At 38.0% G+C, this 220,769-nt stretch overlaps 1 protein-coding gene across 3 annotated transcripts; it reads left to right on the top strand.

Moving 5' to 3' along the window:
* Positions 1-15,285: 15,285 nt before the first annotated feature.
* Positions 15,286-187,523, top strand: LOC103044147 (voltage-dependent calcium channel subunit alpha-2/delta-1). 3 transcript variants are annotated; one of them, XM_049483428.1, is made up of 40 exons: positions 15,286-15,678; positions 37,614-37,695; positions 38,233-38,349; positions 81,347-81,406; positions 85,544-85,579; positions 88,950-89,085; positions 101,161-101,292; positions 105,997-106,066; positions 107,228-107,278; positions 110,245-110,344; positions 119,948-120,106; positions 120,338-120,442; positions 121,366-121,444; positions 122,644-122,693; positions 122,826-122,909; positions 125,314-125,388; positions 127,447-127,527; positions 128,256-128,330; positions 132,739-132,798; positions 139,481-139,537; positions 142,679-142,750; positions 142,864-142,925; positions 143,170-143,243; positions 153,516-153,576; positions 154,940-155,037; positions 156,551-156,632; positions 157,227-157,289; positions 161,603-161,706; positions 162,928-163,014; positions 164,865-164,932; positions 165,107-165,145; positions 165,284-165,355; positions 167,989-168,141; positions 168,964-169,016; positions 169,118-169,173; positions 171,448-171,574; positions 175,463-175,575; positions 176,363-176,445; positions 177,144-177,235; positions 180,903-180,989. In XM_049483428.1, the coding sequence occupies exons 1-39, from the start codon at positions 15,590-15,592 to the stop codon at positions 177,228-177,230; spliced, it is 3,252 nt and encodes a 1,083-aa protein (XP_049339385.1). In that variant the 5' UTR covers positions 15,286-15,589; the 3' UTR covers positions 177,231-177,235; positions 180,903-180,989. The 3 variants fall into 3 exon arrangements, with proteins under 3 accessions (XP_049339385.1, XP_049339384.1, XP_049339386.1); XM_049483427.1 differs by lacking the exon at positions 177,144-177,235 and having other exon boundaries at positions 180,903-187,523; XM_049483429.1 differs by lacking the exons at positions 132,739-132,798; positions 177,144-177,235 and having other exon boundaries at positions 139,466-139,537; positions 180,903-187,523.
* Positions 187,524-220,769: the final 33,246 nt, after the last annotated feature.

Below are 220,769 nucleotides of genomic sequence, written 5' to 3'. Positions count from 1 at the left end.
TTTGTTACCTCCTGGATGAGTTGAAAACAGACATCCCAAGTTGCAAAAGTTGATTTCAGGGAGGTCCCCCCCAACCAAAAAAAACTAAACAAAAAAACTTACACACACACCAAAGGATGACGAAACTTTACTTTTATATTAATTAATTTTACTTTTTTTTTAATTAAATTTAGAGTATTCAGAGGTGAAATGAGTTTTATCCTTTTTCTTTTTGGAAGCCCCTGCCCCTGCTTTGCTTTTTTTTTTTTTGGAAAAAAAAGCCTTTATTTGACAAAAATTGACAATATCACAAAAAATTGCACAACATCAAAAACATTTCATATCATATTACAATAATTATTAATATTGCCTCCACCATGATCTGCTTTCTCTCACTCACTGAACAAATCCCGTCCGGGAGGGGGGAAAAACACTGCCCGCCCACACTAAAAACTGATTGGCTGTCTCACAGACTCTTTGCAGAGAACAGGCCAATCAGAACCGGGAGATATGTGACTCACGGGCATCAGGGAGCCACTACCGAAATGTGGGAGACTCCCGCAGCTTCAGTGAGATTTGGTTTGTCTGTGAAAATGCTCTTTTGGAGTCATTTTCCCAGGAAAATTACAACACAAATAGTCCCTCTTTATTATTGGGTACAACGAGAGAGAAAGAAAGAGAGAGAGAGAGAGAGAGAGAGAGAGAGAGAGAGAGAGAGAGAGAGAGAGAAAGAGTTAGTTTTGATTTATTTGGGTGACAACTTCAGACTTCTCTGACTACATATAAACCATTATAATTCTGTGTTTGTATGGATAAACAGACTTTAAAGGCAACAATCTAACATTTTTATCTTTTAGGCTTAGAAAAAGCATTTTAGTCACTTTTTATATCCAAATTATACTGATTTGATATGGAAATCGTTTGGCCTGAGATAAACAGACCGATAAGTATGACGTTTTCAGTTTAGTTACTTCCATAAAGACTCTCAGACTTGCAGGAAATGTGTTTGCAGAATTCTCCCAACAGAGGGCAGCAGCTGAACAGAGCAAAGCCCAGTCTGTAATGGAAAGACCTTGCCTCTGATTTTAACACAGAGTATGGTGTTTTTTTTTTACATTATAATGTCATCTTACAAAAATAGCTCTAACAATGCATTTTGAAACCCTTGATCAGTCTGTTACCTTGACAAAATAAGCTTGTATGCTTCTCTGATTCCAGTACAGGAGACATAAATGATGGTGGAGGGGATTTATGAAGCATGCTACTTGGAGATATAGCTTTCAGTATTCCAGTATTTAGTATAGCTAATCAGTATTCCAGCTGGCAGCAGGAAATGTGTATTGGAAAGCGGGAATTGCCTGGCGGGAGCGTTGCTGCTTTAGTGTACTAATCTATACTAGTCTCTGGCTGTTTTTTTTTTTTTTTTTCTATTTCACTTTATATAGCTGTATGTATATTGCTTTTAATCTCATCTCCAGATAACACACCCAATACTGATTTACATTAGATCCTTGAGAAAGACTTGATGGAAATACTCAAATTGACTCAAAAACAATATAATTCTACAGTATGTTCAAGTGGTTTTTGGAAGTACTTTTGGTATCCCTTGTCAATTTTACTCTTAAACAGCCTATAAAGTAGTATTTACAAGTGGATAAGCATCTCAGGATTTGGGGTGCTTTACAAGTTTACGAAAGTTATTAAGTGCAGTTGAAACCAAAAGTTTACATACACTACAGTATATAAAAAAGACATGTGTTTGTTTTTCTTACTGTCTGATTTTTTTAACGTTTTTTTTGACAATTATTTATATTTACCAAATGCAAGAATGATGAGAGAGATTTCTTAGGCATTTTAATTACTTTTAGCAAAGTCAAAAGTTTACCTACACTAACATCACTATGCCCTTAACCAATGTGGGACAGGCCATATTATGATTGATGTCATGTCTTCTAAAAGGTTTATTGGCAACATCTGAGTTAATTAACCCTATTTTGGTGTGTTTTTCTCTTTCACTTGTTATAACACAGTTATGTTAGGAGACAGCCACATGCTATTTTTGACACTGAGCTGCTCAAAATGTCATCATTTGAGATGTAGAAATGCTTCCAGAATTTGTAAATCTTTATGGAATGGAAAATATTTAAATCAAAATTAAAAAGTTTTTTTTTATTATTATTTTTTAATGTGCAGACAAATTCATTCACACAATAGCTTTATTTTCAGTAATAGTTAATAGTGTATATTAGTTAAAAGTATAAGGATTTTGATGATAGTTCATAACATGATTACTGTAACAGAATAGATGAGCAGCACTAGTCAGATTTATTTTTCTTGATATTCCCACCTCTAGATTTCTCGAAAACACTTTAGTTCAGCACGTGGTCAGTGCTATTTTTAGAAAAAATCAGGTTCCCAGTTTGTCACGCATTCCTGAGTAATTAAGCTGTATAAACAATGCACAACTTTTGATGCAATTTGCGTCAATGGGGCTATAAGGGATAAAGACACACCTGTGGACATTTTTTATTTAAGGCACAATGGAAACATACTGCTTCTTTGTGTTACATCATGGGAAAGTCTAAAGAAATCAGCCAACATATCACATGAACAGAGAACTATGGATTTGCAGGAGTCTGGTTCACCATTCGGTGCAATTTCCAGATGCCTGAAGGTGCCTCGTTTATCTCGTATATTAACAATGATACGCTAGTATAAACAAGTTGGGAATGTCCAGCCATCATGGCGCTCAGGAAGAGATGGGTACTGTCTCTCATAGATAAACGTGCTTTTGTCCGAAATGTGCAAATCAACCCAAGAACAAAAGCGAAATACCTTGTGAAGACGCTGGCTGAAGCTGGTAAGAGTGTGTTAAAGGAGAAATGTGGTGTGAAATGAACTTGGGGAGATGTGAATCATGATAATCAGTATGAGCTTTTGTTGAATAGCCTACTGCTGTTCACCCCCAGCATCTAGCTGATGCTCCTCACAGGCTTACAATGCTAGTGATAGGGGCATTGCATTGCCTATGTAAAGAAATGGCTTTTTTGGGGCTCCGAGTGGTCCAGCGGGAGATTGCTGGTTCGAATCCTGCTCATGCAGCTTGCCATTGGCTACCAGAGCCCTGAGAGAGCACAAATGGCTTGCTCACTCTGGGGGGGAGGGGGCAGATGGTGCTCTCACCCCATATCACTTCAACGGGTGATGTCCGCAACACGAGGCGTCTGTGTGCTGATGTATCAGAACCGAGTCGCTGAGTGCACTGTGATGCTACTCGGCAAAGTCTGCATTAGGAGCAGTTCTAAAAGAGTCTGACGTCTGGTTGGGTAATTGGCCTTGTAAATTGGGCAGAAAATGAGAAGAAATTAGAAATAAAATTATAAAAAAAGAAATGGCTATTTTTACACCATTAACAAGCTCAAAGTATCTCCACACTTTACTGACTGGTAGAATTTGAGGGCCCTGACATTAATAATAAGGTACTGAGAACTTTGAAAGTGCACAGGTAGTTGAACAATCAGCATGAACGAATTGGTAGGATAGAGGAAGAGATTGCAAAATTAATTATGTGGAAATACATTAATTCCTTCTGTTGCTGAAACTATCTGGTGACTGTCAACATGAGAATGAAGAGCACCTCACCAAAAATGTCGGCTTATCAGCTGTAGTTTAATTCGCCCTCAATGGTCAACTTATCGTGGCTTCATTTTAAGATAGTGGTACCCAGAGAACTACAGTACATCAAGGTTCTGTGTGTATAAACGGTCTTTTTAATTAACTACCTGTGCACTTTAAAATTTTGTAGTGCCTTGAATTGCAAGTCAGTTTAAAAGCCTCAGAATTCTACCAGTGATATGTGAAGCTACTTTGAGCTTGTTAATGGTGTAAAAATAGTGATTTCTTTACATGGGCAACTCTATGCCACTATTGCTAGCATTGTTAGCCTGTTGGGAGCATTGGCTAAAAGCATTGTCTTTTGGAATGCTGGAGTGAACTGACACAAGGTTTTTGTCAAAGGTTTGTGCTTGTTATCATGTTTAACTACACTTCAAGTCCCCCATTTCACACCAGGTTTCTCCTTTAACGTAGACATTACTTAGTAGATCTTATTTCTTTTAAATTCCCTTAAAAGGCTGGTAAGAAAATGTACTAAGCTCACTACTCATTATTTCTCTGTTTATTATAAAAGTTCTATTATTCTATATCCATTAGTAACATCTGCATTGCATTTCTTTCTTTTGTTATCTTGTTACTTGTCTGTTTTTTAATGGTGTTGTCTAGAAGACAATGGGTTCCCGTGTTGAGTCTGTTTTCTTTGAAGGTTTCTACCTCTCTTTCTCGCTCTGGGGGGAGTTTCTCCATTTTCCCTCTGGCTTGCTCTCTTGGGGCTCAGACCAGATCTCTGTTAAGTTGATTTCCTGGTTATAGGGGTTACACAATTTACCTTGAGTTAAAACACCACTCCAGACTGCACTGTTTACACACTGTTTACTCACTGTTTACTCATACTGCTGAGAGATCTGAGCAGTACCTTCAGATGTGAGATCTACAGTATCTCCAGTAGAGCAGAAACAGTAACACATGCGTAAGGAAAAGAGAGAGAGAGAGAGAGAGAGAGAGAGAGAGAGAGAGAGAGAGAGAGAGATCGGTTCGTGAACATCCATTCTCTTCCTGGGTAATGCAGGCAGGGCAGGTTGCCATGGAGATCCAGTGTAGGAGGGTAGCAGGGCCCAGGGGACCGGTGTAGCTTGGATTTCAGGATGTGGTAGTGAATGAGGGAGTGAGTGAGTGAGTGAGTAGGGAGTGTGTATTTGTGTGTTTGCATGTGCACATGTAATGATCTGCTACTTTAAGTGGTTAAAGGCCAATTTGAGTTTGAGTCTCATTGAGTAGAACTCAGTAAGCCCATTTATTTATTAGATCTCCTGATCTAATATTAATTTACAATGGCAGAAATTAATGAGTTTTTTTACAAATCATTTCTATCACGTTTTGTGATAATCAGGTTTAGAACTAGGGCTGAACAATATATTGTTGCAACATCATCATCGCCATATGTGCATGCTTGATACTTGCATCACACTGCATCGTCACTCATTTAAATACAGATTAATACAAACAAAAGTACAACTTACTTGATACAAAACATTCCCACTGACAGATTATATCTGCCCAATATTATTTATTTTGCTCCACTTTTTAGTATGGAGAGGGCATTATCAATATAGCAACTTAGAAATGATGAGTTTCTTTGATTTTACCAAATTGAAAACCTCTGGAATATAATCAAGAGGAAGATGGATGATCACAAGCCATCAAACCAAGCTGAACTGCTTGAATTTTTGCACCAGGAGTGGCATAAAATTATCTGAAAGCAGTGTGTAAGACTGGTGGAGGAGAACATGCCAAGATGCATGAAAACTGTGATTAAAAACCAGGGTTATTCCACCAAGTATTGATTTCTAGACTCTTAAATATTTATTAATATGAACTTGTTTTCGTTGCATTATTTGAGGTCTAAAAGCTCTGCATCTTTTTTTTTATTTCAGCAACGTAATATCACAAACAAGACAAAAAATATCCCTAAATATTAAAAATATTTAAATATAAAAAACACAACAAAGATTCCCCAACTTAGTTCACTTTGACAAATATAACAAGCCAATCTGCACTCACACTGCTGAACATCACCAGACTGAAACTACTTTTCAACTCGTTCAATACTTTCGTGATCGTCCTTGAAGAAGACTCTAAGATGTCCTTGTAATTCAGAGGATCCAGTCATGTTCAGTAGAAAAATACTCAGATAACAAAACATATATAGTTAAAAGACAAATCTCAAAATTTCTACATGTGCGTTCTAAATGGTAAAAAAGGGATTTTAGTTTTTTTTCTCACAGAAAATGAAAAAAATTTAACAGTCAAAAACTGAGATGTGTCACACCTTTAGCCTTTGTATGGGAAATGCAATTTATTTATTCATTTTGTGAAATCACATTGTCACATTCTGATCCTGTGCTGTGCCTCTCCTCTCTGTCTGTGTTTTTTTCCTGCCCTCCTGCCTTGTTTCCCTTGCCAACACATGGTCCAGTGTTTACTTCTTGTCTCCCCCAATGTCTCCACCTTCAGTGTAACTCCACCCCCTCGTTACCTGTTCCCAGGTGTTTTCTGTTTCCTGTTCTCTCCATGCATATTTTAGCCCTTTTGTTTCAGTGTCCATTGTTGGTTCTTGTACATCTTTATGTCAGCCATGGTTGCCAGTTTCCCAATACAGTTTAGTCATTGTTTTCTTAGTTTATTTCCTGACTGTTTATTTATCTGGTTATGTGTTTATATGGTATCTTGTTTTGTTTTCTGTGTTTATTTTAAAATATACAGTATCTCGCAAGTATGTTCACCTCCTCGACTCCCTACAGACATGACATATTTCAAATTCTATTCTTATCATTTTGTGCTTATTTTCCACGAAAAAAAAAAAAAAACAGGGAAAATACTATTGTAATTTTTTTTTTTATATAGTGTGTGGTTCATATAATAACCCCATTTATCACTAACCCCATTCATTCATGCAATCGAAAACTTGCACATGGCCCTGTGTTATTGTTGTTTCTCCGCCCTAGCCCCACCTTAGCCATTAGTGTTGTCACCTTGTGCCTTGTTTGTAGCCCTGCCCCCTCATTACCTTCTCCAGGTGTTCCTCACCCTCCTTGTGTATATAAGCCCCTTTAGTTTCAGTGTTCCTTGTTGAGCCTTTTGTGTGCTAAACATGCTTAGTATGCGTGTCAGATTTGTTTGTTCATTCTTTCATTTTGTTTTGTTTTCTTTGTTTATATTAAAATATATCTCACACTTATGTCCACCTCCTTGACTCCCTGCTGCAATCATTTTGTGCTTATTTAAAAAAAATACTATAAAGCATATATTTTTTTTACATTGTAGGGTTCTGAACATATTTACGTACTTATTACTAACCCTATTCATTAATGCAATTGAAAACTAGAGTTAGACCCAGAGCACCAATGGACATAAAAAAAACATGGCGCAGACTCCAAAATGATGACACTGCTTCAGTGGTCTATTGTGCATGATTTGTAAACGTTGTGTAAATGTGTAATAAAATATAAAGACCTAGTCAATATTAAGAGGTTTAAACAGTGCAATTTAATCTATCTTCAAATGTAGCCCTTAGCAACAGTACCCGGCTCCCATAGCAGTGTTATTTACCCGTTGCTGCCTTTCAAATACATGGCAACTGTGCAAATGTGGTGCTTAATTAGATTCCCCTCACATTGTCCCCTGAGCTGCCCAAGCCTTTGTTCTTTGTTTTATGTAGTGCTGTAGGAGCTGTAGCAGTGTAGCTAAAGATTAGACTGACAATTACAGTCACCTATGACTTTACACGCCGACGTGCTCCATCCACAGCCTGTGTAGCACACCCTTAATGAGCCTGCTCATTAGCTCTCCTGAATGGCCTCGGGCAAACACACTCACATGTGCAGTGAACCCACAAGACCTTCACACAACAAGATTTCAGGATTTCAAGATTTTGGCTAATGAAAAAAGAAGTGGTTTGAATATAACTTGCATTTTAACAATTGCAATTCACAAACAATAATGGCATAATTCAACATCAATACAATTTTGTAGCATTCAGCCAATCAGACCCTGTTAGCATCAGACTAAAGGAGCTTTTAGATTGCATGCAGTAGTTGCACTTGCACTCGCACCACTGTACCCTGAATTCCATTTAATTGTTGATTTCCACGCCCATAACCATGCCTCTGCCACAGTACCTCCTGCCTTAGTCAAAGCTGAACCAAGTTCAAATGTGTGACATGCACAGATCTACAGATCCTGTAGCCAAAACCACACACATGATGTGTTTTTAAAAACCCCACCTTTTATCAGTAACTGACCCTTGGTATTGGCACTGGCACAACAAAACCACTGGACATTGGCCAGCGTCAACCAGAGCAGAAAGCAACATGGCATACTGCTGCCGATGTGAAAGCTGCTGTGTAAGCTGTTTTTGCTCTAACAGCCTTCAATACTTAAACCAGGAAACTACAATTTAATATAAACTACTAATAATCACATAGGGGAAGGTAGCCTTGGTAGGAGTTTCAAAAAACAAAACTAAGCTTTCAGACATTTTCACACCATTTAAACCAGAGCCTTTTTCCCAAAACCTAGAAGTGCTTGTTATGTCAGTAATGACCCAAATGATCCAGTCACACAACCCCACACACAACACCAGGAGAGGATAGCTTTCACAACTGCAGTGGACCACACCACAGTCTGTTTAAAGTGAACCCCAGACCACCTGTTTTAGGAGGACCAGATACTGATACTGGACTGGACTGGACTCGAAAACAGCTTCATATTTGCCCAATCGTACTGAACCTGTGAAGAAAGCACACCTGGATCTGTAAAAAAGGCTAGTGTGAAAATGCACAAAATTATGAAATGAGTGATTGTATACTGCATAAAACATAAAACATCAGAATAAATTAACCAACACCCAAAGCTTTTGCTAACCTATTCTCAGATACAGTAAGTAACACATGGTATTGTACAGCCGTTCCACAGTTCAGAAAGAGTTCTTATGTGTGAAAAAAAATAAAGAAGCAACAATGAGCCCCTCCCCCAATTGAAGCCAGATTTGGTCGTGGGTGAGGACCTATTTCTTCAGGACAAGTGTGAAAACACCCTTACTGACACCCTTACTGACACCTCCACCAAAAAAGGAAAATGAGCACTCGCATTAGACCTATTTTCCCTGTCTGGGTATTTAAAAAAAAAACGAAGTTCAGATGAACTCTGGTCCTCCGCAAGCTTTAATCACCACTGCCTGCAGCAGCTCCAGAGTTCTGCTGCTAGTGAGCAAAAAAAAAAGAAAAAGGAGAGAGAGATCTCAACAAGAGTCTTTATTAAACATCTATGGGGAATTTTAATGAGAGGGCTTGTTTTGATGATGTGATGCCTTTTTTTTCTGCTTCATCCTGAGCTTCTTTTCATTTAGCAGCACGCTGGCCTTGGGCTTTTATCATGCTCTGATATTGTCCTCCCCACTTAACCGCCGCTGGGTCACGCTGTGTCTCTCCTGGAAAAAGGAACGAGCCGCTCCTCTTTTCGTGCCTCTGAAATCCTTGGCTTTTTTTTTGAGAGCGGTCGATGGGACGGTGCTAATGGAATGGCATAGAGACAGAACAATGGAGCAGAAAAGCAAGCAGAACTCTGTGTGCCTGTGCCATTAGTCCAGCACCGTTCCCTCAATGGAGCAAGAGATAGCGCTTCGTTCGTCCCCGTGTTACAGCCTTGCTCTCTTTCATTCCCCGTTCTCGCTCGCTCTCACGCTTTCTCTCTTTCACTCTCGCTCCGTCTCTTTCACTCTCTCCATCTCCACCAAGCATCCCCTTTGCCACAGCCGTCGTCGAGGACCAGAGAGCCAGCGAGTGGTTGCTAGGTAACGGGTGAAAGCCGAAATCCCTCGGCAGCTCGTTCCCTCTGCCCCGACCTGCCTCCATGCTCACTCACTGTTTAACTTTTATCTCATCACAAGGAAGAGTGCCTCTCCCGCTCAAAGAACCAGCACCACAAACAGACATCTGAGGGGCATTTCAGAAGCATGAGCAGCGCTGGGGTCTGCTAAATTGCTGATTGAAGATATTAGGTAATGGCCTGTAAAGAAACACAAACAGCTCACTGAAAAACACAGGATGCAGCTACAGCTCGCTAATATAGTGATTAGCATCTGGATTCTTGGCTCTGAAGAAAACATACTGTAGCTTTTGAAAGGGTAACAAGAGGAATTGTACATTTTAAAAGAGATGGGTCATCACTTGACCATGCCCCATATACAATGCAAAAGATAAAACTGACCTCTCTAATAAAACTTTTAAACTTAAAGGGCACTCATCTGTAAAATGAATAAAGCTTACTTGTACTTCGAGTCAAGTAGGTTTAGCTACTTTTAAAAGTCTTGAAAAAGGAGAAATGTTTTCCACAAACAGACCTCTGAGAGGCTTTTCAGAACAATGAGCAACAACAGTGTTTGCTGATTAAAGATATTAGGTAATGTCCTGTAAAGAAGTGCCAGCAGTTCACTGCAAACACAGGATGCAGACACGGCTCGCTAATTTAATGATTGGCATCTGGATTCTTGGCTCTGAAGAAAACTATTGTAGCTTTAAATGGAGAAAAACAAGAGGAAATGTGCATTTTACTAAGGATGGGTTATCATTTTCATTGGTAGTGCAGGAAAAATATTTAGGAAACTCTTAAAGTTACTATTTAATATGTTTAGTTAAAGTTAAAGCCACTTAGGGTGGTTTCACACCTACTTTGTGCATTCCAGAAACTCTGACTTTTCAGTTTGGCCCAGACCAAATTAGCAGGTGTAAAAGGTGCCGTGAAGGGCCAGGCCAAAGAACCAAAACTTGGTCCAACCAGAAAATGTGGCCTCTGCTTGTTGCTTTGTGAAAGCACTTTTTGAGCTGGTTCAGTCTTTCAGTCTATTATAAAAGAAGCTCAGGCAGGTAAGCATCACCTGTTAAACAACAGAAGAAGAAAAAGAACCAGTACTGAAATCTGACTCCCCAGCTGGAAAAGCATTTCACAGAATTCACAACATTCTACAAACCAATCAATGTCAAGTATACAGAGACACAGCTCACACAGGTGATGGCAACATGACTTCATCGCTAAATAAAATAAAATACAGAACCTTAGTGAAGACAGTGTGGAGAGTGTGGAGACAACACAATGAAAATAACAAAATAATATGGTGAAAATATGTTCAGTCAAAGTATCTGGAGGAAGTTCTACCAGGAGACTCTAATGCTAAGTCACTGATTTTTCCAACCAATCATTAGCTTCCACCTGCCTTTACCTTTGCCTTTACCTTGGTCCCTCCTGGTTGCCCAGGGGGTTGGCTCCTCCCTGCCTCCCATGCACAGCAGGATCAGCAAGGATCAAGACATGGCGAAACCTGGATCTCCACCAAAGACTTACAATTCTGTTCTGTATCAAATAGTTAATAGTTATGTATCAAAGTTATATATAATATTATATAATGCATTTTTTCAGGATAGTGGAACTAAACTATAGCTCTCATGATGTAACCTAGAGGTGAACAGTCCAGTAATTATTTGGTTAATTTTTCTTTTTTGAGTGAGTATCAATATTTTTTATGTTAAAATCAATTATTGGGTCCCAAGTGATGTAGATTCCACAGCCATCTGTGGTTAACTCTCCAACAGAGCATTATTATTGGTATTGCTCTCTGACTCCACTGCTTTTCCCTTTACGGTCAAGGGGGGAAAGTCAATGTATTTTACATCTTCTTCTAATAAAAAAAGACCAATTCATTCATACAAAAAACATATAACCCCAATTGTGCCCAGTTGTAAAATTGTGCTGAATCAGTCTTATATATCCTATATCCAAGTATTCATACTGTACATAAGGATGACACAGGGGTATAATATGAAGGTGTGGATTTTAGCAGATGCCAGGAATTGAGGGTAGGCACCTGGTCCAGGGCAGGTAGCAGGAGACTTAGATGTTCAGTCATTAATCACTGTCAGAGCCAGGCTGGACAGGTGAGCAGCCATTAACTCAAAAAGATTGAAGATTAGCTATTTTTTTTGTTTTTTATTAATGTGATTATGAAGCACAGAGAATATGAACATCAGTGAACTGTGGTTAGTGACTATGGCAGTTCTGGCTATAATGCCTTAACAAAAAAAAGCAGAGAGCCAGAGGGTAGCACAGACATGAGGGCACCTTGAAATTTAATATATTTAATAAGTAAGTTTTCAGTTTTTAGACTTTTTACAGTTTCAGACTGAGGTTGTGTCTGGGTCCAAACATTAACTGGAACTCCAGTGTATTACAGTGTTGAGGGGCTTTATCAAAAAAAAGTTTATTTCCCCTGCTGAAGCCAGTAGAATTCCAGGAACAAGTAAAAAGCCAGCACACCTTTTGGCTAACATAAAAGAATTAGCAGTTAGTGTTCTTTCTCCTTAAGGCACATTCAAATGTCCAGCTGTGGACAGTTTAGAAAGCTGTGGTTGGCTGTGGTTACGTGTTTAACAGGAAGCACATGCTAGCATTCCATGGCAGGTAGCGTTATGTGATATGGGGAGTCTTAGTAGTGAGTGGAATTGAACACTGATACATTTAAAGGGGGAACAAATATATAAAATAAATTAATTAATAAACATACACTGCCTTGTTACACTCTTTTATATTGTTAAACTGCCTTTGCTTTAATTGTGGTACGCTTTCACTTTGGCATTGTTCTGTTAAGCTTCTGCAATTACACAAGTTCTATTTTAATCCAGTGTTGCATTAATTTTTCACCAAGATCTTGCAGCATTGATGATGGTAGAGTCTGACCACTGCACAAAGTCTTCACCAGCACATCCCAAAGATTCTCAGTGGGGTTAAGATCTGGACTCTGTGGTGAACAATCAAAGTATGAAAATGATGATCTCATGCTGCCTGAATCACTCTTTCACAATTCCAGCCCCCTGAATCCTGGCATTGTCATATTGGAACATGCCTGTGTCAACAGGGAAGAAAAAAAATATTCAACTGATGGAATAACCTGGTCTATATTCAGTATATTCAGGTAGTCAGCTGACTTCAGTCTTTCAGTACATACTGTTGATGAACCTAGACCTGACCAACTGCAGGTGATGACCTTTTTTGGCCAGGCAGTGTATAAAGTCATATTTAAACGAAACATGTTGCAAAAAAATAGAATCAGGATCACACAGGGAAGGTTTTTCGAGAACTAGAATTCTTTTCTAACCAACAATATATGGTCAAATATATTCCAGTAAGTATCATGTGGTATCTGGCACCAAGACTAAATCCTGCCATTTGTAAAGTGGCGTGTCCATGGATCGCTCCAATAAACCTTGCGGTCCTTACTTTGAGCACTTTTGGCAGCACCTGGAATACCTCACAAACAAGACCTGCCTGATGTTTTGAAGATGTTCTGTTTTTGAACTCATGCCCTCTGTTCTAGGGGAAGATATTTTGGTGTTTCAAGCCCATCATGCTGTGACTCTTTGTTGATGAACTGTCTGTGTACAATGCTTTGAATTCATTCATGAGTGAACACAATAAAAGCATTTTCCCAAACACGGTGGGTGGTTTGTGTAAACATTTTTGTGTGCTTAATTATCTGGCTACCAATTCACAATGTGTTTTCGTTAAGATTTAATGAGCAGGTGTTATTGTTTTAATTGTACAACAGTAACCCACTGCAGTTTAGAGCACATTCATAATTGATTTCAGGTGTGTGGTAATTGGACAGCATGTCATCAGCAGGGTGGTAAAGAAAAGAAAGAGAAACAAAGAGAGAGTGTGTGTGTGTGTGTGAGAGAAAAAAGAGATAGAGAGAGAGAGCATAAAAGGAAGAGAGAAAAAGAGGGATCAAAAAAATTTAAATAAAAATTAAGACATGGAGAGAAAGATGCACAAAAACTACAGGAAAAAGGAAGACGGAAAGATGGAGAAAGCAATGCAAGATAAAAAGAGAGTTAAAAAAGTGAGAGGTAGAGGGGAGGTAAGAACAAAACAGAGAGAGAGAGAGACCATGTAAGAACCAAAAAAGAGAGAAAAACGCCAACTAAACAAGAGAGAAATAAAAACAAAGAAAGCTAAAAACACAGAGAGTAACAGGGATGCAAAGAGAGGTAAAGAAAAGAGACAGAGACAAATGAAAAATAAAAAGGAAGAGATTGAGAGAGATGCAAATGAGAGGTAAAAAAAAGACAGAGATAAATAAAAGATAAAAAACAAGAGATAGCTAGATGCAAAAGAGAGGTAATGAAAATGGAAGAGAGAGAGAGAGAGAGAGAGAGAGAGAGAGACAGAGAGGGAGCAAGAATGAAAATATACTGTACAAAGGAGCAGGCAGGGATACAAAAGAGAGGTAAAGAAATAGAAAAAATATAGTGTGAAAGAGTGAGGGATAAAGTATGGTAAGGAAAACAAATGGAAAGAGGGGGAGGAGAAAGCAAAACACACACACAGAGATACCTTGTGAGAATAAAAAAGAAAGCAAAATAAACAAGAGAGAAAGAGCGACAAAGAAAAGCTAAAACGGAAGAGTGTAAGTGGGATGGAAGAGACAATGAGAGACAAAGAATGAAAAAGAAGAGATTAATTTCAGAAATAAATAGAAAGTAGATAAAGAGAGGTAAAAGACAGCAGGGGCAGACAGTTGAGAGGGAGATAGAATCAAAAATGGAAAAAACACAAGAGAGAACGACAGACAAAGTGAAGCTCAACAGGAAGAGAATTAAAGGGAAGAAAACAAGTAAACAAAAAGGAAGAGGCAAGGAAATATAAAAAAGGAAGAGATGGGGGTGCAGAAATTAAAAGAAAGAGGAGGAAGAGGGTTAAGAGAGAGGTAAGTATGAGAGAAGGGCAGACAGCAAAAACAGTTTAAAAAGAAGAGAAGAGGAATGCAAAAGTAGAGAGGTAAAGAAATAGAAAGAAATAGCATGGCAGAGTGAGGGAACAAAGGGAGGGGAAAGAAATGAGAAGAGAGACAGAAAGTGAAAGGAAGAGACAATGAGAGACAAGGAAATATGAAAAGAAAAGGAAAAGGGTGCGTAAGAAGTAAAAATAAAGAAGATGTAAGAGACCATGTGTAGATTTGTAGATTCAGACTGCTTGCTACAATCAGGTAATTGTTATTATTATATAGATAGATAGATAGATAGATAGATAGATAGATAGATAGATAGATAGATAGATAGATAGATAGATAGATAGATAGATAGATCAAAAAAGAAGAAAAAACAAGAGAGAAATAGAGACAAAGGAAAGCTAAAAAGCAAGAGAGTAAGAAGGATGAAAATGGAAAAACAACAAGGAAGAGACAATGCGAGACAAGGACATATGAAAATGAAGAGAAAGGATGCAGAAGAGAGGTAAAAATAATAAACAGTTTAAAAGAGAGAGAGAGAAAGATGGAGAGACGGGTGAGAGACCTGGTGTATATTAAGTTGTACTCACTATCATCACGTAATTAGTAATTACACATAAAGCAGCCTGGAGCAGAGAGAGAGAGAGAGAGAGAGAGAGAGAGAGAGAGAGAGAGAGAGAGAGAGAGAGAGAGAGAGAGAGAGATCAGCCAATAGGTGTGAGTGTATGAGTGGAATAGAGATGAGGAGGAGATAAGAGGGCGGAACTGAGGGACACTCTCTCTCTCTCTCTCTTTCTCTCTCTCTCTTCTGGATCACTCTGCTGCTGCTCATCGCTTTTCACTCTCCAGCTGGGGGTCTTCTGCCGAGCCTGGGGGGATGATCTGTGTGTGTGTGAGCTGGTGTCCAGAGTGTGTGAGGCGGGAAGAGAGTCGCGCGCAGACAGAGTCAGAGTGTAGTGTAGAGTAGTCCCGGTCAGCATGAGTGTGTAGCGCGCGCGGATCGCACTGAAATCTTACACTCTCACTCACTTACGCACGAACCCACGCGCGCGCGCGCGAACGAGCCGGTGGACTGATGACGGCTAATCCGATTATCTAGCAGGGCAGCAGACGCGCGCGCCTCAGCCCCGAAGAACTGAAGACCCACCTGCCTCCAGCATGAACTCCCACACCTCCACCCTGCTGCTGCTCACCCTGCTGCACGCGCTGCACACTGTCCAACCGTCCCAGTTCCCATCCTCTCTCATGTGAGTATCGATCAGCCTGTAGCGCGCGCGTGCTGCTGTTATGGTGTTGTGGACGCTCGTGAGAGTGTGACAAAAGTGTTGCCTGTGGAAACTGTTGAGCCCCCTGTTGTTCATTCAGGTATTCAGGGCTGGCGTCACTGACCCCCCTGTAAGAGTTGTAGTAGTCTCGTAGTTGTGTTTTAAGAATCAAATTTGCTATTTGGAAATTTGATATGTATATATCTCAAAAAATATCGAAGAATTTACCAACAGTAATGTTTCAAAATCAGAATTTTGTGAATTTTTTTAAGACAATTTCTTTTCAGCAGTATGTGGATTGCGTTGCATTGCACTGTCTTGTTCGAAAATCACACATTCATAATCATTTTAAATAATTGTAACATTCATTGACAGTTAAAAAGACATTAAAAGATTAATATGAGACAAAATGTGACACCACAAACAGGAGTGAGATGCTTGCAGTAAAAATTAGGAGTAGCTTTAATAATCAGAGCTAAACATTAGAGCCAAATCACAGTCCAAAAGGGATAAACAACAAACGAGAGATAGGGGCAAAACCAGATCAAAAACAGCCAAGAGAACTAACCAAAAAGGCAAGAAGCCAGAAAAAGGTAATACATGGAAATAGATAAACAAAGAAACATAACTCTCAGTATGCAGCTAAAAAAACAAGGGCAATACTTCACAAAAATAGACAAACACACTGGTATATATATGTATATATAAAACACCTGTATTTAATCTCAGAACACACATGAGGCTGATCTAACAATCGGGTGCTGATTGGCTGGCTGAGACACATGACTGAGTGGTTCATTCTGGGAGTTGGAGTTTGTGAAGGTGGACAAGTCTGTAAAGGCAATGGAAGGTGCTACACATAATATCTTATTTCCAGATATTAACATCTGTATCTGATACACAGTTCAGAGGATAGTTACATCTGCTGCCAACTGTTGCCTACTACACCAGTGACGACTTTCTTCTTCAGGACATTCCAAAGTGTTGTACTGCCCAATAGCCATCTTCTCTCAGCTTCATAATTGTTTTCACCCATAGACATCTCTCTGGTATTCGTGTTGGTTACTCATCTCACTATAAATGCTCAGTCTACACAGGCTGAGTGCGGACAGTCAGTGCTATTTATTGTTTGGTCCAGCCTGACCATGCTGATCAAAGAGCATGACTGATCAAAAAGCTGGTCAACCAGCATTTATCAACAAGTCCACACTTGTTGACCAGAGGTTAGATTACAGATAGAGGATATGTTTTTATCCGGATAAGCATCTTCACAGAGCATTGTCTTCAAGGCAGCTTCTTGAGATGGAAGCTTAATGTTAATGGTGAGATTGGATTTTTGCATGTCTTTCTCCAAGTATGTTGGCACACCAGCACCAGTGTTATGTTGAATATGGATTGCCTTTCAGTATCTGGCTCCACTTCGATTGTCCTCTTCTGAATCATACATACTTCATTAAGTGTCTTGGATTGCTTGGTCCACTTTTTGCTCTTTTCTGACAACAATACTGATACCAATCCAATGATTATCCATCTAAAAGATCATCTTATCAAGAGAGCATGGTGGCATTAATATTTTACAAACAGGGGTCTGTGTGAGTGGTTCTTCTTTGGTATTGTTAAAAAAACACCTTAACTTAATTTCTAAGAGTGAGTGTAAATGTGAACGGTCTTCTTACACTGTTAGGATGGGTAGTTATGCTTGCTTTGAAAACCCTGAAGCTCCTAACAGTGAATAGTGGATGTCAGGGGGGATGTCTTAGTGAGCTTTGGCTCTCTTTTTGTTTATAGTCTTCTCCAGCTGCTTTAAACATTACTCAAGACTCTTTATAGAGTATATGAGATTGAAAGTGTGTGTGTGTGTGAGAGAGAATGTAGGGGAAAATGAGTGTGACACATTTGCTGATAATGACTATTCTCTAAGATGTCCCATGAATTTCTTGAACATTTGTTCTGAAATCGAAGCTTTTACAGGGAGTTTGGACTCCAAGTTGAGGAAGTAGGTGTTGGAACATTGCTGTAAGGATATGATTGCATTCAATTACATTCCATTACTGAAATAGATTCTAAATAGATTTAGTTCTGGACCTCAAATGTCACAAATGTCAGCTCATCCCAAAAATATTGAATGGAGCTCCAGATAACACAGTTCCAAAACTCCAAAGCTCATTGTTGGGAGGATTATTACCACTCTACCCTGCTGATGATTGGCATAATTGGCCTTAAGCTCCACAGAATCCCATTGTATTCTCAATGCTGTTTTATAGAGATCACTATGATTTTCAAACATTCACTTTGTCATTATTTGTTGTTCTTTAACTAATTGAGGGTTTAAATCATTCAAAGGAACAATATGTACAAAATGACAACAGGTGGGTAAAATGGTTACCACAGTCCATTTTTGAATTAATGTTTAGAGTTATCTGCCTTATTTCCTGGATGCAGATGCCATGCAAGTTGCCTATTTGAGAAGGTTGATCGAACAATTGCGCGATGTGTTTAAGAACTTTTTCAATAGCAACAAGTAACCACTGTGATATATTTTTGTCACACTGGTTTCTGTCAAGATAGTAAACAGCTGTGGGCTGTCTGCTCTAGTTTGGAACGTTTTACCTATTTTAAATATTGTAATAATTGTCTTGATAACCCAGCTCCATGAGCAGTTAATGTTGATGTGGTTGAGATCAACTAAAGCTTGGTGTTGATCTGTTTAGAAAAAATAACCAGCTCAGCCATCTGTCTTGTAGTCCTTCTGGGTTCTAAGTTGTCTCCATTTATCAAATTCATTGCCAGTATTTACCTGCCTATATTACTTCTTCTTTTTCATGAAACCTTTTACAAGGATGCAGAGGCTTTAGCACACTGTATTTGCCTGTCATTGTATTCCCTACCTGGAATGGAAATATGACTGGAGAGTGGGCTGTGGGCGGGATCAGAGGCTAAGACCCAGAAATAGATTTCTGATCTGTAATATTCAATTTAAAATGGAATATACTGGCATTTTACAAGATTTAGTCATTTAGCAAGGCAAATGACCAATTAAGCATCCACATGGCTGTTTATATGAAACCATTGGCTTGATAAAGAACAATTAGCCAAATTCACTGATTAGGAGTGTTTGGATATTCCTGGACATACACCTTAATCCTTTCAGACCCTGCATCCATTATTATGGACATCATGTATTTTCTTTATTTTTAAATGCTTTGTTGCACATAATGCTATTAACACTATTTGAGAGCTGTTGTTCCTCAGAATAGACCATGAACCAGCCAATGGACAAGTTTATAAACCAAGAACCAAAAAAAACAGTAACTTGGCTCGCCCACTGCACTGGAAAAACAATAGGACTAGAGCCATTGAGGCAAAGTAACAGCTATTTGTTTTACTAATTTAATGTGATTTAGAACACTTATAATCATATTTTTTTTTACTGTTTAGGGATGGTTTATGAAATAAAAAGGTCAATTTATTTGCTATATAGATTTTATAGAAGAATATTAGAGTCTTCTTTTCTGTACATTACAGACAGAAAACAGCATTCTCACATTTTTCTCCATCACTGGAGATAATTCAGGTCTGAAAGGGTTAATAATGGAACTCTGTTTTTTGGAACTTTTTTGGCTGTGTCTATAACAAGGATTTACTCAGGTCTTGTCTAGTAGATAACAAGGCTTCCTGAAATGACCAAAAGAAAGGAACTAAACAAGCGAAATGACCAAGATTTCCTGAGTGGCTTTGTTACAGTGTATTATGCAATCTGCCTCCATCAGCCAGTCTGATGAGGGCAATTAGTGTACATGATCCTGACTGTGTCCCTTTTTTTTTTTTTTTGCTTGGCTGTAGCTCAGTGTGTTCTCTGGGTCAGAGGAGCACATTGTTGTTAGTCTTTCTGGTTGCAGGTGCTGCTGTTGGTGCAGATGCTGGCTCTGTAATGATCTATTATTAGTGTTGAGGTGAGATGAGAGCGGAGCTCCTCAGGGAGGCCCCGGGCTGGAGCAGGTAATTATTCCCCTGATGAACAGACCTGCCAGGGAATCCAGCTTCACACACTTACAGTCATAGACACACACAACTAGGACATGCTCTACCATGGCCCACTTATTAAAGCGAAAACACTGCACGTACCACCTGGACGGATACGGAAACAAAAAATGCATGTGTGCTCCAGGGATGGGTAATAAGATGATATTATCTCATGGTAAGCCTTTCTGAGAGGACTCTCAGTACTGAGACTGAGACAAACTGAGTCTCATAACCTGGACCAGGTGCATGTTTCATTAAAAGATGGGTACCACTTTAAAATAAAGGGTTTATAAATTGTTAACAATTAGTTTAATTAGTAATGGTTACTAATTAAGTTGTAAATGCCGTAAAAATCATTAATAATCAGTTATAACACATACATTCGAAGGGCAACAATACATATTGCTGTGCGTTTACTATTTGGCAAACAACAGGACATTGTTGCACGTATGTGTTATAACTGATTATAAATAATTTTTAAGGCATTTACAACCTAATTAGTAACCATTAATAAACTAATTGTAAACCATTTATAAACCCTTTATAAAGGTAGTCTTATAGTGGTAAGACTTAAGACTATAGTCTTAAAGTGGTACCAAAAGATGTTTAGAATAAGTGTCAAGGTAGTTTTTAACTGTTTTCTGGAGACTATGAGTTCAGATAATGCGGACAGTGTAAGTAGTAGTAGTAAGTAGTCTGTGTTAAGCAGGGCAGTATTGCATGGTAGTGTAACAAATCCATATTCAAAGCATTTTGTTGTTATTTCCAACAATGCAAAATCATAAAACAATGTGATTATACATTTTTAAATGTTGTTGGCTTGTTAATTATTGAATCTGATTAGATTTCCTTGCTTAAACACCAAATAACCAGAACAAATTAACCAATAAGCTCCATTTAGACTCATGAGGAGATTGTGCAACAAGTGGACACAACAATTTTCTTAAGTTTCTATTTTTCAAAATGAATCAATGCTGCTTTTTAATTTGATATTTAGAATTTCTAAATTCCAAGCATGAAATTTCAATTGGAATGTCACAACAAATTAGATTTTAAAGCTGAAGAGCCTCACCAACCCTGCCTTTAGAATCCAAGATGGCTGTACCACACAGCAACAGTAGTAAAAGCAGTGATATTATATAGTTCATAATATATAGTTCACACTATCTTTCTGAGTGTCATAAAATCAGTTGTACACACAGTACTATCTAACTTTCATCCATGTTGTTTGGATTTGCAAAATACTTTAAAGTGTGTTGTTATTATGTGGTATCTCTAAACAATGCTGACAACCTGAGAGCAAAAAATCAGGTCATGATTAGTGATTAGTGATTAACTAATCAGTAATTGGAATGTTTAACTAAAAGTTGTCAAATTACATTGAATCTTTTAAATGTAACGTTTTAGCCCTAACATGTGAGAAACACAGTTTTGAATTTGAGTGTATCATTACACACCTGATGTATGAGTTGGGATGTTAATAAAAAAAATATATTAAAACAGAAGTCCAGAACCTGTAATCAATGAAATGTATGAGTCAAAAGTCACAGGACACCCTTTTATTTCAGAAACGGTAAACAAAACAAAAGGGAAAATAATATATTTGAATACCCCAGCAAGTAATGGGTGAAGGGCCTATATTTTAGGATGTGTCCTGAACATGGACGCTACCTTGAAAGCTGCGATATGTCCTTTCTAGAATAAAATAGTGATTTGCGCCTTTTGACTCGCCCTGTATATCGTCCAGAAATATAGTTATCTTAACATACCTGCACAAAATAAATGATTATATCCAGAGGTGGGTAGCATAATGCTAAGTGTACTCATTTACACTTACTTTAGTAACTTTTTGAGCAAATTGTACTTTTAAGATTAGCTTTAAAAGACAATATTTAGCAATTTTTGCAATGTCAAAAATGTACTTTAACTTTAATTTGTAATCAATTTGTAATTCAATGCACACTATCTGTTGCTTTATTAATACATATTTCAATAGCTTCCTTCATTAATCGAAAACATCTTGTGTGTATATATATTTTTTTTATCAAATCTGATCAAAATGCAGCAACAGTAAATACTGTAAACATCCGGTACTGGTGGATTTCAGCGCAGAGCAGAACTGCAATGGAAAAAAAAAACAGTGAAGTTGTTAAAGGAGGAGTGCAGCCCTGGCCTCATAGGCATTGCTCTCACTACATGCTGCCAAAACCAGCAATTATATAATGCGCTGTATTCTCTCCCAGCTAAAAAATACTGGACCTTTCCACATTCAGGAACTGAGAAAACATGTTGGCTAATGGATAGGTGAGCAGCTAAAGCAGGTAAACAGTGGCAGGTAACTACTGAGCACTATGTTTCAGGTATGATGTTAGAAAAAGTTGCTCTGGAAAAAAAAAATATGAGACCACTTCAGTTTCTGAATCAGCTTCTCTGATTTTTCTGTTTAGGCATATGTTTGAGTAAAATTAACATTGTTGTTTTATTCTATAAACTATGGATAAACTTTCTTCCAAATTGCAAATAGAAATATTGTCATTTAAAGCATTTATTTACAGAAAATGAGAAATGACTGAAATAACAGATAAGAAAAAGATTCACATCTGTCAAACTTCAAATAATGCAAAGGAAACAGTTCAGAAATCAATATTTGGCCCTGGTTTTTAATCACAATTTTCATGCATCTTGGCATGTTCTCCTCCACCAGTCTTACACACTGCTTTTGGATAACTTAATGCCACTTTTGGTGCAAAATGTCAAGCAGTTCAACTTGGTTTGTAATTATCCATCTTCCTCTTGATTATATTCTAGAGGTTTTTAATTTGGTAAAAATCAAAGAAAATCATCATTTTAAGTGGTGTCTTATTTTGTTTTTCCAGAGCTGTAAGTTTGCCAATACTTTTTTTAGGTTGAGAAGTTTGTTTCAAATTCAATTATTAAATTATTTTGAGGATGTTATTAAATACTTTCTGACTTTTACTGAAGGGATAATTTAAATGACCACTTTTACTTCTACTTGAGTAAGTCCTTTTCAAACAGTAACATTACTTTTACTTGATATCTGTTTGTATCTACTCTACCTACTTCTGATTATGTTAAAATACATTGATAATGCTGAACCTCCTTGGTTTACAGCAGTGGGTTGACTGAACTTATTAATTAGCATGCCTGCTAAACTAACTGCTACAAATGAATGAAATAGGACAATGAGCATACTGTACATATACAGCCATATATTAAATACTTGCTACAGCACAAAAAGGCACACTGAGTATAAAATATCTCTCTCTCTCTCTCTCTCTCTCTCTCTCTCTCTCTCTCTCTCTCTATATATATATATATATATATATATATATATATATATATATATATATATATATGTATCTGCTGTAGTTGGGGCAATGGAAAAGTTTTGTGGAGGCTCGTCTAAGCTGACTAATGGAAAATCTCTCATTTGTTAGTTTATTTAGAGTCACTGGAGAAGAAACGTTCATGTTTAGACATGGCTAATATTAGCATTTCCTCTGTTCAGTTAGTGCAGCCCAGCCAGAGCAGACACACTGGTGGTCCTGCATGAGAATTTCTGCATCAGGGTTCACTGAAGTTGAACCCAGCTAAAGTGGTTCTGCATGTTAAATATTTGTCCAAATGTTTGTGGACATCTATTCTAATGAGTGCATTCAGCTACAGTACTATAGGTTGCAACTATTGACGCAAACTCTTAGCTTGTATAGATCCTGTAGACAAGTATTGTCAATAGAATAGATTAGTAGGACTGAACAATTATAAAAACTAAATATTCTATAGTTACTCTTTTTTTTTACAGGAATAACTATGCTCTAAAATGGGTTTATTTTTTTTTTTTTAAATCAACCTTGCCATTTGGGATCAGAATGACCCAATAAGTCCAGAAACAAAAAAAAATGGTGATACTTTATTTTAAGGAAAGTCTTAAAGTAAAGTCTTAAAAGTCTGGTAAGTAGAGAGAATGAATACAGAATCTTATTTAATACCGTTGATTTAAAAAAAGAGAAAAGTTTTATGGCAAATATTTGTTTTGCATTATCTGTTGTTTACAAAACAGACATTTTTTTGGTTTTACTGAATGTTTGAAACAGTTATATTATATAAAACTTTAATTTTGTTTTTGAAATTTTAAATTAATAAAATATTGCTTTCACTTATTTGCCATATTGCAAAGAATTTCATGATCATAAAAACATGCCATAAAATTAATATATAATTCCAGGATCCTATCGTTTGACCCTATAGTGTGTACAGTACTGTATGTGATACTGTGTAGTATCATGTGATATTTTTGTCTCATTGCCCTCCCCCAGTGACATGCACAGGCCCACACTCACACAGACTGGCACAGCTGCTGGTCAGCAGGCTGGAGTGATGGAGGGAGAGCAGAGATGTGTTTTAAACAGAGGGTATATAGTGGGTGATTGACAGCTCGGCCTGTATCTTTAGATAGACGTAGGTGGAGGCTGTCATTCTGTTTCCCTTTATCTGGACTCAGGCCTTGGTTCCTGGAGGCATTAGTGGTGTGTGTGTGTGTGTGTGTGTGTGTGTGTGTGTGTGTGTGTGTGTGTGTGTGTGTGTGTGTGTGTGTGTGTGCGTGTGTGTGTGTGTGTGTGTGTGTGTGTGTGTGTGTGCGCTCATGCTCTTTGTCAGAGCCTCCTTTTGTTTGTTCTGTGGGTTGGGCTGGACAGCAATTCAATATCAGTATGTATTGCGATAGAAAATGTTCTAAAAAGGTGATATAATTTTATATATTTCAGTTAACATTATTTACAGCATCTGTAAATCTGTAAATTTACAACATCTGACTGATGTTCATTACTGAGCACATTACATGAATAATCCATTTTTTAGATGTTTGTAGGTACAGGTATATGTTGTCTGAATTCCTGACTGTTTTCTTTAGTTTATAATATTCATATGAGGTTTAGATCGACTGAAATTAGAAACACATTCATCATAAAAAAAAAATATATATATTTGCAGTCAGAAGATATCAACCAATAGAAATGAAACCTGGTTGACAGTCATGCCAGACGTTTAAGGAGTGCCATGTTTGACAACAGATCAGTGACAGCGTGCAGTTGTTCTGTTTTGGAACCTGTGTGTGGAGGAACATCTATCTATCTATCTATCTATCCATCCATCCATCCATCCATCCATCCATCCATCCATCCATCCATCCATCCATCCATCCATCCATCCATCCATCCATCCATCTATCTATCTATCTATCTATCTATCTATCTATCTATCTATCTATCTATCTATCTATCTATCTATCTATCTACAGTTGCAAGAAAAAGTATGTGAACCCTTTGGGATTACTTGGATTTCTGCATAAATTGCTCATAAGTCACAACAATAGACAAACACAGTCTGCCTAAACTAATACCACACAAAAACTATGTTTCCATGGTTTTATTGAACACAACATGTTAACATTGACAGTGCAGGGAGGAAAGAGTATGTGAACCTTCAGATTTAATAAATAGTTGACCCTCCTTTGGCAGCCTCAAAAAAATGTTTCCTGATTGAAAAAGTGTGGGATGTTTATTGGAGACGCTATTAAACCTCTGCTCCTACTGCAGAAAATGAAGGAACTTAGTAAATTCTCAAGCTACATGGCAGGAAATGTTGCAGGACACCATTAGGAACCTCTACAACTTTTTTTTCTATCCCGCTTTTTCTCTAATTTAGCTATGCTGACTATCCCACTCACTCAGCTGTACTCCCCCTATTACTTGTACCGAAGGTTGAAGACTTGCACATGCCTCCTCTGATAAATGTTAGCATCCACATCTTTTTGAACTGCTGCTGATGCAGCATTGCTGAGTAGCATTACAGCGCATTCGGAGGAAAGCGCAGCAACTCAGTTCTGATACATCAGTTCACAGATGCCTTGTGCTGATCGACATCCCCCTTTGGAGTGATGTGGGGAGAGAGTGCCATCTACCCACTCAGAGAGAGCAAGACCAATTGTGCTCTCTCAGGGCTCCTGCAGCTGATGGTAAGCTGCATGACTGGGAGTCATGTTTTGTTAGACATGCGTTACATACTTCTTCTGTATTTGTGGCTCAATAAATATGACTAAGAGGTGCCCAAATCAGCCTATCAGAACAATTTATTTGATGGTAAGTGTACTATACAGTATATAGTGTTATAAACGTTAGGGTCATATCGCTCAGCCCTACCTGTTTAATGCATAATGATATCTACAGGCAGGTTCATCCAAAATATTCACAATAAGCTGTTCGCAACACTAAACCCGATTCAGTCAGTTTCTTTTTGTAAACAAAACACATTAGCACAGTTTATCACCCTCTGCTTACAGAGGTGCTTTACTGTGCCTCAGGACAGCACAGCAGAAGCAGTTTTGCTCTGTGATTCTAACGCTTTACAGATATTTCTTCTTGGAGGGAAAAGGCCAGAGTCACTGTTCCCGTCCCTGTTCGGCTGAGCTGTAATCCTCAGGCTGTAAAGGGATTAAATAGCTTATTATAGAGGAGCTCGGGGAAAGGCAGAATGCTGAATGGACTTGAAAGTGTGTGTGAATGGAGCCTCATGTTCACTGGATTAAACTCATTATGTTCATCGATAGATCCTGTGTTTGAGCATAAAAGGCTTTGCCTCAAAATGACGACGGCCTTTTCTGGGTGATGAAGCATTGCATATATATATCCTGTGTTAAATTACATGAGTGATTACATGATGCATATACGTATATTGGATTATATATCTTTAGATGGGGGTTCTTTTACTATTTTAATTTTTAAAAAGTTTAGATCATGTAACAGTTTGTTAAATTAGTTAACTTTTTAGTAAAGCTAAAGACTAAGTTGATAACAACTTAAAATATTTTACTCATATTTAGTGCAAACATTTGGATAATTGCAAAACGTTTATTGACGTCTCCAGAGCTCCCTGCTGGTGTTCTAAACTGTGTTAATTATTGACTAAATGATTAAATACTTTTTTATCTTACATTTTGAACAATTAGAAAGATGCTAGTTGTGGAAATGAAAACCTGTCATTTTCATCAAGAGGTGTCATTACAGTCACAACCAGTTTTGTGTCAGTTATGACTCCGTGATATTGACAATTTTTTCAGGAAAAAAAAGAACCTAGATCTTGACTTTCATTAAAACAGATAGGACAATATTCACTTTGATTTCTTATTAACAAATCTGATGTGCCCTTTTTTGCGACCGGTTACCAAAATGTAATCTCTGAGCTATTCAATTTGTGGAATTAGGAATATGACTTAGTTTTGGAATACTGATCCAAACCCTTCACTCCTCTACCCAGCCATTTATAAATCCTCAATTTCTCTGTACCTGCGTGTAGAACATCTTCCTCCTTTTTTCTGGTATCTCTTCTTGTGGGGGGCTTCAGTTTCACGCTTCCCAGCAAAGCTGCCCCGAACTCCTGCCTATAACTTCTAAGATGGCCTCACCCCGTTCCAGCTTTAAGGGCATGGGAAATGCTAGCAAAGTGAAAAAAATATTTATTTAAAATAATTCTTAATAACCTAAGAACTTTGAAGGTCAAATTTTGAATATACTAATACTAAATACCAAACACATTTGTCTGTAGATTTTGATTAATTTGGCAACTTTTTTCACCATTACTTAAACTAAATAGCCTATATTTTTTGTTTGTTTAATCGTTTTATTAATATGAATTATTTTTACTATTCGGCTGATGTGTGATGTGTCCTTATTGGGGACAAAAAAAACACCCTCAACCTAAAAAAACACCTGAATACACAATACACACATACTCCAGTGTTAAGTTCAGTTTCATAAAGTGTACAAGAAAGGACTTTAGGTGATATATAGGTGTTACTCATATATTATACATTTTCCTTGTAATATTTCATTTTATTAAATTGTACTACATATTATTCACTTTGCTACACTTGCAAATCTGTCGAAATGTGTTTATCTGTTACACTATTCCTTGCAAACCATCATGATCATGATTCCACACCTGATCATAAAGCTCACACCTGTATAACTTTGAGCGTGAGGCTGAACACTGGCCAAACACTGGCCAGCATGCTCATGGCAAGGTTACATGAATTTTCAGTTTGTACAGGGTAGTGGATAACTGACACCAGTATACACACACTACACATGTACTCCAGTGCTTTGTTTCAGTGTGGTAAGGTGTATAGAGCAGGACTGTAGGTGATATATAGGTCAGGAGGATTTGAATCAAACAGTTTCATCTTCTGAAGCCTGAGCTCGCCCACAGTTAATGCTACTAATGAGTTATCTTTCCTTTAAAGTAAAGCATCAAACTAAAGTTTCGTTCATTCTAATGAGAAGAACTAAGGACAGAAACTGGCCATTAATGTAGAGCTCCATTATTAGAAGACTCCTTATTCAGACTCTCAGACTCTTAGGCACAGCTTCCCACAAAAATGCTCTAATTGTATCCATGCTGCACATCTCAGTCTATGAAGTAAGTCTCCAGGAATATCAGGCACTACTGAAATAGGCCAGAAACTTGCTAAAGTCATTAGTAAGCGGTTCTAACACATAAATAAAAGGAACAACAGTGTCCTGTTGCTTTCTAAATATTAAGCCCTCATTCATCCAAACTGCTAAAACTCTGCGGGATCCTGATCTTACTGTTCCCCATCATTCAGTGTTCTGTCTTCGAGCTTCAGCAGAGATCTTGTGAGTGTTCATGTTTGTAGGGTTGGTAACATAATAAAACTAAATAAAAGCTGTATTTCATTTAACTATATGATCGATTCTCCCAGCACCTGTAAAAGACAAACAGAAGTTTGTCTTTAATATGGTATAAAAAAGAAAATTAAGTATATCATTAAACAGCTGTCTGTACTCATTGTGCAAATGGTACAATCCACTATCTTTCCACTCTGCTACGTGCTGAGCATTCACATACATACAATTTTACAGCACTAGCATTCTGTTATTGTCTGTCACCTTTTTTATTTGAATAAGCTAATGTTGCAGGTTGCAGCCTCTGTCCTCTGTTTGAACTGGAGTGAATCATCTTCTTATCTGCTAAAAAAAAGATGTCACATGAATTTAAGTAAGTAAATGATGTGGGGTTGATGCTGCAGTTGGTCAGGTCTAGGTTCAGCAACAGTATGTGCTGAAAGCATGAGGTCAGCTGACTACCTGAATATATACTGAATATAGACCAAGTTATTCCGTCAATAGATTTTTTCTTCCCTGATGGCACGGGCCTATTACATGATGACAATTTTAGGATTCACGGGGCTGGAATTGTGAAAGAGTGATTAAGGGAGCATGAAATCATCATTTTCACACATGGATTGTTCACCATAGGGTCCAGATCTTAACCTTATTGAGAATCTTTGGGATGTGCTGGAAAAGGCTTTGTGCAGTGGTCAGACTCTACCATCATCAATGCTGCAAGATCTTGGTGAAAAATTAATGCAACACTGGATTGAAATAAATCTTGTGACTTTGCAGAAGCTTATTGAAACAATGCCATAGCGAATGCATGACGCAATCAAAGATAAAGAAGGTCCAACAAAATAACAGAGTGACATTTTTTCATTATTTAACTAAAAGAACACCTGTATACACAATACACACATACACCAGTGTTAAGTTCAGTTTCATAAAGTGTACAAGAAAAAGCTGTAGGTGATATATAGGTTTTATTCATATATTATCAATTTTCCTCGTGATATTACATTTGGTAAAATTGTACTACATATTATTCACTTTGCTACACTTGCAAATCTGTAGAAATGTTATTTAACTGTTTTGGATTAGTTGGACATTTGTGGCCACATGTACATTCAACACTGGATAACTGAGTTTAGTCGTTTGCTGCTGATTGTGTCTTTTCTATTGGCATTTGGTACAATTTATTTGCATATTAGTTGCATATCAATTTCTGACACTCACCATCAGTGTGTAATAATTCCCCCCTAGGTTACCTTAGATAAACTTGTAAATGATATATTATAATTAACTGCATGGCCTCTATGTTGTAGGCTCTAAGAAAAAGCATCATTTTTTGAGCAGCAAACTTTGTTAAACGGTTCACTCTATAGTACGTATCCAGGCCACTATTAGGAACCTCTACAACTCTCAGTGTGAGACATCTGACATGTTGCATTTCACATGTGTTACACACCTCTGTATGTGTAGCTCAATAAATGTAGCTCATAAATTTGTAATAATTTGACAAATTACTTCCTTCCGAATAGCAGTGCAATCCCAGATTTCCTTGTGGGTGTAACCATTTTTATTCAACCATTTTTTTTTTTACGATGATGAGTGTATAAGGTTTTTTACAGATTTCATATCCGCTGATTTTTTTTGCTCAGGCTTTATATTAATTGGACCCTATTTGCGAAATCATCATCAGCATGATGCAGATCATCCTCCAGTGCATCAGATACAGAAATACTGTTTGGTCTTTTAGAAGCTTGCTATCAAACCCAGCGACTCTCACTGAGTAAACAGGCTCAACATGAGCTGGGTAATCACCCACCGAGCCATCCAGCTCTGTTTATTATAAAGCACCAGTACGCTGCCCTCCATTAGCGGATAGTCTCCGGGTTGATGCGGCCCTTTGGAGCTTCCGTTTCCTAAGGAGCTCTGAGGAGATGATGGGGCTGCTAAGTGTGCTCAACAGGAGACAGATTCGCACCTCTTCCTTTGAACTCTGCCATTCATCACTCCTCCATCCCTCATTCTGGCGTTGGAGAATGAGGGATGCGCTGAAGGGTGCCATTAGCTTGTGTTGGAAGGCTCGAAGTGAGTTTTTTCTCCGGTTCTTTTTCTTTGAACAAAAAAATAAAAAGCTTTTACACATAGAGAACAACAGGCTTTCATGCTGTGCCGTGGGGATGCTGATGTTTAACGTTCACGCAGTGTGTGTTGTGGGTATGCTGCCAGAGAAAGGCATTCACATTATTGTCTAAACATAAAGTGAGCTTCCTCTGTTAAGGTGTGACTTTAAATCTGCTTTTTATATTGGGCTGCATCATGTTTGCATTTGTCTTTTGTATTAAACACTTTATAAATGTGCCATTTATGTCCTGGAAAAAAGTATTGGAATTCTGCTTTTGTTGGTGTAACTGTTTGCACTTTCATAGAAAGGCTTTGGACACGATATTAGAGTATTGCTGAGAGGATTTCATTGCATTCAGCAACAAGAAAATGTTAGTAATGTCATAATTTTGGATAATCACCACTTTACATCAACACCAGCACTTCAATACCAATTGTAAAAGTATTGGATGGAGCTCCACAGTTCCACAGTTCCTAATGCTGTGGGCTTTATACCCCTCTAGGCAGCGTCTAACATTAGGCATGGAGAGTATATTTACCGTTCTTTTCTACAGGGACTTATCAAGCTCTTTTATACCACAGATATGCATTTGCGCATTTAGGTCAGCAATATGTGCAACTTAAAGTAGATAAATTCATTACTTAGAATAAGGGGGGTCAACAGACAATTGGATTTATACTTTAGTGTACGGTATATTAACAATGTTAGGCAGCAAATTAACAGTTATTTCTTGAAGTTGATGAAGTGTTGGAGACAGGAAAGATGAATAATGGGTAAACGCCACTTCAGCATCTGTAATGACTAGACAACTGGTTCAGAACGACTTTAAAAGATGAAGCAGGTCTTGTGGGATGTTCCTAGAGGTCAGTACCTACCAACAATGGTTGACTTCATGGGACTAAGACTCGTTAATATTGTCCATGGAGACTCCATCTCACAACTTTCAGGGCTTAAAATTTGCTAACATTAGTCTTGGTGCCAGAAACCACAAGACAACTTCAGAGGTTTTGTGGATTTCATGTCTTCTCTTATGGCTTCATGCCATCTTATGGCTGATTCATGTATTCCCAGACACTCATGCTAAAAAGTGCATATACCAGTTTAAGCTTAAGAATCACTGTGTGGATTCCCAAGTCTCGGCAGAAAAAGGGATCTAAGCCTTGCCGGTACTGAACTGTGGGGTTGTAGAGTTCTGTTCTCTGGAGTGAGGAAGCTCTATTGAAGCTCTGCCTCTGAGATCAATGCTGTTTGTGATCCAGACTTCAACAGCCAATGTCAGTGCCTGACTCCTCGAAAGCTCCTGTGGCTAAATGCCGTCAAATTCCAGCATTGTTTCAGTGTCTGGTGAAAAGCAAGAAGAGAAGAGGCAATAGGAAGGTCAGCTCCTCATTAATAGCTCTGATTTGATCACAAGACAAGTTCTTTGGGGCAGATGGGGGTAATAGTTAGACAACTGTCTGTGTCAAAGCATCCCCAAAACAATCAGACAGGTCATGTAGGGTTTTCCCAGTATGCATTGGTTAGTATTGTTGCATATAAACCAAAATTATTACCTAAAACCTCTGTTAGTTTATGAAGGTTCACCCGGAGTCGTAGATGTGCTCAAAAGAAAACAAGTTTATTAACAGGAGGCTCCTGGAGACCCTGCCTAAGGAAGTACAATTGGGGTCATAGAATCAAAGTTCAAGGTTCATGTATTTGTTATATTGCATCCGTCTGGTCCTGCTAGTTTTGGTTTTACATTGTAATTTAAATAACTTTGTTATGTCCTGTCATTATCACCTACAGTATGTAGGTAGAGCCCCTGTATACTTCACACAGATTGGTTTGTAGAATTATGTCAGTTTGGTGAGTTGCCTTTCCAGGTGTGATGCCAAATTCTGAGCCAGAAAATGCCAAAATCTGACTTTTATTCAAAGGCACACTAATCATACAGTTGAATGATAATAACAGATCTTCAATCTTTTATAAGATTCCTTTTATTTCTGTTTGTATATAAGGGTTAATCTACAGTTAGAATGGATACAGGATCCTCAAACACAATCGGTTATGATCATACTGCTGTGTGATGAATGTGCATGTGAAGTAGAGTTTAGATTCTCTGCTCGAGCCCGACTTGATGAGTGAGTCCCCCAACTTTCCTCTGGCTGGTACGGGTTGGACTCAAAAAATGGTCTGTGACATAGGTGTCTGTTTTTTAAAGCTATTTTTATTTTACATAAAGCTATGGCGGGATAATCTCAATATAGGGCTTGATTTTTGGGCCTGATCTAAGCTCTAATGTCAAATTTGGGCACACCAAAAGTACTATTTCTTCTTCTATTGTTTAATGTCTGGTAATAGCCGGCCTCAGATTCCTGTAATTGGTCCACAAGTTAAAAAAAACAAAACAAAAAAAAAACACTTTCACACTGCAAACAACCCAGACCATGCTTTAGTAGCTCAAGGTTTGGGATCACGCCTACTATTTAGGTTCAGACCAAACTGAAAAAGTCTAGCAGTCCGAACCAAACAGAGTAGTTGTGAAAACAGCCAACAGGACTTCAGAAAAACATCTGAACCAAAATGTATTTGTTTGTTACATTTGATATGGTTAGTTTTGAATTCACACTGCAGTTTAGTGAGATCAATAAAGAACTTTACTACAACCTTTATCATCAGCTACATGGACTGTGTCTCTCTAAATGTTGTCAGTTTGGCCAGATGCCTTTCTAAGTGTTGTGCCAAATTTTGCCCCCAGCTGGAATCAGACTCCCTTTAACTGCATTCTCATCACACCTAGATTTCGATTCTATCTGTTTATAGATAAGGCTTAACTTGCAGTTACGATGTGACAAGTTGGAGGCACGATAAAAATGCAAATTGGCTTTATTTTTCATTATAAACAAAAGAACAAAAATAAAGACTATGAAACAAAGGGTTTACAAGAAGACTTATAAACAAATCAAGAAACAAACAAACTAAAGATAAGAAAACAGAAACTTGAGGACTGAGGCTTAAACTAGCAGCGATGAAACATACAGGATCTAACCTGACAGGTCAAACAAAAAGCATGACAGAGAACAAAGGAACACATCGGGTATTTATACACAGGCACAGACAAGGGACACCTAGGGAAGTAACGAGGGGGTGGGGTTACAAAGAGCACATGCAGGGAATACAAGACAGGAAAACATAGGACAGGAGCACATGGGACCAAAAGAGGGCAATAATACAAGACATACATTTTAGCACAGCACTGGTTCCTTTTCTTCTTCTGTTGTTAAATGGGTAACAAATGCCTACCTCAACATCCTGTGATTGGTCTAAAAGCCTGAACCATCTAAAAAAGTGTTTTCACACTCAAACAAACTGGACCATGGTTTATTTGGTTCCGTGTGAGACTGCTTCTTGGTCTGACCTAATTTTGCTCCACAGTTTAGACTGTGTTTTCCGGCACCTTTTCTACCTTTAATCCAAGATTTTGATTTGGACTAAACAAGGTTGGTTTGAAACTTACCTTTAAAACCTTAAAGGATGTGAAGTTGGTGCCAGAAACCACAGGACACTTTCAGAGGTCTTGTAGAGTCCATGCCCTGCCTCCATGGTTGAGTGCTGTTTTGGTGGCAAAAGGGGGACTTATATACTATATATAATAGGCAGGTAATTGTAAAGTAAAGGTCAATCTGTATTTATGTCTATATCTAAAGTTTTACAGTTTACTTAGAGAGAGAGGAAATCTTGCTTTATTCACGTGGAAATAATTCTGTGCATTATTTTAATGAATACTTCTGGAGAAATACTGTAGCAATACAGCCTCAATATAATATTGTCCAGTGCTGCCTGTGATATATTATTCAGGCCTACTGTTTACTCTGTATCAGTGTGTGGTGGAAAGGCTGATATCCGCTACAGCACAGGGCTAAGTTTCAGTGAGATTGGATACGCATGAGAAAATGAAAGTTTTTGTAATAAAGATGTCACATTACTTCGTCCAGAACGTTCTTCTCATAATGAAAACGCTTTCCACAGTGTTTCAGTGCAAAATAAAGCTACATAAAGAGGCAGTATCATGAAAACCAAAAACAATAAACGGAGTTATGTATGGGTTCTTCTTAGAGAATTAGAGAGTACATTTCATGTGTGGAAAAAATTCAAAAATATTTTTAGATTTGCGTAATTACTCTATTAACAGTCATAAGTCAGTTGCATATAATATTAAATATTAAGCAATTAAATTAATACTTTGAAAATGGCAAAGCACCAAAAGACAAATTAGTGAGAAGACCAAATTATTGATACAAAACAAAGACTCATTTATTTTAAATAATGTTTTGCTTTGTTGGTACAATATATCTGCTGGCATGGTAAAAATAGTGTTTTTTTTAATTAGTGTTTTTTATTGTGGTTTTCCTTGAAATGCTAGACCAATTAGATGTATGCTGATTAATTTATGTGGAGATCAAAAGAGGCAAAATGAATAATAAAAAATAAAAAAAAAAAACTTTGGCCAGTTTTGGTTTTGTACAAAAAAATATTTTAGTACATTCCTATTAATAAAACAATATTTTATGTATTTTCCATATTCTTGTCAACTGGTATAAAATTCGCCGAATTATAGTGATGTCACTTCCTTTGGCTGGAAACAGGTGGAAGTCACACTTGACTTTTGTATAAAATGCTGAGGATACACCAACAGTACCTTTTTAATATTTAGGTTAGAATGTTACATTACATTACATTAAATTAAATTACATTTGGCAGATGCTTTTGTCCAATTGACTTACAATAGTGAAGTCCAAAAGTAATAGAAGGTAAAAATATCTTCAGATAGAGCCTAAAAGAGGTCAAAGGGAAATAATAGGATAGAGGAGTGAAGGAAGGGAGGTTAGAAGTAGTTAGTGTGTTAGAGGTGTTAGGAGAGTAAGTGCTCTTTGAAGAGCTCTGTCTTCAGGAGTTTATTAAAGATAGCGAGAGATTCTCCTGATCTGGTAGTGGAAGGTAGTTAGTTAGAGGTGTTAGGAGAGTAGGTGCTCTTTGAAGAGCTCTGTCTTCAGGAGTTTATTAAAGATAGCGAGAGATTCTCCTGATCTGGTAGTGGAAGGTAGTTTGTTCCACCATTGTGGATGTGGAATGTGGATTTATAGTCACGAAACAGTGGAAAATGTCAACTCTTATACTGTAAACTCTGTTACTGTAAATTCTGTCAATGGTTTAAATGGTCTAAATGATTTAATGCTAACTTTATAACAGTAACAGTGTTAAATGATGCGTCAAATCTTTCCAAACTTTAACAAATTCAGTCATCAGTACGAAGCATCAAGAACTTTTGAGGTCATATTAAAGTATTGAGCACAACTTGTGTGTATGTGTGTGTGTGTGTGTGTGTGTGTATGTGTGTGTCTGTGTGTGTGTATTGTTATTCTGCTGAGCATTGTGAGGTCTCGGCCTCCTCAGACAGAGCAGATCCAATCAGAGGTGTCTGAATTGGGCTGCTGAACCTTTGCCTCTTTGGCACTTTGATGTGAAGATCAGCCATTTGGTCCTTCGCCGCGGATACATCAAGAAAGTGAGCCGAGGGCTTGTGTGAGTGTGTGTGTGTGTGTGTGTGTGTGTGGGTCTGAGAGAGACAGAGAGATCAGTCCTTGTGAGCTTGTTCTTGGCCAGGGGAACAATATCCTGACCTCCTCGTTTAGAGTGCAGCACAGTAAAGAGTTGAACCATAAAACCCAGCATTCAGGCCTGATCCCAGATGTGCTTGTTTGCTGTTCAAGGCTGAGGGAACCTCAACAATGCTGCTGCTGGCCTTCTTGTCAGAACTGTGTGTGTGTGTGTGTGTGTTCCCTTTTTTCACTGTACATTTGTAGTTTAAAACTCCAGCTGTGCTTTCTGAAGAGCTACAAGTCTCAAAAGTGTTAAAATAACCTCTTTTAGCACTCTAGCCAAATTCGAATGTATCTGTTTAGTTTTCCATTATGCTTTTTAAATGAGCTTTTGCATTTTGAATTTTGAATTTTGGCCGAAAGAAGATGGAGCAGTTTCTGAATCATGTTGTTATATGGCTTCTTTTTTGAATATTAACATTATGACTTGATCTTCCTTGATTTTTTATTTGAGGATTGCACAGTGAACTGTGTTCACAGACAGTGATTTCTGAAATTGTTTCTGCAGTAATTTCCAGTACAGAATCGTTAGAACCTTTTTAATGTGTTTTTAATGTGTTTCCATCTGAGGGCCCGAAGATCACCAGCATCTAATATTTATATCTATAATATTTATATCTTTTTCTCTAGTTTTGCTGAATTTTTGACAGTGTTATCTACTAAAAATGATGGGATATCCAAAGACTTTGATTTTAAATTTTACGTGATTAACATTGTTCCTCAATTTATAGACACAGTTTATACACAGTTCATTGTTCTGAAGTTAATAGAATGTGTGTCTATGAGATTTGCGTACATTACTTTTACATTTATTTACTAGGGCTTCAACTAAAAGTCAATATAATCGATAATGTCAATTACTCACATTTGTCGACTATACATGTTACTGTCGACTAATCGTTAACTTGTAACAGTGCTGCTTACAAAAAGTGCTGGGGATAAAAGCGCAACGGGAGATGGGTAAATGGCTCACTCACAATCAACTTAGTCTGTCTTCAAAAGTGCCAAAAAAAAACAAATTACATATTTACTCACTAAATATCAGTACTTTCCATGTTTAAACAACATCTACACTATAAAAAGCCTTTTAAATCTCATGTTCAGGTGTTTCTATCATTTTTAGAATTAAGGGGCATGGCAAAAATAACTGCTGACTAATCGACTAATCGAAAAAATAATCATCAGATTAGTAGACTATCAAAATAATCATTTTACACAGCATTCCAAAATTTTAGAATTGGTGTTGTTATAGGATTGATTGTAAATTAAAGCTATTTAATTTACAGTGATTAACATGATTAAAAAAACAAGATGTGATCAGATATTTAAATACCAGTGAGCTTATGTACAGTAAGTATAGGTTTGTGTGTATCTAATATACTCATCTTATCATGCTCTTTTCCTTCCTTGCAGGATAAAGGAGTGGGTGGATCAGATGCAGCAGGAACTGGTCAATCTGGCAGATATGGCCAGCGCAGGGAAGAGCCTAGCACAGGTTAGAAACCAGTCAAAAAAATCACATCACCACACACACACACCAAGAATTGGAAGGGCCCTATGTTACCTAACCATATTACAGTTGAATTTGAGCAAAAGTTGGGCCTAAATATATCTTTTCTCTCATTTTTCCTGACATTAAGTCAGTTTAATACTGTTACACACTCAGCAGCTGTGATGTCAGCTACGCCTGAAGATAAATTTGCCTTGAGGAAAAAAAAATCACATTGTAGTTTTCAGCTCTCAGATGTGGTTTTGGAATCTTAAAAATAATCCCAGTGAAAGAAATAATAACCCCTAGGTCTGTAGAGTTATTACAGATCTAACATGTGTTCTGTTATACTATTTAAAAAGCAATTCATTGCATTCCTCTCACAAACATACAGTACATTTAGGATACTGATTATTTCTAGAATATATATTTTGAATGAAATCATGAAACATGAATCAAGAAAATAATAGAATTCTTGCATTTTCAAATCAAGAGTCAAGACCAGCACTTTAACCGCTGACATATTCTCTTTTTTGATTGCAGATTTATATGGATAATCAGAATCTCTTCACCCTGGAACCCAACAATGCAGGAAAGCTGGTGGAAGATGCAGCACGGAATATAGAAAACTTCTTAAAGAAGCGTGCGAAAGCTCTGGAGGTAGGCTCAGAAAATAAACACGTTTTCCTGTACGCACATTGTGAAAGTTGAAAATGTGATGTTCGAATGGTGTGTGAAGCTCATGTCATACAGCTTTAGACAAACAAAACTAGTGGTCATTTTTACCTACAAATGTCTTTGTGAGATGATCAGTACAGTATTTTTGCCAGAACATTGGAGAAGAGCCTGTTTACACCCAATTTATAAGTGTCTGTAATAAATGTGTCGTTACACATGAAAAAGTGAAAAGTTCAGAAGGGATTATTTGGGTTAAAGTAGTTATTACCAGACATCCCTGTCCGAATGTGCCATGTCAGTCATTTTTTTGGACTGTGCACTTCTGCTTTAGTTACAATTCCAGAGTTTTAACCTTTTTGTAAAACGAGCCGTAAAAATGACTTTTGGTTATTATATTCCCATAAAATTCAATATGTGTGTAAATATTTTGTCACATCGTGTAAAAAAAGATTTTCTGTGGCTTCTGCAACCTTAGGTAAGCAATTTTGTTTCCTTAGCCTATAACCTACATATGTGTTATGAACATTTAGACGGTTATTATAATGTGGTTTTAGGAGGTGATACCAGTGTATAAATCGAGCAGCCGCTCCATTTGTACATCCTGTCATTTGTACTGAGATTTCTTATCAGTCTCATTTTTTTTAAGCATATAGTTAAAATGCATTACAAACCTCCCTATACACAACTATCTGTGCCCAAATAGGGCTTAGAAGTGTAATTAGTGATGTATTCACTGCAATACATAGATTGCTGTAGTAGATACACAGTATAACAGAAAAACATCAGTTTAAACAAATACAATTACCCTGATTACACACATTACACACGTATTTACATGTAATTACATAGTGTAATTAGTCAAGTAAAAATTGAAGTTGATACGCATATGTACTGTATACATTTGCATACACTGTACATCTGTAACAATGTAACAACAATCTAGTTGTAATATCATGGCTTGTTAATGTGCAATTACATGGGTATTAGACACATTTAGACAAATTGAGGCCAATCCTTTTCCCTTGAAAGTTAGTTCACAAAGCATGAAAATGCAACACAGAGACATCACGCTCCAGAGTGCTCATTCTCCTATTGGCTTGCAGTGGCTGCGACCACAGATGTGTGGTGTGTATAAATATATTTGTGTTTACCCGTGTGTGTGTGGGCCAGCTGGCATTGCTTTTGGATGGCACAGCTGATAGATGAATTGTCTGCCTTTGAGAGGCGGCGGGTGTGTGTGTGCCGCTGCAGATGTGCCGGGCTTCCCCTGGTACACTCATTTCAGTCTGTGAACCTGGAAGTTTGGCTCAGAAGTAGAAAAGTGTGTGTATATGTTTGTGTGTGTGTTAAATATAGAATGGCACAATGTGGAAGAGTGAACATCCCTCGGTCTCACAACAATTTGAGAACTTTGACCCACACCTAACAGATGCAAACCACTGTGTTGTTGGTTTTAATCATTTCAATTTATTTATATACTTTTAAGTTTGAATTGATTTTACTTAAAAGATATGAGTAACTGAGTGAAATTGAGATGTGTTGTTTCACTGGAATTCACTATACACACACACACACACAAAAAAACCAGAGGTACAATATGAGTACTTTTTTGTACTCAAAGGTACACTTTTCATAATTGTACCCTCAAAGGTACAATACTGGTCTTTACAGGGTCAGATGTGTTCCCTCTGAAGTACAAAGTCATTCCTAACAGCAGGAAGTACAGATTTATACCATTTAATCAGCCAAAAGGTACATTCTGTATTCTTTATCATTGTACTAATGAACAATATATATTTGAATGATACATTTTTCATTTGAAACCCAGACAATTTTGGATCACTAAGTTCTTGACACACATTCAGTTGATAATAATGTTTATAATCTTCATAATCTTTACTGGTACAAAAAACATGGGTACAAAAACGACTTTCACTAAAAGGTACTCTGTTGTACCTCAATATAATGTACAGCCCCAGCAACAAGCTTTGTACTCTTTTGTGTACAAATCTGAACTTATTTTTCTTAGGGTGTACGGACCATTTAAACGCATTAAATGATCACTTACCGCTGATTTCCTTTTCTTTTCTTCCTCTTCCTTTCTCTTCTTTCTTTTCTGGCATCTTGATGGATAACTCTGCTTCATGATTCCTGATTTCACATTTTGCCAGCTGCTGAAATCACAAACCTGGCTGGCTGTCTACTGTCAGCAACTCATGGCTAGTTGTTGTGTTTTTTTGCATTGACTATCACAGAATTTAAAGGGGCGCTCCCACAGTTTGACATTGCATTACAATTATAACTAGTCATTGTCTGAGGGCCCCAAGTCAGCTTGAGGCTCTTGGCAATTGATTGGTTTGCTCGCCTTATTGCAACGGGCCTGATATGGACAATAAAGTAGGGGCACCTTTACACATATTGTTTTTTCTAAAATCAAGGATATTAAAAAAGAGTTATTCTACTTTTATTTGAGTAACTGTCTCTACTGTCTCTACTTTGGTTGTGTTAAATGACAAAATGTTAATAAGTGACAGGATATTGGATGACTGGATCACCACTCACTCATTTACTTCATTCATAACCAACTCAAATCAAAAGTCCCAAAGGTATTGGATGGAACACCAATAGAGCTGGACAATATATCAATATTTTATTGTATGATGAAAAAAAATCTCATTGCATCCACAATAACTGTACATTTTCATTTGAATAGCAGAATAGTAGAAACAGCCTCTGCTGATGCTGTTCAGTGTTTTAAGGTGTTCTAATCACATGTTTTTACATGTGAAACACTTGTATGTGGCCTTAAATACATCTTTATTTGATTTTACAATAGTAATAGGTCAACTATATACATTTTACACTAAATTGGTTAAAATATCCTATTGGCTGATATCAGTTCTGTATAGCTTCTCTTTTAGGAGATTTGCTTAGATAGTTAATTGAAGACTCCATGTACATGTACTCTATGCATCTATGATGCATTTACTGTATAATGAGCCGTTGAAATACAGTGATAGAGAACAAACTATGCTAAACCCTACTCCTCAGTTTCACACCATACTGTAGAGCTCTCCATTCTCACATCAACAGCTATGAAACATTGCTGTTAAGGTACAGTAGGAGGATAATTTAATTTAGAGTTAACACATCACTATAATGGATCATGAAATCTAAAATTTACCACAACTCAAACATAATTCAAAAAGTTATAATGCACAGTACTGCATTTAAAAGATACACCGGGCCGTATCTGATGTGCATTGCTATGCAGCGGGGGTCTCTGAAGTGATCAGAGCTGTGGGGCAGTAAGCAATTTGGCTGGATAATCATGTTTGTTGGGGTGCAGGTTAGAGAGAGGTGTTTATATAAAGGTGTGGCTGAGCGAGGACCATCCGTCAAATGTCCGGTTGTGTTTTGGTGAGAGGCAGGCAGGCCTGTGGGATCATCTCTGCATCACTCTGATCTGTTTTAAAGTGAAGGAGGTGTTTCAGGTTGTGGCGTTTTGGAGGAGTTTTTTTTTTAGGTGACCCTTGAGCTCTTTTGCCAATCAAACCTTGCTTAGAAACTTAGTAGTACACAGCTTCCATCAACTTTTAATGCTTTGGAGAGTGCTTTTCTTGTCTCTATTATGATTAATGTATATATCTTTGTATGTAATAACTTTGTGTATTTGTATTATGCTGGTGGAAAATATGTTTTATTTTAACTTATATTTTACTACGTCCCAAATCTCTTCTGCCGTTGTGTATTTAGGCCTCTACAATTAACATACTGTCATCTTCATGTATAGCTGTGATGCAAAGTCAATGCAAAGGCAACTTCAGAAGAAAAACATGGTGTTGTTGATACTGGAGAGCAGTTATTCACCTCCAGACTCTAGTAGTTATGAGAGTATGGGTTGAACTAGGCCTTGTGAATATTTTTGCTAGGTTAGAAGCTAATGCTAACCTAGAATACCCGTGCTAAACCAAACTTAAAAAGTTAATCACACATCAGAAGAGAAAGTCCTGGCTTATCATTTTCTTTCCAGTAAGATTGCAGAATCCTAATCTGTTGTACTGAATGGGGCAAGACAAAAAGCTAATTTGGATATAGTCTGATCTGCTACCTGCTAAGTGCACATCGTGCCAAAAGCAAAACAAAATAGGACAATAGCATTGATATCCACACTGTAAACCTGGATAAGTTGAATTCACTTGAATGTATATGTGGTCACAAATGTTAACCTAGCTCAAAATATCTGAGTATTGATTGAAATTTTTTCTTAAAACAGACTTAATGTATTTGAGTTTCTGCTATTTTTTTATTTGAAGTGCAGTATTACTATCAGTAAAAGTCCACCAACAAAAAATGTATTCTGTGGCTGAATAACATTGTGGTGAATAGAACGCTAAAACTGCATCTCCCACCAAAGTCAAATACTTACCATTGATACAAAAAATTATAACTCTAAATGAAATAAATAAAATTAATACTTATGTGGCACCTTTTATACTTTTTTTTCCCCAAATGTCAAGGCTGCAACAGACATTTGTGACATTTTATCATTAATCCTGCTGTGTAACAGTCAGAAAAACCTAGATGTTGTCTATATTGTGCAGCCCTGCTTGGTAGCTAAGTCTGCCATTTCCGCTCCCTGTTTGCACTTTTGCTGATGCCGCAGCTCTTAATTTGCCAAATGCATCATACTGCTCAGACCCATTTTTTTCTGTATTTTTGGATGAGCTGTTTTGGGTGAATTTTTTTTTTTCATTTATCGTCCAAAAATAGTTGTATTGAGAAGGAAGTGTCAGATTGAAATGCTGCTGTATCTCCTGCAACCTGTGGCCTTACTTCTCTGAAAGCACACCCGAATTGCTTTTCCAACAGGACAGTGTTAGTCTACATACTGCTGGCATCTCAAAAACTTCACACTAGACCTCGAGCAGCTTGGACTGTGTGTCTCTCCACTCTTCCTCCAGACACTGGTTCCTTCATTTCCAAATGAAATGTAAAATTTACTGATGATCAGTGATGGTTTGGAGATCCATGTCATCTGCTGGTGTTGCTCCACTGTGTTCTATCAAGTCTAAAGAAAATCTTACAACCCTTCATACTTCACTCTGCTGACAACATTTTTGGAGATGGGGATTTTATTTTCCAGCAGGATTTGCCACTGCCAAACTGATATGAAATTAAAAAATTGTGTTGATGTCTAATAATATACTTGGTTTACACACTAGTCGGTCACTTTGAGGGTCTGGATTTGCTCTGTTCTCAGCAGCTATGCTTTCCATGTCTAGTCAGATTTCCTGAAAACTTCAGCCAAGCTATTTGCACACTAAACAGTAAATTCTGCACCTTCCAGATGTTACCTGCTTCATTGATCGACATGGTGATGTCAGTTACTGCTGTTTTGTCTTTGTAGCAGATTGAACAGAAGTTAAATTATGTGTAGAACACATCTGCACCTAATTTTCTAATACCATTCTGGACTAGGATTGCAATATAGAGTTGTTAATATAAACTGTTAATAAATAGCTGTTAATATTCTATTGCAGATGGTACAAAACCAAGATATTTCACAGAAGCCATATGTTTATCATGTCCAGTAGCAGTGTCAACCTCTCTGGGATTGGAGGCATCTGGGATGGACCATCACACAGCGATAACATGTATTGTGGTCAGATCAATCAGTATTTCTTTTTTTTTGAAGAAGAAGTGTAGACCATATGCTCGAAAAAGCGCTGCAATTCGAAAAGAACAATGTATACTGATAGCAGAAACCAGTCTAAAAGCACCAGGGTCTGTCATCTGTGTCTGCTTGTGTTCTTCACATTTTACTGTATACTTTACATTTTATTTTATTATATATATTTTTTATATGTATCATTATATTTTATCATTTTGTAACGCTGTGTACTATTCATATCTGCTGTTGGATGCCTAGAATTTCCCCTCAGGGATCAATAAAGTATCTATCTGTCTATCTATGGTAAAGGAAACATATAAGCAACATATGCTGCTTACAAAATGACATTTTTCAGGGATGTTGAAAAATGCATGCATGCATACAAAAGCATAGCTGTGGCAGAAGTGGGTCTGGATACTGAACTGACCCATCTTTCTCCAGTAGAGTATGCTAGGGTCATTTTAAAATGGAAAATGTGATGATAAGGACCCTGCACTGTTGCACATCTTAAGATGTGTTTGCAGGAAGAGTGGGATAAAATAGCACATAAACACTTCATCCCTTGGTATCCATAGATCCTAAATATATTTTAAGTGTTGTGTGAAGGAATAGAAACATTACAAATGGTAAATTCTTTAACAGACCTTTTTTTGGAATGTGTTACAGGCCTGAATGTTGCCTAGATGTATATTAACAAATAAATTGAAGTTTATCAGTCCAAAAAATGAATTATTTGGGGTTTGTACTGTCTTTTTATTTATTACTTTATTTTCCATACTCTTCACTTCCAGCTTCTTTCCCTGCTGACTTAGGGTTGTAGGAAATTAGTCTAGACAGTACAGTATAAAATTCCATAGCAAGAAACTGATATTTTATGCTGTGATCATGGCTGGACTGAGCTAAATTTAGCCCTGGACTTCTGTCTAGACAAGTCAACAACAGTGACTCCTCCACCCACACACAATCACCCAGGTCAGCCTTTTATACACAAGACAGTTCATTAAAGTTAATTTACACACTTGAACATTTCTAGTATGCTTTCCTCTGTGTAATATATTAGCCTACTGTGGCTATATTGTGCTAAAGCAATTAGTGCACTACATTTAAGCTTAAATTTCACATTCTGAAAAGTGTTTTATGAGTGTGGCAGATTACATACGTTTTGGTCATAGTCATGCAGTCCTATGTTACGGGATGTTTTCTCTTCTTTATATACTTCAATAACTTAAAACATGTTGCAAACATAAGCTTTCAAAACTCACAAGACAAGTTTTCACTAAGGCTTCGTTCACACAGCAGGCGAAAGTGGCCCAAATCTGATTTTCTTATCAAATCTAATCTTGATTTTAGGCTGTTAACATTATCTTTTTAAAGTGACCCATATCAAATAATTGTGCGCAGTTCGTGCTGTGTAACTGATGCACAAAACAGCATTGATTCATGAAAATTTTCGGTTTCATCCTTAAGAGAATCACAGGAACAGTACAGTTAATACAACTACACTTTTAAGCTCTCTGTAAAATGGGCAGTGTTGTTTAGCCATTTCCCATAGTCCTAAAAAGTGCTTTATTAGTGTTGTAAATTGTAAATGTGATTGATTTGGGTTTTGATCGTGTTTACTTAAATTATGAGATGTTTCCTGTTTACAGTTAAGTAATCTAAAAATTAACATAATACATAAATAATAAAAAAATATATAAAAATACAAATAAATAAATAATAAAAAAACAGTTTCGGTTTCGGTTTCATTCTTGCCAGAATAACATAAGCTATAGATCATTCAGGCTCGCTGCAACACTTTGCTTAGTTTTGTGTTCTTGGTGTCCTGATATACTTTGTTTTTATACTTTTAATTTTCCTTTGACGCTGCAGCCATGTCTGGTAGCCACATTTGGCCATTTTATTAAAACAGAGTGGTCTTAATTTTTATTGGAACAGAGACATTAGGTCCATTACCTCACTATTCCACTACTGAAACCATGACTTACTGCTGTTGTCCATTTTCCCTTCTTTGTACTGGCATTTTTAGACAATGCATTGACTCAACGCAGAAGTATAAACCTTAAGACTTAAGGCAAACACTATAATATAGCCATGTTCTCTTTTAATATAAAAGAATGGGATGATTTTAAGTACACCCACGTTAAAGGAGCCATTCTGCGGGTTCCCAGCTTGATGCACTTGAGAGACGCTTTTCTTGGGAAATTGAGGCGCATAGAAAATGCTAGACTCCTTTTGAACCCATGCTTGTGTATATATTATGCAGTGTGTTGCTTAAGATATGTGTGTCATTGCTATCGAGAGAGCAACAGAGAAAGAGAAAGAGAGAGTGACAGAGAGAGAAAGAGAGAGAGAGAGAAAGAGAGATGCCTCAGGCTTTGTTGTGCGAATCTTTTGATATGGCTCATAACAATATGCTGTGACTCAGAGTGGCTTGCTTTGTGTTTGGGTTATGATGGGGTCTCTTGTTTCCTTTTTTTCTGTGGGCCACAAATCTTGTTTTGCATCTTTGTGTGTGGGAGCCTCTCTATCCTACTGCTCTATTTACTATATACTATTTGCTTTATACTTGAAATTTTATCAGTCATTTTATGTGTCTGGGTGGAAGATGTGGTAAAAACTGGGGTTTATAAAGTTCCAGAACGCACCACTGAAGCAGCAGCACTGCATTAAAAATTATATTGTATTCCAGGAGGATCATTCGATTGTTTTATAACAAAAACGGGAGTAGACAAGCTCCGGAGTGGTGCAACTGTCTAACTGCCGGTTCTTTTGGAGTTCAATCCCTGGTGATGCCAGAGCCATTCTTGGCTGGGAGTCCCACATATAACAGGAAGGGTAGCTTAACTATCAGCTCTCTAAAGCCAAGTAATGCTTTCCTACTTAATTTTTGAGAATTACTGTGTAGATTTGATTGCTTTTACATACACTTGCATTAATAAGTGAGGTCAGGATGTTGAATAGTCACCACATGACACAACACCTCATCATATTCAACTCATCCCATCTCATTGAGCTTCATGAGTTTTTTTTTTTATTTTACCAAATTGAAAACCTCTGGAATATAATCAAGATGGATGATCACAAGCCATCAAACCAAGCTGAACTTGAATTTTCACACAAGGAGTGGCATAAAGATATCCAAAAGCAGTGTGTAAGACTGGTGGAGGAGAACATGCCAAGATGCATGATTGTTTTTCAGTTATTCCACCAAATATTGATTTCTGAACTATTAAAACTTTATCAATATGACCAATAATTATATCAATAATTCTTTGCATTATTTGAGCTCTGAAAGCTCTACATCTTTGTGTTATTGCAGCCATTTTTCTTTGTTTTTGCAAATAAATGCTCTAAATGACTATTCATAGAATAAAACAACAATGCTCATTTGACTCAAACATATATCTATAAATTAGAGAAACTAATTCAAAAACTGAAGTATTATTTTTTCCAGAGATGTATATCCTTCCAGCACAAACATTTCTATAGGGACTAGATACATTGTGTGCGCACATTTATGGCAGCAATTGAGTCAAGTCAAGAGGCTTTTATTGTCATTACATCTGAGTACAGGTACACAGTGTGATGAAATTACGTTCCTCCGGAACCATGGTGCAACATGGAACAACAAGCAATAGACAACATAAAGTGCAGGAGTGACGACAGTGCAACATAAAATTATAAAATTATAACACTAAATAACAATAAATACAATAAATACAAAAGACGAGACAATTTAAAGACAGGACAGTGCAGTACCGATACGGTATAATAAAGTGTATAGTGGGGATAAGGTGCAGAGATGTGTGACATACTGTAACATATATTATATATATAACATATAATTGGTGCTTCATTACAAGTGTTGCCCATAAACATTTGGACATATAGAGTATTTTTTGAATGTATGAATATCTTCATCTTCATATATATATATTTTAAATGCATTGCATGTTTTTGTTTGTGTGTTCTTCATCTTAGATTTGAATTAGCTGGATGATCTGAGACATGTCAGTGCGACTGCATTATCCTGGAAAAAATACTGATATTTAGTTATTTTTTGTATAATATTTAATGCAGTATTAAAACTTGCAGGGTGTTTATGTCATGATATTAATAATAATTGCACAAGACATTCCACTTGTCCACACATTGCAATAATTTAGCTAAAACTATCTATTATGCAACCCTACTACAAATATTTAACAATATAAGAAGTTGGTAAGATGGAGGCTAACACATTTTCACAGCAATGCTGCAAAATATTGCCATTGTAAATCACTGTTTAGGTGCTCCGAGTGGTCCAGCGGACTAAGGTGCTAAGGCCACTATAATTGGGAGACCGCTTGTTGGAATCCTGTTCATGCAGCTTGCCATCAGCTGCCAGAGCCCAGAGAGAGCACTATTGGCCTTGCTCTCTCTGGGTGGGTAGATGGCGCTCTCTCCACACATCACTCCAAAGGGTGATGTTGATCAGCACAAGACGTCTGTGAGCTGATGTATCAGAACCGAGTCTCTGTGTTTTCCTCTGAGTGTGCTGTGATGCTACTCGGCAATGCTGCATCAGCAGCAGTTTGAAAAGAGGCAGTGGCTGACTTTACATGTATGGGAGGAGGCATGTGCTATTCTTCACCCTCCTGCTGTTGGGGCATCACTAGTAATAGGAGGAGTTCTAATGAGTGGGTTGGGTAATTTAATCAATGTTTTAATAGTTAGTCCTTGTTTTTACGTTTATTACTTTTCTGAAAGATCACTTATTTATGTTTGATATCTACAAAGTCAGGCAAGTCTCATAACTAACACTACATATTATTGATACAATAATACTGTATATCATGCATTTCGTACTGCGATTCATCACTGTATCATTAACAGATCATCAGATAAGCATCAGAATCCTACAGTGAAGTGAGCTAGGACGGTGCAAGTAAGCAGATCCAGTTTTCCATGACCCAAGAAGCAAAGCACAACCCTCCCGTGCTTTACTGATGTTTTATAAATACGTCATTAATGTTTTATTTATACTTTATCAACATTTCATCAATGCTCTCTGCTCTTAAAAAACCCACGCACTCTGATTTTCTTCTTTTAGTACGAGCTGCCAGATTAGCTGACCCACATTGCTTTTACTCGCTACCCGGGTCATCAGTGCCAGACATCACCCAGGAGGACGCCACATGCCCAACAGCTGAATGCAACAGGTTAACAGCAGGGATAATTTCTGGTTTTAATGCCGCGCTGCGCTTGAAGCCAGCTGGAAGGCTTGTAGTTAACATGCAGTGTTTGTTCTGCTCTCCAGGGAACCGTGGCTTTGACATGCTTTGGGCTGTGTCTGATCAGGAAGGACACATGTGTATATGGGATAGTAATCTGCATATTGTCACTGTTATGTAAGAAACAGAGATCTTTCAAATGGAACATGGGAAAATGCTACTTGACTTTTAGTGGAAGTCATTGTAGAAATAATTTCTTTTAGAGCATTTCTGATCACCAGATGAAAAAAAAGAGACATACAGTGAAAAATATACAATTACTACCCTCATATTTATAAAAGTTCACTTTTTATGTCATCAGAACAGTGGCATCTAAAGAAAGAGTAAAAGACTGCTAAATAATTGTCAGAGTTAAAATACAAACCTAAATGAACTAAAGTTAATTTATAAGTCGTGATACTTGCCTTATATTTACAGTACATGACTAAGTGTATAAATATATAAAAACCTTTAATTGCAGCATCAAGAACAGATTATTTGGTTAATAGAACATTTTGTAAATGTTACAAACTTTAATCTGAAACATTTTTGGACATTTCTAGAACACATTTTCGATGTAATATTTATTAATTTATACTTACAATTGAATATATACAGGCATTTTTAAGAAAGCAATGGAGGTTTATAAGATTAACTAGTATAAAAACAGGTATATATATATATATATATATATATATATATATATATATATAAGACATTTAAGACATTTTAGAATCGGTTTCTCTGATTTTGCTTTTTATAAGTAAATGTTTGAGTAAACATGAGTTCATAAAGTTTTAAGAGTTCAGAAATCAATATTTGGTGTAATAACCCTGTTTTTTAATCACAGTGGAGCCAAGATGCATGAAAAATGTTCTCCTCCACCAGTCTTACACACTGCTTTTGGATAACTTTATGCCTATACTCCTGGTGCAAACATTCAAGCAGTTCAGCTTGGTTTGATGGCTTGTGATCATCCATATTCCTCCTGATTATATTCCAGAGCTTTTCAATTTGGTTAAATTAAAGAAACTCATAATTTTTAAGTGATCTCCTATTTTTTCCAGAGCTGTGTATTTAATTTTACGTATGTTTAAGTAAATGTTTTGTCACATTTCTTAAACATTATGAATCAGGGATTACATATCAGTTGTGACAATGTTTTCGATGTTTAGTTTAGGAAATGTTACTTCAAACTGGGATCTGTATGTAAGGGACATTCAAATAACGTTTTAATAAAAACCAGTACACTATGCATTTTCTGAGTGTTTCTGGAAAGGTATTTCTGTAGCACGCTAATGGCTAGATTTCTGTACAGACTAACCTTTTCCAGAACCTTTTAGAAAACGATTCAGCACATTTTTATAAAATTCTCTGTCTGTTAGCTAAATTGGCTCTGCTTATTGAGGGTACTAACAAAGAGACTATACTGGTTTCATTTATTTTACCTTTCTGAAGAACTTTTCTATAGGTCACTGCTGTGTGTGAGTGTGAGTGTAAGGGTGTGTGTGTGTGTTTGTGTGTAACCAGTATCAATTGGTAGCTTGGCTCTCCTCCTGGCTGTATAAGGCCTGCTTTGATCTTCTCTGTCCGGGCTATGCATTATTGAATAGCCTTTCCCATCTATGGTCACTACTGCTGCTGAAATTACTAGCGTCCACCCTTTGACCCCACCCACATGCTGGGGCAGTGCATGCCCTCTCGGTGGGCTCGGGAGATGCAGTCTCCCTGCTAAGCTGTAAGAGTTCACCCTTCCTTCAGCATGAGCCTATTACATGAGAAAGGTACCTACTTTGACATTAGGCAGTGCAAACTGCAATTCTCAGGATTTTTACTCTCACCGAGACGCATTTTAATCCCACATGCATCCCACAGACTGGAAATGCTGGTTTTAAAAAAAAGATTTTGCTCAAATGCAGCCTATCAAACCAATTGGAAAAATAATAGTTTGCATTACTGAATTAGAGAATTATAGACAATATCAAAGATTTTTTCAGTTAAGTCCCAGTTTAGCAACTTTTAATTCATTATATGTGTGTTAATCAATGTGACACAGTTATCTTATGACACAGAGTTATCATTAAGCACTTCAACAGCACAGGGCAGTATACAGAGATTACACAGAGCCTTTAACCTGTCATCAACTATCAGCAAGTAATCCAGCTCAGAACAAAAAGTTAGCAATAAAAATGGTCTTTTAATACTTATGAGCCCTGGGTCTTAGTATTGTGGGCTTTAACCTGGCTGTTAGAATCACAGATAAAGCTCTCCAGCAAGGCCAGCTACTGTGCTTTTTAATATGTTGTTTCAAAATAAAAGCCCTCTATAGAGTTCTGTAATTGCAATTTTATAATCTTTCATAAATTCTGAAGCAGCGCTGAGTCACTGCTGCTAAATGGGGACACTGTAGTATTAACCCTGCTGTTAAAAAACATTTAGTGTCCTTTATTTTTTTTATTATAGCATAAAATATGTATTATATAATATACTCTCTAACCATATTTCAATCAAATGTGTTTAACAGTGTTTAAACATGTTCTATTTGGCTGACAAACCTTCCTCCTCATGTGTTAGGTGGCAAGAAATAAAATGAGAGTTAAACTGAACTGAAGTAGTGCAGGGCTGGGTGGTGAAACAGACTCATATCTGTATTAAAAATGCTTAAAAAACTTGACGATCAGGGTTAATTTATTCAGAATATATTTAAATTGTTATGAGCAGGGTTTGTCTGCACTGTATCTTGGTGAGTAGATTAATGCAGAAATACAATGCTGTACCCCTTCGCAAGTTGTGGTGCTCAGGGCGCTCGCTAAAGTTGCTAATGTCTGCATGGACTGAGTGGGAGGAATAAAACCTGCCGGATCTTTTCTCCTCAACAGTTAAGCTCAGTTAATTCTATTTTTTACTTTGTCTGTTCAGAGACGTGATGTGGTGTTTAATGTGTTTCATGTAAATGTTTTGCTCCTTAACTGCTTTGCAAAGCTTGCAATAGGACAATTTCATCATCTAAGTCAAAAGGTCAAAGGCCACTATAATCAGGAGATCGCTGGTTCGAATCCTGTTCATGTAGCTTGCCATCGGCTGCCGGAACCCTGAGAGAGCACAACTGGTCTTGCTCTCTCTGTATGGGTAGGTGGTGCTCTCTTCTCATATCACTCTAAAGGGTGATGTCGATCAGTACAAGGCGTCTGTGAGCTGGTATATCACAACCGATTCGCTGCATTTTCCTCTGAGCGCACTGTGATGCTGCTCAGCAATGCTGCATCAGCAGCAGTTCAAAAAGAGGCGGTGGCTGACTTCACATGTGTCAGATGAGGCACCCTCACCCTCCAGGTGTTGGGACATGACTAGTGATAGAGGGGAGTTCTGATGAGTGGGTTGGGTTATTGGCCTTGCAAATTGGGTTTTGGATCAGTTACAAGAGTTACAAGGTTAAAATCCTCCACCCAAGAAATGGGACAACTCTTTAAGCACCCGATACGTCGACCGGTGACTCTGCCGGACTGATTTAATAGCAGTGGAGCGCTAAAGTTCAGCAGCCTAAATGCTGGTTATCAAGTTAATTGTTGGGCATTGTATTACTTTAGAAAGGGGGCAGATTGTGCAGCAATTAATTATTATTTTCTATTCCTTAATTCCTCTGTGATGGGAAGCTTAAATAATGTCTAAACGCCATTATTGTCTTTGATTTGATATATATATTTTTCTGTTTCTCCTTAAATACTGCAGCTTTTTCCATCTATTACAACGTATAAAGTGAAAAAGAACAATTAGCTTGCTAGCTTGCATCTACTGAGTTGGAATACTAGTGTTTTTTTTTATACTTCTTTTGCAAAAAGTGCCCATAAAACATTGAAACTACACATTAAACTATGGTAATATAGTGGTTTTCGTAATTGATTTTAACAAGAAACGTGTTTAGATTTGTTGTTTTATTTGATCGCTTGTGTCACAGTCTTGCCAGTGATTCTAATATCACTCTGTTGGTAGTGCACCTTTAAAATCTCCATTTGAAGGGTCATATACACCTTACAGTCCAACCTACCCCTCCAGCCTAACAAGAATTAGGGCATCCTACCCCTAGGTGTGCGCATGCAAAACAAAGGGGTTGGGCTAAGTGGTAGGACCAAGGGTTAAAATGGAATTGGGCAACAAAGCAAGTCTAGTAACTGGGAGTATGGTTTTGTGCAGTGTTTCTGCTAAGCTAACGTTAGCATCCAGCTTAGTTTACCCTGAACACTAACATAGATAAATATTTTAATCTTTCTTTTCTTGCATTCTACAACGGGTTTGACCAGTTTTTATTACATACATGTGATTGTGCCAGAAAGCTCTATAATCATGTGTTATTTTTTTGTTTAAGAAAAAAACATCCAAACTAAAACGCATTCATTTTAACAACCACATATAATATATTTGGCTAAATGTTTAATGAAGCTGCGGAGCTACCTGCTGTGAAATTGTATGACTTATCCAGGCTAAACCCACCATGGAAAAGCAGAGAAAGCCAGACACACGGAGACACACACACACACACACACCATTTTCCTTTATTAAATCCCCTGAGGGCTCACCAGGCACTGTATGTGTGTGTGAGTGTGTCTGTGTTCTTGTGATTGGGTTTCTGTATGTGGGTATATGAGCGCTATACTTTCAGACGGTGGCTATTTTGGTCCAGCTTTGCTTTATTAGACATCCTTCATCTTGATAGTGGCAGTGAGAGCTTGAGCAGTAAAAGCTGGGCAGGACTTTGGCTCAAGTTCAAGTCATTTCTGGACATACTGTCGCTAATCTTAATGAAGCTAATGATTCAAAATGACTTGGAATTAGATTACTGATACTGTTTACATTGGTAGTTAAAATGCTGTAACAATAAAAATAAATAGTTACACCCAATAGGAAGAGTTAGGTAGCAGTGCTGTTCAGAGGGAATGTATTGAATTAAAAATGCACTGATATGGGAACTTTTGGCCATATTTATTGAGCTACATATACAGTGGTAGTGTGTAATGCTTCCGTAACACAACTCAGCACGGGGTGGTAGATGTTCTTAATTATGTCCTACGATAATCCATTGTAGGCAGCTTGCACATCCTCACACAGTTCCAACAGATTTTTTGGTCCAATAGCATTCCACACATTTTCAATCAGGGATAGGTCAGGTGATGCAGCTATCCATGGCATAGTATCTGTGTCTTTAAGCCAAGCTTTCTTGAGTTGGCAGGAGTGTGTGGATGAGCATTGTCCTGTTGGAATAGTGCACCAGGGTGAAAGTTTTAGAAAATAAACTTAAGGCGCTTTTCCACCTGCATGGTGCCGGTGCTGGTGCCAGGTTCCCAAATGGTTCTTTGAATCAACAGTCGACCGAGGATGGCAGCAAAAGTTTCAAAAGGAGCTCGGGTTCCGCCATGTTGTTTTCAAAAAGCCCCCCGAGTGAGTGACTCCTTGAAGCAGTGGAAACATGGGTCGGTTCTTAAAAGGTTTGCAGGTTCGCAGGAACTGGCTCCGGCTCCGGCAACTGCACATCGTTGGTGGAAAAGAGGTATTATTAACATTCATTGAATTCAATGAATTCAATGAATTCAAATAGCACTTTTCCACCAAAAGAACTCTAATTCTTGAACCAGTTTCATTCGGGATTATAAGAACAGTGGTGCTTTTCAGCAAACCAGCGTGCATTTCCACCTGTTTTAGTGGAGCCGTCAAAATGCCATCATAAATAAACATCATTCATCATCAACAGAGGGCATTGCGCAGCAGAGGTGCTACTCTATAGACACACCTACAGTCGTCGAACCTAGTATTCTTCGGTTCCCACTGCAAACACACATTTTGTTAGTGTAAACGCAGTAAAGCGGTTCGAAATTAGGTTTGCGAACCAGAACGTTTTTTTATGCTGTTACTGATGTTAAAACACATTTTCTGGAAAAAAAAAAAACATTGCTTCTATACTGCTCCTTTGAGTGATTGAATGTGTGTTTATATAGTACTCAGTAAGGCCAAGTGATTGTGGGAAGGCTCCGGATGCACTGCAGAAGCAGATAAGAAAGAAGGAGATAAGAAGACTAATGGACAGATAGATGGATAAAGCCTTTCTAAAACTGTCCTTGTGACACCCTCTCTCTCTCTGTCTCTCTCTCTCTCTCTCAATAGTACAGTCCAGAACTATGTTTGGAATTAAGGATGTGGGGCTGGACCCGTTTTGGTACAAAAATTGATTCTTTTGTGGCATCCCTAAAAAAACACTTAAAGCTTATTTAATTTTAAGAGCTTATTGTTCTCCTTGAAGTGTGTTGATCCCACCTATAGGAACAGAGCCTATTAAAACATAGCATGAGGTGTATTCTTGCCTCACCCCGTGGGATGGATAGTACTGCTGTTATTCTGGCACATGTTGGAAATTGACTATGAATAAAGTCTCCGAACTGTGGAATAGAACTTTTACAAACTTTCTCTCTGTGTATGCCAGGCCATGCTGCATTGATACTCCCAAAGAATTCCGTGTTAGAGCTCTGCAAGGCATCTCAAATCCTGGCAGTGTGATAGATGAGAACAAAGTGCACTTGTCTGGTGATATCCTGCGGCTTTGGCATCCTGGCACTTTACTGGTGGTGAAAGATTCTGACTCAACTCACTTCTTCTTTTTCCCTCCACCATGGCTAGAAAATAAATCTAATAGCAAATGTAGACTTAATATCATTCGATGTCTGCATGGACCTATGCAATATATGGTTAATCAATCATTATTGTGACAGTAACTTTTTTCAGTACTACTATAGATCATATTAAAGTTAATTAAAAGGAAAACAAACATTTAAAATTAAATACTTAAACACTATCCCTTTTTCCTAAGAGTAAAGCTTTTCATAATGAATATTAAAATATAATGGCTATAGAATATAAAAAAATAAATGTGAGGCTGGAAAGATGGCATTATTCTCATCAACTACCAAATAGTTGCATTTTATATCACATTTGGTCTTAGGTCATCAATATATGTTAATGAGGTTCTGAAACCAGTGACCCTACCTTTTCTGAAAGCACACTCAGGTATGCTATTCTGAAAGGAACAAGAGGAGAAATATACAGCTCTGGAAAAAGTTAAGAGACCACTTCAGTTTCTGAATCAGTTCCTCTGGTTTTGCTATTTATAGGTTTATGTTTGAATAAAATTAACATTGTTGTTTTATTCTATAAACTACAGACATTACTTCTTCCAAATTCCAAATAAAAATATTGTCATTTAGAGCATTTATTTGCAGAAAATTAGAAATGGCTGAAATAACAAAAAAGAGGAAGATTTTTCAGACCTCAAATAACGCAAAGAAAACAAGTTCATATTCATAAAGTTTTTAAGAGTTCAGAAATCAATATTTGGTGGAATAACCCTGGTTTTTAATCACAGTTTTTCATGCATCTTGGTATGTTTTCCTCCTCCAGTCTTACACACTGCTTTTGGATTTGGACTTTATACCACTCCTGGTGCAACAATTCAAGCAGTTCAGCTTGGTTTGATGGCTTGTGATCATCCTTCTTCCTCTTGATTATATTCCAGAGGTTTTCAATTTGGTAAAATCAAATTGATCATTTGGTCTCTTATTTTTTTTTTTACCAGAGCTGTATATCTATATACTGCTGCCACCTCAAGAGCTTGCCTTGAAGATACTATGGTACACAGATACTATGCCATGGCCAGTAGCATTGCCACACATATCACAAATTAAAAATGTGTGGGACACTATTGAATGTACTACCAAAACTCCACTCCTGTTGTGAAATTGGGAGGAACTGCATGAATATTTAAGCTGTATGGGATGGATTATCACAGGACACGAATAGGAACCTCTACAACTCCATGCCAAGAAACACTTTTTATATACCTCTGTAAGTGTAGCTCAATAAATATTACCAAGGGTTGCCCATATCAGTCTTATCATGTATTGTTCCTGCTCATATTTATCTTACTCCAGAAAAATATATGTACTGTATATGTGCCATAGACATAATGGATTGTAATAGGTTATTTGTTGTGTTATGTGTTCATTCATATAAACACGTATAAGATCAGCTGGCGCTATGCTGAGTGTGCACTTGTGTTTAATCAGCAGTGTGGTGGATTCAGAGTGTAGGTCCTGTTTAATGTGGATTTAATGTAATAGAGGGAAATAGTGTGTTTGTTTTACGCTCTTTTTACAGAAATTCACAGTGAATTATTCACACCCTTCGTGTTCTCATCAATAATGAATGTGAGCTGTTTCTTTGAGAATATAGATATCATCATTATCCCCTCGTACCAGGAGAGATTTGGAAAAGAAAGAGAGACAAAGGGAGAGAGAGGAAAAGAGAAAGAGAGAGAGAGATGCTTTCTTCTGTAAAGTCTTTTGTCTTCTCACACTCTGTGTGTTTGTGTTTGCAGAGGGGCACCAAAGGTGTTTGTGCTGTAATTAAAAACTGAATTATTGATGTTTGTGTATGTGTGTGCGTGTGTGTGTGTGTGTATGTTTGTACCTTTTTGAGGCAGTTAACAGATGAATTATTTATAAAGTCATTAGTGCACGTGTATATGAGAGAGAGAGTGAAAGTGTGTGTAATTAGCAGTTAAGAGCACATTTGAGGTACTGTTATTGTCTTTTCATTGTGTCTGTGTGTTTGTCTGTGTTTGTGTGTGTGTGTGTGTGTGTGTGTGTGTGTGAGTGTGTGTGTTTTGTAAAGCTATACTTCTACATTAAAATCCCAATGAAGAAGATAAATTCATTGTGTAATTAGTCTGAGGCTTAAATTCTAATAGACTTCCTTTTAGAGTCTCTCTTTCAGTTCAAACAGCAATGCTGATGAAGCACATAAACGTTATAGCTTAACATTATTTGTGAAATAATAGCATATTATTATGAAATTGCATATTATTATGAAAAGAATATAGGCTGTTTTAGTAGTAACATCAATGACAATCAAAGAGAGATATAATCAAAGAAAATAAAATAAAATAATAAAAGAAAGTGAAATAAAAAAGACAAAGCAATGCTCATTAAATAAATGAAAACACAGTACAAAACACAGTACAAGGGTAAAACTGGGCTTAAGCTTACAGTTGATAAAAAAAAAGGTTATAAAGTAAAGGCAACAAAGACATTAGCAAATCAGAATCATGAATTATGAACTAAACAGAAAGTCTACAACCAAAGAACAAAACCAGAAAGCAGAAAACCAGGACCAGCCCAGGAGTCTAATAACTAGACAGACTATATCAATGGAAAAGCAAAGTTTGCAACAAATGAAGTTGGCAATGTTTTGTAAAATGATATGTAAGGATATGATTTTATGGGGGGAGTGGGATTTGATGGTGTGGGTGCAGTGTATGTTTCTCTCCTTCTGTGTCGCTCTCTCCAACAGAATGAGGGGTCCTGATTTATTTGTTGGGGTTAGAGTGGGGTTTGATATGGGGTGGGTGGAGTAGGGGTTTGATTTTATGAGGGTTGGTGGTGTAGAGGATGAGTTTCATGCCAGGTGAGTGGAGTAAGAGTGTGATTGTATGAGAGTTGGTGTGGTCGAGGTTGGATTTGTTGGGGTGGGTGGAGTTAGAGTGTGATTGTATGAGAGTTGGTGTGGTAGAGGTTGGATTTGTTGGTGTGGGTGGAGTTAGAGTGTGATTGTATGAGAGTTGGTGTGGTAGAGGTTGGATTTGTTGGGGTGGGTGGAGTTAGAGTGTGATTGTATGAGAGTTGGTGTGGTAGAGGTTGGATTTGTTGGTGTGGGTGGAGTTAGAGTGTGATTGTATGAGAGTTGGTGTGGTCGAGGTTGGATTTGTTGGGGTGGGTGGAGTTAGAGTGTGATTGTATGAGAGTTGGTGTGGTAGAGGTTGGATTTGTTGGGGTGGGTGGAGTTAGAGTGTGATTTTGTAATGGTTAGTGGTATGGGTTGGGTTTCATGTGTTGGGTAGGGGTTAGGGTTTCTCTCTCTCACTCTCTCTATGAACTCATTGGGTTGGTAGCTATAAGGGTCCAGCAGTTGGTAAAGTGAAGTCTTATACCAACCAGGTGGGAATTGTGTTTAGATTCCAGTGTTTCCGGAATGCCATTACATGAGGAATCCTGCTATGCTGGAGCTGATTTCAGTGTTTTACAGCCTTCTCCTTGTTACCTAATCTAACTGCTAACATCTGTCATTTATTTGAGCTCATTAGCGGTTTATTTTAAGTCTGCTAAGTGAGGAACCTGGTTTTATTTCAGGACAGTGTTGAGTGTGTTTGCGTGTGTGTGCTTGTGTGTTAATGCGTGCACATTCATGCGTGCCTGTGCGTGCATACGTGTGTGTGTGTGTGTGTGAGTGTTGTCAGCCCATGTGAGAAGCGAGTTCTGTGGGTTGATTAGAGAGGCTGTGTGTCTGTAGCAGATGCTGCTGCTTTTCCTCCTGTGAATATTCCTCACATCAAAAAGCAGCCCAGAGGAAAGCTTCCTCACACACAACACACACATTCATCTGCTGCAACCGCACAACTGCACATGCACAAACGCATGCACAAACAGCACACAGCAGCAGTGCAAACACACACATGTCAAATTCATGTGTTTGCAGTTTGCAGTGTAGACCTTACACTAGGGGTGGGGGATGTGGCAAAAACATATATTCAGTTTATTAAGGCACATGATCACATTGTATTAAACCATTTATCTCAGCAATAAAATAGCTTTCACTGTAAAATAAAACCCTGAAGTTTACATTAAAACAGGTGCAGGTAAACATAACTACAGCACACTTTGTTCTTTGAAGGACAAACCTTTCCAGATTTTTCCCTGGAAACAAATCCTATGGCTACTATGTGAGAAATGTTCTACACAACCAAATCTCCCAAAACCCAAGTCTTATCTAAGGTAAATTAAGAGTTTTACATGCTAATACCAATATTTTTTTTACTAGACTTTGTGCCTTAGTGAGATTAGGATGTTGACTAATTACCATCTACCATCTAATTACCACCTCATCTCTTTTAACTTCACAATAAAATCATAAAGTCACAGAGCAAAATATTGAATGAAGTGGAACACAGTTGCTCTACAGCTCAATTTGCTCTGGTATTAGGCACATTTCCAATAGGTACATGTTTATCTGAGTCTTTACAGGAAACTGTAGGCCCAAACAGTCAAACTCAGCTGAGGAACCAATCAGAATCTCTATTTTAGCTGAGGGTGGGGCAAGAGAGATGCAAAATTAAACAAGATGTCTATTTTAACTAAGAAAGGGACTGCAGAGAGTTAAAATCTCTAATTGAGTTGGGTGTGGAGGTAGTAAAAGCCAATCACAGAGTCTGTATGCTTGCTGGGGCAGGGAAACTAGCAAAACCAGCCAGAACCTCAGTTAGCTGGGGGCAGGACAACAGAACGTCAAACTGAGATGCAGAAGCAATCAGCATGGAAATGCTTGTGGTTTGGGCAACAAAGAGGTCAAACTGAGATGCAGAAAACATTTAGAACCTATGTTTTAGTTGAAGGAAGGGCACTAGAAGTCAAACTGAGATGCAGAACCAAGCAGAATTTCTGTTTTAACTGGGGGAAGGACAACAGAATACCAAACTTAGAGGCAGATCCAATCAGAACCTCTATTTTCACAAATGGAGAGTCAACTACAAATAGATAACAGTTTTCTAAGGGCAGGACTATAGAGAATCAACTAGCAATAGAGAACCAGTCAGAATCTGTATTTTAGCTGGGTGTGGGGCTACAGAGATCTCTATTTTAGCCAGAGACAGAGCAATAAAGAGTCAAACTGAGGTGCAGAACCAATCAGATTCACTAGTTTAATTGGGGGGTGGGACAGCAGACAGTCAAACTCCACAGTAGAACCAATCAGAACCTCTTTTTTTAGCTAGGTGAAAGTCAAAGTTCACTGCAGAGCCAATCTAAATCTCTATTTTAGTTAGATGCAGAGCAAAAGTGAGTCAAACTGTGATGCAGAACTAATTATCATCTCAATTTTATCTGGGGTGGGGCAAAAGAGTGTCAATCTAAAGTGCAGAACAAATCAGAATCTCAATTTTAGCTGGGGACAGGACTTGGGGACAGAGTGTCAATCTGTCTTTACTGTTATTCAAAGTGTTGATATTTAGGCTAGGATTTCCATCTTTTTCTCTTTCAGTGGAAAACCTTCTTCTTGTGGTTCTCTAATTTATTATGTTCTTAATAATTCTGTTTTTAATTCTCCACTTGCTGCCCAGATGAATAGTTTAGTGTATTTCCTCAGATGCTTGAAATTATGCACAGCACTGTACAAAGCTTTTGTGAAGATTGTTATGATATTACAGGTGTTTTTTGAAAATATTGCAGCTGTACACAATGCCTCACATTAGAACACGCAGTTTCATCTGTTTGCTTTGGACCAGATCTTCAGTATTGAGTAATGAAGGAGGTAAGAGGCTTTTTTCTAATTGAGTCATGCCTCGTTCCAAGAATCCACAAACACAATTAGAGACATCATTCCCAGACTCCGGTTCCTCGGAGGTTAGGTGTGCTACAGATAAACTCATAATTTGATAGTTGGAAGTTGCCGGTTTTCCATTGGCTGTGGAGAAATGTGTTGTGACAGAAGGGTAAGCACATGCGAGCATTATCCCAGGCTGTTGTCCGTGCCTGGCCCTAACTCTCTCCCATCAAACCAGCCTGTTCACTGAGGACTGGTAATAAGACCACTGGGATCCATGTGACAGCTGCATGATATGCTTATTATTCTGTGATTCTCCTCAACACTGCTTTATTCCTGCAGCTCTTGTTATTGATAGAGTCCCTCTAGTCTCTGCTGGTGGGAATTTGACGTGGTTTGGAATGAGTGTCAGAAGTGCCATATGTTCAGATTCAAAACTTATAGAGCGTATCACGACAAGATACATGATTTTATTACTTAGCCATTCGAGATAATCAAGATACTGTGAATGTTGCTATGATTCTCAACATGTAAATATGACAATAGTGCTGTTTCTTGGCAGTGTACCCAAAGCTCAGGCTTTCCAGGAAAAGTACATCAGCAATAATGTTAAAAAAAAAACACTGATACGCAACATATAGTACACCGCAGTCAAGGGCTATAGAGACCTACTGTACACATTAGACAGCAAGTGATCAGTCAGTTCTTATTGAAGTGTAAGGTTTTATATAAGAAACAAGAAATAGGCTAGTATAAGAATCTGAGACACTGTGACAATAACCAGATTGAGATGGCTAGACGACTGGGTCAGAACATAATCAGTATGCAGTGGTCAGTACCTGCTAAAAGTGCTCCAAGGAAGGACAACCAGAGATCCGGTGACCGGTGGGTCATGGATGTCCAAAGATTACTGACGCTCATGAAGGTTCTTCCTCACACACTTATGGCACAGAACACTTCTGATGGCGTTAGTGCACCTTTTAAGTATGGTTTGGGTTACACATAAAGTTTATATCAGTATCAGTGCTTGATATTGGCAGAAACCTCAGGTATCGTGTAAAATCAGGTATCGACAGGTACTGGGGGAAAGTGTCATTGATCAATATAATAACGTGCAATGCTATTATTTATAATACTATGTTAAATCACTATTGGTCTTTTAACAATGCTTTATTTCACAATGAAAAACTGAGCTAGTGTGGTTCAGCTGCGGTTACTAACAGTCTTAGCCGTTAGCCAAAGCTGTGATGGAACAGTTTAATGTTTTCTGAGCTGAATTACTTGCTGACTGTTGATGACAGACTAAAGTCCATGTTTGATGTAGAGAGTCCTCCTTTCAGTTTTAGCTAATTCTAAAGTCTTTTTGGCATTGTTTTGCAACTTGAAATTTAGTAAAGTGCCACCACTGCTATCAGAATCAGAAGTCATTGTAACCTCAAATGATCTAAAATAATTTAGTCTCATAAAAGATCAGCCAATGAAACAGTAGCTTAGCCCCGCCCGCTGCACTGGACAAAAAAAAAAAAAATCAGCAACTCAGACATTAGGGCATGTCAGCACTACAGAACAAATAAGGAAAGTAAAACAAGCTCATTTTTTATTTTTTTTAGGAATATAAAGGTTTGTTTATTTTATATATATATATATATATATATATATATATATATATATATATATATATATAAAATAAATATGTATATAAATATATATATTATATTTTAGATTAGAATAGTAGTGTTTTTTGTGTGCATTACAGATAGAAAACTGCATTCTTAAATTTTTCCATCCCTGAAACATAATTTAGACCCGAAAGTTTAATATTTTTCAGATGAATTCAATCATTTTGGTGCATCCCTAATATCAGCTTGCTTGCATAATTACAATTTATTGCACTAAATTAAATCATGACCCCTGTAATGTGACATATGAACCTAATCCTGCAGTTAATTTGCAAGCATACGAGTCCAGTCACACCATTAATCTTTGGAAGACGGCCTCCAGGTTCCTTCCTAAGCCTGCTCACAATCGCTGCTGTGTCCAGTCCTACCGGGCTTGTTTCTTTACATCACTTACTAGAGCTTGGGGTAGGTCAGGGGGCTCGGTGAGAGGCACCACACGTTTAAAGTTGATCTGAAACTCGTTAAGTGATCTGCGGGGAATTGCTCTCATTAGATGAATGAGTGCACACGCACGTCACAGAGTAATAAGCGCCCAGCCGAGTCGTCTTTATTGTCCCTGCCAGTGTGTTTTGGCCTTTGTGAAAGGCCACTGGAAAGAGTGAATGTGTCCCCAGAGCACTGTTAGGCTGGCCACACTGCCATATATCCACCCGCTCTAATGCACCACCGTTCAGCCTATTGGCAGATGCACCAAACCAGGGGGCTTTGCATTCCCAACCTGCTGTGCGGGACACATGCACAGTCTGTGAGCTCCACCACAGACGTCACAACTCCGCCAGCCAGAACCGTTCAGCCGGATTTATATCAGGGATCCAGATCAGCCTGAGAAACCAAAACGGAAAAACACAACCAAATGGTATTTTGGTGGAAATTCAAAACAAATAATTATAATCATATCTAGGTAGTTTTGGACCCAAAACTACCTCACTGACAGAAAACAGTCCATGTCATTGAATAATTTTAAATCAGATTTGACAAAAGGCGTCCCAAAAGGTTAAATTTTGGGTCCAGTTCTATTTAATATATACATAAATAATATTGCTGCCTCTGCTTCTACCTCAGACTGCAAAATCCACCTTTATGCAGATGACACAATTTTATATTGCTCAGCTGATTCTGTTCAGGCTGCAACAAGAAAATTACAAAGCTCATTTAATGCCTTACAAGTTGCATTGTATAAGCACAAACTAGTTTTAAATGCCATGAAAACCAAGTTTATGTTGTTTTCCAGATCTCTAAATACTGATTTTAGTACTGTAAATATTACAACCATTAATATCTAACCACATTCAGACAGCCTGTTCCTGTTTTACTTAATCTTATTTATCCTTAACTTTTATTTTAGTTCTTCTTTTAGTTTTATTTCCTTTTTTTTATTTTGTTTCCCTATTTTATTTTCATTTTATTCATTTTTTATTATTATTATTCTTATAGTTATTATATTATTATTTTTTATGATTTTAATAGTTTTATATTTTTGCTTTTTATCTTATTGTGAGTTTCTTTTATTGTTGTTACTATTTTTATTATTATTGCTTTTATTTTTGTTAGTTCATTTATTTACAAGTTAGTTTTAGCAAATTTGAACCCATTTTTGTTGTATTAGTCTTCCTTTCTTTAGATTTTATTTTTTGTCAATTAAACCATGCTTAATTATATTCATTAATTTTATTTATTTTTTTATTATTATTATTATTATTATTATTATTATTATTATTATTATTATTATTATTATTATTATTATTATTATTATATATATATTTTTTAATCTATTTTTATATTTTATTTACTGATATTTTACAATAATTAAATTTACCTTTTATTTTCTCTGTTATGTCAATCCCTGTTTCTGTAAATGCTCGGCTACATTGAAAATGAGGGCTGCCCTCAATGTACATCCAAGTTAAAATAAAGGTTGATTGATTGATTGATTGACTTTTCCAGTTAAATATAGAATCTCTGCTGCATTGTATTATTTATATATTATGTTATTTTATTGTGGCGTGAGGAGGCGGGGGAACCGTGGGTCCGCCCCACGCCGGAACTCACAGCCATGTCTGTCCCAGCCGGTGCGCATTCAGGACTGATTAAGCAGCCGGCTGGGACAGGTATAAAACTCAGCCTCAGCTCACTAAAGGGAGAACTCTTGACTGGGGAGCTGAGGGCTGAGGCTGCACAGACTCTAAAAAGAGGCTACTGAACTCTAGAGCCCCTTTGGGCCATAATTATGTTTTGAGTTGTTTTTGGGTGTGGTGGAGGGCGTTTAAAGTCGAAATAAAAGGTACGTTTTGAGTTCATTTGCTCCCCGTGTCTCTGTGTGCTTCCTCCTTCCGGGTCACAGTGGTCACGCCCCTAACCCCAGGGCCTACCACAATATATATATATATATATATATATATATATATATATATATATATATATATATATATATATATATATATATGGCCAAATTGGCACTCTATGCTGGGACAACTTTCTGTTTTTTTCTGGTTGAGAGTATGCTGTGATTGGCTGCTGCAGAGTGTAAATGGTTGAGTGTAAAGCATGATTGTAAAGTGTTCTTGATTGTATAGAAAGGTGTTATTTAAGTTTACATTTATTTATATTTCGCTAACAAACACTGAACTTATGTTGCAATGAAGTGTTATCAGAAACTGGGCAATTTGTACCACCTGTAAATTGCGCTTAAACAGCTAATATAGTGGCAATTACTCTGGATGCTAGATGATACATTACAGTGCTTTAAAGTGCATGATGAGCTCTATGATTTTCACAGGTAAAACTCAATCACCCAACTTGGATGCATTCGTAAGGTTTGTGTCACAATTAGAGAAAAAAAAATCATAGAGACAAAAAAAAATTAAGTAGTTTTGAGTAGCAAATACACCGAAAAAGGAAAAAACTAAGATCAACAAGCAATGTTAACATGCTGAAAAGACTATTTAGTAAAACACTATATATATACAAGTTGTTTTATTGTTATTATTCAAGCAATGTTAACTAGCATCTCTCTTTGCAAACTAGTAGCAAACCTTAGATCTTTGTTAATCGAATACATCTGAAGAAAGTCATAAATCATGTCAATTAAAGTTTTATTTTTCTTCCAAACTATTTCTTCAAAGAAAAGAAACCACCAGGCAAGTTATACTATAGAAACTATAGATATTCTATACATTCACCCAGTGTTGAGCTGTGGAATGATGGGGCTCCATCCAATACATTTGGTATTGGGTTTTGGGGAGTTAAGGATAAGATGAGGGGCGGGCTGGGGGGTGGGGTGGGGGGGGTTTAGTGATTAGTTAATATTCTGACCTCGCTTATGCTGAACCCTGTGGATGAATGCAATAATTTCTTCAGAGAAATGTAAAAAAAAATCTAGTAGAAATTACACTCCTGTACAGTAGAGACAGTTAAATCAACAAAATTCAACAGAATTATCGTAGTTTTAATACCCTTGATTTCAGTAGAAACCGTGAATGAACCAGTGTCCCAATACTTTTTTTTTCCATATTAAGTGTGCTAAGGCTAATAGCAGCCATGCACTCTAAACTGTGATAAGATATCTGATTGTCTTGAATTATGAAGATCTTACCGATTCACATTAACCAGAATAACATTTAATAGGCCTTCATACAGTCTTTGTAAAAGCAACAAAATTCAATTATTTAGTTTTAACCACTTTATGAACATTATGTTGGGTTTGAACGCAAGAACGGAAAGCTCAGATAATCTTCACATTAATTCCTTCTGGCTTTCTGCCATAAGGTCCATTAGCATCACATTGCTAGTCTGGTAAAGCAACTTCTGGGCATTTGTTGTCAGTCCACACCCAACAGGTCAGTCTCCTGTTCTTCTGATACGGCTTTAATTGGGATATCAGCAGGATGTGCATTTTAATTACGCTCGCTGCTCTGGGTTCAGCATTGTATTGCTCAGGTTAACCATCCAGCTGAGAATCTGTGGAAGCAGATTGGTGCATTGTGTCACAGGACGCCGTCTGCTGTGAGTGGTGCATTGATTTCCAGCCGACTGGCTGGTTGACCTCAGCAGTGGGCCATGAGGGAAGTATCTGTCTCTCTGTTCCAGCCTATCGGCAGCTTCATTAGAGAGGAGGGCGGTCAATAGCAGCAGGAGTGTGAACGCTGCCGTGGGCTTTATGATAGGGGTTGGGTGAGGGGGATGGACACCACTTACTCTGTGTGTTTATGTGTCTGCCTCATTGTTCTCTCTCTAATTGTGACCATATAAAGGCCTGTACTGTAGGGGGAGATGATGCAACCAACGAATATCTTTTTGCCAAACTGAAACAGAATTAAATTAAACATTTGTTCAGAGGCCAAATACAGAATTTGGAGATGTCGTAATTTTTTTTTCCACTTTTCCACCATTGTATAAATAAATGGTAAATGGTATATATATATATATATATATATATATATATATATATATATATATATGTATGCATGTCTTGTTTTAAAAGGTAAAGCAAAAACCAAAGTAAAATTTAAAACTATTTATTGAGCACTGAATATTTGTAACATTTTGCAGTGGAATAGGACAGAAGTTGACTCCAAAACTAATGTGATTGCAAGTAGAATAAGAACGAACTTAAACCTGTAGAAGGCCTGGAGAAACCTATACAAGAAACAGCAATATGAACTTAAATAAATTTGTAATTGTTCGATATAAATGATTAGTTTTTTTTTACTTATTTGGCCAAATACCTAGTGTGCTTTTTCAATAAAATAATTTTGGTTCATTCCTAGTTAAGTCACACATAATCACAGCCTTGTATCTGTGTTTGTGTTGTTTTTCTTTTTTTGACAAAGTTTAAATTTAACAGTTCATGCTGTTGCAGAAGATTGATACAAATAAACCAATAGAAATAATATAATAATAATAATAATAATAATAATAATAATAATAATAATAATAATATAGATTTTTATATTGACTTCTATTGAAAGTTTGAAAGGTTTATTCCTTCTTCTTTAAAGGTATGATGCTTGTCAGCACAGGTACTGTATCAGCTGTGGTATCAGAGCTGGGGGTCCAGCGCATTCCTCAGAGTGTACTGGTGTACTTTAAAAAATTAAAAAAGAAAGCAAAATTAAGTGAAATGAGAAATAAATTAATACAAAATGCAGTTTCTTAAGCACCTGTCAACCTGTTTAACAGGTCCAGATCCTACATTCTTATTGAGGTCCACTTATAAGGTGTGACTTTGTGTTCCAAAAAAACATTATCATTTTCAAACACCTACTGTATGTACAGTATATCTCTTGAAATTAAACAGGTTATTTCTGTTATACTGTTTGTAAGACAGATAGAAGATGAATTGATGAGCTCTGTTCAGATTGACTGTATTGTTTTGTGCTGAAATACTGAAGTATAAATGGGTACATCTAAACTGTTAAAGGCTAAATATACAGAGATATTGGGGAAATCATAAAAATTACTAGAAGGGATTATTATATGTTTTTGACCTCAGAAATAGAGATCTACAGGTCAGTATCAGGTAAACAACATGACCGAGCTACATCCATTAAACAGAAAAACACTGCTGTTGAATTCACAGAGTTTGCAGTTTGGGGGCATCTCCTCATTTATAGTGGTTGTTGCAGTAATCATGTGGAGATAATTTTGGGGAGTGGGCATTTTCCCAGTCATTACCGGCCCTGTCCTGGCTGCTGTGCTTGATGAATCTGCCTAGTAAATAATGAAGCCAGATGAAATGCCTTGGAGATAATTGGATACCCCCTCTACCCACCTCTAGAGAAAAGGAAAACACTGCTGAAATCCAGGCCTGAATGGAAGGCTGCTGTCTGTCTGGAGGCTCTGGGGAAGTCGGAGGCATATTAGAGGCACAACCTCTTCTCCTCGCTTTCATTTCCATAATTACCACGCGCCTCGGGGTCAAGAGGTTATTTGAATTTCCCGTTCGCAATTTTAAAAGTCTATCTTGGTGACAACAGTTGGTAGGCGATTGTCTTTCTGGAGCGTTTTTACATTATATGCTGCTTCCTTTAGCCTTATTATTCATTTTCCATGCATAATAGGTCAGTCTTAAATCTGCTTGAGAGGGAGCTTGGCTGTTTCTGCTTTGTTTTGAATGAGTAAATTACTCTCATCATGGCCTGATCGTGAGCTTCTTGGTAATCCAGTTTGACATCTCTCACATGCTTTCATTTGGCATTCGGTGTTAATCAATCACGCCGCAGGTCTTTCCACACTGCTTCTTTTTTCTTTTTTTATCTTTGCTTATGAGCCTCGCCTGCATCTTGTGATCCAAAACAAAGCTGGAATAGATGTTAAAAAGGTTAGAGATTGCTTTAAGATTTGTTTAAGAGGCAGGTTAAAAATACTATTTAGAAATCCATTATGTTTAGTTTGGGCCTTAGAAATGGTCCAGTAGAGTCCATGATGTCAATAGTTCACATAAGAAGGTTTTCTACTAGATTTAAGGTATGAATTCTGTTTAATATGAGCCTTATATATGGTCCAGTAGAGTCCATGATGTCAATGGTTAACAAGAAAATGTTTTCTAATAGGTTTTAAATATGAATTATGTTTAATATGGGCCTTAGAAATTACTCAGTAGAGTCCATTAAGTCAGTAGTTAAAATGAAAAGGTTTTTACTAGTTTTACATATATGCATTATATTTAATATGGGCATTAGAAATGGTCCAGTAGAGTCCATGAAGTCAATAGCTAACATTAAAAAGGTCTAATTAGATTTTAAAGCATTGTTTTGCGTTCAGCAAGAAGCACATAGTGGTGACAGAAGCCAAGCCTGTGGCTGGGCAGAAGCCTGTGAATGGGCAGAAACATCCCACCTTATACCCAACTCCCCAATTCATCTCTCATTTCAGTGGATACCATTCTGCTGGGGACTCTTTTTTTCCCCTCTAGCCCATGCATGGTATTGCAAGGTACCGGTGGGCTCATGTTAACCTCTCCAGGGACTTCTATGCCATTAGCAATATCATTACTACAACTACTACTGCATTGACTATACTTTATATATTTGCACATATGCGTCAGCAAAAGGCACAATGTAAATAAGCTCTTAGCATTAGCGCTAACATTCTGTTAGTATACCTGATGCAGAACTCCACATTCATGTCTTTGTGTCTGTCTACACTATGCACCTACACAGTCTGAACAAAAAAAAAATGTTTTTTAGAGGCATTCATTCGGGTGATTTTCATCAGGCGTTAGTGATAGAGAGTAACATGTTTTATGGGTGTGATTTACCTGATGTTAGTGTTTGTTTTTTTTTTAAATCAGGCGGTCACATGTCCCAGGGATGGGTGGACCAAAGACCAAGTTCCCAGCAGCATTTTTTTTTTTGTTAGGACTTTACCTGTTAAGGATTACCTGATCATTTTTCTACTTTTTTATAGGGTCATTCATGGTACCTTTTTATTTTATGTGATGTTGTATGTTGTAAAATGAAAGAAGGGCTCCAAAACTTGGCATACAGTGTAAACTCAACGCTAGTGATGGTGTTACTAATTTTAACGTTATGGCTCTAGGCTTAAGCAAAAACAAATAAGCAGATGTGCTAATAAACTCTATAATACCACTGCTTTTGCTACTGTTGGTGTTCAGTGCAGCCATCTTGGATTCTGAACTGGGATTCTGAGTGGGCAAACCTCTCCTGACTTTCAAAGTAGATAATCTAGAAAATCTGGAGAATTAAAAAAGTCTTCGAACTAGGAAATTTTGACTGGGTAGGTTCCATCCAAATGAAATACAGCGTACAAAGTGTTTTGTTGTTTTGCAAGCCATTTCACAGAACTCTGTACATCCACATCTATATCTCTCAATTTCTATGCATGCACCCACACAGACCAGGGGACATCTTCATTTGTGAAGAGACATGCACATCTGAATCATTTATGAAGCCACACTCTGCACCGGAAAGCAGCAGCAAACAGGATTTATGACTGACTGGTGTAACTCAATGACAATGCTCAGCCAAAGTCTCCCATTAGAAAGCAATATACCTCAGGCCTTGCTTAGTTTATGGCCTCTGTCACATCACTGTCCGTCTGGGCCTTTGTTTTGGAATAATGGAGCGAGCACATTTTAAGGTCACACTCTTTCATCTAGGTAATGACCACAGCAGTGAATATTGGGTTGTATGTTATCTGTAGGGAAATAAAGAGGAAAACGTTTCTGGTCGTACCTTTTCGTTTTTTTTTTCCTGTATAAATTAGGCGTAATGAATTAGGCTGTCAGACGAGGCACTTCGTCTAGCAGGTAGCCGAGTGTGCTGCAAACATATGAGGGGCTTAATGCGGGTTACAATGAGATGAATGCATCCATGTGAGCTTAGACCCAGGAATGCCATTTATCCTGCTGTCGTGTGCCCATGGCTAGAATAATTAGGGATTGATGTGGGTGATATTCCAGCAACAGGGCTGAGCTCTTCCCTCCTGTCTGCTGCACTCGCTCCCACACCGAGTGCTCCTCAGTAATACGTCTCTGTGCTTCAAGAGTGTTTTGAATATATCAGGCTTTATGTTGAGAGCCTGGTCTGAATTCCTCTACTTTAAATGAATCAAACCTGGGTTGAATTTGAATTAGTGTCTACAAAAGCCTTAGCTGCTGAGGATTTTCTTGTTCCAGCACCCCAAACTCAGCTTTACCACATCTAGACTTCACAAAATTGCCTATGCGTTTGTCCATCACGCTTACAGCATGGACGCTAATTGGACAAACAACAAGCAACAGCAGCGGATTTGTGTCCTAATCTCATGTCCACGTTCAGCTCAGCTCCACACTCTCTATTAATAACCTGTCCGCTCTCCAGACTAGAGGATTAAACCGGAGTAAAAGTATTGATGGAGCTCCAGTGTTCTTATTGACTTACTTACTCAGTTTGATGAATTGGCCGGAGGAAAGATGGCAGGCATGTTAAGTGATGAACATGCCAGCTCTGCTGTAGTTCAGCTGCTGAGCCTCCAGCCCTCACCACACACTGACATCAAGCACCAATTTTCTCAAGCTTTTAGACTTTCTCTCAGAGCATCTTCGCCTCATAGCATACCTAAGGGCACAAGCAAGCATGATAAGGCATACACGTGATACAGTAAAATGCACCAGGCCCCCCTGGTAAAATTGTGAGGATGTGTTTTTTTATATATATATATATTTGAATTGGATCATTTACACAGAGATAATCTGTATACTTTCCAAAAAGTATCTCAGTAGTGTTTTATTTGCTGACAGTATACATAATAAAGACAGTTGTGGCTTACTACCCTGCTTAAAATTCCAGCTTCTGCTAAAAGGCCAGGTGGTAATCTAGTTAAAAAAAAAAAAAAAAACATGCATTAATCCCAGGCACAATCCTTTTGCCCTTTCCTAGGCTTCTGTCCAGCCACAGGTTTTTGCCCATTCATAGACTCCTGTCCAGCCACATGCTTCTACCCGTTCACAAGTTTGTTTTCAGCCACCGGCTTCTCTTTCTTCAGAAGATTATGGCCATTCACAGGTTTCTGCCCATTCACAGGCTTCTGCCCATTCACACACTCCTGTCTATCCACAGGAGGTTTTAACCCGGCTCAGGCTTCTGCCTAGACACAGGCTTCTGCCCATTCATAAGCTTCTGCCCTTTAACAGGCTTCCATCCTGCTACGGGCTTCTGTCCATTTACAGCCTCCTGCCCATTCAGAGGTTTTTTTACCCAGCCACAGGCTTATGCCCATTCACAGGCTTCTGCCCATCCACAGGCTTCTGCCCATTCACAGGCTTCTGATCAGCCAGAGGAGGCTGCTGCCCATTCAGACGTTTTTACACATCAAAAGGCTTCTGCCCATCCACAGGCTTCTGCCCATTCAGAGGCGTCTGCCCAGCCAGAGGAGGCTGCTGCCCATTCAGAAGTTTTTACACATCAAAAGGCTTCTTCCCATCCACAGGCTTCCGCCCATTCACAGGCTTCTGCCCAGCCAGAGGAGGCTGCTGCCCATTCAGAAGTTTTTACACATCAAAAGGCTTCTGCCCATACACAGGCTTCTGCCCATTCACAGGTTTCTGCCCATCCACAGGCTTCTGCCCATTCAGAGGCGTCTGCCCAGCCAGAGGAGGCTGCTGCCCGTTCAGAAGTTTTTACACATCAAAAGGCTTCTTCCCATCCACAGGCTTCCACCCATTCACAGGCTTCTGCCCAGCCAGAGGAGACTGCTGCCCATTCAGATGTTTTTACACTTCAAAAGGCTTCTGCCCATCCGCAGACTTCTGCCCATTCACAGGCTTCTGCCCATCCACAGGCTTCTGCCCATTCACAGGCTTCTGCCCAGCCAAAGGAGGCTGCTGCCCATTCAGAAGTTTTTTACACATCAAAAGGCTTCTGCCCATCTGCAGACTTCTGCCGATTCACAGGCTTCTGCCCATCCACGGGCTTCTGCCCATTCACAGACTTCTGCCCATCCACAGGCTTCTGCCCATTCAGAGGTGTCTGCCAAGCCAGAGGAGGCTGTTGCCCATTCAGAAGTTTTTACACATCAAAAGGCTTCTTCCCATTCACAGGCTTCTGCCCAGCCAGAGGAGGCTGCTGCCCATTCAGAAGTTTTTACACATCAAAAGGCTTCTGCCCATACACAGGCTTCTGCCCATTCACAGGTTTCTGCCCAGCCAGAGGAGGCTGCTGCCCATTCAAAAGTTTTTACACATCAAAAGGCTTCTGCCCATCTGCAGACTTCTGCCCATTCACAGGCTTCTGCCCATCCACAGGCTTCTGCCCATCCACGGGCTTCTGCCCATTCAGAGGCGTCTGCCCAGCCAGAGGAGGCTGCTGCCCGTTCAGAAGTTTTTACACATCAAAAGGCTTCTTCCCATCCATAGGCTTCCGCCCATTCACAGGCTTCTGACCAGCCAGAGGAGGCTGCTGCCCATTCAGAAGTTTTTCCACATCAAAAGGCTTCTGCCCATACACAGGCTTCTGCCCATTCACAGGCTTCTGCCCATCCACAGGCTTCTGCCCATCCACAGGCTTCTGCCCATTCACAGGCTTCTGCCCAGCCAGAGGAGGCTGCTGCCCATTCAGAAGTTTTTTACACATCAAAAGGCTTCTTCCCATCCACAGGCTTCCGCCCATTCACAGGCTTCTGCCCAGCCAGAGGAGGCTGCTGCCCATTCAGAAGTTTTTACACATCAAAAGGCTTCTGCGCTTACACAGGCTTCTGCCCATTCACAGGCTTCTGCCCAGCCAGAGGAGGCTGCTGCCCATTCAAAAGTTTTTACACATCAAAAGGCTTCTGCCCATCCGCAGACTTCTGCCCATTCACAGGCTTCTGCCCATCAACGGGCTTCTGCCCATTCAGAAGCGTCTGCCCAGCCAGAGGAGGCTGCTGCCCGTTCAGAAGTTTTTACACATCAAAAGGCTTCTGCCCATACACAGGCTTCTGCCCATTCACAGGCTTCTGCCCATCCACAGGCTTCTGCCCATCCACAGGCTTCTGCCCATTCACAGGCTTCTGCCCAGCCAGATGAGGCTGCTGCCCATTCAGATGTTTTTACACATCAAAAGGCTTCTGCCCATCCGCAGACTTCTGCCCATTCACAGGCTTCTGCCCATCCACAGGCTTCTGCCCATTCACAGGCTTCTGCCCATCCACAGGCTTCTGCCCATCCACAGGCTTCTGCCCAGCCAGAGGAGGCTGCTGCCCATTCAGATGTTTTTACACATCAAAAGGCTTCTGCCCATCCACAGGCTTCTGCCCATTCACAGGCTTCTGCCCATCCACGGGCTTCTGCCCATTCAGAGGCGACTGCCCAGTGTCTGCCCATTCAGAAGTTTTTACACATCAAAAGGCTTCTGCCCATACACAGGCTTCTGTCCATCCACAGGCTTCTGCCCATCCACAGGCTTCTGCCCAGCCAGAGGAGGCTGCTGCCCATTCAGAAGTTTTTAGATAATACATTGTAATACACAGTAATACACTGGAGGTTAATGCTATAATATGATACTGGTACTGATGTACTGGTCTTCAACTTCACTCCTCTTTTGTTTTATTTCGTACATATATATAACAAATATATTTTTATTTTTTAGTGTTTTTTTATAAACATTATAAATAACGAGATTACCACAGAGTTCAGACTTGCTTGAAATATGCTGCCAGGATGCTTTCAGATCTGCTGAGAGGTATTTATTTCAAAAAGAAATTATGAAAAATCTGTTACGTCAAAGAGGCTGATTAGTGAAGTCTTTATCTGCGGTTTCCATGTGCAGATGTTTAAATGTTAACATGAATAGTATCCTCTTTTCTTGTTATCTCTGTAATAGGCAGCATGCATAGTTTAACCTGGGCTTCCAAGCTAGTTTCCATCGCTTGACCATCACTCCAAGATCTTAATGACTGCTGGCTTATGAGGTTGTCATGGAAACAGTTGTTATGGCAGCATCATACTGTTCGCCACTGATGTATCAATACACTAATTTCCCCACAGCATCTCAGTGAGCGTGGTTTTAGAGGGAAAGTGTCATACTTTAGGTTAAACCTTTGTAAGGGACTACAGTGCAGAGTTACATTCACAAATACGATTTAAAACTTTACTATGAGTACAGCAACCTTATGTTAACCATGTCTAGAAACTATGTCAACTTTATTGTGCTCTGAAGCATCTAGGATGGACAATGACATAGTAAAATTGTGTATTGTGGTCAGACAAATCAGTGTTTCAGAACTTTTTAGGAAGAAACAGATGCCATATACTCCATACTAAAGACGAAAAGGAAAATCCATACTGTTATCAGCAACATGTCCAAATACACTATAATGCTAATTGAAAAAAACACATGCTGCATTTTGGACCAAATATTTAGTAACACTTAGCTTGGATGATCCATTGTTGAGGCCTCATAGATACTAGATACAGACATTCAACTAAATGTCTACTGAATCCTTAGCTGAATGTTAATGATAGGTGTTGGGTTAGATTTAAGTATAAAGTTTAGATTCTAATGTTTTAAGGTTAATTTAAGGTTAAAAATAAGGTTAGCATAAGCAGTGAGAATCATTTTCATTCAGCTCAGAGTTTAGTTAGTAATTAGTTAGTAATTAATTGATATTCATTTTAATGTTAGTTAAATGTCAGTTGAAGAGCGTTGAATGTGAGTATCAATAAGGCATCCATAATGGACCATGCAAGTAAAGTGATGCCAGATCTTTTCTAGGAGAAAAATGCAGGAATATATGTGTATTACATTTTATTATATTATCTAATTGACCAGACAAATAAAAAATATAAAATATATGCAAATATACTAACAAATTAAGTATGTAGGGTTAATTCCTGCAATGAAACAAAAGTCAAATTAAATGTAAGAACCACAAGGTTTTATTTTTTTGGCATTTTTCATATTGTCCCAAGCTTTTCTGATTTGGTATTGTAGACCGTTCACAGTTCTGTTCACTCGTATATGAAAAGTCGCATATCTGCATAGTTATACATTTTTCTGCAATCTAATAGGATTTGTTTCATTTTATTTCACTGATTCAGAACTTATACAACACTAGTAATTACAAACCAAATATTGGCACTGAAACAGCTTTTCGATGCTCAGTAGTATTACATGTGACTTGGCTGGCATCTTTTGGCAGCAGGGTTTTGGTACCCTGCTCTAATGGTGGGAGGTGTATCAGACCTTTTTATGGTCTTGTGTTATAAGTGTCATTAGTCTAAATGCTGCATTTTCTGCTGCTGTTTTTAAGCATTTAGTGATCCTGCAGGAATATGTGTGTATGCATGTGTGTGTGTGAGAGAGAGAGTGTGTGAGAGAGTATGATGCTGTGTATTTTTAGTCTCTTCCAGACTGTGCAGAGGAGGTGAGGAGACTGTTGGATATCAGCCCAGAACCCCAGCTCCAGAGTGTCTGAACGTGTGTGTGTGTGTGTTTATTAGAACAGTGTAGAAGATGTCTGTGTAGATGAAGAAGAGGTGCTGTTAACACAGAATAATTTGTAGTGCTGTAAAGAGCATGCCGACCTCAACCCTGGTGTTTACAAGGTTTTTCAATTAGAAAGTCATTATGAAGAGTTGAGATAAAAACCCTATAAATTGGAATTGATGGTTTAATAAACTGGTCAAATAGACTTTATTAAAAGATTAAAAAAGTGAATTGTCTTTTATTGTTCTTTGTTTGTTCAGACTGGCAGCTGTAATTCCCTTTTTGGCACATACAGTGTGAATAGGATTGTTTTCCTGCAGTCTGAATAGTAAAAAACACTATATTTCTAACTTTTGTGAATTGATATGTGGGTAAATATTCTACCATAACCTGTGGAAATTAGTTTTTGCAGTTTTTTGCACTACAAGGCATGGAGGCATATACAGGAGTTAAATATTAGCATTAGCCACTAACCGCGCTAAGCACTAGTGTTTTTTGCCATTCAGAGGTGAGTTTTATCGGCCAGTAGCCTGCTGTTAATCCCAGCTAGCACTGCTGGAGCAGCATTAGCATTAGCTGCTAACCGCTAACTGGCCAACAGACATGAAGATGCAAGTGTAAACGCCACTTAAACAACTTCTGAAGGTGGTCTGAGACCCCGTTTACAGCTGGTAATATCATGTATATCTGAATAAATCCAACCCACATAAAAAATATAAGTGTGAACACACCCAATATACATTTAAAACACATACAAATGCAATCACTGAAACTACTTCAGATGTTAATCTGAGACATATTTAAACCACATTATTAGACTGTGTGTAATCACATTTAACAACCAAAAGATCGCTAAAATAGGACCCCCAATCTTACAAAAAATATAAAATATTACTGGAACTGCTTTTCCCTTTTTAAAACTGGATTTGTGGTCATTTGCTGAGAAGACCTCACGATTAGGATCATATAACATTATTATCGGACAATTCCAGCACTTCCATTACCTGCCCACCACAGTCATTGAAGATGTGAATCTTAAAAGCAGGATGTTTTCTTCTCAAGTGTTCATTTACAGCTATTCTGTGGTGAAACTAGTGATGGCCGCCATCCTGCAGTTATGTGTCCTCCCGCAGACCTGTATGTCCTCCAGTAAGTGATGAGGCGGACTGGACAGCAGACATGCTGTTCGACAGACGTGTGTTTATTTAGGGCAGGCGCTGGGCTGGCAGTTTGGCCACATGATCCTGTTTGCTCATATTTCTAAACATCAGCCCCGGCCTCCGTCCAAGATTCCAGAGCTGGCTGGGACAGAAGGGGAGATTGGGGGCTCGCCATGCTATCAAGCTTTCCCAAATGCGATCACCTTGATCTTACCTTGCACCACAGTGTGTTCAGAAGAGTGAGACATACTACAGAAATGACTAGCACACACTACACGATATTTAAAATTTTGACTGACATTGAAAACGTAAGAGACCCCACACATAAAGACATTTTCACCAGTTTTTTTTCTTCTGTCTATTAGTCATCAAACTCCCCACACTACTCCATCTGCTCTGAATGAAACACCACACACACACACTTTAAGTTTATCACATCCAGCCGGTGGCTCTGATCCTCAGAACCTTGTGTTGGAGGACAGCAGAACCATTGATGTGTCAGCTAGTTGTAAGTGCTTTCTGCTTAGAAAAAGGCAATTAAAAGAAAGGAATATGGTTAAAAGCATGTCTAATAACCAACATATGCATATATACACTCCTTACTTAAAATATTCAGCTTGATTCGAACACAAAAAAAAAAAAAAAAAATTAAAGACTCTAAAATTTACTCTACATACTCTACATCCACCCCACACTACATGATGCTGAGTCCTTAATATTAAACAGGTTTCATATTTATGGCCTTCGACCTCTCTGAGAGAAGATTGAGAGAATAGTCCTTTATATTAGATTATAGACTCCACCCACTACAGAATCATCTGGGAAGATCATCCTTTATGATCGTCCTAAATTTCTTTTAAAATAATTTTTATGATTTTATAAAATAGCAAATCTGCCTCAAAAGCATATTATTAGCATATATTATTCTGTATTATGTATATTTAAGGTTTATTTGAACCCAAGCTTTGTTTTTTAAACTTGCTCACAAAATCTTATCTACATTCTTCAAAATGAGAGATTCTTTTACTCTCTTATTGCTGAGGTAAAGTTACATCCTCCCTTTGGCTTACCCGGGAAGTCTGCTTCTCACTCTGATGCAGAGTTATAAAAGATGGACTTGTCTAGACAGGGTCTAGGTGGTATTATGCAGAGTTTCCAGGCTTGTGCATGTCTAACACATGCTCTTTGGTCTTCATTTTATATATATATATATATATATATATATATATATATATATATATATATATATATATATATATATATATATATATATATATATATATATATATATTTCTGAACCCCAGTTTCTGTTCCTGAATTTCTGGAGGCGTTCGTGAGCTCATGCATTGATTTTTAGGACAGAATCAAGCCACCCAAGGTCCTAAAAACCACCATGCATCCAATACCACTGTTTTTACACACTGGGATTTCTTCAGATTATTTAAATTTTATGAGAATATCATGTACTGCTCGTGCTGTAGTGTAGGGATTGGCAACAGGGACAAGCAAAGTTTTCCAATTTCTCTGCTCCAACAAACCTAATAAACCTAACATAGCAATTAACAGTCTAGTTAAATCAGGTTTTCTTAAACAGAAAAGGCAATTGTACAGTAATCCCACCCCCTGGTCCAGAAAAAGCTTACTCTACAATTCCCTAAACAACAATCTAAATACATCGGGTGGTGCCCTCCCTCTAGCTAATAACTAAACAGAGTTAACTCTTACATGATGTGGAAGGTTTAGGTGCAATTTTCTTACCTGTTTGAAACCCCATTTAGAAGGTAGCTTACTCTTACAGCCTACAACATGGAGGCCTGGTAGCTACACAGTATAATAACATATAAACACACACTCAAGAAAAGGCACCACAGCTTTGGGAGACATGATAAGAATAGTTAATAATAAAAGTTTTAGCCTTTCTGGCCTCGACTTAAAACTGCTATAACTGCTATAAATACTGGAGTATCTTTTTTTTTTTAGTTTAGCTGTCATTATTTAACTGTGGCAAAGTGGTAAAACACAATTTTCCATTCTAGTGCACATTAAGGCACTGCAAATATCTTCTTATAATATAAAGGTGTGCTGTAAATACAAGCAGTATATAAAATATCCATTATTCTGTCCTTATAGTCCCTCTAGTGTAAGAGTAAAAAATACGATGCAAACTTTATTCTCATTACATGTCTTAGCTGTCTTAACTGGCCAGGTCTGCTTGACAGTAAGGAGAAAACTGTGTACCATTTTTTTGTTTTCAGTTTATTTACCTATATATTTACTGTGATATGGACACTGTTACAGCATTATCCCAATTTCGCTCCAGGGAATAGGGATAGCAGTACGCTGTGTTCCATATATTGGATATGTGCATGACAGGACCATGAGCTACAGTTTCTAATTTAATGTCAACTGTCCTGTTCTCCTTGTCTGCTTTACATCTTCCAAATTGAGCTTCCATGCTTCAGCACCTTGCACTTTCTGGGAGAGAGCTCATTGCCTTCTCAAAGCAGCAGCCTTTTACGGTTTAGGCTGTCTACCCGTAGCTCAGCTCCACCGTGCTGATGGCTCATTAGCAGAAGATGAAAGTTAAGTGAATGAGGCACGGAGGCGGCTCATGTGCCGCTACCCACTGCAGAGGAGTTGAACACACCCTACGCTTTGTCCTGGTCCTAAGAAGCTCCACTTTATTGGTGTACGCTCATTCATATGGCAGCTCTAATGACTGCGGGAGCAGTAATTCTGGGGGATGTTATTGAAAGTGAGAGCTTAATGCTCAGTAGTTTGCTTCACAAAATGCAGCACGAACAGACATGTGTTCATCGATTTCACTATTGAAATCCAGCTCTTAATTAAACCCGGTGACGGAGGGTATCATTTTTTTTCCTTTTCTGTTTTTTAGGCTCTGGCAGCTGCTGCCGAAACCTCCCAGATGGAGCATCAATGGAAGGATGAGTTTGCAGTAAGTAATTGATCAGGATATTACACTATACTATTAATGAAAAGGAGGCTGCTAAACAGAAAATTCATTTCAATTCTCACTTTATAATTAATGGTCTCATTCTGAGTGTTTAGCAGCTTATGCTTGGGTTATGCTACACAATTTTTCCCCAGTTTTTTTTTGCATTGATTAACAGTCTGTGCTATAGAGCTGTGCGATAAATCATATGTTTAGCGTTATTGCAATATTACAATAAACATATTAAAAAAGATTGGGTAACATTTTACTTGGATGGTCCATTTGATGATGCTCAACTGACATTCAACTAACATTCATCTGCATGTCTATTAAATGCAACTGAGCTGAAATGTGAAAGTAAATGATTCTCTATTGAATGTCACCCTACATCCAACTCTAACCCAAACTCTAATCTTAACATTTTAGCATTGGGTTTAGAATTAGATATTTTTTGTGATCAAGTAACTTTATTTATTTTGAAGGAGGATTCCCAGAGGAAAATTTTATTGCTTAAATGTTGCTCTATGATGTCTCAGTAGACATATTTGTGATTCTCCCTTGTCTCATTTAGATATCAACTTTGTCACAGATGTTTCTCCTAAAATTGTCTAGGGGAAATCAATTTAGACAAAAATGAGACATGAGATTTTCTGAAATCAGATTTTTTTTTATGCTAAATTGTGTAATTCATGTTCTGCGTTGTTTAGGTATAGTCTATTCATTTCGGAAGCTTCTTCTTGGAAAGATTTTTTTTCATGGTCTACTTTTATTTAAGCTTTTCTGTATTTAGTAAACTATTACTGTTATTTTTTTATCAAATCTGAGCACAATGTAAGACTGTATTGAGATCTGTAGTAAAACTCAGGAGGATATGCATGTGAGATTATGGAAGTCACCTGAGCAGCAGGAGATTTAAAGTAAAATCTCTCTTGGGTTTCCTTCTAATCTCATATCTGTCTAGGAGAAACAACAGAGACATTAAGGAAAACTCCTTTTTAATTTTTCTTTCCTATGGGTTGTTATTATAAACAACATACACCAATTCTCTAACTTAACATACCTCCATAAACCTTCCCTCCCACACACATTTGTGTTAGAATTTCTGGTCAGTTATTATTATTATTATTATTATTATTATTATTATTATTATTATTATTATTATTATTATTATTATTATTATTATTATTATTATTGATTAATGTTAAATCATCCCCCATTAAATTTTGCAGCACCTACATTCTGGTGCTAGTGCTATAGCATCATATACAATAAGAAGCCAATATCTGACTTGTATGTAGGGTAGCTTTTCCTGATTGCTGTGCTACTCACCTCCACCTTCCTCTACAATCTATACAGACCATGCTGACACTTTTTCTTACCCACAACTTCACTAAAATTAGTTTTTCTCATTTTCTCATTTGTTTTGGGTCAGCAATTAGTGGTACTTATGACAATAGCATCCATATTTACTATGCTTTCCTTTGTGATGTGTGGCATTTAATTTGGGGACGTTTTTGGTTCAGTTCTGCAGCAACTTGAGGTCCTGTAATGTATGATTTTGTCCTTTGCAATGGACATTTTTTTAAATTTTCCTTAAAAATCAAGAAAACCCATTGGGAGTTTATGAGTTCTATAGCAAAATACACTCTAAAAAACAGAGGTACGATACGAGTACTTTTTTGTACTCGAAGGTACACTCTTTATAATTGTACCCTCAAAGGTACAATATTGGTCTTTACAGGGTCAGATTTGTTCCCTCTGAAGTACAAAGTCATTCCTAACAGAAATAAGTACGAATTTGTACCATTTCACCAGCCAAAAGGTACATTCAGTATTCTGCATCACTGTACTAATGAACAATATATATTTTAATTGCACATTTTTTTATTTGAAAGCCAGACAATTTTGTATCATCAAGTTTTTGAGCCATATTTAGTTGATGATAATGTTTATAATCTTTATGATCTTTACTGCCACAAAAACCATGGGTACAAAAAAGGACTTTCACTGAAAGGTACTTTTTTGTGCCTCAATATAAGGTACAGCCCCAGCGACAAGCTTTGTACTCTTTTAAGTACAAATCTGTACTTATATTTCTTAGAGTGTACTGCAGTATACATCCTCTATTTGTTAATGATTTCCATTGGAGCAAATAAGTCCAACTGTAGTGACCTCAGATGACCATGTGCCTGATTATATGTGTGTGTGTATATAGATTTATTGGGCCCTAATAGATCTGGTTTCACTGCACACATTCCCTCCGTAGGTCTCCATATATCATTTCATTGAATACACATTCTACACGTTGGCTGTAATGTACAGTTTTACATTACACTCAAAACAAGCACGCACATGGACAAACTCATGATTGTTCCCTGTTTAGACACAACCACCAGCCTGTCTAAATATATTAAATAAAAAATCATATAATAATACATATTAAATATATACACTCATTGTGGAAAGCAAAAGCTGCTCCCAGAAGGAAGTGTCAGGTTGCAATGATATTTGGAAAGAAGATAAAGGTTACGAGGGACAATAAATTATTTAAAAAAATAAAAAAACATCTCCATCTCAATATTGTCTTCCAGGTCGATGCCATCATGTTTACTAATGCAGTGTATTAGACATCTCACAATGTACTAGTTGTAGTGGTGACTCATGGTGTACGCCTATTGTTCATCCCATGCAGCTTGAATATTATCACACCGTTCCTGCAGATTTTGTGACAGGGTTTGAGGGTTGATCATGTGGACATGTGACATGTGATAACTAGGGGTGTGACATATCGTCTCGTATGCAAAATATTAACAACATTTTTGAATATTGTGAACAATATTATATTAATTCTGGATATATGGAAATATTTGGAGTGTATTATTGGTATCATGACATTCTGGATCATTGACTTCTGTTACAAATCTGATAAAATTCTTCTATGTTTTAATATCTCAGTTAGGGCTGTGCCATATCATATTATATGCAATAATACAATTTAGTTTTCATTTTGCTGCAGTAGTGTATTCTTTAAATAATTGTTTTAATTCAGTGTTTTGTCATATCTCCAAGAGTATCGTTATCGCAAATATACCATCAAATATTGTGATGTTATTTTAGGACCATATCGCCCACCCCTAGAGATAACAAATCATTGGCAGATCTTGGCACTGATCATGATTCCTCCCTAGACAGATTCATTGGTCATCTATATGCATGCAGACCATTACAACACTTGCTCTTAATACCAATACGGAATAGCAGTGGTAGCAGGACATCTTCAGTGATGAGTCCTGCTTTTGTACTGGTAGAGATGGCCAGCAATTCATTGTGTTTAGCAATTCATTAACATCAAATGTGTTGCCATGCAGTCCAGAAGACCTGGTTTCATGGTGTGGTCTTCTTTACTTTCACTTTGACAACCCAATGTTATGTTAATGAGGTCCTGCACTCAGTGACCCTACCTTTTCTGAATGCATATTCCAGTGTACTGTTCCAACAGGAACAGCTGGATTGTGAGACCTATACCAGATTAAAAATGTATGGGATAATAATATGGTGAGGTGGGCTGTCAACATTCAACTCAATTCAATGTTATTTTATAGCGCTTTTAACAACAGATTTTGTCACAAAGCATCTTTACAAAGAAACGGGTCCAAGCCGTTTATGAGCAAAGACAACATTCTAGCTTCATCAAAAAGTCTGCACAAATTGTGTGAGAATATTCAAGCTGCAAAGGATGGTTTATTATAGCAGTACACCATTAGGAACCTCTACAACTCTTCAACTTGCTGAGACTCTTGGCATGTTGCATTTCGCATGCATTAAAATACTCTTATGTATGTGTTGCTCAATAAATATGACCAAGAGTTGCCCGCAACAGTCAGTTACTTGTAACATTTATCTTTCTTCCAAAAAACATTGCAATCAAATGCAAGAAATTTTGCAAATATTTATTTAATAATAAGTGAAACATAACACCTTGTCACATGACATTCACAGCTAATGATGTGTATAGTGGACTAGTGCTAGGACTTCAGTCACCTAAACATTCATATTTTCATCTATGCACATGCTTAAACGCATCGCTGATGCAAAACACCCATTAGAGATGTTGTCCTTGTGTTTTTATTCCCCATACAGGACGAGGAGATAGTCTATTTCAATGCCAAGGACAATGTAAGTAAATGTTTTCGTTCCAGTGTGTTGTCTGCTGCTGCTGAAAATGTCCTCTCACTTACTTTCCACAGCAGTTAGTGCATCTCAAAGCGTCCTCACACTATCCACCCGAGATCCTGTGGTGCACTCGCTCAAATCTAATTAACACCGGTAATTGCCGGGGTCATTAATAACAAAGTCCCTCTCTGCAATGCCCAAAAACTTCAGTCGCTTTGCCTTAAAGGGTCTAGATTTAACTTTTCTTGCATTTACTTTTTTTTGGTGAAGATTCATTCTACAAAACCAGTCAGAATTATTTCTTTCCATGAACATTTTCTCACATTGTGTAGCCCTGTACTTTTATAGGTCCTGTTGTTGTGACTGTGACTATAAGGACTGCATTTTACCCAATTTAAAAAGCTTTTAAAATAAAATATATCTATATTACTTCAATGTGTCTGCTAATATACATCACTGTGCAAAATTATTAGGCAAATGTTCATGTGCATAGTAAAACACTAATAAACAACAAATACTTCACTGATAGGATAAATATATATATATATACATATATATAATTTCGAATATAATTAAAAAAAAAAAAACTTTTATCAAGTCCAAAGGACTTGAGGATTTAACAGCACTTCATGCTTCCCTCTGCTGACATTTTTTATGGAGATGCTGATTTCATTTTCCAGCAGGATTTGGCACCCTGCTCACACAGCCAAAAGTACCAATTGGTCTTATATAATATTAATTTTTTTTTAATTAATAATAATAATACTTTTCAAAGAAATCATAAAGTGCTACAGCGTAAAAGGCAATAAAATCAGAAGCAAACATTTAGGAACAAGTGCATAAAAACAACAAAATTACACACATCAGTAGATATATAAATACAAATGTCCTGGTAGGCCTTTTTGGATGAGAAAGTTTTAGTTGTTTTTTAAAGGACTCCACGCTCTGTGGCATCAACAATCATAAACAATAAAATAAATAAACGCTCAAAATAAATCCCTGTGTGTGTAATACATCTATATAATATATGAGTTTCATATTTTGAACTGAATTTGAACTAAAATATAGAAACTTTTCAATGATTTTCTAATTTTCTACTTTTCTAATTCTAAGTCATTTTCTAATTACATGTAATATTCTATGATATTGGCTTTTTAAAGCTACATCACCTACCACAGACTCTCCTATTTTTGGTTAGTCAGACTCTCTTTTCTTACCGTTCTGCTGAATTATGACTCCCTACTCATCAGCTCAGAGAGAAGAATCGCTGTAAAGATGGAGCACATCCTCCGCTCTGACCCCACAGTCTAGAGAACACACTCACCAGACGCCATACATCACACCTGCCAATTAGCATAGAGGGAAGGAGAGGGAACATGGGGAGAGCTGACGTAGAATCAGAGACAGACTGAAGAGCAGGCAGGATGTGCAGCCGGAGTGTGTCTAGTTAGAAGGTGTGAGTGCTATTCTGAGTAGTTAATGAGTGTCCGACAGATTCACATATACCCAACTGCTCTGAACGTACACTGAACTCTGTTTCTCCTCTGACACTGAAGAGTTAGGGACGTACAGTACAGTACCAAAACACTGCTTTAAGATTCAGCCTACATGTACATTTTAATACTGATAAATGTAAATATGATGTGTACGTTCTCACTGGCTGCCATGTTTAATGCCTTTTAAAAACATATCGATGGTCTTAACTGCTGTAGGATTAATAGGCTTACATAGGCCTATGTCATGGTAATTACATTATTGACATTATTGATAGCACAGTATATAAATATGACCTCAATAATTTTGCTAAAATCAATACTGGTCGTTATGTTTTCCTTGCAGGAGGGAGCCTAATAAGTCAGAATATTGACTTTGTTTTGAGCATATTATATTTCTTTTATTTATTTAGAATATTTATCCTTAATATACTTAATATTGAAAAGCCCATTGCAATTCAAAAGGGTACAATTACAATATTATCAAATCACATGTATATCAGTGAAATAAAATGGTCATAAAATATCAATTAAATCATTTACAGCTATTATATCTGGGACAATATATTATCCAGACCAAATGTATTATTATGACAGGCCTACCCTTAAAAATGATGTATACTTACGAGCAATAAAAGTATGTTCGAATTGTGTAAAAAATAATACAAGTGCATTTTCTATTAAATATATTTTATAAAAATACACATGAAATATATGTTATATGTATTTTCATAAAATGTATTTGTAAGCAATGTGCTTTTATTTAAATTATACATTGTGTTGATATAAAATTTATATAATGGCATTAAATACTGCTTAAAGTGCACTTTAGTGTACACAATATGAGAATTAATACGCAAAGTAGTACATTTATAATATACTTCAAGTGTATTAAAATTGTTAAAAATTGTTTAAAACACTTAAAAGCACAATTTAATGCTTTTATGTGGCATTTAAATATAATTTATTTACAATTAATACTTAAATATACTTAAGTTGCCATAAGTTGTTACAAAATGGTACATTAAGTATGTATTTAATTATGTATTTTAATATTAAAAAGTATGTACTTTTCCATACCTAAATACATTAAAAAATGTACTTAAATACACTTTTCTTTTACAAGGGTAGGCTTGTACATATTGTTGCTGTCATAATGCTGACATCCTTCGACCTCCATTTTTTTTTTTTTTTGCATTTTTTAGTTTTTACATTTTTGACTTTTGTTATAATGTGTATCTGGATCTTGTTCTGTTTGTTATATCCAAATTTCCTAATGAATAAACAAATAGAAAGGATCCAAAATGGCTTGGAATATACAATATATATATATATATATATATATATATATATATATATATATATATATATATATATATATATATATATATATATTTTTTTTTTTTTTTTTTTTTTTTTTTCATTTTCCTTTCCATTTTGGAGATACATGTTTTCTTGTTTAACAGCAAAACATAAATACATGAAAACAGCAATCGTATAAAAGCAAGATATTTAAAAACATAAGTCCATAGCTTCCATGTGTGCACCACATATGGATGCCTATCAGGGTCAACTTATGAGAACAGTAGAGGTTATTAAACACGGGACACATCTGGGTCATGCACTACACTACCCAACTGGGTCCCAGTGACCTCCAGTCTGTCTGATTCAATCCCAAAGAAGCATAATGTCTTCTGGAGCTCCTGCCTTTACAGGTCTCTGATTCAGTGTTATGCAGATGGTTTTAATGATATGGCTAATCAGTGTATGCATTTTAGTTAATTTAAAATGTTGAATAAATGTATTTATCTCATTCATTTTATGTTTGAATGTACTTTAGATCATATTTCACATCTTTTACTGAGTTGTTTCTGCTTCAGCTTGACGCTAATGAGACACAAGAAGGGAGGATACACCGGATCAGACCGGATTTTAAGGAGGATCCCTCATTTAAAAATCGCCTTATATCCTACAACCATTCGGCTGTGCACATCCCAACGGACATATATGACGGCTGTGAGTACACACCCCACCACACACACACACACACACATTCACACGCAGTGTATTCCAGTCATCCGTAAACCCACATGGGTTTTTGTTGCATGCATCCCTGGGCATCCCTGCCCAAATTATGTGTATTTTTTACATATTGTTTGATATGACAAGTAAAGTAAAAAAAAAGGTTATAATGCAAAATTCAACACACATTACCTGTATATTTAATAAACATCTAATACAAGAAATATAATTTACTTAAATGTAAAAGTCTCTCTAAATCAGTCTTAAAGTATTCTTCAGTAATCTTTAGGTTAGGGAGCTATGAGGGCTTCAGACTCCAAAGGCTTCAGATTTCATTTCTTGAAGTAGCTCATAGAGGATTTTGAGGTTTGTTTTAGATAATTGTTCGGTATCAGAATCCAATCTCCTTTAAGATTCTGTTTTTAGCTTTTGTATCTCTTATATAATAAATAAAGGCGTTACAGAGGTTTTTTTAGCAATGCCATGGAACAACCACTTTTGAGTCCAGAGAAAACTATTTTTTAAAAAAGATGTGAAAAGATATGTGAAAAAAGGCAAGTAAAAGGCAGGTGTAGCTTTTACCAGATCAAGCTTCACACTCGTATCTCTTACATAAATAGTTCATAAATGGTTCTATAGAAAAACATTTTTATCTTCTTTCATTATCTTTTAATAGTGTAAGTCAATATATAAGTCAAATAAGTAAGGACGTGCATAGGTTTGTATTTAAGTACATAAATAAGTAAATCATACACCTTACACTCTGTGCTATTTACACCAATGGGCATGGTGATCTTGAAATGAGCAATTTTATTTCTGGTGTATTGCTATCTTGGCAATGGAAAACAAAGGTGTGCCACTGACTGAATACAACCTGGACAACAATCAGACCTCAGACATTCACTGCTATGTTGGAATTACACCAGCATGCCCCCAACACAAATGTACCCCGCTTGTTACACACACATCGACAAGCAGCAGTGCACAAGCCCAACTTCAGCATCAACAATAAACAGAATACCAAAAAAAGATTTCTCTGCGGATATGTACTGGACAACTTCACGTAGCTTGGCCATTAAACTAGCAATCTGCCAAAGTCAGAGCACACCTGGCTCTTAAAGGGAATAGCAAGCGACTGATTGATTTATTTTATGCCTTTTTTTTTTGCGTTTTGAACTGCACAAGCCATACTTTTTCCCATAATTTTGATAGCAAAGACATGTCCTAAATCGAGCTGAATGGTATGAAGTGGATTACTCACCTATATATATATCACTAAAGTTGGGCCCATTATGTATGTATATATTAACCACGATGTTTAACAGCCTTTACTTTAAGTAATTTTTGAACATATTTATTCCTCAGTTCATTATAAATTGCCCAACAGAAATAGAAGAAGAAGAGTGCCTTCTGTGGTCATATTAAGTAGAAAAAAATAGAAATAAATACATTAAACAGACGTCAAATGGCCTGGGTGTGAAAACTGTCTTTTAGAGAGCAATTATCTCTATCTCTATTCACTATACAGTACACAGTATATCCTCTTCAGAAGAACAAAACAGCATATACAGCTGTGACAACTATGGCATCCCACACATTGTTGCCATAATGTTGTCTATTTTCTTACAATTGATGCAAAACATTGTTGCAAAACATTGTTACAATGTTGTCCAAAGGTTGCACTGCATATTTGTTATTATCATCAGCAGCCTCATCATTGGGTCTCATTGCCCAGTGATTGTAAAGCAACAATTGGACAACTTTCCAAAATTCAGGTCTTTCATATAATCCATTATCTGATGGGAAAACACATAATATAATTTACAACAACTATTTGAGCACCAAAACAAGAGGTTGTCAGAACATGACGTGTCTGTGAGACTGTGTTTAGCAATATTTGATTTGGTATTGTGTGGTAAAAAAGGTTTTTATCTATATTTCTGATAATTTGATGGTTTTGTAGTGAATGTTCATCAGCAGCAGACATGTGCTGATTGGGATATGTGATAGTGTTTGTACAGAGGTAGCAGGTTGGCTAAGCTATAGAGTCACTGTTTCAGGACGATTTCCCTGCTGGGTCAGCGTCTGGCCCTGCAGTGCAGGACTCCTTCCCTATTGACCTTTCCCTCCACGTTTCTTCACACTCACAGCCGCAGAGGAAAGCGAAATCCAAGTAATAACTTGACCCTCTTGGCAAGTTATACCTTTCACCTTAAGCTATGTTGATAATCAGTGTTGGGAGTAACGGCGTTAAAACTAACGGCGTTACTAACGCCGTTACTTTTTTTCAGTAACGAGTAATCTAACTAATTACTCTGACTGTAACTATAACGCCGTTACCATTTTCGACAATCCGTTACTGCACGTTACTTTAGCAGCTGAATGAACTTTTTTTAACTTTGCGCATACAGACAAAGAGCCCTATCATACACCCCGCACAAGGCGTGTAGCGTGGCGCTTTGCCACCCGTCAACAGTCTATTTTTAGGCCTGGACGCGTCCTTAAAATAGCGTTGGACTTTGGAATATATTAACACCGATGGGCGTGGTGGTCTGGAAATGATGTGTGTTGAGGTAAATTTCTGGCGTGTTTTTATCTTGGCGGCGGAAAAAAGCTTAGCGCGATTGCTCACCCTGCGCTCCAAAATACTCCATACCATCACATCTTTACCACATAAAAATAAAACACACCCAGAGCCTTCAGCAATCAACTATGAAAAAATATATATACTTAAAAATCTGTACTGTAACTATAAATTATTATTAGTTATATTTATTTCTGTCAGTTATAAGGATTTATATTTATGTTTAGTACACAGACTAAATAACTGTAACTAGGCATTCTGCTGTTTAAAAATTTCAACAGATGCTTATTCTCACTCAAATGCTGGAGTTTTGAAATGGAAAATTAAAAGAGAAAATAACTTTGACTGAACATAAATTTATTTTAGTTAACTTTGCTATTATTTAACTGAATTTCACTTTTATATCTGAAAAACAAAGCACATTGTCAATCTGGCGCATGGTGCTGCCCGTCAATTATATAAAACTTAAAACATTTGAAATACACAGAAATATAACGCTATATGTTAGCATTCGTTTCTTATCACCAGGGCAAATTTATTAAAATATTAAATATATTAATTCATGAATTAAAATCTCGTCCAGCGCTCTGAAATGTCAGGCACGCAAAGTGGTGCTTGGCGCAGCGGCGCGGCATTGCGCGCAGAATAACCTCTGTCTTCTAAAAAAAGTTTTTATAAATAAGATCTGACAAGTATACTAAAATTAATGTTATTAAACTTACTAAAGCCAACAAATGTACTGTTAATTAATAAAGAGAAATCAGGCAAAATGCGCTGCGCCTCTCTCTCTCTCTCTCTCTTTCGCAGCGCGGAGCTGAATTCAGCGCGAGGCTATAAATAATTTACAACTCAGTTCAGTTAAATAAAAATAAGTAAGGACCTGTAAGTTAATCAAATATTGTCAAATATAAAGGATAGGTTGAGGTTTTGGTGAGCTGTTTTCATGATTTGAAACTGAAACTAACCGAAACTTTTATTATTCTGCGCAAAAAGCCTGTGATTGTTTTAAATGAGTTTTTTAATGGATTTAAATGAGTTTTTTTTTACGGATTGTTGTTTTTGTCCATTCTTTTGTTTTGTTTATATATACATTTATTTCTTTGAGTGTGGCTTGGTTTGTTTAATTTTTATCCCCAGACGTTGTTTTTTCCGTTTTTTTTTTTTTCAGTATTACATGTCTTAGTAATTTTCTTTGGTCCTGTGGAGTTTTTCGTTTCTTATTTTTTTTTATTCGTTAGACTATATTTTTGTCAACATTTTGGGTTTATTTTTGTTTGTTATTTTTCTAAAAAAATAGTAATTACATCATTTATTTTCTTTATTTATTCTTTATTTATTTATTTTTACAGGGCGAAGTAACGCAATAGTTACTTTTACTGGTAACTAGTTACTTTTATAGTGGAGTAACTCCGTTAGTAACTCAGTTACTTTTTTGGAGAAGTAACTAGTAACTATAACTAATTACTTTTTCAAAGTAACGTGCCCAACACTGTTGATAATGTGGCCTGGTATGATCAGAGCTATGAGCATCAACATCCTACTGAGAGCGCCTTTAAGAGGCAGTGTTGTTGTGCTGCTGTACCTCGCAGGGTTAGGGGCTGATCTTTACACAGTTCAGGGGAACAAGTCTATAGAGTAACTTCAGTCTGAAAGCTGTGGCTCAGAGGCTCATTAAGGTGGAATAAAAATAGAGGCTACTATCATTGATAGCAGCAATCTGGAGTGCTTCTATGTGTTCACAGCATCTTCTATATCAGGGGTTCTCAACTGGTCTCATTAGGTCTCAAAGGGTCATTAGGCTGCAACCCATTTTATAGAATACAAATCAAACAAATTTATTTCTTAAAAATAGCCTTCAAAAAGTGACAGAACAGGCTCCTTCCTACCTGCACTCACTCCTGAAGGCTTACGTTACCTCCCGGCCGCTGCGCTCCTCCAATGAACGTCGCCTTGCTTTGCCAAACACTCACACAAAGCAATCCAGACTGTTCTCATACAGAGTTCCCCAATGGTGGAACAAATTACCCTCCACTACCATATCAGGAGAATCTCTCACTATCTTTAAGAAACTCCTGAAGACAGAGCTCTTCAAAGAGCACTTACTCTCTTAACACCTCTAACACACTAACTACTTCTAACCCCATTTCCTTCTTCCCCTCCTTCACTTCTCTATCCTTTTATTTCCCTTCGACCTCCTTTAAGCCCATCTAAAATGTTTTTCTTAATTCCTTACTTTTGTACTTGACTTTTGTAAGTCGCTTTGGACAAAAGCGTCTGCCAAATGTAATGTAATGTAATGAATTTAAGAGCTTTTTTTTAAAATAAACTGATGAGGAAATTGACATTTACATTTCTAAAAGTTACTACAGTAAAATTAAATATCAGAACTGAACAAAATAAATAAGGCCACAAAATTAGATATTTCACTTCTCTGAATATATCTGTATTCAGAATACATTATTAAGAAACTCTCTCTGTTTCTTTTTCCCAGTATAAAAGACAAGTATAAAAAAGGATTATTTATTTATTTTTTTTAAATAGTGGAGGGTCGATGTTCTATATATTGTGAGGTGTTTTTGGGGCATGTTAGTTGGTTTGGTTCAGTCATGTAATGAAGTGTATGAGCCTTAGTGTTGTGATGGACATTTTATTATCAGACATTTTATTATTCCACATAAAAATCTAAACAACTCAGTTGGAAAATGTGAAAAGCCCAGTCTGTTTAAAACTTGCTACCACTTTAAAAAGTGCTCTGTACAGCCAATTCTTTACTGCCACCAGAGAGTAGAGAACTTACCCACTTCCTGTTCCCTGTGAATGGAGCTAAACTTCTAAAAACTCAAATTAAAAATGGTAATTAGCCAACCAAAATTACAAACTCAACATTCAAACAGAAATACAGTAAAAAACTCAAATAGTGTGAACACACGATTTACAAAGCATCACATAGCCGGAAAAAAAAAAAAACACTCTATAACCCCCCTGCCTCAACTCCAAGAATGGTATCTCCCGCTCCTACACTCCCCAATAACTGAGCTGAATGGTGGAGCTGCTACTGTTTGAGTGTTCTGAGGCTGCTGTTTAAACACTTCTTGCTAGATTTGAAATAAAAATGAAATTAACATTAAACAGAGTAGAATATGATCTCTACAGGTTTTTTTTATCAGGGAAATATAAGATTTCTAATAAGTGTAATATTTTTGTGGGAGAATCTGTTACCCAAACATATCAAACAAACTAAGGTGCTGCCAACCGAAAAAAATCATTAAGCTAACTAACTAGCTAGCTAACAAACCAACTAACTATCTATTTAGCTAGCTAACTAGCTAGCTAGGTAACTAAGTAACTTAGCTAGATTGTTAACTGACTAGCTAACTAGCTGGCTAGCTAACTGACTAGCTAACTAGCTAGATAACTAACAACTAACGCACTAGCTAGCTAACTAACTAGATAGCTAACTAACAAACTAGCTAGCTAGCTAACTAAAAGTGCATTCAGGCAACTAAAAGGTTTTTAGTAGTGGGGTCAATCAATTATTTTTCTTAATCAGCTTTTAAAATGGGTATTTAAATGTGATAAAAAATAAACAGTATTAGACTGGTTAAAAAAAATGTCGCATTCATCCCAACAGTATTTAATGATTGTGATTTTAAAAAAGATAAATGCTAGTAGTCCCTTGTATAGTTTGGGAGGGGGGGGGGGGAATAATTGGATGTTAATAAACCCTAGCCTTATATTCCTCTGTAACATCTTAAACAACTGGAAACAATGGAAAGGAAATGTATGAGAAAGGGAGAGTTGATTCCATATATCCACATAAATAAAAAGTACCTTTTAAAATCAGTTGTCATAAACAATGGCATGTAAATGTAGCTAAATACTAAATAATGGAAAATGGTTGTTGACAGCACTAGTTTTTAGAGGAAATATGTTTCCCAAAGGATCATTAAAAACCTTAAAAGTTTCCTTCACAGTGTCAAACTGATTAACCGCAAAAATCCCTGAAGAATATTGTAATTAAAAATAAAAAAAGGAGGACAAGAAAACATCCTTGGATATTCCAGTTACAGCAAAGCCTTTCAGTGACTGAACGCAAACACTGTTTAACTGAAGAAAATGAGTAGCTCAACATCAAAAGCACACAATGCTGCAAGGCTAGCTCCAGTCCTTTACTTGCCTCCAGTCTCCTCGCTCTAACAATGCTGCTTCGTTTCTGCTCAGCCTGGTCCTGTGTGTTATTTCAGACAGCCTGATGAGTGCTCAGAACACAAGCCCCACCTGAGCTCCCTTCACACAGAGCGGAGCTATTGACTAGCTGACCGGACTGATTAATCAGCACAGTCAACGGCTCTCTGCCGGTTCAATGGCTCCACTGGACGTCTGCGCTCTGAGCTCACGTTGGGCGATACGGCAGAAACATGGCATCATTAACTAAATCAAAACAGAGCTACCTGCAAAGCAGACGATAGCTCCTGACTGTTCTTTACTTCCGTTTTAGTGTCTTTGTTACTCTTGAGCTTCTAAGTTGATTAAGCTGAACAGTCGTGCAGCTGTGCTTAGTGAGGTAGGCCTTTTTAGATGTTAGCGTGGAATGCTGGGATGTTTACTGCTTGTTTACAACTAGTCTGCCATCTGCAGTTTCCCCTCTTTCCCTTAAGTGATATGAATGGGAAGCTCAAACTTTAACAAAGTTATAAATTGTTAACAACAGAATACTTTGCAATTTGAGTGATGCCAAAAAGGACATGATAGTAGCTTGCCAGAACCTGCTTACATAACTGTGTGTGGTTTGAAAGCTGTTGCAGTAAAGGTGTACCAAGACTTATGTTGCTACTGTTCTCTGTTGCTTTCTATAATTGGCCTTGACAGGTGCATGCTTTTGTAATGTTAGAAATAATATTGGTAACCCTTTACTTGCATGGTCCATTTTATGGTCTCATTGATGCTCAATTGAGATTCAAATAACATTCATGTTGAATGTAAATGATTCAAAGGAGAACCTTACCCTACACCTAACCATAACCTTAACCGTTAATCAACTCCAAAATCTAGCCTTAATGCTAACAATAACCATTAATCAACCCTATACCTAACCCTAACTTAACCATTAATCAAACCTAAAATCTAACCCTAACCCTAACCCTTACCTCAACCATTAACCAATCCTAAAATCTAACCCTAACCTTAACCATTAATCAACCCTACACCTAACCCTTACCTTAACCATTAATCATCTCTAAAATCTAACCCTACACCTAACCTGAACCTTAACCATTAATCAACCCTAAAATCTAACCCTACACCTAACCCTAACCTTAAGCATTAATCAACCCTAAAATCTAACCCTACAATGAAACCTTACCCTAACTTTAGTTAACCTTAACCTTAAGTTTAGTAAAATAAAAGTTCAGTGAGGATAGTGGTTATTATTCATTGTTTATCATTATTGTTTTCCAACTGCACTCTGACGAGCTTCGAGAGTTCTAGTCACACACACTGTGTAGCATCACCCTCGCGACCCCCAGGGAGGGTGCTAGAACACCCTTAAGAGTCGCTAACTTATAAGCTGATTTAGAGCATATTTTTTAGTTTTGCTGTAAGTTAAAACATTGCAGTAGAAAATATGTATTATGAACACGTCTTAAAGTATTGTCATGCAATGATTTGCCATATTGTCAACCTCGATCACCCAGAACTGCGAGTGGAATAAAGACGCTGCTGTAGGATGCACCTTAGTTGAGGAATGCAGACGAGGAGATTGTTGTGGGAGTGTGTACGCCGGCGTAATTGTGGCGGTGTTTACTGTGGCCTGACCTTGTGTTGAATGAGACGTGTGCGGAATGAAGCTGAAATGTGCGTCTTACTTCAGGTGGGTGGAAATGCGGGAAGTTTCCTGTGTGAGATGCTTGATTTTGTGTAAGTAATGTTCAGACACGGTTGGATAGAAGCTGAAGAACTTTTGGCAATAATTGCGTAAATGTTTTGGTTTGAGTTTTAGAGGGATAACGCGACTTTGCGGTATTACTACTGGCAAAAGAAGGGACAGGAAACGTCACATTTTGGCTGCTAGTGTGTGTAAGTGCGTATGTGTGTGTGTGTTTATTGTCTTCGACGGGTTTAATGAATGTTGCTGGCTGTCACTCAGGCCATGAGAGGATAGTGATTTTAATCTAACAACACTCAGAGCCAAGCACACTCTCAGTGACCCATAATAAACACACACACATACACATAGAAATAGCTGAGGCCTGTGGCTCCCGTAGGGGAGAAAATTGGATTTTCCAGGATAAAGTGGCACGTCGTTTAGGGGAGGGAAGGAGTGCGTGGTGTGTGTGTGAGTGCTTGTGTGTGTGGCCCGGCTACGGTCTTGAGATGCAACAAAAGCTTACAGTCATTAAGAGAGACAACACTGAATGAAACAAGCCTGGGAAAATAGCTTTTTCCCATGAAGGGGAAAGAGAGGAAATGGAATTTGGTTGGTTTGTTGTGTGTGTGTGTGTGTGTGTGTGTGTGTGTGTGTGTGTGTGTGTGTGTGTGTGTGTGTGTGTGGGTGTGGGTGGGTGGGTGTGTGTGGGTGTGTGTGTGTGTGTGGGTGTGTGTGTGGGTGTGGGTGTGGGGGTGGGGGTGGGTGTGGGGGTGTGTGTGTGTGTGGGTGCGCATACACATAATGTGTTTGGAGGAGTAACAGTACACTATGAATTCCACTTTATAAACAGGAAAAGAAACAAGAAATATTCATAGAATCTATTTCATATCAACACCACTGTAACGAAACCTGTACCTTTGAAATGGTAGCTTGGTCAAAATCTACCCATCTGTAACAAATATGGAGTAAAGGTTAAGTAATTACAGGTATTTGTATACTTTTGAAATACATTTTACATACATAACATTTTATCTCAAAGTACATTTTTAACATTGCATTTGTTTTAAAATTAATTGATTTCAAATATGAATTCCATTTTTTTCCAGTTAGACTCCTCTTGCTTAGATGACAGCTTTACACATCTTTGCTGGATTTTTTCAGTCAGCTTTATGAGGTACAGTAACTTGAAATAGTTTTCATTTAACAGCAGTGCAGAAAGTGTAAAGAGTTAATTACTGAATTATTTCTCTCCCTCTCAAACCCTATCTGGACGGGATTAGTTTCTCAGGGGGTCCAGGGTTAATTTTCTCTTTTACAGGGGTCCTCTGTGATTTTTTTTTTCCCGTCCAGAACGACCATGTACGAGGTTTTCTCAGACATCGCGTCCGACTCACATCTGAGTTTTTCGTCTCCCCTCGCACTTAATAAAATAGCTATTTGTCCACTGCTACGCATTGTAAATACACTTTGGGAGCGAGTTTCCACGGAGATCCACGTAAACACAACAGTGAGTGGAAGTGGAGGAGCTACTGAACGGAATGTCACGTGACCGAAAAATCTTAAAAACTCACTGGTCCTCCTGTTTTTTAATTGCAGTCCAGATGCAAGAGTTTTTTTGCACTGAGTCCCCCTGAAAAACCAATCCCATCTAGATAGGGTTTAGTGTGTTTGAGAGTTAGCTAGCACCAGTTATAAAGTTGTGAAGAGGTAGAGTTACAGGTATACAGTGAATAGCTCTATTTGAGTAATGTTTTAATTCATATTATAGCAAGAAATACTCGACAATATAAAAAAAAAAAAATACTTCAAGAAATGAAGGTCAGTCAGTCAAAAACAAAAAAAACACATCATGATACAACTGGCTTTTATCTGGATTGCCCCAGAAAAGGAAGAGATAGAGTTGCCTCTGTTGCGGAGTTCATCAGAGTTACCAGCCTTTCAGGTTTTCTACATGATTCTTCATGTTCTGTCCTAGTATTGATGATACTATGATGATTTAGTATTCATTTACACTTTAGAATGTAGGTGTTTCCAAACGTTTCACTGGTACTGCATATTCACTGGAAAAAAATGACATTTGCCAAATGAATGTTTAAATTCCATTAAATTCCATATTTTTTTTTGTATATTTAATATTTGACAGATACATATGCTTTTACCTATATTTATCCCTATACTCTAGCTGATGTTTACAGCATGTTAAAGTCTAACTGATGTTAGTTCAATGTTTAACTCCCCCAGGCGAATGTTTCCTACTAGTTTTTCCTTTTTAAAACTCTACGGTTTTGCTATAATATCAGCAACATATTGTATAAATGAAGATGGCATTTGTATCTGTTTAAAATCATTTAATATTCTACTCCAGTAATCGTTTCCAGCTCACTATATTACAGAATGTAACCTAATTTCCAAATGATTTATTCAACTCACACAATTCACACAATTACCCAAACACAGTACGGCAGCGAGTTTCACTGATACCCCCAAAGCGAAAGAGAATCATACATCACAGTGCACCCCCCCACATCTTTCACACTCTGACCCCCCGTCTCCCTTCTCTACACTCTCGGCCCACCGATAAAAATAAATTGTTATGGCAACTATAGCGCTGAATTTTTCATGGTTCATTAGATTTATGGAGGACGTTTTGCTCGTCTGATGAGCATATTCTTCACCGGCACTTCCACAGCAGCCCATCGCCTCGTGGCCTTTTCAGAGATGAGAGATTTGATAAGATGATTACAGGTTTCCATGGTTTCCCCTACTGATGATGCAATAAAGTCAATCAGTATGTTTGTGTCTCAGGAGCTGGAGAGCCCTCGCTGGATAACACAGAATTATCCTTTTCACAGCCACACAGACAAGTGGATATTAAACCCCTCACTCTCCCTCAGTCTCCCTTTCTCTCTTTCTCTCTCTCTCTCTCTCTCTCTCTCTCTCTCTCTCTCTCTCCCCCTCCCTCCCATTCTGTTTCTCTTTGTCTGGCTCCCTCACCCTGCCTTCCTCACAATTCTATTCAGGGTGCTTTATTGGCATAACACTTCTCAAAACAATGCTCCAGTTCTCCAACATTGGGTTTACAAAGTTTTTGGACAACGCTGGAACACATCACCTTTACTCCACCCACGGCACATTCCACATATATACACACTTTCTCAGTGTACAGTACAAATTCTAGTTTTATTTTGAACAGGGAGAAAGACAGAAAGAAATGGTCACCGAGAAGCAGTGGTTTCCTCTTAAAGTTGTGGTGTAGACCCTTATTCCCCCTCTAACCCAACACCAAGAAGTTGAATAATGCTCAACCAATTGAACCACCACTATAAAATCCCACTTTCCATTTACCTAAACAACATAAAAACCCATAAGCCCCACTCCAAGCAAGATAACCCCCCAAACGACCTTAACAAAAAAGGAAGGCCTGCTACTGGGCATGCTGGGAGCCAACCTGTGAGCTCCTATGCCACCCCTCCTTGTCCCATATACCTGGCACTACCACAATATTTTTACCAAACAATGTTGAAAACAAAGTCATGTGCTGTAAGTCGCTTTGGATAAAGGCATCTGCTAAATGCCTTAAATGTGAATGTTAATGTCTGTGTTTGTTTGTGTTGTATAGCTACCATCGTTCTTAATGAGTTGAACTGGACTGAAGCATTGGAGGATGTGTTTAAGAAGAACCGGGAAGAGGACCCAACTTTACTCTGGCAAGTGTTCGGCAGTGCTACTGGACTTGCCCGCTATTACCCTGGTATGCTTTTTTCTCTTCTTGTGTGAGTGTGTGTGTCTCTGTGTGTATGGACCTACATAGTTAACCCAAATAGAAACCAGATATTTTCTATATTGGCTCCATGTTGGCCCCACATGAACATGCCCACCAGGATCTGTAATGGGACTGGGAAGAGTTGTACAATGAACTGCAATAGATCTTAATGGAACCCATGTAATGGGTGGGCTGTAATGATGCGGCTCATTTAGAAAGCATAACTGGCTCCCAGTATCTACATACTTACAGGCCGACTGCCAAACTGATTGATCTACTGAATACCTAACCAAACACGCAACTGAATGATCAACTGATCACCCAAGTGATCCCAGCCAGTAAATAGACTGACCGATCAACCAATGTCCAACATCCTACTGACTGCCCAACCAATTAGTCAACCAGCTGTCTAACTCACTAATCAACCAACCTCCCACCCAATCGATGAATCAACTAACTGTTTAATGGACCATACAACTGGGTGCCTGTACGATTGTCACACAACAACCTGGTATCTCCAAAATGGAAACTTCACAGGCTCTTAATATCAAAAATGTTTCAGTGAATTAATTCATTCTATATGTCTACAAAATTCAGATTATCAAAAAGTAAAAACTGACCATATATGTCCAAATGTTTAACACCTTTCTTTTGAATATATATTCAGCTATTTTAAGTTGAGCTCATTGCTGACACATATGTGCAAATGCACATACAGGCGCACAATTTATGTAGCCAATACAAGTCTCTGAAATGGAGGATCAAGCGTTAATCTGTTGGCACCATGACTAATCCCAGGCATGGGCTAGAAGGTTATAAAACCCACGACCACCTACTGCTCAGATTATTTTACATTTTCACAGGTGCCTATATTTTTTTACATTTGCATAGTACTACATATACAGTACATATAAAATAATTTCACAAGTGTTCATTATATTACATTTGATACTTTTCCACTATATTTTACTCTCCCACTAAAAATCAGATCTGTGTGTGTGTGTGTCTATTCTGTTCTATTCTCTGCCTGATCTCTCTGCTGGCATCTACTTGCAGCTGATGAGATGATTTTTTTTTTTTTTCTTTCTCAGAGCTGATTTCATTTCTCTGAGTAGTCTCTGGCAGAAAAAAATGACCCTTTATGTCTTTGTCTGAAATGGGGGCTGATCCAGCCCATAACACAGCCCCACTATCTCTAATTGGTAAACATGGCATGTGGTCCCAGCTCAAATTACACTGACATTTTAATATCAAATTATAATGTCAAATATGCTAGCAGCTCAGCAGAGGGCTTACTGAAGCCTTCCGAGCCCTAATGGTGATGGAGTGAGAAGTAATGAAGCACTCAATTCATTTTGATTACTTTCAGGTTCACAATTGAAAACTCTTTAGTTTAAAGTTTGCATATAAATTGTATATTAGGGTAAAATCTCAAATTAAATTCAGACAAAATAAATATTGAATTTTAGAGGCATGTGAAGAGCGAAGTTTGTATGATTTTTGTTAAGTATGAAGTTATGAAGCTGCACTTATAAAGCACCTTTCAACAAACTCAAGGACACTTTACAATCATCACTCCGCACACACACACACACATGTTGTTAAGCTATCAATAAAAGTATGTTATGCTAGTGCACTGTTTATATGAGTGTTATGATGAGCCACAAGCAATACACGTTAAAGTGACTCAGTGAGTGTGTCACTCATAAACACATCTCACCTCTTACACTCATTGGCTTACAGTCAACCAAAACAACCAGATGCATCTGAACACGGACTGGGCTAATAAAACACATTTCCTTAAATAGTTACTTACTGATTTTTCTGCATGTGATGAACACTGGACAACTCCTCCAGAGGGTCTCAGTCCTGTTCTTGGTGGTTCTTGGACTGCAAACATTATACTATATTTAGCTTACCTCGGATGACAGCTGGGAATTGCATCATACTTGATTCAATGGCATTCACGTAAAATATGTTGATAATTTTACACTTCTTTCTTAACTTTCTTAAGTTGTACATATAGCAATGATCATTCAGGTCTTAAAGTGGTCCCAGACATTCATTTACCTCCTGGTTTTTTTATTTTTATTTTCACTGTTCAGGTTCCATTTGAGAAAATAAAATATGTTGTAAAATAAATATTATAAAATTGGTGTTTGGGTGCTGAGGGTGAAAAATCTGTAACACTCAACATTGTCTGATTCACCAGGGAACAAATACATACACTGCTTGGCCAAAAAAAAAAAAGGTTACACACTCTAATATATCATTGGACCGTCTTTAGCTTTGATTGCGGCACACATTCACTGTGGCATTGTTTTAATAAGCTTCTGCAATGTCACAAGATTTATTTTAATCCAGTGTTGCATTAATTTTTCTCCAAGATCTTGCAGGATTAATGATGGTAGAGTCTGACCACTGCACAAAGTCTTCTCCATCCAGCACATCCCAAAGATTCTCAATGAGGTTAAGGTCTGGACTCTGTGGTGGAGAATCCATGTGTGAAAATGATGATCTCATGCTCCCTGATCACCTCTTTCACAATTCCAGCCCCATAAATCCTGCTATTGTCATCTTGCGATATGGCCGTGCCATCAGAGAAAAAATAATCCATTGATGGAATAACCAGGTCTATATTCAGTATTCAGGTAGTCAGCTGACCTCATTCTTTCAGCACATACTGTTGCTGAACCTAAACTTGCAGACCAACTGCAGCATCAACCCCAGATCATTTATTTAACTTAAATCCATGTGCCGATTTTTTTTGTCCCGGCAGGGTATGTATTTAAAAGCTACAATGCATGTCCTACGTGTATACTATTGCTTTTACCACTGTTAATGAGTAGAGCAGCCATCTTGGATTTTGAACTCTGGGTTGGTGAGGCTCTCTATACTTTCGATTGAGAAATCCGGCTTTGCAGTTGAAATCTACTTGGAAATCAAAAATTCTGACCTGCTGCTAATCAACTTAATCAACAAAAAGATCTTCCTGAGGTAAAAGTAGTCTGTTTAAACATGAAACCACTGAAATATGCAGTGCAAGGGAATCCTCCAGGACTGGGGTTGGAAAGAACTGCACTGTACTGTGAAGTTGTGATGAATAGCTTTTTTGACTATGTTTAGTCATTCATCAAATAACCCTATATAAATCATAACCGTATCTGTAACCACATAATAATTAGTGGTAATTACTCTCAATGAGTGAAATGATGAGTATGTTTCTAGATGACTCTAGATGCAAGATAAGAATCGTGTGTACAAATAATGTTTTGTTGCTGCTGTGTTGACAGATCCATCTATTTAACTTTCTAAATAATGCGGTTTATTCTGCATTATGTAGCGCGTCTTTATCTTCAGAATTGTTTTCTCATACATGTTAATGTGTAGCTTTATGCAGGGAAATGTGAAGTGCGAAGACCTACTAATAGGGCTGAATTCATACCTCGCTTGTCTCAGAAGGTGTCAGTGTGTGCGATTTCACATTTAGATCAGACACATTTAGATTTGAAACATTTTATTTATGGGAGCGTCACAAGATTAAAGGGTGACTTTCTATAATTAGTGGAACTGTGATCTCTGCTCTCTACTAGAGAACCTGTCCTCAGACTGTGATCTGAAACGCAAACAGTTTTTAAAAAACTGTTTCTCCTTAATTTGCATGGCAAACTACCCCACACATTCACAAGGACTTCCCACTATGACTACTTATGCCCCAAAATTATTTAGAATTGGCCAATTGTGCTCTCTCAGACTCTGGCTGCTGATGACAAATATCATGATCCTGGATTTGAACTGATCATCGGACCATAGAGCCTTAGTCTGCTGGGTCTCTCAGAGCCACAACTCATAAGAAAATATTCTTTTTAAGTTTTCTTACCAAATATCTGACTTAAACACTGATTGCTGTTGGATAATGTCTTTGTCACATGAGCAATATCATGCATGGTGTGTTTTAAAGCCTTTTCTCATCCATATCATGCATATGAATGTGTAGCATTATGCAGGAGAACTACATATTACTTCACACTTTTTATCTGTCAAACATGGTGGTGGTAGTGGTGACTATCTGAATTTGATAGAGCCATTCTGCTCTCTACAAGAAAATCTTCCAGAAATGTCAGGTCATCTGTTCTTGATCTGAAGCTCAAGAGAAACTTACAATAAAATTATTAAAGTTTTTGAGTGGCCTCATCAAATTACTGACTTAAACTCTGTTGAGATAAGGCACAATAGCAGGATGTTAAACAGACAGTTCTCACTGCTAAAGGTGACACATTGAATTGTAACATTTGGGGGGACAATATGTGTAATATTATGCACAAATGTGACTTCATACCTTCATACCGGCATAATACTAACTGTAAAACATGGTGGCGGAAGTAGTGAATGTGCAAAAGAGGCAGATGTTATTGCTCTAGGTGTTAAAATGTTCTAATTCAGTAAGAGTTCTAATATACTAACCTTTATTTTCAGTAAAATCATTGTTATCTTCAGAATTATTGTTCTTCAGATAGTATTATACTGTGTAACATTAAGCAGGAAAATGTTGGAGTGTTAAAACTGACTAATTTGATCTTTAATCTTTAAAAAATTTAGTATGTTGAGATATATTGAAACACACTGTCTGACCTCTGTAGGAAGAAAATGAAGTGATTTATTTATTTATTCATTTTCACTTTTTTTATACAGCTTCTCCTTGGAAGGATGCCAGGAAGACACCAAGTAAAATCGACCTGTACGATGTCCGTCGCCGACCCTGGTACCAGCATTTTACACTTCTGTTTGCATAAGTGATGTGTTGCACTCCTTTTCTCACTGAATAATGCAGAGTGTTACTTAGACACATAGTCACTAGAGAAAAAAAAAAAAAAACATTTTATATCAGTAGACTAATAGAATAATACTTGCCAAAAAGAATAAAGAGAAAATTTGCATATATTAAAATTAAGAGCATATACACGCATCATCAAAAATTGATGCACCCAAGAGGAAATGTCAGATTGCAATGCTGTTTGGAAGGAAGATTACTTTTGATGGTTACTTTGAACAAAAATTATAAAAATTGGTTTGGGCAATATTTTGAGTTGGGGAGATGGAGCTGGCCATGACATAGCATCTACATATGTCTTAATGGCAAGATTTTAAAATAACAGCAGTATGTGGATGAGCATTGTTCTGTTCGAATAGGGCATGGGCAATAGTATAACTGTATTATTGAACTGTCAAAAGTACTTGTAATGAAGACAAAAAAGGTAATCAACTTCATTCCAAAATTTTGTTACACATGCGTTAAACATTATCTCTGTATTCAATGAAAATGCTTATTTATTTATTGTTCCGAGTAACCTTTATCTTCCTTTCAAATCATGTTGCAATATATATTGATTTTACCAAATTTAAAACCTTGGAATATAATCAAGAGGAAGATGGATGATCATAAGTCATCAAACCAAGCTGAACTGCTTGAATTTTTGCACCAGGAGTAAAGGCATAAAGTTATTTAAAAGCAGTGTTTAAGACTGGTGGAGGAGAAGATGCCAAGATGCATGAAAACTGTGATTAAAAAACAGGTTTTTCCATCAAATATTGATTTCTGAACTCTTAAAACTTTAGGAATGTGAACTTGTTTTCTTTGCATTGTTTAAAGTCTGAAAGCTCTGCATCTTTTTTGTTATTTCAGCCATTTTTCATTTTCTGTAAATAAATGCTCTAAATGACAATATTTTTATTTGGAATTTGGAAGAAATGTTGTCCATAGGTTATAAAATAAAACATGTTCAATGAAAATGTTCAATTAACTCAAACATATACCTATAAATAACAAAATCAGAGAAACTGCTTCAGTGGCTTCGGGTCTTTTAATTTTTTCCATATATATATGGTGTAGATTCTGAGCAGTTCTTCCTGTTGTTTTATTCAGGTATGTACAGGGCGCTGCCTCTCCTAAGGACATGCTGATTCTGGTGGATGCGTGAGTGGATTTCATATTAGTATATTATCCCACATCAAGCCTTGTCTTGCTTCAATAACTGCCATCTTCGCCTTTGTCTGCCTCTAAAGGGTGCTGTGACTGATTGAATGGGGCTCAGGTGTTGTGTGTACTTGTGTGTGTGGGTGTGCGGGGGGAGGGGGGGGGGGTGTGAGTGTGTGAGGGTACCCTTGCACCTATTTGCATGTAATAGGACATCTCCCACCTGCTGTACAATATTGTATATACCTAGTATGGGCAATTGCTTTAGTTAAGTTGCATAATGTTGCATATGTTAACAAAGTTGTGAAAGAATGATTCCCATCTGTCTGTGTTTGCATATTTGTCACAATACATTTTTCAGATCCTCATATTTAAAAAAAAATATATATATATATATATTTATTTAATAATAATAATAATTTCTGTTCTATTCTAGAACCCAAACATCACTTGGATACATTTTCTAACAGTGGAACTAATTCCTTAAATGAATTCCAATGTTTACAATCCCATTTATAATACATTAAGATAAATCTGAGTGAGAGAGAATATCGTCAAATGAAACTTGAAAATCCAAAGAACTGCAGTCCTGGCTCTCCTCAGATAAAAAGAAGAAAACATAAGTAGTAATATTGGAATAATGTTTTGATGTAAACTGATCTGTTGAAAATGAAACATCTCATTACTGCTGGCTAACACAGCATTTCAAAGCAAAAAAATCATCATATCAACTGTCAAACATGGTGGTGGGAGTGTAAGGGTGTTTAAGAAGATCCTCAGGTCAAATTTATTAAGTGAGATCAGTTAATCTAGACCCATCCAGGCTTGATTTTTACCTAACCTGCAGAACCTTAAAGGTCTAAATGCAATATTGCTGTAATTTAAAGATATTAAAGTTGTTTAAAAAAAAGCTGTTCTTAGATTTTTAGATGAAACACAATGAGAGCTAATATCTCCAGCTTGTGGAACTTGTGGACTGACTTGGAAGAATGTAGAAATGACTTATCTGGAAAGTCAGATAAGAACCCTGTTAAACATCTAAAAGGAACTGTGGGACTGTCTTACCTCAGATACAAGGACAACAAGACCAATAGGAATATAAAGACTTGTCTTACATTTGTCAAAGAATTCATGGCAGTATTTGGAATATTGTTTCGTGAACAGATGAGTTGAGAGGGGAATGTTATTACTGCCTAGAACATGCAAGCTGTAAAACATGGTGAAGGTAGCATGATGTTGTGGCGGTGCTTTGCTGCTTCAGAATTGATGGAATCATGAATTCAGCTTTTTACCACAAAATCCTCCGGAAATGTCCAGTCATCAGTCCATGATCTGACACTAATGCGAAATTGGATTGTGCAGCAAGACAACGATCTCTAATGTCTGTGCTGTTCTGGATAAAAGAAACTTGTTTCAGCTGATTGAGGTTTTGAAGTGCCCTATTCAAGGGCCTGACTGAATTCCTTGGAGATGCTGTGACATTTGTTGCTGCTAAAGGTTGCTGCTAAAGTTATGATCAATAAGTGACAGTCTTTGTTCAGCATATTTTCTGTATCTAATTATACATTTTTTTAATGAGGATCAAGAGCCATTTAGTGTAGGACTGCATGATTTGTAATTTCAGCATCGTCATCACAATGTGTGCATGTGCTGTAGTTGCGTCGTAGGATGTGTAATGTGCTCAGGGTTAGGCCTGCCAGAATAACTAGTTTTTATTTGGCAACATATTGTCCCTGAAATAATTGTTAAAAACTATATTGTTGTAATTTTAACACCATTTGAAGTCCCTGATATGATGATAATATAATTTAAATAAAACGTAAATAAAATACAAATATTGTTTTTAAACATAGTCAGTCATTCTGGATTTTTTTTTAGTTCTTCTTGCTAAGAAAAAAAAATATATAATTTACAGTATTAAGCTCCTGCATTTTTAATCCTGTACCTAATATCACTGTTTATACAGTACCAGTCAAAAGTTTGGACACAGCTCTTCTCATTCAATTTTTTTTTCTTTTTATATATTTTTTTACATTGTATTTTTAATTTTAAATACATTAAAGTTAAACAGGAACAAACTGTCGCTGTCCAAAGAAAAACAAGTATCTCTAAAACAGCAACTTTACAGGACAGAGAAGAAACCTTCTAAACTGTCAATGGAAGAAAGTTTATTTCAAGTCATTTAAAGTATTTCTGTTGCTCTGTTTGTGAAGACATTTTGGCACAGCGTAAGGGACAGTTTCTCTTCAACTAAAAATCGACAAAATTGAGATACTGGGTTTTGATTGGTCAGTAACTATATGCAAAATTATTTAGTGAATGAAAAGTTGCAAATTAACCAGAATATGTTTTATACTTATTCTTTTTAAGTACCACATTTGGCTTTAAAGGACAGATCTGCACACTCTTGGTGTTCTAATCTCAGTGTCTTCATGAGGGAGAGTCACCTGAAATAGTTTTCTCAGCGTCTTGAAGGAGTTTCTGGAGGTGCTGAACAATAGTTGCTGTTTTTCCTTTATGCTGTGAAGCTCCAGCTCATCCCAAATCAACTCAAATCACCATCTCAGTTCATCAGGTTTAGGTCTGGGGATTGTGGAGGACTAACACTTTTTTTACTACATAATTCCAAATGTGTCTCTTTAATTTATGTTAATTTACAATGTAGAAAACCATTGTATGTGAAGGTCTGTTGACTGGTACTGTGTACCAAAGAACAACAACATATTGCAATGTTTTTTTTTCCCCCAATATTGTGAAGCCCTAATATAAGTGTGATAAATTTTGACGAAATAGAGAGCGTCTAGCTTTTTTATATAGGGAATAATTTGTTCTATTATTTGTTTGCTGTTCACATTCTATGTTGTCTGTTTATTCCAAACTATTCCACCCATACAAAACCCTGCTGCAATCAATTGTTTCTGGCCTGTAAACATGATTCTGATTCTGGTGATGATTCTGTGTTTCAGGAGCGGCAGTGTGTCTGGATTAACTCTCAAACTCATCCGAACATCCGTCAGCGAGATGCTGGAGACGCTCTCTGATGATGACTATGTAAATGTGGTGAATGTAAGTGTTATACTCTGTGGGTGTGTGCGTGTGCATTAGTATGTGTGTGTCTATTACGAGTGGAAATGCTTTGAAGCATCTTGACTCATCGTTCTGAAGGTGTCAATTTTACTAAGTTGATTGCAGCATATTATAATTGATTATGATTGGTTTAGAATAATTTCCAATAAAGTACTCCCCATTTTCAGGCCAAAAAAATGTGTATGTTGCAGAATCTGAAGATATTAAGAATTGAACACATACACTGGTTAAGCTGGACCCAGTGTTACAGTATATTTCTTATAGCCATATTTGTCAACAAAAAATTAAGAGACCACTTTAGTTTCTGAATCAGTTTCTCTGATTTTGTTATTTATAGGTTTATGTTTGAGTAAAATGAACATTGTTGTTTTATTCTATAAACTACGGACAACATTTCTCCCAAATTTCAAATAAAAATATTGTCATTTAGAGCATTTATTTGCAGAAAATGGCTGAAATAACAAACAAAGATACAGAGCTTTCAGATCTCAAATAATGCAAAGAAAACAAATTCATATTCATAATGTTTTAAGAGTTCAGAAATCAATATTTGGTGGGAAAAAAACTGTTTTTAATCACAGTTTTCTTCATCTTGGCATGTTCTCCTCCGCCAGTCTTACACACTGCTTTTGGATAACTTTATGCCACTCCTGGTGCAAAAATTCAAGCACTTCAGCTTGGTTTGATGGCTTGTGATCATCCATCTTCCTCTTGATTATATTCCAGAGGGTTTCAATTTGGTAAAATCAAAGAAACTCATAATTTTTAAGTGGTCTCTTATTTTTTTCCAAAGCTGTATTTTTAAAAGTTATTCAATCAATCATTGTAATAATATTCTTTTTAATTTTTTCGGGAGTTCCCATTACAACTCGTGTATATCTAGCATAACCAGCAATCCATAATATAGGCCCAGTTGTGTATTCTGTATATATTTATTTATTTATTTAAAAATATTCAGAACTATACCAAAATAATGTGATCAAATGGAATATGTGCGATATATGGGAATGTATCATGCATTGAATCATATCCTGCAGAATTGAAACTCAATAAACCCCCATGGTATCTATATTCCGGGCAATGGAAAGGTAACGTCGTTGCAGATGGAACAGGAGGAAATGGATTTGTGGATTTATTTATTTATTTAATATTTTTTTATGAAAAAGGGGATTCATTCAGATCTGAGCACATAGAGTCTGGCTATATGCACTCTATCAGTGCTGAGATGGCTATATTTAAGTTGCATGCCTGTGTGTGTGTGTCCTTGCATGTGTGTGTGAGAGAGGGAGAGTCAGAGAGAAAGACCAGGAGAAGGATGGAGGTAAAATAATGAAATATGGATCGGGCTCCAGCTTGCCACTTGAAAACAGGCTCTTAATGAAAAGGCAGCTTGAGCCGGTGTGTGCGCTGAATTGGAGGCGCGGGGCCGGAGCGAGTGCTGAGAGATCAGGCGGAGAGCGGCCGGAGGAAATGCCCATCTATCATTTCACTCAGAGAGAGCCTGCGAGCCCCGGTGGCCCTGCGGCAGCCGGAGCCCCGAGTCCTGCAGGATTAATCTGAGTCTGCTTCCCCTCTCTCCTCCACTCACAGCCGGGCGCGCTCGTCCATCCGTCACACTCTCATTCCCAAAGCCGCCCCACTGATATTGCTTGACAGATCCGGCGAGCTTATTGGAAATTTTACCACCTTAGCAGAGAGAGGCTGGTGTTGGGAAGTTTGCGTTTCAGATGTCGCACCTGTTTCGTACACGTCTTTGATAAGATTAGGGAATTTTTCACCCTTTTCTTTTCTCCTTTCCTGGAATTTAGCAGCATTTCCATTCACTTTGGAGCACAGTGCTCTGACAAAGGATAAGCCATCTGAGATCTGTCAGCTGGATATGCTTGATGAAACCTGTATGTGTGCATGTCTGTGTAGATGCATAAAAGACCTACAGTCAGATGTAAAATTGATCACAGGTTCTTGCTTGCTTAATATTGATGAGGCAGATTTACTTCTCCCTCTCAGCAGTTGGAAACTAATTAGTGTTAGTTATGGGCTTAGTAAAAACTTCAATACAAGTTTAACCAGTCCACTGCTGTCTGGACTTGGTGGTGTGTTTATAAGTGTGTCTGTGTGTGTGCGGGTTCGAAGTACAGATTTGAGATGAACAGAAACAGAATGACCAGTAGTATCTTTTTAGATTAATACAGCTCTGGAAAAAAAATAAGAGACCATTTAAAAATTCTGAGTTTATTTGATTTTACCAAATTGAAAACCTCTGGAATATAATCAGGAGGAAGATGGATGATCACAAGCCATCAAACCAAGCTGAACTGCTTGAATATTTGCATCAGAAGTGGCATAGTGTTATTCAAAAGCAGTGTGAAAGACTGGTGGAGGAGAACATGCCAAGATGCATAAAAAATGTAATTAAAAACCAGGGTTAGTCCACCAAATATTTATTTTTTTAACTCTTAAAACTTCATGAATATGAACTTCTTTTCTTTGCATTATTTGAGGTCTGAAAGCTCTGCATATTTTTTTGTTATTTCAGCCATTTCTCATTTTCTGCAAATAAATGCTCTAAATGCCAATATTAAGAATAAAACAACAATGTTCATTTTACTCAAACTTATACCTATAAATGACAAAATCAGAGGAACTGATTCAGAAAATGAAGTGGTCTCTTAATTTTTTCAATGCTGTGTGTTTAAACTTTAATGTAGTTAGTTTAGCTTAAAATACCAACTGCCCTATTAAAAGCCTCTCAGAGGCTATTTTGGGTAGTGTTCTTCTTGGTGAGAAATTGTTGTTGACTACTCGACATGCCTCTATAATGCACTCAAAGACATTTTTCCCTGACATTTGACAAACTCTGAGAGGAGGTGCATCGTTAGACTGAGGAGAGGGACGTATGAGGGATACGAGGGACACTAACAGCTCAGTGATATAGTATATGCAGGCTTATGTGTTGCCTCTAAAGGCAGGGCTACTAAATTGTCAGCACACTGCAAGAGTTTCCCAGGGTTTCCACCTCTTGGTTGCCAGATTTATAACCAATCAAGCATTTGTGGTATAAGTTGGGATGTCAGATTTGGCATTTGGCAACATATAAGGGTGCAGGATCTACTGTTAGCATTCAGAATTAAATTCCTATATTTTCTTCTTGATGCATTATGTATTAATAAAGATGGAAATAATATTTGTAGACTTCTGTGGATTAATTATAGTCCTATTAAAACTGAGTGGAGCAGTTTCCCAGACAGGGATTTTGGCACTTTGATTAGAGATTTTCCATTAAAAGGAAAACATAGTACACTGTAAACACAATTAGTTGAATGGAAAATTGGATATTTCCAAATATTACTCAAATATTAAAAAATAGCTGAAAATTTGTGGGCATGTATAGATTCAAAGAAGACCTTTGAATTGAGTTAACTTATAATAACTCAGTTTAGTCTGTTGAGACAAATTATTTGCATTTTGAGTATGTCCTCCAGTTTCTGACACCCACCATTAGTGTGTAGTCATCCCCCCCTCTGGGCCACCTTTGGTAAACTTGTAGATCATATATTATGATTAACTGTCTTTCCTCTAAATTCAACTTTTCCAGGCTTACAGTGTAAATATTTGAGATAAATATTTAAGCAAAATGGATTTTAAAAGAAGAGTAAGAAGAAATCAACATATTTATTTATTTATTTGGAACACAAGATACTATAAAGTAGAATTTTTGGGCAAATGAATTGGTATAACAAAAATTTAAAAAAAGTTAAATAAACTTCCCTTTTAGTTGTAATAACTTGATTATTTAATTTATACTAACACAAGTTTTCATTCCCTATTACTTAAAAAAATGTAAGCAAACTGGTTACCTTAAAGTTAAGTAAAGTCAACTTATCCAGTCTTACAGTATTAAAAAAAAGTTAAATCATCTTCCCCTTCAGTTGTAATAACTTGATGTTTTAAGTTATGCTAACTTAAGTTTTCATTACCTATTACCTAACTTTTTTTTTTTTTAAGGCGACTGGTTTGCTCATGTTTTTAAAAGTAAATTCAATTTATCCGGACTTACATTATATATGATTACTAGGCTTAATCCCTGTGCAGTTGTATTGTAATTTGCAAGACATTTAAGAGACTAATTTAACAAGTTTGTACGTGATAAAGTATCTGTGTAATTTTCCACAAATGACTACAGATGGCCTCGAGAAATGGTGAAGCACTAAATTAAACAAATGAAATTCACCTCGCTGATCTGTCTCATAGATAAAGTATGGAACTCTCCGGTAATCACCTCCCCAGGTAGAATGAATCCAGCTCAAAAACAGCAGGTCATCAGTTTTAAGAATACTTAATATTGATGCGCAGGACTATCTCTGCGGTAAGGTGCTGCTATAGGTTTGGAGCTGTGATGTATGGTGGAGAACTGGGGCATTAGGTGCTGTTGCAGTAGGTTTCATCAGCATCAGCACTCAGTGCAGGACCAGCCTGATGACACTGCTGTCACTCAGTGAGCCTCATGGGCCCTGAAACCACCGACCGTTGTCAATCCGTCTAATACATCACCGGATCAATAAGAACCACCCATTATGGATTACCTACACGAGACAGAACACTCCCTGGGTTATTTACACATATATTACATACAGTTAAACTAGTTAAAACTAGTGATTCATTTAACTAAATCCTTTTTGCTGATAAATGACACTTTTTGATTGGCCAGCACTGGCTAGAGCACCCCAGAGTGAGTGAAAATGTAGTTCTGCTGTGTTCGTAATTCTGTTTCAACAGATAATGAAATATATTTTTTCTTGAATTTCTCCATACCTCACAGTGCTCGTTATTGACCCCCTATTCATCATATATCTAAACACCCTCTGACACTTGATTACATTACTGCGCAACACATGCGGAGAATAATTATATTAGCCAATAAAATCTTAGCATGTGTCTTGTTTCTCCTATACAGACAGGATTTGGTTCTGCACTCCTGATGCTGGAGGTGTAACAGGAGGCAGGTTGTCCTCCATGATTGACTGCAGATCATGGGAGGTTCAGCAAGTAACTGGGGAAGCCTATCTTAATGAGGAGATCTGCACAAGTGCAGTAGCCATAACAAACCAAAAATCAAATTTTTTCGTGCACTATGGATTCAAAAATGAGAAACTAACTACAAGCTTTTTGTCAGATTATAACAGTGATAAAAAATACAAAAATTACTAATAATAATACTATTTAATACTAATTATTAATAATAAAAATGACTCATACTGATTTTTCTGCTTATTAAAAAAACTTTAATGTCAGACAAACATAACCTGAGTAAATATAAAAAGCACTTTTTAAATGTTAATTTTATTTAGTAAAGAAAAAAACTATCCAAACCAATCTAGCCCTGTGTAAAAGTGTTTGCCCATAAACCTAATAACTTGGTTGATGAATTTTGCTCCACTCTTCTTTGCAGAATTGTTTTAATTCAGCCTCCTTGGACGGTTTTCCTGCATAAACGTCTTGTTTAAGATCATTTACTTCTCAAACAGACTTTGACTAGACCATCCAAAAACTTATTTTTTTTAATTTACTTTTTCTTTTTTTTTTTTACTTATTGGAGCACCATCATGATTCAGAAGCTGTTGTTTTGAGGTATTTTAAGAAGAAAATGTGTTCTTATTTTTTTCTTAATTCACTTAGATTTTTAACCTCTTTTTTAAAAACTTATTTTTCTACCATTTTCCAGTTAATTAGTCAAAATAAGACAAACAAAATGCTTGTATCTAATTTGTGTTGTTTTTCATGTTTTCTCACTTTTTCCATGGTTGTAATCGGATCAGTTGTTCTTTACATTGTTTCCAAAAATTTAATGATGAAGAAACCCACAGAAATGCTATAAAATTACTTCTAATCTAATCTGTTTACATTGGCTTTCACTGAAAGCAAATAAGTTTTTTTTTTTCCATTTCTTAGAAAGTTGCTTGTTGGTGACACAAGGTTTTTGTAAATATTGCTTGATTTCATCTCTCTAACCATGTTTCAGTCAGACCCTAGTGTTCACCTGTTCACCTGTAGCGAGACTGAGTCTGTGTGTTTGTGTGTGTGTGTGTGTATTACTTGCCCTGATCCTGCTCCAGCACTCTTCAATGCCTAGATTTTATGAGCTGACATTTTCAAATGTTACTTTTAGTCTGGGATGACACTCAGGTAGCAGCAGCCCCGCTCGTGATGCTCCTGTGCCGGGGGAATAGGCACGGTTGTCAGGGGTTTATGACTGCTGTTCATGTTCATGTAAATATGACATTTAGAGTGAATGAGGAGCACGGGGGAAGTGAGGAAATACGCTTCATATCATACCTTTTCAATTAAAGAACGATGTGAGCAGCCTGGCTGATATAGAGGGGCCTCCGCAAGTCTCCCTTTTTTGATTTAGGTAATTGTCAGACATGAAGGCAAATATTGAATCAGGTTTATTGGAGCTCGTCGGCACAATGCGGCAGAGCGTTTGAATTACCATTCAGCTGTTTGGCTGGATCGGAGCTGCTGTGTGAGTTTTAAGGGCCAGGTGCTCCTGAAACAATAGACACTGAAACCCAAACTCTGCTGAAAGTACAATGGAAATGAAAGCGGTGAATAGGAGCTCGGGGGGGCTTTGGATGTTTGGATTTGTGTTTAAGCTCAACTGTCTGATGGCTGCAGACATTATTGCTTTCTTCAGGACTCAGGGGACTCAGGAGTAGAAGTGTAGAAGTCTTTAAAGTACTGTTTGAGCTAGATTGGATTGTATCAGGGGAGCTACTGAAAGGATTTACTTTTTGTGTCATTTGGTTGTATTTTATTTTCATTATTAACTTCCAGGGGAGAGTGGAACACAATATAAAGTGGATAAAACCGATTCCTCTGTAGTTTAACAAAAGGACAATTTGCTTGGTCACTTTCTCTTATTACCACAGCACCATGTTAGGGCTGCAACGATTAGTCGATATAATGGACAATGTCGATTATAAAAAATTGTCGACTCCAAATGTTTGTTGTCGACTAATCGTCAATTAATAGCACTACACAAAGTACTGAGGATCACAACAGATTTCACCTTTCTTTACAAAATATCAGCACCTTCCACATTCAAAGGACAATGTTCTGGACTTTTGAAGGACATTAAATCCTTTGTTCAGCTGTTTCTATCATTTTGAACCAGTAATGAAAGCTAGAAACAGAAGTCGGACCCACTTCAAGCAGAGAAGGAGGGCATTAGTCGATAATCGTTGACTAATCGGAAAAATAATCGGCAGATTAGTCGACTACTAAAATAATCATTAGTTGCAGCCCTACACAACAGCAGCACCAACTTCACGACTGACGACTGTTTAAGAAAGATTTTTATACTTTGTCCAAAAGAGGGAAAAAAAAGGTAATTCTCTCTACTAAGCAGTTGCTTTTTGTTCTAAAAGAATAAATCTAAAAACAAAAATAGTGCATAGTGCCCCATAAAGGAAAAAAGGAGGAGAATAAGATAAGGAGGCTATAATAAGATAGCAAGGCATTTTTAGGCAGCCATTCCCTCAGTAAACAAAGTTAGTAAGTAACGGTTGGCAATACTTTGCAAAGAATCTGTGAAGCTGAGGCCCCATCCATCATACATATTTTAATATTTAAAACAAAAGAAGAGTCTCCCTGCAAATAGCTTGCATGAGCATGCAGTAGTACCTCATACGAGAGACATCAACACACCATAAAGAAGGACTAATAATGTGGGAGGGGCTAGGACAATGACATAGGCCAGTCATGAACACAGAAGCACATGGGGTAATGTAAACAAAGCAACACTGACACTGGCCAGAGCAGTTGTTGTCTAGGGATACGAGTGTGTGTGTGTGTGTGTGTGTGTCTGTCCATGTAAATTCATCATCATCAAGAGCTCTATTTATAGCAGTCTGTCTTCTGGGAGTAATGAGTCATTGGAGGTCTGTACAGTGATGATGCTGGTCGGGACGTAAACAGCGGGACGGTACTGCAGACGCTCATTTTCCCATGACTCATCACTGCTGCTCACCTGCTTATCCACCAGGACCCCCCAATCAATTACCCACCAGAAACACCTGAAGAAACACAGTGTAATGAAATGTTAATGAAAACGTAATGAGAGCAGTAATTTGTGTGTGTGTGTGTGTGTGTGTGTGTGGAACTGAAAGTGAACTGAAAGAACTGAGAGTGTGTTTTAGAACACATTCACTCATTAACTCTAACACAGTGCACCCGAACCTAACTGACCTTTCACCCCTCAACCTCTCACTCTCATTACTGCTTACACTACAGCTTACTCTCTCTCTCCATCACTTCTTTCTTTCTTTCTCTCTTTCTTTCTTTCTTTCTTTCTTTTTTCTTATTAGACACTGGAGGCTCTATTTTAGCAATCTATCTATAGGCGAGACATCAATTGTACATCGCGCAGCTGGATTTAGGGCGTTGTCTTTGGTCTCTTGAGCTCAAAAAACTACATTGCGCAGCTCGAAATGCTCAAAAGGTGTGTACTAATTCTCTTAAATCAAAAGAATGGGTGTGTTTTGGGCATACTGGGAAATAAACCAATCAGCAATGTACTTTACTTGACATTCCCTTTAAGAGCCAGGTAAGCTCTGACTTTGGCACATTGATATCTTAAATATCTTTAATGGCTGTTAGTAGGGTGTACTATCACAATGAGCATTGCGACATGCCTTTCGCAGGGTCTACCGTAGGGTCCTGGCTCTTTCCCCAAGAGGACGTAAAAGCTTTTCCCTCACTGTCCTATAAGAATTCTCACAGAGGCTTCCTTCTGGGAAGTGTACCTCTTGGTGAGAGTTCATCAACTGCTAGACATGCCTCTACAACTCACTTAATGGTCATTTTCATGGCCAAGATCTGTTTGGGATCCAACGATGGTCTGGTTCTTTGAGGATGGATGCCTTGTGAGGAGTGCCTCAATCCTTTGCTGTCCTTTGCTGTGCAGTGACACATTTATTCAGCAGGATAATGCTCGTCCACACACTGCAAGTGTTTCCCATCAATGTTTACACCAAATTGCAGAACTTCCTTGGCCAATCGAACATTTACGGGGCAGCTAGAACACCAGCTTTGGCAAAGTTAATTTTTTTGGAATTTAGATTCCAACAATATGTGAATGAGTGTATTTTAGCCTATCTTTTTCATACTCATCTCCCTCTCTCCCACTCTCCCTCTCTTTCTCTCTTTCCCTCTCTCTCTATCTCTCTCTCTCTCTCTCTCTCTCTCTACAAGAGTGTGTGTGTGTGTGTATCAGTAATAGGATCATGAGGGTCAACCACATCAAGTGACAGATCACAGAAATCCATTTCAGAGACAGGGTGAGGGAAGTTAAGTTAATCCAGAGTGTCAAACCAAACACCGCTCATTACAGACTTCACTCAGTCTGATGGAATGGGCTGAAACGCACTCTGACTGCTCGTCCTAAAAGCTCTGGAGCGAACATGAGCTTAAGCTTTAGAGGACGATGTGTGAATATGAGCATTGTGTTAATGGTTTTGTTAAAGCGCTGTTTGCTCAGCCGTCTGTACGTCCATTTATATATCTATCCATCTCTTCCTACAGTTCAACACCAGAGTGAACAACACTGCGTGCTTCGACCATCTGGTCCAGGCCAACGTACGCAACAAGAAGATTCTGAAAGACGGCGTGCAGAACATCACAGCGAAGGGCATCACAAACTACACAAAGGGCTTCGAATTTGCCTTCAAACAGCTCTCAGATGTAAGCAGCTATTTGATCTTGATTCTTTCATTTGCATTAGTGTGTGTGTGTGTGTGTGTGTGTACGCACTCTAATGAATTAATAAATGAAATTGTTTTCCTAGACACGTTTGTTTTGCATTCATGTTCTCTGAACACACTGCTGAATCTGCTGGGCTCTTTTACTGTACTGCACTGACCTCTGTTGGTGGCTTGTTGTAACTGCAGTCTGTTTCTACTGTATGTGTTTCAGCCAAATGTGACCAGAGCAAACTGCAACAAAATCATCATGCTGTTTACAGATGGAGGAGAGGAGCGAGCTCAGGAGATCTTCTCCAGATACAACCCTAAAAAAAAGGTGAGAAAAGAGGCGTGTAATGATGTGTGCTTCTTTTGTATTTTATATTTATATTATATACAGCTCTGGAAAAAAAATAAGAGACCACTTACCGAATAAAAAAAAAAAAAAAAAAAACACTTTTGGAATATAATCAAGGAAGATGAATGACCACAAGCCATCAAACTAAGCTGAACTGGTTGAGTTTTTGCACCAGGAGTGGCATAAAGTTATCCAAAAGCAGTGTGTAAGACTGGTGGAGAAGAACATGCCAAGATGCATGACAACTGTGATTAAAAACCAGGTTTATTCCACCAAATATTGATTTCTGAACTCTTAAAACTTTATGAATATGAACTTGTTTTCTTTGCGTTATTTGAGGGTCTGAAAGCTCTGAATTGTTTTTGGTATTTTATCCATTTCTCATTCTCTGCAAGTAAATGCGCTAAATGACAATATTTATATTAGGAATTTGGGAGAAATGTTGTCTGTAGTTTATAGAATAAAACCACAATGTTCATTTTACTCAAACATATACCTTTAAACTAATTCAGAAACTGATTCAGAAACTGAAGTGATCTCTTAATTTTTTCCAGACATGTATATTTTCTTTACTTGTATACCTCTCTCCCTTAGAAGTTCACATATGCCATCTATGCAGCTTTAGGTTTCACATAATCATGAATACTCTGTATACGATTGCTTTTTAACCTGTCTTTATCCCCGTTTCCCTCAAAGTGCCTTACTTCTGGCCGCTATAAGACTGTATATCAGACACTGTTCATAGTAGACAGCAGTAATAAAACCATCTACGGTACTTATTGCTGCTGTAGTTCGGTCACACACACTTTGTTGGACCTTTTTGTGGCACACATTCACTGTGCCATTGTTTCTATAAGCTTCTGCAATGTCAAGGTTTATTTCAATCCAGTGTTTGATTCCAGGTTCGCATATTCACATTCTCTGTTGGCCAGCATAACTATGACACAGGGCCCATACAGTGGATGGCCTGCGCCAATAAAGGTACAAATTGTGTTTTACTTTGTTACAGTTTGTGTGTGTCTCGAGTGCATGTGTGTGGTGTATTTGGAGTGTTAAGTTAGCAGATCTTTATTGAAAAATGTTGATCCTTATGAAAAAGTTGTATACTTAATATAATAATAGTGTACTTTAATTATTCCAGATATAGTTTAAATATTTTTTTACTGTGTAAATTAATCACTTAATCACTTAATCTGTATTTTAGACAGTAGAAAAGAAAAGTAGCACCGTTGTAAAAATAAATAAATAAATAAATAAATAAAAGTATATCTACATTATGCAGAATTGGGTCTGTCCTCAAGTTATTATGGATCTACTCATTTGTACTTAATTACTGCTTGTTTGTTATTAAAATGATATACATTTGCACAAAATTTATACTGACTATAATAGTCATATGCTATTTTCGCCACTATTTAATACAATTTAAGTATATTTATGTAAGCTGTCCGACTGAACATTAAAAACATATAAAATGATTAAAGTATAGATTTACCATCACATTCAGACAAAAGCAATATATCTCATTGCAAGCATAAGCTGTTAAAGTTATTTATTATTATTAATTAAAGTAAACTTTTAAAGTATAGTTTTACCACATTAAAGTCATATCTGCACAATTTTAATTTTTATGAGCGACACAAAATTAATGATTTGCTAACAAATTTTACTGAGGTACAGTTTTATTGCGGAAATAAAGGCTCCTATGACACATGTAGTAAAATAATAGTTTTATCATTAAAAGCAATTTTATACAATAATACTAAGTCTTTTTTTAGTACGAAATACACCAGTACAAAATTAGCACAGACAAATATAAAGTATACTTTTTTAAAGTACACTGTAGGAAAAAATGCAAAAATGAGGCAAAGGGTGCACTTTTATTATATTAAAATATACAGCTTTTTCACAAAGGAAGCAACAAATCTAGACATTAGAAACAGGTACTCCAACAAAAGCAGGATAATCTCTTTTAATTATTCTAGAATTTGGAAGAAACAATAGGTAAGCAGGTATTCCATTATTTTACTTTTCTCTCATTATTTCTTAGAGTAACTACATTACTACGGGAAACTGAAGAACTGAACACTGAAGACCTCTAGTGGCAGAAACATGCATGTCTGCTGGTATAAATGCTGAAATGTATGTCTAAAATCTTGTTCTTTTCTTCTGTTTTTCAGGTTACTTCTATGAAATCCCTTCTATTGGAGCCATCCGCATTAACACGCAGGTCTTGTACAAATGCATACACAATATACTGTATATGAACATTTTTTTTTTTTTGTAAAGAGCTTACACATACTGTAAATGTTTGTCTTAAACCAACTAAAGTAATGTTTGCATTGTGTGTTGTGCTATGCAGGAGTATCTGGATGTCCTGGGCAGACCCATGGTCCTGGCTGATGCTAAACAAGTGCAGTGGACCAATGTCTACCTGGATGCTTTGGTAATAAGTGATCTACAAAAAAAAAAAAAAAAAAAAAAAATGTAATTTGAAATGTCTACCTGAGTATCGTCACAGTCACATGTACAGGTGCATCTTAAAAAAAAAATAGAATATCACTAAGAAGTTACTTTATTTCAGTAATTCAGTTCAAAATGTAAAAACTCATGTATCATGTATATTACACACAGAGTGATCTACCATTGACCATCCAAACCCTCACTGACCATCAGTATATTTCATTTGTAAATCAAGGGAGCAGAGTCTGGAGGAAGAGTGGAGAGACACACACTCCAAGCTGCTCGAGGTCTAGTGTGAAGTTTCCACCAATCAGTGATGGTTTGGAGAGACATATCATCTGCTGGTGTTGATCCACTGTGTTTTATCAAGTCTAAAGTCAGCGCAGTGTTTTTCCAGACAATCTTACAGCACTTCATGCTTCGCTCTGCTGACAACATTTTTTTGGAGCTGCAGATTTCATTTTCCAGCAGGACTTGGCACACTGCCAAAAGTATCAACTGGTCTTGTGTAATATTCTAATTTTCCTGATACACTAATTTTTGGGTTTTTACTGTCTTTAAGCCATAATCATCAAGAATTAAAATAAATAAACACATAAAATAGATCACTGTGTGTAATACATCTATATATGTGTTTTACATTTTGTACTGAATTACTAAATAAAGTAACTTTTCAAAGATATTCATTTTTTTTGAAATGCACCTGTAAGCCTTGTATCTCCAAAAATAGTATTCCAAGTCAATCGTGAGTGTTTTATGATTGCCCATTCATTATGATGTTTTGATACAATAAACTATTTTATTTTAATAACACAAGTTAAACAAATTCAAGTATTTGTTCAAGGCTTTTGCATGCATACTATGTATTTTAATTTTATTTGCCGGGTGTTGTGCCAAATTCTAGCTCTCTGTAAGAATTAAACTACCCTTCTGTTTATAAATAAGGGTTAATCTACTGTTACAGCCTAAGCGTTTATGTCCATACTGCCGAGTGATGCACCTGCAAAGTCATTGTCAGATTGCAATTCTACTTAGAAGGAAGATGGAAAGTTACCAGGAACAATACATTACTACAATCTAGACTTGACAAGACTTGAACAAATCTTCATATTTAGGTCATAATTATTGAGTTACATATACAGAAGTCAGGGATAGATCCATGATAGGATGCGTCATCAAGGCAAGCTCTTATGATGGCAGCAGCATGGGGACTAGAATTGTCCTGTCCACCAAGACAAATGTTGGAGTAGTCACTGAAGATTTCTGAATAACCCATGACTGTCTGGCTCAACTACCCACCAACTTTCATTCTTATCAGTTGATTCTGATTTTTGACTCTACATTTTCAGATAATGAGCGTATTTTAAATGCAAATGTCATTTTGATCAATATGGACATGTGAAAATGGTCATGTAGTTATAAAGCATGATTAGAAAACGAATGTTACTCTTTGAGAAATAGTTTTTTTATCTTATTCTGTATCATGTTAACAGGAAGAATTTTGATTAGATAGCTTCAAAGCATTGGAAACATTCTTGCTTCGCCACATTTTTCTTATTGTTTATGCATCTCATCAAACGCTGCAAATGTAAACGGCACCCATTTCATAGAATAACTCAGCTCATCAGTAGTGGGCCTATGGTGGTCACTTTCCATTGATGTTTGGGGCGACTGATGCACTGTGCAGCAACAGATGGTACTGTATATACTGTACCTCTAAGTGCACCCACATGCTACTGTAGGTGTATCAAAGACAAAGACCAAAGGATGTACAGTACAGGCCAAAAGTTTGGACCCACCTTCTCTTTTTCAATGCATTTTCTTTATTTTATCATGACTATTTACATGGTAGATTCTCACTGAAGGCACCAAAACTATGAATGAACACATGTGGAGTTATGTACTGAAATAATTATATATATACAAAATAGCCACCCTTTGCTCTGATTACTGCTTTGCACACTCTTGGCATTCTCTCAATGAGCTTCAAGAGGTGGTCACCTGAAATGGTTTTCCAACAGTCTTAAAGGAGTTCCCAGAGGTGTTTAGCACTTGTTGGCTCCTTCACTCTGCGGTCCAGCTCACCCCAAACCAACTGAATTGGGTTCAGGTCCGGTGACTATGGAGGCCAGGTCATTTTTTGTTAAGTACATAAAACTCCACATGTGTTCATTCATACTGTTGATGCCTTCAGTGAGAATCTACAATGTAAATAGTCATAAAAATAAAGAAAACGCATTGAATGAGAAGCTGTGTCCAAACTTTTGGCCTGTACTATATGTATTTCATAGATGTTTCTGTTGTGTTGTCACCTCTTATAGTATATGGCAGTGTTGTACAATATTATTGTTGAAGTTTAGTAACTTCTGACCTCTGTGTGACCTTAGGAGCTGGGTCTGGTCATCACAGGCACCCTGCCTGTCTTCAACAAGACCAGTTCCGAGGACGGTTCCCGCAAACAGGTCTCTATAAACTCTCTTATCTGCAGAAACTCTTGAGACGTGCAGCAGCTATCTGAATCACTGACCTGAGAATAGAACAGCAGAAGACAGAAATCAGACCCAAATGTCTATTAATAGCCTTGTCCCTGGAAATGTGTGATATTTTGGTCACTTTAAGTTGGAAAAAGTTAGCAGTGACGCAGAACGCTTTATCTGACGGACGTAGTAACCCTGGGGACAGTAACCTTTTGGGAAATGGGATTGAGGATCATGATGATCTTCACAGTTGTAGGAAGTAAATATTAGTATGATAGTAAGTTGAGGGGTATTTGGGTCTAATGAACAGCTCAGTCTGTGTTTATGTTTAATGTGTGTGTGTGTATGAAGAACTTGTTGTTCTGACATGACAGACATTAAGGGCATTAGTGTTGCAACTGATGTTGTGTGTTAATTGTTATCACAGCATTGGCTTTTGAATTACTGTTATCACTACAGGGGCCGTATTAGGCTTTTTGTTAGCAAAGCAGTTACAATTGGTATGATGTTCTGTAAGGATCCTGGACAGAAATGTCAGATAATTCAGATCATGCTTGTTTCAGTCAAAATAAAGCTGGCCATTGGGTTCTGAGTGGTCCAGTGGACTAAGGCAATGGCACTATAATCAGGAGATCGCTGGTTCGAATCCCGGTTATGCAGCTTGCCATCAGCTGCCAGAGCCCTGAGAGAGCACAATTGGCTTTGCTCTCTCTGGGTGAGTAGATAGTGCTCTCTCACCACATCACTCCAAAGTGTGATGTCAATCAGCACAAGGCATCTGTGAGCTGATGTATCAGAACCGAGTCGCTACACTTTTCTCTGAGTGCGCTATGATGCTACTCAGCAATGCTACATCAGCAGCAGTTCAAAAATAGTAAGTATCTAAGACATTTTGACAAAAGTGAATTTGTGATGGCTAGAAACATCAGGCAGGTCTTGTGGGCTGTACCCGGTATGCAGTGGTCAGCACCTACCAAAGCACTCCAAGGAACAACTGGTGAACCATGAACCAGGTTAATTGGCATCCAAGGCTCACTAATACGATGGGAAGCAAAAGCCATTGGTCTCATATTTTCTGGTCCAACAGAAAAGCTAGTGTAGCAGAAATAGCTAAAAAAAAATTATGCCTAGATGTGTCAGAGCTGTATCGGCAAAATTGGATCTAGTTAATATTAGACAAAATGTTTAAATGTATATTTAAATACAAAAAAAACCCTTTAAGACTTTATAAGTTGTAATAAGTAAATGTGGGTAATATGAGTCAGCTCGTATTTTAAATTCAGCAGTTAAGTCTTTATGTGAAGTAGTTGAAGTGGTCTAACACTAAAGAGATGAGCCGTTGGTGTCATTTTAATGCTGTCTGTGGGTATGTAATAGAAATGTACATGTATTTAGGCATTTATATTCATTTATATGTTATACGTCCTATATGAAAGCATGTTTATATAAAACTTACAAATAACTTTCAGTTAACAGAAAATATGTGTTAAGTAATTGTGAAGTATTTATATTAGTTTATGCATCATATAAATTCCAAAAAATGTTAAATTGTCAAAAAGTGAAAACCAGCTAAAATGAAGATCCAAGGATTTTGGGACATCATAGACAAGATAATAATTGTTTTTATTGTGATAAGCATTGATGCAATTATGTAGATGTAGAGCCCTATAAACAAATAAATAAATAAAGTCTAAAAACTATTTCATAGGTTTTCTTTCTCTTTTTTCAGATATCTTTTTCATTGTTTTGTCTTTTTACTAAAATATAACTTAAAATGTTCACGGAACTGTAGAACTGTAGAATGTGCATCTATATGTTGTTCAAAAAGCCAATCAAATGAGTCTAATGATCTGTTTTCTCAACATCCTGAAAATCATAGGACCCTATATTAGTATCGTTTGGCATCTGTAACATTCTTATCTTAAAAGTGATAAGTGATGTTAATATGATTTTAAACTTCATTTGTTATAAATGTTTCTCATGTTTTCTAAAGAAATCCCCCAAAAAACAAAAAAAATAAGTCTACCGTCCTCTTTCATCTAGCACCAGAACCAGCTGATTCTGGGAGTGATGGGTGTGGATGTGTCTCTGGACGACATTAAAAGACTAACTCCACGCTTTACTGTGAGTATAATAAAGAGCACATAAACACACACACTCACTCTTAACACACATACACACTTATCTCAACTCATCACATAAGCACACCAAGTTCAGAGCCACCAATTAATTTCTCTTTTGTACTTTTTTAATGAAATGAATGAATGAAATTAGTTCATTTGTGACGCAATGCTTCATCAGACTTCATCAGACTTCATTAAAGTTCATTAAAGCAGACGTGAGTGGGGTGTAATCCTGAGCTGAGATCTGGAGTAGAGTGACAGTCATTCTTCTCCTTTGTTATAAGAGTAACTGTGTAAGAATAGTCTATTGTTCTATTCTCTGGTTTTCTGTGGCCTTGTTTCTCAGGCTTGCTCTGTGCAGACGCACTCTGGAGAGGCTATAAGCTTTTTATGCTCACCCCGTACATTACGCAAGCATCTGCTTGTACTTAGATTTGATTTGTAAATGGTTGTGATTTTCCATTAAGCTCTGAGGAGTGTTTCCAGATGAACAGACACTGTTGATTAACACACATAGCTGGGGGATGATTGACAGATCAGGCCGGTGTTGAGTGGAGATGTTGGACAGTATCGCTGCTCGGTGGGATTAAATAATGTCTCTCGCCGACTCTCTCAGGACCAGGCCCATTAGGCTCTAATGGGGATTGGGGTGATGCTGGTGTGTCCACTGAATGAAAGTGCCACTCACTATTTCTCTTCCTGCCTGTTCCTCTCCTCCGCCTCTCTCAGATCGGCCCTAATGGTTATTATTTTGCGATTGACCCCAATGGCTATGTGCTGCTCCACCCAAACCTCCAGCCAAAGGTACGAGTCTGTCTGTACTTCACTGTTCATGCCTAAATCTGTGGTTTGAAATGTGTGCTTATTTTTCCCCCATCAAGTTTCTTTTGAAGTTTGTATTGCATTGTTTTGTTCTTTCTTTCTTTTTCTATTTTTTCTCTCATTTTCTTTCTTCCTTTGCCTGTTTTCCATTGCATGTCAGATTCTTATCCCCCATGTGTTACATGTTGTTTGTGTAAATATCCTTCATAAATAGGATTTTATTTGTATTTTTTTTTACTATTATTTAAGAGACCTAATCTTAGATGGTTGCACCTTATGTTTCAAATTGTTTCAACAATTGTCCCATTTTTCTGACTAATTCTCAAATATATTTTATACTCTTGTTTTGGTGAGTGTTAAGTCTATAAACATATTTATAAAGGTATTAAATTGTATATTATGTCACAGGATGCACATAAAAAGTAGAACTTAGCTTTTTACAGTGACTTACAACATGACGCCAAACTAGGCCTGTCACGATAAAAAAATATATTTATTTATATATTTATAAAAAATATATATTTTCCTAGAAATGATACACAATATTTTACTAATTTTAAGACTATTTAATGCTACTGACATAATGATAACATGATAACATAAGAAAAAAACTATTATACACTTTTTTAAAGACAACACAATTTGATTTAATCATTAATTCTAATTATTTTGAAAATTATATTTATATATCTTCACCTACTTTAGTCCACACTGTGTGTATGGAGTCACAGTTATTGAAGCATGGCTGGCTAAAATACTGTTCACTGTTATATATGTGAACAAACATACAAATAAACACAATAGATGATATCATGATAATGTTCATTTAGAAGTTAAGTTCATTTATTGTACGATAAATCGATTTTGCAGTTATTGTGACAGGCCTACGCCAAACATATTTCACAGTCTTTTCCTCAGTCTTATATTACGAGAATGTATTAAAAAACTTTTAAATGGGTTTTAAATAGCCTGATTCTAGAAATGGACCAACCAGTGGTTTAAGTATGATCAATAATCTGCAAATGCCAAATGAGAAAAGGAATAGATGCTACATTACCCTTTCCAGGCAAACTTGGTAATGCATCATTGTGGAAGGCTTCTGTAAGGTTCTGTTTTGTCTCTAAAGATGAAATAATTTTTAGCCTTTGGAGTCAAGCTCATTAAAAGCTCTGGACCATCTCTGGATCATATTGGAACAGCAGAGAGTACCATACAGAATTGCACTGTGTTTTTGTTTAGTGAAAACACAACTGGAAAAGACTGCTTATTCAGCAGATTGATGATTCATTTAGGTTTCTGACTAAAACTGCTGTACTTGTTCGTGGTTAACAGTGGGAGAAATGGGTAGGCATCATTGTTATGTTCAAACGTCTGGATCGGATCATCTCTGAAACTATAAAGCTTGTGGGATACTCCCAGGCAGCAATGGTTCGTGGAGGGACAAACCATGAATAGCTGGAATAGCTGGAGTGGCTGGAATCGCTACTTTTCACATAGTCAGGTCACATAATGTTTTAAAACGATGGTTATTAAATACCTTGCAAGACCCTCTGCTGCTAGAGGTAGGAAAGTGCATATCTACAGATCAGACTGGCCCTTGTTTATCATTAAAAACACAAACAATGGAGAAGAAAACATCAGGACTGGACCAGTTTTTTTTTTTTTTTTGTTGTCACCGGGAAGGCTGACTATGTTTGCACTGTTCGCCTGTGAAACAATGGTCACCTTGTCACTGCAGCACAGAATTCTGCTAACTGTCCCTCAAGGACACGGTATGTCATGGAACTCACAGGGAACTTCCTATTGGCTAGCTGGACCATGCTAATGCTGCAGTAGCAATGTTAGGACAAACCTGGCCACAAGCATGCTAATGCTGTGGTGGTGATGTGGGACAAACCTGGTTGCTGGCATGCTGCTGTGGTAGCATAAGCATGCCGGAGAAGCTTGGGACCTGATGTGCTAACACTGCTGCAGTGATGTTGGACAAAGCTGATATGTAGTATCATGATAGTAATGTGGGATAAGGCCAATAGCATACATAAAAGACACACAGTTATTATATATATATATATATATATATATATATATATATATTACATTACATTTGGCAGATGCTTTTGTCCAAAGTAAAAGAGTAGAAGAATAGAAGTTCAAGGTAAAAAAAAAAAAAAAAACTTAAACGGAGCCTAAAGGAGGTCAAAGGGAAATGGTGGGATAAAGGTGGAAAGGAGGGGAAGAAGGAAGCAGTTGTTCATTTAGAATTTGTTACTAATTGTTGCAAGTTATCATGCTGGAACGAGACAGGACACACCTGACAACAGCCATTAATGAGATGGTCCTTAAGTAACACAGTGAATGGAAAAATGTGGTGTATCTTCTGTAACATCTGCCAGATGTCTATTCAACCTATACTATTCAAACTATTTTGGTAGCACCCCAACCTACGATTAAGCTGGTGGTTTTAATGTTCTGGCTCATCAAGCAAAATCCGTTCAGTTGCACCTTTTCACGGTTGCACATTTAGCTTTTTAAGGACATTGACTAGTTCCAGACAGGCACTTTCAATGCCGACAAAAAGCTCTAATCTGTTTTCAGCACCCAGAAAAGCAGCAGATATGAAGAACCTGTTAGTGATTCAACACAGCCTTAATGCTGCGGCTTTCGGAGCCCAGGTGGAAGGTCATGAATTTAGAATGTATCAACATGCATTTGCAGCCAACGAATAAGCGTAATCAGGGTCCAGAGCTCCAGAGCTGCACATGGTCCATGTGCTGGATGCGTTTTGCAGCATAACCTTTGCAGTTTGCCTGAAGTAACGGTGTGGTAAACTGGCAGTGAACTCGCATATATGTTTCTCAATTGATCCCAGCCATGTACGTATCAGCCTATCTGTGGAAACGCTTTGATTCTGGTATTCCGCTACACACGCAGGGTGGTATGCATCGTTGACACGAAGCATATGCGATGAATACAGGGAAGAAACCCTTCGTGTGTGTGCGGTGAGTGATGTCCAGGATAAGCAGGGCAGTGTTTTATTCTCGAGGTGGACGCGGTAAAAGCACTATCTATCACCTCATCACTGATAACTGCTGCCCGGCTATGACAAACCCTCCAGCTTCAGACGGGAAAGCTGGAGACGTGCGGACGACGGCTGGTGAGAGTAGTTTACACTTTGTGTGATTTAAAATCATACCGTAATCACGAGCCAGGGCGGCTGAGTTATGCACACATAACCCTCTGTGTAAATGTTTCAAGCGGTCCTGGTTCCTTGAGTCTATCTAAAGAGAACACATGTTTGCCGGTGTGGGGAGAAGTGCCGAAATATATCAGCGTTAGTGCTGAAATGCCGGGTCAGGCGAGTGTGATGTGTGCTGTTAAAAGTGCATTAAAATAGCAAAGCTCCAGGTCAAATATATGGAGGACATTAACTTCTACCCACAACACAAGTCAAAGCAAATAAGCGGAACCAACTCGCGTATTCTACAGTTAATACGCTTGAGTGTTATGACAGATTTCCATCTTTTCCAGAGCTCTACCCTTTGGCCTTTTGGATTAAAAGAAGCAGAAAAGGCCTAGAAGTGTTGCTCTGGCTCTCATTTCCAATGTTTTGCACGGTCGAGCCTTTGAAAGTAACCTGAAAAGACAGACGTTCCAAAGTCACGCCGGTTTCTTCACATCGTGAACATCAATGAAGGGCGACCAGCACTTGTTTGTTTTGACCAAACTTAAGGACAGCAGCTTCAGCTTGCTTCCACACTGATGGATATCCATGTGGAAAGTAGGCCATACTCTTCAGGTTTGTTTTATTTGACTCTCAGAAGTCACCTCCGGTCAGGCCCGATATCATGTGGAGATGTTCAGACGTCATCCCTTAAGGCTGTACGGCTGATTGACTAAGACACATAGGCATGGATCGAATCTCTGAACCGCGGACGCTGTACTTAACCCTGAGCAGCATGGATTTCCAAGCACGAGCCCCTTAACCGTGGGGTGCCAGATCTGCTGGAAGCAGTTCAAAGTGTTGCATGCAGGTTTGGGATAAGGAGCACAGGAGGGAATTTGTCTGCAGAAGTTTTGGAGGAAGTCATGGAGGAAAGCTTTGGAGCACCGTTGTTTGTACAGGGACATTTTTGAAAGCGTCGGCCAATGGCTGATTTGATTTTGATAATGTGGAAATGGCTCACACACTCTCGCACCACAATGGCCTCTCAGTGCCAACTCCCGGCGCTACTCGCAGGCATCAGTTCAAAGCAGGCGGCCTGTTCGCCGTTCTCCCCTCAGAGTGGGATATTCCCAGTGCTAGCTTACTGTTTACATGCTGTGCAGCTTGTGTTTTCCATCCCTTGAATGAATTAGCTTTGTGTTGTTTTTTTTAATGTCTTTTTTTTAGAAGAGGATGCGTAATCGACACATCAGGTTAAAAAACAAATACGCAATAACGTATCATGAGGTAAGGCTACAGTAGACAGTAGGGGGAGGTAGAGTAATAATAGTTTAGTCCAGTCAACATGCTTGTGTGGGGGTCACATGGGTGGAATGTGGGCTAGGTAAGTGGGCATGGCCTCTAAGTTGGTTTGTACATTTGTTTTTACTGTGTTGTTACCTAGGTTATCTACAGTAGTATCTCAGTTATTGAGGTCCAATGCAGTACAGTGTACAACCCAAATGGTACCATTGTTTAACCCATACTGGACTTTATTGTAACATGTAACATTGTAACATGAAGTCCATAGACAAAATGTTCTGGTTTCCAGTTGAGATACCGATAAAGTCACCACATGGACATGTTTTCTGGGCTTTTAAATGCAGTACTATACAAGGTTAATGTCTGCTGTAGCATCAAGACTGTGTAGCTACTAGTATAGTGTAGTTTTAGTACCTTGTGTCCTCCTCATGCTTTGTTTTCTGATCTTATTTAGGTCAGGAAGATGTTTCAATCTGACAAAAGTGCAGAAAAATGTAAAAGTCCAGAACTATCCTTCAACAGTTTGAACTCACTATTCTAATAATGTAAGAACAATAAAAATATCTGTAAGTCAGTTGATGTGTTTAACTACTTACTATCTAATCCTCGGCATGCTTTACATTCTACTTTAGACTTTAAAGTGCTGTCTGACCAGGCTGAGCCAATCTTGCTAAACTAAATTAAAGTAACAGAGTTTAGAAACCTTATGTTATCCATGTTGCATCAACCAAGTGGCATCAATTTCTCCAGACTGTGAACAATCTGAGGTAGACTATTCTACAGTGACGTGCATTATGAATAGACTAACACAGTAGATATTTCAGACATATTGATGTTTCAACTATATGAGTTTAGTCTTCAGTCAAAAATTGAGTTGTGGTCGCGTTTTGTTATTTTGCAACAGTAGAGGGTAGGTGGTATTTCAAAATAGTTAGCAGTATATTCAAATATTGGTATTTTCAATTAAATGTTCCTCCCTCTTCCCTCAAACCCAGAAAAACCTCAGGCTGCAACACCGAGCAGTAAAGCTTCACATCCAAGTTCAAGTGTGTTTAATAAACACAGGTTCAGTATCACTGGAATGAAAAAAAAAAACAAACAAAAAAAAAAACACTGTGCAACTATCTAAAAAATGCTGAATCTAAAAAATCTAAAAAATTCACTCAGTTTGTTTTACAGCCCAGCAGGAATGGCGAATTTACCCTTACCTCACCAGCCTTTATAACAGCTTACTAATGCCTATAAATAAACAAAACATTGTACATACATATTATTTACTATTTTCAAATTCAGTTTATTTATTTAGTTATGGTTATGATTTTATCTTAAGCACTGTCATCTAGTTTCTCCTCAATCATTGGCAGTACCCATTTACTATATATTACCTTACTGCCATTTACAGCAAATGCAATGAACACTGGAACCTTTAATAATGGATATCAAAATGAAACTGGAATTAATAAAAGTGTAGTGAGTGGGTGAGGAACAGTATCCATATTAAATTCATACTTGATAAAAAAAATAAAATGTAATCTACTTTCTCAATACAGTGCCAAAAAGATGCACAAAAAGATTAAACCTCTATTACAAAATAGTTCCACTATAGTTATTACATGCTTATTTTATAACTATAGTGGAATCCTTTTATATATCTCTGTCTACATTTTATTGTCAGAAATAATTTCTTGTTACAAAGAAACTACTGTAAATTTCAGATCTTGAATCATGTTCTTATGCTCTCAGTATTTTAAGTAAAATATATTTTCTCGTCTAACAAAGAATACATTTTTAGACTTTATTTTCACATTTGACTTCACTAGAACAATTGCTTATTTAACGCTCAATTGAGGCGTGTCGGCCCGGAATACATTTTTAAAAACGGAAATCAGGCGTTTTGGTATTTCCTGCTGTCTCTGCCGCAGCGCTCAGCAGATTGGGCGGCTAATGATGTTATCGCTGCGCTGTTTTCCAGACACTTCATCACCACGCTGAGCAGTAATTACATCCATTTCACATCTCAGCCATTCAGCACTGGTGCCTGCCAGTTCTGATGATGCTGTAAAATCCTGGCCCGCTCCACAGGTTCCACCTAATCTCGCTGTTCATCTGTGGGCAAGATTGTAGGCTGTCTTCGCTCTGAAAGGATGACTGACGTGAATAGAGACATGCATTTACAGAGACAAAGGGACTGAGGCAGAGGCAAATTTGTTCCCCTGTCTTTTGTCTTCTGTCTTTTTTTTTCTTTTCTTTATTTTGCAAAACCTTTTTTAAACCGAAGATAGCGTGCGTATGATCTAGATTTAGACTTTGTTGGTTCTGTAGTCATAATATCACCTCTATGACATTAGGGGGATGTGTTATATGCAGTAATGACGTCCTCTTATAGTGCAGGGATTTGGGTGGGACACAGAGGAAGCGAAGAGATAATTCTTCTTCAAACAAATACTTCCTGTTTGCAGCAGTCATGCGCCAATTAGCTTGGGTTTATTCAGCATGGATGACACTGGCCAGAAACCTGTCGGATCTGGATTTTAAAAGCCGATTATGTTTTAAGCCTCAGCGAAGCTAGATCAACATTTTCTTTCTAATTAGATTCATCTCAAATGTATGTATTTCACTATAATGACCTTTAGTCATGTGAAAAATTAGGACCGCCCATAAAAACCATCTTTTGATTTGGTGGAGTATATAAACAGTAACCTTTCTGCACTCTTTTTACTAGTGGCAGAGGTGGGCTAGAGTAGGGTAACACAATATTGGGTGGAAAAAAAATATCCCTGGAAAAACCAAGCTGTGTGTGGCCGAGCAAAGTTCTTACCTTTGTTATAGCCCACCACCGCTGTCCCACAGCTTTCTGAGATCCAATATTTTGTGCACTTTGGCCAAACATTTTTTTACAATGGACGATATGAGGCATGCCTTGTGCCTGCAGATAAATCACTTTTTACACCATTTTTCAGTCTCAAAGTAGCTCCACACTTCATTGGTAGAATCTGGAGAGCCCTGACGTTTAAAATTAGGCGTTAAGAACTTTAAAACTGCACAAGAAGTTTATTAAATGTTATTAAATGTTTACATTCCATAGCGTAGGTTAATCTCTTAAATCTTAAATATAAGTCACAATAAGTCAACCGTCGAGCACAAACAATTAGGTAGGATAGTTAAACAGATTGCAAAATGAATTCTTTAGAAATGCATGAATTCCAGCTGTTGCTGACAATATCTGGTTACTGTCGATATTAGAATGCAAAGAACAAACAATAAATAACATAAACATTGCTCAAAAGATTTTACTATTCGTTGACTATTTGCTACTTAAATTAGTGTTTAAGTTTAAATTTAGTGTTACCTAAGAACTAAGAATGTCTGAATGTATCGTAAAGACATGTCTAACCATCAGTGATCTCTCACCAAGAGGTACACTACCTAAATGTAGTCTCTAAGAGCCTATAAAAAATTGCTGCCTACGTTATAACCACTCAAATGTAATGAATGCTCTAATATGACAGCCCTTAGAATCCTCCTCGACTGTACCTGTCACCGATCTCCAGCCTACCCTGTGCAGATGTCAAGCACGAATGTTCTGCACATGTCTCAGATACTCAGATCTCAACCCCTCATTCCACATGAACAGAGGCCAGCAGATGCGTTCCTGCTCCTCCGCTGCTCTCGGAAAAAGAAACGGTGTTTACATATTTCCACAGCAAATCAGATAATGGGGGAAGATGTCTTTCATATGCCAATCTCACGCTCTATATGGCATGCGTGTAGTAAAAGGGAAACTGCGGAAGATTGACGCATGTACCGGACACCTGCCAATCATGTGCGGAAAGTATTCGCCCACCTCTCCCCTCCCACCCCTTTCTCCTCGCCTCCCGCCCGGGGAGGCAGTAGCAGAGTGCAGCGCAACCTCGACACTTTGAAATCCTCCCGTTTCTCTGCCTGGCTCTCATTACGCACCCCTCTTTCATATTCAGCACTGCTTCCCGCCATCCCTCCATTCATGCCTCTCTCTTTGATTCCTCTTTTCACTTTCACATGTCACTCTTTCGCTCAATTTTTCTCTTTGTTCTCCTCATTCTTAATACATGCACCTCACTTTTCTCTCTCTCTTTTTTCTTCTTCTGCTTTCAAGGTCTTATTTTATTCATTCAGCCTCTCTTCTCTCTCTCTTTTATATGTTCTCATTCAGTGTAAGCTCTATCTAGTGCAGTTTGGAGAGATCTGAACAATCCCTTTTTTAATGCCCTTGTATTGTTTCATCTAAACTCTAAAAAAGAAAGAAAAAAGGTGCCTCAATCAGTTTTCAGTTTTGGTTCCTTAAAGATTGTCAACATGTTGGTTTAATCAGAGTTGTGAGAGTGTGAAGAACCTTTTAAAGGTCTGAATAACCTTCAGTTGATGTAAGAATTTGCAGGCTGTTTACATTTACATTTGCATTACAATTATGGTTCTTTATTAAACAAAATATGATTCCATAAAGAAGTAGGAAGAAAAAATGTAAAGGTCTAAAGAACCTTCACCTGTTTTACCAATGTAAAGGATATTTACACACTCATCTCTTACAAACTTGCTATTTTACTGACATATTTTATGGAATCAGAAGTGGTTCCAGAAAGAAGTGTGAAGGACAATTTAAAGGTCTAAACAAAAATATCTATTACAGACATAATTCTTTATGAAATGAAATTAATATGTTCATAAAGAATTGTAAAGAACCATTAAAAGGAGTGTTTACTTGATTTTAATAATTGGTTCCATAAAGAAGTGTGAACACTTCTTTAAGGACTAAAAACATTTAATATACTAAATCAGTACATTTATACCTACACTCTATCTCTATTCCAAACGTTTGTTCTTTATGAGACCCAAATTTACTTAAACTGTCTGAAAAACCTTAACTTCATCTAAAGGTTCTTTTCCCAATGTATACAGTACATTGTCTGACCTAAGGAGGATGGGTCCCCCCCTTATATATTTGCCTTGATAGTACATGGTACATATGAGCCTTGGTTCCACCAAAGGGTTCTTCCATCTCTGAGGGAGTTTTTTTTTCTGCGTTGTATGTTCAATGTTTTGCTTATTCTATGTCCTGAGATCACATTTCTGTAAAGATGCTTTGCAACAACTTGAGTTGTAAGATCTGAGGATCGCCGGGTCGAATCCGCTATCAGCAGCCAGAGTCTGAGCGAGCACAATTGGTCATGCTCTCTCTGTGTGGGTAAATGTCCCTCTCTCCCTACATCACTCCCAAGGTGGTGATGTTTAGCACAACTAGTCTTAATGCTCCTAGGGGCTGCTGGGGGCATTACTAGTGATAGAGGGAATCCTAATGGGTAATTGGCTTTCCAAATTATGGAGAAAATTTTAAAATACAAAATTTAGGAGAAAAGATTTATATGAATTTTATGAACTTTAATTATGATTCTTCACACTTCACATTTATACTCAACAAACATTATGGTTCTTTATGGTTCTTTAACAATATTTATCAAATGTTAATTTGTTGCATCAATGCAAAGGTAATTTACATTCATACATTCATATTTACTATAAACATATTTCTTTATTAAAAAGTGGTTCTGTTATGGCTAATTGAGGCACCTTATATTTTTAGCTGTGTATTCGTCTTATTTTTTCTTTGATTTATATTTGTGTGTATGTGCGCTCATCATTATCACCATCATCATCATTCTCTTGTATTTGCTTTTCATTTCATCATCTTGGTCTTCATCCTCCTCCTGCTGCTCGTCTGTGGCCGTGTGCATGCTCGCTGTGTTCTCTGCCTGTGTCATGTAAGAAGCTGACAGCTTTATTTGATCTGTTTTTCTCCTTCTCACTTCATTTGCTTGATCGGAGCTCGTTTCTGTAACATCCTTGACGTGTTCATGAGTAATGAAGCACACACAGCGTGCATCAATTACAAGTGCTCGGCATTCCAGAGAGCAAACACTCGTTGTAGGCAGTTCTCAGGGCTATAAAACCAGAGCTTTATGGTCCGGTTCTGTCCGTGCCGCAGAGCGTCTGCACTTCTGGAGCCAAATATATCACTGCATATGTACACATGCTGTATAAGTGATGAATATAGCTGAAAACCTTTTATGAGACCTTTTGCTTATGACTTCACTCTGTCAGTCTTTAAGATAACATTAAACTCAGTGGGGGATCTGAACCTATTGCCCGTCCCTCTTTTAATAGTATTTATCATTATTCTGTGCAGTGTACATCAGCAAATTAATAGAAATGATGATTTTATTATTTTTAGTCTCTGTCAATGAATAGACCAATAGAAATTAGTGAACACAACATTTTACATTGATTTCCATTGAAATAAAATAAAGATCATTATCTTCTCCTGTTTTTTTTTTTATATGAAATATATATTAGAAAATTAGCTTTGCATAAGAAAGCTAAACCTCCTTGAATTGTAATGCAATAGCATGCAGTGCTGTTGGACAGCAATATATTCGTAATATATTCAGTGTTATGTTTTTTAATATATTTTTGGTACTTAACAGATACACATATATTCAGCTCCATAAAAGTACCGTTGTACCTATTGGAGGATTCAGTCTCTGCTATATAAGAAGTTGAACATGTGTTCTCATTAATGAGTCTCATTAATCTGACTGTCTTTAATCTGTTTTGTTAGAATCCCAAATTTCAGGAACCTGTGACTCTGGACTTCCTGGATGCTGAGCTTGAGAATGATATTAAAGTCCAGGTAAGCTTTTAAAACCCATACACACATACTATATATACACACTTTACACATGCATTTCTGGACAAGCTGAGAAAAGTGGAACTGTCACTGAAAGTGAAAGAAGCATGTAATCTGGGGCGGTAGACTTATATTACAGGATTGTTACACAAATATGACTCTTTAGGTTCGCCTTTAGTTCTCGTCATGGTTTAATATTAGTTTTAGCACTTTAGGTTTAGCCTTAAGAGCTCTTAAGCTCTTTAGTTGAGATTTTAGGACTTTTAGGACTGCCCATTGTACATCAAGAGGAGAGAAATACTAATGAAATACCTCAGCAGTTTATAAGACTTTGTGAAAATTTTAATTAGACGTTTACATTGTGAGCCCTGGGTAGCCAGAATAGCATAATTCGAAAGAAAATGTAGGTTTCCATAGGCTCCAAGATTTGTAATGGTTTTGTAAAGAAAAATATGTTTTATGTTTTTTTTTTTTAAAACATGTTTTAGGAAATAAAGATAACATACTAATTAGTGTATACAAATAGAAAATTAATTAGATTATTAATTTATTTAGCAAACATATAACATTTAATAAGTAATCACCAAACAATTGCATTTATTAACATACAAAACTATTTTGGTGTTTGGCACTATGACAAGACAGACAGGTAGAGGGGCATTTATTTCCCTCTATGTAAGTAAAATGGATTAAAGTAACAGCTCAGTAAGATCTGAGTTGAGTTTGTATTTAAAGAATGTACCTGAGCTTTGCAGTGGTAAGGGATGTGGTCTACTAGATTTGAAGATAGACTGAGGTTCATATGCAGTCATTTTGATATCAGTTCTGTGGTGATCTTGATCTGAGAGTTGTGTAGCGGATGTACGTGAGCTTCCTTCACAGTTGGTGTAATAGTGGTAGAGTGTGGTAGAGTGGTGAAGTCTCGGAAGATTAGCTGCAGTTCTTTCACAACCACATCTGGATGCACAGAACTTTTCCATAGCTGAACATCTGCCAAAAGACGTCACATCTACTTTTCTTACCTCAAATCGAAACAAGCATTAGTGCTCTCTTAACATTTACACTTTTTTTTAACATGGCCTCAGGTCTGAATACAGGGCATCTTATTAGGATGGGGGAACGGGGTTAGTTGGCACAGTGTCCACTTTAAGAACACTTTAAAGAGAGGGAACTGTAATATGCACAAATCAGCCATAACATTAAAACCACCTGCCTAACATCGGGTAGGTCCTTTCTGTGCCATCAAAAAAAGCAAGACATGAACTTTTTACATACTGATATGGTTAATTATATATGTTTACATTATGTATTGCATCATAATATACAGCTCTTGAAAAAAATTTAAGACAATTTCAGTTTCTGAATCAGTTTCTCTGATTTTGCTATTTATAGGTATATGTTTGAGTAAAATGAACATTGTTGATTTATTCTATAAACTACGGACAACACTTCTCCCAAATTCCAAATAAAAATATTGTCATTTACAGCTTTTAATTGCAGAAAATGAGAAATAGCTTAAATAACAAAAAAGATGCAGAGCTTTCAGACCTCAAAGAATGCAAAGAAAACAAGTTCATATTCATAAAGTTATAAGAGTTCAGAAATCAATATCTGGTGGAATAACTCTGGTTTTTAATCAGTTTTCATGCATCTTGGCATGTTCTTCTCCACCAGTCTTACACACTGCTTTTGGATAACTTTATGCCACTCCTGGTGTAGCATGGTTTGATGCATTCCTCTTATATTCCAGAGGTTTTCAATTGGTAAAATCAAGTAAAAACATCATTAGTGTAGTCTCTTTTTTTTTTTTTCCAGAGCTGTATAGTCCAAAGATTGCAGTCTGCTAGGGTGGGATTTGAGGTGGGAACTTGATACATGATATTGTATAAAAATTACATAAGAAGAATTTTGAAGAACAACATTTAAGATATGAAATGGCACACAAATTGTATAATATTACATTTAGTTTAATATGTGCACCACTGAATGTTTGTGTTTCTGTATTTGTTTGGAATTAAAACCACTAATTATTTCTATTTGTTGAAATCGTGCCAGAAACGACCACTGTGCCAACCACCCACTTAAAGTGTGCCAGCCAACTCTATGTTGGAGCAGATTGGCACAAGTGAAGCACATGAATTTAATCAGGAATTAATTCCCTGTTTTTGTAGCAAAAAGCTTGAGATGTAGTGTTTGAAATAACAGAGATAAGTTATGCTAATGGTTTGTTTAGCAGGGAGACAGCAAACAAGTTTATTTAGTCAGTTTGTTTAATTCTGTAGTATATACTGTATAGTATATATATATATATATATATATATATATATATATATATATATATATATATATATATATATATATATATATATCTGTGTATTTTTTTGTATATTTTGTATATTTCTCTGTAATTTGGTTTATGTTGTTCTATATAAGCAGCATGATTTCTATATATTTCTGTATATTTTGTTTATTAAGTTCTGCTTTGTCGTAAAGGTTAAACAAATACAAGTTTACTTACATGATAACTGCAAGAATCAGAGAACAATAAACTAGAGTCTAAAACAGCAAGAGAAAAAAAAAGGGCAAATCTAAAAGGTGCTGCACAAAACAAAAACAGTTAATAACACAGAAAAAACCCTGATGGCAATCCCGCTCAGTTTGTGCAGAAACAGTGGCAACACTTCTCAAACAAGCACACACTGTACTGTTGAAAATAGTTTTGAGATACTGTAATCACAAACAGGTGAATAGCATTAGTATTCTGGTGAAGCTGATCTGTGATTGACAGAAGGTAACTTGTGACTATGATGTGTCTGTATCTGTTGAATTATGGTTTGCAGTTGGAGTTTGCAAGTTGGGTGTGCTCAGAAACAGTTTGTTATAGTACGTTCTGTATATTTAGTATATTGCTGTGATTCCTGTCATTCGTATATTAATAATACGTTATTTTTATGAGTACTCTCTTTTTTTATAGTAATTACCTAAATCCAACCACAAGAATGTCAGTAAATTAAAAGGATTAAAAATGTGTTAACTCACTCCAGTAGACTTTCCTACGGTCTACATGTGCAATGCATGAAAAAAAAAAAACATTTAAAGTCTTTAAACCACTAATTGACCAACTCACTGATTCCTGTCTTTCAGATCAGAACAATGATGATTGACAGGGTTCCTGGCAATAAGACGATTGACACACTGGTGAAGACTCAGGATGAGGTGTGTATAGACTGTATATAATTTGTATGTAAGTTTAATAAACAGTAGAATGGAGTTATCATGTATATTTCACATTAAATGTTTTATTTGTCTGTGTTTTTGTGTTTTAATAGAGATACATAGATCGAGGAGTGAGGACTTATACGTGGGCGCCGGTTAATGGCACAGACTACAGGTCTGCAGCTTTTTCCTGTACCTGCTTAATCATGGTGTTCTTGTGTGTTTTGCTCATTTGTCTTTATAATAACTGAGTAATTACTTACTAAGTAACTGGTTTCAGTCTTTTTTGGGTTCTTGTGTTTGTCTTGGCATTCAGGACTTTTTTTTTTTTTTTTTTTACTTCGCTAATATGGTTCATTTTTACATTTTGTCTTGTGTGTGTGTGTGTGTGTGTGTGTGTGTGTACATGTGTTCTATAGCTTGGCCTTGGTTTTGCCCGAGTACAACATGCACTACATCGAGGCAAGCCTGGGGGACCTAAATCAAGCCAAGTGTGAGTATCGGTGCTTATTATTTTCACTGTTTTGAGAATGTTTTTAACTATAACTGCTCTGCTCTGCTTGAGTAGGATGGATGACCTCAACTGTAGTGGTTTGTAACAAATCAATCGCTCCAGCTTTCTGTATATCTGCGAGTGTGTGTGTGTGTGTGTGTGTGTGTAGGTGTGTGTATGTATGTGGGAGAGAGAGAAAGAGAGAGAGATTGAGTGATTTCAGTACTTTAAGACTGCATGCTGTGTGAAGTCGTGGGCCAGTTGGCGTCCACCCATTAAAAGCAGTAAAGCCAAGTTTTGATCTGGACTCTCCCCAGCTCTGAAGCGTCTGGACCGGGCAGACAGAACACAAACTCCAGCCCTGGAGCTCTGTTACATCCACTCTCTAGCCAGATCCACGCTATACATATGCACATACTCACAGTGCGCAATGCTCACATTCCTCAGTAATATTCCCCTCCACCCATTAAAAAGCCCTGTATACATTCTCAAACATGAAGCCTTGGCTTATCTAGCTCGCTGCTTAAACTCACTGATTACCCACATGCTCACTTTCTTCTTTGGCAGTGAGCTTTTTGGAGTGTCTGTCTCATGTGATGAAAAGCATCTCTCAGTGGAAGACTGGATGCGTGTGTATACTGATAATGTGCTTCTGATTCCAGTCTCTGTAGAGAGCCAGGTTTCAGAAGGTCAAATTATACGGAGGATTTGGAGATGCAAATCCTTCCATTCACACACCCGACTGACCCTTCTTAGTTCAACAGAATGTCACACTGTAGATGTTTCTTTAACGTATAATACTTCCAGCAGTAGAGGTCAGTGACCACCCTGTAGACTGGATGCCTAAATAAGTGAATATATATTTTAAAAAGCTAATCCTAATAATCTTTAGCACATGCCTCCTCGATTTGTGAAGCCAGTCATCTTCACTTTTCCAATTGCCACTAACTGCAGCATCACCTAAGTAGTCAACATGTTTGGAAGAAAGGGCAATGTTCCATATATCAGCTAACTATATACTATTTAAGCCTGTGCTGACCAGCATTACACTCGAAGAAATGTGAGAAGGAAATGCCATTTACCCACCCCTGAGAGAGTAAGGCCAACAAGTGTACAACAATATCTTGTAACAGATAACTAGTTACAATTTATCCTACATTTGTAAATGAATACTGAAGTCATCCAGACCAAAAAGGGACACATATGGAATCATGTAGTAGCTTAAAAAAGTTAAACAAACCAAAATACTCTGGGGATTTTTTCTATCTAGGATGTTGTTAACTTGCAGCTTTTGAGGCTCGTAATTTTGATTAACTTATTCTGAGCAATAAAGTAAACTTTTGGCCTTCCTTTCCTGGGTGGGCCTGATGAGCCTGATCATAATATTTTTGATGGTCTTTGCGATTACACATGAGGATACGTTCAAAGATTGACTGACCTTTATTTCTTACAGTATATGTTCTTTACTTATTTGTGTAGTTTTTGCCATAACTGATGCTTTCAAACACATTAAGAGTTAAGAGACCAGTAAATTCAAGTAATTAGCTCTTGACAAGTTCAGCACAGCTGTTAACTGAAAGCCATTCCAGGTGACTCTATCTCATAAAGCTGACTGAGAAAAAAGCCCAATTTTAAACTGGTGACTGTTTTTGAGTGTTGGTCAATCATTTACTGTGTGGGAACTGTTGAAAGAAGACTTACTGTAATCCAAGATCTCGCTGGATGATTGACGACGCCTCAGTAGCCCTCGACAAATATCTGCCAGGTTTGATTTCTGGACCTGTTGACGACTGCTACAAGTAATAAGAGCGTAAGAGAGAGGGTGAGGAGAAAGTCGAGGGTGGACTTATAGAGGCTGGTCTTTTAATAATTTTGTCATTTTCACTCTGTTTTCTCTGCAAATCAACACAAACATCTTGTATTACTCATCTATGACACAAATCTATTTTGGAAGAAAATTGGTGAAAAAAGGCAAAGCATTAGTTCTTGCATTTGTTTTTTTGTGTTGAAACATGATTTTGAAGATCAGACAGACTGGCCATGTGTTCCTCCTGGTGAAAGCATGTTTATTTAGTGACCCCATGTTGCAGATCAGTCGTGTCCCATGCAGTATAAGCCACAATGACTGAAAGATTTCCGAATTCTAGGGATGCAACGGTACATGTATTCTTTATGAACCATCACGGTATGGGGGCTATGGTTCGGTTCGCACAATCTCACAGAGAATACTCGGTAAAGCTTTTAGAGTTTGGGCTCGTCTGGCGAGTGGAAACAGCTGTACACAGCTTATTTTGGCGACTGGGAACACAAAGTACACTGGGCCTTGATGGCTCATCTACTTCTACCACTACCGCAGCACCGGAGAGTGGGTGGTGTGTCTGTGCTTTGGGGAAAGCATATTCAACAGCCTTATCCAGACATGCCGATAAGTTTAAAAAGTGTAATGTCCTTGCAATAGTCAATAGAATAGTGATACATTGCTCCTAAATGTACACATTATATTTTTTCTTAATTTTATCTTTGTTATTTATTTGTATTAGGAGTTTGCACGTTCTCCCCGTGTCTGCGTGGGTTTCCTCCGGGTTCTCCGGTTTCCTCCCACAGTCCAAAGACGGCACGTTCAGGCTAATTGGAACTTGATTGAAATTGCCCCTTAGGTGTGAGTGTGTGAGTGAATGTGTCTGTGTGTCTGTCTGTGTCTGTCTGCCCTGCGATGGATTGGCGGCCTATCCAGGGTGTATCCTGCCTTCCGCCCGATGCCTGCTGGGATAGGCTCCAGCCCCCCCCCGCGACCCTTCACGGATAAAGCGGTTGACAATGAGATGAGATGAGATTTATTTGTATTAAATATTCGCACAAGGAATTCTGTATCTTCCCTAGGCTGAACTATTTTAAATGCATATTATATATTTCAGTATTTTCAAAGCAGAAGGGGTACTGTGAACATTCATAAACATACAGGAGACAGGAGTCTAATACAGCATATGGCAATATTTAAGTTCCATTGTTATAATGAAGTTACTAAAGTTGAGACTACGCAGGATGACAGCTATCCCTACTTATAGCCAAAGATTATTTTGACTTAAGCATTGTTTAAAAATAGCCTATTGTAAAGACATTATAACACTCTTTAAAATATGACCTACTGTACATAAGTGTGTATGTTTAAAATGTATATTTCATTGCTTAATGCAATACAGGCTGTATAATTTATCTTATGATGGAATAAATATCAGTGCATGGTGTATTCTCTAATGCCAGGTACAAAGTACGCAGCTTTTTGAGTTGTCAGTAATTGTGCCGTCCACAGTACACGACCGGTTGTGCTGTACTTGCGAGTCTTTCAGTTGTCGTGGCTCTCACACTAAATGACTGATCAGCGACACTTATCTGGCTCCTCTTCAAAACCACATTTTGTCATGAGAACATGCCAGACATAAATGTGCTCAAAAACTGATTATGCCATGCCGGAGAATCTCCATAGAGGAGAATACACAAAATGAATTGTTTTATATGGAACAGTTGGACAAAATCAGAGTGTATAAATGTTTAATAATTTTCATACAGAACAAATTCACTCATATACCTTATATAAATCCTCAATACTCCAGTTATAAACCTTTTAAAGGTGCTCAGGCTATGATTCCCTTTAGCGTAACAACCAGTCTACACAAAGTAGCAGTAATGCTAGTTTTTAGCTTTTAATTCCATTTACCCTTATTCATAAAGGACTTACTCATAGGCTCCCTTAAGAATTTAAGCGTAACTGTAACATTGGTGGAACATTAGTGTGGGGAATTAGAAAGCATAGTGTGTAGTTAGCCGTTAGCATTACACAAACCATAGAAAGCCAGGTTACATGGCTTCTCTTCCTATAAAGCATAGCATGAAGCTTCTTAAGAAAGTTACTGGAGTAAAAAAAAAGCCTAACAAACTGTATGGGTGCTGCCAAACGCTACTATCCGAGCTTATCCATCTTCTCACTTACATCACTCCCCTTATACATACACACATATATAAAAAAAGAGTTACTCTCAAAGGCACATTGTAACTGTAACTGTTACAAGTAATTTCCTCATATAACATGGGGAACAGAGAGTGGTTAGATTCACCATAAACAGCTCTGGCAATGCAAAAGATGTATCTTGGACCTGTGGTTCTGTCTTTCTGCGCAAGTTCCATTGACTGTGGGTAGCTATTGCCTTCAACGCCTAGTTGCCAACTTGATCAGTTATTTAGCATGCTAAAAAAATTTGCCTGGCATATGCAACTGGTTGGTAATCATTCAGTAATGGCCCGGTAAATGTCTTTTTTTTTATCAGTTGACATTGCTTAAAACAATGCACAGGACTGTGAGAGTGCCAAGTGGTTGTGGATTTACCTCTGAGCAGAAATTTTGGTTGGCGATCAACAAAAAACTGTTGGCGACTAAAAAAAAAAACAGGCTTCGATCTTGGAGTGTGAACTAGGCATTAGTTTCACAGCTTTCTGTTTAAAATAAACAAAAAAAAACAAGAAAACCCAACCTTTCTTTCAACGCAACATACCAAAATTGTACTGAAAAATGAATGGTACAACAATCTAATGACTCCCGAGGTCATGTAGTGTGAACCTGCTTCAGTTTGGAACCAAGTGTGCATGTGTGTGAGTGCATTTAAGAGCTTTTTTATCCAGAAGTGAGTTGTAGATAGAGATGCCTCTACTCTGTCTTCCCTTTTCTTTCTAGCTTTCTCTGCTGCTCACCTTTCCTCTGTCTGTCTCCTTCAGAGTGAGGCAGGAGGGCACATGTTTATGGTGCTGTAAAGACTGAGGTCCAGGTGGAAGATGAAGAGGAGGGAGTGGGCAGTATGGGGTCAGCTCTCTGTGTGCTTCCTCTAACTCTCCTGGACACTTTAGCAGGCCGACTGTGTGCTGCGGGAGCTCCACAGGGCTCGTTTTTCTGCGTTAAAAGCCGAGAGTGAAGCTCAGATGCACTCAGCCAGAGATGTGTGGCTCTAGGGAGCGGTGCTGAGGGGATGATGAGAAGAACAGGTGGACGGAGAGCCATCAGCGAGTACCTTGTGTTCCTCGTGGTTTCTTTGTTCTGATGCACAACAGTAATGACAGTAAACTCTTAAATTTAAACATACCTAAAAGGGTTCTTTGAAGTGAAGCCATAGAAGAACCACTTTGGGTTTCCTGAAGGAACTCTCAGGGGGATGTTTATTATTGTGAATGAAGTGCGTGAGCGCATGGAATGTAAAGGTTGTCCACGTAATATGAAAGTTATGAACCAATGGAATGTTGACCCAGGTTTGGATATCCATGGTTTATGGTTTATTAAGAGCTCATTTTATTTTTGTTTATGGAACAAATGAATATAAAATAACATATCCTGCTAAAAGTATACATTCCAAGTGTTTTGGCTGGTTTATGATGGGCTAACCAGGTCTTTTATGATCAAGGTGTTTCAAAACCAGAAGAAAACATGCCCTAGCTTAGTGTATGTTTTGTTTGATTTTGATATAGCTTGGTCTTGCCACTCATGCTGGTTTTAACCAGAATTCATACTATATATGTTTAGTAGCTGCCTTAAATCACCGGTGATGGGGAATAACTGCATTAAACCGGCGAGTAACACAAACGTAAAGTAATAGTTACTTTTACTGGTAACTAGTTACTTTTATAGTGGAGTAACTCTCTACTTTTTGGACTAGTAACTACAACTAATTACTTTTTCAAAGTAACATGCCCAACACTGTAAGGCACAAATGTGGGCCTTTATGGATTAAAGGGTCTTTTCTTGACATTTTTAATCCAAATGTAATGACTTCTATGCAACTTAAATTGTCTATTCGATTATTAGAGGCACTTATTATAAAGTGGGACCAAAGTGGTTGTAATGTCAGACCACAGACATTTATCATGTATAATCATATCAAATTTACTTGTGTATATTACAGTTTATTGCAAGGTGTGTTGCTATTTCAATATATGAATTGCATTTTGAATTGCAATATATGAATTGCATTATGCAGCTCTGCGTGGTAGTAATCTTTTGTGTTCACTTACAGGCAAACACAAATATGTGGCATGGAAGTAATTACAGCAACACAACAGTCAAAGGATGTGATGCAGATGTCACTATAATTCTTGACATGTGTCACACACTTTGGAATACATACATGCTTATTCTAGAGCTCATAAACAAAGCACACACACACACCTGCTGAACATAATCAAACAAACATGGCTAATTGTAGCTTATGGGTAAATACACCCTATTATATCAGCATGAGAATGTGGTGTTGTGTCATTGTATTGTATGTTGGCAAATCAAAGCATGTCTCAAGCAGAGTCTCTATTAAGAAGCTCAGTCTATCCTATATCCCCAGAGAAAGTGAGTATTTATTTTCTTTGGGAATTTGGGTCACATAGTTGTAGCATCAACAAACGTGTAGTTTCTAGATGATAGTTCAGCGCTTAGACAGCAGGGCCACCTTAACTTTGCAACTTGACTTTGACTTTCTAACACTTTTTTCCTGAACGTACTGTGAAGTTTTTCAAGTGAAACATGGCAATTAGGATGTTTAAGCTCTTAACTTGGAAGGTAAAAAATTATATCATTGGTTTATATGGTTAATATTGTTTCTAGTTGAAAAAAAGTCATTACTTTTGAAGATTTGAAGATTTACATATGTGGGCCTCATAACAGCTACTAGACATGTATAGCATATTTCTAAATAAAACTCCGGAATTATCCCTACCAATTACCTCAATGATATAATAAATCATGCATGCTGTGACCAGGAATGTGAATAAGGTCAAGAAGGTCATTTTTTAGTTGACTTTAAAACAGGTTTATAGGGCTGCAGAGCTTAAAGAGATACCACAACAAATCCTTGCTACTGCGGAGGAGCTGTAGACCGCATTACTCATTTATAATAATGTTTGTGGGTAGGTGGGAGGTTGTGGGTAGTTACTTTTGGGCATCATTACAGTAAATCTGTGTTAGTAGTAGATTATCCAGAAGAGCTAGAGATCAACACAGGAGACGTTTTTTATAGCTTTGTTGGATTGCATTGTTTAACCCTTGTTCTCTCTCTTTTGTACAGTTTGTGTGTGTGTGTGTGTGTGTGTGTGTGTGTGTGTGTGTGTGTGTGTGTGTGTGTGTGTGTGTGTGTTAGAGATGTTGTGATCTGATCCATTGACCTGGAATCAGGGAAATTCCAGGCATATATTTTTATATTTTTAGCCATTTTAATCTCTAACCAGTTCTGTGTGTTTTCAGAAGGTAAATACTAGAGAACATTTAGAGTCATAATTGTGGAATTATACTACTATAGGTAATACCTACAAAAGTAACTTATTTCAGTGACTATTTTAGAGTCAGACACAGCTTCCTTGTCAGCAGCTCTAGCTATGTGCAGCTCACTTAAGCTCCCCAGATCCCCAGAAATCACCCCTTAGGGTAAAGTCGATCAGCACTAGGCATCTATGAGCTGATGTATAGAAACCGATTCCCTGCGCTTTCCTCCAAATGCACTGTGATTAAACAATGCTGCATCAGCAGTGCGAAAATAAGCAGTGACTGACTAGTCTTCACCCTCCTGGTGTTGTGGGGAATATACCTAGCTGACTAGCAGCCAAATGGGTGGGTCTATTGGTCTAGCTAAATTCGGAGAAAAATAGGATACATTTATTGAATAAAAGTATAAAAAAAGTTTGGGAAATTTAACAGGGCTGCATAATATTTGATATTAAATATGGGAGGACCAAACAAATAATTATGAAATGTGAAGAAGACACGTTCCCACCACCAATGACTAATTGAAAACCAAAAGTGTTGCATATTTATCTCACTATAAAAAAGCTTTTTAACATTAGTAGTGTTTTAAAGGAACTGAACGCTAAATAGTCAGTCAGTCAGATCAGTCTGATGAGATTATAAATTAGTATTTCTAATAAAACATACAAGTAAACTTAATAAATAAATAAAAATAAATAAATAAAACAAATCCTGAATAAATCCACATTATATAAACTGATGGATTGGTATCGGCTCATATTGATCTTTGTGGGACTTTGATCAGATCAAGGGTAAAATAACCTTATTGAGACATCCTGTTTGTGTGTGTGTGTGTGAGTGTATGTACAGTATGTGTGTATGTTAAAAAGATGTGATTAATCACGGTTGTCTGTGCTCGTCTGCCCCCGGCAGAACCTTTACACTGCCTTTGTTTCTGAGCCGCTCTGAGGCTCCAGCAGAAAGCCCGTGTCATCTGCTGCTGCATGTTTTATAGGAAATGACGTGTTGGGAATATCGTATTCTCAGTTCTGACGGCCTGTGTGCGGATGGTAACTCTTCTGTCTTTCTCTCTCTTCTCTAATCTGTGGGATTTTCACTACAGGGCAAGAGGGCAAGTACAGCGCACGGCTTCTCTCTGTCTGTTCCTGTCTTCCTTTTTACTTTTCATCATTCGTCTCTTCAGTTCTGCCTGCATGTTTCTGTCATTCACTGCATGTTTCATGCAGCTCATATTGTGGAATGCATATACAGTACTGTACTAAGGTTTTAGACACCTGTGAAATATAGAATGGAAAGTTACTTATCTGCGCAGTCAATGTTTCCTTATCAGTAAAAAGCTAATATTACAATAAATTCATAGTAATCATCTGTAACAGTTTACAATAAGGGTACATTATCTTACAATACTTGTCTTAACTAATTAATAATTGACACTAGTTAAAACATTATTAATTATTACAATTTACAATATCATTATGTTTACTAGTATCTAACAGTATTTACAAAAATATATATTGAAATTGAAATTTAGCAACTTTTAAAAACATATTTAAGCATCAGTTAATAATTAGTTAATGAAGAATGTTAATTACTGTAGTGTACTGTTAATTGCTGTACCATTATTATAAAGAGTAATGTTCCCATCGTAATTATACCAACACTTGATTTGGTAAATATGTAAATTGGTGCTTAATAATGATATAATTTTAAATCAAGCAAACTTTTGAAGGATTGGAACACATCCCTTTGGGTGCTGATCCCTTGGCTGATTGCATCCAGGAGAAATCTGGAACAAAGCTTTGTTGCTAAATAGAGCTAGCTCACAATATCTCAAATACTTCAGAAACAAAAGAGAACAGTACAGTACAGTATAATGAATTATGCAAAAGTCAAAAAACAGCTTACCTGTACAGTATTTTACTTTTAGTCAGAATTGCCAATAATATGTGCAGTTTATGCATGGTTAAAGAAATATTTTTAAAGAAAGAAAAATAATGGGAAAATATTGTGTTTTGGATGTTTGGAAATTGATTGCCCCCTATTAGGAATCCATGCACAGTTTACATGCATGCAATAATACACTCATAATAAGATAATGGCAGTTATCTGATTACATAATAGTTATTTGCACAGCTCTTTTCCATGATCTAATTATCCAATGTGTAAATATGTTGATTGGATTACCGACAGTAACTTATTTAATAATAAAATATAAATTATGAAGTGCATGTGAACACTCAGTTTTTTTCTGTACCAGGATTAAGCCTAGATGCAGACTCTATATTTTCCATTCAATAGAAAATCTCAATTTAAACAGCTGTTCAGTCTAAGACTAGGATTAATCTTTGTCTGGAAGACACTGACCCTTACTGTTTTAACCTTCTGGATTTGATAGAGATTACAAAACTATGTATGTCACTTTAAATCAGAAAAAAAATGATTCAATGCTTAGATTTAAAAATGTGTAGAAATGATCAGATCAAACCAATAAACTTCTTGTGCTCTCAGAAGAGTAGACTGACCACCCAGAGTCCAGATCTCAGCATGTTTAAATAGGATTGGGACTATTTGGCTGGTAATCTGGATCTGGATCTGATTTTTTTAAGAGTAAAAAATCTTTTTACTGAAACAAATGGTTTTAAATGATGCTTAGAGTGCCTAAAACCTCTGTACAGTACTGTACACATATGAGACTCACTTTTATAGTTTTTATTTATTTTTTCACATGTTGCATGATTCTCCTTATTACCATCACAGTTTTAAGTTTTAGTGAGGTGACCTCATTACTCACATTACTTTTTGTCCCTCCAGTTTGATTTTTTTTTTTTCCTTTTGTCTTTTCATGATGACGTGTTGTCGTTTTATGAGTGATTGATGGGTTTATTTTGGACAGTCCTGTGTGTTTCTGAGAGGCTGTTGGTGTTGAGTTTTACTGTGGTGACATTTGACGTCCTGAACCCACTGTTCCTGTACTCTCTCTGCAGTCTTTGAGACTATGCAAGTGGAGAAATTTGAGGAGAACGGCTACACCTTTATTGCGCCCAGGTAGGTCACAGACACACACACACACACACACACACAAAGGCGTGAGGGAAACCGCAGACCTCCCGTAGACTTTTAGCAGTGACAGTTTTATGTGAGCAGTATCCACACCATATTGGTCTTTGAAGGCTCATAAATTCACACCTTTAGACCCCCCCCCCCACAGCCCTCCCTCTCCTAACAGTAGATCTGACTGTGTCAGCAAGAGAGAAACACAGTCGACGCATTGCATAAATTACTGAATATAAGAGACCAGCATTATTATAATATCAAAGGACATAAAACACAAGGCCGATGCAGGTGGTTAGCATCTAAAACAGGGCTGGGCTGTCTGGACACTATATCATATTGCTTTTATACCAAGTGTTTCAGTTTATTTGTCACATGCATGGTCATATATACTACAGCTAGCAGTGATATACTATAAGATATACTTTAAGCAAAATTCATTTAGGTTCTCTTATAAGGGGTGCTGTTAACTCTTGTTAACTCTTAGTCTTCTTTTCCCGAATCATTCCTGATGAGAGCCAGTTTCATCAAAATGTTTGATGGTCTTATTGACTGCACCTGATGATACTTTTAAAGTACCTGAAAATGTTCAAAAGATTGACTGACCTTCATTTTTTAAGTATTTTTTTATATGGATTAGAACATTACTCAAATAGGTCTTTTCACTGCATACCAACTATTAAGAAATTAAAGTAATTAATCTGTATCGTAACATACAGGGGTTGGACAATGAAACTGAAACACTTGTTATTTTAGTGTGGGAGGTTTCATAGATAAATTGGAGCAGCCTTTTTGGCCAATCTTCATTAATTGCACATTGCACCAGTAAGAGCAGAGTGTGAAGGTTCAATTAGCAGGGTAAGAGCACAGTTTTACTCAAAATATTACAATGCACACAATATTATGAGTGACATACCAGAGACAAATTGTTGGTGCACGTCTTGCTGGCGCATCTGTGACCAAGACAGCAAGTCTTTGTGATGCATCAAGAGCTACGGTATCCAGGGTAATGTCAGCATACCACCAAGAAGGACCAACCACATCCAACAGGATTAACTGTGGACGCTGTAAGAGGAAGCTGTCTGAAAGGGATGTTCGGGTGCTAACGCGGATTGTATCCAAAAAACATAAAACCACGGCTGCCTAAATCACGGCAGAATTCAATGTGCACTTCAACTCTCCTGAACTGTCCGTCAGGACAATAAATTATTGTGGTCTAAAACCAGGTGTTGCTGTTGATCTTTAAATTTAGTTACAATTTCATGAATAATACAGAATAAAATATGCTTACATTGACATTGACATTGTCATTGTCATAGTGGCCATTGACCATTGCTTTTGGTTTGTGCACTCATAGGGAATATTGCCAGGACCTGAAAATCACCTCTAACAACACTCAGTTCCTGATGGACTTCAACCAGTACATTGACAAGAGAACACCTAGTGACCCCATGTGTAAGTATATACAGTACATTATTCTGCCTTTTAATTTAATTATCAAAAATGTTAAAGGTTTTAAATTAAATGTTGCAATTATTCAGTTACACAAATAACACACTTCAACAAAACACCCGAAGAAAGGCTGCTCTATATTCTTACCGCACTCACTTAAAAGCATCTTCTATGGTATCGCTTTTCTAAAAGCCAACTTTCTGACAACACCCAAGATGTGCATCAAAGAAACTAAAACGCAACTGTCCTCCAACACTCACCTTGATCTTCAAATGACATCATCTTCTGCGCACACACACACACACTCTGAAATCATTATCAAAGCTCTGATACACTAAGCCTTAAAGAGCGTCTTATAGATCTAAAGTACATAAATCGATAAATGATCTCATGCTTTCAGAGATGAGAGTCCTTTCTCTTTTAGCTGCTGACTCAGGTGCTTTCCCACTCAAATGATGTCATTGTGTATGTTACTCACTCTTACTCACGATGAAGGTGACTCCACTGAGTGGACAATGGAATTTGGGCTCAGTAATTGATTAGTGAGGTCTGGGAGTCCCCGAGGGAGTCGTTGTGTATAATTTGACAAAAAAAAAAAAAAAAAAACATAATCAGAAGTCCAAAAAGTAGAGAATAGACAAAAATATTACATTTGCTTACTTATTTTTGAGGACAATTATGCAATATTCCATTTTTTTGTGAGTGGCAAAAGTAAATAGATAGTTTGAGGGCAAAATAAGAGTCAGATGTGTCCAATCAACCCGATGACTGTCAGATGCTAGTCAGCACCCTGTTCTATTTAAAGGACAGGGATCTATCAAAGTCTGATCTTCACAACACATGTTTGTGAAAGTGCATCGTGGCACGGACAAAGAAAAGAGCTCAGAAGGAGAGTTGTTGATGCTCATCAGTCTGGAGATGTTTACAAACCATCTCTAAAGATTTCAGACTCCACAGTCATTCCACAGTCAGACACATTGTGAACAAATGAGGGGGGAAGAAAACTCCATAATTAACCTCCAACAAGGATTATGCCAAAAGCAAGGAGTATAGTAGTCCATGAGGTCACAAAAGGAAGCCAATGTAACTTCTAAGCAACTAAAGGCCTTTTTCACTTTGGATAATGTTAATGTTCATGAGTAAACCATCAGGAACACTAAACAGCATTGGTGTGCAATTCAAAAGACTATTGGAATAATAGTTTGTGGATGGGATTAAATGTGTGAGTAAAGGAAAACAAAAAAAAAAACTTAACCCTACCTGTGAAACTTGGTGGTGGTAGTATCATGATTTACTTTGCTTACTGGCTTTGCTTTTTCATTTTGGCCAGCATGGGTCGCCATCATTTACAGAACAGTGAATTCTGAAGGACAAAGTCTGGTTCTCCTTATCTACTTTTAGGAATTCAATTTCAATTTCAAATTCATGCAGAAATATAGAACATTCCAAAGAGTTCACAAACCTTCAACCACCACTGTAAACACTTTAAACAAGCCCATTCCTATTTCATTGGCAGGTAATTTGACTCTAGTCAACAGGCTTTTGCTGGACGCTGGACTCACGGCTGAGCTGGTCACACTCTGGAAGAAACAGCCTATGTAAGTTTCTACACTGCAGCCACAATCACCCAGTAAATCATTTTAAGATTAAATATGGTGCCACAGAGCTTAAGCATGCCAGTGCTTCAGTCTGGAATGGTGTTTTTTGATTAACAAAGTCCTGAAAGACAATACATCAAACAGTGTAAAGCACTATTTAAAGTCGGCGGCATACAAATTACAGTGTGGACTCTTCTTCTGCAGCTCCACTTCTTTGCCCATCACTAATAAACGCTTGCATCAGAGATTCCAACCATCTGGGTGGAGAGAAATATTTTAATCTGTACAATATGCTGGAGATTTTCTTTCCAAAGCAGTTAAAAAAACATGTGAATATGACATTGTGGTAAATGTGGCCTTTTTTGTGTCATTATACTGATAGGAAATTGTGTGTCTTGTTGTTTTTATTTTTTTTATTCCCCCTCAGCCTACCCACTGACACCAGAGCACTGTAAATCACACACCACTGTAAATCGCTGGGTGACCGGCCTTTATGTCACAAGAGGCTTCCACACATTATGTGTGGGCGAGCTTCCTAAAATTGTGACTCATTTATTGTTGGGAAAAATAAAGCTTGTTTTTGTTGTGTTGCAGAGAAGGAGTGTTAGCCAGATTTGTGGCTACTGATGGTGGCATCACCCGGGTTTACCCTAAAAGGTGAGAAAACATAATTTAGAATGAATTGTATTGCATTGTACCTGTAACTTATTTAGCATTGTACATGTTCTTGGTATTTGGTTGGTTTAAAAAAAAAAAAAAAGAATATATATATATATATATATATATATATATATATATATATATATATATATATATATATATATATATATATATATATAAATAATAATAATAACAGGTGTGAGCTAATTTGAGATTGAAACATTGCACAAGAGGTCATTCAAGTGCTCCCCCTGCTGCTCTATGGAAAGGCTAGGTAGTGTTCCTCTTGGTGAGAGATCATTGACCGCTATAGACATGCCTGTGGGACAAACTCAAAGACATTTTGCCCAGTTGACCGACTTTAATGGTCATTTGCCTTCAAAATTGCCTTCCGTCTAGTCCATCCATGAGCCAGCCATCATCATCTTTGTTTGCAGTTCCATGTTTGGGTATGGAAGGCTCATGGTGAGCACCTAAGTTGAGCCTTTTCTGTATCAATGTACTGCCCCAACTGCTGGTGTGATGATATGAGTAACCATTACATACCGTAGTCGGTCACCACTAGTGATAGGAGGGCCTGCCTGATTGCCAGATATACCATCATTTGAGTGTTTATGGGATCAGCTGGGTTGGCAGCATCGGCAGTCTACAAGAGTACAAGATCTACTGGCCTATCTGCAACATCTAAGGGCAAATGTGCCACAGGATTCCATATGGAACTTGTATGCCTCCATACTCAACTGGACCTTTTCTTCTTTCCATGATAGAGGCAACCCAACAGGGTAGTAGAGACTACTTTCAAACATTCAAACAAACAGTTTCCCCCAATAAACATATCATTTGACTGTGATATTGTAATTACCTACGTACATCATTATTAAATTCACACCTATAAAGCATAAAAAAAACCCTCTTATTCAGAGTGATTACAGAGGCCCCAAAGATACGTGTACGCTTAGACCCTGGCAAATAATCAGTGGTACAATCAGAAAAACACTGGTGGTGCACCAAAAAAAAATATTTTCTAAGCTATACCCACTGCAAGGGTGATACATAATGCATTGTTGTTTCACTCCCCTCGATACCCATGTAATCATGAAATGACAATGATGTGTTTTTGTGGTAGTGTATTTCTCATCTACTTGCAATCTACCAAGGTTGCTTATTTGCCATCTTTCAACCCCCTGGGTAGTTATTTCCAGTTACAGATGACCAGACTTCTAGCTTGCTCAGTGGGGAGTCATTAAAAGCTAGGGCTTTCCATAATACACCAAACTATTTGCAATATTTCTGGATCTGCACAAGCATGTTTTGAGACACGCCGTCCATGAAATTTAGTATTTCCAGTATACCAAGAAGCAAGTGTCTGATTGCAGTGCTATTAGGAAGGAAGATAAAGGTCACCAGGAACAATACATGATTAGAAATTTAGATTAATATGAGTAACACTTATATATTTATTTTGAAACACATACAAAAGTTTGTAACGTATATTTCAACATTCCAGATGTCTCAGCAGTTCTCAGTGAAAATTCACACAGTTCCTTTAGGTCTTGCAGTAGGGGTGCAGTGTTAATAGTGCGTCCAGTAACATCGTACACATTTTCATTCAGGGATAAGTCTGTTGATGTGGCAAACTCTAGTATCTATGGACCTTATCGTAAACCCTGTGCAAGGCATGTTGCGATGCTCATTGCTATCTTACAACCCTGTCAATAGTCTATTTTCACGCCTTGCGCCCGAACTGTTAAAATAGCATTATTAGAGTTTAGGAATATATTTACACCAATGGGTGTGATGGTCTGGAAGTGAAGTGTGTTCAGGTAAATTTCTGGCGTGTTTCTATTTTGGCGGCAAGAAATACAGTTGTGCCACTGACTGATTAAAACCCTGACAACAGTCAACAGTGCCATGTGCACTGCGCAAACCAAACGTTTAACTCAACGATAAACTGAATGAAGAATAAAATAACATTTGCTGTTCCCTTAAATGAGCTGCTGGTGTACCTTTACAGCTTGAACGTGCAAAGGCGCTGCTCTGTAAGAAACCAAGGCACCAAAGTCCGAGTGTGTCTGCCTCTTAAAGGGAATGACAAGGGACACACTGATTGGTTTCACTTTACGCCCAAAGCACACTCTTGAATAATCACAAGAATTGGAACATGCCTTTTCTGCATTTCGAGCTGCGCAAGCTTTTTTTTTCTGCCCTTTTGCCACCAAACACACAGTGAAACACGCACTATATCCAGCTGCGCCATGAGTAATTGACCAATGCCTTATAGATCCCTAAAATAGGGCCCAAAGGTCATGAGACTTGCTGACCTAAGAGCTTCCCCTGGTTAGCTAAACCAGACTTAACCAGCTCTGCTTCTGCTACCTAGGGTGGTCAGAGCAAGCAGGGACAATGCTGGTAAACAGGAGCCAACAGGGAATGACATACCATAATCGAGAGACATTCCAGGGTCAAAACACAGGCAAAAAGGTACACAGAAATTCCAGGTACACAGAAAAAAGGTTGTAAACAAAGAAACAAACATAGCAAAGAAAATGTGGAAAATGCAGGACGAACCAAATCAATACTCAGCAGTGAGAGAGAGGGCTGAAGGGGTATATATACAGGGGAACACAGGTGAGGCTAATTACACAGATTACTTCCTGGAAGTGCCATGTGCATAATCATGTGATCATGTGTGCAAGTGTAGTCCATGTGTGGTGCGTTCTGGGTAGTGTAGTCCGGTGACTGAAGATCGCAATTAGAGCTTAGTGCGAGGGAGACAGGTACGATTTCAGCACCAGACGTGACGATTGGTTGAGAAAATGTAGGACCTCACTAACATAACATTGGTCTGTCAAAGTGCCTGTAATAAATCCCAAAGACAATCTGACATCATACAAAATTGCACCCCACACCATGACACCATGCCATATAGACAATGTGTTGTGTGACAACAAACCACTGATCTTGGTGCTGACCACAGTGCCTTCACAAACTGATTTATTGGTCGTCTCCACCAAGTCACCAAGTAGAACTCATCACTGAGTCAGTCAGTGTCAGTCTGGTATAACCACCCACCAAGTTTCATTCCTGTAGGTTGATTCCTTCTGGATGCAACAATGTATTTTGTGATGATGATGATGATGGTAGACAGCAGTCTCATGCTCTCTAGGGCGCATAGTTTTATAAGAACCTCTGACAAGCTACCTCAGTCCATATCTCTCCCTCTTATTAACTGCTCTGTGTAACAGTGTCTGAATTCATAAAGGAGGTCCTGTGGTTTACAAGTTTCAGTGCAGCTCTTGGGGTGATTTGACTCATTTTAGCCGTGGTTATTAGCTGTCCTGAGACCAGCAGGGTGATAAACACAACTCTGCTGAGGGGCTGAGTTTGCCTGACTATAATTAATCATTCTGACTGGGTCCAGATACACTGTTGTGGGTGTAACGTTAATAATTTAGCTGTTATATCTTGATGAAAACAGCCGTAACTGATTTTTGTGTGTAATTTTCAAATGATGTGTAAATATACTCGAATGCCTCTGATGGAGCGTAAGTTATGATGTCATTCTAAAATTAGACCCTTTTATTAACATGCTTTCTCTAACTATCTATCTGTCTATATATCTATGTTTTGCTTTCTGTCTGTCTGCATGCTTGTATTTATATCTGTTTATCTTTCGATCTGTCTGTCTGTCTGCCTGCGTTCCTGGCTGTACCATTCTGTGTCTTTCTATCTGTCTCTATGCTTGTATTTATATGTTTATCTTTCTGTCTGTCTGTCTCTTTGTATTTCTGTCTGGATCTCTATCTGTCTATCTGTTTCTCTGTCTGTATCTCTGCCTGTCTGTCTGTCTTTCTGTCTATCTATATGTCTGTCTCTCTGCATACATGTATGTATATCTGCCTATCTGTCTTTATGTCTATCTGTTTCTGACTGTCTGTATCTGTGCCTGCCTGTCTGTCTGTCTCTATCTTTCTGTCTGTCTATCTATCTATCTGTCTGTCTTTCTGTATATATGTATGTATCTCTGTATGTCTGTCTGTCTGTCTTTTTGTCTGTTTCTGTAAATCTTTTTGTGTAAATCTGTTTCTGTCCATTTGTTTCTGTCAATGTATTTCTGTCTGTCTGTCTGTCTGTATATTTGTATGTATATTTGCCCGTCTGTCTGTCTGTCTGTCTGTCTATCTATCTATCTATCTATCTATCTATCTATCTATCTGTGTATCTGTGTATATGCGTGTGTCTCTGTCTGTCTGTCTGTCTGTCTGCTTATCTGTCTATAAATTTCTATCGGCTGTCTGTCTGTCTATCAGTGGTGGAGAGGAGTGGACGGAAAATGCAGAAACCTTCGACTCCAGCTTTTACAAGAGGAGTTTAGACAATGACATCTACATCTTCACTGCCCCCTATCTCAACAGTAAGCCCCCCGTACATATGTTTTATCTAGTTTACAGCAGTACACGTAAGTGTGTGTGTGTGTGTGTGTGTGTGTGTGTGTGCATGACTACTATCTGACCACTCTTTTGGTAGGTTTTCCATCTTTTTGGCATGCTGTTGTAAGAACACAGCTGTTCTTCTATTTGATGCACACATACACATGCGCACACACACACACACATGCGCACACACACACATCTCCTTCCAAGAAAGTCTACATTACTTAGGGATTTCCAAGGAATGAGTATTCCTCACCTGCATACTTGTGTGGTCTAGAGCACTCTCTCTCACACACACACACACACATGTTCTTACACACACTTACACACAGTGCAACACATGGCTCTAAAGACCAAGCCTAGAAACACGAGTGCAGGGATGTGTTAAGCCTCGTTTTTGGAGCTTTTATGCTGATTTCTAAAGCAGACACAGAAACTCGATCCTAAATCCTTTGTGAAGGTTGTGTGCACCTTTGGCAGTGAAAGTTTACTGATCAGCCAAATAATGGCTTCTTGTTCGGGACTTTCAGTTTGTAGACCCGCACAGAAATCTGATATATGGCTGAATAGATGCATATATCATACAGGATTGGACATAGTTAAAATATGTGAATAATATATGTACATCCAGATTTTATACACATAGAGTATGTATGATAGATTGGTCACAGGTGCATAATATATGACACATACATGCAGTATATTGCAGTAACTTTGGACAATACATTTATACCTTATATATTTAACATATATGTATAAGCATAGAAATATATTAAAGATATGTATAATCTACTGTATATTGACGCTGTTTTGCATTCATTATTTATTTATTTTTTTTCACTTTTTGACATTTGGCAGTTGTTCTTCACATTTCTATAAATTTCATGATGAATGGAACAATAGAAACGCTCCAAAATAGCTTACAATGAAATATTTTACATTGACATTTATTGAACGTTATAATGGGCTTTTTTCTTCTGATGTAAAATTGCTATTTTGGACTTTGGAGATAAGAGGTTTTTGTGTAACAGTGAAGATTTTCAGTGACATATACGTAGTTATGTGTTATACATGCATCTTTAAAACTGTGCAACAGTATGCTATATATTACATTATATTTGCTAAAATGGTCCATTGGCATAAATGTCACATATATTTCAAAATTTAACTAATATAATTCCATATTACCTCCCTTTAAACAGAGAGCCGGGAGTCCAGCTACGAGTCTGGTATTCTGGTCAGTAAAGCTGTGGAACTGGACTTCAGAGGGGTTAAACTCAAACCAGCTGGTGAGCATGTAAAAAGAAAAAAATACTGATCAGTTCATATTTGATTTAGTTCAACTTTATATCCTATGAGGTCTTGTATTACAACACAGGTAATGCCTTAAGAAGAATTAAAGAGCTTTTTGTAAATGATATATTACCCTAGGAATATGGATGCAATGCCCAAAATGATAATTCCCACTTTGTTGTGGCTAATCCCAATTGATTGTGTTAGCTTGTTGGATTCCTGAAAAAAAATTATCATTGCTCAACATTTTAAGATGAGTTCCAGCTGCCCCAAACATCAATAGAATATTGCAATCTGGTTGAATTTAAAATGTGAAGATGGGCGACAAAATTTTACGTCAGGAAAAACGTCTGACTTAATTGTCAATTTGGCTGAACATTGATGTATCCAAGTTTTTAAGTCATGCTGTTAAGTATCCCAAAACTATCGTTGTACAAATGCCTCATGCCAATGACATGTTGATGTTAAATAATAGCATTTAGACATGTATGTCTTTTAAATTTCATTATGTTAAAATCCACACAATGTAAAAGTTGTAATGTTGTTAGATAGTTAATAGTGATGACAATTGATGTGGATCATTTGTTGGTTTAAATGTGCTATTGTTAAGGCATTTATGTTTCAAACGTCACGTCAACATCATAATGTAAATAAATATAATAAAATACCGACATTTAGTTGTTTACGGTGGCCAAGAAAGCTCAACGCACTGCAAATTGGGCTGTAAAAAGGGCTGCAAATACAGAAACAAGCTACAAATACAGCCAAAAAACAACGGAATTTAGTCACAACACAACAGAATTTTCTCGGGGGACCCTAAATGATGCTGTTCCCCTAAGCTACGTCTTCAAAAATTATTAGTAAAGCAGCACTTTTAATATTCATACGATGGTGGTAATCACAGTTAATAAACATAACTTACTTTTCAGAAGTTTAGTGGCCCCTAACAGTCCTCTGTACAAACAGCAGAGTCTGAGATGTTACTGAAGACGAAGCTTAGGGGTACAGCATCATTTAGGTTCCCCCAGGAAAATTCATTTGTATTGTCACTGACTTCCTTTGTGTTGTGGCTGTATTTGCCATCCATTTTCTATTTGCAGCATATTTTTGTATTTGCAGTGCATATCTCTATTGCACCTGTATTGCCATTTTGATGGATGTGTTTTGTAGCTCTTTTTTTTCTTGGCCAGTGTAGTTGTGACATATTGAGATTAAAACCCAGTTTGACAGTTAATTTGTTAGTATCCAATGATCTTCTGATGTCAAAATATCAGTGTCTGCTAGCGTAGTTCAATTGAAATGCTCCAAATGTACTGAGAACAAAAGATTTTTATAGCACATGGATTATTGATTCATTTGATATAGCTAAGGCAACTAAACCATACTGACAATGATATATGAATATAACATCCGGAGTTATATTCTTCCAACAGACTAGATGGTAAATTGTGGTGTTATCCACTATTCTCTTCATTCCAGTGAGTGATTTCTTAATAGGAACATAAATGCCATCCGATACCCACCAACATTAATAATATATTTTGTATTATTTCTAGTTGTATTGCTATTTTTGGTATTTCCATTACTGTATAATTACTAGTAATTATATACAGGTACATTGACTGCTGATAGACCCTTAAAATCACAACCCACTGTGAAGCCACTACCCACTGCTTCTACTCAACACCCAGAGCATAGCCTACACAGACACGCTAGCCTAGGTGCTCGTGTTCCTTATAACACGTTCTGAGTGTTCTGAACATTACTGTCACTTCTCATGTCCGTGTACGAGTGGTCCAGTAATGCTCCAGACAGTGCGTTTGATGAGTAACATGTTCTTTTGCAGTGGTGGGAGTCAAACTCAATGTGTCCGCCTGGATGAACAGCTTCATGAACGCTACCATGAAGATAAACGTAAGAGAAACAGCTCCCCTTATCTGAACATGTGGAAGCCATTTACGTACAGGCTCTCTAGACGGACTGATATTGCAGTCTGGAAGCAGAGAAGGCTTGACTCACTCTAATAAATGATGCAAAGCCCGTTTGGTGAATTCTCAGTTTTCATCTCTCACGATTTCCTCCCTGCAGTGCAAAGATGAGATCTGCGGCTGCCTCAGGAATGATAAGGTACCGGCCCGTCTGCCCGCAGTGCATGCTTTACTACAGCATTAAACATTAGGCCTGTAATGGATCAGAATTCTGCGCTTTGCTTTAGGTGTTTTTCTGACTTTTTTTTTTTTTTTCGTCGTTTCAACTCTTGGTCAGCACGTGGACTGTGTGATTCTGGACGACGGGGGCTTCCTGCTCATGTCCAATCAGGAAGAGTACATCACACAGGTCAGAGGCCTAACACTCACACCAGAGCTTCACTCTTCACTGTCAAAGAGAATTTGTAGGGATGCTGAAGAAGATGACGTAGTGGATGGCAGCTTAAAACATCACTTCGGCCAAAAATTGAATTTACACAATGTACCCTTATCCAAAATGTAGTGGAAGAGCCAGGACATTCAGATTTATACAACATTTCCTGTAGCATAAATGTATGTGATTATCTAACAAATTCTCTGAAGACTAAGACGTTTCCAGTTTCCAGGGTTTCCTTTTTAATTTTTGGACCTTTAATAACTATCAACTTCTATTTGCTTGTAGATACAATACCCATAGGCCTTAATTGAAGATCTGTAAGAACAGAGATAAAAAAATAAATAATTAGCAATGCTTTAATGTTACCCCCATGTTTGTTTTAAACAGTATAATATTGCATTTTGTTGTTTTCCAATTAACTTCACATTCATGTAAAATACCACAATTTGGATACACACCTGATCTTGTACCACTACGTTCACACAGCAGGTAAACGTGGCCCATATCTAATCTGCTTTTTGTATGGCTGTAAAAACAACAAAAACACATTGAATCTAACATTTTCAATTCCAAATTTGGTCATTTAAATGTATATATATATATGGTATGTGTGGATATATCTGATTCTCAGCAATGCAAACTATCATTCATGACACTTTTACATCAAACAGAATGAAAAAAGACTTTTAATAAAAGAGAATGTGATTGTGAGTAGAAAGAAAATGGACAGTAGCAGTGAGTTGAATACGTAAATGGTGTGAAAATAAGATAACAGAGCTTTAAAATATTTCTTTCAATAATATAAGCAGACTTGTGTTGCAGCTTAGTGGTGTTTCTAATGAATTTGCCAAATTTGTGTACAGATCACCGCTGCGGTGTCAAAGGAGATAAAAAAATAACAAGTACTTTTTTAAAACAGTGAGCTGGAGTGATAACCCACCTATCAGTCTGAGCTCATACATAACTCTTGAGATTCCGATTTATTATTCTGCATTTAAGTGAAATGTAATGTGAAGCATGTGTAGTGTAATCCATTCAGACATATATCAGACTGTGTGAACAGGCTAAACTAAATATCTGATTTGGTCAGAAAATTGGATTTGGGCCACTTTTACCTGCTGTGTGAACATAGCCATGTTAGATTAGACATGTTCACACAGCCTGAAAAAAAAATCAGATCTGTGTCACAATATTGAAAAATCTGATTTAAGACACTTTAGCCTGGTATATCAACATAGCCAAAGATTACTGCAGATCGTCTCATGTGGTTTCCAAATTAGATAAGGCACTGATTCGGATCAGTAGGAACAGGGCAACTAAATACAAAAGATGGTCATGACAACACAGGTGAATTCACACAGTGGGAGAAACTGGCCCAGAAGGCAGAAAAGCAGCAGCACCCAGCCTCAAACACTCAAAGAGAATTAAACAGAAAGCAAGTTCAGGACGTGGGAAAGAGAAGAGAAGAAGGACAGAAAAAGGAATAAAGAGTTTAAAATAATTTTTAATCTAGTGGAATCTAATGGAATTTGTTAAGACATATTACAATAATAATAATTATATACCCATAGGTAGTATGTAAACAGGGTACAAAGCAACAAAAAGTAGCAAAAAATCGTGAAATTAAGAAACGGATGATAAAAATATGGGTTTTTATGAATATTGCCCACTGTCAACAATTCCTTTTTATTATTTTATATATATCACAGGCAAAAAAAAGATATATATATATATATATATATATATATATATATATATATATATATACAGTATGTTTTCAGATCTGTTACTTGTGGCTTAACATGGCCAGACATTTAAGCTTATTCTATTTGTGAACTCCTTTTGCTTCTAAATATGAAAACCTTGGACACAAAAAAATGTCTTGGCTAATCGGCTACGTTTGAGCTGATGAGACAATTGTGCACATTTGCTCTTCCACCCAACTGTCATTTTAAGGCCTGAACACACGCAGCTATCTGGCAGTGATGCTGGGAAAGATCTCGCTGTTGCATCGTAAGTGAGAGGATTCACTTAGTCATTCCCATTTTATTGTTTAATATTGCAGTAATCACAGCATCTATCAAACACTCACATGATCTACGGCAGCATTGAAGAAGATAAGCTGGAATGGAATTTAGATGGGAATCACGTAAATTACCGCAGTGTGTGTGTGTGTGGCTGCAGTGTGACTGCAGTGCGTCATGCTCAGTGCACTCGGCTGCCTCCTTTTGCACATGTATCTTCAGATTGTTGCAAAACATATTATGGATCGAATTATCAGGTTTTATTAATATGTCCAGATCTATAGATTTTTTTGAATACTGACACTAACCTCGATTCTCTCTAAGATAAAAGTGAAGAACAAAGTAAGGCCCAGCTTTATGATAAGTGTCTCTAATAACTGTGTAGTAGTTACACATTAACAATACATGTAATAACATTGTAACTATGGGTAAAGTACACATTGACCTTGTGACTGTGTTCTATGACAGAAATACTGGTGTGTGTTTTATGTGAAATGTAAGACTTCTGTGTGTGTGTGTGTGTGTGTGTGTGTGTGTGTGTGTGTGTGTGTGTGTGTGTGTGTGTGTGTGTGCCCTGTTCAGATAGGTCAGTTTTTCGGTGAGGTGGATCCTGTGCTGATGATCAGTCTGGTGAACACTTCACTTTACTCGTTCAATAAAACCTACGACTATCAGTCTGTGTGTGATCCTGAGAGGGAAACCAAAGCTGCTTCTGGACCCAGATCTGTATATGTGGTAAGACAGTGTGTGTGCGTGTGTGTCGTGCGTGTGTGTCGTGCGTGTGTCGTGCGTGTGTGTGCGTGTGTGTGCGTGTGTGTGCGTGTGTGTGCGTGTGTGTGCGTGTGTTTGTGCGTGTGTTTGTGCGTGTGTTTGTGCGTGTGTTTGTGCGTGTGTTTGTGCGTGTGTTTGTGCGTGTGTTTGTGTGTTTGTGTGTTTGTGTGTTTATATACAGCTCTGGAAAATAACTGAGTTTCTTTGATTTTACCAAATTGAAAACCTCTGTAATATAAACAAGAGGAAGATGGATGATCACAAGCCATCAAACCAAGCTGAACTGCTTGAATTTATCCAAAAGCAGTGTGTAAGACTGGTGGAGGAGAACATGCGAAGATGCATGAAAACTGTAAATAAAAACCAGGGTTATTCCACCAAATATTGATTTTTCTGAACTCTTAAAACTTTATGAATATGAACTTGTTTTCTTTGCATTATTTGAGGTCTGAAAGCTCTGTATATTTTTTTGTTATTTCATCCATTTCTCTTTTTTTTTTTTTTTTACAAATAAATGCTTTAAAATACAATATGTTTATTTGGAATTAGAAAGAAATGTTGTCTGTAGTTTACAGAATAAAACAACTATGTTAATTTTACTCAAACGTATATCTATAAATAGCTAAATCAGAGAAACTGATTCAGAAAGTGAAGTGGTCTCTTAATTTATTCTAGAGCTGAATGTGCACTTCTTGCAATATTTCGGCATTTGTGTAAGTGCATGTTCATATCCATCAGAGTTTGGTACTTATGTTTTTGTGTGTGTATGTGTGTGTGTTGTTCCAGCCTACTATCGCAGACATGCTAAGCGTGGGCTGGTGGGCCTCCACTGCGGCCTGGTAAGAGGACCTGTGTGGTCTCCTCACTCTTATCTAATCTGATGCAGCAGATTAATAAAGGCTGTGTGTGATGGGCTGTGTAATTGCTCTCTTTTCCTCAGGTCGATGCTGCAGCACCTCCTACTCACCCTCACTTACCCCAGCTTCCTTGAGGCAGGTAGGTACAGACTCACTGCCAGGGAAGGCTATTGGATACTTTCTACTTGTATTTGGTGCATTTCTGTGAGGATTTGATTGCATTCAGTGGCAAGAACATTAGTGATAAAGTAGATCCATTATCCATTATGGACGTCTCATAGTTGCTTAAACATTCAGTTTACATTTACTTGTATGTTTATTAAATGGAGCTGAACTTTAATGTGAAATTAAATGTTAAATGTAACCCTACACATTTACATTTACATTTATGCCATTTGGCTGGCACTCTTATCCAGATTGACTTACATGGCTGTTTCTATTATAGAGATTCATATTATAGCCAATACAGTGTTAGGAGTCTTGCCCAAGGACTCTTATTGGTGTATCACAGTATAGTCACCCAGACCAGGAATTGAACCCCAGTCTCACACATGAAGTGGTCACAAGCTCACAAACAGGCAGTGGTGTTATCCACTGCACCACACCAACCACCACTACATCACTACACCTAAACCCAACCAAAACCCTAATCATAACATTTTTAAGGTTAGGTTTAGGATTAGATTTAAAGTTTAGGTTAAGGATTATGGTTAGGGTTGGGTTTAGGTTTTAGGGTTGATTCATGGTTGAGATTTGTCTTAAAGCTCACCTTCCGTCGTTTTTTCTTTCATTTTAAAATGTCTAGTTGTGGTCTCTAGTATGAATGAATGACATGTGAGCCGTTTTTGTAAAAAAAAAAGTGCTCAGGTGTCTCTGTATAGCTCTTTTTTAATGGACTGTTTTAGGGGTGTGTCCAAAATGACCGGATTCCAGCTTTGCTCATGAATATTCATACATGCAAACAGCATGCAAATATCTCTCCTCTGATTGGCTAGGAGCACTGCGACGCCCCTCCACCGCTCTGCCGCTCACTGCCTCCCACCTCCTAACTGATGAGCGGTGATGTTGCGTCGCTTCAGCTCCGCCTTTGGGAGTTTCTCGAGCCAAGGTGGGCTGGTCTGTGAGTTTCTGCCTAAGTAGGCAGAAAGATAATTCAAAATTCACCCGTTTTTCGGAGGGGGGGAGGGGGGATTTCTTTGCTTAGCTCCTGCAGACAATGGGGGCTGCAAAACAGTTTAATGTGCAGGTGTACACATTCAACTCGGAGAAACCTACTGTATTCCACAAAAAAACAAGAAAAATCGGATTTTCGCGGAAGGTGACCTTTAAGGTTACTGTCACAGCTTAGCCCATGTCTGTCTTGTGTTTCTCCCTCATTTGGTCCCTTGTGCTCCTGCCCTCTGTTTACCTGTCATGTGTTTCCCAGCCATGTGCTATTTTTGTGTTTTGGTCCTGTCTCCGCCCTAACCCCACCCTGTCATCAGTTATTTGTAACCCCGCCCCCTCTTGATTGATCCTCAGGTGTTTCCTGTTCCCTCCTCATGTATATAAGCCCCTTTGTTTCAAGTCTTTTTTGTCTAGTCTCTTGTGTGATACCTTGCTGTGTGTCTGTCAGGTTGGTTTTTGTTTCTAGAGTTACTGTTTTTTTAGTTTTGATTATACTTTAATCTCATCTTTGTTATTTTAGTTATTTCAGTCTTGTATTTTTGTCTTGCGTTTACCCGTGTTTGTTTTCTGTCTATTTTCAGTGAAGCTTTGGTTTATGTTTGTTAGTTTGTTTGTTAGTTTGTTTCAGTTTGTTTATTTAATAAATTATATATTCTGCACTTATGTCCATTCCCTAACTTACGTAACAGTTACACTTGGGTTTAATGTTAGTATCTATAGAGAATCATTTACATTCAATTAGGAGTTAAGTTGCATTTAATAGACATTCAGTTAAATGTTGAGTTAAGCATCTATGAGTCTTCTATAATGGACCATTCAAATAAAGATGTACATTAAAGTAAGTTGTACATAGCAAGCTACTATAAAAGTATATTGTTTATTATGATGAATTGACCAATAGAAATACTACAAAATGACAGCATTCATTGGCCTCACAACCATTGTCATTAATGGGAACAGTAACTTTGCTTATTATTTAATCATTTCCCTTTTTAAAGTCACTAAATTGGCTTTATATATGGTCCTTCATGCATTAGGTAAGATGGTACCATCCCACTCCACTTCATTTTTCTCTTTTCTAAGTTAGATTTTCTCTATTTTCTCATTGAGCAAAAAAGAAAAAAAAAATTCTTTATTTTTCCCCCTAAAAATGACTTGCATTTTATATTTTTCATTGACTTCCATTGAAATATCCTTTCCTTATCTTGTGCTGTTGACCAAATATACATTTGTGGGGTTTTTTCAGCTTATTCGGAGGAGGACACCTCTGATGCGTATTCCAAAGAAAGCTGTATAACAGAGCAGACTCAGTACTTCTTTGAGAATGATAACAGGTCATTCCAAGGTGTGCTGGACTGTGGAAACTGCTCCAGGTGAGGTTCTCAACACCAGTGTGTTCCTGTGCTTTATGCCTCTGTGTCTTTATGTCTTTATTTTTGTGTGTATGGATGTGTGTGTGTGTGTGTGTGTGTGTATGAGTGTGGGTTGTGAGATGATGTCATGCTCATACCCCTCCTTTTTGCTTTCCTGGATAATTGCTCATCTCAGTAAGTCGTCTCTCAGCGGAGTCTTTTGGAGCAGGGCGAGTTTTCCTGCTCTTCTTTCCTCGCTCTCTCTTTTCCTCTTTCCATGTTCGGCTCCCTGTGCTTCCCTCTTTTCCTCTCTTTCTGCCTCCCTCTCTCCGGCCGAGCCCCCGATCCATTGATGTGTCCGACGTCCCGCCGGCCGTAAATCCTGCCGTGGGCCGCTGCGACGGAGCCCCGGTACAGTGAGAGGCGTCTGGAGGGTTGGGCCCGGCGCGAGCAGCGGCCTTTACGAGCCCCACGTGTGACTCTGCGGACGATAGTTTTTCTTCTATGTTAACTACTTTAGACATGTAAAGTTTAACGAGAGCCATAAAGAGAAATCCATTTGTGCGATCGCAGGACCACGGGCCACTCTTTCAGAGTGTGTAACTCAATATCACACACACACACGCACACACACACACACACACACATATCAGTGCCCCCAGTTCAGGCCTGAGGAATGTGGCTCTCAGAGATGTGAAGGAAACCTGCAAAGGAATGATGGAGGAGAACCTAGAAAATCTGAATTTCAAAAAGGTGATTTTAACCCCTTAAACTCTAAGGGTCCCTTGTGTGGTATCTTTATTTCTTTATTTATTTAAACAGTAGTTCCACTGTAAAACAAATGTAAAATATAACTCAAAATAATCAATTAACTCAATACAGAGCCTTATTTTAAATTGATTCAACTTAGTTTAGTCAGATAATCTCCCAACAACCCAACAACATGTTAGGTTTGGTTAAGAGTACCAACTGAGTTGAGACTACATTTGAAACTGATTAAATACTGTGCATGTTTAGTCTGTGGCTTATCCGCATTAATGTGTTTATGTAATTTTTCGTTTTTTTTTTTTTTTTTAGCCCTCCATCTCCCCCAATCATCTGCAGGCAGTTATGGTGTTGCACCACTGTAGATTTGTGAAGCCATGTACATGTCTCTATTCAAGAAAGAACGAAAAGTTACATTTTCACAGAGTTGTGTTTATATGTAGTGTAATTTCACAGTTCTAGAGTGGCCCTACAGTGTAACTGCTGCTTTTTAAGAGTGAGGAGATCCTATGTTAGAATCCTAGCAAGGATTTAGCACTCTATTAAATAGTGGAAATAAACCATTAAGTAAACATACTAATAGTGCCATCTATCCATCCAGAGAGAGAAGGCACAATTGTGTAGTTCTGGTTCTAGATACTGTTAACCATTTTCAGAACCAGGGTTAAAAAGTGAATATAGCCATGCGTTGGCTCATGCATACCATGCATCAATCTAAAGCATGCACGTCTTGTGTTTTGGCTGAACTTCAGATAAAACAAAAAAAAAACATCAACAAAAAAAAAAAAAAACAATTGCTGCCTCTCCTGGACTATGGTTGGTCTTTCATATGCAGGAGATCAGGTTATCTAAGTGCAGCTGAAGCACAGTCCCTCCCCCTCTCTTCACCGCTCCTGCTCTCAGGAATAAAGCATTCTTCAGCGGCCAGGCAGGCACAAGGGTGCTTCTGAGTTTGGAGCACCCTCATTTAGATGGCGGGATATGTAGTGCTCCCTTCTTTTCTTTCTGATGCTCATAACTATGTGTGTATGTGTGTGTGTTTGCAGGTGCAAGTGTGTTGTAGGTCTCTGTGTGTCTGTGTATGTGTGTTTATATTTTTGTACATTTTAAGAACAAAAATTTGCTTTTAAGTGGCCCTACTGTCTAAGTGTTGGGCTTATCATTGATATATTGGAGGTTTGAGCCATGGTGATGCCACGTCATTCATGACCAGGAATCTCAGAGAGCTCACAATTGGCCACATTCTCTCTTTCCCCATAACTTAGCATGATGCTAGTTAGTTAGAGCTCTCCTACAAGAACCTCCAGCTTTCCAGGGACACTACATTTGTGGCTGGATTTATGTGAATTGGAAGAAGCCCATTCTGTCTTTTATTCTCCCTTTACAATAGTAGCCTCCAGATGGGTCAAGTCCTGACTAGTGGGTGGGAAGACCTTTGTTAGCTTAACCATCTCCAAAGCTCTTCTCAAAAAAAAAAAAAAAAAAAAAAAAACAATCTCCTCTTCTCAACCAACACCTAGTTAATCTAGGAAGTCCTTCATTAACTTAACCATGTTAAAAGCTCTCTTCAAAGAAGACCAGGATTTCCTGTTCCCATCCAACACATACTTTATCTAGTCAGTTCTTAATTTGCCTAATCATCTCCAACACTCTTCTAAAGGAAGGCCAAGATTTCCTAATGTGTGCAGGCCTTCCTGGAATGTATAGTATATCGAATTACCACACTTAGTGGACAATAAGTGCAGTGGGTGGTAATGAAAATTATCATAACCAGTCAATTTTGGCTAGAACCCTCAGTGCAAATACAGTACAACGACTTCCAGACACTCCCCTTTGGTAAAAGACTCAGGATCATCAAAACCAGCACAACACGTCACACTAACAGCTTCTTCCCCAGAGCTGTAGCGCTCCTTAACCACAGTTAGTCACCTCGCATTTTACCCTATTAAATAATTGCAAACAATACTGATGCATGTTGCTCTGTTGCATTATGATTAGTTGCACAGGTGTACAGATTCAATAGTGTGGTTCCTGTATAAATATCTACTCAGGATACACATGTAGATATGTGGCATTCATACCTGTTCAAGTACAGATATTCCCATCTTTCTTTGCTCCTTCAGCTTTTTATAATGTTTTGTTCTTTTTAACTTTAACTATTCTTTATTCTATGTATTGTTTATTGTAATTTTCTCTCTTCTACAAATGTATTACTTAAACTATAGATTATGTTTGTTGCATTTTATACATATTACTCTAACCAAATCAAAGTAGTGTTCAAATCACAGGTAAGTGCAGTGTTCTAACTAGCTTCCATGGCAAATGGCAAAAGTCATGGGACACCATACTAGTTCCTGTCAGTGACATGTGGCATGTAAGTACTTAGTCTGTAGTTTTACAGGCAAAATACACACTTACTTCATGGATTTTTGCATAGCACTGTATATACAATACCCACGGGTCTATGCTTAAGTTTGTAAGTATGTGTAAGTGTGTGTGTGTGTGTATGTGCGTGACCCAACGGCTACTAAGATCAGAGGTCCGTTGCGCTCTACTGAGCGTGCTCGGCTGCAGTAAACAGTCAGTGATTACTGAGGGAGCAGGTGAGGTGTAATGGAGCGCTTTCACGCAAACACACACACACACACTCACTCAAACACAGACGCTTATACACACACACAGACGGCACTACAAAGCCATGACTCACGCCGCTCAAAAGCGGGACAGCTGAGAGAAAACAGAGAGGGATGTTGTAAAAGAAACACGGGTGCCTGCCCAGAAAGCCACTCAGCGCTGACAGCATGTAACAAGCCGCAAAGCAGCGCCGCTCTCCAGCACAATGCGCCGATCTAAGATTACCTCCGCTAAAGACTTTAGCACATGTCCGGCCTGTGTTAGCATGAGGCGAGCGCATGGCATCAGCAGTAATGGCTTGTTTTACAATGAATTACGCTGACAAAAGCTTTGTGTATACCGACCAATCAGCTGCTGAATGGGGAGATTTGCACAAGCTTATAACATTTACACGCTTTAAGGCTGCTGGCACCGGGTCAGCGATGCTGGGATAAGTGTTGTTTTCTTTGGATTTGCTCTCTGAATCTGCCTGTATCATGACGAGCGTGTCTTTCTGTCGTATTTTTCCAGAATGTACCGTGCGGAGAAGCTTCCCAGCACAAACCTGGTGTTTCTGATCACTGATGCTAAGAGCACCTGCCTTTCCTGCGACCCCAAACCACTGAAACAAGCGGAGCAGCCCTGTATCCTCCTGTACATTCTGTTCAAAAAGCTCCAAACTATACAAAGTACAATGCAAACTCTTCAGTATGGAAGAGTTTGTCATGCATTTACATGATAAATCAAATGTTTTTGTTTGTGGACACCATTTGGTACTGGTGAATGCATAAATTTAGCTACTTGAAGTTGCACCCTTTGATGATATAAATATGCAGTTTGTCAAGTCCTTGTAGTGAAGTATTGCCAATAAAATATGGCTTTCTAAAGCAGATATACAAAGCTAGACCTGCATGTACACTGCTCTTTCATGCCACACATGAGGAGTTTGAAACAACCTACAGTGCAGTGAAAAAAGTATTTGCCCCCTACAGATTTCTTTTGTTTTTGCTTTCTTATCATACATCCATTTTTCAGATTGATTTTAATTTCAGACAAAAGACAAAGACAACCTGAGTAAATATATTTTTTTAGGAGAAAGTTCGTTCAGTAATACACCCAACCGGTACAGCTTGGACACATCTTCAGTGATGAACCCTGAGTCATTGGGTGTTTCGGGTCTAAAATCATCAGACACCCACACCTGGGCGACCCACCCAAGGGTGATCAATCCCCGGTTTGTGTCCAAGCAGCGCGCTGCTCCATCCATCTCCCCTCTTGATCCACAGCCACCTTGAGGCTTTTTTTTTAGCCACTTCGCTGATGTTTCTGGCGGCTCTTCTCTCTAGCAACCCTGTGGTACTACCACAGTGAGATTAACAGGGATATGTGTTACGGTGGACATATTTTTGCCTTAATAAATGTTTTTATCAGCCATTGGACCAGATCCATGTATGCTGGCCCAGAATCCACGCTACAGGAAAGGTCCTGATGTCTGCTTTGACAACAATGATGATGTAAGTTAAAACACACGCAACATACAATTGTTAGGTACTTTGGTGAAAAAATAAGGGCATGAATAAAGTGCTTAATGTGTTTTTTTGTCTGATTTACTGATTTAATTAACCCTTTCAGGCACGCAAAGAAAATTCCTTTAAAAATGTCAGATTTACTGATATTGCTGAATAGAAAAAAACATATATAATAAGCACATCATTTTTTAAACATCAGTGCTAGCAGGGTCAGACCCCAGCCTTGCAGAAAAACGATAACAGTTCTTACATCACTTCCTGTGTGCAACAATCTAACTGTACCCTTGGTCTATTTAAAATGTTCAAGGAAATATAGAGATTTCCTCTTATAACACAGTTGCAAAGTGAGACATAATAATGAAGGTTCTTATAGTGACTCAAAGGGTTAATTAATTACTATTATTAACTGTTGGGTCGTATTCTGGTCTGCTTATGTTTGTCCATAATTATATTCTTATAAATATGTGTGGTTGTATGTGTGTGTGCTGTTGGTGTAATGTAGTCTGTATATAATAGCTCTCTACTGAAGTGCTGCTTCTTTTCTCCTATGAATATTCATTTACTGCTTTGTGTTTTTATGCTGACTCAGCTTAACTGCATGATTTACTTTCATCTCCTTTCTCTTCTTTTCAACTTCTGTTTCTGCTCCACCACTGGCTGCTTATCATGTGCGTCATTCTCAGGATGAGCCTTTATGTCCAATCAGTGCATCTTCTGCCTTGGCTTCAGCACCGCTCATCATTTTGCTGCTGTTTCTCTTTTGTGTTTGATGATGGTCAGTTTCATTTTGCTTTTATTGTAGATCAGTTGGTATGAGATAGTTATTAGTGCAATGTCCTCATTATATAATAGCTTATCAAACAAGTACTGCTTTAGATGGGTCTTGAGCGATGATATAGAACAGGATTTCTCAATCCTTGTCATGGATGCCCCTCTCCTGCACATTCGATGCTTTCCATTCTCATAAAATGCTGTACCTGATTCAACTAAGCAGTTTATGAATAAGCCTTGTCAGAGTTGCAGGCAGGGAATCGTTAAAAAAACAGGATGATGGCAGGACCAGGATTGAGAGATATTGACATAAAATAACCGCTTATTTTATGTTAGTGTGAGCATTGAACAGTATCTACACTACTCGACTCAACTCTGATACTCTGTTTTTTATTTACATTAGGCAAATTTGGTACCTGATACCTGTACCTGGGTACTATTTTTTGTACCTGCTTGATTGTGGTTCCATGCAAGTCAAGCAGGGACTTCACTGTGACGTGTATACCTAGCAGAGCCCTGATTGGCCAGAGAGATTCATCACTATATGTGCTGAAAAAAAGCCACACACTGATTTTGTTAGTTTTCTCACTCTCTAGGTAGGAGTAACGTCAAATTATATTTTGCAACCTCTACAATTTAACATTGTGGGGGGAGTTGTGGTAGTGGTACCAAAAAGTAGGTTGAGTTGACTAAAGTTGAGTACAGTTGAGTACTGCAGTGTACCCTGCAGTAATAAAGGGTTTTTACACTTTATGATAATGTTCAATTATGAAAAATGTCTAAGTTTTTAATTCATAATTTAATACTTACAAACTATTTAGAGTTATAAATTTAGAAATACATTAACAACACTTTATAGAGGCACCCTAAGCCATATTTTTCCATTAATAGCTGAAATGTTCCTTAGAAGTAATAAAACAGTTTAGAATTTTTATAAAAATTCCCTACCCTTAAAAAAAAAAACTTTTTTTGTGATAATGTTCCCCTCTACAGTGCCCTCTTTTCAACTGTGCTATAGGCGTGGATGATAGGCATGTACGCAGATACTCAATATTCAAATCAGTCAATCAATAATACTGCTGCTACTGCAGCTCAGCCAATCAGCTCTCCCTCCTGCCCAGCCTCTAAACCCATACATCACCCAGCGCCCCTCCCAAACTACCCCTCCCATTTTTTTTTTGTCTTTTTTTTTTATCTGAGCTGAGGGTGGATACAGCAAAATTCAGGGGTTTGCATTATAATCTGTCACTTCTAACAAACAAATTGGAAAATGGAAATGAGTTGTGTTGTACAAATAATAAAGTTTAGGTGTTCTTTAGACAAAAATCTCACAAAATAAAACACCCAAACCATTACATTTATAGACCTTCAAGTGAAGATTCTTTACTGTCTCCTCACACATCTGAATTACATATAACCTTATTGTTCGTTGAACAAAATAAATACATTATGGCATCTCTTAAAGAAACAATTGAAACACTTTATTTAGTGTATTAATAGTGTTAATGTAGTAATTAATGTAGTGTACATGATCATAAAGCCCAAAGCACAGTAACTATAGACAGAAAGTATACATATTAATATATCATATGAGAACTGACTGGCCACAAATAGGTCAGGTTATCCACTACAGTAGCTCAGCTGTGAAGGTAGAGAGGGACGGAGAATCAGGACGCCACAGCTTTCCCTCTGCTGAGGAGATAGGAAGTGGAGTTTCTGTTCTTGCCCTGAGAGATTTTCAGGGAAATAAACATAGGAAGTTCCAGATGTGTTTCCGCTCTTTTGAGGACGGCCAATACTGATGACAAGCCTGCCTTTCCTCACGCCAACACACACAGACACACGCTCATAAGCACAAACATGTACCTGACCTACAAAAAAAAACAAGTCAGTTCTGTATGGATGTACAGTAGCAAGAGTTAGTTCTTTAAAACACTGTCACCAAATGATTTAGCTGTAGACAAATTATTATTATTATTTATTAAGGTCAAACACATCAACCTTTTATTCATTATTAGTTTTCCTCACTGTATTATGCTGGGAATACTTTGTATTAGCCATAACATTATAGCCACCTGTCTAACATTGTGTTGGCCCCTATTTTGCCACCAAACCATCTGACACATTAAGCCATGGACTCCACAAGACCACAGAGTGCTAGCAACAGATACAATCCATTTAAATACGATACTCTAAATCCTAAACCATATTTCTTCAATTAATAGCTGAAATGTGTTAATTTGAAGTAATGAAACTTACCAGTCCTGCTTAACATTTTTATAAACATTTCCTACACTTAAAAAAATGCATGTGGATGTTTAGGAGCATCCCAGTCATATGCGTACCCATGTTCCTACTTCAACACATCACCTTCAAGAACTGACTGTCCACTTGCTGCCTAGTATGTGGATCCAACCATGTGACAGGTGCCATTGTGACCAGATTATCTATGTTCTGTGTTCACCTCACATGTCAGTGATTTTAATGGTATGGCTAGAGTTACAGTATACATACATATGTTGTTTTATTCACTCTCAAAATGTCTGTACTTTAGCTCCATTCTGAAGCATACAAACAACTCACTGAGATCAAATTAAGGCTATACTCCTGCCCCCACACTATGGGGTTATTTTGAACACTAAATAGTTAGTGTTACAGCTAAGTAGTAAAAGGAAAAAAGAAGAGCAGTTCCTTACCTTCCTATTATATAGCTTTGGATAAAATGAAGAGACCACTTCAGTTTCTGAATCAGTTTCTCTGATTTTGCTATTTATAATTATATGTTGCAGTATAATGAACATTGTTGTTTTATTAAGAATTGTCCATGCAAACCGACAAGGGCTTCTAGCAGAAATTATCACATCCACATTCATTGCAGGACATCTCTCACATGTGTCCCCGAAGTCAAGTAATGATTTTATTCTTTATTATAACATTTGACATTGCAGTGTATTTTGCTGAATAGATTTTTATTTGATTCTGTACAAACCAAAATGTGCCTAATTGTCTAATTGTGTTCCTAATAATTGAGTATTTATTTCCCTTCAATGTAATCTTTGATCTACATGGGTTGGACAGTGAAACTGAAACACCTGATTTTAGACCACAATAATTTATTGTCCGGACTGACAGTTCTGGTGGAAACAGGAGAGTTAAGGTGCACATTGAATTCTGGTGTGATTTGGGCAGCTGTGGTTTTATGTTTTTTGGATACAATCTGGGTTAGCACCCGAACATCCCTTTCAGACAGCTTCCTCTTACAGCGTCCACAGTTAATCCTGTTGGATGTGGTTCTTTCTTCTTGGTGCTATGCTGACATTACCCTGGATACCGTGGCTCTTGATACATCACAAAGACTTGCTGTCTTGGTCACAGATGCACCAGCAAGACGTGCACCAACATTTTGTCCTCTTTTGAACTCTGGTGTGTCACCCATAATGTTGTGTGCGTTGCAATATTTTGAGCAGAACTGTGCTCTTACCCTGCTAATTGAACCTTCACACTCTGCTCTTACTGGTGCAATGTGCAATTAATGAAGATTGGCCACCAGGCTGTTCCAATTCAGTCATGAAACCTCCCACACTAAAATCACAGGTGTTTTAGTTTCATTGTCCAACCCCTGTATGTCCAAACTGTAAAAAGCACCACTAACATGATCCAATTGGCTGCAGGAGGATGCATCTGACTGCGGTGGCGGCTGCAGCTTGACCCCCTCTCTCTTACACGTGCTGGCCCTTCAGCTCCTGCTGCTCTGGCTGCTTAGTGGACCCAGAGGCTGCTCATCCTGACAAACCCACGACATCTGAGCGAAGTCCACCGATTGACCATTCACACAGTTTAACCAGCACATACACAACCACTGGATTCTTCACACATGACCAGCTGCTGTTACAGCTTCATTCTGACCCGGTGTGCAGCCACAGCCGAACTGCAGTGCAGACACGGACCTCAGAATCGGACGTGTTTTAAAACAGAGACCGAACGTTCTGAGGCGTCATTCACAGAGACAATATCTGAGATATATTGGAAACCCTGGCACACCCATCTCCCTACACACTACATGTATATCCAGTGCCAGAGACGAGCCGAAAGGAGAGGAGTGTGTGTATGTGTCTGCAGTGAGAGGCCTCTTAGAGTGCCCTGCCCAGGTCTTTCCCAGCCAGACGAAAAGAGAGAGAGACATGCTGTTCTAGTGGAGAGATCAGAGTTAACTGGGTCAGGTTCGTACTCAGACACGATTGGGTTCCACCCAGGCACTTGAAGTCCTCTAGAAAAAGAGGAGAAAGAACTATTATTCTACAAAAGAGCTGCATTTCTCTTGTCTGCTTTTTTATTTTTTCGTTTTTTTTTTGTTTTTTTTTTTCAACTAGTATCCTTTCATTTCTCTTTGAAGTCACTTAACAAAAAAGAAAAAACACACACAAAATGCTTGGACCTTGAAATTGCCACTGCCGTGCTTAAAAAAAAGAGAGAGAAAGCGAAAGAAAAGGCCGTTCCCAGCAAATGTAGCTTAGTCTTTTCTTTTTCGCTGTTTTTTTTGCTCATTTGTTCTCCTCATTTGTTTTCTGTTGTTTTTATCTTCCCTTCGTTTCTTGTCTTTTATTCTCTTTTCATTTTAGATTCATTTACGATTTCTTTTTGCCTGTTTCTGCTGCACTATGTAGTTTAAGTAGTTAGAAGCTTGCAGATCTGATCTGATCTGATCTGATATGATCTTGGTTTGATCCCCAAATCTGAATATCCTTGATCTCGACTTAATCAAGCAAAAAGAAAGTGAGAAAATGAAGAAGAGTAAAAAGCCACAGCACACACTGACTCTGTGTGGGAAGGTTTTTTTTTTTTTTTTGGTATGCTGTAATTCAAATGTGCATCAACAGAGCAAATTTGAATGAAGAATGAAGAAAAATATGCTATTTGAATAGGATTCAGAGAACCTTTAGCACAGGACTTTGATTCTGGCAGAAGTCAAACGAACCCATGAGTCCCATGGCTCAAGTTGAATATGCTGCATGTTTGTTTTTATTATAGTCTTTTTTTTTTTCTTCTTCCAATCTCCTGGCCCGAGCTACTGGGCCATTGTGTGTTTTATTGTCCGTCATCCAGATACTTGATCCACCAGAACTGGTTCCAACACGAGTTTACCATGATATCATGTCGGACGTCCATTATTTTAGACATGCGAATTGCTTTCTTTATGTGAAGCACAGTTGCAGTGACATGCCAAATTCTGAACAGCGCTCGCTTTTCTTCTCGTGTCCAGTGTCCAGGAGAAACCCTTGGGGCATTTTCTAGAAATCCTGGAGGCGGCGTACTTAAAGCATTTATTTATTTAAATGATTAGCTTGAATATAGTTTGTTTTACAGATTAAAACAGATGCGGAATACAATAGCTGATCGTTATCCCAACCATATTACCAAGGTTCCCAATTGCAGTTCTACACTCTATGCCAGAGGTCTATAACCTTTTTTGGAGAGCTTTCCTTCTTGTAGACTTTGCATTCAATGAGATCCAGCTAATAACAGCCTTCTGAAGTCGTAGATTGGCTTAAAGAATCATACGGGAATCTGACAGCTCAGCTTTTGCTTACTCTCTAGTTGCTGAGTATAAACCCCAATTGGCCCAAAGTCTCAGACCAATTCTTTCACTATCTAGAGTAGTAGTAGTAGTAGTAGTAGTAGTAGTAGTACTGTATATGAGGAACCAGTTAACCAGGTTAGGATCTCTTCATTGAACTGCTGAGGTGCCACTGCCTACCCTAAAGAACATCTGATATCTCCATTGTTTAGAGTGCCTATTTAAAAGAGTGTTGTTGGACTTCTCAAAATCCCTGCCATTTTTAATCCATATAACTGAAATACTGCCTTCATCTGTTCTCAATTGGCTGAGTGGGATGTGTTAGATTTGGATTGGAGATGAAACCTTCATGAAGGAAGGAAGCTAGGTCCTCAGGAGGAAGGTTGAAGACCTCTATTCTAGGTACAAATGTTTCTGTTTAGTTGATATCATACCAATAGTGAAACCTTTGTTGAAGAATGTTGTAGGAACTCTTTTCTTTATTGGTTTATTTCTAATTTGGAAGGTCAATTAACCAATCCTCGTTCATATCGTTGTTGTCCAATGAAAAACAAGCATCTCTATTTTTGGGCAAGTTACTACATATTTTAAACAGACAAACTTCTCTTTTACATTGTTCCAAAATTTATTGGTGAACAAACTAATAGAAATACTCCAAAATTAAAATTATCTCTTTTTGCATTGACTTCCATTTAGAGTTTAGAAGATTTTTTTTCTCTTTTTCCTGTAGAGTTGCTGTTTTGGAGATGCTTCATTGGACAGCGACAATATGATTTTATTTGGAGGAACCATTTTTTGATCAGGCAAAGGACCATTTAAGCGTTAAAGTTTATTTCAGTTCATATAGAACCACTGCCTTTGTAAGGGTGCTTATTTTAAAAAGTGCAATGTTTGACTGCTTTAAATCCCTGCTATTTCTAAACCATAGAACCAAATTACCGTCTTCACACATCCTTGATTGGCTGGGTAAGTGTCGTCAGTATGGGTTGGATTGAAATGTCTTCAGGAGGAGGGTTGAATGCCATTGCTCTAAGAAGCTATATATAGAAGCTCTTTAACAAAAAAGTTTTGGGGTTGTGGGGAACCATTTATTAACCAGGCACTGAATTGTATGAACCCCTCACCCGCCTTTTTTTAAGGGTGCTTATTCAAAAGAGTACAATGTTTGACTGCTTGAAAGCCCTGCCACTTCTAAACCATAGAAGCGAATAGGCTACTGCCAGCAGCAGCAGCATTAAAGTGAGTCATTACAAGCTTTTCCTACTGCGTCCACAAACTCGAGCACACGACGACTGCAGTGAACTCCATGTACATGTACTTCTTCTTTTTTTAACATTTGGATTAGACATATTCGCCGAGGCTGCGCTGAAGCCGTCGTTTTGTCACACACTAATAACGTTAAACAATGCTGAATGTTTCAGGTGAAAAGTTCACGTGTCAAAGTGATTGCCAAATGTGTGTGAAATACGGCGTATTGAGTTGTGCTTTTCATGAATGTGTAGCATAGTGAGGAGGGCGGGTTACGTTTGGCCGGTGGAGGCTTGGCTGCAAACTCGGACAGGTTTCCCACGAGTGAACTCATTTCCTAATGTGTCTACGGTATCATGTAGCATCACATGTGCATCCTGTGCTCTTCTCTTCTGAATCTCCAAAAGCATTTTTGTTTTTTATGGGTCTAGTAATGTCTCGACTCAGGCCTGCGGTGTTGGTGGATGTCACAGCATAGCATGTCTGCATTCGAAGGCTTTTTTTTAAGGTCTTGGATGCGTGGTCCCACATGAGCCACGGAAAACAGAGTGGGCACGCCTTGGTGCCCTGTCTAAGTTCTATGTATATAGGCTTATCTAATGAACGTATATGTACGTATATGAACACTGCGAGCTTTGTCTTTTACTGTGTGGTGTGCAAATACATCCTACGTTTTGTCCAAAAAAAAAAGGAAGACTTTCCGAAGGTACCAAATCGCAGGTCAGATAAAGCTTGAACTTGTTGTTGAAGTTGTTCGGCAGTGCCTATAGGAACTTTGATTTGAACCATAACATACCAGAGATCAAAGATCATGTGGGAATTACATTGTACCATTTTTGCTATTATAGGAGAGGATACAATTCAAAGCTGGGAATTCAACTTGGAAAAAAGTCTGCTTTTCCAATACCTTTCCAATTTATGCTTCTGCGTTGAATCATAGCCTAAGTCATAGACTACATGTATTGGTGTATCCTATGCATGAGACTACATCGTAGCCTATGCATAGCTGCATACAGTATGCTGTAGCTGCATACCCTGCACTGTAGCCTATGCATAGCCGCATACCTTATACTATAGCTAACACATAGCCACGTACCTTAAACTGTAGCCTACACTGCACTACACCATAGTCCACACCTTTAGCTTCACACCCTATGCTGTAGGCTAATATTTAGCTTACTTTTAGACACACCCTACACCTTAGCTTACATGTAGGCGCATACCTTACACTGTAGCCTATGTGTAGCTGCCCTTTCTGTGCAATAGCCTACATCATAGCCTATGTGTAGCCACATACCTTATACTATAGCCAATGCATATCCACATACCCCAAGCTTTAGCCTACACTGCACTCTACATGTAGCTGTATACCCTACACCATAGTCTACACCTTAACCTATGCTTAGATTTATACCCTATGCTGTAGGCTAGACTTTAGCTTACTTGTTGACACATACCCTATACCCTACACCTTAGTTTACGTGTAGGTGTAGATGCATACCGTAGCCTATGTGTAACTGCCCCCTTACACAATAGCCTATATCACAGCCTGTGTAGCCATGTTCTTTACACCATAGTGCATGTATAGCCACGTACTGTAAGTTGTAGCCTACACTGCACTATATGTGCAGCCGCATAGCCTACACCGTACCCTACACACAGTCACATACAATATGCTCCAAAATAGCCGCCCACCCAACGCAATAGCCTACGACGTCGCCTATGCATTGCGATATATGCTATGCTGTGGCCTATGCATAAGCCAAGATGTAGGGTATGCACCAACACACAAGCTAAGGTGTTGGTTTTCCATATCGCCCCTATCCAATGAAAAACAAGTATCTCCATTAAGTTGAACAGACAAACAAACTGTCCCTTACAATGAGCCAAAATGTCTTGATGAACAATAGACATAGACCAATAGAAATACTTAAAATGTTTACATTTTTACATTGACCTTTATGAAAAGTTTCCAGAGAAGGTTTTTTCTTTCTCCTGTAAATTTGCTTTTTTAGAGATACCTGTTTTTCATTGGGCAACAACGATGTAGGTGATGAAGGTTAGGTGTGGGGTACAGCATAGGGTATTAAGCTAAGCATAGGTTATGCTGTAGGCTACATCTTAGCTTAGTCATAGATGCAAACCCTGCACCGTAGCTTATGTGTAGCTGTCCACCCAAAGCAGTAGCTTATGACGTAGCCTATGCATTTCGCCATAAACTTTGCTGTGGCCTACGCATAGCTGTATAGCCTTTGCCATAGCCTTCGTGGTGTAGCCCTTACCCTGCATACCCTACACCACAGCCTACACATAGCTGCATACCCCACACTGTAGCCTACACTGTTGCTTATGGATTATGTATAGCCTATAACCTACATTGTAGCCTATATGTAACTATATAACCTATACCTACAGTAGCCTACAACATACCTTATGTCGTATTCCATACCTGCTGTGCACTTCTCCAAAATATAATGACTCATTTAAGAGATGCGCATTGCAGCAGGCGTGATTGGTCTGCTGAGCATTGTATTCCCACACTCCCACAATGCCACTTGCACAGGCTATGTTGTAGACTCTGTGTTTACTCGATGCAGAAGTGTAAATCGGACTTTATTCCTGGTTAATTTGCAGAGCTTGCATAAGTTCATTACCAAAGTATAGTTTCACGTCATAACAGATCAATAAATGTCACATCCACAAGAGAAAAGAATCGGCATCTGTATATCTAGGGATTCCTGGGTTTCCATAACAGAATTCCACTTCACATAAGAGGAAATGATTGAAATTGAATGTTCCCGTTGTTACAGAGTGCATCCACACCTCACTACAGCTCATAATAAAAAAGATAGATACTGTGTAACACGGAGAACACCTGCATGTATTACTAAAAAAAAAAAAATGTGTCTACGCAAAGCATCCGAGCCCCCTTATGTAAAGTGGGACCAGAAGATGTTTTGTTTTTAATTGTTGGGTTTGTTTATATGTACGTACGCGTGTGCGTATGTATGTGTGTATGTGTGTGTGTGTGTGTGTGTTTTCTGAATGCTGCTGTCGGCTGCTGCGCTGTCCTGTCGGGCTGCTGTGTGTCCGTGCTCCGGGAAGTTCCGGAACGTGCCGCTGGTGCTGATAATGATGATGCTCAATGTGCCGAAGAGGGTCTCTGAGATCATGCTTTCTTTCTGGAGTGTTTCTTGAAGTCACTCTTAACGCGTGTTTGCCGGTGTTGGAGGCGTGGCCTGTGCATCCGTAGCCCCGCCTATCTTTCAGGTTGCGCTCTACAACAGTTTACTCTTTTGTGGAACTTGACACGCCTGAAGACAATTTTGTATACATTTGTACAATGTTATTAAAGAAGACGAGAAAAAAAAGATAAAAAAAAACAATGTTTGTAATGAATTCAGATGTGTTAACTCCTGTGCAAAATACAAATATATTCACAATAAAGGTTTATTGTTATTAAACTTTAGCTTGGCTTTTTTTCTTTCTTTTTATTTGGTAGAAGTTAAAACTTAAATATTACCAATTCAAAAATCAGTTCATAATCAAATTACTGCGGTTATCTGATTATTCAAGTAGTTATGTAAACAGCATACTCCATTTTCATAGATCTGAGTAAGATCTAAAACTATGATTAAGAAATCTGAAGTGAGCTAAATTTCAGTGCAGTAATCGTATTTCTCAGTGCATGTAAACTCTTAAACCAGATCTAAACTCTTATTCTCACATTTCTTATTATGTGCATGAGTGAAAACAGACCATGTTACAGGAAGTAAGTGAGCATTGTTTAACACACTACACCCGATAGATGGCAACGAAAAACATATTTGGAGTGACGCTGAAACTAAAGATTTTTGCATGATGTTTACATTGTATCTAATTATGTGAAGTAATCGTCTGGATGCAAAGCAAACATCTGATTAATGCTTGACTCAAGTAAACGTTTGCTGTTATGAGATTGCCCAAATTCCTGTAAATGCGTTGTTCAGATTATTGACAAACTCTGATGTTCTGCATGGATTATAAAGTACATGTACTGTAATTGCATTTATTGTCAAAAAAAGAAGACAAGCAGTCAAATATTTGTGAAAGTACAGTATATGCATTCACGGTTATTTAGTACATTTACATTTTTACATTTACGCCATTTAGCTGACACTCTTATCCAGAGCGACTTACTAGGTTACTTTTATTACAGAGAAAAGCGATTGTAGTGTTGGGAGTCTTTCCCAGCACTCTTACTGGTGTTATGCAGCGTAGTTGCTCAGGAATTAAACCCCAGTCTTCCACGTGATGATGTGGTAGCTTACAGGCAGGTACTGGTGTTATCTAATGCACCACACCAACCATCTGTTTACTGTAGAAGTAGAAGTCAGGTTTGCACTCTGCAGCACGTCCGTCCGTGTGTGTGTGTGTGTTTAATTAGCATGGATGTAAGGACTGCTGAGCATGCACAGCGAGCATGACTCACCTATAGGATTGAACTACTATGATTGACTGTTGTCATGGTTTTAATCAGTCAGTGGCGCAGTCAGTGTTTTCTGCCGGCAAAATAGCAACACAACCGAAAATTTACTTTACCTGAACTCACCTCACTTCCAGACCACCACACCCATCAGCATAGATTTATTCCTAAACTGTGATGCTATTTTAACAGCTTGGGCACAAGGCGTAAAAATAGACTGTTGACGGGGTGTAAGATAGCAAAGAGCATCTTTACGAGCATCTTTATGCTTTGCACTGGATGTACGATAGGGCCCACAGCATAAACTGGTTTGTGAAGCTAGTTAACATTTAGTCAGTCAGATACAGAGTGGGAGAACAGGAGCGGCAGGACCAGAGCATGTCTGTAGAATCATTTAAATATCTCATACCCAAAAGCATGCAGAACGAAATACACAGCCCACGGCAATCCAGCATCACTAGACTTGTCCAGTCTTGTTTCCTATAAGCATATATGTTTATTGACAGCTGCCAGAATGCAAGGAGGATTTTGCCAAATGTTACGAAAGGTTTTCTGTTTTAAAATCAATGACCCCACCTTTAAATATTAGTGACAGTGTGATGGAAAAGGTTGTAGCCTGCTTTACATTACCATCAACCAAAGAGAATTGTTTCCAGTGAAGCATGATTTCATAGTTTTGGTCTTATCACTGCTGTAGTATCTAGTTACAGAATAAAACATCTGAAGCTGACTGCTAACTGTAACCGAAGCCCCGGACATCTTGAAAAGTAACTCATGCAACATTTACAAAGATAAAATACTAATAAAGTCAGTATGACAAATACCGCTGAGTGGTGGGAGGGGTATGAGAACAGCATCATCAGAGATAAACCCAAGTTATCAGCGCAGCAGTTTCAGTTCCCACTGAAAGCAATTATATGATCCATCAAGGACTGTTTTTGAAATTACGTCCTTTATAAATCATTCAAATGTATGACTGAAATAGGAATTGGGATGATTTTGTATTGAGAAAAGCTGTGTCTTCGACATATATTATCTTTTAATAGTGGAGTGGTCTTGTGGTCGTGAAGTGTTTATGTTAAGCTAGTACATTCTTATCCCTCAGACCACAATGCATCAGTGCATCACTGCTCCGGAAGATAAAAAAAAAAAGACCATCCAGACTGTTAGCGCCAACATGTCCAAAGTGCCCAAACATCTGTTATTCAGAACATAATATGCTGTCTTCAAGAAAACATCTTTCCCAGGGACGTGTGTAATATTTATTTTATATATATATTTTTTATTATAATATGTTTAAAGCAAGTATGGTACAAAAAAAAAAAAAAACATTAAAGAAGTACAAAAGTAAAAAAGCAAACAAACAATAAACTAAAGAAACAAGGAGCCACAGAGAACATAGAGACAGAAAAAACTAAGAAACACGTAACCTAACTGACGATAAGACGTACAACAACCAACAAGGGACACTGAAACAAAGGGGACAAGAAACAGAAAACACCTAGGCAGGGGTAATTAGGGGGCGGAGCTAAAGATGCACACAACTGAGCACACTGAAGACAGGGGCGGAGACACGTGCAGGGAAAAGGAAAGGTAAATCAACAAACAGTAGGGCAGGAAAAACACAGACATACAGAAGAGACACAGAACAGAACGAGAACATGACAGTAAGAAATAATTTTCTTTTATTAATTATTTTATTTTTATTTTATTTCTATATGGTCCCACTTTTTTTTCTTTTTTGAAAACATTATAACTCCTAAAAACGAGATACTTTATCATTATAACGACATGTTGAAGATTTTTTGGAAAACAATAAGTGTCCGTAAATGGCTATGTTCTCCATGGTGCCATTTCCATCAGTTTGTCAACAAATGCACATGTACCACTGTCTAAAAGTGGGAGCTTATAGAGAGATTTGTATTTACTGTAGTGAAGTAAAAATGAATTATAAAAAAATGTATGTATAATGCTGCTTTAATTGTAGAATCAAGCTTTTTAGTTGCAACAATCACAAAGAAAAAAAATCCCCCTCCAAAAAAGGTCACTTGAGTGTTTTCCCATTGCTCAATTCTTCTTTAAAATAAAATGTTTAAATATTCATAGAGTGAAAAGCGAAAAACATGGTTCTGATATGTTTTTGATATGGCAATGATGGGTCGATGTGCTTTCTTTCACTCTCTCTATGCGTAACTCTTCCTGACTCTTCCCCACCACAAGCAATCTGGGAAAGAAAACCCACCAGGAACCCGCTCTTTAGCGTTAGCACAACCATGAAACAGCCATTTCCTGTTGGCTTTGCCCATCTCCCAAACAGCATCAGCCGGAGGAACCCTCCCACCCCTGCATCACAGAGGACGTCGCTGCCAGCAGATGAAACGGTCGCTGATTGGCGCTGACGGAGCGTGGGCCGCGGACCAGATTTTGGGGTGAGGAGATCTTTTCTGGAGTTGACCGCTGGCCGCTTGATTGCTTTTAAAAGCCTATCTGTGACGACAGGCTTGGGCTGCTTTTTTTCCAGCCCGTTGAGCAGAGGTGGTCCAGATGTATGTGGGTGTGTCTTATTGCAGCTTTTAAGAGTGTATCATGTTATTGCTATGGTGGGTTTTGTTGGGGGATTTTATTTGTTTTGTGTGGATGGGAAGGATGCTTTTAAGGGACGAGGCTAAGGGGCTCTGAGATGGTTATCTGGGGTGAGTTGGGGGAAGGGTAAGGGGTCACGGTAACTGGATACCTTCACTGGTGGCACCGAGGTTGTGACCTCACATATAGTTTACCATCTCAACACATGCCAGCTACACACTAACAACAAACAAACCGCGAAAGGAAGACGCTCTATTTTCTCGCCCCTTCCAGGTGACCTCATGACTCGCTCATGCAGGTCCCAGAGCAGAACTAATCTTACCGTCTAAATAATAACAACGCTTGTTACACAGGGAGAAGAAATAAAGACATCAGAAAGAGTCAAATATATCTTACAGAGGCTTCTTTACTTGGATGGATTCAGTGTTTAGGCTATCGTTAAGGATATTTATCAAATATTGCCATTGGGAGATGCCTGGTTCATATTACCGACTGGCACAATTTACATAAAGCTATTTATATTCAATCCTTGCGTGTAATCACTGTGGTAGGCATGGTTTATGTGGTAGTGTAAGAGTAAACCTAAATGTAGCAGGGAGTTCTAACCACAGTGTGCATGTTGTTGATGATACCTACAGTAAATTAATACAGTTATTTTAACCATTTTAAAAAAATATGTTTCCTTTCACCCTCTGTTGGTCAATGGCCAAGACTCCTCAGGACCACCACAGAGCAAGTATTATTTAGGTAGTGGGTCTTTCTGCAGTTATATCGACATGGTGGTGACATGGAGGTTAGTTTGTTAGTGTGTGTTGAGCTGGTTGTATAAGTGGATTAGACACTGCAGTGCTGCTGGAGTTTTTAAACACCTCAGTGTGAATAGAATTTACAAGTTGGAACAACAAAGTATGGTATGTCTAAAAGAATGGACAATTAATCAAGTCAAGGAATACTCCCCCAGAGCTGGAGAAGGAGGAGGAACCTGGCTTACAAGTCCCTTACACTATCACATGTACTCTCAAGGGTGATATATGAGGGGGACCCATCCTCCCCTGCTCAAACAACTTTTAAATAAATGCTAAAAAAAAAATAAGTCATCATACACAATGAGTTTTGGACAGTGTTTAAAAACTCCAGCAGCACTGCTGTATCTGATTTATTCATACCAGCACAACACACTCTAACAAACCTTCACCATTCCAAAATCGAATGAAATGCTGTTTGCATTGCTAGGCCTATTCAATCACTCAAGCAATATATGAAACCATGTATTTCTGCTTTTTTGTTGGGGTGAGTTTCTACATGTTTCTTTTCATCATTATAAACTTTATAAACTTTAGTGGAACAGTCCTTTCATTGTCTGTTTGCCTGCTACAGACTCTAATGCTCCAGATAAAGACTCCACTTCCCATGATACACCTCCACTCAATCCTCCGGACATGCCGGAACACGTGACTCATCAGCGTTCCAATTCACCCTCTTACTGATCACACACACCTGGACTTAGCACTATAAACATCACCCACATTCACTCACCCATCGCCCAGTATTAAACCTTCTTGCATAGCTCTTCTACCTCAGATTTTCTTTGTATTTTTGACCCTTTTGTTGCCCATCCTCTTGCTCTTTATACCACCCTTTAGCCTAGCCCTTTGTTTGTTAGCTTGTTTTGGATTTCCCATGTAGAACCACTTTGCTTGATACTCTGGTATGTTGTTTATTTATGCTGCCATTCTGAGTCTTACTCTGCCTGCTTCTGACTGTTCTTTTCAGCCTTATCCCTTATTTAATAAATTATCTTTATTGTATCCGCACTTGTCTGTTCCGTGTTTTGCTTCTGTAACATAGTATTTAATCTTTTTGCTCTTAAATTTATTGAAATATTGTTGCTTTTACCTCTCAAGGACCAAAAGTTTTTGGGTACTCTTAACGTATATAACCCTATTTACATCCTGCCATGCATGCAGTAGCTCTTAAGTATCTCATTATTTTCTTGCCTTGTTCACTGAAAATGTAATTAATCCTTCCTGAGCTTCTTGAAACAAGTACTTGCTCAGCAGTGCAGGTGAAGAGAGGGTCAACTTCAGGTCCCCACACTCTCTCACACTCTCACACTTTATTTATCTCTGTTCTAACTGGAAGGAAGTGTGAGAGAGTGACAGGAGCCTAAATGTTCTCTTTGTTGTACCCTTACGGTTTATTGTGTCACCCTTAAAGGCACACTATACATATAGACAGATAAGTAAAATTAATACATCTATTTTAATATGATTATATTTGTGTAATGAAGCTGAATAAAATTACTAGTAACATTTTCTAGTTACTATTCTATAAAAAAACATGTTTTATTTGCATATGCAGACTAATAAATTATAGTAATTCATGTAATTGTCCATTTAAGACCAGTTAATAGCAGTGAAATAATCTAATAAATCTAATAGTATAATGTAGTAACAATTACACAATAATTGAAATCTAAAAATAAAATAAAATCAAATCACTTTTTTATCACTATTTACATATTGGCTCACATACTGGCTTATTCATGTTAATAAGCTCTTCTTGCCAAGTAAAACAAAATTGGTAAATGAGGGACTAGACAAGCTTTTTATACGCATTTACACATCTGTGTCAACAATGGGTGCAATTTATGGTGTCTAAATACATTCATTTCACATTTGAACATACAGTATACTGTCATTTTACTTATTTTTTAGTGGTGCGATCATAATGAAATGTACAGAAAAATTACATTAAATATTAACTATTAAAACTAAGACAAATAGAGTTATAGTGTTTAAAACTGAATATTCTACAGATTAACACAAAGCTGTAAGCAAAATTTATGTTATGTAATGATAAAAAAAAAAATCATTGGAAAAAAAAAATTTCTTGGTTCCTAGCTCAGTAACGTTTGGTCAGTCAGTACATTTATTCCAGTTCTGATGTTCTGCCACTCTAGTTAAACTGGGATAAGTGGAATAAGGGCTCATATAGAGTGCTGTTCACGTAAAGACTGAACTTTATTAGTTATCATTTTACTGCAATTAAATATTAATGAGAACATATCGGCCTGTCCCTGATGTAGCAGTGCTAGAGTCAGCTCTCGTGACTGCAAGTCCTCTTAGATGATTAGATGTAGCATGTTCTCCTCATTACACTGACTGCGGTAATTAGTCATTAATATGCAGAAGGGCTGTAACTACCTTATTGAGCTTCTCTAATGACTTAATGTGTGCAGCAGGAATGAACATTTGCTGACTGGTAAAGCACACTCTCTCACACACACACACACACACATACTACATACTATATTATATGGACAAAAATATTGGGATCCCTGATTCCTCATTCATTGTTTTTTTTTTTTTTTTTTTTTTTTTGAGAAACTACCATGGGGTAGTGTCCAGAGAGAGCTGTCCATGAGATCTGTGGAACATTTCTTTGAGGATTTGATTGCATTTAGCATCAAGAGCAACACTAAGGTAAAGGTAGAATATTGCAGGAAAACCAACCATTATTCCAGAGAGGACAGTTCCACTGATCCACAGCTCAATGCTAAGTACAATGCTAAATACAACTATAGACCATGCCTACCAATAGGTAAAAGTATTATAACACACGCTAATCCATTGTTTTCTATTGTTGCCAATTAAAACAGGAGTTTATCCTACTTTACTTGGAGTTTTTTTCTACTGTATTTACTGTCTATAAAAACTAAAAAAAAAAAAAAAATACTTTTGGAACACTGAGCAGAGAGGATTTTATTGCATTTTACGAGTAGAGCATTTGTAAGGTTGTAGGATGTTGTATGATCTCCACCCCGCTTCATCCTCAGGTCAACCCAACTCATACCATCCCAAGGTAATGGATGGATCACCAAACACTTATTCCAGAAAACACGGTGCCACTGCTCCACAGCTCAGTGCTAAGGGAATGTGTCCATTTCTAGCCCATACCTAACATTAGGCAAAAAAAATATTGGGACACATGCTAAACCATTATTTATTCTGAAATCAATGGTAAAAGGAGCGAATCAATACAAACTGTGTGAACATCCTTTTAATTCTTTGACGGTCCATGCAAGAAAGTACACCAACACTGTCTTTGGAAGCCCCCTCAAGGGGGCGCTCCCACTTGTTACTGACAGTAGCCAGCCAGCCAGGTTCCTTGTTCCTGCAGCTTCCAAAATATGACAATTCATAAGCAGACTTATCCATCAGGAAGCCAGAGAAGAAAGACATTAATGGGAGTATTCAGGGTGCAGAGACATAGGGTTTTTTCTGTGGTCCTGGGGTGTCCATTTTGCTTGGGGCCCCCCAAATACCTTGAAACGACCCTGCTTTCTACTAGATTTGTGGAAAATTGCTGTGCGAACTTGTGTAAGTATGTGTGAGGTAATGATAGGATGTTGAATGATCACCATATCTCCTTATTATCAGCTCCCCAACTGATCCAATCCCAAAGTATTAGATGATGCATCATCATTCCAGAGAGCCCAGTTCCACCGCACCACAACTCAATACCTGCATGGTGCCAAAAGGTTCATGTTCATCAGCTCCAAAGAGTCCAATTCTATTGTCAGTACTTCTCTATACAGACTAGACCACCTGCTTTTTTTTGTGCATTTGCACATACTGTATGTGTCATCAGTAATGGGTGCAACCTAAAGCAGATGAATGCATTCTTTATAAAGAGTGTCCACATATATTTCTGTCCATGTAGGTCTCAAAAAGAGCTTGGGACAATCTTTAATTGATTGACTGGGAGGGTTAGTGGGTGAGCCATTGGCGCTGTAGGTGGGTGGAGCATTGGCCCAACATTGATGATGATCTATTAAATAGTATTTGTACTGTATAGGAACATAGAAAATTCATTGATTAATAAATAACTAAATGTGATTCAGAAACATTTGAAAGTATTGGGTCTGTTTCCTGGAGAAGGGTTAGGACTAGTCGTTGTATAGCCTAAGACTAAGATTAGGCTTAATCCGTGTCTGGGAAACTGCTTCATAGTTTATGTAGTGTACATACAAACAGAACCTAACTGAATTGTGCTAGCTCTGGTTCTTTAGAGGTAGTAGACATAATAATGGGTTTAATTTGTGGTTTTAAAGGGCATGCTCACATGTGGGGAATCAATCTAGAAACAGAGGCTTAGTCCAAACCAGAAACATGACCACTGACCACAAAACCACCCACTCTTACCTCATTAGCAATTAGATCCCTGTGTTCTCTCTCTCTCTCTCTCTCTCTCTCTCTTTTTCTTTCTCTACTGCTCACTCACACTCGTTGCCTCCCTCTCCTATAATACACCAAAAGAAGTTTATGCTTCAAACCTACAAATCCCATTTCCACATTTCCCCTTTTCCCTCCTTTATTGCTTCTCCTCTGGCTGTCTACAATAATGACATTCCATTTTGGGAATGTTCAGCCTTCCAGGGAGGATAATTACAGCGATATTTTAGATGTAAGCGCCTGAATAATCTCAATTGATTTTACTGGAATGCGCTTCTCAAATCGCACCCATTTACATCCCAAATCTAAACATGGCCTGTATATTCCGACACTGGATTAGACGAAACAGCGTCCTGGCATTGTGTTCCATTCCCTGTAACAGAATCAATCTCAGGAGAACGCTGTATATATTTCAGCTCTTTCTTCTAATTCTCATAATAACGGTTATTAATACTGATATATTCACTGCGGCTGCAGCTACAACGGTATCGCATGACCGGTTGGTAAACCATCTCAAACCATATACATGCTATATAGCTGCACACCCCACACATTACATGCGCTAATGATTCATCTGTTGGTCATTCAGTCTGAAGATAATTATTATGGGAGTCGAGGAGGCCCATAAGCACACAGGCAGCCTGCACCGTTTGTTTTAAATGCATCCATCGTGAAAGTGATTCGGCTCTAATTGTGCTGAGAAGAATGAGTGTGTGTGTATGTCTGTGTGTGTGTGTGTGTCTAGACCAAAGCTTTTACAGATGGCCTAAGTCCTGCCTCATCAAGAGTTAATCACGCAAACATGGGGCCGCTGTTGATAGGCTTCCTTTAGGGCTAAGTCTGTTCAGAAATTTTAGTGTGGATTGGTTTGTTTGTTTTTCTCTGTTTTCTGGTTTCAAAACCAGAGGCAAATCAGGAATTATACTCAACATTAGTATCAAGATGAATGAGCCTGCCTTTATTAGCGAGAGTGATAAGTTTCATTTCCATAGAATTGTTAGTTATATATGTATCTCAGCAGTGCAGTGTTTGTCATAGATTTACCTCAGCAGTGCTCTTTTAGTCATAGACTATAAGTCCCTCTATTATGGTCACATATTTACCTAAACAGTACCTCAACTATTTTAGACTAAAATAGACAGGCTTTTAATAACTATAAACGAAGCTGGTAACAATTGCTAACGCTAAAGTAGCTACCTAGAAAGCTAGCTACCTTAGCTAGCTAACATTACTATTTTAGCCCTGTACAGCTTGTATCTTTCCGTTGAACAATAGCCAGTTTTCTAAAGAGGTCATAAACAGAAACCAAGCAAGATAACAAGATAAATGAAAGTTTAAAAATGAACTTAAACCTGCCGTTTTTCGAGTGCTAGCACGCAGCCAAGCTCTCTCCCACACTGGTAATGTATATAGCCATAGCTTAATACTCTGAAATACAATGCTGCTGGGAAAGAAGAGGTGGAGTTAGTGGGCTTGCCACTGCTACTAAAAAACAGTAAAATAAACTCCAAATAAACTAGCTTATCATTGTTCCGTATAAATTAGTCTGTTATTTTATACATTCACCTAAAGCAAATTTTTACCATTTTCAGTTGAATAATTTTAGTTGTCAAATATTCAGTGCATCTCAAGGTTACAATTACTTTTTGGCTGATATTAAGGGCTAGGCAAAAAAAATTGAATTCCCTTTGAATTTACATTTACATCATTTTATCTGACGCTCTTATCCAAAGCAACTTATTATTATATATTATATATTATATCATATTATTCCTATTACAGAGGTGGGCCAATGTAGTGTTAGGAGTATTGCCCAAGGGCTCTTATTACTGTGATAAAGCATAGTTACCTATGACCTGGAATTAAACTCCAGTCTCCCACATGGTAGCTCAGTGGCAAGCAGTGGTGTTATCCAGTGCACCACACCAACCATCGAACGAAATGAACGAACCATTTTATCACCCTTATTTAGTTGCATTTAGGATTGAGGCTGTGCTTTGGATTAATTGTAAACTGAATCGATTCTATTACATTAGCTTTTATAGTTTAGTTTTTATGTATGTATTATACATTTAGTTGCATGTCACTTTAACCCAAGATTTAAAAAAAATCATAATATATATATATATTTATTTATTTATTTATTTATTATTATTTTATTTTTGGTAACACAAATTACTGTAGGTGTGTATTAATGTCTTATTATTTGCTTAATACAGCCTTAATAGACATTTGTAAATGATTTGTAAGTGTTACTGGTGCTTAATTAAGGGTCTGTGATTGATTAAATATTTAATCAGTTATTTTTAGTCTCTAATTAGTGATGAACAGAACCTCACTTTAGATTATGATACACATCTTGGTCTATTAGTGACTTATTAACCCCTTAATAACTCAATAAACTCCAGCACAGCCAGAACCTTACCATAGAAACTCACATAGTTCAAACTGCTGCCAATGATACACTAATAACATGTCAATATACCTAATAGTCAATTCTTAATAATCTGCTTAACAGGGTGCTAACATAACTGTTTATTTTGCACTATAAGAACAAATACAGCCATTATTTATCATTTCCACATAATAGACCCCTAATTAAGCACCAATAACACTTACACAGTATAAAGCCTAATAAGAAGTGAATAGATAATTTACAAATGTCTAATTAAGGCTGGATTAAGCAAATAATAAGACATTGATATGCACCTAATTTGTGTTCCTTAAAATAAAGTGTTACCATTGTTTTACTTATTTAAAACAAGTGCATTTGAAGGCCCTAAAAAAACAAAGCGGTTTCAGTGAGTGGTTACTGGGGCTGTTGAGCACTCTTCATAGCTATGGGTTAGAGGCCCACACACAGTACTAGTACAGCCAGCTGCCAGCACAGCTCCACGCCACTTAGGCTGGTGCTTTACGCAGGTGGACCAGCACAGCCTCTTCTCTCCAGCTGCCTCGTAACGGACCTCACAGACCTGGCCACTATCAAAGCACCAATTAGATCAATGCAGACTGACGGGCAGCCTATTTAAAGAAAAAGAGAGAGAGAGAGAGAGAGAGAGAGAGAGAGAGGGAGAGAGAGAAAGAGAGAGGGAGGACTGTGATGGGGGGTTTCCAGAAGTACCATGATTTGCGTTTTTATACAGGTTATTAGACACAGTTGAGTCAGACAACTGATGAAGACCTGCGGTGAGTCGTAGATAGTCATCTGCATAACTTGCAGATGCCAGATTAGCTTTAAACCATCTTTGAGTCATTTGACGTAACAGGTGACATTTGAGTCTGCAATATAAGATAAGAAACATGAAGCACAAAGCAATAAAAATAAGTGTGTTTCTAAAGCTCAAAGCGAGTTAAGCATTTTTATTCATATGACATAAGAAAATGTGGTAAAACTCCCTCTGCATCCTTTATTCATAATACATAACAACATATATATGATTGTCATAAGCTTGTATAATAACATATTATATATATGTATAATATAACATAATATATATATATATATATGTGTGTGTGTGTATACATACCATGTCATATCACATTATAATGAACACACACAGAATGTGACTAAGGACATATTTCATAACGCTTTATTATATCTAATTATACAAACATTATATAAACAGATCTGTAAAAAAAATATTAAAAGACCACTTAAGTTTCTGAATCAGTTTTCTGATTTATGCTATTTATAAAAATATTGTCATTTAGAGCATTTATTTGCAGAAAATGAGAAATGACTGAAATAACAAAAAAGATACAGAGCTTTCAGACCTCAAATAATGAATAAAGAAGATAAGTTCATATTCATAACATTTTAGAAGTTCAGAAGTTAAAATTTGGTGGAATAACCCTGGTTTTTAATCACAGTTTTCATGCATCTTGGCATGTTCTCCTCCACCAGTCTTACACACTGCTTTTGGATAACTTTATGCCACTCCTGGTTAAAAACAAGCAGTTGAGCTTGGTTTGATGGCTTGTGATTATCCATCTTCCTCTTGATTATATTCCCGAGGTTTGCAGTTTGGTAAAATAAAAAATAAAAACTCATGATTTTTAAGTGGTCTCTTATTTTTTCCCCAGAGCTGTGTATATATATATATATATATATATATATATATATATATATATATATATATATATATATATATATATATGTGTGTGTGTGTGCACCTCTCTGTTTGACTTACCAACCCAACATTCTCAGTTGTTGGGTCTGTGACATCACAAAGAGGAAGTGACATCTTTGAGGCAGTTTTGATATTGCTTTGTTAATTTGTTTCCTTTTTCATGTTAAACATGAGTCCATTAAGCTCAACTTAACCACCACATCACACACAAGAAATATATATTCTTGTTACGTTTTATACTATTGGTGCAATTAAATGGATAACAAATAAGAAAATAAGATTTTGTGACTGAGAATTGATTTTTTTTATAGTTTTAGGATGAAACTATAAAGTTTTGTAGGGGAGCTAAGATACATCCTAGACCACTAATCCATTGCACAGAGTTCACTTAGTTGGCAAATCTGAATAACCAACATTCAAACTGTGCTAATGTAATATTCACATTGAAATGATGTACATGTCTAAATCAAGTCAATTCAGAGCGTCTTGTGATTTAAACACAAATGCTTCTCAGTTCCACTTTCTGATTGAAGCACTTTGAGCTAATAGAGCTATTACCCAGGCCATGTGCTTAACAGCACTGATGTGAGACCTGCCACTGGGACTCCAGCTTGAATCCCAGCTGTGCCATGTGCAATCTGTGGTTGAGGAGCTTTGAGAACAGTTTTAGAGCTTTATTCTCATTGGAGAAGTAAATATTGCTCTTTCGTCCATATAGTGACTGGAAATTACAAGGCATTGTTTAACATGGTCATCCAAGAGTGTGCTGTTACAGCCTATGGCATAGCATTTTTCTGCCACCTAGTGGCCGATTTTGGTGTTTTTCTTTATTGTTGCTAGCATACAGGATGTGATGTTACTACACAGGAAGTTGTATAGTTCAAGGAAGTATGTTCATGCTCCAGATCTCATGCTGATGGACTTCTCTATCCATCTTCATCTACCATCATCTGTTTAACGTGGCATAGTCTGTATGTATATATATATCTTATTACAAGGTGTATCTTTGCTTATACTTGCATATTGGTTGATAATGTAGCTATATTGCTTAGTTAGACAGTTAAACTTTGGATGCTTTGTAGGCCAGCTAGTCTGGCAGCTACTTGTATATGTAAACCTCAATAATTCTAATATTTAAGTGACTTGAATCTGTTTTATTCATAGTTTCACAACTTCAAACGTCATTAAACCTGTTGATGGAACCTATCGTCTTCAGAGTCGTGATTTATAGAAGATGTTGACACTTGCTGTCAGAGTTCTCACTCATATAGAGCAGAAGACAGTACAGTGAAAAGACGCCAAGCAACACAGAAGATTGTGATAACAGCCATCACAAGTCAACTGCATTAGAAACCATAGATTACTGGAACAATGGAGACAGCATCTAAGAAGACTAGGTCTCATTCCTCTGCATCTACAAGGTCTAGTGCATCCTCTTCGAGCAATGCTGCTGTTGCAGCCAGGGCTAAAGCTGAAGCAGCCAAAGCACGCTTAAAGTATACTGAGAAAGAGACCAGAATGAGAATGGAGAAGGTTGAACTGGAAGCTAAAATGGAGAAGCTAGCCATAGAAAAAGAAATTGCTGTAGCTACTGCACTGGCAGAGACACTTGAGGCAGCAGCTGCTACCAGTGAGGGAAGACTCAGTTTGGAACTCCCAGTCGAATCATCGTCAGTTCTGTCTGCTCAGCGCACACAAGATTATGTGAATGAGCAAGCCAAGGTATGCGAAGAAAGAAGTTTAGCACAAGAGGAGGATCTAACCTTTCAACATGAGTCAAAGCGGTCCTACGCAGAGCCATCTATGGTGCAGTCTGCAGACAACCCACATCTCAATACTGAAAGCATTTATCCACCTTCTGCAAATGCTAATGTAAATGACTTCTCTCTCCATACCCCAAGTAAACGTGAGTGTCAGAACCCTTTCCTGATGTCAGACGGAGTTCAGTGCAGCCAGCCACTTCCTCCAAATTGTCAGTCTCCACATGACAACACTAATGCTGGGTCTTTCCATCCACAGAGTTATACACTGCAGTCCACTCATGCTAATGATTCCCATGTGACAGACTTTGTGAGGTTTCTGGCACGACGTGAACTCGTCACTACTGGTCTGCTTCAATTCAACGATCAGCCAGAAAGCTACAAAGCTTGGAAGTATTCTTTCCTGAATGCAGTAAGAGGTTTGGGTCTGACGTGCAATGAAGAAATGGATCTTCTTGTCAAGTGGCTAGGAAAGGAGTCTGCTGAACATGCTAAACGCATAAGATCCATCAACGTTAACCAACCAGCAACAGGATTGAAGATGATATGGAGAAGACTGAATGAATGTTATGGCTCGGCAGAGGTAATTGAGAAGGCTCTGTTCCAGAGATTAGATAGTTTCCCCAGAATTAGCAACAAAGATTTCTCTAAACTGAGAGATCTCAGTGATTTGCTGATGGAGTTAGACGTCGCCAGAGTAGAGGGAGATCTTCCTGGCCTTTCCTATCTTGACACAGCCAGAGGAATCAACCCCATAGTTCAAAAGCTTCCATATGGCCTACAAGAAAAGTGGTTGTCCTATGGATCCAGCTACAAACAACTACATCAAGTTGCATTTCCTCCATTTTCTGTCTTTGTTTCCTTCCTTTGCCAGCAGGCACAGATCAGAAATGACCCCAGTTTCATGCTTACAGGCCAAACGGAGTACACCAAAGTGGATAAACCTCCATGGAGGCCTAGCAGATCTAAAGATATCTCCGTACACAAAACAGAGGTCTCATCAGGTGCACACTCAAATCAAGACAGAGAAGTAAAGACACAGGATGACCCTGACAAGACATGCCCTATCCATAATAAACCACATTCTTTACTGAAGTGTCGTGCTTTTCGTACAAAATCCATAGAGGAGCGCAAGAACTTCCTCAAAAGGAATGGGATCTGTTTTAGGTGTTGCATCTCCAGATCACACACTGCCAAAGAGTGCCAGTGTACTGTGAAGTGCACAGAATGTGGTAGTTGTCTGCACCCCTCTGCTCTCCATCCAGGACCATCACCATGGGTCAAGGATATACGTCCCTATACAGAGCACGGCGGGGAGCCACACTCTGCACATCCACCAGAGGTCAGTAATCAGTGCACACAGGTTTGTGGAAGAAATCTCACAGACAGGTCTTGCTCCAAGATTCTGTTGGCCAGAGTTTATCCTGAAGAACACCGTGACCAGGTGATTACGATGTATGTTATCCTGGATGAACAAAGCAATAGATCTTTGGCTCGCTCTGATTTTTTTGATGCATTCAACATGCAAGGCCCCACTTCATCATACACTCTGAAAACCTGTTCAGGTGTGAGTGAGCATATGGGCAGGACAGCCTCCGGCTTCTATATTGAGTCACTGGATGGGAAAACTATTCAACGTTTACCAAGATTGCTGGAATGCAATGAGATACCAGATGATACTGCAGAGATTCCAACACCTAGTGCTGCCTCCTTCTATCCCCACCTAAAGCCAATAGCTCATCACATTCCAGAGCTACAGCCCAACGTTCCCATCATGCTTCTGCTTGGTCGTGATGTCATTAGGCTTCACAAGGTTCGTAAGCATGTCAATGGACCACCAGATGCTCCTTATGCCCAGAAGCTTGATCTAGGATGGGTGGTTATGGGAAATGTTTGTTTGAGGAATGCCCACAAGCCACTTTGTGTGAGCACTCTCTTCACCAATGCCCTAGAAGGAAATCGTCCTACTCTCTTCAAGCCATGTCCTGGTGTTCTCAATGTAAAGGAGAAATACTGCCCTGAGTCTGTTGATGCATGCATTTCAGAAACACTTTCTAGTGAACGGGATGGCTTAGGCCAGAAGGTGTTCCAGCTGACAGGCAATGACAACAAGATTGCTCCATCCATTGACGACCTTACTTTCATGGCAATAATGAAAGAAGATCTAAAAAAGGATGACCACAATAGCTGGATAGCTCCTTTGCCTTTTAAATGTCCAAGACAGCGTCTCCCGGATAACAAGTCACAGGCCCTTCACCGCTTCTCCTCTCTCAAGCGAAGCCTTCAGAGGAAGCCAGAGATGAGGGAACACTTCTTCTCATTCATGGGAGAAATATTAAAAAATGGACATGCAGAAGTTGCTCCTCCGCTCAAGGCAAACGAAGAACATTGGTATCTACCCATATTTGGCGTGTACCATCCAAAAAAGCCAGGTAAAATCCGTGTTGTATTCGATTCCAGTGCCCAGTATTGTGGGGTGTGTCTTAATGATGTCCTCTTAACAGGGCCCGACCTCAACAACACACTGTTGGGAGTCCTTATCCGATTCCGCAGAGAGGCTGTTGCTGCAACAGCAGATATTAAGCAGATGTTCTTCTGCTTCCTCGTAAGGGAACAAGATAGAAACTTCTTACGTTTCCTATGGTTCCGAGACAATGATCCTGCTCAAGATGTCATTGATTATCGTATGACTGTGCATGTCTTTGGGAACAGTCCCAGTCCAGCAGTTGCCATTCACTGCCTCAGACAGTCAGTTAACGATGAACAGCACTATGACCATGAGGTGGCGCAATTTGTCAACCGTGACTTCTACATCGATGATGGTCTCAAGTCACTCTCCACTGCTGAAGGCATGATCAGTCTACTCAAAAGAACGCAGGGCATTCTCGCGAACTCCAATCTGAGACTGAACAAAATTGCCTCTAACTCTAAAGAGGTGATGGATGCCTTTCCACCACAAGATCGGGCTGAGGACCTTAAAGACTTGGACTTGGGCTTAGACACCCCTGCAGTACAGCGTAGCCTGGGATTAAAGTGGGATGTGAAAGCTGACAGGTTTCAGTTCAATGTTGATATTGAAGAAAAACCCTTTACACGCCGTGGTGTCCTGTCAGTGGTAAATGGAGTGTACGACCCGCTTGGATTTATTGCTCCTGTCACGATTCAAGGCAAGCACATTCTCAGAGAGCTCACTCAAGAGAAAGGTGACTGGGATTCACCACTGCCGGAAGAGATGTTTGACCAGTGGACATCTTGGCGAGACTCTCTAAAGGATCTTAATGACTTGCATATTATGAGACCCTACACCAAGGCTTCTCCCTCTGAGGCACAGCGGAGAGAATTGCACGTTTTCTCAGATGCTTCTTCAAAGGCAATAGCAGCAGTTGCTTACTTAACAATAACAGATGAAAACGGGAATTCACACACAGGGTTCATCATGGGCAAAGCAAAGCTGGCTCCTCGACCTGAACACTCAATTCCAAGGTTGGAACTATGTGCTGCTGTGCTGGCAGTGGAGCTGGCAGATCTCATTGTATCTGAACTTGATTTGCACATAGATGCTACTACATTTTACACCGATAGCAAAGTAGTGCTAGGATATATATGTAATGAGACAAGGCGCTTCTATGTGTATGTGAGTAACAGGGTTATACGCATAAGAAGGTCCTCTCATCCACAGCAGTGGAAGTATATACCCACAGATCAAAATCCTGCGGACTACGCGACTAGGTCAACCACTCCTGCCCGTCTTCCAGAAACCACATGGCTCACTGGTCCCTCATTCCTCAAGCAAGCTTCTGGAGGATCTATTGGGCAAGACACTTTTGAGCTAGTCAGTCCAAATACAGATGTTGAAGTCCGTCCTCAAATCTTCACCCTCAATACACAAGCTGCTCTCCAACAACTTGGATCTCAGCGTTTTTCCAGGTTTTCCTCATGGCAGTCTCTAAATCGTGCAATGAGCAATATCAGTCACATTGCTCACAGCTATCATAGCAACCCAGACAACAGCTGCAGAGGATGGCACTTGTGTCAAAAAGCGCACACAGTTGAACAGCTCAATCAGTCCACGTCCATAATCATCAGGGCTGTCCAGGAGGAAGTATATGCCGAAGAGCTGGCTTGTCTGAGAAAAGGTAGGAAGATTCCTCAAAACAGTATCCTCAAAGCCTTGGACCCCTTTGTGGATAAACTGAACTGTCTGAGAGTCGGAGGTCGTATACGTGAAGGAGTTTTTGAGGTAGAAGAACAAAACCCTTTGATAATTCCTGGCAAACACCATGTCGCAACACTGTTAGTTAGATACTACCATGAGCAGACTTCACACCAGGGACGTCTCTTCACAGAAGGTGCCATCCGCACAGCTGGCTATTGGGTCATTGGTGTGAAGAGACTTGTGAGCAGCATAATTCACCACTGTGTTACCTGTCGGAAACTCCGTGGTAGCCCGGAGACCCAGAAGATGGCGGATCTGCCGGCTGACCGTCTTTCCATGGAACCTCCCTTCACTAATGTGGGATGTGATGTGTTTGGTCCATGGGAGGTTGTGGCACGTCGAACAAGAGGTGGTTTAGCCCACAGCAAAAGATGGGCTGTGATATTCACCTGCATGGCAGTGAGGGCAGTCCATATAGAGATCATTGAATCTCTTGACACGTCAAGCTTCATAAACGCTCTCCGGCGTTTTCTTGCTGTAAGAGGTCCGGTGAAGCAGATCCGTTCAGATAGAGGAACGAACTTTGTCGGGGCATCTGCTGAGCTCAAGATCCCATCCAACATTGATTCACCTTCTGTCGAGAGGTACCTTGCAGAACAGGGCTGTTCCTGGCTTTTCAACCCTCCCCATGCTCCTCACATGGGTGGTTCATGGGAAAGGATGATAGGAATTGCTAAAAGAATCCTTGACTCCATGCTTCTCCAACTGGGAACTTCACAGCTAACACACGAGGTACTCACCACTCTGATGGCTGAAGTGGCTGCCATAATCAACGCTAGACCTCTCATACCTGTGAGCACTGATCCAGACGATCCGGTCATACTTACCCCAGCTGCTCTCCTGACTCAAAAAGTCAGTGTCCCGTCAGCTCCATCCGACGACCCTGGAACCAAGGACCTCTTCAAACGACAATGGCGCCAAGTACAACACCTGGCTCAAACTTTCTGGAGCAGATGGAGGAAGCATTACCTTTCTTCTTTGCAGCCAAGAAAGAAGTGGCAATTTGCTCAGCCTAATCTCGAGCCAGGAAGCATTGTACTTCTCAAAGATCAGCAGCTGAAAAGGAACGAATGGCCTCTTGGTATTGTCACCCAGGTCTTTCCCAGCAAGGACAATAGTGTGCGCAAAGCAGAGATTAAGGTCTCCCGCCAGGATGGGACTAAACTCTACCAGAGACCACTGTCCGAACTGATCCTTCTTTTACCCGCCCATTAGGAACTGTTAGCTTCTGATTGTAGTATTTGAGTAATTTAGTGGCATTTAATCATGCCAGGCGGGGAGTGTGCTGTTACAGCCTATGGCATAGCATTTTTCTGCCACCTAGTGGCCGATTTTGGTGTTTTTCTTTATTGTTGCTAGCATACAGGATGTGATGTTACTACACAGGAAGTTGTATAGTTCAAGGAAGTATGTTCATGCTCCAGATCTCATGCTGATGGACTTCTCTATCCATCTTCATCTACCATCATCTGTTTAACGTGGCATTGTCTGTATGTATATATATATATCTTATTACAAGGTGTATCTTTGCTTATACTTGCATATTGGTTGATAATGTAGCTATATTGCTTAGTTAGACAGTTAAACTTTGGATGCTTTGTAGGCCAGCTAGTCTGGCAGCTACTTGTATATGTAAACCTCAATAATTCTAATATTTAAGTGACTTGAATCTGTTTTATTCATAGTTTCACAACTTCAAACGTCATTAAACCTGTTGATGGAACCTATCGTCTTCAGAGTCGTGATTTATAGAAGATGTTGACACTTGCTGTCAGAGTTCTCACTCATATAGAGCAGAAGACAGTACAAAGAGAGACTGCCAACTAGGCTCCTTTACTGTTAGTTTAATAAGGTGCAATGAAAGAAATGTTTTGAGGTATAAATCCTGACCTTTTGTAGAAGAGAGCAATCAGCAACACAAACAGATGTGGACATTAAAGGGGAATTACACCAGGTAAAACGATTGCACAATTAAACGGTCATTAGAAAATTCATTTAGTGATTCATGATGTGTGTTCAATTTTCAGGTCTAGAGAAACTTGTAGGGTCAGAAATGTCTGACCAGTGACCAAAATACTTAATTTTCTATGTCTATGTATGTTAAAGAATCATCATAAAAAACAAAACAAGTGAAAGATGTGTTGAATTGTGATGTTATTTGGCAGGAAGATAAAAGTTAGAAGGACCAATAAATAAAAAATAGGCTGATATCGGCAGAATGTATTGAGCTACATATTTAGATGTAGCATATAATCAGGGGCGTAGCAGCAAATTCTGGGCCCTGTACACTCTCAATGTCAGTGGGCCCCTGTCCATGCCAGTACACAATGAACGTGGATTTTCATGGGCCCCTCTTTTTACTCGGGCCCTGTGTAGTCAGGTCCACTTTTCCCCCCACTACCACGCCCATGCATATAATGCATGTGTAATGCAAGACATCAAACATACAGTATCAACATGAAGTTGTAGAGGTTCCTAATGGTGTACACCAATAATCCATACCATGCAGCTTGAATATTCCTGTAGATTTTTTGGTAGGTATGGACTGTTGATAGTCTGTCACATAGCACCCATATCATACTGAGACTCATCATTCCACATTTATGTGTGGAAGCAATGTGGTCAGTCCCAAGATAATCCGTTTTTCTTGTCACAAATCCAGAAGGCCTGATTTTAGGGTGTGGGGAATAATTTCCTTTGATGCCACGTTTTGTCTTCATTACAGGCAGTTTGACACCCATACCTTTTCTGAGCCTTCAGCAGGACAATACTACTGCCCTCTCAAGAGCTTACTTTGAATACTTTGAATATTCAAGCTGTATTGGATGTTTTTTTTTTTTTTTGCAGAACAGCATTAGGAACCTCTACAACTCAATGGCAAAAGTCTAGTGTGTTGCTTTACATATGCATTGCACAATACACCTACATGTGTAGCTCATTAAATACAGTATAACCGAGCATTGGACATATCAGTCTAAAATCCAATCATTTATTAGATTTATTAAACTTTCTGGATATTTTTCTTCTGAATTGAAACCTGTCCGCTTTTTCAAGGTGTAATAAAGCTAAATATAATTGAAATATAACTTGTATATAGCTAACATTGTTTTAATCGTCTAGTGGAGGTTCTTCAAGGCCTATGTCTCTATATATATATTTTTTAATTAATGCATGTGAATTTTTGATTGCATTTAGAGACCAGAGCAGTAGTGAGATCAGGATGTTGGATTAGATTATCAAAAACTCAAATCATTCATAACTCATACCAAAAGTACTTAATTGAGCACCATCACTCTAGAGAATTCTACAGTCCTACTGCTCCTACAGCTCAATAATAGGGGGTCTTTACACCCATCTGTCTTATCAGCCTGGTTCTAGACTGTTTGCTTGGGTGGGCTTGTGGATAGTCACTTTTTTTTTAAGAAGTGTTTAATTTGCTTGTATATATCCCTGCCTCTCATGTTCACACTGACAGGACCTGTCGTACTGAACCAGAACGTCTGTGAATGAACTTCTCCAAACAGTCTTTCGCTTTTATATGACTCAAAGAGCCAATCAGAAATAAGCAAGGTAATACTCTTACGTCAAAATGTTTTTTTCTGATGGGTTCAGAGATTTTTTGGGGTAAAATAGAGGCAAAAACTAAATTTTGAGGGGCAATGCCCCCCTCAGCCCCACCCTAGAACTGGCCCTGTATCTTCTGCATGGAATTAGAAGAAGTGTCAATATGTGAATGTTTATTAGAAAGGATAATCCACAAATATTCAGGCATATAGGGTTGATATAGGGTTTAGGTCTAGTATTAGACTGTATTTTCCTTTCAATTAAAATGTGTATAGTCTAGTCCTAATTTCTGTTCACATACCTGACCCATAGTGTATTTTGAGGAATATAGAAGCTTCTAGGTTGCAATAACCATCTCAATTTCAATGCTCTGGCCTCAAATGTGAATGTTCTAAAGTCTAAAATCCTTAATTACTCTAAGTAAAGCATGCTGCACCATCTAGAAAGGAAATTATCTAATCCTCTGGGCATCCAGAAGCCTGTTTTACGCAGGGGCGTGTCTGACAATAAGCGTGTAGGCCATTTATGAGGTGAGGCGGCTTGACGTGAGATTTCTATGGTAAAGGATGCGTCATCTAAACACTGAGACCAACCTAAACAATAAAACCTTTGTCGTGCAGCTATTCCGACTTTGCATACAATGCATTATTCCTGCGAAGCAGCAACACCCATAAATATTGGACGTGATGGACACATTTTTTGCCATGTGAAGTAAATTTACATGCCTTTCAGAAAGTTCAGAGGCATTATCGCAGGCGGAAATGAGCTCCCAGTCCTCGCGCACAATACTGTTTACAGCAGAACGACATCCTAAACCCGGCCCTTATAAAACCACTTCAAAACTGGCTTCTGTAAACACTGTGTAAAGCGAACCAAACAGAGCTTTCAAACATGAAATGTTCAATTGTGAAGCTCTGAGAATGCCACAGCGTAATCAATTGAGTCAATGGGTTTATAAATATTGTGGAAGATTGACTCTCTACTGCGCCAGAGGATCTGAGATGCCGAGGTGTTTGGGTTTTCTCGTGTTTATCAGGGCCTTGGGTTCAGGTTTCAGGCTTCAGTTTTCAGGTGAGTGAAGGAGTGTAGGACTGTCAACAGGCTGCAGTCCAGCGTGGGCCAAACAGCCGGCCCACAGACTCGATTGCAGGAAGTGTGTGTTTATTTAGAGGCTGCTGTGTTTTCCGTTCCTGGAAGATCCTCCACAGGAACACTCACACACAAATATGCGTCTCAGATGCCTTCAACAGTATGGACATCTCATATATGACAATATGTCACTATTCAACATTCATTTGTTATATTTTGCAATACATGTCACATACAGCTCTGTAAAAAAATAAGAGACCACTTAAAAATGATGAGTTTCTTCGATTTTACCAAATTGAAAACCTCTGGAATATAATAAAGAGGAAGATGGATGATCACAAGCCATCAAACCAAGCTGAACTGCTTGAATTTTTGCACCAGGAGTAAAGGCATAAAGTTATCCAAAAGCAGTGTGTAAGACTGGTGGAGGAGAACATGCCAAGATGCATGAAACCAGTGATTAAAAACCAGGATTATTCCACCAAATGTTGATTTCTGAACTTTTAAAACTTTATAAATATGAACTTGTTTTCTTTCCATTTTTTGAAGCCATTTCTCATTTTCTGCAAATAAATGCTCTAAATGACAATATTTTTATTTGGAATTTGGGAGAAATGTTGTCCATAGTGTATAGAATAAAATTTCCTCTGCAAGTGTGTGTGTGTGTGTGTGTGTGTGTGTGTGTGTATGTGTGTGTGGTAAGGGTCAATGGCTGGTAATTTGCTGCATCTGAAACTCGACACCAGAACCAAATCTGCATGACAAATTTGTACAAAGCTGCAGGGAATCTATTAACACCTCCTTCCAGCATGTACAGCTTTCCCTGCCTTCTGTTTTTCTCTTACTACACTCTGCAAAAAGGCTCTTTAGTAAAGGCAATGCTTTTATATAAAATCACTTTTGTAAGCAGTGTTTACAAAAAAATCTTTTAGTTATGACTAAGAAAGTTAATTTATTAGTTGTTTTTTATTTATATATTGCTTTCCACATTAATTCTATGTTACACTTTTTGACTCTACTTTTCTGATCAGTTGGGGAATAAAATAGATTTGTATTTAGCCTTCTTTTTAATTTAATGTTTCAAACAATTTCAAATATTGATAGAAAATTAAATTGAGAAAGAAAATGCTCTAGAGAGAATTGTATAACATACAGCCAGCACAGAGTTGGCAGCTCTGTAAATGATGCTTCCTCTTACAGCCTACAACATTGAGAGACTGTTTAATTATGGTATCCTGGGGTAATCACTACACATTAATAGTTAATGTCAGAAACTGTAGACACACCAAGTCTGCTAATGGATTGTGCCAGAAGCCGATGGAAAAGAAGCGATCAATGGCAACAGTCTGAACTCAGTAATTAGAAGTTGATTCAAGGTTTTTGTTTAAATGTATATATGGCCACAAATAATCACTCAAAATGGCTGATTCCTTTTTTTTTTTTAAATGTCCAATGTTATGTAAAACAGACAGTATACAAAAAAAAAAAAAATCCTATTCCAGGTACCAGGCATGAAATTTACTGAATAGAAAATCCAAAAAGCTGAGTAGAGTTCTAGAGTATTTTAGGTACAATCAGACACTTTATTAATGAGGAGACCCGCCACTTGATCAAATATGACTGTGAGTTCTCATAATGCTCAACCAAGCATCTGTTCAAGGATAAAGTCCCTCCCTTCAACAAAAAGAGCCAGTCAGCTTGCTGCTTACGCTGTGATTGGAGGAAGGTCAGCAACTCATTCTGTACTTGCACTTTACTCATAGTTACTCTGTCACTTATTGTACACTTATTTCCTCACTTCCAGACTGTAGATATCTGCACATCTATATAACATTGTATATTATACATTCAGTCATATTTAATGTATATCCGTAATACCATATGTCTATATGTCTATAGTTTAAGTTATTGTCTGTATTGTTATTGTGTGTATTGTGTGTACTGTAAAGTTATCTGTATATTTCTACTTTATTTTATGATTCTACTCTATTGTAAAGACTTTTTCTGCACACTAGTGGGAACCTGCATCCAAATGTTTCACTCACATGTACACCTGTACTCTTGACCTGACAATTAAAATCTTGTATCTTGGCAGTGGGGAAGACTGTCCTCAATGAGTTGATCTGTGCAAGCGCAGTAGCCATACCAGACCAAAAAAAAACATTTTTTTTTGTAAATTATAGATTGAAATGCTACAAACTTATGCTGAGGTTTTTATCAATGGTGTTAAATATGTTGTTTAAATAGTAATTAGACCTTCAGTTTAGCATATTTAGATCTCTTGCCATTCAAACAGATAGAAGGCTGGTCTTGTATGAGTGGAAATATCCGGCTGGCGACTGAACTGACTTGCCTATAAAGACTTTGGTGCCATGCAGTAGAAAAGCACCATTAGAGTGAACTCCTTAATGGATTACCTGTTTAATAAAAAATGACCTCTCTTAAAAATGAACTTAGTCTTTCTCTTTCCTATCATTTCATTTTTCATTGAGTGCTGAAGTTCCACACATTTCACACTCCCCATGCTTCACCAGCTCTGTGTGTATGCGTGTGTGTGTGTGTGTGTGTGTGTGTGTGTGTGTGTGTGTGTGTGTGTGTGTGAGAGAGAGAGCAATCTTGCAGCAGCAGTAATAACGAGACCCTGTTTAAAACAGAATTAGCCTCTGCCCTGCAGCTTTTGGAGACCTGACCGCTTTTTTCACCACAGAGAAAAGTGAGTCACTTATTCATTATTTGTTTGTGTTCTGCCGCACATGGTCCAAGTTAGTGGCGGGGGTGAAACGAGTGTGTGCGTTATTGCTGCTGTCTCTGTGTGAGTGTGTGTCTGTGTTTGTGTTAAAACCTGGACAAGTCCAATTAAAGCCATAAGTATGGAGGAGTACCCCTGTTGTGTTGCAATAACAGCTGTACGGATTAAAGCATGATGATGAAGCGGAAAACAGAAACACGTATGATTTATGAACCATTTTTCTTGGGTAAGAAGTTCAGATGAGTCCAGAAGGCTTTGACTTTCCACCCTGTTCTTACATTTTTATATGATTTTCATGGTGCTGTTTTTAACATGTGGTCCAGACTCTTAATAATGAAAATGCTTCCACTTTTGTCCAAAGCTGCAGGGAATCTATTAACACATTCTTCTACCACATGCACAGCTTTCCATGCCTTCTATTCTTACTCTATCCAGCTTTTCCCTTGGTCCATTTTTCAAAAAACTTTCAAACAAGCCTTAGTAACACATATTTACAATTTTATATCAGATAGATCTTACTCTTTCTTGGAATTATCATTGAATAAATGAAAAGGGGAATTGAGACAGCTCAGATTCCAGGCTGTATAGATCAGATATTGTCTAATTTGACTTCTACCTTAATCAATCTTGCACATCAATTGATAAACCATACATTTATAGACAGGTCTTATTTACACCATAGTTAAGACATAAAATATACTCTATTGTTAGTAACACTAATTCTATCATTACCTTACATTATCTATTATCTATTATATATTACATTATCAATCTCTACATACATGTCACGCTTCCCTCTGTCTCCCAAACTGTCTGTCTTCCAAGCTGAATCGAACTCCATTTGCCAGAATGTCACTGACACTCCTGATCATCATTACATGACACTCACTCGGTCTCAGTCACCTGACTGTTGATTGTTTTCACCTGCTTCTGTGTCTGTTTATACTCTCTCCTTTGTTCAGTTCATTGCCAAGTTTTGACTAGCCACCTAGCATTCCTAGCATTCCTGCCGCATAGTGCACAGAGGTTTTCAACTTTCTGCAGTCTTTTGGTAGAGATAGGGCCAGCGCTAGCTATTTGGGGGCCCTAAGCACAAATACATTGTGGTGCTCAACAGAGGAACTTTACCATCTTAACAAAGAGACCATGCTATGCTGTAGAACTACTTAAAGCCAGGCAGACACTGTGCAATTTTAGCCCTGTTTTAAGCCCAATCTGGTCATATGCGACTGAATTTCATAATGGGGTTGAATTTTAGCAACATCATGCATCTTTATTGTACAGCTAAGGAAGCAATGTCCTATTAACTGCCCAAAAATCTGCTAATGAGCAGTCGGACATGAGGGGGGATTTCTGACATTGCAGAAAAATTTGGTCACTTGTCTCACAGTGTGAGCTGTCTTGTGTGCCGACTTATTAACGTCACAACCTGTTTTCCCAAAATTCCTGGCACATATACCCATAAAAAGCCTTTCTTGTGGAATGATGGCCTTTTTTATGTGGTTATATAACAGCAGATCATGAAACCCCTTCAAATCATCAATTTACATATAATATAAAAATGAAAAAACAGTATTGTAGATTGCATAGACCGTTACATACTGATAATGGTTATTTAATTAAGCAACAGGCAAAATCCAACTTATAGCAATATATAGCAAGTGGACAATGCTTCAGACACTTCTACACAAGTGCACACTTAAGTAGCAGCATACTTCCACGTCCACATCATCTCAGCCACCTGCGAGTCCACGTATGTGTCTTTTTATAACGTGAAATTTCAGCGCACAACAGCGCACAACTTAGCAAACCTATGCCTTTCTCAACATGTTCTGCTGAACCGAGCGCTTGTAGGCAGAAAGAACTCTGCAAACGGGCTGTCTGTGATGCAGTGTGAGCTCCTAATGTATGTCACAGCATGTCAGTCCTACCGTACAGTGTGAGCATATGAATCACAGTCATTGTTCGCACACGACAAATAATTCAAAGGTGCAGTGTGAGCTCTTTATAACGCACCTGATTAAATAAATCACACAGTATTTACCTGGCTTAAGACATTTTTACAAGCACCAGTTGTTAGAGGCCCTACAGAGACTGTTTTCCATTCATCAACTCATTACTTTGTAAAAGTATCACCTGTAGCGTTAAGTGATTACTATTATGATGACTTTTCACATGCCTGATTTTTAAATTATGCTATACACTTAACTATCACCATACAATGATATTGCACTGCCGTTGAATGTAAAAAGGCTTATGTATATATATATATATATATATATATATATATGTATATATATACATATATATATATATATATATATATATATATATATATATATATGTATATATATATACATACATATATGAATGTTAAAATGCTAGATTAGATAACATTACACAAAAAAAACACATACACAGTGTCCAAACAAATCTCACTAAGCATGAAAATGAACCAGGGTCTGGTTTAACTGGATTATGCAAAATGTGAAAATGGTTCTTTGTCTGTAGGTGCTTAAAAAGCTATTTACATACACTTTCTTCAGTCATGCCTAAAGCAGTTTAGTTTCATTAGTGTTTGTTTGAAGTGTTCAAGGGCGTACTGCCTGGGTCAAATTGCATACTTTACTCACTTATCCCCTGCTCTATTGATTGACTCCATTGCTGGTTGAGTGTTTATTTATTAATTTATTTTTCAAATTCAAAGAAAACTCTTGAGATGGTTCTTTATAGTGTGAAAGCAGACATAAAGAAACTTAAATAAGAAATTTAGACTTATCGATTTGCTTACAATTAAAACTCAAAAGGGTAAAACTTAAGTCCAAAATAGGGCCTATTTTCTTACTTACTCACTGACTGACAGATTTAGGTAAGATCATATTTGTATTAGACAAAAATGTTACTTTTATCTATATTATTGTCAATTAAACAAAAAGTGGATCTTCTATGGAGTTGCTGAAAGACCCATTTAAAGCACCTTTATTTTGAAGAGTGTTCCTGACAGATCACATAATCACTATTCAGACCTAATGAATGTCCTCTTTTCCAGACTCTGGTGTGTCATCTCCCCGAACCACGCAGTATATTAATCCACCAGCACACAGCGTCCTGCTGCTCCGCTCACCACAGACCTTTCATTTACACTTCAGCAACTCGTGTAGTCACACTGCACATCTGCTCTCCGTTACAGACGTGGAACAGATCGTGTGTCTTACAGCTTCTGACATTTCAATTCCCAATATTGTGCTGTTTTCATTTTACTGAGAACGGGGCTGTTCTTTTAACAGCTTTTTACTCTAAACACAATCCCACAAAGCTTTTTAACAGTTTTCCTCAGTTACAGAAAAAGAAAAACTCTCTCTTCTGACAAACGTTCAGGCAGGAATGCTCCGATAAACTCCTTTTTGCATAACTGTAAATACACAAGCATAGTCTGCCTTAGGCAGCCATACTGAAATACACTGCCGTTCAATAAACAAGAGCCCAGTCACTGTAATGAAACACAGGTAACACACTGATCTCATTGTCTAAACACTGAAACAGGCAAACAATCAGAACCAGTAAGTTCTGTTTTAGAACATTTAAGAAGGAATGTCTTAGTATTCCTACTGAAAATAAAAAAAACGCTAAGATAAGCCAGAAGAGATGATTCAGTTAAGTTTCACCATATGTCCAAACTTTTGTGGACACCCTTTAAATAAAAAAAACATTCAGCTATTTTAGGTTGCGCCTATTGCTGACTCATATGTGCAAATGCACATAGACAGCTTGTTTAGTCCTTGTATAGAAGTACTGCCAATATAATAGAACTCTCTGGAGCAGATAAACATGAACTATTGGTACACTGCCTAAAACCACCTGTGGGCTAGAGCAATACTGAGCTGTGAAACAGTAGAACTGTGTTCTCTGGAATGATGGTGCTCAATGCAACACAACTGGAGCATTAGGTATCCATACTTTGGGGACATGGAACCATTTAGCAGGAGGGCTTAATGATGTTAGGATCCACTGATTGGTTAGCTGGGCCTTGGTAATCTCACAGTATACTGGTAGATCTTGTAATAATGCTTTGGAAGCGATATTGTATGCGTCCAGTACCAATAAAGGATGACTGTTGTACGAATCCAGTATCAAAGGCCGTTTTGTGAATTAACATGCAAGCTAATTTACTAACTCTCTAAAATTAAGGTGGGAATGTGCGTCTGGACACTTTAAACAACATCAACTGTCTCAAAATTATTAAAAGATGCCATTCACTTTGTGGTCCTGCTTTAGCAACATAGCAAATAAAAAAAGAAAACTTAACTGGTCTAACAGGTTTGCTTCAGTGCAACCTTAGAAACCATTTAGCCCTGCAGTAAAAAAAAACAGCCATATGTTCCAGAAGCTTTCCATGGACAGTAGAGAAAGGTACTCCAACAAAAAGACTAAACTTGTATTAATGCCCATGATTTTTGAAGAAACAATGAAAGAGCTGTTGTCTCAATACTTTTTTTTCTATATTGCATTCATGCCGAGGCCATCAACCATGTTCTTTTTCATGCTGTGACAGTCACATATATATATGTAAAATACTATTTCCCTTTCTTTTATCGCAGAGAGAGATGGAGGGAATAGTAAAGTGGAGGGTAAAGAAGAGAATGAACAGGTAAAATGAGGGAGGAAAAAGAAAGAGTGTATGAAGAGAAAAAATACTTTTTATTAAAAAAAAAGTTGCAGAAAGAAGGAAAGATTTCAATTCTATGGTGAAGGAACATAAAGGTTACAGGGAACAATATATGATTATAAATTTAGATATGCAGGCAGCTCTTGACTCTATATAAACATAAGATACACATGCAAAATGAATGTGTAATATATGTGTAATGCAACATGTCAGACGTTTCAGTATGGAGTTGTAGATGTTCCTAATGGTGTCCTGCAATAATACATCAAATGTAGCTTAAACATTCAGGGAAGGGGTGGAGTGTGGTAGCAGATCCAAAATGATCTTACTCATTTTCTTTCAGGGACAGGTATGCTGATGTATCTGGACATGGCTGAGTATCAGCAGAAAAGCTCTTGAGTTGGTATGTGCAGTATGTGGACAAGCATTGTCCTGTTGGAACCGCATTCTGGTTGCTGGACACCGTTAATTTTAGGATGTTAAAGTGCATTTAATGAAGATCAAAGGTAATCTAGCATTGTACGAGATTGAACTGAAAGAGTCAGAAGAAGATAAAAAATAATAAGGAATTTAGATAGAGAGCTAGAAATTGTCACTGACACTGTGCTGGGCTGCTGAGAGTCTGAGACAGGATGTCTCTCTCTCTCTCTCTGTCTCTTTCTTTCTCTCTCTCTCATTACTCCCCTGAGGGCATTAGCCCTGCTGTTTGGGGGGGTTGAAGTTTTTGCTCTTGTCATCAGAGGATGCAGAGGCGTCGCTGCCGCGAGTCACAGATGACACTCAAATAAACAGCTGGCCCACTAACGACACTAATACAAACAAAGACAAACAAACACAGATAAACACATGCCAAGCTGAACGGAAAACCGAGAGGGGTTTGTGTCCAAACTCACACTCACTCTCGGATACAAACCCATCCAGTAACATCCAGTAATGCCTGCTGACGGAGACTGACGTAACAATAATAAAGGCAGGAAAAACAAGTAAAGAGGCACTGAGTAAAGTGGTGTAAAATAAACAGCCACTCCAGGCATCTATACAGCTAGCTCCATCGTCTAGCATCCCCAGTCTCAGGTATGTCCTATGAAGATGCTGTAGTGTCTGCTTGTGATTACGTATTGCTTTTCAGTGTGGATGAGCTCAACCAGCCCAAGGAGTCGATCAATAGAGCAGGGATGAGTAAGTGAAGATGGGTCATCTGACAATGTGTATATGCCCTTGAACACTTCAAACAAACACAAAAGAAACTGAACTGCTTAAGGCATGGCTGAAGAAAGTGTGTGTTTCATGACCACAACTCATTAAAGCTAAAAAATGCTGTATTGACCTGTGTGATATGCTTGTGGGGCAACGCTGATCCCGATCATACTAACCCTGTCTACTGTGAGTGGTAATGTCTTCTATGGTATTTTTCTGCTGCACATGTGATGCTGTGGATATCTGCACACCCACTATTAGGCTTTGCTCAAACTCCAATAACTTGTGTCACCTTGGCATGAGCAGGCTAGCCAGTGTTTAAACTTCACTTAATTCACAAGATAATACCTCACAATATATACAGGTTTGGGCATTTCCAAGCTGACCTCTTTATGACCAAGTTAGTGTCTTTTTTATTTCTCTGTAACCAAACTTCATCCAACTTCCTCCCACCTCACAAAATTACATGTGGTAGGTGAGTTGGCTATTTGCTAAATTGTCCCTTAGATATGAGTATGTAAATGAATGGTTGTGTTTGGTACTAGCACCCTATCCAGGGGATTTTCCTGCCTTAAGCCCAATGGTACCAGGCAAGCTCCAGACACACCTCAACTCCCACCAGCAAGAAGTGGATGTGGAGATTGGGAGTATGGGATACTATTGTAACTACTGTACATGCAAAGCAATGCAAACTTACTGAGTTGTTCCTAAATTATGGAGTAAGTTACAAGATGAGAAAAGGAATCCTGTACATGCAGCTTACTATCAGCTGCCGGAGCCCTGAGAGAGCACAATTGGCCTTGCTCTCTCTAGGTTGGTAGATGACGCTCTCTCCCTACATCATTCCAAAGGGTGATGTCCACAGCACAAGGCGTCTGTGAGCTGATGTATCTGAACCGAGTCACTGTGCTTTCTTCCGGCTACTCTGCAAAGCTGCATCATCAGTTCACATTTATTGGAGGAGGCATCTGCTAGTCTTCACCTCCTGGTGTTGGGTATGGGTTTAATGTGTAAATAGTAGAATTGTAGAATCGTGTTCTCTATGAAACGCTGTTA

The sequence above is a fragment of the Astyanax mexicanus genome, chromosome 9 (genome assembly GCF_023375975.1).
Source record: "Astyanax mexicanus isolate ESR-SI-001 chromosome 9, AstMex3_surface, whole genome shotgun sequence".
Taxonomy (NCBI): domain Eukaryota; kingdom Metazoa; phylum Chordata; class Actinopteri; order Characiformes; family Acestrorhamphidae; genus Astyanax; species Astyanax mexicanus.
The sequence above is the reverse complement of the archived record's forward strand: the minus strand, read 5'-3'. Positions and strand labels throughout refer to the sequence as shown.

Bases quoted from the DNA above. Each gene is read 5' to 3' on its own strand.
- LOC103044147 (XM_049483427.1), top strand. From the start codon at position 15,590: ATGAACTCCCACACCTCCACCCTGCTGCTGCTCACCCTGCTGCACGCG. The intron at 107,279-110,244 runs GTGAGTGGATTT...TCTGTGTTTCAG, and splicing joins ATGCTGATTCTGGTGGATGC to GAGCGGCAGTGTGTCTGGAT. The intron at 125,389-127,446 runs GTCTCTATAAAC...TCTTTCATCTAG, and splicing joins AGGACGGTTCCCGCAAACAG to CACCAGAACCAGCTGATTCT.